General features: G+C 47.1%; 11 protein-coding genes and 1 long non-coding RNA gene across 15 annotated transcripts in view; 8 read left to right on the top strand and 4 right to left on the bottom strand.

Annotated features, from left to right (window-relative positions):
• Window positions 1-3,566, top strand: part of LOC135813008 (uncharacterized) — a 7,222-nt gene extending 3,656 nt beyond the window's left edge. Inside the window, exons 5-7 of the mRNA XM_065326226.1 lie at window positions 300-623; window positions 2,193-2,293; window positions 2,637-3,566. Of these exons, the coding sequence (XP_065182298.1) occupies window positions 300-623; window positions 2,193-2,293; window positions 2,637-2,966 (755 nt within the window). The 3' untranslated portion in view covers window positions 2,967-3,566. The remainder of the gene's footprint in view (window positions 1-299; window positions 624-2,192; window positions 2,294-2,636) is intronic.
• Window positions 3,567-47,268: 43,702 nt separating this feature from the next.
• Window positions 47,269-70,173, bottom strand: LOC135811980 (uncharacterized). The gene is made up of 4 exons (XM_065325262.1): window positions 70,007-70,173; window positions 69,839-69,906; window positions 49,978-50,044; window positions 47,269-48,932 (listed from the first exon to the last, which is right to left on the bottom strand). Exons 2-4 carry the CDS (start codon window positions 69,868-69,870, stop codon window positions 48,078-48,080), a joined length of 954 nt encoding a protein of 317 aa, XP_065181334.1. The 5' UTR covers window positions 69,871-69,906; window positions 70,007-70,173; the 3' UTR covers window positions 47,269-48,077.
• A 15,630-nt stretch (window positions 70,174-85,803) lies between these two features.
• On the bottom strand, window positions 85,804-96,043 carry LOC135811979 (uncharacterized). The gene is made up of 4 exons (XM_065325261.1): window positions 95,674-96,043; window positions 89,319-89,636; window positions 88,057-88,233; window positions 85,804-87,291 (listed from the first exon to the last, which is right to left on the bottom strand). The coding sequence occupies exons 1-4, from the start codon at window positions 95,939-95,941 to the stop codon at window positions 86,387-86,389; spliced, it is 1,668 nt and encodes a 555-aa protein (XP_065181333.1). The 5' UTR covers window positions 95,942-96,043; the 3' UTR covers window positions 85,804-86,386.
• Window positions 96,044-99,183: 3,140 nt separating this feature from the next.
• On the top strand, window positions 99,184-100,659 carry LOC135812681 (uncharacterized). Its single transcript, XR_010552919.1, has 2 exons — window positions 99,184-99,423; window positions 99,575-100,659. It is a non-coding gene; the product is annotated as an uncharacterized LOC135812681 (long non-coding RNA).
• A 10,252-nt stretch (window positions 100,660-110,911) lies between these two features.
• On the top strand, window positions 110,912-125,806 carry LOC135811978 (uncharacterized). The gene is made up of 6 exons (XM_065325259.1): window positions 110,912-111,478; window positions 114,964-116,017; window positions 116,366-117,536; window positions 118,725-119,121; window positions 119,509-119,626; window positions 123,303-125,806. The coding sequence occupies exons 2-6, from the start codon at window positions 114,983-114,985 to the stop codon at window positions 124,749-124,751; spliced, it is 4,170 nt and encodes a 1,389-aa protein (XP_065181331.1). The 5' UTR covers window positions 110,912-111,478; window positions 114,964-114,982; the 3' UTR covers window positions 124,752-125,806.
• A 1,162-nt stretch (window positions 125,807-126,968) lies between these two features.
• Window positions 126,969-142,901, top strand: LOC135811977 (uncharacterized). Its single transcript, XM_065325258.1, has 8 exons — window positions 126,969-127,195; window positions 133,030-133,080; window positions 135,012-135,362; window positions 136,347-136,718; window positions 137,592-137,768; window positions 138,490-138,624; window positions 139,844-139,958; window positions 142,217-142,901. Exons 2-7 carry the CDS (start codon window positions 133,032-133,034, stop codon window positions 139,924-139,926), a joined length of 1,167 nt encoding a protein of 388 aa, XP_065181330.1. The 5' UTR covers window positions 126,969-127,195; window positions 133,030-133,031; the 3' UTR covers window positions 139,927-139,958; window positions 142,217-142,901.
• Window positions 142,902-148,975: 6,074 nt separating this feature from the next.
• Window positions 148,976-160,634, top strand: LOC135812680 (uncharacterized). Of its 2 annotated transcripts, none has more exons than XM_065325953.1 (5): window positions 148,976-149,323; window positions 151,811-151,867; window positions 153,788-153,877; window positions 155,080-155,233; window positions 159,839-160,634. In XM_065325953.1, exons 2-5 carry the CDS (start codon window positions 151,813-151,815, stop codon window positions 159,873-159,875), a joined length of 336 nt encoding a protein of 111 aa, XP_065182025.1. In that variant the 5' UTR covers window positions 148,976-149,323; window positions 151,811-151,812; the 3' UTR covers window positions 159,876-160,634. The 2 variants fall into 2 exon arrangements, with proteins under 2 accessions (XP_065182025.1, XP_065182024.1); XM_065325952.1 differs by lacking the exon at window positions 148,976-149,323 and adding an exon at window positions 151,319-151,623.
• A 3,973-nt stretch (window positions 160,635-164,607) lies between these two features.
• LOC135811976 (mucin-2-like) lies at window positions 164,608-204,093 on the bottom strand. The gene is made up of 6 exons (XM_065325257.1): window positions 203,767-204,093; window positions 198,999-199,076; window positions 196,193-196,249; window positions 190,861-191,838; window positions 180,015-180,153; window positions 164,608-171,187 (listed from the first exon to the last, which is right to left on the bottom strand). The coding sequence occupies exons 2-6, from the start codon at window positions 199,042-199,044 to the stop codon at window positions 165,904-165,906; spliced, it is 6,504 nt and encodes a 2,167-aa protein (XP_065181329.1). The 5' UTR covers window positions 199,045-199,076; window positions 203,767-204,093; the 3' UTR covers window positions 164,608-165,903.
• A 6,967-nt stretch (window positions 204,094-211,060) lies between these two features.
• On the top strand, window positions 211,061-232,034 carry LOC135812679 (uncharacterized). The gene is made up of 8 exons (XM_065325951.1): window positions 211,061-211,286; window positions 212,144-212,231; window positions 213,311-213,512; window positions 217,174-217,319; window positions 219,437-219,829; window positions 221,988-222,167; window positions 224,376-224,492; window positions 230,998-232,034. The coding sequence occupies exons 2-8, from the start codon at window positions 212,150-212,152 to the stop codon at window positions 231,387-231,389; spliced, it is 1,512 nt and encodes a 503-aa protein (XP_065182023.1). The 5' UTR covers window positions 211,061-211,286; window positions 212,144-212,149; the 3' UTR covers window positions 231,390-232,034.
• On the top strand, window positions 226,613-228,462 carry LOC135812677 (zinc finger MYM-type protein 2-like). The gene has a single exon (XM_065325950.1). It carries the CDS (start codon window positions 226,842-226,844, stop codon window positions 228,354-228,356), a length of 1,515 nt encoding a protein of 504 aa, XP_065182022.1. The 5' UTR covers window positions 226,613-226,841; the 3' UTR covers window positions 228,357-228,462.
• A 7,437-nt stretch (window positions 232,035-239,471) lies between the features above and the next one.
• Window positions 239,472-262,786, top strand: LOC135811975 (zinc finger-containing ubiquitin peptidase 1-like). Of its 2 annotated transcripts, none has more exons than XM_065325255.1 (10): window positions 239,472-240,309; window positions 243,204-243,328; window positions 243,867-244,038; window positions 244,350-244,562; window positions 248,892-248,951; window positions 251,238-251,343; window positions 253,093-253,325; window positions 254,033-254,098; window positions 257,239-257,615; window positions 260,816-262,786. In XM_065325255.1, the coding sequence occupies exons 1-10, from the start codon at window positions 239,802-239,804 to the stop codon at window positions 260,846-260,848; spliced, it is 1,893 nt and encodes a 630-aa protein (XP_065181327.1). In that variant the 5' UTR covers window positions 239,472-239,801; the 3' UTR covers window positions 260,849-262,786. The 2 variants fall into 2 exon arrangements, with proteins under 2 accessions (XP_065181327.1, XP_065181328.1); XM_065325256.1 differs by lacking the exon at window positions 239,472-240,309 and adding an exon at window positions 242,886-242,997.
• A 755-nt stretch (window positions 262,787-263,541) lies between these two features.
• Window positions 263,542-279,619, bottom strand: LOC135811974 (uncharacterized). 2 transcript variants are annotated; one of them, XM_065325253.1, is made up of 7 exons: window positions 279,346-279,619; window positions 268,921-269,124; window positions 268,379-268,495; window positions 267,647-267,733; window positions 266,562-266,747; window positions 265,580-265,687; window positions 263,542-264,860 (listed from the first exon to the last, which is right to left on the bottom strand). In XM_065325253.1, exons 1-7 carry the CDS (start codon window positions 279,440-279,442, stop codon window positions 264,511-264,513), a joined length of 1,149 nt encoding a protein of 382 aa, XP_065181325.1. In that variant the 5' UTR covers window positions 279,443-279,619; the 3' UTR covers window positions 263,542-264,510. The 2 variants fall into 2 exon arrangements, with proteins under 2 accessions (XP_065181325.1, XP_065181326.1); XM_065325254.1 differs by having other exon boundaries at window positions 268,921-269,121; window positions 279,346-279,617.
• Window positions 279,620-288,358: the final 8,739 nt, after the last annotated feature.

Genomic DNA, 288,358 nt, shown 5'->3' with positions numbered 1-288,358 from the left:
TCACCGAATGTAACTGAATATTTTACATATAGAGGTGCGGGAAAAAGAACCAGTGCTGGTGGGATCATTCCCATTATACCATGCCTAGGCATCGAAGTCATGGTGCATTGTGACCAAAACAGGCACACATGTAATGTGAACAGTTGTTATTAGGATTGCCAGCTAAACAAGTTTATCATGAGTCCATCCGTATTGTCTTCTCTCTCTCTCTCTCTCTCTCTCTCTCTCTCTCTCTCTCTTTCTCTCTCTCTCTCTCTCTCTCTCTCTCTCTCTCTCTCTCTCTCCCTCTCTCTCTCCAGTTACATTCAAAGTACACGGAGCAGATACAGGATTCATACGTCAAGTGAATCCATCTTCCGCGAAACTTGAATGGAGCACTGGAGTACAGCGTACAGGCAACAGCAGTGATGTGACTTTGAACATTCGGGCATTTTCTGCAGCGCTCAGCACATCTCTACACACGAATATCTCCCTGAGCAGCCGCACGTCGCCCGTAAACATTGCACGACTACTTCCAGATGCGGGACTTCTGGCTTGTCTGCCTACACCGGTGCTGGATGTGTGGCTAACGGCCACCCTTGGGGACGAAGCATATGTGTCTAACCGCACTCGGCTTCTTTTCAGTAAGATCCGAAGACAACATCATCCTAATGCCATTGATTGATATACAAGTAGTTTTGAACTTTTAATCACTATGAAACCTGAAACCTTATAAAGTGTTGGAATGGAGAAATATTAAGAAGCCCTCCTTGATTCCTGATGGTGCTTGTAATTCACCATTTAAAAACTTTGGGAAAAACGATTCAGATTGATGTTGCTTTCAATATGATTTTGTTCATTTTTCCAGTTCCACTTTTGTCACGTTCTTGCACTAGATTCTACCCATAGTCAAATGGGAACATGTGACCAGACACAAGGGGTACAATCAGTCATGGATGCTGCTAATGGGGTCTCTCGGCACTTGTGGCAGTGGTTCTGAGAAATTGTTTTATCATTTTTCTCACTCCCACCGTTAGGCGCTGCATCTGCTGCTAGACGGTACCTGGTGTTAGTTCAGTTCAGTTTGTTAATTTACGGATTCTCCAGAGGTAAATGGGTACCAATCATCGAAGTGTCACCAAACCAATAAAACAATGGGAATAAAATAATGTATGAAGTTAGCGGCCGTCGTGAGTTTCCTTCGCGAACGGACACAATAATTTACTTCTTACTTAATCTTGTTCTGAAAGTGGTGGACATCACGCAACTGCATTGTAAAGAAAAGCGGGTTTGTCAACTGACAACCGCTCTATTTAGTTGCTATTCACTCTTTAGATGTCGAACAAATTATTGACGTTTCGGGCCAGTCACCCATCGTCAGAACAATGTACAAGGGGCGAACCTGGCCTTTTGTAATGAAAGCAAGCGAGAGCGTATGTACATGTATGTCCATGTACACACGAAACGAAATACACAACAGCCGTATGCAATTGAGTGCATGAATTTGCATGTACAACCGACAAGGAGAAGTGCGCTGAAAGAGTGGGTATGCAGTAGCTCAGCAGATGAAGCGCAAGAAATGTGTGTACGAAGGTGTTAACCACGATCATTGTATGTACAACCTTGTACAGACACAGTAAGATTTAGCAGTTTCGCTGTAAGGGTGCTAGCACCTAAATAGCCATCGGAAGGAGATATTGATCTCCGAACGACGCTCTCGAATCTCGATGGACTCCCTAATTTTTCTTCTGGCCATCCGTGTTTCCACAGCCAGTACTTGGGCCTCAATGAAAATCACATCTGTACTCTTGATGGTTCCGTGCTGCTGGTGATCAGTAGCCATGTGTTTACCCCACGGTTTGTCGAGTATCCTGTGACGTGCTTCGTAGTGATGTTCCTCGAAAAGGTCTCAACGACATACCGCTTCCGATACAGTGCACACTTCATCATAATTATAGATAATGCCGGGGGAATCACACATGCAGCTCGGCAAGCCAGAGGAGCATGAGATATAGGGGTTGAGCGGTCTTCATCGCCCCCACTGTTCTCGGCGCCTCACTCGTTCTTGTGTCACGCTGCACTTCGATGGATTCAGCGCTGATTTCACGAGGGTATTTTTGAGGTTGAGAATGATGTTCAGACACAAAATTGACCGGGAATCCCGTATTTTACACTATAATTTGCCTTTCCGATACTTTTCGTCTCTCCTGCAGATAAGCGACAAGACGGTTATGCGCAAACGCTATCCTTTGCAGTGACGTACTCCAGCGGAGGGTTGCTTGAAGCGGCGAACTCCTCCCGTAGTCCATGTCAGGTTCGTGCAGGGATGGTGTGCGTACGATAATCGCCTATAGGATATCAATTTACAACGAAATTGCCAACATGATAAAGATAAAGATAACGAATTCAAACATACATGTTCTGCCTTTTCATCAAAAAGCGATTTCATATAAACAATTATCGTGCACAGACCATCCCTGCCAAAACACATAGCCTGTAATTTGAAATCATTTTGTATGTAGTTTGCATGAAATTATATTTTGATTTCCTGGAATATTTATTGCTATTGTCATCCCCTATCACACAATGAATTGACAATGATGATATTCTCATGCCCTTTAGCGCTTCACTATCTGTATATATCTCCTTCTCTGCAGACGGACTTGAAGGCCAGGGCACTGTTGATAAATGCGCTGTCCCATGCCTGCACTTGCTGTCTCGTTCAAGGTCTAATCTCAGCATCGCCCGGGCAACCCTCGCCATCCACTGGTGACCATGAGGTGAGGTTTCGTGCTACCATCAGGCGACCACTGCCGATCATCGATATACACCGAAGACTCCGTGCATACTTCAAGTCGTCGACTGCAGGACGCTCACCGGACTCATCGACATCGGGATACATAGTAAAGTACTGCCGATTCAATCAGCGCACGGGGAAGCCCTCCAGATGTTTCACGTCCGGGATTCTGGGAACGGCTGGTGTATAGCGTGACTAGAAGCAGGATTCGCAACATGTGGCTGATTCATAGATAAAGAGAGATAGATAGATAGAGAGAGAGAGAGAGAGAGAGAGAGAGAGAGCGTTCGTGCGTGAAAGAGAAAGTGCGTGTGTGTGCGTGCGTGTGTGTGTACATGGTACATGTGTGTGTGTGTGTGTGTGTGTGAGTGTGTGTGTGTGTTTGTGTGTGTGTGTGAGTGTGTGAGAGAGAGAGGTGAATTATGCAGCCTTGCAAGTGTATCAACATCTCTTTGTACATACCCCACACCCTCTACCCATTTCCACATTCACTGCCTTACTGTTCAACAATCCTCCTATACATGTACATGTATGCCGGTCTTGTGAGGAACCATCACACAATCCGCGGACAATTGAGCTACCAAACCTGAAAAGGTGGCGCTTGCACATGTAGTTTCGCAAAACCCATGAAAGGTTGAGTGTAACATGTACCATGTACATGTATACGCCCGTCGCAAGAGAAGCACGCAAATCTGCAAATGCACTGGATGTGCACCCACAGACTTTCTCTAATAGCAACGATAGCGAACAAGATCCGAATGAGACGTAAATTTCATATTTTTCTACAAAATCCACATATCTCCAGACACTGAGGTGAATGATGGAGTGTGGTGGTGGGGCTCATTAAGCTCCGCCGACCAGAGGATATGGCATTCAATTGACTGTAACTTTGGTGCCGGAAAAACTCAAAATTCCAGCACAGTGCCACGGTGTGCGAGCCACCCAGGAGCAAAAACAATGAATTTATTATTTTTTCACATTTTCTTGCCCATTTTGTCCGTGCAAGGGATCCAAACCAAAAAAAGTCCAGAAGCAGCCATAGGTTGTGGGATAGGGCCCCTCAACGTGGCCCTGGAATCTGTCAAACCAGCACGAGTGGGCGTTGTCTCACAGACTCCCACAGACCCAAGTCAATTTTTGATTTTTTAGGTTTAGCACGTGCTACGAGGTCGTACCTTTGATATCATCCAGTGCTGGGACCTCTACAGCAACCCATTTCCACAGCGCTGCAAACCAAATCCAGGATACCCTCAAAAATCGGCAAAGACTACCACTCACGTTCCACTACTGCCTAGTACTGAATCCTACCTGACTTCTTGACACGATTCAAATTTGCCAAAGTCACTAAATAAACATCAACTACAATAATCAAGCCACATATCTGCAATGTCACGAGGGTGCTGGCAAAAGTCTTGCTGCACGAAGCCCGTCGCCCTGCAGCCTAATACATGGCTAAAAAACGTGATTTTTGGACACAACATTCTGCACACTTTCGCGTTTTTCCATGATACGACAAGTTGCACACGGTCTGCTCACATTCAAATACAGTGCTGCAAAAAATGACAGCGTGCAACAAAAAAAATCTTTCCTTGCAAGGGCACATTTTCGGCCATAACTCTTGAACGGCTGGTCAGATCGAGACAAAAGTTTCAGAGATTTAGCAGCTGTTCATGCTCTTTCAACTGATGTAGCACTCGATATGAATTGACCAATTCGATATTTCAGGGAGTTTACGACCTGGTTCAGTGTACACGTACTGTCTGTACTTGTATAATAGTGATGTCAATGCATGTACAGTCGTGTCCAAAGAAATGCGACCAAGGTGCCGAAAGCAGTGCCAAGACTCACGCGGCCTCTAAGGCCCTTGGAAGTAGGCACCGGTGGATTATGCTCGAAAAGCGGTGAAATTGGCAGAACCATAAAAAACCATATGGCGGGCAATTCCTGGAATTCTGCTCCATTTTTTTATCCACATACCAAACATGCATGAAACGTACCATACAAACTTACACACACAGAAAGTACCGAATTCTGCCGCTTTTTCCGCCGGCATAATCCGCCGGTGCCTAGTGTTAGAAGGCGCTTTTTTGGCCGGAGTATGGTGCGATTTGAATAGAAACGCAACGTAACTTCGGAGCCATTGCGTCGGAGGTCTTTGGCCACGACAGCACGAGCACATAGACGGTAAATCACCAGTCACCAATGGAGCTAGCCTGCTTGTAGCGGTTACATGGCTATCCGCCAATCTTCAGACACCAATGATGATACTGGTTGAAAGTGCCTAGGGTGACAGGAGAGAAGAGATAAGGGCCAGTGGCGTGCACCGAGTCTTGAAAGGGGGGTTTCTAGAGTTGGAAATTTTTTTTGTAGACCCACTGTATAGTTATGTATTTGTGCACATGCGCATCCCTCCAACATCCCGCCGGAGATAACGGCGAGGGCTAGGGAGGAGGAGGGGGGGGGGGATTCAAGATTAGGGGCGCAGGGCACCAATGAACACTGGTGCTGATGAGACGGCGAGGGCTAGGGAGCAGGAGGGGGGGGGGGGACTCAAGATTAGGGGTGCTGGGCACCAATGAACACTGGTGCTGATGAGACGCGGGGCTCCGACTGCTATCATCAGATCATTCCGGCACAAACGCGTCTGAGAGGGAACCAGGTCCCGGGGGTAGAAAGAACAGAAATAGGAGCAATGAGAAATGGAGGGAGGGGACGATGTTGCATGGAAATGTTGGTACATGTTAAACCGGTAGCAGGATAAAACGGGTACGGCCGGGCTACCTTTTACATACCAGCACTTGAAAAAGTATTTGCAAAGGGGGTGCAAAAGTCAATGTACTCATATACATGTTTGTCATATTGAACACGTAAAAGTTTGATAGGCCTAGCCGCCCAGGCTACACTACAGTCTATAACACTATGTCTATCAGACTATGGTACTTCACTAGTCCACTCCAGGCTTGTTCTTTTCATCAAAACACTGCTTACATTCGACGTATCTTTTCTTTCTGTTCTTATGACGAAGTTTTCAGCATGTATTGGCAATGTTCCACATGATTTCAATAAAGAGTTATGGACCTTGCTTCGATGGACGCTCGCGGAAGAAAAGCGAAGCCCCGCGTCCTTGATTCGCGGCCGGATCAGCGCAAGTGGATCATGGACGCACATTTTTACGTCCTCCAGTCGACAACGTTTTTGACGAACATCTCTGCTGCGCACATGAGCGAGAACGAAAGGCTGTGGAAATCTTGATTTGAGTCAACAGTTTGGAAGGAGATATCGTCAATCATACCCTTGAACTGACTTGCATCGCGCAGGCTTGACTCAAGTTTCGAGACAAAACGGATTTCTTGAATGTCATCGCCAATCCAGGAGCGAACCAGAGCTAGAGATCGATCTCTCTGTGGCTACTCTCCACTGAAGAAAGAGAGAATAATGTATTTTGAACTGCATGCAAAGCAACTCTCTCTCACTTCGAAATAAGGACATAGTCACTGCACTGTAAGCTGCCCGTCGCTCGACGCATATGCACGATAACCAATCCAGTAGGCACGCTTTTCCTTTGGCAAGATTGCCCGAAAAAAGGTGGTTTCCAGACACCAAAAAACTCATACGGTGCACGCGCCTGAGGGCTGCCGTGGCAATTTATGCACAGCAAAAAGAGACGATGATAGCTGCACCGCCATGCCTGGGTATGGGCGATAATATTGCAGTGCAATGTGAGGTCATAGCACGTGACATCTACATGTACATGTGCATGTGCATGTACATGTATGGCAATGGCACCATAAATTTCTCAGTACATCCGTATATTTCCAACACACGCGCGCGCGCACACATACACACACACGCACACACACACACCGGCGCGCGCACACGCACACACACACACACACGCACACACACACACACACGCACACACACAATTCCAACGAGAAGAAGCCCTACACGGCTTGTACTCAGTAAATCAAACAGTCACAACTATAATTATGATGGATGATGATTTGTTTACACTCATGTACATGTAGGCTTCTTGCACCGTGATATGCTGGATTACAACACTGAAGTGCTCTCTGACGAGGGTACGGAATTTGGGTATAGCCTAAAAATATTCAAAATCCGCAGTCACGAAAAAGGCCGTCCGTATACTTATATCGATATTTTTTCTAGACGATATTTGTTCATAATCATCCAGAAGGGGCCGTCCATAAATATCGATATATTTTTCAAGACTGGATTGTAACATACATGTAATGGTTAATTAGAACTTGAAGCAGGTGTGAGGTCATGCTTAGCGTGGCGGCGGCATGCACCTACATGTACATGTAACTTACATGTACTATGAACAGTATGTCAGGCATTTGGTCACGTGATGCTCAAAAGTCAGGTGCTCATCTAGTGTGACACCAAGATATTACTTAAGGCTTTGGTTGTACATGGACGTGTACATGTATATCAAGGCCTGCGCAAGTCAGCTTGAGGTCGTAGGGTACTGTAATACATGGTGTGTGCACTTGTATGCATGATATCGCTGGGTATAAAATGTACATGTAGGTTGCATGAATAATATTCTTCCAATTTTGGAGAATATTTCTCTTTTTTTATACGAAAGTCCACTATATTCCCGAATATGTGCGGGAAGTGGTGGCGGGGTCAGGCTGCTCTGCCGACCTTAATCACAGGTCTCGGCGTCTACGCAGACAAAGCGCGCCATGTTAATCTTTATGTTTGATCGGTCCTGGTTTTCAAAAGCATGTGGAACCGTAATGTAGAGCGGTACTTACATGTACATGTACATGTACATGCACGGTACATGTACCCGTACATGCACGGTACATGTACATGTACATGTACATGTACATGTAAGTACCGCTCTACATTACGGTTATACATGTACATGTATGTACAGATGTAAGTCTTTCAGCCAGATGGTTTTTCTATCCACTATCGATTTGTATGATGAAACAGGATATTGGCATCACACAGGTGGTGTCTCTCAAAACAATGAGTATTGCCTTTTAAAGTTTTTCAAAACTGCTCAGCCTGGCAGGGCGGGTTGTTCTTGTGAGCAAACTGAGCGTGCTGGTGATGATGTCTTTTCAGGCGCTTGGCTTTGTGTACGTTCTGATCCTCATGGAGAACAGGGAAGTGGCCTGGGCACTCTTCTCCTGGTTTTTTGCGCGGCAGGTATGGAGCAACTTAACTAATACTTGGGCGGTCCGGATCACTCGAGGGAGTGGCCTTCACACGGGATTGTAGAAATGGCTTCGGGATCGGTTTGCTCACTCGGACTTTGAGCATACGGCCCGGGTCATACGGCACGGGTCATATGTCGGCGATCCCAACCCGATCACCAACGAGCCAATCTCCGGAATCTCACGCATAGTGCTATTAGGGAAGTGAGACTGAGAGCCGTACCTAATACTAGCAACCCAAGGATAAGCTCAGTGCTGACACTGCTGTCGCTGGTCTTTAAGATGACAGGTGATTTGTGTCGATGTCATTGCTGGTGGTAACAGTACCAGTGGTGCTGGACAAAATGGACAAAAGTTTAACAATACTTCAAATGGATTTGTGTGAAATGCAGTGCTCTCTTGAGTGTAGGCAGGTTGCCTGCAAACTATTCAAGCACAATGAAGCTGCGTGAAGCGTCCCTCAAGATTTTGAAAGGGCTAAACAAATTCACGTATTCTAGTGGCGAATGAACCCGCCGACATACAGAGACAGAAACGCGGCACGCCCACGAACAGACACAATGGTAATATTATGGCCTTTACCTGTGCAATGAAGGCGAAGAAGCTACATGACAAAAAATATTTTGTCTTCTTCTTCGTCTCTCTTTGTTATGGTCTATCAGTAGGAGGTGCATTCTGTAAAAAATAAAAAAAATGATGTTCACTAAAGCAGTTTGCATTCGATATAGATAATATGCACGCACTCATGCCATCACACCACTGGGACAACAAAGACGGATTTTAATGTCGGTTTCATGTGACTGACTCTCATCAGAAATGTTCTTGGCACTGAGTGTTGTACTACAGTGCTTGCAACTGAAATCCGACCCCTGGGTGTTGTACTACAAGGCACCTAACAGTTAGGTTCAATAAAGTGAATAGTATTGGGTCCAAAACCAACACGAGAAACACAGCTATCCTAGAATGTCTTGCACTATAGAAGGCGTGATTACGAAGCTAGCAGTTTTACAGTATATGAAGAGTGGAGATCGGGTGGGAAGTGGACAGGCAGACAGACAGAAAATAACATTCTACCTTACGGTGGTGAGATCTAGCGAACTATAAAGGTGACAGGAGTATATTGGAAACGAGAAGATAAAGGTGGAAATAGTGGAAACTTGCTCTGCACAGCAGTCAGACTGAGAATGAGCAAGAAGAGGAGTATCATGTATGGGGATAATTATTTTATTGTTAGAGCTATACTCGTCTATTGACTGAGTTTTCCGCATGTGTTGGAACCCCACCACCCCGAAGGATGTAGGCACAGGCACAGCTTCTGAACAGGTGGGAGGGTAATAGATCAGATTCAAAACCTAGTGGTCGATGACCGAAAATCCCATTCACTGCATTCATGTGAATTTCATAAAGACAATGTTACTGTTCTGCTCAGCACGTGTGGTGTCACTTGGGTGGTCCACGTCACATGTGGAAAAGTCTTCTATAATTTCAGGTTCGGCGATACTTGGTCTGGATCATGCGAGGGAGAGGGAGACGTTTGGCGGATAGAGGGAGAGTGAGAGAGTTGGGGGATATAGGAAGAGGGAGAGGCTTGAAAGAGATTGTTAGCCAGAGAATTTTGAGAGACGGGGGGAGTATGAGAGGGTTGAGAGATAGAGTGAGAGGGTTGAGGGATAGAGGGAGAGTGACGGGATTGTAGAAACGATTTGGGAATCGGTTTACTCACACGGAAGGAACTACGTTCTGGTAGTCCACCTATCCAATTCGAAGTGTCTGGCGCAGAAAACCTTTGTATCCGTTTCCTGACATTAGCAAAGCTAAACTCGGGGTGTTCCACTGTACACGGAGCCGATCTCCGGCATCTTACGCATAGTGCTATTAGGAAAGTGACGAGTGTACTGAGGAGCAGCCCAAGGATAAGCTCAGTGCGGATACTGCTGCCGCTGGTCATAAGATCACTGGTCATTTGTGTCGATGTCATTGCTGGTGGTCACATAACAGTACCAGTGGTGCTGAGCAAGATGGACAACAGTTAAATAAATTCACTTATTGTAGTGGCCGCATGAATTCAACGAAATCCAAAGACCAAAACGTAAATGCACACGGATGGACACTATCATAATTTGTTTCTTCCTCCCTCTTTTAACAATTTTCCCATCCCGCGTACAAGTATCTCATCAATCAAGCAACAATAGGAAACCACCTCTACAGTTGAACAGGCTTTGGGGAATCCTTGAAATAAATTCTATACAAAGGAAAAAGAATAAGGGAACTACAAGTTACGCTAAAATGTCCACTAACACCACCAGTTACTAAACAATCAGCTCATGCGATAACATTGCACGACACAGACCGACGGTACTGCCATTCTGCAGCTGACTGGCTAATCGCTCTAGCACATCTCGGGGGGAAGTATTGTTGTTGTTGTTTCTTTATTTTACTTCACCATATGAACAGGCAAGACTGCCTTCTCACCGGGGCTATCGGCCCACGGCTGTCACAATATGATGAAAATGTTTATAATGTGTATGAAGAAGAAAGGAACGGAAAAGAAGATGAAATGAAAGGAAAGAAAACAGTGGGTATTAATTTTATGAAGGGGGTGTATGAAATGGGTATTATCATAGTTGATGAGAGAAGTATGATATCCAATATTCTTGTTCTATAGACTATTTAGTACGGGCATTTCATGAGAGTCATGCATGGGCAAGGCAGGATTTGGACTAGGATAGAGGAGAAGAACATAAGTGATGAGCATCTGTTCAGGCAGAATCTGTGAAGAAGACATAGTAGGCACAATATCGGAGAGCTAGTTGAGGAGGGAGATAAGGTCATAGCCAGACAGCAATGCTTGAAACATGTGGCGTACGTCGCAAGCGCGAATATCAGCGCGGAGAGAGTTCCATGTGGTTCTGCCAACAAAGGCGATAGAGCTACGGCCTGAGGAACCAGGGAGGAACGGCACTCTGAGCAGCTGGCTGACCTGACCACGCGTGACACAACTTCTGTCCGCATCCGTGGCAATGAGGGAGTAGTAGGATGTGAACAGTCAGCTGGCTCTGCCATGAAGGCAGCGGAAGACGAAGAGAAGCAGACGTTGCACGTACAGCTGGTGGAGCTGAGGCATTGATAGTCTGGCAAATAGGAGAGCAGTGGGAGTTGGAAGATGGCTCGTATGCCAGACTTAGCAATGCGTAGCAGTCGATGCAGCAGCAGTTTGGATAGAGCGGGAAAGAAACAGTTTGAGGCATAGCAGAGAACAGACTGGATCATACTCATGTACCAGGCCCAGCGGGCATTGAGTAAAATGCACCGTCCATGGCGCCAGAGCTGCCCGATTGTAGTAGCAGTCTTGCTGGCAATAAATCCACTTGGGGCTTCCAGGACAGTTGGCCATATTTATTTATTTATTTATTTATTTATTTATTACATCATCTCATAGCACAGTGAGAACACCGGCCAATACAAAGAGAGAGGGTGTTAGCCAACCACGGCAAGGCAGGGAGAAGGGGAGGAGAAGAAAAAGGAACCGGCATGGATAAGCAGTGATTGCAACCAAATCAGAAACACAAAATCATATAGTATTGTGTTGATAAATACAGTCAGCTTCGCTTATAACGACACTCGGCGGGGCATCAGAAAAGTGTCCTTATTCGCGAAGTGTCGTTATACCCGAAGTCTCATTATAATGTATTACAGTAGGATGGGACTTTGCTCTGGGCATGGGAATTCTGTCGTTATTCGCGAATTTTCGTTATATCCGAAGTCGTTATTAGCGAAGTTGACTGTATGACTTAGCACCTTCCACGTTGGAAGGCTATTGGAGTGCGCATCCAAGATGTGTTAGAGCTGTTAGCCAGCTGCGTCTAGTAGGCATTCAATTGCCTTGCCACGGAGATCAGGCGAAAGAGACCTTTAGTAATGACTAGATCACGAACAGTGTACAAAGACTTGGTCAGGGCAAAACTGTTGGAGCAGATGGTATTAGCGGAGAAATGCTGTAGTCGGATTCTTGCGTCACCGCACCTTGGTTTTGCAAAATTAATTTTTCAACTCCATACAAACAAACCACATTATTGGTTTTTGCATTTGTCGCAGTAATGTACAATCATGTACATGTAGTTATAGTGTGTTAGCATCTGCTGATCACACTGCCATGATTTGCATTTGCCGCGCACTACTGCATCAGTGCTCTGCGCACTGCACGCACACTGCCAGCGCATCGATTTGGGCGGTCTTAGCCTGACGTCGCACTACTGCTTCCTTTGAGCTTTTGCTCACTGAACTTATACTGCCAGCGCATGAATTTGGACGCGCTTAGTCTGAAGTCGCACAACTGCTTCCTTTGAACTTTCTCTTTCTTTCTTGCCGTTGGTTTCACTTCAAAGTCTAACAATAATATTATTAGTGGTGACTTTTAGCTTGTGCCAGCATCAAATTTTCAACAAAGCGAAATAGAGCGACAAAGCTCTCATTGAACAAAATATTCAAGAAGGAGCCACTGAATTTGGAAAATCTGGATTTTTTTAGGTTTGGATCCCGCGGACGGACAGAATGGGCAAGAAAATGTGGAAAAGTGTAAATGCAATTGTTTGGCTCCTGGGTGGCTCGCACACCGTGGCACTATGCCGGAATTTTGAGTTTTTCCGGCCTGGAAAGCCTGTCAGTTAGGTGCAAGAACTTTTAAATCATGTCCAGAGGGCCATCATAGTGGCAGGAGTGTGTGGTGCACATTTCACTCAAATCCATTGAAAGACACCAAAGTTACGGTCAATTGAATGCCGTATGACATTTACGACTGGGCTGCTACATGTACCTTATAATAAGCTCCCACGGCTGTTCACGTGCAGGCACTTATCAATATGGCGTCGTTCGGTGCGATTTATGTAACATTGTGCGAATAGTACAAATACGCGATGAGTTTGCGTTTTTGCAAGAAACTCATGTCGATCCTCGCGTGGTTCCACGATTTGGTACGCGAAACCAAGATAAAAGTTTTGAAAGCGCTCGAGCGAGATACTCGACTTTTCGGCAATTTGAGAGAGAAAGAGGGTGGAAAGGCGTCCTGGCCTGCCCAGTTAGCTGTCTTTCCGCTTCAAACTTGCTCGAAGTACTCCTGGCAGTCTGGAGATTGATCTCGCCAGTGATTGTCAACCTCTGCTTGGCGTGCTCGCGTGTACAACATTCAAGTTAGACATTTCGTAATCGTTCAACGCACAATAGGGTAGATATCACAATTTCAAGCTCATTTGGCCGGCTGCTGTCTTCTTCTACAATATCCCACATGCCGACTAAGCAATTTACAGCAGGAAGCAGCATTCTACACTCAACAGCAACTACAGGGTCACACCATTTTGTCTTCCAAATCAAGAGAAAACAGGCTCCTGACTTGTCGCGCGTATTTAGAAGTTCACGCGCGTATTCTAATGACACTTGGGGAAGACAACCGGAGGATAGTCCTCTACCTGGGAAAAAATCGATCTAAGCTGGGAAAAAATCGGGAAGGGCTTCTCGGAGCCGAGTTTGTCAGCAACGACACAAGGAGTATTCCAGAACGAAGCCAAAGTCGCACGACACAGAACAAATGTTTCTTGAAGGAAAGGCAGTCATGTGAGGTACGAGCGGAAAGCTTGAAACAAGACGCAGATGATAGGCGTGTTCCCCGGGCTGACTAGTCTCCAAAATCCAGGGGAAACCATGGCCTACTCGTGTTCTGACGATTTGAAAATTCAAATTTTCTTGCCATTGAAGCCCAATCGAGACTTTCGGCGGCCATATTGTTAAGTGGCGTGAAATCGCACAAAAAAACAGCCGTGCTCCGCCGACCACAGATCTCGGCTTCATAGCTCCATGGCATTCAATTGACCGTAACTTTGGTGTCTCTCAACGGATTTGAGTGAAATTTTCACCACACACGCCTGCCACTATGCTGGCCCTCTGGACATGATTTAAAAGTTCTTGCGCCTCACTGACAGGCTTTCCAGGCCGGAAAAACTCAACATTCCGGCATAGTGCCACGGTGTGCGAGTCACCCAGTAGCCAAAAAAATGCATTTACAATTTTTCACAGTTTCTTGCCCATTGTGTCCGTAAGCGGGATCCAAAGCTAAAAAAGGTCCAGAAGCAGCCATAGCTGGTGGGATAGGGCCCCTCAACGCGGCCCTGGAATCTGTCACAACGGCACGAGTGGGCGTTCTCTCACAGACTCCCACAGACCCAAGTCAATTTTTGATTTTATTTTCGTTTAGGGCGTGCCACGAGGTCGTACCTTTGATACAGCATCCAGAGCTGGGACCTCCACAGCAAGCCATTTCCACAGCGCTGCAAACAAAGTCCAGGATACCCTCAAAAATGGGCAAAGACTACCACTCACGTTCCGTAGTACTGAATTCTACCTGACTTCTTGACAAGACTCAAACTTGCCAAAGTCACTAAATCAACGTCAACTACAAGAATCAAGTCACATATCTGCAAAGTCACGAGGGGGCTGGCAAAAGTCCTGCCGCCGTGCAGACCAATCAATACATGGCTAAAAACGCGATTTTTGGACTCGGAGCAAAATTCTTCACATATTTGCGTCAGGAGATAGTGTATGAGGCCACTGCAGAATCTACTAGCAAGATTTACATCGGTCTATCAGAGACGCCTTTCAAATCCCGTCACGCCAACCACCTGACCTCCATGCGCCATGAAAAATACAAAAACAGCATGGAGCTCGCAAAACACGTATGGAAGCTCGAGAGCGAGGGAAACCCGTTGACGATTACATGGAAGGTGCGGGAGAGGAGTGGATCATACAGATGTGAGTCAAAAAATGCAATATATGCACCGCGGAAAAATTCCACATCCTGACTACACCCAAGAAGCTCCTGCTCAACAAGCGGTCTGAGATGATCTCGAAATGCAGGCATGAGAATAAGTTCCGCCTCGCAAATTTTACATCTATCAAATGAACTGACCAAGTACTGTATTGCACTTTGCCCCTGAACCACAAAAATAACACAACCCCTTCTTTTCGCGCAGTTCACTTCCCCAACTGATCCTTTGTATTTGAAGTTCTCCCAATCCTTTCAAAAATTATTGTTATTTTTATTAAAGTTTTGATAGGGCAATCCACAGGCCTAAGGCCTTCTTACAGGGTACCTTATATGTGCCGATACAAGGTAATGGAAGCAAGAAACAGATGTGCAAAGGCGAATGTCAGCAGGTAGAGAGTTCCAACAATCTGAGCCTAGAAAACTAAGAGAAAAAACCATACCGATTTGAAGCAGCGGGAAGAGTAAGGGCTTTAGAAACTTGAGAGCGTGTGCAGGAGTTTGTGTGTGACGATGCACTGCGCAACGAAAAACAGCTAGAGAGTAGGGAGCTTTCTAGATCATTTAGTGAAAGGAAAATAGGAACAAAAAATCTGAGCTGATACGGAGCGGCCAGTGGGAGTAAATGGTTGCGTTTTTTCTAGTGCACTGATGCTGTTGAAGCGAGTGAGGTTGAACACCGTGCGCAAGGCACTACTCAAGCGAACCAGGCGCTCATATTGACGCTCACGAAGGCAGTGAGAAAACGCATTCGACCCATACTCGAGGCGATGTGGGCAACAAAGTAAGGTGTTCATCCCAAACGATTCCAAGGTAGATCTACTCACTTCAGGCAAAGGGGCAATTGAGGTGTTGTTCAGTTGAAGGCTAACGTCAGGGGTCAAAGGTGTGAACTTTGACCTGAAGATTATGAACTGAGTCTTGTCCGGATTGAGGCAGAGACCTCGTGCAGCCAGGAAATCACGAACCATGGTAATATCCTCAGCGAGATCGAGTGTGAGTTGGCTTAGGTCCTTGCCAGCTTTGTAGAGGGAAACATCGTCTGCGTATGGCCGTGCCTTCCTGTGCTTCGTTGCAGAGGGAAAATTGCGAACTGATATATTGAATAAAGAGGGCCCTTGCGGCACACCTCTGTTTACTGCGTATGTGTCTCCCTGTGCTGTCTTCTTGACGACACACTGTTCCCGGTTCTGTAGGTACGTAAAAAACCCAGTGCAAAGCTGTACCTCCAACAGCTTTGCACTTGTTCCTTACGTACCTGATGTCTCAATCAAATGTTCGGCCAGAGCCATCATCAGGATCATCATGATGGCTCTGGCCGCAAATTGGATTGAGATAATTATTAGGAATTTGCAGCTATGCGAACTATTTATTTTTTATTTTTTTATTCCAAACAATACATGGGTGGTGTAGCCAATGACCACTTTGCGTGGCGATTGCAGGGTTTTTATAGGCAACCACGGCTATTGATTTGAGGCTGTTTTGTGCATATAAGATCAGTCTCTAAAAGTACATACCTTACTCTGCGAACAGTGTTGAGTTGATCTCTCACCTGCTAGATCTCCACCTAGTTCACTGTCTCTGTTCGAGCTGTGAGCGCATTGGACCAATTTGTCGACCTTCGGGTACTAACCAGTTTCAGACCAGCCACAGCTGTATGCGCTACGTATGAAAGTTTTGCCGATCACAAATATCGCTTCCCTTCATCAATGTAGACAATATTGAGCTTCCTGGAAAGCGCTGGAAAATCAATAGCATACGTACCAGTACAATTTTCACCAGCCACATAACAAGTACACTGGGGCTACTCGTAGTCTTCGGAGACACACCAAACACTGCAGACGCAATTTATTTGCAAACTACCTGGTGATCTGCAACATGTGATTTAGTCGGCGGAGATCTCTTTTGTAGCTGGAGCTGGAGCGCTAAAGAAAACCCTCCGCCTCGGGTAGTGTCATTCCATGGATTTGAGCGTCTGTTGCAAAACAACATAAGGGAGAGGATCCATGCCTGACTTCACAGTGTGGCCGCATGCAAGATGATGAATTCGCGGTATCGATATTTCCTGTTGAAGTCCAAGTTTCCTGTAGGACCGCCCTCGCGTCGACACAAAAAAAGGATGGACCGTGATCCGAATCACTGGAGCTGACAGCTGACCACTTTCTGATACGGATTGAACTTTTGATCCCTAAAATCGATCCACCAAAAGCCAAGTTACGAGAATTCCTGAAACAACAAATCAAAAACCTTATACACACACATAATCACAAAGCTAAATAAGCCCATATCCTCTTGATAATTACTATACATGTACAATCATGTACTGGTACATGGAGGTTTACAAAAACAACACACTAAGGCAAGGGTGCAGATAACCAGCAATCGCGCGATATGTTGCCACAACTATGCAACGAAGGGAGAAAATAATTTTTCATTGGAAAGTTGTTAAAGTACGTGCAAACTATTGCGAACGTTGCATCTTCAATTTAATTTTTGAATCCCCAGCGATTAATGCCATGAATGGTTCGACCTATTTGCGACCTGACGCATTTCACACAAATAGCGACGAACTGGATAGAATTGCTAAAACTGGTCGGCAGCCAGGTAATCAATTTCTTTCTGTCCGAAGAAACCAGAAAGGCTGGGCTGAGCCATATCACCAAGTACACTCAAATTCTGCGGAGAGATTTCCGTTGGCGTCTACAACAAACATGTAATTGTTTCACAATTTGGAACTGGAAGACACCTCAAAATGGGCCCAAATTATGACTGAATTTTGGGACCAAAAGCAAGCGCTCGTACAGCGTACACACCAGAACTGTATTGTGGAAAACTTTTACAAATTTCAAGGGCGATAATGGGGACGCCATACGGCGGTTATTGACAGACAGACGGACAGAAACTATTTTTTTACCTTACGATGTTGAGATCCAGTGAATAAAAAAGGAACAAGAGTACATTATTAGAAACTAGAAGATAAAAGTGGAAAGAGTGAGAACTTGCACAGAAGAGCCCTCAGATTGAGAATGTACAAGAAGAGGAGAATGGGGATAACTATTTTACTGCTAGCGTTATACTCAGTTACAGAATGAGGTTTCCGCATGTGTAGGAACGCCATCACCCTGAAGTATGAAGGCGCTGATGCAGCTACTGAAGTGGTTGGAGGTGAATAGATCGGACCCAACACTCAGTGGTCAAAGACCAAAAATCCCATCCGGTGCATCAATCAGAATTATGCAGAGACTATAATCACAGTTCGCGTGATACTAATCTGGAGACCAAATTGCCGCATTCGTAGGAATGCTATCACCCTGTATGGATCGAGGCACATATGCAGCTTCTAACGTTAAAGCATGAGAATAAGGTGAGTATTTGAATCGGCTTTAGAGAATTACAGGATCATTCTCCTAATTGAGGTGTGTGTGTGTGTATGAGCCCAGAACAACTGTGAGCTACAGGAATGCTGGTTTATGATACACTTGATTCGTTAAACAAGGTCTTTCAACTTCTGAAGATGCTGCAGAAGGTGGCCAGTCAGTGACTTCCATGGGGCATTCCCACAGTACGCGACCGGGTACATGGCAATGTTTAGTGATGAGGAAGGCAGAGATGATGAGATTCGAAAATGTTCAGATGTATCACTTTGTGAATGTGCATTGAGCGGGATCTGACGACCTAGGCACATTAGAGTGTCCTTCGTAGTGCTGAGCACGTGTGCTGTCACTTGGCTGTTCCACGTCACATGTGGAAAGTTCCTGTGTAACCTGAGGTTCGGTGATGCTTGGTTGGTCTTGATCATGTGAGGGAGAGGATGCAGGGATAGAGGGAGAAGGACAGGGTTGACAATCGGAGAGAGAGGGAAAGGGAGAGGGTGGAGGGTTACAGGAAGAAAGCTCCCGATCCTGTGCGGGAGAGGGTTCACTGTCATAGAAACGACGAGGTTCACAGGATTCACGGATACAGTGACAGGGTTCACAAAGGGAGCGCGAGGGAAAGGGAGATGGTCGAGAGATAAGGGGAGAGGGTGGAGGGATATGGGAAGAAGGCTCAGATAGAGGTCGAGAAGGACAGGATTCTAGAAACGACTTCGGAATCGGTTGACTTACACGGGGGGAACCAGATCTCGGTGATTTTCTTCTGCACAACACAAAGCATACGCATAGTGCTATTAGGAAAAGGACGAGTGTACCCAATAGCGTGACAAAGATCTTCTCAGTGCCGAAACTGCTGCTGATGTTCGGTACATGACTGGTGTTTAGTGATGACGTCATAGCTGGTGACTACGCGGTACCTGTGGGGTTGGACAAGATACACAAACGTTTAAAAAATCACTATAGCGACAATCAAGAGTACTAATTGTGCGTTATTATTATTAGGACCTTCTTCACGTTGGCATAAATGCAGTGAAGATATACACAGCATGGGTAGCTTTCGCATAAGCCGCAACCACAACAGCCAAACAGGATTGGATGGCGACATAAAACGTGTGACGATAACAGAATATAATTAAAACGGGCGAACAGACAGGTCAACTGAGTGCATTAACTGTGCGTTAACCATGCTTTATCGGCGACGCATAAGTTCAAAAGTAACAAACCTCAGGGAGAGATGTCAATTTGAAATATATATGTACATGTAAAAGAAGATCTGACTCCGGTACAGGATGAGCTGCTTTGCCGTGGCACGTACTATGGTATTCCACCCTCATTGAACAAGAAAGAAATAGTCATATTTGGATTTGCTTTCTTTTATCGAAATACATGAGTTTGCGCCAAGGTCTATAGCACAGACATCAATCTGTGATATCCACCATCAGCGCAAATGGCGAAGTACATGCTAACAAGCCGTTTGATATTTCTGACTATCCAGGGAACATTTATGCACCCCGTGAGCTTATAACCCACCGTAAAAAATCATTGTGTCCAGATAAGGGTCCCCCCCCCACTTACCCACTATACCCACCACCCGTTCAGGGGTCCACAATGAATGTCGAGGTATACTCCCAACCAGTATTAATGGATGGATTTAGATATTGTCGTGTTTATTTTACACCATGATTTCACCAGGGTTTACGGACTATTTTCTACCATAATCCCTACCCGAGAGCCAATGTCCTACTTGTAAAATTCATCTATGCCATTGGAATGTCTCACAAATGATCCCTAACGTCATTTCTCCTGTGCTTATCACTGTTTAAGTTTCTAACTCAGCACCTTCCCCCATCCCCCACCCCCGCTCCCACATTTCTTATCTCAAAACACCACCACCACTGTTGTCCGATGATTGGCTCTGCAGCCAGGAAAATTACTGCTGCAACATATTGTAAGTAGTGTTCCGTCAGTGTGAACTTGTGAGAATCGATTCCTAGACATTTTCAGTGACCTACTGGTCCCATCATGTAAATGTACTTGTACGTGATTTTGTGCGATGATTCCTACGACCTGCACTAAAATTAGTTATCATTGTCTTTCTGATTCTGGCACGTCACGGTGGGTGCGATATAGCACATCATAGCATCACATATTGCTTGTATATAACTGCTCCTTTGCAAACTTGCACACCATTGCATACCTGATGAGGGCAATTTTTGCCGAAACGTAAAAACATTTCTGAAAGGAATTTGTGTGGACACACCCATTCCTATAGCGCTGCACATTCGAACCAGTTCCGTTATTTTACAACATTTCAGCACTTGGCCATCGTCAGCTAATAACCAATAACCATGAATACTGTGGAAGCCATACAAGCCAAATAAACATGTATATACGCAGAGTGTAGCGTCAAAAATAGGTGCTAATTATGTCACCTAGTATGCAGAAGGGGGCGGGACAGAGAGAGAGAGAAGGTGCAACTAGCACATCACGGAGCAGAGGCAGCAGAAGGTAGCGCGCCATTGCATTGTACTCTGTGAAGTGAGGGCGCGTGCCATGGCGTTACGCAGAGTGTAGCGCCAAAAAATGAATACGAGTTATGTCACCTCTATGCAGAGGGGGGAGAGAAGGTGTAACTGTTCACATCACGGAGAAGAAGCAGCAGAACTGAATCGAAGACAGCGCGCCATTGTGCTCTGCGAAGTGAGGGTACTTGCCAAATAATTATGGTGCTAGCATGGGCCTCGGTGCTCCCGTCCTATAATGTGCTAGAATTAACACCATACTAATTTGGCATGTACCCGCACTTCGCAGAGCACAATGGCGCACTGTCTTCAGTTCTGCTGCTTCTTTTCCGTGATGTGAACAGTTACACCTTCTCTCTCCCCCCCCCCCCCCTCCTCTGCATAGAGGTGACATAACTCGCATCCTTTTTTTGGTGCTACACTTTGCGTAACGCCATGGCACGCACCCTCACCTCACAGAGCACAATGCAATGACGCGCTACCTTCTGATGCTTCTTCTCCGTGATGTGCTAGTTGCACCTTCTCTCTCTCTGCCCCCCCCCCCCTTCTGCATACTAGGTGACATAATTCGCATCTTTTTTTGGCACTACACTCTGCGTACATATACTGCTCTTGTGTGGCTTCCACGGTATTCACTGTTATTACCTCACGATGGCCAAGTGCCGAAATGTTGAAAAAAATTACGGAACTGGTTCGGATGTGCAGCGCTGGGGGAATGGGTGTGTCCACCCAAATTCCTTTCAGAGATGAAGCTGTAGGAAGCCTCAGGCCTTCGTAAAAACACATTTGATTGAAAAATGAGTGCGAGTTTTGCAGAGTGAATGGGAAGAGAGCGAGTCTGCCCTGAAACCTTTTTTTCATACACTAAAATTAATTAGGATAATGTTCTCGGTGAAAGAGTACTCACCTTATTGAGTTCCTTGAGTAGGTTGTACCCGTATTCCAAGCAGACATACGAAACAGTACTTCGAGTTTCTTTTTCCAAAAATCCCAGACTCTGTACGACTTGTCAGCGGGGATAAAATTATTGTAGCTGAGCTTGAGGACTAAAGGAAAGCACAATCTCGAAGCTTCATAAGACGACCAATGCCGATCATCAATGTTCATCGGACCATCCGTGGATAAATGAAGTCGTCGACTGAATAACATTCATGGCCATGGCGTTCATGAACACCTGATCGCTTTGTGGAACACTGCCCATTCATTCAGCTAACACTGGCCAAACCATCAGGCTCCAGGTACATGTACATGTACATGACTGCACTTCACGTAGCGGGAACTGCTGCAGCTTATTTACACCTGTGTGTATGCAAGCAGGACATGCGACATGCGAGCGAGGGAGCTGCTGATTGTCACAGTCCTGTCACTTCACCTAGGGAGAAGTACAGGTTCCTGCACGAGTATGAGGGCAGTACCGCGGAATCCAGCCCGCGCCGCGATAGCTGCAAGGGCTGGATGAACAGCGGTACTGACCGAGTATGAGTGACTGGAACGTGTTTCCCGTATGCACCCAAGCCAAGGTCGCAAGGAGATCACTCAGTGACACTCACAATCTTTGAGTTTACAAGAACCATTCTGTGACTCGAGTCCTGTATGTACAGGTTTCCCGTATGCACCCAAGCCAAGGAGATCACTCACAATCTTTGACGTTTGAGTTTACATGAACCATTCTGTGACTTGACTCGAGTCCTGTATGGCTGTATGAGGCTGTGTCAGTGTGAGCTGAGTGAGAGTGACTTCGACAACCGGACACGGACTACAGACTCAGTACACGACTTTTGCATGTACTTTCAGACCACAGAAGCTTGTCATTGAAATGGTAGACTCATGAGTGGATTCTGTCCACTGCCCGTCGTCAAGTGACGACGGGCATGGCAGTGGATTCTGTCCACTGCCCGTCGTCAAGTGACGACGGGCAGTGGATTCCGTCCACTGCCCGTCGTCACCATGGTCACTTGACGACGGGCAGTGGAACTAGTTCCATCACCATTCATCAGGCAGGATCGCGCTTTCCAGCCCGCGTAATTTGATCTGTCATTGGTCGACTCCAAGGCGACAGTCATGTGACATACGGGAACGAATAATCCAGCACTGAACAGTCATAAGGAAATATCCCCTTATTATTGTCTGGGTTCGAGCAAGGGGGCAACTCCGCAGTCGCGTGGGATCCTGCTGCACACACGCGACCAACCTCACCTCGGCTGTGCGCGACTTCTCGCATGCGAAGTGCAGAGCACGCGAAATCTACATGCAGTGCAAGCCTGTCTACAAAAAATGTCACAAGGACTTTTGAATTGAGCTGTTTTGTTTTTGTTTAGACGTCTTCCTTTTTACGACTTCAGGATGCCTTCTCAGGATCATTGCTGCGTTCCTCACTGTCAGAACAGGAGGACGACGCAAACAAGTCATTTCACTCCTTTCCTCGAGTGGAGCCACAGCGGCCTGGAGCAAGCGGATCCAGGCTATGCCCCGTGAGGAAGGACGTAGTTTTAGGGTCACTCGGAATAGTTGCAGCGATCATTTCGATCCCGAAATCGAAATCGTTTTGCCCAGCTCTACAATAGCAGGATGAGTCCAGGAACCCGAACAGCTGTCCTACGGTACCAGGTTTGCTTTTCGCAAGAGAGTGGAGTCTGGACGCCCTGCTCCCCATGCTCGCAAAACAGTATTTGCTGAGCCTAGTGCAGTTCGGTCATGGAAGTGCAGCGTCTGCATCACGAGCTCCCCATGCTCCCAAACCAGTATTTTGCTGAGAGGCAACGGTACTTTGAGTTGGAAAGGAACCTGGCTTAGTGCAGTTTGGTCCTGTAATGGAAGTGCAGCATCTGCATCAGGAGCTGGCAGCAAGTAGAGCTCGTGTACAAAGTCCCGTGGAGCAGTTGGACGATGTGAGGACTGGGGTGAAGAAAGCCGAAAAACAGCTTATGTACAGTTACATAAAGAAAGACTCTGAGCCCCTCCAGTTTCTGACTGGTTTGCCTTCAGGTCTTTGGACCGCTCCTTGGGACTTCTTTGAGCCTAGCCGAGAAAATGTACTGCGCCGCGCCGGATCTGCGAAGACGGAAGCTGAGGGATGGCGGATACAGTTGGAGGTGGCCGTAAATTGCCAATGAGCATGTAATGGAGGATCAGCTGCTATTGGCATTGATGTGTCTAAGCCTGGGCTGAATGGAACAGAAGCTGGCATGCGTGGCACAAGTTAATCATCCGTTTCACGGTATATAGCTAGCTGAGCTGGAAAGATGTCTTGTTCCTCCGTTTGGGCATGATCCCCATTTGGGCGAGATGTTCAATCATCAATGCCATGTACCGCAAGACATTCTGCATTGTGGATGAAACAGTTCTATTTTGCCATGCACTTAGGGTTCTCACACTGGCACGGCACAACACGACCCAACAGATCCTTGCGCTCGTATTTTCTCCCATGGTAACATTGCTGATCACAACACCCAGTAGTCAGTCGCAGATGCAACCAAATCAACCAGGTTCTCTTGCTCTTTTTTTCCAATACTGAAACCAAGGTATACCAATATTTGCATCGAATGCAGTGATGATTTCAATACTGTCCACCAGTACAACGCATTACCAGACTGGCATATAATCATGATAATATTATCCATTTCGCAATCACTGTCATTGCTTTCTTATATCTCCAATCATCAATATCGGACCATAAACCGTCTATCATCTTATATTATATCATCATTAATATCCTGCTGCTATCCTCCTCTAACGATGAGCTCAGTCGAAGAAACGAAACAGCTGTCTAGAGGCGTAAACAATATTTGTCAAAGGAAGTGTCCTTGCTGTGCTGGTGTGCTTATGCTTCGTGCATTAGTTTGGCCAAGAGCGCGGGTTGAGGATTTAGTACAGCGGAGTATGACCGGAAGCTCTGTCACAATGTATTTTATTAGGAAGGTATAGAAACACAAAAACAACTGTATCTTGATCTTGGGCGTAAACAGCCTGTCTCACATTAAATATACTAGAAAATAGTTCACTCTGAATATGCAGTCTTCCTAAGAGAGAGAGAGAGAGAGAGAGAGAGAGAGAGAGAGAGAGAGAGAGAGAGAGAGAGAGAGAGAGAGAGAGAGAGAGAGAGAGAGAGAGAGAGAGAGAGAGAGAGAGAGAGAGAGAGAGAGAGAGAGAGAGAGAGAGACAGACAGAGACAGAGACAGAGAGAGAGAGAGAGAGAGAGAGAGAGAGAGAGAGAGAGAGAGAGCGAGAGAGAGAGAGAGAGAGAGAGAGAGAGAGATAGAGAGAGAGAGAGAGAGAGAGAGAGAGAGAGAGAGAAAGAGAGAAAGAGAGAAAAAGAGAGAGAGAGAGAGAGAGAGAGAGAGAGAGAGAGGGGGTGTATTCATACTCATAGGTTCGAAAGAACCGCACACACACTTTGTTGCAGACAGCGGCAAGCTTTAGCCCTCGTACTTCGAAGAGGGAGCAATCCACTGCGCTACGCTTGCGATTAACAGCAAGCTTCGATCTTTCAAAGGTACGACTCATCACTGGCTCTGGGGTAATGTTCCTGGAACAAATGCCCCATTGCCGACTGAGGGCCAGGGAGCACGCAATCTGCCTTCATGGGCGAGAAGTGTTCCAGCACAAGAAGCAGCACGAATACATGCTGGCAAAGACCACCATCACCACCAGCCGGCACACAGCACTTCAAACACCATCCACTCCGTCCATGTGTTTGCACTGTCCTCCTCTAGCTCTTCACGCTCAACAAATACCACGCACTGCTCATCGTTTTTTTTTATGCTTCCTCTGGGTTGGCTAGCCCTTCGACTTGACAAAACAGCGATCACCACTGCTATCGCCACCTCATAGCAGTCGCTTCCACCAGTGGATTTTCCTGTCTTTGCAAGGTGTCCAAGGTTGGCTGCTGTTGTCACTACATAGTGGCTGATGTCCAACCAGATCGTTGGAAAATCGATTTTTCCACTTCAGGGCTGCTGATCGCGATCGCGACTTGGTGACTTCGCAGCACCACGGTTACCTTCATAGAAGATGGCTCTGGAGAGGAAAAGGCAGACCAGAAAAAGGTTTCTATTATCTTCAGCACCGGTCTCAAGGAGAAAGAAATACGGTCTGCTGTAACTTTGGCACAAAATAAATCTCACAACACGATTCGCGATTCGAATATTTCAACAACAAAAAAACTTACCTCTGGAGTAACTCCTGTTTGTGGCCGAGATCGTTCCCTCCCGCGCCTTAAAAAAATCCTGCAGCTGCATCACAGTCCATGTCTCTCTCGGAGACTCTGCTCCTACCAGCAGGAGGTTCAGCACCGCTCGAAGCCATCGCAAACCACTTGAACTAAGCAGAAGACATTCCAAAACAAACCTGAAACACACTGTCAAAGATGCTGTCACGTTCAAAAACTAGCTCGATCGCGAGTGAGGTTGCCCCCGTGCTCGAACCCAGTATAATAAGGGTATCGGTCTATTATTATTATTATCTTATGCCTGGCTCGCACTACTTGAAGGCCGATTTTTCGGCCCATGCTCCAACACGCAGTGTGATATGAATTCGACGGACTGTGTCGGAGGGGTCCGTCGGATACACGCAGCTGTTCCCACACTGGAGCTCGCGCTATTCCGCTGGCTTGACTTGACACTTGACTGACTAACGACTGCCATCCAGAGCGCACCAGAAGTCCGTCGAACCTTCGACTCGGCAAACCTGCAAGAAAGCACCACTCCCTGCTCAATACACAGTGTCTCGGGGAATTAATCCTCTCATCAGTTGAGCTTGAGTAGGCTGAGGAAAATTGTGCCTGAAAAGCACCATGTGACGGGAAAGGCCTTAAGTCTAGTTCACATTCGACGCAACGCCGACGGTACGGGACGTAAGGGCTTGTCGGAAGAGCTGGGGTGAGCTGTAAAATCCTGTACGATTCGTACAACACGACATGCAGCAGTCGTTGCGACGTTCAACGTCGAACGGCGCGAGTCATAAGGCACGGTCCGTGACGGGGTGACTTTCGGACCTAATTTCTCGTTTTTCGCGACTTCTTTTCAATTATTTCTCCTTGAAAGAAGCGGAATCAAGTTCAAAATAACAGGTTTCATGAAGACCAAAAAATTAGCCCTGAAAGTTGTGGCATTCAAATAATAGCCCCAGGAAATGATAGAATAGTTCGTCTGTCACGCTTCTAAACTATCCCTAAATACAATAAGTGACATGAGATCTTATGTTGCTAAAATTCAACTCAAGTCGTGCTAGCCATTCTGTGAGTTATCATGGGAAGCGCAGTGTTCGAAATGGTAAAAATATCCAAGTACGAATCGGGAGTAGTCGGCGCACGACGCCGTCTCCTGTTCACACTCGAATTGCAGCCGTTTTGTACGCTTGCGTCCCCGCCTACGCCCGTCTACGGTATGAAAAGTTGGATCGATCCAACTCTTCTCGTCGCTTCCCGATCTGTACGGTAGTACGGTTGCGTTCCCGTTCCTAGTGTTCACATTGGACGCCGTCAGACCGTCCCGTCGCTTCCCGTCGATCCTTACGTCGCGTCCCGTCGCGCCCCGCCGAATGTGAACTAGGCTTAAAGACTGCTTCTCCCATTCCCGTTGGCCTTCCAATCACATATTTACTTACACTACTCTTTCTGCATGCTCTGTATGGTGATCCCGAATTATTATTATTATTTATTCATATTTTACTAGGGCAGTCCCCATTACTATTATTATTCATGCTTAGAATCAACTCGTAAAAACTCCAAGTCAATCTCCCATTGACACAAACCTCGTTAAGGCTGTCATCACACCATGGTACAAAGCGCTGCGTCTACGTCCACGTTAGGAGTTTTTGGTCGGTTGTCATGATGATCCGTATACGGGGTGAAAACGGGAGCAGAGGAAACGGGAGACGTAGACGTGGTATGGAGAGTATACGACTTTTTGTATGAACGTGCGTATCTCCCCCAGCCTTTTTCCGAGCGACCCTGTACTTCGATGTACGCGGGTTCAAATTTCTCCAAAAACCTGACTGCGTGTACGCGTCAAGAACTGTGCCTGTCTGATGACACGACCACCCGTTTTGGTTTTTTCACCATAGACGTAGACGTAAACGGGAGTCGGAGAACGTGGTGTGATGACGGCCTTATTCAACATAATCATATCCTATCCAATAAAAACAGTTCATAAAAAAGTTCATAAAACAGCTTTTTAGGATCGCACCCAGTCCGCATAACCAAGAGAGCTAGCTCCCTTGGCTGCTGTTGGAATATGCAAGAATGGGCCTTCCAGATAAGGTCTAACAAGGAGAAGTGGCTATAGTTATGAAATGAACACCGGTGACCATGGAGACAGACCACACTCTCATTTATAAATACTGGTTATAAATAGACCGAATAAGGAAAATGATCTGATAGCCTGACAACAAATACTCGTCCAGCACACGAGTTGTCATAGCAACACAAATAACAGCTGTCCACTAATTTTGTTGTTGGAGATTGAGTAGAAGTTTTTACTGGTTGATTCTAAATACAATAAATGCTCCAGCCTTGGGTTTATGACCAATAAAAACTAATTATAAAAACCTCGGTGGACCTCGGTTTTTATACTAGTTTTGGTATTGGTATTGGTATTGATTTATTTGAATTCGGTATCTCAACAGTACATTGTACAACTTGTTTTTAGTTTTTATTGGTCATAAACCCTCGGCCTCCTCATTTATTGTATACATAATGGACAACTATTACTCTTCACACTATCCACCTTGAGGAACGCACTTCATTTCTTCACATCCTTATTCTACTACACCTTACTCTGAACACAGCAGGGAGTCGAATACGATATCGTGCATTTGATTCTGAAAAGATGAAGCTGGCCACGACGAGAGTTTCCCCTCAGTTCTTGATTATTCCAGAAAAGAATGAGATCGATTTGTAGAGTGAGTAGGTTCTCTTACATGGTGTCAGAACTGATCTAGAGCATTGTTCGTCAGGCTGTTGTATCCACGCCCACGCCGTTCGTCGGCTACGCCGATAGCCCACTTGAATATTTCCATTTGTCGGAAGGTTTTTTGTTGTTGCTGTCAGTCAGCATCGCCATGGACTTGGCGCAATAAGCTTTTGCTCGTCATGAGCAGCTCCGAGGATTGTGCCGGGACCGCCATCTGCCTGTGGCAGGGACGCGAGCCGATCTGGTCCAACGCCTATTGGCACACCACGTCGATGTTGTGACGGATTTCGAGGACGTGGCGGAATGCGAAACAGAGGCGGAAGACGCGGAGGCCGAGGGTCAGACAGATTATTTGAGCGGCAGCATAAATTTGAAAGTCCACCCAACGCTGCTCGCGGATCCGTACACGGAAGCACCGGTCCTGCGCGGCCCATTTCGGCACCCAGGCCACGCGTCCCTCGTCACCCCTTGAGTTACCCAGCGGCAGTCATATCGAGCACTCCAGCACTGGAAGCGTGCGGACGAGGCCAAATGCAGCAGTCTCCCCGATTCCAAGCACACCAGTCGCTCCTGCAAATGACACAACTGCGCGATGTATCAGTTGGTGCTCCTAGTTTGGCGACACCAGGTGGGTGGCCACCACTCCCGCCCAAGCGCGGGCCCCATTCAATACCGCCGCGGCGCTACCATTACCACGAAAGTGGGCACATTGGTTTGAAATGTCCAAAGCGCAACGAGTCGGTCGCATTGCTCGTTGACCCAACTGGTACGCCCCCCCCCCCCCCCCCCCCCCCCCCCAGGATCCTGCGAAGCATACTCCGACATCAGGTCATGTCGACCTGTACGAGGACGACTTGCTGGGAGAGGCCTACTATTGTGCAGAGATGGCCGACAACCAGGGTTCGTGCATCCCTACGTGCCTACTCACCGACCCTCCCTCGTCCAGCGATCCATGTCCTGAATTTATTGTCTCTGGCGTCGTCAAGGGCCAATTTGTACCATGCATCGTGGTGGACACAGCTTGCGGCTGTACTATGATTCACGACAGCCTATTCCACCCCGACCTACTCACTGCGGAGCGGATCACCATCCGCCGTGCTCATGGCGATGAGGTGTACTATCCGTTAGCTAGAGTAACCATTGCTATTGGAGACAGCACATATTCCGTGCAGGCTGCAGTGTCACCCCGTCTGCCTGGACAGGTGCTCCTTGGTCGGGATGTACTGGACATATCACTCCTTGTCATGGGGGCTTCTTCCCCACACACAGAGGCGCTCGCAGCTGTGACTAGGGCCCAGACCAGGCAATTGCAGCCCACCAGCACTCCTGGTGCCCTTGGTACCATTTCCCCAAATACGGATGACATATTGGACTCTGAAGCCGCAACTGCACTCACTAACCCCGCAGACTTACCTTATTCCTCTCCAGTTTCAGCCGAACATACCCTTACCCCGACCAATCCAGAGCTCGTGGGCGATGCTTCGACATTTGCAACGGCACAACAACAGGACCCCACCCTGCGGGTGTGCTGGGACAAGGTCACGCAACCATCCTCCACAGGCAAGGAGGTATTTTGTGTCCAAGACGGCCTTCTGTATCGTGAGTTCCGCCCGGGCGAAGATGCCACGGCGCTGTACACCTACCGCCGTGCTCAACTGGTACTTCCCGACGGGCGATGGAGTATCATCCTCCAGCTGGTTCATGCGATTGCTATGGCTGGACACATGGGACGCGACATGACGGCGCAACGCATCCTGCTGCACTTCTGGTGGCCAAATGTCATGGTGGATGTGGCTCGTTATTGCGAGTCCTGCACAATGTGCCAAAAATGTGCCCGATCCTTAACCAGCCACCGGGCTGAACTGATCCCGTTACCAGTCATCAGTGAGCCATTCCGCTGCATTGCGCACGACATTGTCGGTCCTCTTGAAAAGACTGCCTCCGGCAAGAAATACATCCTCACCGTGGTCGATCGGGCAACACGTTACCCCGAAGCCATCCCTCTTCGTGGCATCGATGCACCTACCATGGCCGACGCCATTATTTCCATAATTATTTAGTAGTGTGGGACTGCCGGACACGATTCTGAGCGACCAAGGTTCCAACTTCACCTCCGAGGTTATGCGCCAGGTGTCCACTCTGCTCCGGATCAAGCTAATCTCCAGCGCCCCATACCACCAACAAACCTACATGATATACATGTAGGTTGCATGAAATAATATTCTCCCGATTTTGGAGAATGTTTCCCTTTTTTTCTTACGAAAGTCCATTATATTCCCGAATATGAAAAGGCGACGAGGAGACAATAACTTTATTAATGCGATTAATAGTATAAGTGAAGCGGACATTACAAAATGATGAATGAGAATACATGTATCTAAAATGGTTGTTCCTAATCGATTTTCTTGAGACTATCATCAGGGAAAATCGTCTCACAATAGAGGCTATACGGAGAAACAAACTACTTATAGGTTAATGGATAGTGGGAAGTATACAAGGGGAGGTGTGAAAAAAAACTAAAGTGGGAGAGAAGACGAAAGAAATTAGAAGAAAAGATGTGAGAGTGTTCTGACGGTGTGAGCTACTACAAAAGGTGAGTGAAATGAAGGCGTGGAAGCAGGTGAATGTGATAGAGTGAGGAACTGTGAGGTGTAGGTGTATGCGAATGAATACGTGTGTGAATCTTCACCTAGCATTCACACACGTATTCATTCGCATACACCTACACCTCACAGTTCCTCACTCTATCAAATTCACCTGCTTCCACGCCTTCATTTCACTCACCTTTTGTAGTAGCTCACACCGTCAGAACACTCTCACATCTTTTCTTCTAATTTCTTTCGTCTTCTCTCCCACTTTAGTTTTTTTTCACACCTCACCTTGTATACTTCCCACTATCCATTAACCTATAAGTAGTTTGTTTCTCCGTATAGCCTCTATTGTGAGACGATTTTCCCTGATGATAGTCTCAAGAAAATCGATTAGGAACAACCATTTTAGATACATGTATTCTCATTCATCATTTTGTAATGTCCGCTTCACTTATACTATTAATCGCATTCCCGAATATGTGCGAGAAGTGGTGGCGGGGCCAGGCTGCTCTGCCGACCTTAAAGGTCTTGGCGTCTACGCAGACAAAGCGCGTCATAATTTATGTTTGTCCGGTCCTGGTTTTCAAAAGCCTGTGGAACCGTAATGTAGAGCGGTACTTACATGTACAAATGTACATGTACATGCACGGGTACATGCACTTTTTTTTTACGGGGTAACGGCCTCTTTTACGGGCAAAATAAAGTCATGTAGACGTGAAAAAATTGAGATACCATGAAAGTTAAAATAGAATTTTATTCAAGTACAATACATTGGGAAACTCCAAGAAATTCCACGTAAAACAGACGGAATTCATGTACGGGTACATGTACATGCACGGGTACATGTACGGGTACATGTACATGTACATCTGTACATACATGTACATGTACCCGTACATGTACCCGTACATTGTAAGTCTTTCAGCCAGATGGTTTTTCTTTCCACTATCGATTTGTATGATAAAACAGGATCTTGGCATCACACAGGTGGTGTCTCTCAAAACAACGAGTATTGCCTTTTAAAGTTTTTAAAAACTGCTCAGTCTGGCAGGGCTGGTTGTTCTTGTGAGCAAACTGAGCGTGCTGGTGATGACGTCTTTTCAGGCGCTTGGCTTTGTGTACGTTCTGATCCTCATGGAGAACAGGGAAGTGGCCTGGGCACTCTTCTCCTGGTTTTTTGCGCGGCAGGTATGGAGCAACTTAACTAATACTTGGGCGGTCCGGATCACTCGAGGGAGTGGCCTTCACACGGGATTGTAGAAATGGCTTCGGGATCGGTTTGCTCACTCGGACTTTGAGCATACGGCCCGGGTCATACGGCACGGGTCATATGTCGGCGATCCCAACCCGATCGCCAACGAGCCAATCTCCTGAATCTCACGCATAGTGCTATTAGGGAAGTGAGACTGAGAGCCGTACCTAATAGCAACCCAAGGATAAGCTCAGTGCTGACACTGCTGTCGCTGGTCTTTAAGATGACTGGTGATTTGTGTCGATGTCATTGCTGGTGGTCACAGTACCAGTGGTGCTGGACAAAATGGACAAAAGTTTAACAATACTTCAAATGGATTTGTGTGAAATGCAGTGCTCTCTTGAGTGTAGGCAGGTTGCCTGCAAACTATTCAAGCACAATGAAGCTGCGTGAAGCGTCCCTCAAGATTTTGAAAGGTCTAAACAAATTCACTTATTCTAGTGGCGAAGGAACCCGCCGACATACAGAGACAGAAACGCGGCATGCCCACGAACAGACACAATGGTAATATTATGGCCTTTACCTGTGCAATGAAGGCGAAGAAGCTACATGACAAAAAAATATTTTGTCTTCTTCTTCTTCTCTCTTTGTTATGGTCTATCAGAAGGAGGTGCATTCTGTAAAATAAAAAAATAAAAAAATGATGTTCACTATAGCAGTTTGCATTCGATATAGAAATAATATGTACGCACTCATGCCATCACACCACTGGGACAACAAAGACGGATTTTAATGTCGGTTTCATGTGACTGACTTTCATCAGGAATGTTCTTGGCACTGAGTGTTGTACTACAGTGCTTGCAACTGAAATCCGACCCCTGGGTGTTGTACTACAAGGCACCTAACAGTTAGGTTCAATAAAGTGAATAGTATTGGGTCCAAAACCAACACGAGAAACACAGCTATCCTAGAATGTCTTGCACTATAGAAGGCGTGATTACGAAGCTAGCAGTTTTACAGTATATGAAGAGTGGAGATCGGGTGGGAAGTGGACAGACAGACAGACAGAAAATAACATTCTACCTTACGGTGGTGAGATCTAGCGAACTATAAAGGGGACAGGAGTATATTGGAAACGAGAAGATAAAGGTGGAAATAGTGGAAACTTGCTCTGCACAGCAGTCAGACTGAGAATGAGCAAGAAGAGGAGTATCATGTATGGGGATAATTATTTTATTCTTAGAGCTATACTCATCTATTGACTGAGTTTTCGGCATGTGTTGGAACCCCACCACCCCGAAGGATGTAGGCACAGGCACAGCTTCTGAACAGGTGGGAGGGTAATAGATCAGATTCAAAACCTAGTGGTCGATGACCGAAAATCCCATTCACTGCATTCATGTGAATTTCATAAAGACAATGTTACTGTTCACGTGAGACTCGGCTGGAGGCCATGTGTCTGCATCAGTAGGAACGACACCAACCTCACACGGCTGTCCGCGGCTGACCAGATTACAATATGGCGTCGTTCCACCGGGTTTTAGAGAAGTTTTGGAAACTCGATGCGAATCGGTAAATTCTTGTGAATAGTGACAAAGCCAAGTTGGTTTTCAGTATGATTCGACACAAAAAACGCAAACAGTTGAAGATCGTTTGAAAATTTGAAAGAGGAGCATGATCTGGTGCTCCAAATGTTTTTCTTTGGAGCGTTGGAAATACAAAACACGAAGACAGACATTGCTGTCACCACGCTGTCTTCTTACCTGTTTACGAGGAGACTGGACCTTGGTCCTCGGCTTTCCTCTTCTGTGGACGAGGAGCCAGCGTACTGGCTTCTTTGGTGGTTGTTAGCAGATGCTGCTCGGCGACAACTTTCAGCCTGGCGAGGTCTCCTGGTATGTTTTTATAGATGGCGTTGAGGGTGTTGAGACTGGCGTGCAAGCTCTCTGCCCCTTGCTCCGCGAGCAGGCCCAGACCAACGCCAAGTTTCCTGATGAGCGGCACCGTATGATTCTCTAACAGGTGAAGTTTCGGCGTGATGTTTCCAAGTCGCCGTGCCACAACGTGTCGTCTGCACATACTCAAGAAGCGCCGAACTTCAGACTCCAGCTCATCCATCTCGTCTGCTGAAACTGCCTGGCTGTGACTGAAGATAGCTCGACAAGAAGCGTAGCTGTTCATCAGATTCTCGTGTAAAGATGCTATTGCTTGGGCCTCCTCCGCCAGGACTGGACACCTGGACGTGATGACTGGTACGTGAGCATGGCTGATGGCAGCGACCACGGTGGGCTTCAAGGCTTGGTGAACGTGATTGCCGATGAAAGCACCACCGTGGTACACTTGACGTTCAATCTTGTGGTGTTGGAGAACAGGCTCCACAGAGGCTACGCATGGGCCACTGAAGTCCTTACTGCGGCATAGCTTGGCAATTTCGTCCTTCAAGGCGTCGACAGTCGAAGTGTGTTGCTGGGTCTTCGTAACTGCTGCCTGACATGTTTGCTGTAGAGTAGTCACCAATTCCAGTAACGCCTGTTCCGCTTGGTTCTGGATGTGGAGAGCTACAAATTGCATCTGTTGTTGGACCATTTGCTGTTCGTTGACGGCTTGGTCAAGTTGCAACTGTGCGCAGCGGAGTTTCTCGTGGAGGGCACACAACTTGGTGAACGTACCAGCATCGTTGGTGTCAGCATTGCATTTCGAAGCAAGCTTCGAGTCCAGTTCCTGCAGGTCCTTCAGAAGGGCTTCAAACATCCATGTGTAGATGCCCAAGTCGAGATGCAGCACCGGGATGATTGCATTTTCAACGGGCACTGGCAATATGCACGGACGAATGACATTGTTATAGTGCTTTGCCTGTGATATCTGCGAGCCAGCTTCAGAAAATCTGCCGTAATCATCAGCCAATGTAGTCAGTGTGCGTGCCTGTCTATGCGCATCTGTTCTGTCATCACTTGGATTGGCCATCTCCTTCTTCGGACACAAACAGTGCAAGCATGGACGCAGTCCGCCAGAACCTGACAGCCCGTAGTTCATAGTCTGACATTCGTAGTCGCCGAACATGTACACTCTCAGCTGCCTGCCGTTCCATACCGTGCTTTGCAAATGCTCAATCTGTGGAGCATACTGTCCAAGAGCAGTCTTCAAATTGGCCGGAGTGTCTTTCTCCTCGAATATGCACAGCGGAATGGTGTTGTGCGTTGCGTTCGGTGCTAGTACGTTGGCGATCTGCAAACTTAACTTAAAGTTGCCTCCTCCGTGATCACCGCCAATCTTGAGCCATACTTCGGACTGTGGAATCGTGCCTGAATGCCATGTCAAGCTGTCACTCTCATTGAGGATGTCGAGGAAGTGCATGACAACAGCGACAAGGTCCGGAAAAAATACAGTGGCAGCCATGGAGACATCGCCATTCCGCTTCGACATCGGCAGCTCTGTAGCGGTGTAGCTGGGCAGCGTCTTCGTGATGAACTCTCGTATAGAACGCTCAGACTCCAACTTTACTCCGAAGACCTTGAGCCACTGCCGCAGCTTCCTCAATTGGCTCCATGGCAGTCGGAGGTCTGCCTTGATGGCCAGCGCGGTGCCAGGCGAAGGTGAACTACACTTCAAGCCAGCTTCCTGCAAGAGCTCCTCCTGTGCAGCTGATGAGAGCCGCTTCAGCCCAGCAATCATTTGCACTCGAGCTCCATCCGATCCACCACAAACGGACTCAGCAATTCGGGTCAGCTCAGCAGCGCGGCGTTTGAGTGTTGAGGCAGACGCATCGGTTGACGGTACACTGCACTCTGGTGTTAGCTGGTAAACTTGCGGTTTGCCCCTGCCTCCCTCGCCAGTTTTCACCTCCAGCCTGCCACCCTCTGCCCTAGCCGTGACCAGACGTGCAGTGAGGTTGGTTGCCACATTGCCCTTCAACTTCGACGGAGAAGCACTTAGAACCTCAGCCACTGTTGACGATGGGCGCACTGAGCGGATAGGTGTCGTGCTCGGCGGCGGGCTACGTGCTGTGCTACATGATGGCGTCTCTGCGGGATTGAACGGGCACATGTTGACATGACGTTGCAAGTCATGCAGCGGCACGACTTCAGGACATCCACGTAGCGATGGATCGTGGAAGTCGCAGTGTATGGACTGGCTGCTGACAACCCTGGCTAGACTAATGCTGGGCGTGCGCATCGATGATGCAGCCATGTCAGCGCTGCAAGACTTGCATGTGTTATTCGTGCTGAGCCATTCGCTTATGCACTCTGCACAACTCAGCTCATTGCAGCATGCTGTTTCCAGGATACCGTCTGCGGCATTCTGACAAATGATGCAAATTTGCACCGCATTTCTGTCCAAAAATCTGTCCCTGTCAAGCGGCAGTATTGCACGATGTTGTCGCGCTGCTCTTGATTGTATGCATTCTGCACTGATATCTAGACCACTTACACTGCTGCCGGCTGCGTGTGCAGGTGATCCATCATCACTCTGGTGGCTGGGTGCTGTCAGGAGTGCGGCACCTCGCAATGCTGTTTTTGGTTTTGCATGGTGCGCGCTTGCGCCCCTTTTTTTCTGGCTTGCACACACAGAGCAGTTTGTGCGATGGTGTGACTCCCATTTGGTGACAGGTCCACAGCCACCTCCACAATGTTCTGCCTTTCTACTGGCTCTCTTTAGGGCTCGCTCGCACAGAATACAGATGTATGGTGGGTGGATGTCTGGGCAATCTTTCGAGATATCAATGCCATGTACAGATTTCAGCAGATCACTATATTTTTTCACACTATATCTAGTAGACTGCTTGAAACAGGAAAACTTTCTGCCACCGACTCGGCAGACTTCTTGCAGCAGCGATTTATGCTCATCCATGATCACTCTACGTCCTCACAACAACTGGAGAGTAACACAATTGCAGTTACGATCCAGTAAGTGTGGGAAATACCAAAAGTGTGGGAATATTGCAAACGCAAGTCACACGGAATTGATGCACTTCACGGAACGAATTTTTCTACAGCACCAGAACGGACACTTACCTACCCGATTCCAAATTATCTAAACGATACTCAAATCTGGGGATACTATTTGGGGCACAAACGTTGGCTCAAATTCTGCACGACGAACGTCCCAGGAGAGGAAAACAAACGTCCTCCAGAGACAAGGAAACAAATCGAAGCAGTGGTTGCGCGGCATGTACGCGGAGCTGAGGGAAAGGCAAAGCCGAAAAATCGAAAACTCAGGGCAAACCAAGCTGATTGGAGACGAAAAGTGGCGAAGTCTGTGGAATACTTAGCTGTCTAAAGCAATTCCTGGACGAAAATCATGAATTTTTACGCGTTCTCGGCCGCCATATTAAATGGGCCAAAATCGCGCAAAAAAACTGCCGTGCTCAGTGGATAAGCTTCTGAAGCAAGAGACTAAGGTGAGTGCTTGAAGTGATTTTAAAGAATAAAGGATCTACTAGTATTGATTATGGTACAGTATAATATGAGTCCGAAGTAACTGTGAGCTACAAGGGACACACGGGGACACACTTGAATCGCAGAATAACTAATGCCCTTCAACTTCGAAACATGCTGCAGATCGTACCCAGTCAGTGAATTCAATGGTTTATTATAACTTTATTTCCACAGTACGGAACGGAGCGCAAGGCAATGTTGGGTGATGAAGAAGGCGGAGGTGATGTCATGCTCAGATGTTTCACTCTGTGACCGTGCACTGTTCGGGATCTGACGCCCCAGGCACAGGAGAGTGCACTTTGTTCTGCTCAGCACGTGTGGTGTCACTTGGGTGGTCCACGTCACATGTGAAAAAGTCTTCTATAATTTCAGGTTCGGCGATATTTGGTTGGTCTGGATCATGCGAGGGAGAGGCAGACGTTTGGCGGATAGAGGGAGAGTTAGAGAGTGGGGGGATATAGGAAGAGGGAGAGGCTTGAAATAGATTGTCAACGAGAGAATTTTGAGAGACGGGGGGAGAGTGAGAGGGTGGAGAGATAGAGTGAGAGGGTTGAGGGATAGAGGGAGAGGGACGGGATTGTAGAAACGACCTGGGAATCGGTTTACTCACACGGAAGGAACTACGTTCAGAGATAGATTGAGAGATAGAGTGAGAGGATTGAGGGATAGAGGGAGAGTGACGGGATTGTAGAAACGACCTGGGAATCGGTTTACTCACACGGAAGGAACTACGTTCTGGTAGTCCACAATCCCAATTCGAAGTGTCTGGTGCAGAAGACTTTTGTATCCGTTTCCTGACATCAGCAGAGATAAACTCGGGGTGTTCCACTGTACACGGAGCCGATCTCCGGCGTCTTACGCATACTGCTATTAGGAAAATGACGAGTGTACTGAGGAGCAGCCCAAGGATAAGCTCAGCGCGGATACTGCTGCCGCTGGTCATACGATCACTGGTGAATTGTGTCGATGTCATTGCTGGTGGTCACATAACAGTACCAGTGGTGCTGAGCAAGATCGACAAAAGTTAAATATATTCACTTAGTGTAGTGCCCGCATGAATTCAACGAAATACAAAGACCAAAACGTAAATGCACACGGATAGACACCATCATAATGTTTTCTTCCTCCCTCTTTTAACAGTTTTCCCATCCAACGGACAAGTATCTCATCAATCAAGCAACAATAGGAAACCACCTCTACAGTTGAACAGCCTTTGGGGAATCCTTTAAGTAAATTCTATACAAAGGAAAAAGAACAAAGGAACTACAAGTTACGCTAAAATGTCCACTAACACCAGTTACTAAACAATCAGCTCATGCGATAACATTGCACGACACTGATCGACGGTACTGCCATTCTGCAGCTGACTGGGAAATCGCTCTGGCACATCTTGGGGGAAGTATTGTTGTTGTTGTTTCTTTATTTTACTTCACCATATGAACAGGCAAGACTGCCTTCTCACCGGGGCTATTGGCCCACGGCTGTCACAATATGATGAAAATGTTTAAAATGTGTATGAAGAAGAAAGGAACGGAAAAGAAGATGAAAGGAAAGGAAAGAAAACAGTAGGTATTAATTTTATGAAGGGGGGGGGGTATGAAATGGATATTATCATAGTTGATGAGAGAAGTATGATATCCAATATTCTTGTTCTATAGACTATTTAGTACGGGCATTTCATGAGAGTCATGCATGGGCAAGGCAGGATTTGGACTAGGATAGAGGACAAGAACATAAGTGATGAGCATCTGTTCAGGCTTAATCTGTGAAGAAGACATAGTAGGCACAATATCGGAGAGCTAGTTGAGGAGGGAGATAAGGTCATAGCCAGACAGTACTGCTTGAAACGTGTGGCGTACGTCGCAAGCGTGAATATAAGCAGGAAGAGAGTTCCATGTGGCACTACCAACAAAGGCGATAGAGCTACAGCCTGAGGAACCAGGGAGGACCTGCACTCTGAGCAGCTGGCTGACCTGACCACGCGTGACACAACTTCTGTCCACATCCGGGGCAATGAGGGAGTAGTAGGATGTAAACAGTCAGCTGGCTCTGCCATGAAGGCAGCGGACGACAAAGAGAAGCAGACGTTGCACGTACAGCTGGTGGAGCTGAGGCAATGAGAGTCCGGCAAATAGGAGAGCAGTGGGAGTTGGAAGATGGCTCGCATGCCAGACTTAGCAATGCGTAGCAGTCGATGCAGCAGCAGTTTGGATAGGGCGGGAAAGAAACAGTTTGAGACATAGCAGAGAACAGACTGGATCATACTCATGTACCAGGCCCGGCGGGCATTGAGTGAAAGGCACCGTCCATGGCGCCAGAGCTGCCCGATTGTAGTAGCAGTCTTGCTGGCAATAAAGTCCACTTGGGGCTTCCAGGACAGTCGGTCATATAGTATCATAGTATTGTGTTGATAAATATGACTTAGCACCTTCCACGTTGGAAGGCTATTGGAGTGCGCATCCAAGATGTGTTAGAGCCGTTAGCCAGCTGCGTCTAGTAGGCATTTAATTGCCTTGCCACGGAGATCAGGCGAAAGAGACCTTTAGTAATGACTAGATCACGAAGAGTATACAAAGACTTGGTCAGGGCAAAACTGTTGGAGCAGATGGTATTAGCGGAGAGATGCTGTAGTCGGATTCTTGCGTCATCGCACCTTGGTTTTGCAAAATTAATTTTTCAACTCCATACAAACAAACCACATTATTGCTTTTGCATTTGTCGCAGTAATGTACGTATATAATATAACCTAACCAGTTGATTAGATGGGAAATATAAACCTGTATACAAACCGAGGCGAAGCCGAGGTTTGTATATTGGTTTATATTTCCCATATAATCAACTGAGTAGGTTATATTATGCTTATACTGAGCTGATATACAAACTCCCCTCTCCCCCACAAGGGTAGAGATTGGAATTCCAACCCACAACCATGGCTCGACGAGTCTTCCTTTCACCAACCTGAGCGGATCAAGTACAAGACTACCACTGACTCTGTGCAGTACATGCAGTGCAGTACCATCACACACTCTTTGTGACTTCAGTTTTAGTACTGAAGTACTAGTTACATCGGAAGTAACAGCTATGCGCCAAGTAAGTTAGTTTGAACCTCACAGTGCTAGTGACCGTTACCGCGCGCAGATCTCACCGCGGGCTCTGTAAAAGAACCGTTTGCTCATTAGAGACATAGAGTTCGTCTCCTTTCCAAAGTAAGAGTAAAATGAATCAGCACGAGGCTGTTGAATCGACTCCCAAACGTTTCTTTAGTTCTTCTGAGGACGACCACGAATCACGATGCCATTATTCAAGCAGCAGTTTCCAAGAACACTGGCAGTGCCACGGATTATGGCTGTGCATGTTCCGTCCGCTCTGCGAGGGACGCGGAAAGGAGAACATCGATTGGAAAACCATCAGTAGTGAAGTTCCGTCGCCCCTGCTATCTGCATTCTATGTCGATGCAAAAACGCAGGAGCGGCACGCGGGGCTCTTCAGCCGCACATGTCGAGTGCTGCGCTTGACAGACGGAGTGCTGAAACAGCGAAAGAAGGACAGCCTCGAACGTCAGGTGCAGCACAAGGCACCAGTTACAAAGGACGACGTTGTATTCTTCATCGTTGACGGGAAAGAGATCCTGAAGTTGGGACCGTCGTGCATGTCGAAAAACCATCAAGGCGGACTGCAGGTCACTAGTGTGATCCTAAAAAAAAAGGAGTTTATATACCAGTTTATACACCAGTTTATATACCAGTTTATATACCAGTTTATATACCAGTTTATATACCAGTTTATACACCAGTTTATATTCTCGTCATCGAAGTACCTGTTATATGCAAAATACAAGTCTGGAGTGTTGTGTGGGGAGAGATGGGAGTTTGTATACAAGCTCAGTATAAAATCATGTACATGTAGTTACTGTGTGTTAGCATCTGCTGATCACACTGCCATGATTTGCATTTGCCGCGCACTACTGCATCAGTGCTCTGCGCACTGCACGCACACTGCCAGCGCATCGATTTGGGCGGGCTTAGCCTGACGTCGCACTACTGCTTCCTTTGAGCTTTTGCTCACTGAACTCACACTGCCAGCGCATGAATTTGGATGCGCTTAGTCTGAAGTCGCACAACTGCTTCCTTTGAACTTTCTCTTTCTTTCTTGCCGTTGGTTTCACTTCAAAGTCTAACAGTTATTAGTGGTGACTTTTAGCTTGTGCCAGCATCAAATTTTCTACAAAGCGAAATAGAGCGACAAAGCACTCACAAAATATGAACAAAATATTCAAGAAGGAGCCACTGAATTTGGAAAATCTGGATTTTTTTAGGTTTGGATCCCGCGGACGGACAGAATGGGCAAGAAAATGTGGAAAAGTGTAAATGCAATTGTTTGGCTTCTGGGTGGCTCGCACACCGTGGCACTATGCCCTAATTTTGAGTTTTTCCGGCCTGGAAAGCCTGTCAGTTAGGTGCAAGAACTTTTAAATCATGTCCGGAGGGCCATCATAGTGGCAGGAGTGTGTGGTGCAAATTTCACCCAAAAACATTGAGAGACACCAAAGTTACGGTCAATTGAATGCCATATGAAATTTACGACTGGGCTGCTACATGTACCTTATAATAAGCTCCGCCGACCACATATCTCGGCTTCATAGCTCCGTGGCATTCAATTGACAGTAACTTACTTTGGTGTCTCTCAACGGATTTGAGTGAAAATTTCACCACACACTCCTGCCACTATGCTGGCCCTCTTGACATGATTTAAAAGTTCTTGCGCCTCACTGACAGGCTTTCCAGGCCGCAAAAACTCAACATACCGGCATAGTGCCACGCTGTGCGAGTCACCCAGTAGCAAAAAAATGCATTTACCATTTTTCACAGTTTCTTGCCCATTCTGTCCGTAAGCGGGACCCAAACCTAAAAAAGGTCCAGAAGCAGCCATGGGTGGTGGGATAGGGCCCCTCAACGCGGCCCTGGAATCTGTCACAACGGCACGAGTGGGCGTTCTCTCACCGACTCCCACAGACCCAAGTCAATTTTTGATTTTATTTACGTTTAGGGCGTGCTACGAGGTCGTACCTTTGATACAACATCCAGAGCTGGGACCTCCACAGCAAGCCATTTCCACAGCGATGCAAACCAATTCCAGGATACTCTCGAAAATCGGCAAAGACTACCACTCACGTTCCACTACTGCCTAGTACTGAAACTTACCTGACTTAGTGACACGACTCAAACTTGCCAAAGTCACTAATCAACGTCAACTACCAGAATCAAGTCACATATCTGCAAAGTCACGAGGGTGCTGGCAAAAGTCCTGCCGCCGTGCAGTCCAATACATGGCTAAAAACGCGATTTTTGGACTTGGAGCAAAATTCTTCACACTTTTGCGTCAGGAGATAGTGTATGAGGCCACTGCAGAATCTACCAGCAAGATTTACATCGGTCTTTCAGAGACGCCTTTCAAAGCCCGTCACGCCAACCACCTGACCTCCATGCGCCATGAAAAATACAAAAACAGCATGGAGCTCGCAAAACACGTATGGGAACTCGAGAGCCAGGGAAAACCGTTGACGATTACACGGAAGGTGCGGGCGAGGAGTGGATCATACAGATGTGAGTCAAAAAATCCAATCTATGCACCGCGGAAAAATTCCACATCCTGACTACACCCAAGAAGCTCCCGCTCAACAAGCGGTCTGAGATGATCTCGAAATGCAGGCATGAGAATAAGTTCCGCCTCGCAAATTTCACACCTATCAAATGAACTGACCAAGTACTGTACTGCACTTTGCCCCTGAACCACAATAATAACACAATCCCTTCTTTTCGCGCAGTTCACTTCCCCAACTGATCCTTTGTATTTGAAGTTCTCCCAATCCTTTCAAAAATTATAGTTATTCTTATTAAATTTTTGATAGGGCAATCCAACAGGCCTAAGGCCTTCTTACAGGGTACCTTATATGTGCCGATACAAGGTAGTTGGAAAGGAGAAACAGATGTGCAAAGGCGAATGTCAGCAGGTAGAGAGTTCCAACAATCTGAGCCTAGAAATCTAAGAGAAAAGACCATACCGATTTGAAGCAGCGGGAAGAGTAAGGGCTTTAGAAACTTGAGAGCGTGTGCAGGAGTTTGTGTGTGACGATGCACTGCGCAACGAAAAACAGCTAGAGAGTAGGGAGCTTTCTAGATCATTTAGTGAAAGGAAAATAGGAACAAAAAATCTGAGCTGGTACGGAGCGGCCAGTGGGAGTAAATGGTTGCGTTTTTTCTAGTGCACTGATGCTGTTGAAGCGAGTGAGGTTGAACACCGTGCGCAAGGCACTACTCAAGCGAACCAGGCGCTCATATTGACGCTCACGAAGGCAGTGAGAAAACGCATTCGACCCATACTCGAGGCGATGTGGGCACCATTGTAAGGTGTTCATCCCAAATGATTCCAGGGTAGATCTACTTCACTTCAGGCAAAGGGGCAATTGAGGTGTTGTTCAGTTGACGGCTAACGTCAGGGGTCAAAGGTGTGAACTTCGACCTGAAGATTATGAACTGAGTCTTGTCCGGATTGAGGCAGAGACCTCGTGCAGCCAGGAAATCACGAACAATGGTAATAATATCCTCAGCGAGATCGAGTGTGAGTTGGTTTAGGTCCTTGCTAGCTTTGTAGAGGGAAACATCGTCTTCGTATTGCCGTGCCTTCCAGTGCTTCGTTTCAGAGGGAAAATTGCGAACTTATATAAAGAGGGCCCTTGCGGCACACCTCTGTTTACTGCGTATGTGTCTCCCTGTGCTGTCTTCTTGACGACACACTGTTCCCGGTTCTGTAGGTACGTAAGGAACCAGTGCAAAGCTGTACCTCCAACAGCTTTGAGCTTGTTCCTTACGTACCTAATGTCTCAATCAAATGTTCGGCCAGAGCCATCATCAGGATCCTCATGATGGCTCTGGCCGCAAATTGGATTGAGATAATTATTAGGAATTTACAGCTATGCAAACTATTTATTTTTTTATTTTTTATTCCAAACAATACATTGGTGGTGTAGCCAATGACACTTGGCGTGGCGATTGCAGGGTTTTTATAGGCAACCACGGCTATTGATTTGAGGATGTTTTGTGTAGGTTTTCATGTAAGATCAGTCTCTAAAAGTACATACCTTACTCCGCGAACAGTGTTGAGTTGAGCTGTCACCTGCTATACCTCCACTTAGTTCACTGTCTCTGTTCGAGCTCTAAGCGCATTGGACCAATTGGTCACCCATGGGGTACTAACCAGTTTCAGACCAGCCACAGCTGTATGCGCTACGTATGAAAGTTTTGCCGATCACAAATATCGCTTCCCTTCATCAATGTAGACAATATTGAGCTTCCTGGAAAGCGCTGGAAAATCGATAGCATACCTTTACAATTTTCACCAGCCACATAACAAGTACACTGGGGCTACTCGTAGTCTAGGGAGACACACCAAACACTGCAGATGCAATTTATTTGCAAACTACCTGGTGATCTGCAACATGTGATTTAGTCGGCGGAGACATCTTTTGTAGCTGGAGCTGGAGCGCTAAAGAAAAGCCTCCGCCCCGGGTAGTGTCATTCCATGGATTTGAGCGTCTGTTGCAAAACAACATAAGGGAGAGGATCCATGCCTGACTTCACAGTGTGGCCGCATGCGAGATGATGAATTCGCGGGATTGACACTTCCTGTTGAAGTCCAAGTTTCCTGTAGGACCGCCCTCGCGTCGACACAAATAAGGGTGGATCGTGATCCGAATCACTGGAGCTGACAGCTGACCACTTTCTGATGCGGATTGAACTTTTCATCCCCAAATTCGGTCCAGCGAAAGCCAAGTTACCAGAATTCCTGAAACAACAAATCAAAACCTCATACACACAACTAACCAACAACAAATGGTCCACCCCCTCCAGGCCGCCACTGATGGCGTTCTGCAGTGGGTTAATTCAGTCGGAGGGTGCTTCAACCCTTCGAAGTCTTGCACCATGCAGTTCTCTCTTAGAAGTCGTGCAGAACGTGCCCACCCTACTCATCCGACTCCGCACCTCAGAATGCAGGGAGATGACGTGTCTGATGTAATGACTCACCGACACCTTGGGGTCATCTTGGACTCTAACCTCGACTTCACCAATCACGTCGCCACCATCACGACAAAGTTTCGCCAGCGAGCAGTCCTGCTGATCCACATGACCAAGCGTATCACCCCAGCCGTAGCCAGCCGCTTGTACACTGGATATGTTCGACCTGTGGTTGAATACGCCTCATCCCTCTGCCAATTTCAACTCTCCAGTGCTCGGGCTACTACCCTTGAACGGCTACAGGCAAGAGTGGCACGTGTGATCCTGAGGAAGTATGGCCTGTACCCTTCTCAAACGGAGCCGAAAGCCTCACTTTTCGCGCACCTCCAGTGGCCCAGCCTCGCATGGCGAAGACACATTCAGTGCCTTCTTGAGCTCCACCACCTTATCAATAGCCAGATGACGACCCTGGAGGACCTAGACTACTCAGTGTCAAACAGCACCAGGCGCCCCCAACATCTACTCCCACCTGCTAGAGCCAGCACACACACCCGTGCCACCTTTCTCTTTGTCACCACTGCCACATGGAACTCCCTCCCGGCTGCCATTCGTACTGTATCCAGCCCAAAATGTTTTACCGCTCTTGTCCGCACACACTTTTTCTGTCACCCGTTATGAGCCCTCTGGTTTCTTTCCACGTAGAGTAGCGATATCATAGAGCACTGTGTTGTATTACTACCACCCCGCATCATTCGATTTCCTATTTTTATTTTTCTCCTCAGCTTCTTCTTCATAAGCTGTTGACGGAGACTCCCTCGATTTAGGCTAAGGCCTGTGGAGAATCCATAAATACAAATTTTTAATACAAATACCAAAAATACAAATACAAATAATCACAAAGGTAAATAAGCCCATATCCTCTTGATAATTACTATACATGTACAATCATGTACTGGTACATGGAGGTTTACAAAAACAACACACTAAGGCAAGGGTGCAGATAACCACAATCGCGCGATATGTTGCCACAACAATGCAACGAAGGGAGGAAATAATTTTTCATTGGAAAGTTGCTGAAGAATCTGCAAACTATTGCGAACGTCGCAACCTCCATTTACTCCCCAGCGGTTAAAGCCATGAATGGTTCGACCTATTTGCGACCTGACGCATTTCACACAAATAGCGACGGACTGGATAGAATCGCTAAAATCTGTCGGCAGGCAGGTAATCAATCTCTTTCTGTCCGAAGAAACCAGAAAGGCTGGGCAGAGCCATATCTCCAAGTCCACTAAAATTCTGCAGAGAGATTTCCGCTGGCGTCTACAACAAACATGTAATGGTTGCACAACTTGCGGACTCCTTGGAACTGGAAGACACCTCAAAACGGGCCCAAATGAAGACTGAATTTTGGGACCAAAAGCAAGCGCTCGTACAGCGTGCACAACAGAACTGTATTGCGAAAACTTTTATAAATTTCAAGGGCGATAATGGAGACGACATACGGCGTTATTGACAGACAGACGGACAGAAACTATTTTTTTACCTTACGATGTTGAGATCCAGTGAATAAAAAAGGAACAAGAGTACATTATTAGAAACTAGAAGATAAAAGTGGAAAGAGTGAGAACTTGCACAGAAGAGCCCTCAGATTGAGAATGTGCAAGAAGAGGAGAATGGGGATAACTATTTTACTGTTAGAGTTATACTCAGTTACCGACTGAGGTTTCCGCATGTGTAGGAACGCCATCACCCTGAAGGATGAAGGCGCTGATGTAGCTTCTGAAGCGGTTGGAGGTGAATAGATCGGACCCAACACTCAGTGGTCAAAGACCAAAAGTCCCATCCGGTGCATCCATGAGAATTATGCAGAGACTATAATCACAGTTCGCGTGATACTAATCTGGAGACCAAATTGCCGCATTCGTAGGAATGCTATCACCCTGTATGGATCAAGGCACAGATGCAGCTTCTAACGTTAAAGCATGAGAATAAAGTGAGTATTTGAATCGGCTTTAGAGAATTACAGGATCACTCTACTAATGATGGTGTGTGTGAGCCCAGAACAACTGTGAGTTACAGGAATGCTGGTTTATGATACACTTGATTCGTTAAACAAGGTCTTTCAACTTCTGAAGATGCTGCAGAAGGTGGCCAGGCAGTGACTTCCATGGGGCATTTCCACAGCACGCGACCGGGTACATGGCAATGTTTAGTGATGAGGAAGGCAGAGGTGATGAGATTCGAAAATGTTCAGATGTATCACTTAGAGAATGTGCATTGAGCGGGATCTGACGGCCTAGGCACATTTGGGTGCCCTTCGTTGTGCTGAGCACGTGTGCTGTCACGTGTGCTGTCACGTGTGCTGTCACGTGGCTGTTCCACGTCACATGTGGAAAGTTCCTGTGTAACTTGAGGTTCGGTGATGCTTGGTTGGTCCCGATCATGTGAGGGAGAGGATGCAGGGATAGAGGGAGAAGGAGAGGGTTGGCGGAGAGAATGAGAGTAAGAGGGTTGGTAGATAGAAGGAGAATGAGAGGGTTGAGGAATTAAGGGAGAGGGTTGAGGGATGGAGGGAGAAGGTTCAGGGATAGAGCGAGAGTGACAGAATTGTCGAAAAGACTTCGGAATTGGTTGACTCACAGGGAAGGAATTACATTCCGGTAATCCTTGGTATAAGGGTTTCCAGAGGGAGGGAGAGTGATAATGTTCAGGGATAGAAGGAGAGTGAGAGGGTTGGTGGATAGAGGAAGAGTGAGAGGGTTGAGGAATTAAGGGAGAGGGTTGAGGGATAGAGGGAGAGTGACAGGATTGTAGAAACGACTTCGGAATCGGTTGACCCACAGGGAAGGAACCACATCCCCGTGATTTTGTGTACATCATAAGGTTTGGTGCTGAAGACCATTTATTCATATCATAAAAGTCATCTCGGGGATTATCCACTGGACAAGGAGCTGATCTGCGGCGTTTTACGCATAGTGCTATTAGGAAAGTTACGAGTGTACCCAATAGCGTGGCAAGGATTAGCTCGTGCCGATACTGCTGCTGCTGCTGTTCGGTACATGACTGGTGTTTAGTGCTGACGTCATAGCTGGGGACTACGCGGTACCTGTGGGGCTGGACAAGATACACAAACGTTTAAAAAATCACTATAGCGACAATCAAGAGTACTAATTGTGCGTTATTATTATCAGGACCTTCTTCACGCTGGCAACAATGCAATATACATGTTCACAGCATGCTCAACCGGACAGAACTGTTTCGTCCTTTGTGGACTCGTCAGCGCAGCACAGAGGAAATGAGGCCGAACCTGATAGCAATGGAAATAAAAATTTCCAATCAGGCCCGAACGTACCTTGCCAGAGTGCTCAAACTGACAAGTCAGTGAGCTCTGCATAACGCAAACAGCAAAGGCCCCGCGCAAGAGTGCTCAACTGCTACAAGAGCAGGAGCGAAATACTCAATCTGCGGACAGAACTGTTTCGTCCTTTGTGGACTCGTCAGCGCAGCACAGAGGAAATGAGGCCGAACCTGATAGCAATGGAAATAAACATTTCCAATCAGGCCCGAACGTACCTTGCCAGAGTGCTCAAACTGACAAGTCAGTGAGCTCCGCATAACGCAAACAGCAAAGGCACTACCCCACGCAAGAGTGCTCAACTGCTACAAGAGCAGGAGCGAAATACTCAATCTGCGGGTTATGACAAACTGTCCACCAACGTAACCAGATCTTATACAGTCAGCGAGTGCGACAGTATGGCACAAAACTGACAAGGAGTACTGAGACATTCGCCGACCTGACTACTAGCTCCAACACGTCTCCAAGGCGCAAACCAATAACGTTCCAACTTGGAAGGCTCAAGTTGGGAAAGGTCCAAGAGGGGAAGGAAAGCGCAACTGCTTGCCCTCTTGGACCTTTCCGAACCTGAGCTTTCCAAGTTGGAAGGCTGTTGATTTGCGCCTTGAAGAAGTGTTGGAGCTAGTAGTCAGGTCGCCGAATGTCTCAGTACTCCTTGTCAGTTTTGTGCCATTTTGTCGCACTCGCTGACCGTATAAGATATGGTTACGTTGGTGGACAGTTTGTCTTAACTCTAACATTTTGTTCTTTTCCTTTTTTCATTAAAATTAATTAGAATAATATTTTCGGTGAATGTGTACTCACGTCATTGAGTTCATTGAGTTGGTTGATTTCTATAGCGCCTTCTAGTACTACAGCCGGTTCAATGCCTCTGTGCAATTGGCACAGACCAGTACAAATTCACTATCCACGTTGCAAGTACACTGGTTCTATACAGAACCCGTACACCAAGTAGAAATACAAACAGTACTTTGAGTTCCTTTTTTCAAAATCCCTGACTCTGTACGACTTGTCGGCGGAGATCTAATTCTTGTAGCTGAGCTTGAGGACTAAAGAACAGCACGATCTTGCAGCTTCATAAGACGACCACTGCCGAGCATCAATGTTCATCGGACCATCCATAGCATGGATAAAATTAATGAAGTCGTCGACTGAATGACATTCAAGGCCATGGCGTTCATCGACACCTGAATGCTTTGTGGAGTTCTGCTGATTCATTCAGCGCACACTCCGCGAGTCGCCAAACCTCCAGGCTCCGGGCACATGTACATGACTGCACTTCACGTAGCGGGAACTACTGCAGCTGATTTACACCTGTGTGTATGCAAGCAAGACATGCCACATGCAAGCAGAGGAGCTGCTGATCGTCACAGTCCAGTCACTCTACATGGCGAGAACGAATAGTGCAGCACTGAACAGTCATAAGGAAACATCCTATTGTCTTATGCCCGGCTCACACTACACTTGTAGGCCGATTTTTCGGCCCAAGCTCCAACACCGACTCCGAGAATTGTTATGAAATCGAACGACTTTGCATTTGTCGGAGCGGTCCGTCGGAAACACGCAGCTGTTCACACGCACCGTGGAGAGCATTTTCTGTGGAAATGAGCGGAAATGAAAAATTTACACTAGCTACAAGGCTAAAGGCGTGAAACGTCTAGCCTGTAGTACCGATCCAGTGCAGCCAGCTCACCATCTGCACGAACACTCTCTGCAGTCATGATGAAAAGCCATCATATCAGTGATTGGTTGGAGGCTCAACCACTAAAAATAACTTAATTTATTGACCGACCTTTAGGCCGAATATAGACCAGTGGATACTTGGCCGAACACTCGTACGACAAGAAAATCGCTGAAGACTTGTTGAAAACTTGCACGACAACACCATCAACATAAGGCAATTTTCTCCACGATCTCGAGGAATTTTCGTACGAGTCCATGTCTGCCACAAGATCGGCCTAATGTGAACCAGGCATGGACTTGGTCCGGCTCATCGTCGCTTATCTCCCACGCACCTTTTGACAGGTAAAACCCAGTCCAATCACGATATCTAACTTACTTTTGCTTGGGAGGTTGTGATGGCAAGATCAAAGGAGGCACCAAAGAAAAATGATCGCGACTAGCGCTTTGAATCGCGATGTGTTCGACTTTTTTTGGGAAGAGGGATTCTGGCCATTCACTGTCTGTGTTGCAAAAAGCCAAGCGCAGCGACCCGAAGACCGGAACTGTGGTAGGGGCAACTGACATCCTGGAGAGGGTGACAGGCACGCGTGCACGGCAGAGGAGTATGAGCCGCATGAGCGTCATGCTGAAGAAGAAAGCCAAAAGGTGTTTTTGACGGGATGCGCCCGGCGGACGGTTAGCAGCAGCATTACAAGAGTCGTGGTCAGCGTATCCAGCGGAGCGTTTGACAGCTGTGTGGAGAGGCCTGTATCATGTGTATGCCTCGAAGGCTTTGTTGAACCACACTGAGGCGACACACAGGTCACAATGCCCACGGCCACGGTTCCTTCAAGCACCGAAGTGACAGCCACAACTGTTCCTTTCCCATTGCTGCCACACGACAGCCTGAGAAAGCAAGAGATACTCCAGTCTACGCCAGCAGCTAGACACCAGCAAATGTCAGCTCATGTAACGGCGCGGCAGCTCGAGTGATGCAGAGTTGAATGAACTCTGGACCTGTAAGAGTGTGAGTGCAAAAACGCGCTCCTTCGCGGATTTATTTCGTGCATTTTGCTTACCTTGCTTCCTTTCTTCGATTCGCTTCACCTGATTCCATTGTGGCGGAGAGAATTCTTGTATCATGCTTCCTCACTATGCCTAGTGGAAATTTCACAGAGCGGTAAAAAAACTCCTGTTCTTAGTGGCGATAGATAAGCGACAATTGCGATGAGCCGGACCAAGTACATGTATCTCTCCCTTGCATACTATACATATATTATGTATAAGCCTGGCTTGCCAAATCTCCAATTCTATGCTCACGTTGCCATAGCGACCAGAGCAGTGATGACACACGTTTTGCTTAGCTCCCAGAAAGAAAAGGTCGAAGACTGCAGAATTTCGTCATTTTTCAACTGGTCTATTGTATTCACGAAGTGAAAGAAGGGCTGTGTTCAATGCTGTTAGTGCCATTAACTGTTTTTCTCTCTCTCTCTCCCTCTCTCTCTCTCTCTCTCTCTCTCTCTCTCTCTCTTTCTCCTCATCCATTCCACCTCACCTTCTCTTGTCTTTATCGCACTAAATCACCCCCTTATTTTAGGCTATGGTGCGCAAGCTCACGTTAACGCCGAGACCATAGGTCGGTGTTGTGGGCTTGCCTCACCAGCACAGGCTTGCTTTGCAGCCCCTACTCTCCCTGCTGTTTTGTCATTGTATACTCTGTTGTCTTCTCCCCTTCTGACGAGTAGGTTGTGTAATTAATAATAAAAAAATAGTAGTCCTCTCGGTTGTGTACTGGGACGTGACACGGGCAGGAGAAAGCTGGAGTCCGGAAACATCAGCAGACAAGCGAAAATAGTGACCAACAAGTGCTGGAATCTTGGTTGGGACAAATGAGCCGTTCAGCATTTACCCCAATCTAGGGTAATGCCGATTGCTCTTTCCACTTCCTTTTAAAAGATTGATGTGATGCTTCCTGGCAGCTCTCCTACATTGTATTTCTCGTGACATTCACAACATTGTTGCTTCCAAACCATCTAATTCACAAGCCTGCGCTGAGGTAAACAATGTGAAGAAGAGGTTGGTGCGACTTCGGCGATTGTAGGGGAAGAGTGTGTTGCTCCCTACATGGGGGTGGATTGAGACAGCGGGGAAAAAACCTTGAATGAGGGAAACACTAGGTGTACATGTATGACCCCAAGTGACAGCATGGCAGCAGAAAAACAGGCACAACATATCTACAGCCAAGGAAGAAAGGAAATAAGATGCGTCGACATGACGGGTGGGAGATGGGGGACACTGGTGAGACTAAAAAAAACTGACCGAAACAGTCAGGCAAAAAGAACAGGAACAAAAGAAAAAAACATCAAACGCCATCTTCGCAAGAGAAAATTTCAATTCTTTTATTGTGCGAGAAATCATTTATCGCCTAACTCCCTCCTCTCGGCCGGTGAGAAATATAACGTCCTTTCTTTCGCACACGTAGTGGTACCCATTCAGTATAAGGATGCTGTTCTCTAAGAGGTCTTCTGGCCTGACACTGTCCGTGCAAAAGAGTGGCGTTTCAAGTCAGACAGCATTGCAAACTCCGCAGCAGCGCAATGAGTGAAGTCAGATCAAATCTGAATCCTCTTGCCCAACCCTTTGTGCCCCAAGCAAGTTCATCCCAACCTTCCCCTCATGGCATTACATCTTCTTCTTTATCTATTTGTTATAATAATATTTGTAGTTTGCGAAATAAGCTTTTCGTGTTGTCCAAGCTTGTCTGGGCTCAGCAGTATCAGAAATACCTCAATGTCTCCTCTTTCCAATATCGATCAGTTTGTTTTGTTCCTTGTACTCATTTTCCAATGTTACTGTATTAAGCCGGCTATTTTGCTTGCAGTTCCTCTTTCCCATCTCCTTCTCGGCAGAAACATCAATCAAGCTTTTCCATACTGCGTGCCTTTGCTTTCTGCTTTGCTTCTGCTCCTTGGAGGCCTTCCTGGTTCAGTGGTAGAGCTTCTCCTTGTCTTGCTGCTGAGGTCCAGGAGCAGAGAACTGGCTAGCACTGTACTACAGGACATCAGGTAATGTGCGCGCGACGCCATTGTTGAACACGGCAAGAGCAAGGCCTGCAGACGTCTCGACGGTAGCAGTATAGCAGTACTCCTTCGGACAGACGCTCCATAGAGTGCCACTGAAGCGCTGGTTGGTGTTTTGGGTGGCTCCACGTCCTGAACAGCCTTCGTCAGCATGTACACATGCTTGTACTGAATGTCCTCTCCAGCTTGCTACTGTCTCATCCAAACCACAAATCTTTGCCAGGTGGACAGAAGGTATGTCAAAACGTGCTATTACTCATAGGGTGGGGGGGGGCATGTTCAGAGTTGAGCACACTGTCTGCAGTGCCCTACGTCCACATCCAATCGGCTGCATAGCCAACACAGCGTATCTATTCACATCGTAAAACCTACTCTTATGCTAGTCCTTCTCTGCTAGGACTTTATCAGCATGCTAGCCAGATGTATCACAAGCAAGCTGATTATTCGGGGCTATAGCAACTCGTGAAACTTCACAAACAGTTAGCCTACCCGTTTTACACTTTGTACAAAACACAGGACACCAATATCCATCTTTTCAACGACGGCAACGTCACAAGTCTGCTTCCAGTTGTTCACGCGTCCACGTGACATCGCCAACATCGTCATCAGAGTCGCTACCAGAGCCAGAATGTAATGTGTAGCGCTTCAACTTCAGACAAGAGGAGTGTTCAGGAATTGCATGGTCCCCCAAATCAGTCATTGACAGCGTGTATAGTATAGTATTGCTTTTATTTTACATCGCAAGTGTCCTCCGCATAATAATATATTATTATTCCAACGAGGAAGTGTCAAGTTAGGCAAGCTGCGTGTGGTCCTCGTTGGAACAACCAACTTCATGACTAATACCGCCGAAGTCGCAACTTCTAAGTTAAAAAATTTTAAGTAAAGAAAATGGACCAAGGAACACACGGAAAGTTGGGTGTGGTCCTCGAAAGAATGCTCAATGGACCAAGGAACTACATGTTCAAGTTTCGTTATAATGTACATTAACACCACCAGTTACTTGACAATCCGCTCATGCAATAACATTGCACAAAACCGACCGAGAGTACTGACGTTCTACAACTAACTGGCTATTAATGAACTCCAGCACGTCTTTGGTGAGCACTCGAACAGCCTTCCCACTTGGAAGGTTCTAAGTTATAAATTATGAAAACATAGGAGGGACGGCGAGCGCAGCCAAGACAAGCACAGGCTGAAAGTTTCAGTTGTGAAGGACGTTGGCGGATGTTCATGCATGTCGATGAGGATACTCGCAAGACCATTAGACATTTAGGTCAAACCACGATTCAAGGGCCCATGGCAACATACCACACAACTTGCATGGCTTAAAAGATGCAAAGATCAAATGAAGGGGAAGCTAAGGGAACATGAACCATGCAAACCGAACGCCTCAGTTAAACACTGCTGTACCTTTGACTATGACAATTCCGTTGGACAATAAGCAGCGGTAAAAGCACCAATTTCACACGACGATCGTTTCGCCGTATAGACAGTCACAACGACGGGTCATCAGGTGTGCAAGGATAGACTCGGATGGAGAGCCAATGAGGAATTTATAATAAAGAAAAAGGACCAAGGAACTACAAGTTACACTATAATGTCCACGAACACCACCAGTTACTTAACAATCAACTCATGCGATAACATTGCACAGAACTGACCGACAATACTGACGTTCTACAACTGATCGCCAGTTAGTAGTCAAAGCTTATAGCCAGTTAGATGTAGAACGTCCGTACTGTGGGTCAGTTTTGTGCAATGCTATCGCATGAGCTGATTATCAAGTAACTGGTGGTGTTAGTAGACATTACAGCGTACCTTGTAGTTCCTCGGTCCTTTTCTTTACTAGAAATTAATCAGTGGCCCTCCATCTGAGTCTATCAACTTGTTGTCACTAGATGCGGACTCAGAAACGCACTGGAACTGATTTCCCTTGTATTTTCGTTTCTTAGGAAAGTAGCCAGTAGAGGATTTGCGTTTGCCCATCACAACAATCTAGCCGAAAGCCGAAGAGCTAGAGAGGTATCAAATAACAGGAAAGCATAGACGAACCAAAATAAGCCTGGAAAAGAAAGAAAACGAAAAAAGGAACACTGACGTCTTCCTCAGCGAGTTCTTTGTTTGTTGAGCGACACTGAGTCATGTAGACACTGGCTGTTCTGTCACGTGGTACAACATCACCAATGCGTCAGCTAGCAAGCGATACACGGTGATATCTATAACGCCAATGAAGTAAAACTACAGAAATCCCCACTGTCACCCAGGTGCCCATACGCAAATAAGTACATGTACGAAAATTTCAAATGCAGTTACACTTCATGCACTTCAAAGTAGAATGACTCTTCGTTGGATTGACCAAATACGCTCGAATGTTCAGAGGACGAAATGCTGGGCATTCTCTTTTCCAACGGACCTCATTCGATACCGAACTCAGAACTTCACAATTTTCAATTGTTTGGACCAGCCTTTTGAGGCTCAAAAAAAGCTCGTAGCTGTACGGATTCATTTTACTAGAAAACACAGCCCTACTAATAATCAGGGGAAGAGGACAACTGAAATGACACTGGACAACAAGACAAAGAGGGGTAGGGGCGATGTGCCAATGTGGTTGGCAAGGCTCATCCGACCGGAGGTCTCGGAATCATAGCCTTCGACCAAGCATCGATAGGAATGCAGCTAGGGAGGGAGGGAGATCAAGTGAGAAAGAGAGAGAGAGAGAGAGAGAGAGAGAGAGAGAGAGAGAGAGAGAGAGAGGGAGAGAGAGCCACGAGAGAGCCACGAGAGAGAGAGCCACGAGAGAGCCACAGGAGAGAGAGGGAGAGAGAGAGAGAGAGAGAGAGAGAGAGAGAGAGAGAGAGAGAGAGAGTGAGAGAGAGAGAGAGAAAGAGAGAGAGAGAGAGAGAGAGAGAAAGAGAGTGAGAGAGAGAGAGGATGAGGCCAGTATAACCGAAACAGCTTGCTGTCTACTGAAGCACATTATTGGATATAGTACCTGAAGAAAACCAATCTCTCTAGCCTTGACGCCTTTTTTAAGCCGAAAACAGACTTGAATAGAACCGTTTTACTCACAGATTCGTAGAGCTCAATTTTGAGTAATATGCGAGATGTCCTTCGTTTTACTATCACCGGTATTGGCAGACAGACTGACAGAAAAAAAACATTCTACCTAACGGTGTTGAGATCTAGTGAATAAAAAAGGTGACAAGTGTATATTTGAAACGAGAAGATAAAAGTGGAAATAGTGAAAACGTGCTCAGGTGAGCAGTCAGACTGAGAATGAGCAAGGAGAGAAGTATGGGGATAAGTATTATACTGCTAGAGTGATACTCAGTTACTGACTGAGTTTTCCGCATCCGCAGAAACGCCACCCTAAAAGATGAAGACGCTGATGCAGGTACTGAAGCGGTTGGAGGTGAATAGATCGGACCTAAAACTCAGTGGTCAAAGACCAAAAATCCCATCCGGTGCATCCATGAGAATTATGCAGAGACTATAATCACAGTTCGCGTGATACTAATCTAGAGACCAAATTGCCGCATTCGTAGGAATGCTATCACCCTGTATGGATCAAGGCACAGATGCAGCTTCTAACGTTAAAGCATGAGAATAAGGTGAGTATTTGAATTGGCTTTAGAGAATTACAGAATCATTTTACTTATTATGGTGTGTGTGAGCCCAGAACAACTGTGAGCTACAAGAATGCTGGTTTATGATACACTTGATTCGTTAAACAAGGTCTTTCAACTTCTGAAGATGCTGCAGAAGGTGGCCAGGTAGTGACTTCCATGGGGCATTCCCACAGTACGCGACCGGGTATATGGCAATGTTTAGTGATGAGGAAGGCAGAGGTGATGAGATTCGAAAATGTTCAGATGTATCACTTAGAGAATGTGCACGGAGCGGGATCTGACGCCCTAGGCACATTAGAGTGTCTTTCGTTGTGCTGAACACGTGTGCTGTCACGTGCCTGTTCCACGTCACGTGTGCTGTCACTTGCCTGTTCCACGTCATATGTGGACAGTTCCTGTGTAACTTGAGGTTCGGTGATGCTTGGTTGGTCCAGATCATGTGAGGGAGAGGATGCAGGGATAGAGGGAGAAGGAGAGGGTTGGCGGAGAGAGGGAGAGTGAGAGGGTTGAGGGATAGAAGGAGAGTGAGAGGGTTGAGGAATTGAGGGAGAGGGTTGAGGGATAGAGGGAGAAGGTTCAACTATGGAGCGAGAGTGACAGGATTGTAGAAACGACTTCGGAATCGGTTGACTCACAGGGAAGGAACCACATCCCAGTGATCTTTTGTACATCATACGGTTTGGTGCTGAAGACCATTTACTCATATCATAAAAGTCATCTCGGGGATTATCCACTGGACAAGGAGCTGATCTGCGGCGTTTTACGCATAGTGCTATTAGGAAAGTTACGATTGTACCCAATAGCGTGACAAGGATCAGCTCAGTGCCCATACTGCTGCTGCTGCTGCTCGGTACATGACCGGTGTTTAGTGCTGACGTCATTGCTGGTGACTACGCGGTACCTGTGGGGTTGGACAATATACACAAACGTTTAAAAAATCACTATAGCGACAATCAAGAGTACTAATGGTGCGTTATTATTATCAGGACCTTCTCCGCGTTTCCTCAAATGCAATGTAGATATACATGTTCACAACATGTATAGCTTTTGCATAAGCCGAAGCGACAAACGCCACACAGGATACCCCCCCCGTTGAGAGGTCCACAGTGAATGTGGGGGTATAATCTCATCCAGTATGTAGTAGTAGCAGTAGTATACCGGTGTTGTGAACCCTCTGGTTCTCTAAAGTGTCAGGAACGAACGACCCCACACGGCACGAGGACAACTATTTATTCTCAACAGTATATTTCACTTCCATCGACTAACAACAATGAAAGGAATGAATGAACAACTGAAACAATGAATAACTAACACCAAAACCACTAGGTAGTTATAGCGTGAAAATGACAGCGTATAATTATGAGAAAAGCATACACATACAACATACAATTACAGCGCCCACAGCAAACCGCACATAGCGCATGTAGCGTATACTACGTTGTAAACATCAGTGGTACGATGGCGTCGGGATACAACTGCATTGTCACGAACACAATGTCACAAGCGAGAAGGCCTTTCACTCTTGAGAACTTGTGGTTTCACAACAACCGGTAAGTATATTTTATTCCCGTAGCTATGCAGAAGACGTTACGCGCTAGCCAGGGTCCACACAGCTTTAATTTGGTGTTTGTTTGTTTGTGTGTTTGTGTCACGCCTGGCGCTATCCCGTATCTGTCCCGTACCGTACCGTGCCATCAAACACAGCTGGCCACATACAGCTGGCCGCATTATTCAAATAGGGCTTTCAAACGCAAGATCATAACGTGAAGCAACTTGGAAGAATGAGTATGAATGCGAAGTGTATGGGGGAATGCATGTAGGGCGATAGTCCCGGTTCGATTCCCAGTTAATGCCTGAGAAAAATAGGAAAATTGAAAAATTTATAACATCTCTATTCCTTTTTTTCCGTCATCAAGGTGGTAGATGGTGTCGTACTACCCTCGACCGTACCTGTCCCGTATCTGTCCCGTACCGTACCGTACAATCAAAGACGGCTGGCCACAATGCATACTAGTATTCAAATACCGTAAAAGTCCGTACGTATTTACTTTCGAATTTAGTGACCACACCCGTACTAAGGTAGGGCTTTCAAATACAAGATCATAACGTGAAGCAAATTGGAAGAATTAGTATGCATGCGAAGTGTATCGGGGGATGCATGCAGGGCGATAGTGCGGGTTCGAATCCCAGGTTATGTCTAAAAACAAAAAGTAGAAATTTATAAGAAGTGTGTGGGTTACAGTGAGGGCTGCGTCCCACCCGCCTGTGTATTATTATTATTAGACACAATCTCATAGCATGTGACAAGCATAGCTAATGCAGGGACAGAATCCCCTGAGACAAGGGCGTTGAGCCAGCCACGGCAATAGTAAGCTAGGAAAACAAAGCAAAATATGAATTAAAGCAGAAAATGAATGGAAAATTACAAAGAAAAACGATTAACGGAAGTGAGCACTATCAAAATTCGTGCATCACCCAGGTATTCGAGAATGTTCTTCGATGATAATTATTGCGTCTAGTTCAGTTGTGATAGTAGATCTTTAAACTGACCAATAGAAGAACAAGTTTTCAGACCGTATGGTAATGATAACCAATGAGAGTAGCCGGAAAACAAAGGGGACTTTAGATACTGGGCTGACTTAACAAGAGGCAGGGTGAGCGCGTTACGGGTTGAGCTTGTCGAAAACCAATTGTACTTCATCATGTGTGAAGGGGTTTTATGAAGAAATATTTTATGAACCAGTGTACAGAGATGGTGCTTATGACGAACGGAGAGAGGAGAAGTGTGTGCAAGTCGATAAAGGGCATCCGAAGGAAAACATCGATCCTTGTTGTAAAGAATTTTAAGTATAAATCTATGGTGGACTTCTAATTGGCTCAAAGTTGTGTCAGAAAGGCCACACCAAGCGGTATCGCAATAGTCGAATATAGGGAGAATATAGCACTGATAAAATAATAGTTTACACTGGATGGGCAAATGAGTGCAATGTGGTTGTAGTACCCCTAAGGCTGAACTGGTTCGCTTGCATACACAGTTGACATGTGCAGCCCAAGAGAGTTTGCAGTCAAACATCACACCTAGATGTTTGTGCTGAGTAACAACACGGATAGGCATAGTCGAGTCAGGGAAGAATAATGGTCAGGGGATTCACAGGAAGTGTGAGTTACGAAGTCTGAAGAAAATGTTGAACGGCCTCTGCTGGGATGACGACTACACCATAGCTCAGTGGTTAGAGCATCGCTGGCTACAAGCGAGGGTCCCTGGTTCGAGTCCTGGTGGTGACAGTCAATTTTTTCTTCAGACTTTTCCCGTTTGTCTCTTTCCCTCAAACCAGTTAATATGTTATGACTTGGGGCTCCCCGCGTGCTAGTTTGTACGTGAAGTGTGTGGGTTACAGTGAGGGCTGCGTCCCACCCGCCTGTGTGGATTCACAGGAAGTGTGAGTTACGAAGTCTGAAGAAAATGTTGAACGGCCTCTGCTGGGATGACGACTACACCATAGCTCAGTGGTTAGAGCATCGCTGGCTACAAGCGAGGGTCCCTGGTTCGAGTCCTGGTGGTGACAGTCAATTTTTTCTTCAGACTTTTCCCGTTTGTCTCTTTCCCTCAAACCAGTTAATATGTTATGACTTGGGGCTCCCCGCGTGCTAGTTTGTACGTGAAGTGTGTGGGTTACAGTGAGGGCTGCGTCCCACCCGCCTGTGTGGATTCACAGGAAGTGTGAGTTACGAAGTCTGAAGAAAATGTTGAACGGCCTCTGCTGGGATGACGACTACACCATAGCTCAGTGGTTAAAGCATCGCTGGCTACAAGCGAGGGTCCCTGGTTCGAGTCCTGGTGGTGACAGTCAATTTTTTCTTCAGACTTTTCCCGTTTGTCTCTTTCCCTCAAACCAGTTAATATGTTATAAGAATTTATTTATTTGTAAGAAATGGTTTGCTCCCCACACCGGAGCTCGCGCTATTCCGCCGACTTTACTTGACACTTGACTGACTCACGACTGCCATCCAGAGCACACGAGAAGTCCATCGAACCTTCGACTCGGCAAACCTGCAAGAAAGCACCACTCCCTGCTCAATACACAGTGTTTCGGGGAATTCACCCCTCATCAGTTGAGCTTGAGTAGGCTGAGGAAGATTGTGCCTGAAGAGCACCACTTATATAGTGCTCTCCAGGCACAAACATCACCAGGGATACAAACTTACAGAGACGCTCCGTTTCAAGCGCGACAAACACCTCGTGAACACCAGATAGCAGCGTGAGTCAGTGTCGCTCCTGGACGGTGAGACAGACGTCGAGGACCCTCGGTCATTCGCAACGCTGTCACCTCCAAACCAACTAGTCGCAAGCCCGCGCTGGGCACAACAGTACGAAGTAGTGGTTGCGACTTCGGCGATGATTTGTAAGAAATGGTTTGCTCCCCACACCGGAGCTCGCGCTATTCCGCCGACTTTACTTGACACTTGACTGACTCACGACTGCCATCCAGAGCACACGAGAAGTCCATCGAACCTTCGACTCGGCAAACCTGCAAGAAAGCACCACTCCCTGCTCAATACACAGTGTTTCGGGGAATTCACCCCTCATCAGTTGAGCTTGAGTAGGCTGAGGAAGATTGTGCCTGAAGAGCACCACTTATATAGTGCTCTCCAGGCACAAACATACAAACTTACAGAGACGCTCCGTTTCAAGCGCGACAAACACCTCGTGAACACCAGATAGCAGCGTGAGTCAGTGTCGCTCCTGGACGGTGAGACAGACGTCGAGGACCCTCGGTCATTCGCAACGCTGTCACCTCCAAACCAACTAGTCGCAAGCCCGCGCTGGGCACAACAGTACGAAGTAGTGGTTGCGACTTCGGCGATGATTTGTAAGAAATGGTTTGCTCCCCACACCGGAGCTCGCGCTATTCCGCCGACTTTACTTGACACTTGACTGACTCACGACTGCCATCCAGAGCACACGAGAAGTCCATCGAACCTTCGACTCGGCAAACCTGCAAGAAAGCACCACTCCCTGCTCAATACACAGTGTTTCGGGGAATTCACCCCTCATCAGTTGAGCTTGAGTAGGCTGAGGAAGATTGTGCCTGAAGAGCACCACTTATATAGTGCTCTCCAGGCACAAACATCACCAGGGATACAAACGGAGCGTCTCTGTAAGTTTGTATCCCTGGTGATGTTTGTGCCTGGAGAGCACTATATAAGTGGTGCTCTTCAGGCACAATCTTCCTCAGCCTACTCAAGCTCAACTGATGAGGGGTGAATTCCCCGAAACACTGTGTATTGAGCAGGGAGTGGTGCTTTCTTGCAGGTTTGCCGAGTCGAAGGTTCGATGGACTTCTCGTGTGCTCTGGATGGCAGTCGTGAGTCAGTCAAGTGTCAAGTAAAGTCGGCGGAATAGCGCGAGCTCCGGTGTGGGGAGCAAACCATTTCTTACAAATCATCGCCGAAGTCGCAACCACTACTTCGTAATTTATTTATTTATTTATTTAAATAATCGACGCGGAGACAACAATTTTATAATAGCTATAAAGAGAACAAATTCTGCTGTCATCGCCACACTACAACAAAGTCATGAAGGTTTACCAAAATCGATTTTCTTGTCACAATCATCAGTGGAAAGCCGTGACTGAAGAATAACCATGCCAAATCAATAATTCTATTCTATTTTTAGCACTTTGTTTTGTTCTCGTAACACATTATTGAATGTAGATAAATTATTGATTTGGCATGGTTATTCTTCAGTCACGGCTTTCCACTGATGATTGTGACAAGAAAATCGATTTTGGTAAACCTTCATGACTTTGTTGTAGTGTGGTGATGACAGCAGAATTTGTTCTCTTTATAGCTATTTATTTATTTATTTATTTATTTATTTATTCAACATCTCCTGGCCCGTCCGAAGACTGCCAATAAACATGAGAGGTCAGGTGACATCCCTATGCTTTTTTTGTCTAGGTCATCAAGGCAAAAAAGCATAGCGTAGAGCCCTGAGCTTCCAAGCTCTCTCGTTATTCCCGTAGCTATGCAGAAGACGTTACTTCAGTAACGTCCGGCGCTAGCCAGGGTCCACACAGCTTTAATTTGGTGTTTGTTTGTTTGTGTCACGCCTGGCGCTATCCCGTATATGTCCCGTACCGTACCGTACCATCAAACACACCTGGCCCCATACAGCTGGCCGCAATATTCAAATAGGGCTTTATTTATTTATTTATTTCACCTTCCCGTGGCCAGAGAATATATATAAAGTACATACTGAGTCCGAGGTGTTTACGAGAAATAAAAAACCGACACAAAACCCGAGGCGAAGCCGAGGGTTTTGTGGAGGTTTTTTATAATTCGAGTAAACACGAGGCCGAAGTATGTATTTTATTTAAATTATACTTATAAAAACCGATTTTCGTTTTGGATTTTCGTACCTATTTCGGTTTGTACTGTTTTCGTGAATACTCTTATCTCTTGTTCTCATCTACCCCTAAAAAGAGGTTTTTTATAAAGGTTTTTTATAGCCGGCAGGTTTTTTATACAGGTTTTTTATAGCCACCAGGTTTTTTATACAGGTTTTTTATAGCCACCAGGTTTTTTATACAGGTGTGTATGAAGTATAGAAACTTCTAACCCTACACGACAATCAATGGAGGTTTTTATAAGTATAATTTAAAGGCCAATATGGAGGGAGGGGGGGGGGCGACAAACGCATAACGTGAAGCAACTTGGAAGAATGAGTATGAATGCGAAGTGTATGGGGGAATGCATGTAGCGCGATAGTGCGGGTTCGAATCCCAGGTCACCATCCAGCACACAGTGCGAAAGTGGCGCTTTGCTGATGCCCAAGGTAACAAGTCGTCTTCTACTTCGCGGCGAGGCAGTGATGATCAATCCTGAACTGTCATGCTAACAAACCAACATACACAACGATGCAGCAACTACGACTAAATCCCAATGCCCCTGTATTCACCCCACTATCGAAACTAGCCCACCCGCTCTACCCCGCTCAGCCCTCCTCTGGCCGACCCGCACACATTGCATGTCCAGCGCTAAATCCATCAGCGTTCCCTTTTTTCCCTAAATCCCAGCGTGATTTAACCCTAGTATCTCTGAATTGTCGCTCTGTTGTCAACAAGTTGTCTGAGCTCTGCGTTATTGCCGAATGTGCTAAGCCTGACATAATCTGCCTAACAGAGACGTGGCTCTGTCCCTCGAACCCGCTCTCACTGTCAGGCTATATCTGCATCCGCAGAGATCGACCTCCGGAAGACAATCGGTCAGCACATTGTAGCCGTGGGTATTGGGGTGTTGCTGTACTTGTCCGTTCGGACTCCTTTCCGTACGTCTCCCCTCGTGTCGACCTTCAACGCCCTGGCTGCGAGTCTGTGTGGCTTGAACTTGGCTCCCCCTCTACTCAATCTCAGAATCCCATCTTACTATGCTGCATGTATCGACCACCCTCACAGAGCACAATGCAATTGTCTTTTGTGACATGTTTGCAGTGTCTGCTCTAGGATTGTAGGACAGCCGGGTACACGTGTACCTGGCGCAACCATTTCAACCAGGTTGGAGCCGGATGCATGTACCTGGCGCTGTCTCACCAGCCGAGTCAACTCCATAACTGGTTGGTTGGTTTATTTTAATTCGGACAATAAACGGGAACTATAATGTAGGCCAATGATATAAAGGCGAATGGATAAGCCGCATTTAGAAAAGAGAGGACAGGAATTAGAAAATTACGAAAGAAGAAGAAGTACTGGAGTCTGACACATACAAGCCATGTAGTCAGTCCTTTCAAAGTTCGAAAGTGTAAAGTACCAATCGGGTCACAGGTGACCCGGTACTATATTTTCAACCGGGTTCAAGCGCCGCCCAACCGGGTGGATTACCCGGCTCACCCGGCGCTGGAGCAGACACTGGTTTGTTGAGGCATTACAGTCAGTCTGTTTAGATTCTTATGATCTGTTAGTGACTGGCGATTTCAACGCCCACAACTCAAGCTGGTGTCCCACCGATTCTACCTCGAAGGCTGGTGATCTCCTTAGCACAGTATTTGCTGCTCTTGAGCTCCACCAGATGGTTGACTTCCCCACTCATTCCTCGCCTAATGGCTCTGTTTAGTGTCTGGACTTGGTGATCACCAACCGACCACGCCTCGTGCGCTCAATTGATCAAGCACCTCCCTTGGGTATGTCTGACCATATACAGATTGTTTGCACTTTATGTTACGCCCCTATTTCGAACTACTTCCCCAACTCTTCCACTGGTCCTCTCTCTTCACTGTATCGCTTCAAACAAGTACCTTCGCACCTTTGGCAATTAATCAACGCTGATTTAGCTGGCTACAACTGGTCCTCTCTGAACTCGTACACTGATGTTAATGACGCACTTCATCACTTTGATTGTGAGCTCCAGTCCGCCTTCCGTCGTCACCTCACCTCATTCGGAGCCACCCACACTGTGACATCTCCACGACCCCGCAGGCAATCTCCACCATGGGTTACTGCTGAGCTCAGGTCTGCTGTAAAACGCAAGCGTGATCTATATAGTGTGTACAAAAAATATCCGACAGCAGTAAATCATGCAGCTTATACCCGACAAAGGAATGCTGTAAAGCACCTGTCTCGGCAAGCACATCGTCAATATACGCTCCATCCAAGCATCACTAACGTAACCGAATCGACCTACACTCTTTCAGTTTGTGCGAGCACAGCGGCACACTTCCGGCCGTGTCATGCCCCAAACGATGATAGCATTCGACGGTACGGTCGCCACGTCCCCCAAGAGCATAGCTGATGTTCTGAACACTCAGTTCACCTCATTTGGGCTACCTGATGATCCTTCGCGGCGCATTCCCCCTTTGTCCCAGTCGCCTTTCATATCTGTTCCGTTCCGTAGAATCACTGTCACTACGTTTCAAGTTCGGAAATATCTGAAGCGCCTGAAATGTGGAAAGTCTCCCGGCTCAGATGGGATCTCGAATGAAGTGCTGCAGTCTCTTGCACCATCAATAGCCTATCCTCTCGCCATTATTTTTAATATTTCATTTCGAACTGGTACATTCCCACAGGATTGGAAATCCGCCATCGTGACACCGCTTTACAAGAATAAAGGCTCCCCTGCTTGCCCGGCAAACTACCGCCCCATCTCTCTGCTGCGCACAGTTTCCAAACTTTGTGAGCGTATTGTATTCGATTCCCTCTACCTGCACATCGCTCCGGCTCTCTCACCAGATCAGTCGGGATTCTGCCGTGGTGACTCAACTCAATACCAGGTGACTCGACTTGTACAAGACATAGCGACAAAGAGGAACTGTGGGGAGCACGTGGGAATGGTGTTTTTCGACTTGGCTAAGGCATTCGACACCGTTTGGCATCGTGGCTTACTTGCCAAGTTGGAGGTCACCTTCCGGGTAGAGGATGCTGCCTTGCGTTGGATATCCTCGTATCTGTCTGCTCGTTCTCAGGCTGCTCGCTTGTCCTATTTCTTGTCTGATCCCCTCCCTGTAACGTCTGGAGTGCCCCAAGGTTCCATTCTGGGTCCTTTGTTATTCTTGCTTTACGTTAATGACCTACCTTCAGTTGTCCCCGATGTTAGTTTGTATGCGGATGACACTGGCCTTATCTGTTCTGATTCCTCCCCTGCACAATTACTCCTTACCATGCAGCATCGCATCATCAGCACTGTCATGTGGATGCAAACGTGGAAACTCCATCCCAATTTAGACAAGACAGAAGCCATGTATATTTCTTCATCCCCTCCTGATCCACCATTATACTTCCCTGACTCGACTATGCCTATCCGTGTTGTTACTCAGCACAAACATCTAGGTGTGATGTTTGACTGCAAACGCTCTTGGGCTGCACATGTCAACTGTGTATGCAAGCGATCCAGTTCAGCATTAGGGGTACTACAACCACATTGCACTCATTTGCCCATCCAGTGTAAACAATTATTTTATCAGTGCTATATTCTCCCTATATTCGACTATTGCGATACTGCTTGGTGTGGCCTTTCTGACACAACTCTGAACCAATTAGGAGTCCACCATAGATTTTTACTTAAAATTCTTTACAACAAGGATCGATGTTTTCCTTCGGATGCCCTTTATCGACTTGCACACACTTCTCCTCTCTCCTTTCGTCATAAGCACCATCTCTGTAAACTGGTTCGTAAAATATTTCTTCATAAAACCCCTTCACACATGATGAAGTACAATAATTTTCGACAAGCTCAACCCGTAACGCGCTCATCCTGCCTCTGGTTAAGTCAGCCCAGTATCTAAAGTCCCCTTTGTTTTCCGGCTACTCTCATTGGTTATCATTACCATACGGTCTGAAAACTTGTTCTTCTATTGGTCAGTTTAAAGATCTACTATCACAACTGAACTAGACGCAATAATTATCATCGAAGAACATTCTCGTATACCTGGGTGATGCACGAATTTTGATAGTGCTCACTTCCGTTAATCGTTTTTCTTTGTAATTTTCCATTCATTTTCTGCTTTAATTCATATTTGCTTTGTTTTCCTAGCTTACTATTGCCGTGGCTAGCTCAACGCCCTTGTCTCAGGGGATTCTGTCCCTGCATTAGCTATGCTTGTCACATGCTATGAGATTGTGTCTAATAATAATAATATTAAGGTAATGCCTGGAAAAATTAGGAGAATTGAAAAATTTATAACATCCCTTTTCTTTTTTTGCCGTCATCAAGCCAAGGCGGTAGACGGTGTCGTCTTACCCTCGACCGTACCTGTCCCGTTCCTATCCCGTACCTGTCCCGTACCGTACCGTACAATCAAAGACGACTGGCCACAATGCATATTCAAATAGGGCTTTCAAATACAAGATTATAACGTGAAGCAACTTGGAAGAATAGGTATGTATGTGAAGTGTATCGGGGGAGGCATGCAGGGCGATAGTGCGGGTTCGAATCCCAGGTTATGTCTAAAAACCAAAAGTAGAAATATATAAGAGTTTATAACATCCCTATGCTTTTTTTGTCTAGTTCATCAAGGCAAAAAAGCATAGCGTAGGGCCCTGAGCTTCCAAGCTCTCTCGTTTTACTAGGGGAGTTCCAACAGGCGTTGCCTTTTTACTGGGAACCCTAGGTGAATATTTACCATGTGTACATACAGAGTAAGAGACTTGGCCTGACGGCAGTCCGTGGGAAGAGCATTCCATCTGTCTGCCGCCAGGAAAGAAATAGAACGCAAGTCATATTGCGTAGAAACAGGCATGAAATGAATGGAGTTCGATATTGTCGTTTGTATTTTACACCATCGCCCCAGGGATTGCCGGCTATTTTCTACCATAATCTCTATTTGAGAGCCAATGCCCTAAAAGTACCGTTGCCTTTTCCATTATTGTCGTACCCTAAAAGTCATCTATGCCATTGGAATGTCTCACAAATGATCCTTAACGTCATTTCTCCTGTGATTTTCTCGCTCCACATAATTCTGGCATACACAGAGCCATAGACAGCAATAGGGACAACACACAAAGTGAAGGGTAGTTGGCCGCAGCCAGATGTAGTTGGCCGCAGCCAGATGTGAACCGGATAACGATTGAGGTAAGGAAGCAAGGACTGAGAACAGAGTGTCTCAGATAGAATAGGCGTGCCAGTGGATAGCAAAAATAGGCCATGATGCAGAACCACTCGGGACCGTCAGATTAATTTTCCTGGACCAAGCCAGGAGGGAAAACCCTCGCGCCGACGGACGCATTGGTGAGGGAAAAAACCTGGTGTATATCCCCAATGGCGATTAGGCATCATGTAGGCATGGCAAGCACATCACGGCGAACAGTGATAAAAAGCAATAATAATTTGCACAGAAATGAAGGGTGGGAGGGCAGGGACACTGGTGAGACTCAAAACTGACTGAAGAAGTCAGGAAAAGAAGTGACAATAAAGAACACACCAGATCCCATATTTGCAGCTGAACATATTTCGCGAGAAATCATTTCTCGCCTATCTCGCTGCGCTCGGCCGGCGAGAAATACATCACTGTTGCAGTTTCTAACTCAGCACCTCCCCCTCCCCCACATTTCTTATCTCGGACACCACTACCAACATCACCTATCCTGTCCGATGGTTGGCTCTGCAGCCAGGAATATCACTGCTGCAACATATTGTAAGTAGTGTTTCGTCAGTGTGAACTTGTGAGAGGCGATTCCTAGACATTTTCAGTGACCTACTGGTCCCACCATGTACATGTACTTGTACGTGATTTTGTGCGATGATTTGTAAGACCTGCACTAAAATTAATTAGGATAATGTTTTCGATGAATGTGTACTGACCTCATTGAGTTCATTGAGTTGGTTGAGTTCATCTAGCGCCTGCTAGTACTCCAGCCGGCTCAAAGCCTCTGTGCAATTGGAACACACCAGTACAAATTCACTATCCACGTTGCAAGTACACTGCTTCTATACAGTACCCGTATACCAAGCAGACATACCAAACCGTACTTTGAGTTCCTTTTTTCAAAATCCCTGACTCTGTACGACTTGTCGGCGGAGATCGAATTCTTGTAGCTGAGCTCGAGGACTAAAGAAAAGTACGATCTTGCAGCTTCATAAGACGACCACTGCCGAGCATCAATGTTCATGGGACCACCATGGATAAATGAAGTCATCGACTGAACGACATTAAAGGCCATGGCGTTCATCGACACCTGAATGCTTTGTGGAGCACTGACGATTCAATCAGCGCACACTGGCCAAACCTCCAGGCTCCAGGTACATGACTGCACTTCACGTAGCAGGAACTGCTGCAGCTGATTTACAGCTGTGTGTACGCAAGCAGGACATGCCACATGCAAGCAGAGGAGCTGCTCATCGTGACAGCCCTGTCTACATGGTTAGAACGAATCGTGCAGCACTGAACAGTGCAGCACTGAACAGTCATAAGGAAACATCCTATTGTCTTATGCCCGGCTCACACTACACTTGTAGGCCGATTTTTCGGCCCATGCTCCAACACCGACTCCGAGAATTATTATGAAATCGAAGGACTGTGCATTTGTCGGAGCGGTCCGTCGGAAACACGCAGCTGTTCACACGCACCGTGGTGAGCATTTTCTGTGGAAATGAGCGGAAATGAAAAATTTACACTAGCTACAAGGCTAAAGGCGTGAAACGTCTAGCCTCTAGTACCGATCCAGTGCAGCCAGCTCACCATCTGCACCCACACTCTCTGCTGTCATGGCTCAACCAAGTGCAAGCACTAAAAATAATTTAATTGACCGACCTTTAGGCCAAGTATTGACCAGTGGATACATTTAGAAAAGCGATCCTGTCAGCTTTTCTATTATTGTGTTCACATGGCAGAAAAAACGACACCGCTATGCTACGTAAGTTTTTACGTAAGGTGCTCGGTATTTCACTTAGGGCCGTTTCACACGAGGTATACATGGCTTTTCACGAATGGACGTTCTAGGCACAGTACACAGCGCGTGATTTCACACGAGTGTCGCAACATGCTTTTCAAGCAGCAGTTGCCATGGCAGCTTTGACCTGCCTCGCACAGAAGTCGTAAAATACGGAATCCGCACGCGAACGCGGGAGTTTTGAACACAAAATAATAATAATAATTATTAGTTCGGCAAGGAGATGTTCTCTCCCTGATTCTCGTTTTCTTTGATCGCCACAAGGAGAGAAAGATGAACGGACGAGAGAGGTTGCAAAGGATGGCGAGGCGTAGAAGGACTGCATTGCCCTCGCTTGTTCAAAGTGTAATTTCAAGTTTTTCTCTGGATTCAACCATCCTGAGCGGAACGCAGCATTGAGTTTCTCGGCGATCTCCCTTTCCCTCACAATACGCTTCACCATCTGGCCACTTTTTGACTTTTGAAAGTCGGCCCACAACTCAATAAGTCTAGCCTCCAGGTCATCAGAGAATATTTGGCGAGGCATTGTCCGAAACGGAAGGCACAACCAGCAACCAGCAATGAAAGCAAACGGAAGCAAAAAAAGCAAACACGACGACAGATCACAATGCAAGGAAAACGAAGTTTGTCAGTAGAACGCTGGGTACATCCTGCTTTCTACACCCCTCCTGGTCTTGCTGAAAACGTACACGATGCGTTTCACATTTCGCGCCAAAAGTGCTCCATCTCCTAGGGAACATAACCGAAAACGTGACATGTACGCGATTTTGTACCTCGTGAGAAACGGCCCACAGGCTACATAAGTTTCTACGTAAGGCCGTCATCACACCACGTTCTCCGACTCCCGTTTACGTCTACGTCTATGGTGAAAAAACCAAAACGGGTGGTCGTGTCATCAGACAGGCACAGTACTTGACGCGTACACCATGTACACGCAGTCAGGTTTTGTGGAGAAATTTGAACCCACGTACATCGAAGTACAGGGTCGCTCGGAAAAAGGCTGGGGGAGATACGCACGTTCATACAAAAAGTCGTATACCCCCCCTCTCCATACCACGTCCACGTCTCCCGTTTCCTCTGCTCCCGTTTTCACCCCGTATACGGATCATCATGACAACCGACCAAAAACTCCTTACGTGGACGTAGACGCAGCGCTTTGTACCATGGTGTGATGACAGCCTAAGGTGCATGCTCGGCATCAGATCTACCAACGCGTGGTAGCCGCGTGCTGTGCACGTGCACGGCAGACATTGTGATGCAGTGCATGCAGTCCGTTTTCGGATGTGCATGCGCGAGGAACTACTAGTATACTTCCTTCTTTGGAACTGCTTCTTGCATGAGCTGTTTCGGATATTTCGTGTCCTGGCTTATTTCGCTTCGGCTCTGCTGAGACCTCCTTTCACGGAATATTACTCAATGACAGGTGAGTTGACCAGTTCCCTTTGATTTATTTGCTTGTGTTGACTCTTTCATTTACGAGAAGTGTGCTGATTTTAGGTGGAATACTATAAATAATGGAAAAACTGACAGGATCTCTTTTCTAAATTTAGCTTTTCTGCTGTCGAGGCCTCCTTTTACGGAATACTCAATGACAGGTGATCTCTGAGTTGACCAGTTTCCTTCGATTCATTTGCTTATGTTCGCCCTTTCACTCAGTTTCAGGGGGAAACGTGTGCTGACTTTATTCGGATTTAGATCCGTTCGTATCTCTTTGCCCTTGCCAACAGTGTGCGAAGAACGCGAGTTCACCTTCTTGACGGTAAGGCTTATGTTGCTGCTGAGGCTTAGATGTGTTGTCGAAATAGTCATGTTAATTGTGCATTGGTACGTTACAAGTAAGGCACTGGTCATGATTGCTTCCGGCATTCCGTGCTCCGATCATAGGGTAGAATCTGAATTTTGCAGTGACATAGCATCGTTGGCAGTTCCCCACCTGGAGGGAAAGGTTCAAGGACGCATTGGCCGAGTATGCAGAATAAATTCGCATATCAGGGAAAATCTCCATTATGGAGAGGTTCATTCATTCAGTGACTTGTTTGCTTCATACGAAACAAGCCAATGGGTGCAGTCTCGTCTCGTGAAAATCTCGTACGATTGGATTTGCTTACTCGAATGTGTGCTGGTTGATTTGTGGGTAGCGCCGAGATTACACTACCCCAAATAAAGTTGCGTGCCGGCAAAACAAGAATTAAGATCTGCAATCTGTTTGTAATACCTGCAAGAATGTGCTGTACACGTGTCGTATTTTCTCTGTTGTTGTTTCAGTTGCCGTTATGTTGCTAAAGAAAGGTTCAGTTACTCATTGTTTCATACAAGACGAGTCAATGGTTTGGTCTGGCTTAGAATCTTTCGCTGTAGAAGAAATCTATTCGTGTCTCTATTGGAGAAATAATTGTATTCACTCGTTATAAAAATAATAATTATAGTTAATTAAGACAAACTCACAGAACAAATACCATCGGTCCCTTGATGTTCGTCCTAAAGAGGTTTGACTGGATATCATTCATATCCCAAAGTCGTGTAACATTTTATTTAGAAAAGCGATCCTGTCAGCCTTTCTATTATTGTGTTCATATGGCAAGAAAAACGACATCGCTATGCTACGTAAGTTTCTACGTAAGGTGCTCGGTTTTTCACTTAGGCCACGTAAGTCTCTACGTAAGGTGCTGGGTATTAGATCTACCAACGGGCGGTAGCCGCGTGCTGTGCACGTGCGCGGCAGACATTGTGATGCAGTGCAGTCCGTGTTCGGATGTGCATGCGCGAGGAACTTCCTCCTTTGGAACTGCTTCTTGTATGAGCTGTTTCGGATATTTCGTCTCCTGGCCTGGCTTATTTCGTTTCGGCGCTTCTGAGACATCCTTTCGCGGAATATTACTCAATGACAGGTGAGTTGACCAGTTCCCTTTGATTCATTTGCTTGTGTTGACTCTTTCATTTACGAAAAGTGTGCTGATTTTGGGCGGAATGCAATAAATAATGGGAAAGCTGACAGGATCTCTTTTCTAAATTTAGCTTTTCCGCTGCCGAGGCCTCCTTTTACGGAATACTCGATGACAGGTGATCTCTGAGTTGACCGGTTTCCTTCGATTCATTTGCTTATGCTCACCCTTTCATTTACGGAAACGTGTGCTGATTTTATTCGGATTTAGATCCATTTTTATCTCTTTGCCCTTGTCTACAGTGTGCGAAGAACGCGAGTTCACCTTCTCGACGGTAAGGCTTATGTTAGATGTGTTGTCGAAATACTTATATTCATTGTACATTGGTACGTTACAAGTAAGGCACTGGTCAGTGGCATACTATCGTTGGCAGCTCCCAATCTGGAGGGAAAGGTTCAAGGACCCATTGACCGAGTTTGCAAAATAAATTCGCATATCTACATCTACTGTTCTTTCAATCAAATGAACCCCTCGATAGGCACATTGCCTTTGGGTCATTTCATAATAATAATTTAAAAAAACATATGATATCAGGGAAAATCTCCATTGTGGAGAGGTTCAGTAAACTTGTTTGCTTCATACGAAGCAAGCCAATGAGTGCAGTCTCGTGAAGATCTCGTACTTGTATAATTGGATTTGTTTACTCGAGTCTGGGCTGTTTTGATTTATTATTTGTGAGTACCGCCGAGATTGCACTGCCCCAAATAAAGTTTCGTGCCACCAAAGCAAGAATTACGATCTGCAATCTGTTTGTAGTGCCTGCAAGAATGTGCTGTACATGTATCGTACTTTCTCTGTTGCTGTTTCAGTTGCCGTCATGTTGCCGTCATGTTGCCGTCATGTTGCCGTCATGTTGCCGTCATGTTGCTAAAGAAACGTTCAGTAGAGAGGTTCTGCAAAACGAAAATTCGAACGAAGTTTCGCGACAGTCCTTGCGAAAGTGTGTACGAAATTTTGCACAAACTTTGCGTTCTGCACATATCCGTAGTTTGCGCGGGCCAAGTGCCCGTACGCCATGACCCGATCTAACGAAAGTGTGTACGACAGTTTATTTCGCGTTCTCTGCAAGTTTCGCGTCCAAAGTCGCGAAAGTTCGTGCGAAGTTTCGCACTTCATGACGTAGAACGATTGTTGGTACGCAATTTCGTTTTCCAGAACCTCTCTAGTGACTCATTTGTTTCATACGAGACGAGTCAATGAGTTGTTGTGGCTTAGAATCTTTCGCTGTAGAAGAAATCTATTCGTCTTTCTTTTGGGGAAATAATTGTATTCACTGATTATAAAATAGGTTAAGACAAACTCACAGAATAAATAGCATCGGTCCCTTAGTGTTCGTCCTAAAGAGGGTCGACTGAATATCATTCATACTCACCAAAAGATGTGTAAGATTTTATTATTATGGAGGCCTTGTTTATCCTCAGGATCAGTGTAGTTGTTGGAACGAGGTGTCAGACTCAGCAATGTATTTGTTTATATTTTAATACATGTTTATTGTTCCTCATTTGCTGTGTTGTTTGAGAAAATCGTGGACTAACAGTTTGAAGTCATTGAACTACTTCCAAAGGTTGTATCGACATCAACAGGATTACGATTTCAGTGCAATATGATGCAGGATGACCTTATCACGATAACCCATCATTATAAACCATTATAAACACAGAATCAACAAAAACATCTGCGACACGCACCTGGTTACATTTCTCAAATAAATCTGATCGAGGGTGGGGAAATCTGAAATATCTGAAAGGCAAGACAATTTGATGACAGAGTCATGAAATTCCGCTACAGCAACATGCACAGAATGACCTCCGTATAAAAAAAAGTATCACCACGGTCCACCACTACTCACATGTTTCTTCGCAGAAGAACATGCTAGTGCCATTTTCTACAAGAAAAGGCTTGCACATCAATGCGTATAATACGGTATTGATGTGAAGGCCATCATTTACATATTGATAGGGCATTCCATTGATTGGTGACAGCAAAAACAAAAGAAATTATAGCAAGAAATTATAGCAATGCTTTATGGCAGTTTTCTAAAAAAAGTTATTGTGTTCTAGTCCATGGACCCCGTCTAAAAAGTAAGAAATTAACGAAATGTGATAGCCGAAAATAAAAATTTCACACAAAACCTCACAATAATCACCCACAGAATGAAAAGCTACATGTAGAAGACCTTTTCCCCTCGTGATCCTCTTTCCTATGCATGCATGACTGCATGTTGCCAATAATTGTTGGTGCAGTACACGTTTAGTGTTGAAAGCAGCATTTCAAGTGTTGTGATTATTGTGAGGTATTGTGTGAAATTTTAATTTTCGGCTATCACATTTCGTTAATTTCTTACTTTTTAGACGGGGTCCATGGACTAGAACACAATAACCTTTTTTTAGAAAACTGCCATAAAGCAGTTTTTATTGCTATAATGTACTTGGCCGAACACTCGTACAACAAGAAACTCGCCGAAGATTTGTTGGAAACTTGCACGACAACACCGTCAACATTAGGCAATTTTCTCCCCAATCTCGAGGAATTTTCGTACGAGTCCATGTCTGCCGGAAAATCGGCCTAATGTGAACCAGGCATATATGTACATGTATCCCTCCCTTGCATACTATACATGTATTATGTATCAGCCAAGCTTGCCCAATCTCCAATTGTATGCTCACGTTTCCATAGCGACCAGAGCAGTGATGGCACACGGTTTGCTTAGCTCCCAGAAAGAAAAGGTCGAAGACTGCAGAATTTCGTCATTTTTCAACTGGTTTATTGTATTCACGAAGTGAAGAGTGTTCAATGCTGTTAGTGCCATTAACTGTTTATTAGTAGTCATCTCAGATGTGTACTGGGGCGTGACACGGGCAGGAGAAAGCTGGAGTCCGGAGACATCAGCAGACAAGCGGAAATCGTGACCAACAAGTGCTGGAATCTTGGCTGGGATTAATGAGCCGTTTAGCATTTACCCGCATCTAGGACAATGCCGTTTGCTCTTTCCACTTCCTGAAGATTGCTCTGATGCTTCCTGGCGACTCTCCTACATTGTATTTCTCGTAACATCTTCTGAAGACAGGTGAAACGGTTGGTGGAGATTAACGAACGAAATTATGTCTCACCTTTTTGGAAGTTTGCCGAAACTTTCTCCGGGGAGATGACGTACACGAAGCTTCTCGCTCCACATACACCGATATACCGACATGGGCACAGACAGGAGCACGCACAGTGAGGGAGAGTAGGCCACAGCTAGGTGTGAACCGGAATGCAGAAGAAAACTACTTCGGAGTAGGAGCACCAACTGGGGGACAGGCCCAAGGAGGAAAGAATGAGTACATTCGGCTAACAAACAAAAAAAGCCAGGACAAACATCACTTTGGACCGTCAGATTTATTTATCTGGATTGAGACAACAATATGAAGAAGAGGTTGGTGCGACTTCGGCGATAGTAGGGGAAGAGTGTGTTGCTCCCTACATGGGAGCTCGCGGTTTTCCCGCCGACTTGAATTCTCAATTGATTGACTCACGACTGCCATCCAGAGCACACGAGAAGTCCATCGAACCGTCTCCAATGATGTAGACAGCAAACTGTTCCGGCCATATTAACCTCATCAGTACAGCTAAAGGGCAACCGCCCAACACAAGTTGAGCCGAGGATATTTCCGGATTTACACATGAGTTTAAATGAAATTTTGGTCAGTTAATGCACATGCTGTTTGCTTCGTTTCTGAGGCTCACAGAATAACTGGGAAACGTAGATGTGCATAGACCTCAAGCTTAGGACTAGACGACTTATAATTCTGGAGATATGACTCAAACGGATTCGCCGGGAGTCCCAAAAAATGGCCAAAAAAGGCCATCTAAAATGAACAAGCGGCATACGTAACGCCCTCCTTCTCGGCAGAAGCATCAATTAGGCCTTTCCATACTGCACGCCTTCACCTTCTGTCTTGCTTCTGCTCCTTGGAGGCCCTCCTGGCTCAGTGGTAGAGCTTCTTCTTGTCTTGCTGCTGAGGTCCAGGAGCAGAGAACTGTCTAGCACTGCAATGCATCGCCTTCAAGACATCAGGTATTGTGCGCGCGACGCCATTGTTGAACACGGCAAGAGCAAGGCCTGCAGACGTCTCGACGGAAGAAGTATAGCAGTACTCATTTGGACAGACGCTCCATAGAGTGCCACTGAAGCGCTCGTTGGTGTTTTGGGTGGCACCACGTCCTGAACAGCCTTCGGCAGAACGAACACACGCTTGTACTGAATGTCCTCTCCGGCTTGCTACTGTCGTCAACCACACCACAAATCTTTGTCAGGTGGACAGAAGGTATGTCAAAAACGTGCTCTTACTCATAGGGTGGGTGGCATGTTCAGAGTTGAGCACACTGTCTGCATTGCCCTACGTCCACGTCCAATCGGCTGCATAGCCAGCACAGCTTTTCTATTCACACTGTAAAACCTACACTTATGCTAGTTCTTCTCTGCTAGGACTTTATCAGTATGCTAGCCACAATTGTCACAAGCAAGCTAATTATTCGGGGCTATAGCAACTCGTGAAACTTCACTAACAAGTTGGACTACCCGTTTTACGCTTTGTACAAAACACAGGACTTCGATATCAATCTGTGCAGCGAAGGCAACGTCATAAGTCTGCTTCCAGTTGTTGACACGTCCACGTGACATCGCCACCATCGTCATCAGATTCGCTACCAGAGGCAGAATGCAATGTGTTGCGCTTGAACTTTGGATAAGAGGAGTCTTCAGGAATTAGGTTCTCCAAATCAGTCGTTGACAGCTTGTCCTCCTCAATATATTATTTTATTAATTTTTCATAAAGTTGGTGGTTCCAACGAGGCAGTGTCAAGTTCGGCAAGAATTGTGTGTTCCTTTGGAACAACCAACTTCATGACTAATGCCACCGAAGTCGCAACTTTTAGGTTCAAATTTTAATAGTCAGGAAAAAGGACCAAGGAGCTGCAAGTTACGCTATAATGTCCATTACCACCAACAGTTACCTGACAATCAGCTCATGCGATAACATTGCACAAAATTGACCGACAGTACTGACTTTCTCCAACTAACTGGCTATCAGCTCTAGCAGGTCTTTGGTGCCCACTCGAACAGCCTTCCAACTTGGAAGGTTCTAAGTTGTATGAAAATATAGGAGGGTAAGGTGAAAGCAACCAAGACAAGCACAACCTGAAAGGCTCAGCATTGAAGGAGGTTGGCGGATGTTCATGCATGTCGATGACGATGCTGGCGAAACCGTTAGACAATAAATTCAAACCACGATTCAAGCACGCATAGCAATATACCACACAACTTGCGTGGCTCTAAATAACTGTCCTCTATCGTGCGATGTATCGTCACCACTAGGTTTCCTTTGGGGTCTACAACAAACGTCTAATTGTTGCACAGCTTGCGGACACCTGGGAGCTGGAAGCCACCTCAAAACGAGCCCAAAATACAGCGTATACAACAGAACTGCAATGCGAAATTTTCCAATTTTCAAGGGTAATAGACCAATAGTGGGCACGACATACGGCGGTTATTGACAGACATACGAACAGAAACTATTGTTCTACCTTGCGATGTTGAGATCCAGTGAATAAAAAGGAACAAGAGAACATTATTAGAACCTAGAAGATAAAAGTGGAAAAAGTGAAAACTTGCTCAGAAGAGCACTCAGACTGAGAATGTGCAAGAAGAGGAGAATGGGGATACCTATTTTACTGTTAGAGTTATACTCAGTTACCTACTGAGTAGTCGGCATCCGCAGAGACGCCACCACCCTGAAGGATGAAGGCGCTGATGCAGCTACTGAAGCGGTTGGGGACGAGTAGATCAACACCCAGTGGTCAAAGACCGAAAACACCCTGTCGCTGTATCTATGAAAATTATGCAAAGACTATAATGACAGGTTGCATGAAGCTCAGCTGGAGGCCGGGTTTTCCGCATCCGTAGGAACTTCACAACCCTGTATGGATCAAGGCAAAGATGTAGCCTCTAAAGCATGGAAATGAGGCGCAGTGACGCCTTCATGCTGACACTGTTGCTGATCATATATTAGCAGTTGTGTATGATTGCATCCACATGTATGTGGCAGCACTATCAGCTACAGTGTGCATTGATGTTACTTGCGTTATAACTCTGGCATGCTTCACACCATTATCACTTGCACACTCTCACACCATCAATTGTAGTTAAAAGTTTACTTTGGGTTCACTGCCTGTTCAGTTGATCACCTACTTCTGATTAAATGTACGTACTGCCGACGTATCACTGATGGCAGCGGATTCGGACCAGTCTTAAGTGGTTGGACTGGGAGATGGCCGAGAAGCTGAAGGTGGTGTTCGGTGATGGTGGAACGTCATTGGAAAGCTGGCTAGCTTTTCAGTGTGCATATACCAATGCAAGGGAGCTGAATGAATTGCTGAAGGACACAAATGCGAAAGCTAAGCTGTAGTCGGACAACAAGGTTTGTCGAAAAGTCCTGGCCCAGCTAAGGGGCGAACCATTGGTGTGGCTGTCTCAGGAGGAGAACAAGGAACTTCTGGAAGATGATAAGGAGATGATGGAGGCACTCCACGGCCGATACGGCAGGACTAAAGCTCGCGCTGCGTACATAAGTGAGTTCAAGGAGAGTCGGCAGCAAGAGGGAGAATCCCCGGATCAGTATCTTTCTCGCCTACAACAACTAGCGGCAGTCGCATTCCCAACCAATGGCCTGGAAGCTCGACGAGAACGTGTCTTGTCTAGGTTTATGCGAACCGTACAGTCGAGCCGCCTACGAGAGGAACTGCTGGTGTTCGGCCTTTTTGATGAGCAGGATCAGCTACGGTCATACCAAACAGTACTAAGAAAGGCCAATCATCTCCAGGGTCATTGGGAAGCAGCAGCAGCAAGCGGTGCAATGAGTGATTCGGTGATGGCAGCATCATCATCAACGTGGCCGGGGCAGAAGGATTTGGACGACTTGAAGACGCAAGTGGTGGCCTTGACAGCGCAGTGGAGTCGTACCGAGACCGGACGTAGGCCAACGCCGGGGAGTGGTCGAAACTGGCTGTGCCACTACTGCAGGCCGTCAAACCACCGAGGCGGCTGGCGCGCATGTAGCAAGCGGCAGAAGGAGAACCCAAGCTGGAGGCCAAAGCAGACGCAGTAGGGTTCGCTGAGCCCTGCTGTGGCCCGAGAGGGTTGCAGCAGGGCAATGTCCTCCACAGAGGAAGTATTCACAGCAACCGCTTTGCGAAGGAGTCCCTTCGTAGGGGTCAAACTTGAGAAGACTGAAGTTAGCATGCTGCTGGACACCGGTGCTGACATCAGTCTTATCAGCTCTACTGAAGTAGAACGGAGCGAGGTTCAGGGCGATGGTCGACCGGTGGCTGCACCTACACGCGGCGTCGATGGAACTGCAGGAAATTTTGACGGGCTGGTGTACCGGACAGTCACAATTGGAGGAGTCACCCTGACACACCACCCATTTCACGTCGTGCGAGGCCTGATCGTGCCCATCCTAGCAGGTGCTGATATCTTGAGCAGACTGGGCCGCCAGACGTGGGACTGGGAGACTGGTGAACTGTCCTTCGGTGAGCCACAATGCAAGGTTGCGCTAGAGAGGACCTACCGACCTAAAGCGTCTCCGGCTGGCTCGGCACTGGCAGTAGTGGCGGAGGACGTCGTCTTGCCACTTGGACGGGAGGTGTGGGTGGCATGCGAGATGAAGAATGCCGAGCCATGGGCAGAGTACCTTGTGGAGCCTGTCAGCAGCGAGACAGACCATCCAGTCCAGGCAATGTGTTGTCTCCTTCAACTGGGAACAGAGACGACAACACAGCTAAGGATGATGAACCTCAACAGGGAGCAGGAGGTACTGAGAAAGGGCACCAAGGTCGCTGCGCTGGAACCGAGGTTTGAAACTACCTTGCCAGGATCGAGGGATGCAACACAACATACCAAGACGGAAGTACGGAAATCGCAGCGGCACGTATCAGGGTATGAAGTGGATCCGAGGGCTAGCCAACCACACAAAGATTATAATTATTACCAGGATGGTCAGTGAATTCAGCGATCTATTCTGGGTAGAGGGCGACAAGTTACCGACTATTCGTGACCAAGTGTGTCATGAGATTCGGCTAAAGCCTGGAGCGACACCTGCGTGGTCACGACCAAGACGTTTGCATCCTGAAGTGCGTGAAGAGGTGCGTAAGGAAGTTGACTATCTGGAGAAGCAGGGCCTGATCCGCCCATCGGTGTCACCATGGGCCGCACCAATAGTGGCGGCACGCAGGAAGAACGGGAAGATACGGCTGGCGATGGACTACCGTCGCCTAAACGAAGCTACCTACACCTATTCCAGACACTAAGAAAATGTTGCGGAAGGCTCTGGGCAGTTTCGCATATGTGCAACGGTGGATCCCTGGGGTGGCTGAGATCGCCAAAACCTCTTCACACCAATCAAGTCCTACATTCACACCAAAACTCAGTCACTGTCACTTGACACCACATCAGGTATGTGATTTAAGTGGTTTCACAGAACTAAAGGATCTGTTAATTATGGTGTGCGTGTGTGTGTGTGTGTGTGTGTGTGTGTGTGTGTGTGTGTGTGTGTGTGTGTGTGTGTGAGCATGTGTGTGTGAGCATGTGTGTGTGTGTGTGTGTGTGTGTGTGTGTGTGTGTGTGTGTGTGTGTGTGTGTGTGTGTGTGTGTGTGTGTGCCCAGAACAGTTACAGGAATGCTGGTTTATGATACACTTGATTCGTTGAACAAGGTCTTTCAACTTCTGAAGATGCTGCAGAAGGTGGCCAGGCAGTGATTTCCACGGGACATTCCCACAGTACGCGACCCTGCACCTGGCAATGTTTAGTGCTGAGGAAGGCAGAGGTGATGAGATTTGAAAATGTTCAGATATTTCCCTTTGTGAATGTGCACTGAGCGGGATCTGACACCGCAGGCACGGGAGATTGCCCTTTGTTCTGCTCAGCACGTGTGGTGTCACTGGGGTGGTCCACGTCACATGTGGAAAGGTCCACTAAACGTTGAGGTTCGGTGATACTTGGTTGGTGTGGATCATAGGAGGGAGAGGGTGCAGGGATAGAGGGAGAAGGAGAGGGTCGTAGGAGGGAGGGTGAGGGAGAAGGTTGAGGGGTAGAAGGAGAGAGAGGGTTCAGGGACAGAGGGACAATTAGAGGGAGAGGGAGAAGGTTGAGGGGTAGAGGGAGAGAGAGAGAGGGTTCGGGGACAGATGGACAATTAGAGGGAGAGGGAGAAGGTTGAGGGGTAGAGGGAGAGAGAGGGTTCAGGGACAGAGGGACAATTAGAGGGAGAGGGAGAAGGTTGAGGGGTAGAGGGAGAGAAAGAGAGGGTTCAGGGACAGAGGGACAATTAGAGGGAGAGGGAGAAGGTTGAGGGGTAGAGGGAGAGAGAGAGGGTTCAGGGACAGAGGGACAATTAGAGGGAGAGGGAGAAGGTTGAGGAATAGAGGGAGAGAGAGAGGGTTCAGGGACAGAAGGACAATTAGAGGGAGAGGGAGAAGGTGGAGGGGTAGAGGGAGAGAGAGAGGGTTCAGGGACAGAGGGACAATTAGAGGGAGAGGGAGAAGGTTGAGGGGTAGAGGGAGAGAGAGGGTTCAGGGACAGAGGGAAAGTTAGAGGGAGAGGGAGAGGTTGAGGGGTAGAGGGAGATGGTGGAGGGAGAGTGACAGGATGGTGGGAACGACTTCGGAATAGGTTTACTCGCATTTTCAGAACTACAATGGTGATATCTTGGGACAATAAAAACTTATACTCTCCGGCCCCTCACGCCTAGTGCAACTAGGAAAATGGCAAGTGCAAATTAATAATGAGAGACCATCGATTAGCGCAGGCCTGCCACTGCTACTGCTGCTGGTCTCCATATGGCCGGTGGTTAGGGATGATGTCAATATTACTAGTGACTTGAGTCCCAGTGGTTCTGGACACAGACAAACATTAATTTTAATTAAATAGTTTAAATATAACTACTCAAGTAGGTAAGTTGAACTCGGATGGTGAACCTATTAGAAAGTATGGTAAATAAATGAAAAGGACAAAATGCTACGAGTTCTGATTAATTGTCTACCAACCACCAATGTAGCCGTAAAATTTAATGGTGTTGCTCTTGGTTATACCCCGTGCTCTTCTTCGTTGCGCTTTCCTTTACCTCTTGGACCTTTCCGAACCTGAGCCTTCCAAGTTGGAAGTAACTGCTGGTGTTAGTGGACATTATACTAGCGTAACTTGCAGTTCCTAAGTCCTTTTTCCTTTCCATGAATTTATCCTTGGCTCTCCATCTGAGTCCATACTTCATGCATGGTCAGGTCAATATTAGGGTCCGGCGGATTCTGCCGGCAGAAGCATTGGCAGAATTCGGTACTTTTTCTGGTAAGTTTCATGCATGTTTGGTATGTGGATAAAGAAATGGAGCAGAATTCGAGGAAATGCCCGCCATAAGGTTTGTATGGGTCTGCCAATTTCACTGCTTTTCGAGCAGAATCTGCCGCCTTTTCGAGCATTATCCGCACACCCCTACTGACAGCTTATACATGTACATGTATGGACTTGGTATTGAGTCCATGAGTAATTCTAGTTCTTTTTTTCGAGCCTACTCGCCTGGACTGGACTCAACAAAGGCAGTTCTTTGGAACGCACTCCACTTTCTGCTCATAGCCGCTCCTTCATCCTGTTCCAACTTTGTCAATGCATGAGTACACTCCTAGTGCAGTGTTTACTTCAGCATCGCTACATCTTGTGGAGACGCTATCGCCAGAGCCACAACGAGAAAACTCCTCTTCGTCTGTCTCCTCCATCATGTCCATGATCCATGGCTCTCCATGTGTTCTAAACAAACATCTACGCCATGTAAATCATCATTTCGGATTTGTGGAACAGCTTTGGTCGTAGTGCAGTATCCCTGCCTATCACTGTCACACAACCTCTTACTGTCTTAGTTACATTGTATTTGTAGTTCATGAGCCAGTAAACAGGTACAGAGTAATTAAAGTGCTTCTCTCACGCTACCACTTAGCTTGGCCCTCGTCAGACTACGAACATAGAAAATCCAGTACAAAATCACATAAAACCTAAAAGGCAACATTTTTCCATGCCTGCATTCAGACTACACATTTTACATTCAATATACAGGCAACCTTTGACCCTACGAAATAATTGCGCAAGGGACCTAGAATGTGTGAAAGCAGCGGACAGTCGTACCCGGGTACATGTACAAAGTTCGTACAACTGCCTGGTGAAAGTAGCCATGACTGGCTATAATCGCCCTCACCTCCTCCTTGATTGGCCTTGGCCATGAGTGTGTGCGTTATAATAATAGTAAGTACGATAAATGCAGGAAAGTTGCCTTGTACAAGGGTTGGCACCCTGCCTGAAAGGATTGGGCAGCTTTTTAGGCTTCCCGCCAGATTCTTGTTGTTGTCTTGGAAACTTCTATGTAAGTGTGACATAGGCTGTTTTGTACCTAGTCTGAAGAGGGCCTTAGGATTAGACAGTCCTGAGTGCATGCCCGACATAGCATAACCCATAATGACACCCATTCATGCTGTACTCTGCATTACCTTGATTCTTGTAGGCTGTAGTCCTGCGTCATGCACCGTTTCCGATCCCCGAGTCCCCGACCCTTTTGATCACCAGGTATAAGATTTCTCTCGCTCTATTGCTTAATTTATTTTATCACCCACACGCACATCAAGCAAGTGGAAGTTGGAAATTCGCACAACACTGCTGATATTGCAAGCCAAGGTGCTCAAACAAACTTGTTTGCATAGGAAGGTCTCGCTGCTGTTCGTTGCCAGCAAGGCTGCGAGTCACGCTTGCTGCGCATGTGACATTTTCCCATGCTTGGGGTCCCGGGGACGATGTACGATGACAGCCGGCATTGTGGACTGCCTGCGAGGCGCTGGCCGCGAGTGCTTCTGTGACATGATAACTTTGGTTTTCCCGTTGCAAACCTACATAATTATTATTGTCTGAACAGCTGTTACTGTTAATAATGATCTGCTGTGCTACACATACATGTAAAGTGAAGCGTGTCGTAAGGGAGTTCACCACAACAGGTCCACAGTGCACTGGAGAGCTGTCCATCTCAGCCAGTGGTAGTCTGATCAAGTTGGATTGTATGATGAAGCAGGATTTGAGCCCGATATGTTTTTACATGTTAATATTTTCAGGAACAGTGGTCGTTAATACACAGGTCAGAATGTTTGCTAAGACATGGTATGGGATTTGAGATGACCCTAAAAGATGACCCTAAAAGGCCTTTCAATACGGGTTAGCAGGCTTGTGGAGGCATGTTCTGGTATACTGTTATGGGATGGGTGGTCGCTAAGACAGGTGGCATCTTACCGGAGTGGGCGCTATAGCCAGGTACTACTCATTGCCGACTTGTACTACTAGTCTAGAAGGCTCCCTGATTGGGCCAAAAATCGCTTACATAATGTTATTACCGTGCATCACATTCAGACTGGCATAATGTGATTATTTTGACAAAGATAACACAGTGATTTGAGTCATTGAGATAACTCTGGTACAATACTCCTATTCACCGTAGCATCTGCAGTACACCCATGGTCTGGATACTGTGGATAGTGCAAGGACAGCCTGCCGCTAACTTCATTGGCCTGTTGGAAAACTTCCGACCTGGAATATGGTGAAACAGTTGACGAAGCATTGCATGGCGAGGGCGGCGTAGTGCATCTGTCTTGCCCAGCCTGAAGGGAGGCTTGACGTGAATACAAGATCGGTAGCCGTATTGGGGGAGAGCTGGGGTGTCGAACAGCAGAGTCTTCCTTTTCACTTCCTGAGACATATGCGTGACAGTATTGCAGTGTGTTTACGTCATAGCGAGATCCATTATCACCTTCTGCCAGTCCTGGCGTGCTAGACCTAACGGCTGTGTGTTCTGGAATACCAGTGGCGCAATCCGTTGACCGAGGTCGACTGGATATCGTCGGGGTCGGTTTGCTGCTTGGGACAAAGTCGATGTAGTTTGCTGCAATATCGACCACTGGCGTGCTTGGCAGAACGGGAGTGTGTACTGATAGAGCATTGGAGCCATCCTTTGTTAACTTCGGAATCGGTTTGCTGCTTCGGACAAAGGCAGTGTATGGCGTAATTGGCAGCACAGGAGTGTGTGATGGTACGAGATTAGTGCCGTCTTGTGGCCGAAGTGTGGGCCGAAACGACTTGGAAATCAGCTTGCTCCTTGTGAGGCGATATCGTACGCAAAGGATGACGAACACAATAAGAATGAAGAGTAGACTGAATAGCAGTCCCAGGGTTAGTTCAAGCCCGATGCTGCTGCTGTTGCTGCTGTTGCTGTCGCTGCTGCTGCTGCTGCTGCCCTGGACGCTACTACTGGTGTTAGTTGTGGTCCGCACTGTTGCCATTTCTGATCCCAGCTTGAGTGTTGGTGCTGAGTAGGATGTTCAATAGTAACACATATCCACATTCACCCACAAACAGCCATGCATACGTACATGTACATGTACATGTGTATGCATGCATGCACGCACACACACACACACACACACACACACACACACGCACGCACACACACAGATACAATCATGTGTTTTAGATCGCTCAATCCACCTTTGGTCATCACAGTCAATTCTGCCTTTCCAGAATGAGTTGGAAAAAGTGGAAGGCCTTATTAGGGAGTGACTTGGACAAAAGGACAACATACTCAATGGGGAAGCTGAGTGGACAATGCAGAGATACGGCCATAATATTTTCCACCGTACCCTAAACATCATGTTAGGCATATGCAGATAATGCTGGCAGAAAAATTGGCAGAATTCGGTACTTTTTCTGGTAAATTTCATGCATGTTTGGTATGTGGATAAAGAAATGGAGCAGAATTCGAGGAATTGCCCGCCATAAGGTTTGTATGGTTCTGCCAATTTCACTGCTTTTCGAGCAGAATCTGCCACCTTTTCGAGGATTATCTGCACACCCCTACTCCTGATACATGTGTGTGTAGTATTTTTCTTATTGAGCAATCAAATGAGTCATTACTAATTATGAAAATAACGGTCGAGGTCTTTGACGAGATCTAAGTTTATAATAATTGACCGAATGCGAATGATTATTGGCTCGACACAAAAGTGAGTGGAAGATTTTAAAAATAATTTTAAAAATAACGGTTTTATTTGTTCATTCTTGTATTGCAACTTACCAGCGGTGTGGATGCTAGAGCCTTTCAATTCCTGTGTCTCTGCCGGCGCCTTACTCATGGCTAGAGTTGAAACGATGAGAGGCCCTCCGCACATCGAACAGCAATGGGGATAGCTTAACGAGATGTTGATGTTGGCCGAGAAGCGATCACAAACAAGACGGGAAATGATACACGAATCTAGAAGAACGCAGCCGAGAAAGCGACGAGAAAGAAGAAGAAGAAGAAAGAATATTAGCCAGGTAATGATTGTGTGGTATTTTATTTACGTTGTCATTCTCAACAAACCATTTGGCTTTCTTACAGCGCACCCAAGGTACATACACATGTACATGTACATGTATGCGCCGAGTACATGGCGACATACACTAGGGTGTGCAGCGTATTGCATAATGCATTGTATTTGATCATTTTACTTGGGCATTCCCAACAGTCAGACCCTATATTCTCCTTACAGGGTGCCCAAAATGAATGTACATGTACATGACCATTGAACATGTATATGTAAATGGTCATGTACATTGTACATGTACATGTAGACATGTACATATACATGTACATGTACATGTACATGTACATGTACATGTACATGTACATGTACATGTACGTGTTTTTAATAAAACAACATTCCTGGCGAAAGAAATATGGGCAGATTAGTGTGAATGGATTTGACGGTGTATCTGTGTGCACATTGGTTACAGTGGTGGAACTATTGTAGAATGTGTCAAGACTCGTAGTGCGGTGAGAGGTGTTTGCTTGTCAAATAATAATAATAATTCCCAGTCCTCCATAAAGAGTACAGGGCAAACCTGACGGTCACATTTTTCAGCGTTTCAATTAGAAAAAGACACAAAAGGCACTGCTGTGTGTGCGTGTGTGTGCGTGTGTGTGTGTGTGTGTGTGTGTGTGTGTGTGTGTGTGTGTGTGTGTGTGTGTGTGCATGTGTATGTGTATGCGGATGTGTAAGTGCATGTATACTGTAAGTGTGTGTGCGCGTGTGTGGCGTCCAATGGTCCAATGGTCCAATGGTCCAATGGTCCAATGGTCCAATGGTGTATGTGTTTGTGTGTGTGTGTGTGCGTGTGTGTGTGTGTGTGAGCTTGAGTGCTAATAGTTTAATGAATGTACGTGTCTGTATGTGTAGAGGGAATGAATAATAATTATAAAGACAGGGAGACAGACAGCCAGACAAAGAAGATTGAGCATGAATTTTAGTATCCGAGAGAGATTCGAAATATACCAAGCCTCACACGTGCGTTGCATACCTTCAAACAATGGATCAGATTCGATTGAAAATAGCTCGCTACTCGGGTGCGCAATCCCATCCGTCGACCGAGCAGGAGAGCTCAAGTCTGGTTCATGCACACACTCCAGTATGACGTCACTGGGAGTAACCTCGCCAGGGAGCACCGCTAGGGAATAGGCATCACCACTCTCCTCCAGGGCTACTTCTCGACGGGAGCCAGACCCACAGGCGCGCTTGTAGAGAACTCGATGATAACCTTCTACCCGTGCACATGTTACCTCCAAGAAGCGACTGCCGCTGCAGTGAATTGCTGAAGAACGTGAACATGACGACGATCCTTGAGCAATAAACAACAAAATAATTAATGTTATGGTGAAAAAAGAAGGACAAAATGTTACGAGTTTACGACTAACTGTCCACCAACATCACCAGATCTTATACTGTCAGCGAGTGCGACAAAATGACACAAAACTGACAAGGGGTCCTGAGACATTCGGCGACCTGACACCTACAATTAGCTCCGACACTTTTCCAAGGCGCAAACCAACAACCTTCCAACTTGGAAGGCTCTCGGAAAGGTTCAAGAGGGGAAGGAAAGCGCAACGAAGAAGAGCACGAGCTACGCATTACGGCAACAAAGAATGCCGAAAGTTACTGGATGATGACGAAACTAGTAAGACTATTGGACATACATGTACCGGCCTTACTACAACTCGACGACGCAAAGCAACAGACCACCCAACTTGGGAGGCTCTAGTTTTCGTAATTAACGTAGAAAGGGGAAGACGAATTGTGACAAACCGAAGCGCCTAGTAACTGCCAAGCGTCTTGGCGCGACGGGCGAGCAATGCAGTGTTATGCCCCAGGGGCTGCTGTGGCTGTCGACGTCGGCGGGTCGTGGGGTGAGTTTGCAGGCCTTCATGGTGCTCGGACAAGTGCAATACACCGACTACCACTGCAGTACACAGATTCTGGCTCATTCTTTCTTCATTGATAGTCATAGGGATTGATTTTGCGCGCCGAATTTCTGACGCCGCATGCATGTCCCATGCGCGTCAACAGTACATGTACTGTACTTCACACTTTCCTTTTCCCGCGTTATCAGCAGCTTTGCCAGTTTTGTATTCGGAAAACCATGCATATACATGTACATGTATATGCATTATAATACCGGTACTAGTAGGAGTTTGGTCTACATGTGTATTTCTAATCATTTAACATCTACCTTCACTGATGAGCTATGTCATAGCGAAACAGCTGTCTGAAGGAATTATCAATATCGTCTACGGAAGTGCCCTCGCAGTGGTGATGGTTGTGTGCAGAAGGGTCTAGTCGGCTAAAGAGCGCAGTGTAATGGTGGAGGTGACTCAACAATTTCTTCAATGGCCGAAAACCTGTGGACAGCAACTGGTTCGCTCTGTTAGAGCTCCTCAGCACAGCTCAGAGGACCGAAGCGCAGCTCTTCGCAATTAAATACGTTTCCGTGAAGCAAAGCATTTTTATAAAGAGCTGCAAACCCCGCCAAATAGAGCTACATGTACAGGTACATTGTGAGTCTGGCACTCATTATCCTACTTCAAAGTATACACGTACATGTACATGCATGTACATGCATCAATCAAGGCAAAGAAGGTGGGTATGAAGTGAATGCTTTCTCGGGATCATCACGTGATTTAGTAGGTACATGTATGTGGGAAAACCATAATTATGAAGCTACAAATTTCCCAGATGACTGAAATTACAATGTAGTTCCACATCCACCACATACAATAAATTTTGTTTACATGTACATGTACATGTACATGTACATGTACGCTCACTGGCCGACTTCATCCACACCACTACTGACAGTACTGTGTAGGCCTTTGCGGATAATGCCGGCAGAAAAATTGGCACAATTCGGTACTTTTATGCATGTTTGGTATGTGGATAAAGAAATGGAGCAGAATTCAAGGAATGGCCCGCCATAAGGTTTGTATGGTTCTGCCAATTATTATTTCACTGCTTTTCGAGCAGAATCTGCCACCTTTTCCAGCATTGTCCCCCAATGCGTAGTACTGTGGCAGTAGTAGCACAACTCGAACTCGAAGCACTTCGATCCTGGGATTCCCCATTACTAGCATTAGCAACTACATGTACACCCGATACAGTCATGTACAATTATTTAAAAAAGAATTGTAATGTAGTTCGAAGTACATGTACATCACTAGTCTACTACTAGTAGTACTAGTACTAGCTACAGGCTACTGCCTAGTACTCAGTCTAGTAGTAGATCTAGTACTAGGCAGCCACGCACTGCACGCGCAGTCCTGCTTGTGTAGCGTTGACACGCTCGCAACATGTAAAGGGGAAGCTAAGGCAAAAATTAAAATTTCACCAGTTGTAGTCTTCGGGGTGCTGAGTCGAATGGTCGTGGTCCGAGGAAGCTGAGACGCTCCCTTCCTACTTGAATCCCAATCGAACTCGCGCACTTCCACCGAAACTGGGTGACTGCGCCCTACTAGATGGGGATTTGTATGCAAAATGTCACTAAAAGCGCCATTTCGTTCTTATAAAAGCACGGATGACCGCGATTCGCCCATATGTTGTAGTCTTTTGGACGCTGAGTCGACTGGTTTTGGTCCGAAAAGGCTGTGATGCAGCGTTCCTCCTTTATTCCCAATCGAACATGGTTGAACAAGCGGTCACGTGCTGCTGCGTACGCCCGTCACCTGGTCACCGTGCCTGCAGGGTACAACTTACTAGCCTGTTTGACCTTTTTTGGGTGCAGTCCTGTCACTCGAGTTGAACCTTGGTGTGAAAGTTGTCGCCTGCTGGCGTGGTGACCAGGTGATTTGGGCACCCAGGAGCACGTGACCGCTTCTTCAACCATGTTCGATTGGGAATAAAGGAGGAACGCTGCATCGCAGCCTTTTCGGACCAAAACCAGTCGACTCAGCGTCCAAAAGACTACAACATACGGGCCAATCGCGGTCATCCGTGCTTTTATAAGAACGAAATGGCGCTTTTAGTGACATTTTGCATACAAATCCCCATCTAGTAGGGCGCAGTCACCCAGTTTCGGTGGAAGTGCGCGAGTTCGATTGGGATTCAAGTAGGAAGGGAGCGTCTCAGCTTTCTCGGACCAAGACCATTCGACTCAGCACCCCGAAGACTACAACTGGTGAAATTTTAATTTTTGCCTTAACTTCCCCTTTAACACAGCTAGCTGCAGCGTGAATCACTTTCAATGTATTGGTCACGCGTGTTGGGTGTGGTGGAACTGACCTAAAACCAGTATATCACCCGCGCGCACCACACAGTCACACACACGCGCGCACGCACGCACGCACACGCACACACACACACACACACACACACACACACACACATGCGTATACGAATACTAATGCGCATTCTTGCGTGCTGAAGGCAGGAATGTAAGTGGTATGCATTGTTTTTTTTAATGTTGTTATACCAAAGGACTCCCATGATCATATCAAAACATTCCTGGCAAAGTATGAATGAACAGTGTAAGTACCGGTCCTTCAAATAACGTAAACATTACTCATCCCAAAGTTTCCCAAGAGTGCAATTCCCAAATAGTACCATGTGCCCTAAATTCAAGTACATGTACAGTAAGATCGGGCGCCGAAGAACGCAGGGGCTCGAGCGCAGCCTAGGAAAGTTCTTAAATTTTTGATTCTAGCCAGACCGTTCTTATTCACACGCGCGCGGCGAGTCGTCATGACGTTTGTCATGTACATGTACATGTACATGTAGTGCAATGTAGTACTTCTAAACTAGTGGGTGTCATAAATGGGAATGACTGTACATGTAGCAGTTACTGTTTACACGTGTACATGACATGTACTCACCTCCCATACATGTACAATGTTCCAAATTTTAAAAGTGTTCTTAAATCTGATAATTCTAGCCTGGACTGTTCTTAAATTTTGCCGGTTTTCCAGCCTGGGTGTTCTTCGGCGCCCGATCTTACTGTACATGTACATGTGCATGTACGATCATAAAATCTTGTAGGACGCATCACGCAGCTTCATAAGTAAAAAAATTGGTCGTGAGCAACACTGGCTCACACTCAATCACTGCTTTTCACCAGAAAAATATTTTTCTGTTGAAAAGCAGTGATTGAAAAGCAGTGATTGAATGTGAGCCAGTGTTGCTAGCAACCAGATTTTTATGTGCGATCATGTACATTATATTGACTTGAAGTTGAACTAACTTGCTGCTGTTTACCTAAGTAGGTATGTACATGTACATGTACATGTACATGTCTTTTTTATGCTGTTGTGGTTTTGTTTTTGCGTTCTTTGCGTGTTTTTGCCTTTTTTCTTTCTAGAACTTTGAGTTCACGTTTTTGGAACACTTGGGAAAAATACTCATTGTGTTTATTTTTCAATGTGCGCAAGCTCCACTGCAGCCACTTCATTAAATGGAAACCCTTAGTAAGTTACACACACACACACACACACACACACACACACACACACACACACACACACACACACAACACACACACACAACACGCACACACACCATCTTCAATCCAAATGGTCTCTTCGCTGTGTATATTTTGCCCGTAAAATAGGCTGTAAAGTACATCATATTGTACATGTACATGTACATGTACATGTACATTATTATTGCACTTGTACATTGTACATGATATACATCTTCATGTACAATGTACATGTACATGAAGATTTTATGTACATTGTACATGGGTGTACGTATTTGTGAGGTCTTCCACTTCCAGCACAGTCAGAGTCGTGCAGGTTTCTGGCTTGACATGCGCTCCTTTGCCAGTTCAACACTCATCAAGTTTACCCTCGAGAACTGCGGCTCAGCACTTTGACTTGAGTGCCCCATTCTCAGTATCGCCAGACGGGTTTGGATCTAAAATACACATCCATCCTGCAATTTTCACACTAATAATTGCATTTGTGAATTGCATTGCTGAACTACACATACCTGTACATGTACTCGTCCACAGTACAATGGTCACAGGTACACAGGTACGTTCTGGAGCACTCAATAACAGGAAAGACCGAGTCGCTTTCTAGTAAGTCTCTACCAAGTACCAGGAGTCGCTCCGCCAATACAATCATGATGTAGAAGCGCAGGGTAGGGTCGCTCTTGAGCAACGCAGAGTCGCGCCACAAGCATGCACAGCTTGCCCGGATACTTCCCACCCGGAATCATGCCGCCCTTCAAGTCTAAGTGCTGGTCCGAGCACATTTTCCGGGCAAATCACCGCAAGTTCCGGCTCAACATAATAATAATCATTATGTATTTATAGAAAAGAAAAAGGACCAAGGAACTACAAAGTACGCTATAATGTCCACTAACACCACCAGTTACTAAACAATCAGCTCATGCGATAACATTGCACGACATTATAGGCATCGGCGGATAATGCTCGCTAAGGTGGCAGATGCTGCTCGAAGAGCAGTGAAATTGGCAGAACCATACAAACCTTGTAGCGGGCAATTCCTCGAATTCTGCTCCATTTCTTTATCCATATACATGTACTAAACATGCATGAAACTTACCAGAGAAAAAGTACCGAATTCTGCCAATTTTTCTGCCGGCATTATCCGCATATGCCTACTGACCCACGATACTGACGTTCTGCAACTAACTGGCTAACAGCTCAAGCACATCTTGGATGCGCACTCCAGCAAACTTCCAACTTGGAAGGTTCAAAGTAATTAGTTATACACAAAGGCAGTATGCTTAGGTTCTGCGAAAGTGCTCAATACCTGATTCAGGCAGAGCGGCGTACATAAAGGCACACAATGAAAACGTTGGGCAAATTCCGTTGTGAGTCAGAGTTCTAAGTTCTAAGTTGTAGAAATAACTTTTCTATAAATATAACCTTGGCTCTCCGTCCGAGTCCATTATGTATTCGTGAGCTCGACTGCTCTTCTCCCAATCCCATCCCGAAAATCCCATGACTTCACCCGCAAACTGTCCACGCAGTACCTTGTGGGTTTGATTTTGTCATTGTTGTCCCGCCTGTTGGCTGTTCAAGTGATAGTTTCACGCGATTCTTCGCCTTTTCTATTTTTTGTTTGTCACCTGGAGTGAGGTACGCTTGCCAATATTGTGCTTCTCGCTTCGCTTTCTTGCTCTATTTGGTGCTATTTAGTTTTTGCATGGCTATAAATAATGGCTACCGCACAGTCCGTCACCTTGGTTGCGATACGAAGAAAGTTGCAATCTCCGAAACGCTTGTTTAATGATAACGATATTCGTAGTAACAAGTATTTCAGTTAGAGAAGTGAAGAGTTACACTGTAATACACATGAGCTTTAAAAATCATTTCGTTCTCTTTAACGACTGAGTACTAGTAATCCGCGTACACCACTCACCTGCGTCCGCCCCGTGCACTACACCACTCCCTGTTAGAACCAACAGTAGACAGAGCCAGTTGTGCAAGGGTCCGGTGATCAGGGGCTTCAACGTCAGCCTGGATAGCCTGCAGAGTATGGAATCGCCCTCTACTGCGACATAATCATGATCGGTGTTGGGCTCATGGGCAAACGTTGGGTTTAAGGCATCTGTAACAAGTTTGTTACATTCCTCAGTTTCACTATACATATCGTCCGAATTACCAGACAACATCACAGCCTCCTGCATTTCAAAAAGGACATCGTGAACGTCCAACGACTACCCCAGGCCTGAATCAGAACGAGGGCGAAACGGGGTGGCTACCTCGAGCGAGCATCTTCACTCTGATGAGATTGTACCTTGCAGAATTCAGTTTTGTACACATTTGGTGCGTGGTATGGCACCATGCTTCGCTCTATCTACAAAGTCACACTCTTCTCGCGTGATAGACATGTGAACAAAACTTTTCAAAGGCACTGTGCTAATATTAATAACAATGTCGTAACGTCTTGGTAGAAGCAACAATCAACAGTCAGTATGCGGAAAATGCCCTAAGTACATCAAAGACTTCACGCTGAACAGTGCTGTAGAAATGAGTCTTGCCTGGTTCCAGTTCAAGTGACCCAAGCAGTGAGACAGGCAACGGCCTATGGCTATTTCGGCTACTAGTACTGTACATGTACTATTATAACCTAACACTGATTAAAAACGCGGAAGGTTGTAGTAAGGTCACTGTTTCCGAACACAGTGTCCTCCACCTTGTTTCATGCTGTCAATCTAACGAAAATAGTAGCTACATGTACCGTATTTTCCGGGGTATAAGCCGCACCGGGGTATAAGCCGCACCGGGGTATAAGCCGCACCGGGGTATAAGCCGCACCGGGGTATAAGCCGCACCCCCCCCCCCCTTTGAGGCAAAATATTGACAAAAAGTTGGTATTCGCAGTCTAAGCCGCACCCACAAACCAAGATTTTTCACGCTCATTGACAAATGGCCTTTCTACAAATGTATTATGGTTATGGAGCTAAATACCATGTTAGATCAGATTATGAAGTGTTAGTGCACCACAGGTTGCTGCAGAGTGCCAGAGATGTTGGTCTGTGTTGACTACAGTCTAGTAGTAGTAGTAGTACAGATCAGTCCATGTCATCTGCGCGAAGCTGAGTCGATCGAATGACATGTCACATGACGTCAGCATGCATACTGATGTATGCTAAGCATTCATTCGCGCAAGTATATTCGGTGTATAAGCCGCAGGGCCTAGGGGCGATTTTGGTCCGATTTTTAGCGAAAAAAAGTGCGCCTTATACCCCGGAAAATACGGTACATGCGATTCATACACGCCTGTCCACACAAAAACGGCGTGCCGTTTCAGAATACGTGACGTACACACGGTGCGCTGTCCACACTTCGCTCTGTCACCTGTACCACTACGTGTACCTGTTCATTTTTGTCCGTGGATGCACTACTGCACTGGCAGACACACAAGTGATTTGTAGTTGTAGACCAGGCAAGCACTCCCTGGCTTGGTCTAGACCTACCCAGTGTCATGCCCCAGGGGCTGGCTGCTGTGGCTGTCGACGTCGGCGGGTCGTGGGGTGAGTTTGCAGGCCTTCATGGCGCTCGAACAAGTGCAATACACAGACTCTCACTGCAGTACACTGGTTCTGGCTCATTGTTTACAGTACTTCACACTTTCCTTTTCCCGCGTTATCACAACAGGTATGCCAGTTTTGTATGTGGAAAACCCTACATGTATTATGTACATGTAGGGTTTTCCACATACAGATGTTGAATGATTAGAAATATACTTGAAGTAAACCAAACTGCTATTATAATATTATTATAATAGCAGTTTGGTCTACTTCAAGTATATTTCTAATCATTCAACATCTATCTTCAATGATGGGCTATACATTAGCGAAACAGGTGTCTGAAAGAATTATCAATATCGTCTACGGAAGTGTCCTCGCAATGGTGATGGTTGTGTGCAGAAGGGTCTAGTCGGCTAAAGAGCGCAGTGTAATGGTGGAGGTGACTCAACATTTTCTTCAATTGCGGAGAGCTCTGTCGCACCCTGGAATAATGTGGTAACATTCTGGCAAGAGTAAGGTCATTAATTTTACAATGTCAGGGCTCACCACGACCATACAAAGCGTCAATAACGGTCATTTGGATTTGACCAATCAGCGCACAGCAAAACGGGCTGTTTCTTGCAATTGTGGGGTGTTTTCTGAGTGGAGCTTGGCTGTATTCGTTGGTTTTAGACATTAGGCCATTGTGGATTCGTGTTCAGAAGGTGTGTCTTTGGGGGGTTACCGTCTCGAATTTTTCGATTTGGCCTTCGTTTGGCTGAGATCGGATGGTGAAATCACTCAAACGCGAAGGCGTGCAAACAAGTGAATGAAGAGAAAATTAGAAATCGGGGACGGTAAACCGATAGAGAATTCCAAGACCTTGAAAATGAGCTATCGATGATGAGAATCGGCCAAGGAGAACCGCTGTTCTACTTTTTTGAAGACATCAAGGTCGGCCGTGCGTCGCCGCGCGCACCAACAAAAACTGGCAGCCGTGCGCATATCTGCAAGTGCAACAAGAAAGGGCGGAGGAGACAGCAAGCGTTCCAAGTGAAGAGTTTACCTTCGTGTTGGCTCAAGCTAAGGACTCATGCCAGTCAGGGATCATACTAGTCACCTCTCATCATGGTCATGACTAAGGGATTCATTTGTGACAAGGAAACTCCCCACTCGCAGCGTGAAAGCTGCGAGGCCAAACAGAAAAGAGTGTGCCGAGTCGCGATCAGGAAACGCTGAGTTCTACTGACAACATTGGTTAGCTAGGCGCGGCAAATTCTTGTAGATGCCAGGACTCAAGTTCACCAGTACCCCACGGACATATCTTGGTCGACACCCACCAGCGGATTGAGAAAAATGACCAAGATTGCTTGGAGAAAGGACGTCTTCTCCGCGTGTCTTTCTCGACATCAAACAACAAGATTCGCTTCGGCACTGGCCCTTCGCTGTACAGAGTAGCCCAGGAAGTCGTAAAATACCGGTATTTTACGACTAGTAAAATACCGGTATTTTACGACTAGATTGTACATCGCTGTACATCGATGAGCATGAACTCGGGTGCGTAGCCGCTATGACTGCACAAACTCTGGCTTTGGCGGCATTCAAATTGGTGGTTGACGCTTTTTGAATTTTGTATGGTCGTGGTGAGCCCTGTCATGTAGTTGTGTGCAACAGCAGGAGTGCAGCTGGTATGTAAAAGGCGGTTGAAGCTGAAGTGTCTGAAAAGGTCTTTTGTGTACATGTAGTATTTCTACTTGAAGTAGAGTGCACGCGGAAACATGAATACGGCCCGGCGGGAAGATGCGGTTGGTGCTACAAGTCATGGACATGTCATACAATGACATTATGTACATGTATCAAGAGTATAGTCATAATAGACCGATCCCCTTATCATACTGGGTTCGAGCACGGGGGCAACCTCACTCGCGATCGAGCTAGTTTTTGAACGTGACAGCATCTTTGACAGTGTGTTTCAGGTTTGTTTTGGAATGTCTTCTGCTTAGTTCAAGTAGTTTGCGATGGCTTCGAGCGGTGCTGAACCTCCTGCTGGTAGGAGCAGAGTCTCCGAGAAAGACATGGACTGTGATGCAGCTGTAGGATTTTTTCAAGGCGCGGGAGGGAACGATCTCGGGCCACAAACAGGAGTTACTCCAGAGGTGAGTTTTGTTGTTGTTGAAATATTCGAATCGTGAATCGTGTTTTGAGATTTATTTTGTGCCTAGGCTTTAGCAGACCGTATTTCTTTCTCCTTGAGATCGGTGCTGAAGACAATAGTAACCTTTTTCTGGTCTGCCTTTTCCTCTCCAGAGCCATCTTCTATGAAGGTAACCGTGGTGCTGCCAAGTCACCAAGTCGCGATCGCGATCAGCAGCCCTGAAGTGGAAAAATCGATTTTCCACTGAACGATCTGGTTGGACATCAGCCACTAAAGTACTTCTGATTTGCCTGTAGTGACAACAGCAGCCATCCTTGGACACCTTGCAAAGACAGGAAAAGCCACTGGTGGAAGCGACTGCTATGAGGTGACGATAGCAGTGCAGTGGTGATCGCTGTTTTGTCAAGTCGAAGGGCTAGCCAACCCAGAGGAAGCAAAAAAAACGATGAGCAGTGCGCGGTATTTGTTGAGCGTGAAGAGCTAGAGGAGGACAATGCAAACACATGGACGGAGTGGATGGTGTTTGAAGAACAGTGTGCTGTGTGCCGGCTGGTGGTGATGGTGGTCTTTGTCAGCATGCATACGTGCTGCTTCTTATGCTGGAACACTTCTCGCCCAGGAAGGCAGATTGCGTGCTCCCTGGCCCTCAGTCGGCAATGGGGCATTTGTTCCAGGAACATTACCCCAGAGCCAGTGATGAGTCGTACCTTTGAAAAGTTGAAGCTTGCTGTTAATCGCAAGCGTAGCGCAGTGGACTGCTCCCTCTTCGAAGCACGAGGGCCAAAGCTTGCCGCTGTCTGCAGCAAAGTGTGTGTGCGGTTCTTTCGAACCTATGAATATACCCCCCCCCCCCTCTCTCTCTTAGGAAGACTGCATGTTCAGAGTGAACTATTTTCTAGTATATTTAATGTGAGACGGGCTGTTTACGCCCAAGATGAAGATACAGGTTTTTTTTCCGTTTCTATACCTTCCTAATAAAATACATCGTGACAGAGCTTTCGGTCATACTCCGCTGTACTACATCCTCAACCCGCCACCACCATGCGCTCTTGGCCGAACTAATGCACGCAGCTGTTTCGTTTTTTCAAGCTCATCGTTAGAGGAGGATAGTAGCAGGATACTAATGATGAAATAATATAAGATGATACTAGTAGACGGTTTATGGTCCGATATTGATGATTGGAGATCTAAGAAAGCAATGACAGTGATTGCGAAATGGATAATATTATCATGATTATATGCCAGTCTGGTAATGCATAGTACTAGTGAACAGTATTGAAATCATCACTGCATTCGATGCAAATATTGGTATACCTTTGGTTTCAGTATTGCAAAAAAAGAACCTGGTTGATTTGGTTGCATCTGTGACTGGCTACCGGGTGTTGTGACCGGCAATGTTACCATGGGAGAAAATAAGAGCGCAAGGATCTGTTGGGTCTTGTTGTGCCGTGCCGGTGCGAGAACCCTAAGTGCATGGCAAAATAGAACTGTTTCATCCCCATTGCAGAATGTCTTGCGGTACATGGCATTGATGACTGAACATCTCGCCAGCTCACCTAGATGGGGATCATGCCCAAACGGAGGAACAAGACATCTTTCCAGCTCAGCTAGCTATATACCGTGAAACGGATGGTTAACTTGTGCCACGCATGCCAGCTTCTGTTCCATTCGGCCCAGGCTTAGACACATCAATGCCAATAGCAGCTGATCCTCCATTACATGCTCATTGGCGATTTACGGCCACCTCCAACTGTATCCGCCGTCCCTCAGCTTCCGTCTTCGCAGATCTGGCGCGGCGCAGTACATTTTCTCGGCTAGGCTCAAAGAAGTCCCACAGAGCGGTCCAAACACCTGACGGCAAACCAGTCAGAAACTGGAGCGGCTCAGAGTCTTTCTTTATGTTATTGTACGTAAGCTGTTTTTCGGCTTTCTTCACCCGAGTCCTCACATCGTCCAACTGCTCCACGAAACTCTGTACACGAGCTCTACTTGCTGCCAACTCCTGATGCAGATGATGCACTTCCATTACAGGACCAAACTGCACTAAGCCAGGTTCCTTTCCAACTCAAAGTGCCGTTGCCTCTCAGCAAAATACTGGTTTGCGAGCATGGGGAGCTCGTGATGCAGACGCTGCACTTCCATGACCGAACTGCACTAGGCTCAGCAAATACTGTTTTGCGATCATGGGGAGCAGGGCGTTCATACTCCACTCTCTTGCGAAAAGCAAACCTGGTACCGTAGGACAGCTGTTTGGTTTCCTGGACTCATCCTGTCCTTGTAGAGCTGGGCAAAACGATTTCGATTTCGGGATCGAAATGATCGCTGCAACTCAAATATTCAGAGTGACCCTAAAACTACGTCCTTCCTCACGGGGAATAGCCTGGATCCGCTTGCTCCAGGCCGCTGTGGCTCCACACGAGGAAAGGAGTGAAATGACTTGTTTGCTTCGTCCTCCTGTTCTGACAGTGAGGAACGCAGCAATGTTCTGAGAAGGCATCCTGAAGTCGTAAAAAGGAAGACGTCTAAACAAAAACAAAACAGCTCAAATCAAAAGTCCTTGTGGCATTTTTTGTAGACAGGCTTGCACTGCATGTAGATCTCGTGTGCTCTGCACTTCGCATGCGAGAAGTCACGCACAGCCGCGGTGAGGTTGGTCGCGTGTGTGCAGCAGGATCCCACGCGACTGCGGAGTTGCCCCCTTGCTCGAACCCAGACAATAATAAGGGGATCGGTCTATTGTAATGTACTCTTGAATGTACATAGTATATAATGCTACCCAGCTAGCTACAAAAACGAGTGGCGGCCCAGCGATGGCGGTACTGACGCCGAGCGCAAGGAACATCACCCTGAACTCTGTTCCAGGTACGGAAATTTGGCCACACTCTCGCGGCAGCGCAGCGTCACGGTCGAGGCCCGCTATAGCATCGCTTGATGAACCAATGGTTGTGGCCGCCGTGTATTTCCAGTAAAAGTCCCTGGCTTTGGCCTTCAGGTCGTCAATTTCGTTCATCACAACTGAGCAGGGTTCTACTTCCTATCCAAACAGTTTCAAATGCTCGCGCGAGTCGTCAGTGAATTATCTCTCTCTCTCTACAACACCTTCCTCTTCACCAGACCCCGGGATTTCTCTGCATGTCCAGCCACGACTGTATCAATATCGCCTCAGAGTCGTAGCTGAAACGGACGTGTGGCATTATGAAAACGGCAAAGCAAAAACAAGCTGCAGCAGCTGGAAACAGCTAGAAAAAATGCGATCCGAAAACTCCACCGATCGACTCTCACACAACAAACACTGCGAAAACGGCACGTAGATGAGAAACGTGCTTTGTACAGGGGTCCTCGACTCACGTTCCGCGTGAATCCCACGTTCCCCGTTATCGGCCACTTTTCGTCACTCACCTTGGCAACAAGCATGTTTACGGCGTGTTTACGTGGTTTTCTACCTAGTCTGGACAGGCCCAAAGCATCATCAACACTTTCAATCGTCTTCATGAACGCGTTTCGCATACTAAATATACATGTAATAATGCGGCATAGCACTGAGTAGCAGTTTCAGCATTTGCGGGGTGGAACGGTTCCATGTTTTTCATGTTCAGGTGCCCTAATGCCAGCATACAAATGTAGTTTCCCCACGCTTCCGGTATCGGCTCCATGCACAGGAAATACCAAAAGGCAAACACCGAATGTTCAAACTCTCTGCTACAAATGTAGTGGGCCATAGGCACCGACGTACAATGCCGGCAGAAAAATTAGCAGAATTCAGTACGTTTTCTGGTACATGTAAGTGTCATGCATGTTTGGTATGTGGATAAAAAAATGGAGCAGAATTCGATGAATTGCCCACCATAACTTAAGGTTTGTATGGTTCTGCCAATTTCACTGCTTTTCGAGCAGAATCTGCCACCTTTTCGAGCATAATCCGCCAATGCCTAGTGGGCCACAGTACTGCTTGACTTTACATGTATTCCCGTAGCTACATGTACATGTACATGTACATGTAAAAAGTAAATCATCGTGTCCGTTCCCGAAGGGAACTCACGACGGCGCTAACACCCGGTAAACCCTACACGTACTAGTATGCAAAAAACATTCTACACAAGTTGTGTGGCTCAAAAGATGCGAAGATGACTAAAAGGGGACGCGAGGCGAACAAGAATCATGCAAAACAGAACGCCTCGGTACAACAGCACTGTACCTCGACCATGACACTTTACATGGACACTAAGCAGCGGTAACACAAACAGCAGCTTCACACGACGATCGTTTCGCCGTATACATGTACATGTAGATATGGACGGCTCATCAGGTGTGCAAGAATGGACTCGGATGGAGAGCCAAGGATTAATTTGATTTATAGAAAAGAAACAGGACCAAGGAACTACAAGGTACACTCGAATGTTCACTAGCACCACCAGTTACTAAACAATCAGCTCGTGCGATAACATTGCACGACACTGACCGACGGTACTGACGTTCTGCAACTTATAACTGGCTAACAGCTCTAGCACATCTTGGACACACACTCCAACAGCCTTCCAACTTGGACGCAAAGCAACATTCCACACAACTTGTGTGGCTCAAAAGATGCGAAGATCAATAAAATGGGGAAGCTATGCGAACAAGAATCATGCAAAACCGAACGCCTCAGTAAAACAGCGCTGTACTTCTTGTAGAACGTCAGTAGGCGTCGGTCAGTGTCGTGCAATGTTATCGCATGACGTGATTGTTTAGTAACTGGTGGCGTTAGTGGACACTGGACACTATAGCGAATCTTTAAATTAAATGAATCCTTGGCTCCCCATCCAACTCCAAGTCCAATATGCAAAGTGAAATTCAAAAAATGGTTGTTCTCCGATGGAAATCAGTGATTTATTATCCCCTCCCCCCCCCCCCCCCCCCCGCACCTACTCAGCAAGACAGGCAATGCAGACAATCTCACTGAATCTACACCCTTAATCCAGAGACCTCAGAGGGCAACAGCAAACTACTCCACAGAGATTTATGCCAGAAACGGCCAAGGACAGCGCATTGCGAACAGTACCAACAGGTGGAGGGTCGAGCAGTATCATGAGTCAGTGAGTGAAGCGAATCTGGAGGAACAACTCCGGTCACGGGACGAGCAGTTAGCAAAATGGGAGACAAGTGGTCTGTACTGAAACGGAGGACGAGACGGATGATCAGAGGATGGAAGAGGAATTGGATGACGAAACGGTGGTGAAGAGACAGAGGACGAGGCAGATGATGGTAGCGATGATGATCGTGAGGATGACGAGCGGAACGAGGAAGAGAACGATGAGATGGACGAGGAGGAGTCGGATGGGAACGAGAGAGATGTGGCGGATGAATGTGTTGATCGTAAGAAGTCGGCTGTGTATCTACACTTGACTTGTTATCTCGTCCTGTCTGTCTTGGTGTGTACATGTACATGTATATGTATGTCTGATGACTCTCATTTTCTGTACTGTGTCGTGCGCGTTATGTCCAACAGTTGAAAGTCCTTGAGGCAGTTTGTATCCGTATTCATAAGCCTGTTTTGTGTAAGCAGAAAGACTCAAAAAGAGCACGTTGTTGCACTGAAGTTCTATTCGTAGGTTGACACTTCTTTCTGTGCCTTCTCACTTTGGTTACGTAATCTTGTTACCTTTTTGCGTTTCCTCTAGTGGTTTTTATATTGCACTTGTATCATGAGATTATAATGATACTCATTTTTTGCTTTGTCAAACCAAGGGCAATGTCAATGATTATTAAATTTTGTAATTATTTGTAGCTTCAGCATGAACTCGCACTCAGCCGTCAGCGGGTAATCCCAGTGTTTCAAGCCTCTTGTACGGGCAAAAACCATCTTTATCAATGATAGAAATGAAACTAAAATCCAAAACAATTTTAAAATGTAAAGAACTCAAAACAAATGAAAAAAAAATCAAAGCAAGTGAAAAAACTCAAAGCAAATGAAGAGAACCCAAAGTCAAAGAAAAGAACCCACGGAGCACACAAGCGGGTAGTAGTCTAGTAGATCTACACCCCACACTCTGCTACATGTGGACCTACATGTACATGTACATGTACATGACATTGTACAATGAAATCCAGTCGCAACACCATGATCACCTGCAAGTATTAGAGAGGTTCCGGGGTACGATTTTCCGTGCCAAAATCCGTATAGGCGCTACGGATTTTTTCCAGGCGTGCTCCATACGATTTTTCGGCACGAGAATCCGTGTGGACTGGCTTTCATACGAACCATGCTTCGTATGGAGATTTTGCGCCATCGGGTGCAGAAAGATTTTTCGCGTACAAATTTGGTACGAGAAACATCGATTTTTCGCGGGAAGTTTTGATTTCGGTACAAATTTTCAAAATAAAAAGGCATAGCGCGGGAATGTGACGTGTTTGCGATCGTAGCCTAGGCAATGACGGCAAACACATAAGTTCCGTACTATACCCCGGAACTTTTCACTGCTCGAAAACGACGTATAAAAAATCCGTAGAGCCTCCACGGATTTTGGCACGAAAAATCGTACTCCGGAACCTCCCTACTGTAACCATTTCGCGGCCCAGTGTTCTATGGTCTGCGAGACGCCCGGTGCGTACTTGAGTGACCTGGTGACTGGACTGGATTTCATTGAGCAGCACTGTATTTGCCATCTACTAGTACATGTACATGTACATGACTCAAAACGGGTTTATTCAAACAATACGACATGGAAAGAAGGAAGAAAACCAAAGATACAAGGGATGAAACTCGACGATGAAATCAAAATGAAAAATTTAAAAAAAAGTCCAATCCAAAGAAACTCAAGGCAAATGTACAAGGTTGTGTAAAAGATTCAAATCAATCCCTAGACGAATGCTTTGAAAAGATGTGAAGTGTGCATGGATGCGAAGTAATAGTGTAACGTGCGTCGGCGAGGCTAGGAGGCTACTACCCACAGTCAGTCAACTAACGTATCAGAACTTACTCCGGCACGGCCTGGAGGTTATCTTATATCAAAGTGAAAGCGAACTTGCTCTCTCTCTGATCTCTGCTCTCAGCTCAGCTCTAATCTGAGCTAATCTCCTGGTGGCAGAAAAGACAGCAGCTTTTATAGGCAAGCAAAGTATGTATAGCAAAGCAGGCGGCGGTAGGAAAGTAAGGTTAGTAAGCCATTGCAGTGATTACGAAATCATCCTTCTAGTACAAGTTCTAGAATAGTGGAGAAGTAAACCTAGATCATCATTGCTATACACGTAGATGAAGTGAGCATTGCGTAACATTAACATAATGACTAAGCGAGGTATTCTAGAAGATGAGATATCTATATTATGCAATTTAGTCAGCAACATTACTCATCGGGCATATGACGTGGGAAGTCTGGAATAGTCCGGAACAACATGACATACATGTACATGAGTCATGACTGTACATGACTAGTAACTACAAGGAAGTGATACTAGAAGTGATGACAGCAGCATGCATGGAATCTATGATCTTCTAGAAGTGCGGTACTCCTGATGTAATCAAATCATATGTGAGGTACATGATGTAGGACTTGTCCGAAAGTAGTAACAAGAGTAATTATAAGAGTCATGCAAAGTACTAGTCATGCGTTAACTGTAAAGCAGGGATACTACACCCTCCCTTCCTACACTAAATCACGCCCTCGTGATTTGACAGAGAGTTCGATGATGTATGATGAACAGTACTCACTAGAAGGCACCGTCAGTAGGTGGACTGGACAACTGACTTGCATTCACGTACATGTATTCTTGAATCTTTGAACAGGTCAGAGTGCTTGATATTCGGACGAAAGGGTGACAACTGACACTAGTAGTAGTAGTAGTAGCTCGAGCTCAGCAGCAGATCATAGGAGGCGGTGTGAACGTCATAGTAGTAGATAGCGTATTGCTTGTGGAGCGTCAACCGGGATATGGCAAATAATATCGGAAATGATAACATTTTTAGAGTAGACAGAAGAACTGAACTGATAATAAATCAAAAAATAGAAGCACACCAGGTTCTCACCATCTCACGGGGTCAAAAAGGGAATATTGTCCTCCAAACAGGACCGAAAAAAACTACAGTTGACTTGCTGCACAACCCTGGCACAACCTGCCAGCCAAATCGCAGTTCCAAGCCGAACTGAGTACACAAGGGCATTCTCACACACATTGTCCCAGGTTAGCTAGGTAGACCGTGGCTCACCATGATCGGACGCCTACCGGACTAAACTGGATTCACTCACTCGCATAAAGGAAGACTGAAGAGAATAGAAAGACTGAAGGAAGACAGGAAAGAGAATGCCATACCTGGAATCAGCTTACATTGGACATGGAGCTTGATCGGTAGAGACGCTGTCCGTCATCATTTCAGGCTAGGGGGAGACATGGCGGGCGAAGGAGTAGCGGCGACTGACGCATCAGATTGGCCCATGCTGGTACCGGTTACACCAATAAAACAATTTACCGCTGCCATCAATTCTGTAGCGCGGCTGCCATCATTGCAGTACAGATACTAGATGGGTTCGAATCTAGCAATTATCAAATTGAACCACCGCTGCCATCAATGTAACGTATCCCACCGCTGGCACCAATGTAACGTGCGTCGGCGAGGCTAGGAGGCTACTACCCACAGTCAGTCAACTACAGTAACGGAACTTACTCCGGCACGGCCTGGAGGTTATCTTATATCAAAGTGAAAGCGAACTTGCTCTCTCTCTGATCTCTGCTCTCAGCTCAGCTCTAATCTGAGCTAATCTCCTGGTGGCAGAAAAGACAGCAGCTTTTATAGGCAAGCAAAGTATGTATAGCAAAGCAGGCGGCGGTAGGAAAGTAAGGTTAGTAAGCCATTGCAGTGATTACGAAATCATCCTTCTAGTACAAGTTCTAGAATAGTGGAGAAGTAAACCTAGATCATCATTGCTATACACGTAGATGAAGTGAGCATTGCGTAACATTAACATAATGACTAAGCGAGGTATTCTAGAAGATGAGATATCTATATTATGCAATTTAGTCAGCAACATTACTCATCGGGCATATGACGTGGGAAGTCTGGAATAGTCCGGAACAACATGACATACATGTACATGAGTCATGACTGTACATGACTAGTAACTACAAGGAAGTGATACTAGAAGTGATGACAGCAGCATGCATGGAATCTATGATCTTCTAGAAGTGCGGTACTCCTGATGTAATCAAATCATATGTGAGGTACATGATGTAGGACTTGTCCGAAAGTAGTAACAAGAGTAATTATAAGAGTCATGCAAAGTACTAGTCATGCGTTAACTGTAAAGCAGGGATACTACAATAGAAGTAAGAAAAAGGAAAACAATAGAAAACGCAACAGTAATCCAGAAAAACAAAAACAACTTCACAAGTCTTTTTCTCTCGTATCGACTTTTTTTTTTTTTTTTTTTTTTTTTTCTCCACAATATCCTTTAACATGTTATTCACAGTGGGTCCAATGTTATTAGGCATTTTGCCTGTTTTGATTTCCACTATAAATAAAGTATACAACAACAACAACAAGTCACGACCAACAGCAACCAAAAAATCGGAGAATGGAAAACAAAACCTACCACAAATCGCACACAAGCACACCAAAATCTAAACAATCATACGAGAAGCTACTCAAAAGCTCCAAAAGGACTCAAAGAGACACAGCAAGAAAATAATAGAGTCAAAATGACAAGACATAATTCATGAATGCGGCCGGTGAGCTAAAATATTAAAGGGGAAGTATACCCTAAAATCAAATTTTCACCAGTTGTAGTCTTCTGGGTGCTGAGTCGAATGGTCTTGGTCCGAGGAAGCTGCGACGCTCCCTTCCTACTTGAATCCCAATCGAACTCGCGCACTTCCACCGAAACTGGGTGACTGCGCCCTACTAGATGGGGATTTGTATGCAAAATGTCACTAAAAGCGCCATTTCGTTCTTATAAAAGCACGGATGACCGCGATTGGCCCATATGTTGTAGTCTTTTGGACGCTGAGTCGACTGGTTTTGGTCCGAAAAGGCTGCGATGCAGCGTTCCTCCTTTATTCCCAATCGAACATGGTTGAACAAGCGGTCACGTGCTCCTGGGTGCCCAAATCACCTGGTCACCGCGCCAGCAGGTGACAACTTTCACACCAAGGTTCAACTCGAGTTCAACTCGAGTGACAGGACTGCACCCAAAAAAGGTCAAACAGGCTAGTAAGTTGTACCCTGCAGGCACGGTGACCAGCTGACTGGTGTACGCAGGAGCACGTGACCGCTTGTTCAACCATGTTCGATTGGGAATAAAGGAGGAACGCTGCATCGCAGCCTTTTCGGACCAAAACCAGTCGACTCAGCGTCCAAAAGACTACAACATATGGGCCAATCGCGGTCATCCGTGCTTTTATAAGAACGAAATGGCGCTTTTAGTGACATTTTGCATACAAATCCCCATCTAGTAGGGCGCAGTCACCCAGTTTCGGTGGAAGTGCGCGAGTTCGATTGGGATTCAAGTAGGAAGGGAGCGTCGCAGCTTCCTCGGACCAAGACCATTCGACTCAGCACCCAGAAGACTACAACTGGTGAAAATTTGATTTTAGGGTATACTTCCCCTTTAAAAGCACGACACTCCGTGACGAAATTGGTGACGTCGGCTGGCACCCGATCCACCGCGTCGGTAAGACGCCCGCGAACCCCGGAAGCAAGTAAGTAAGTACAATCATGTAGTTCTACTTATCTGCCACTGCACGAGAGATAGACTGATCCTGTATCGCAAATGACGGATTATGTCGGCATAGGGAACATCACGGTTTTTGTCGTGCAGCAGAGTCGAGAGGGTTTTCAGAAAAATGGTACTCTCTGGGGCACACTGCCCGTTGGTGGCGAAAATTACTTACGGAGTGAAGGAACCCCTGCGCTGCATGCACCAGTCATTTTGCCGCTTCTTCTGACATGACGCTCGTGTTCGCCTTGGCTGATCCGGCTGAGCTGACGTGCTGCTACGGCGCCCTCACTCAGCCAGTACAGATCTTTGCACGCGCGCACTCGCAGTGCGCATGTTGATCCGATGTGACTAGTCTAGATAAGAGGCCAGCATCACCATGATCACCAGCGCCCTGGGACCGCTATCTAGACGTGCGACCGGATTTCCATGTCCACGACATGACAGACTCAGTACGAGGCTACGGCGAGTACGAGGCCGGCTACGTGACGATCGTGCACAGCATGCAAGTGACGTGGCACTACAAAAAAACCTGCATCTTTTATGAACGACGTTACGTCGTCGCATCTAGCCGGCCTAGCTAGCGCGGCCTAGGCTCGAGTTACATCTCGTCTTTCACAAACACCGCTGATCTCACCCCCTGACACCGATTCAGAGGAGCTCAGCTCTAGCTCTGACTTGTACTTTGGGCATGAAGTCTTGTAGATCTACACCCTACATTCAGTGTTTACATTCTGTAGATTTCTATGTGTCACTGATTTCTATGTGTCACTGACTGTAGATCGACGTGTAGCTGCATGCAGCCGGCCGCCCACGTCGAACGCTAGCATTTTTTGTGTTATTTGGTCAGCTGCTTGGCCGTGTTTCTTGGCGTCTTCAAGAGCGTGTACTCGTGTAGTTTGGTGTGTTCTTTGACTTTTCACGAGTGTAAACATCCTTCTCGTGTCAACCCCCACCGCTTCTGCTGTGCTTGTAAACTGCCTTTGGCCGCAAAACTCGCTCGTCCAGAACTGATATAGCAGCAGGTGCAAAGCTGATGGTGATAGAGGGTCCCGTAAACGAACCAGTGTGAATGCGAAACGAGGCGTTGCAGTGTACTTGGACTGAGTTATTTCCACTAAAATAATCAGGCTCGCTGGCCGCGTGTTTGAGAGGTTTGCGTCAAGAGAGCAGCACTGCATGCACTGCCGGTCCGTGTACAAGTAGCGCGGGCGCGGAGCGTGTTGTAAAGTGAAAACAGCTATAGTAATCGATGTCGGAAACGCCCCGGTCTCAAGTACTTCCGCCGCTACAGTCGTTTCTGAGTTTGACTCCCAGCGCAGCCTCTACTCTCTAGTCTGGAATTTTCGGGAGCCTGTCCTCCGGGGCAAGGTATGTAGCTTTCCTTTGACTGCTTGATGGCTTGTGATTTTGCGTGGATCAAAAACTGAGAGCTTGCAGTCGTTACTCGTGGGCGGGTGCGTCGACCTGCGTGCACTAGTGCAGTAGTGGGAGAGATGCATGTGGCCAGATCCTTCATGGCTTGCTAGCCAACATAGTCATCGTGTTCATATCTAGGTCTAGTAAAGCCATATTGCCGTCCGCGTGGGGGAATGCATGATGCATCCTGACTGTCAAGATGCAAAATCCTGACTGGAAAGAATGCGTATTTGTGCCAATGCAGCTACTCAGCACGGACACATGTATAGGATCTTGATAATTATGATGTACATAATGTACAACCACTACTACTAGTACTACTGGCAGTACTGCTGCTAGTGGTTTTGTGGAGAAGATGGAAAAGCAAAGACAAACAGCACACACTTGCACTCAGAATCAGTGTGCTGTCTGTACTGTGTGATATGATGGGCACTGATGGCACCAACTAAACAGTGTGGCCCAGCCAACCTGTTACATGATTGTACTGATGTAGCTGGGTGGATTGTCTGTACTGCACTGTCTGTAGTATAGAACAGTTGGAGACATGCAGTGCACACAGTGGTGTCTTGTTACAAATACAGAACACGCTACATGACAGATTTCCTGTATAATCACCCTACCCAGTACCCACTGGCACTACACTACAGTACTAGTAGTACAGTCACCACCACCAGTGTATGACATGATTGTAATTTTAGGTGTGTTCGAATTTCGGTGTCAGTGACCTGCCAGGTTTCAGGTGAAAGCTGGTCAGTATTCCCTCCCCCCCTGCAGTGCACACTCTACTCTCTAGTGCCTTTTACTTTTAGTTGTAATCTTAGCTTCTAGTACTCCTTGTACAGTGTCTACTCCTCATAAGTAGTGACTTTACTCCCTCGCACCCAGACGCTGATTTTTTGGAAACAAGTTTCTATACTTCCGATGGGAGAATCCGACATGGCAGTGCATTTCGGCGTGGCCAGGTCAAATTGTAGAATATCGCATCGAGTGAATTGCTTTATCTGAGAGAGCAGATGTTCGTGCCCTTGAGACCCGAAGTCCCGTTTCCATACGACAAAGTTTAGGAGCTCTGCGCTCGACCCGAAGTCCCGTTTCCATACGACAAAATTTAGGAGCTCTGCGCTCAGCGCTTTTCAGGGTATGAATTTCGGGTTGTTCTGGTCGGGTCACAGCGTCGCGGACTATACCATCGTCTTCAGCGTCGAAAAACTACTGGCCATGTGAAATTACAAGGCGGTGAGACGCTTTCGTCTTCCTCTACGAGCGAATTTGTTCTGCGCCAGCATACCAAAGTATGCAATTTCGTACGCGCAGTTCGAGTGACGAGGCGTGTGCACTGTACACTGTACTGCATGCACTGACTGTGCGGTCGTTCTCGATTCTCCCATCACTCCCATTCATTTCTGTTTCCAGCAAAGGTCCAACTTGGCGCACTTCAAATCACTATAACTCAAGAATGGCTGGGCCGATTTGAATAATACTTACAGATTTCCTATGAACTACGCCTGGGAGAATCGAATGAGACCAAAATCGAAGCAATCGGAGCAAGTTTTGGAAATTGGGTGTAGTCACTACCATAAGTCGCACACATTTGCAATAGGGGGGGGGGGGGGGGGGGGAGGGAGGAGAGACAATACAGAGAAAGACACTGCTGGGTGAGACACTGCTGGGAGTGACAATGCTGGGAGAGACAATGCTGGGAGAGACAATGCTGGGAGTGACACTGCTGGGAGTGACACTGCTGGGAGAGACAATGGTGTGACAAACACTCACACTGCAAGTACGTCTTATCAGAATACTGTATGTACAAGGTGAGGTGGTCTGTATGTATGCACCATACAGTGGTCCCATTAGAATCCGGCGCCGTTTGTGCTACAGTAATTCTGCTGGATTAGGGGGGGGGGGGGGGGGGGGTGCTGGATTAGGGCGCGTTCAGACTACCGTGAACCCCGTCAAACCGTGTTCGCCGATAAACCGTGAAGGACATTCACACTACCGATAACAAACTAACGTTACCGTGAAGTTTTCAGCTCTCACCGCGGCACTGACAAGGGATTTTCCCTTTTTTTTCGCAGCGCGCATGCAGCCTGAGCACTTTTTTACTGCCGGTAAAAGTTTACTGCCGCAGCAGCCGCGGCAGTAAAACTTTCCCACCGGTAACGTGCCAGTAACGTCACATGATCTAATCACCTTGGCGACTTTCCCAATCGGTCACTTTTTATCGGTAGTCTGAACGCTCCCTATGGGAGGGTGCTGGATTAGGGGGGGGGGGGGGGGGGGGTGCTGGATTAGGGGGGTGCTGGATTAGGGAGGGTGCTGGATTAGGGGGGTGCTGGATTAGGGGGGTGCTGGATTAGGGGGTGCTGGATTAGTGGGGGGGGGGGGGTGCTGGATTAGGGGGGGGGGGGGTGCTGGATTAGAAAATCTGACTTACTGCTGCAACGTGCATGAAGAGGACATTTCGGCTACTGAAATTTGTGCTGGTTTATAAAGCGTGCTGTTTTGTAAAGTGCTGAATTGGAGAGGGACGACTGTATATCCTTGGCTTCCTATTTGATTTGTAAAAATAATAAATTTTGCATGTCCGTGTTGCCACCGGCTATACAATTGTATTGAAGAACACAACCAGCTTTGGAAGTTTCGCATGTGCCAGGCCACCACCATGCCGGTGATACCAGGGTGGCGGATGCAGCTCCTAACGGCAAGCGTGAGGTGATAAGTTTCACAACCAACCAAGGGAGCAAATCTCATTAGCTGCATCCATGTTACCCTCACTCCGAGTAGTGAGTACCCAGTTGACCGTGGGTGTCGGCACAGTTCACTGCATGTAAAGTGGTTCACGCATGTGTTGGGTGTGAAAAGGATGTTGCTACTTCCCAAACACAACGGACAACGGGAACAGGTAGGTGGAACAACATTTATTACGGGTGACAAAGAGACCGAGACAAAGACGAACGGAACGACTACATTGTGGAAGAGAGAACGAGATCGAGTGAGGGCGGCAAGATAAAGGGCCTGGGTAGCTATGGCAAATATGGGCACGCAGAACAAAAGGAGGCAAAAGGTGAGTACGACGTAGTATGGGGTGCACGCAGGCCGGCTTGGAAAAGGTTGTAGAACGTACGGGAGTAGGTACCTAACACATGCGTCACCGCATTTGTTAGTACAGTACACGCTCCCTGCTCCCAGCGCGGGTCTCGAACTCGGGACCTTGTGATTCGCAGGCAAGCCCACTACCACTTGGCCAAAGCGCTGGTGACGTTGTAGTAATTCAAATGAACAGGAGAAGAGATGAAGACATCACAGTTCGCGTGACACTCGGCTAGACCGACTTTTCCACAATCGTAGGAATGCGCCCACCCTCTGTGGACCAAAGTTGCAGAGGAATGAGGGCATCCAACAAATCATTATTATCCTGTGTTTTCTTTCCATTGCAGATCTTTGCATTGTTCCACCATGGACACCTCTGCCGTCACGACTGAAAACCAAATTGGTATCAGCGGAGCAGTCAACACGATGACATCATCATCGCAAAGTCAGCCCCTGGCCGGCCAGCACTTGATCCAGAATGCGGACGCCCAGGGGGAATTCCCGTCGTCATCTGGCGCCCCGGCACCTGCCGCAGTTGCACTTTCGGCCAGTTCAAGTGCAGTAGCCCTGGGCTCCCAGCCTGTCGGACCAGAGCATCAACAGTCTCATCCCAGCAATGTTGGCACTCTACCCTCTGTAGCGACTGTGCCCACGTTGCCGGAAAACAGCAGCGCCGCAGCTGCGCAAATGCAGGCCGGCCCGTACATGGACTACCACACGTTTCGCTCCACGATGAACTACACTCAGCTTCTGCCAGCTGCACCTCAGTACGGCTGGATGCAGTACTGGCCGCACTCCACCACCGCCCCTGCCGCGCCCGTAGTGCAGTTTCCCGGTCAGCAGTTCCCGGGCCAGCCGCCCCCTCCGGGAAGCAGCCTAGTGTACATCAATGCAACACCACCAGCAGCATCACCAGCAGCACCACCAGCAACATCCGAAGAATCAGCAGCAGCAGCACCACCACCACCAGCAGCAGCACCAGCAGGAGGAGCAGCAGCAGCAGCAGCAGTAGGAGCAGCTGGCCAGACACAGCAGCCGGTGCAGCCAGCAGCAGCAGCACAACTGAGCGCCAGCACTAACGCAGGAGCCACAACCACTACAAGCAGTACTGCTGTCCGGCACCTAAACCCCCAGCCTCCGGGTGATGCGGCCGCTCTCCACGCCCAGGCCATGCTGGCAGAAGCAGCAGCAGCGGCCCTGCCCGTTGTCTCCATGGTGCCACCGACCGTACCTCCACTGGTGGCGGGTGTACCGCAGATAGGACCAAGCACTCAAGGTGCGAGGCACGTACCCCAATTCAATCCGGGTCAGGTTCGTAATCTGACCCCTACGTGTTACGTTTCTGCTAACTCTTCAACGGAGTCGTCGCTGCTGAATTTGCCTTTTGGAAACGATCAACAGGTGAGATATTGCGCAAGTGTACTTCAGAAATGGCCTTGGGTACGCCATACTGTCAGTGCAGCGGTGTACTTCAGGAATGGTTGTAGGTAGGCCATGCTATGTTTCCCGAAACACAGAGTACCCTAACTGCAAGAAACAAAGCGATCATTGCACGTTATGCATATACCCCCTTCGCCCTCCCCACCCCTCCCCCCCCCCCCCCCCCCCCCATGTGTGACCCCATCGCCACCGAAGATATGAATTGCACAGCCTTGGTTATATACTTTTGATGGCATTTAGCTGTGCTCTTCTGCATTGAGTGAATCCATAGACTGTCCATTTCCCTGTTGGTCCAATGCCTGTGCTCAGATGCAGGGCAGTAGGGGCGCGCCGTTGCACTGGGACACCAGCCGTGCTGCTGCGGTGCCGGGTTTCACACGGCCGCCGTCGCCGTCGCAGCAAGCCGCTGCACAGTTACTGGTGAGAATGCAAGACAAGCCAGCGGCCCAGCAGCTGCAACCGAGCATCCGCGTAAACCCCGACCAGGCGGCGGCCATGGCGGCTGCAAAGAAAGTCATTCGAGCTCAGAGCGTGATTGCCGCAAACACAGCCAGCCAGGCGAGTAACGATGCACGGCCGCCGCAGCTGTCCCTGCTCCCGACACCCTCCGACGATCAACCCCCCTCCTATCATCAGCTCGTGCCGACGTCGTCGGCCGGTTGTCATGTCAACCCGTTGCAGCATGCCGCCATGATGACTCCAAGAACGCCATCCGCACACCAGGGCTTCGGCGAGATAATTACGTCGCCTGCGGGTGGCAGCTCTGTGCTGCTGCAGCAGCCCACACTATTGCAAGGTGGTTTCGATGCTGCACTGGCGCATCAGCAGCAGATCCAGCAGCACCAACAGCAACAGCAGCAGCTGCAGCAACAGCAGCTGCTGCAGCAGCAACAGTTCCAGTATCACCAGGCGCCACACAGCGGCGCAGCAGGCATGCAGATGGAGATTCTGCCTTCACACATGTACCAGCAGGCAGCGGCATCCCAGCAGTTGTATCCGCAGTATGTTCATCCACAGCTTCCGCCGCGCCCACCCATAGTCCTACGCAGCCCCGACAGAGCTCCCGTTCGATTTGCAGCTGCCCCCGCGCCAGCACCGGCAGCAAGTTCCAAGCCCGGCGGCGTGCAAGTGCCTTGGCCGGCGCAGAGTGCAGCCTTGGATGCGAACGCTGCCAGCCATGCCGGAGGATTTAGTGAGCAACACATGTTGTCTAGTTCGTCTGCTTCCATAGGACCCCCGTGTGTTGGTGGACATATTCGCAGACCAGGAGCTTTGAAGATGCCGGCTGCCAGAATGACCAATGAGATGCTGGAGGCAAAGCGTGTATTGGCGAGAAAACACAGCACGATGGCCAAATCTTCGGAAAAACTACTCCAGCGAGAATTTCGCCCAGCTGCTTCCAATGCTACACCAGCGGCCGTGGTTGCCAATGCGGCGTACCAAGAATCACTGACTGCCATGCAGTCCCAGACCCCAGAAGGTAAGATCAGTGTGTCTGTCCGCGGGGGTAGGGGGGGGGGGGGGGGGGGGAGAAAATGACGATTTCGCGTTTATAACGATTTTTAGAAATCCACAATTTCCGCAAAATTGCTATTGTTATTTTTGCCGCTTTTGTAGGACAAAAACATCCTAAGTGTGCGTGCATCTCATGGGCTGGTGACTTCCTGAGTCTCTGTACATACATTGCAAGTGCACCATACACCATAATTCAGAACCGAAGCGCAAGACATAGGCAGCTTTCTGGCAGGCACACGTGCTAATAGGCCAATGTACTTGGAAAGTGTGCAAGAAAAATCGTTGCAATGGATTTCCGCAAAATTTCGCCGCAGAGTGTGCCAATGTCTACTCCCATGTGTGCCACGAATTTGGAGATTTTCTTCCACGGTAGTTCCCGGGGACAGGAGTGTGCATGAGTGTAGTGTTGTGTATGTATGTCTGCATGAGTGGGGGCTGGTGTGTTATATTTACATCGCTAGTCATACGGACAATTATGTCCAATGTTCTGACAATGGAGAGGGAAAAACGACAAAAGACAAGATAACCTGACAACAGCGAATGTGCTGAAGAAAACAGCAGAGAATTGCAGGAGTGATGTCCTCCTCACTCTCAGCAATGCTAATTTGATGGCAATATGGAGGCGTCAGTCATCCCCTTGAAATTACAAAAGTATTGCCAGTCCAGTTGATATTCATGTTCTTCATCTACATTCCCTTCATCCAAACTACAGTCCCACTGGATTTTGAAAGCAAGATTTTGGCCGAACTGAGGCTCAAAACCCAAATTTTAAACTTTTCAGGGTTTGCCTCTCCAATCATTTAGCCATGGCATGCCTTTCCTATTATTTGTAAAATCTGGCTGAATTCTAATTCCCGGTCCTTGGACTTTTCAGGTCTCAGGTCTGGCAAGGAATACTCTCAAGCGTCTCACAATGCAGGATGTGCTGTTGCTTTCGCCATAGCTACAACTATAGTACGAGTGACACAGTACCCAAATGTGAGGCACCACTGCCTCTCTCTCTCTCTCTCTCTCTCTCTCTCTCTCTCTCTCTCTCTCTCTCTATCCATCCAACTATCTATCCAACTATCTATCTATCTATCTATCTATCGATCTATCGATCTATCGATCTCTCTCTCTCTCCCTGTGCGGTGCCCTCTCTTTCTTTATGTAGGTGATGTCATGACGATGTCATCCCAGGCCAAAGGGGGTGATGATGAACAGAGAGCATGTACTGCACTAACCGCCAAAATGCAGCAAACTATTGCGGCAATCACTCGTCAAGAAACGGCCATAGGTGATGCGTCCCAGGACGTATGGAAAGAGCCGGGTGAAGGAGCAAAGCAGCGTAGGCAGCGGCGCAAACAGGAGCCCACCTCGTCCAGTGGTCCTCGGGATGAGACTAGCTTTGTAAGCTCGCCATCTGCAGCAGTACTAGCTGCCGTTTCCAGCATTTCCAAGTCCAGCAAACACGGCGACAAGGTGCAAAGCAAGCGACATCGCAAGTCCAGCAGACCAGTGACACCACCGCCGATATCGTGTGCTCTGCACAAAAGAGAGCCACCCTTCAGGTGAGCATTGGTCCACTAGAATTTGAGCAGTTTATGTAGGCTTTGTGCGTGTGTGCGTATGTGTGCGTATGTGTGCTTGTATGTGTGTTTATACCCAATGCTGTAGACAGTGTTTATATGTTTGTGTGTGTGTGTGTGTGTGTGTGTGTGTGTGCGTGCGTGCGTGGGTGTGTGTGTGTGTGTGGGTGTGTGTGTGTGTGTGTGTGTGTGTGTGTGTGTGTGTGTGTGTGTGTGTGCGTGCGTGTGTATGTGTGTGTGCGTGTGTATGTGTGTGTTTGTGTGTGTGTATGTGTGTTTGTGCTCATGTATGGCATTGTCAGTTTGTTTTAGTATACGCGCTGTCACATTATGTATGTGTACAACCGTGTGCTTTTCTTTGTGCTTCAGCCATCCGTTTGGCCGTTCTACGACGAACAATAAGTATCGCTGTGTGGAGTGTACGCAGGTACTGGAGACATACGTCCGTATGCATGGATCTACTCCTGACTCGTCCCAGAAACGCCAGGTAAATCAGGACAATCCCTGGATTACAGCAATGGGGACTGTCTTTCTTTTACCCTCGGACGGTTTTTCTTCTCTCGCTCACTCTCTCTCTCTCTCTCTTTTAACACACACACACACGCACACACGCACGCATGCACTCACACACGCACACGCACTCACACACACACACACACACACACACACACACTCATACATGCACACACACACACACACACACACACACACACACACACATCCACACACACGTGTTGCTCACTGCCGAAACTGGTCACATGGGTCTCCCCAGGAGAGAGGAAAGAGACTCAAAAGGAATCTTGGAAAGATGACTCAATTGGCTATTGAACCGCCCAACGGGCGACACCCCTGAGCCCCCCCCCCCCCCCCCCAAAGTGGGTGAGGAGAATGTGCAGAGAAAGGATAGACGGCATCAGGGTGGCCGTCCCGGGATACAACTGCAGTTACCCCTGCCCCCAGTGAAGGTAATACTTGCAACTACTTAGTCCGCGTCATCAACATAGTCGCTTATCTTTGAGCTTTGTTTTTATGTTGCCAATGCTCACTTGGCAGCCCATTTCATCTCAATTTTGGTTAGTAAGTTAGTTTACTAGTAACTGAAAGGTCTAGATAGATTTCGAGTTGATTTCGAGAGTGACGGGTGGGTGATTCTGATTGATATCACGCCGCATCAAAATAGATTATCTTGTCGCACTGCGCAGGCAAGAGCAGCGCGACTCACAAGAAAATAATCGGCTACTGGGAATCAGTTCCATTTGCAAAAAGGCTGACATAGCCAGCAATCGCATGTCATCACGTACATTCAAAATCAACATAATTTTGCGAATCGACCTTTTTTTCAGGATCACTTTTCAACGAGGACGAAGCAAAGTCGGCCGAACGAAGCCTAGAGGAAGAAAATCACCCTCTCCACTTCACCATCACGATACTGACATAGATACGAGATGAAACAACTAAAAAATCCACAAGAAAACTGTACGGCCATCATCGCGCTGACTTTGGTCTGACTTTGGTCTGAGAATTTCTATCACGATCAAAAATGTACGAGGAGCACTCAAAAATAAGCCACAGACGTACCTTTATCGCTCTCTACTCCTTTTTCAAGGCACAAAAGTCGACTCTCCACTTTCAAACCAGGAACCAGACATACCAGTGGTCCTTTTCAGCTGCTCCACGAGCGCAGGAAATGTTCACCAAGGGGCACAGAGCAGCATCCATTCCAGAAAAAGAGCTAAAATACGAGTGAGACTGCATGACTGAGTACATGAGTACATGTATGAGTACATGCAGAAAATAGTCAATTTCAGCGTTTCTGCTCCAAACAGCAACTAGCTTCGACTAGAAACAAAGATTACACCAAAGGATCAAAAAACAACCATTTTCTGCAGTTTTTTTGCAGATGGCTTCCTTGTGCTTAGCCCAGCACGCCAAAAATCACACCTCGGAGGAGTACAAAAATTACAACTCTCAGATGTCCTCGATTGCTGGCCATGGATCGCTCACTTCGGACATCACTCGCCTAGCTGAGATCGCAGTTCCCTCACCTCCAGCTCAACGCTCGGAGTATCCAGTGTCCATCGCATCGTTGAGATTTACAAGTACTGTACGAGTCGTTGTCATTTAATATAAAACCTTGCAAAGAAAGGCGACTGATTTGAATCACACAGGTAGTCCTGCTGTCCACGCAAAGTCCTGTAGAGAAGGCAGCTGTCATGATTGACTTCCCTTTTAAGTTAGAAAATAGCCAGGCAGCTGAGAGGAAGAAAGATAAGCTTGCGAAAGCGAGAGAGTCGACCCCGAGCAAAAATATATGTCACCAGCGCCGAGAGCAGCGACGAGGAGGACCTAAAAAAGGATGAACCCTTCCTTGGACAATAAATTCCCTGTGGCTAGTTGTCATTCTATACCTTACCTTCCATCTTACCAAGTGTCATCACCTCAAGTGCACGCGTTGTTGTCCAAAGTGTAAATTCAAATTTTCGAAAGATAAGCGACAATATTGCAGACTTGGACCAAGCAGTGTGGGTAGTTAAATCAGAATGGATCAGATATAAACTTCACTAGCACCATTGATTACACAAGCGTTAATCTAGCCAGAACCATCCATGATTAACAGGTATCTATACTTCAAATAGAAATTATATGAACCCTGGAAGCAACAAAGGTGGCAGGTACAACATTACACCTTCAAGTAGCCGAGCCTGTTGGCAACAGACCCAGCACAATCAGGCATAAGTGTACCCACCAACCGAACTAGCTGGCACACACACACACACACACACACACACACACACACACACACACACACACACACACATATATATACGCACACACGTGCACGCACACACACACACACACACACGCACGCACGCACATGCCCCCCCCCCACACACACACACGCACACGGGTGTCACGCTGCTCTCGGTAGGCAGCGTTGGTGCTGGTTTGTTCTGCAATGTTTGTTACTTTCCATGGCTGGTGCACTCTGGCACTAGGTCCACAGGCTCTCTTTGAAATGTCTGTTGTGCCACCTTTGGGCCATGGCTGGTAGTTCAGTTTACCTGAAGCTTGAAGCTGTACTGATGAGGCCTAGATGGCCAAAACAGCTAGCTGTTTATAGCATTGAGCATACATACACACACACACACACACACACACACACACACACAAACACACACACACACACACACACACACACACACACCATTGGACCATTGGACCATTGGACGCCCATCGCCGAAGGAGATGATAGCGATGCTACAGCAGAAGCCATAGCAGCTTGTGCTGGGATTGAACCATTCAACAACTTGCAAGGCTGAAGAATTGACTGCCACTATTCAGCCTGGTCTACATCACACAGCTATGAAGTGGCACACACACACACACACGCACACTCTCTCTCTCTCTCTCTGTCTCTCTCTGTGTGTCTGTCTTACACACATGCACAAACACACAAACACAGTCATGTTCTCCCATTCTTGCATTCTTGCGCCGTCCTGTTAATCTCATAGTCGAATCAAAACGTTAACACTTTTCTTTATGGAAGTGTCCATGCGAGCCCTGTACAATGCAAGTTCCGTATTGCTCGTTGTGACCGGATTTCAGTAAGCGGGACAGCACCACAGTGAGACAATGCCCCCCCCCCCCCTCACACTCATTATTTTGTCATAATTATTAATTTTGTGTTTTTTTTAGGCAATTCAGGAGTCGATAGTCCTTACAGATGGGTCAGACAAAAAGGCATACTTGTCTGGGATGAAGGGGGGGGGGGGGGGAGGAAGGATGCGAACTCGTACGTTGCATTTTGCATGGCCAGACAATTTAGGAAAATGGAACAGTGGGTAAGTCTTTCCCCTGCCCCTCCCCCCCCCCCCCCCCCCCCTCTACTTTTTGGCTAAAACCCTGCCTGGCGTGTGTCTTCGTCACGAGTGACTATCAACAATTTTGACCTCGGATGTTGAGCCAAAGTAATCATGGATAAAAAAGAAATGGCAAAATATTCCTTGTCGGTTTTTGCCATTTTGTCGAACTCGCTGACTGTATGTAATCTGGTTACGTTGGTGGACAGTTGGTTGGTGGACAGTTTGTCATAACTCGTAACATTTGTCCTTTCTTTGTGTCAACCTTTTATTTCGCTCCGTTCTCTATTTCTCCGTCTGCAGCTTCTACCACTGGTTGGCATGACGATATCTCAAATCACCTACTGGTTTTCGAACAAGCGACGGCGCACCAAGCCAAAAGAGACGACCGCTGACCCGTCTCACTGTGCCGACAAGAGTGGCGCGCGGACGGAAGTGAAATCAGCCACCGACGTGCCGGCATTGAACGCGGCAGCCAGTATTCCACCGGGAAGCAGAGCAGCGAAGTCACGCTTGGACTCTCCTGGAGCGCGGCGACGGCCGTCAGATGCAACGCCAGCGCCTGCAGAGACTGGAGCTGTGGACGAGCGAGTCGACAGCGACGACTACGATGATGCCGAAGTCGATGTTTGCGAGCGCTCATCCTCCACTCCAGCCACCGATAGCCAGCGTTCGAGCGAAGACGACCGCGCCGCGACGATGTCATTGTCATCGGTGAGAACGGCAGGTCAGCTTAGCAGCGCTCAAAGCAAGTCTGACTGCGCCGACTGCCCGCAGCCTCGCAGCGCCGCCACTGCCGCCGTGTCCCGCAGCGGCAAGCAACGGGCACGGCGCACCCCGCGACGCCTGCGACTGCGACTCGGCTCCTCCGCATCGTCGGCGTCCAGCCCAGTGTCACAATGCTCCAGTGATGATCTGTCTGACAACACTCCCTACACGCAGCATTCCAGTGAGGAGGATAGCTGCAGTGCCAGCCAAGAAGGTACTTACAAGGCCGGCCGCGGGAAGAAGAGGAAGAAGAAGACCGAGGACACGAGCACTGCAGCTGTCGGCATTGCCAGCACTCCCATACTGGTCAGTGAACTTTTCACAACTGGCTGCCATACAGAGCACAGCCTTGACTCCATACAGCCACCACCTGCCCAGCATCCATCTACGGAACACGGACCAGTCCCCATGGCAACACAGGCGGTGGAAAATGAGAATTCAGATGCAGATTCTCCCACCGGTGCTCCCACCATTGATGATGCTGTTGAGCCAACACAAGCTGCAGATCCAGATGCCCATGATGACGAGGCTGAGGTTGACTTGCCTGACAATGATAACTCGCCGTCTCCACCATCGAAGTCTTCTGGCGCTGTCTGTGACGAATCCTTGCATGGCTGTCCCAGCTCCATGGGCCGTGAAAAGAAGGAGAATGTTGCACCGAACAACAGTGATGGTGACATGCAGTGCGAAGACTCCCAACCGGAGCAGCAGGCCATCGGCAAGGGGCAGGAACCCAGTGAAGACGTTCCAGCGTCGGGGTCCTCTGGGGTTGGCTGTGACGACTCCTTGCAAGGCTCTGACAGCTCCATGGGCCGTGATAAGAAGAATAATGATGCACTGAACAGTGGCAGCGACATGCAGTGCGAAGACTGCCAACCGCTGCAGCAGGCCAGTGACTCTGGGCAGGAACCAAGTGAAGGCCCATCGGCTTCACCATCACAGTCAACACCGTCCGAGAGTACTACACTAGCCCGGATGACATAATTATGATCATGTTACCTTGACAACATCAGCTGACCTACTCATGTGGCTAGTCCGTTAAGTGATTGTCCTGTACGACCCCCATCCTAAGGAGAGCGGATGTAGTTTCACGCCGTCGAACATGCCGTGAAATGTCGTGTTCCACAAAAGGACCAGCAGCAGCAGCAACAACAACAACAACAACAACAACAACAACAACAACAACAACGACAATGATGACAAAGACAGGGACAATAACAACGACGATGACGACGATGATGATGACGACGACGACGACAACAGCAACAGCAGCAACAGGATCAGCACTGAAGGTGACAGTGTTTGTCTGGACTAGATTCGGCATTGTCCAAGTACGATTGCGTAACATGCAATGTCACTTAGCAGTAGCATATGCCAGCAGTGTGTCTTGATTGGTGCGTGACCGACAAACAAAACATTAGTGATATTGTTGGACTGCTTCGCTAGATAGAAAACAAACTTACTTGTAGTGCTCTGCGTACTCTTGCATGTACCTGTTTCCCTTCAGTCCAGTATAAACATAGTTTTTTGGGGGGGGGGGGTCTCCCCTCTTCTTGTACATCTGCTCTTTTGTGCATTTAGTGAATTATTGTAAACTACTTCAGAAGTATCATAGTAAAACATGCAGAGATGTCTTGGAGTTGCGATCCAGCCGTTGCAATGATGCATAATCAAAAACAGACAACAAGACGATGGTTGTAAGTGAAACGCTTTTGCATGCTTGCAATTGTTATTATCCCTATCAGGCTGTCTTTGTCTTGCCTCCTGATTTTTCCTCTTTTCCTTTTTAGCTTTGGCTTAGACTGCCCTTCTTCTCATACGTTTTGTTTATGTGGTTGGTTTAGCTTGATGTAAACTTTGACTTTGAGCTGAAACCTGATAACGTTATGTCACCTTCCTACCTTCTTTTTTTGTTAGTACAAGTAGTGAAAATGTAAGTAGTAGTAGTAGTAGTAGTAGTAGTAGTAGTAGCATAGACTTGGAGTTTCTGGTCATGTTCGGTAATGTTAACTCGCAAGAACTTCAGAATATGAAAAACAGCCGTGTTGTCAGAAGATGTCATGCGTATTTCGTTGTGATAGAGTTATTGTACTTGAGGCAATGCAGTGGAGTACGGGGGTAAAGTGGGGTAGGCAAAATAACCTGCTACGTGTATGTGTGCGTTATAGCCGTCATTACCGCCCATCAAGGAGCCATTCCTAAACATGATGGTACTTGCGTGGGGTGTGCACGTGAACGCGCATGCGCGCGTGTGTGTTGGGGTCGGGAGGGGGGGGGGGGGGGGGGTGCACAGCTGAGCCTGGTACATGATTGTATGTGTGACTGCGTTGTTCCTTGGACGGCGTATGTCTGTGCATGCTTGTGTGTCACGCTCGTACGCAAAACCAAGTGGGGGGGGGGGGGGGGCATATCAGTCTCAGAGATAAGGGTGGCATATGTATAATGACAATGTCATGCTCATCATATTCATAGCAGCAAGATAGGTAGGAAAGTTTTCCTGGATCGAAAATACTCACAAATAAATTCTTGTTGGTTAAGTAGTGTCCGCGTACATGTACGTGTACGTGCGTGCTAAATCTGCGAGACAGTGCTCTTGGTCCTCAACCCCACAATAAACGATGCTTACTCCTGGAAATCGCTTTCAGTCTCCTTGCCCATTTCGTGTTGTGCAAAAGACATCATGTGCAGCTGCTGGTATCACTGCACCTGTACTAGCTGTGTCTCGATCAGCCCTGTTTATTGCAGCAAAAATTGCGAAAACTCCCGGCCCTCCCCCAATTTTGTTATCTAAAGTCATTCATGCACACGCATGCATGCAGACCTACCGATACCAGGATACGGCCCATACGGGGCCGGACGGGGGTGCACCGGCCGTGTATGGCGATTTCGGACTATGGGTAGGTCTACGTGTGTGTGTGTAGCACGCGGTAGATCAACGGACGTGAATCATACCAGTCCCGGACCGAGGGCTCTAGCCTCTACTGCTCTAGCTAGCCTAGGACTCCAGTAGGAGTAGGAACAGGAAGGGCTCACTTGACTTGCTAACAAGTGCACTGCACTGATTCAGTGCAGCGACCAAGGCAACGGCAAGGACACTGTTCAACAGACTAGTTTTGACCACGGTCGTGTGTGTGTTTTAGCGAGCTTTGACCAGGCACGGCGCAATTCATAAATCCTTTCTCTAGTCGTGTGACTGTCGGCGCTACTCCTCTTGTGAAGTAACATTGTTGTGTAGAACTCATAGTCCGTGTCCGTTGCGTGACTAGTGCTAATGCAGGGTTTGTGAGCTTGTGGCAGTTCACGTTCTAGTCTTGCTTTGACTTCCAAAACGTTGCTGCTGAATTTTCGCTGTCGTGTCAATCAAGCAAGACGTCTTCTAGGTCCAGACTAGGATTATCTTCTCCGTGTTGTTCCACAGCGAAAATAAGGTGAGTGTCCTTTTCCGGTTTTTCCTTGAGTTGAGCTGGGCGGTGTGTCGCTAGCACTACTACGGATGTGGGTGCTCTTCGCTGAAGGGTGTTGTAGAAGATCCGTAGCAAGGTTGGGTAACAGCGCTAGCTAGCGAGCGGTACAGCTGCTTTGCACTGGTACCATGGTATGGAAGAGGTGTTAGGAAAGGCTTGTCCACCACTAGTGCACTGTTGTCCGGATCTAGTGCTAGTAGTGAAAGAGCGGTACGCGGTGTGGTGTTGCTTGCCGGTGCGCCGGTGGTGAGCTATCGTCGCGGCAGGGTCACCTACTGTGGTAGTCTTGTCGCCTTTCCCAGCATCGTGCCATCTACTAGACTAGTAATGGTGGTGAGATGTACGAGTTGGCGGAAAACGACTTCCGAGCCCGCCGCGCATCCGCTGCTGATCAGACTTCGGCGTGCTCCCTCTTGTTCTAGATTTAGTAAAGTAACACGTCGTTAGTGGCTTCCAAATCGTTGTTCCTCTCTAGTTCTGGCTCGTTCTGGCCATGGATAGGGATAATGTTTCCCGCTGGGCTGTGAGGCGGCACGATGGGGGATGTCGCAGCTGGCGGTGTCACAGTGGTTGGTTGTTTTGCGCCGCTCTGTCAAGGCGGAGTGCGAGCATTCCCAATTTCCCACACAGTCGTGCTGCACGCATTCCTCGTGTTTTGCGTTGGTCTGAACTGACTTTGCTCAAAAGACGGCTACATGTATTCCGTATTGTTGTTGCCCCGGAGAGTCGAACTGCTTTCAGTGCAGGAGAAAACTACAAAATCGATCAGCCGTCTAGCATTATGATGATGACACAAGAGATATTTTTTGTAGAAAGAAGTTACCGTAGTTTCATGTTGCAAAGATCGACAACAGCGAAATTCCAAGCGATCCTGCATGCTTCCAGATCATACTACTGTACTGAGCAGGGCAGCTGACCTAGCCAGGAACTAACTTGAGGAAGTGGGGATTGGAAGTGGCCCCACTTGTGACACCGGTGTTGCCAAGAGGTTGTGGCGTGCGAGCGAATGTGTTTGTGGTGCATTCAGTGTTTTGAGTGCAAGGGTTCGGCCGAGAATCCGAACCCGAAATGCAACGGGAGAATTCTTCGTAGCACCAAATTTAGTATGGAAATCCCATCCATGCCCCATCTGGTTCCTTGTTTCGTCAATGGAAAATTCAAACAATACTCACTTGGAGTAAACGTTTGGGTGTGTATTGATATAGAGCCTGAAGCAGCCACCGTCGTTACTGTGCATATTCCTGCTGGGGTCTACATTAGGCCCAGACAGATACTGCCGGCAATTCGTCCGGCAGAATATCGAAAAATTGAAAGAGCGGGAATTGCCGGCAAAATCGGAGCAAAATATCGAGATGTTGGGTAAAATCGATGCCTGATACTTAGAATAATGATGTCCTTGTTTCTTACCCGTCCAGCACTATACGCTGCCCAGGACAAGACCATGTCACCGAAATGTCACTGGAATTCACTGTGGATCGACATGGCTTTTGAAGAACTCAGGGGCACGTGCATGGAAACCCGTGTTGAGAAACCAACGCTGCGATTTCTAAGAAACGTTGTACGGGAAGTGGATAAAATACACGTTTTTCCGGAGCAAAATGGAGCAAAATATCGAGTTTCTAGTGCCAGGCTCGGCAGAATATCGAAGATTTGGCAGCAACATTTTGCGGCAAAATATCGAGGCGAGCGGAACAAAATCTGTCTGGGCCTAGTCTACATGACACAGAATACACTGGGGTGGTGAGTGTGGTGACTGGCGATCAACTCACGAGTCACCGTCGGTCTATCGCGAGTCACCGTCAGCGTTTCGTGTTCTGGTACCGTACTGGCACGTTGAAGGCGATGAAGGCAGCTCTCACGAATGGGGAGCAGCATGTACAAATGTCCACTGAAACCCAGGGGTATTGTTGCTGTTGATAACAGTTGGGGGCTTTGCAGAGATAATGTAAATTCAGCGATGCGACACTTTGCTTTGTGTCCCTGACTGTGATTGTGTATTTCAGAGATGCGTAGGGGAACATGTTACTAATGAACAATCTTCTATGTTACCTTCATAAGATATTCATGTGACAGTGGGCGCGTTTGATTACGCGCATTTCGGTCAATTCCAGTACTTCGGAGTTTAGTTATGGTGGATGCACCATTCGATTACACAAATTCCGAAGAAAGGGCGGAATTTCTAAATCTCGAACCAGGATTGACGCACTCGTCGTACCGTACACACCATGCTAGGTCCACGTGTGCGCGAGAGTGTACGGGATCCCACGTGATCCCCCATTTATTATTTCTACGCGTAGTCCTTCGTTTACATGGCCGCAATCCGTTCATTCTGTCCATGCGAAACCTGGGACCAGAATGTGTGACTGTGTAGTGGAAAGTGCCCAGTATAACGTCAGTGCAGTACACCCCTGGTTAATACTGGATTATACGTATATAATACAACCTAACAGTACGCTTGTACGTGAAATATAAACCGACATACAAACCGAGGCGAAGCCGAGGTTTGTATGTCGGTTTATATTTCACGTACAAGCGTACTAGTGGGATGTATTATACTTATGCTGACCAACTGACAGTCAACTTCTTCCTGTTTCTATGTTGGTGGTCTATGGGGTTTGTATGAGGTATGAAGTTTATATGCCCAGTATAAACCGCCAGCATGATGGGCAAGTTGACTGGAAGTTTGTATGAAAGGTCAGCATAAAGTACTATAATTATTAACTGTTATAAGAATATACTCAGATGGAGAGCCAATGATTAATTTGTAGTAAAGAAGAGGACCAAGACGCTACAAGTTACGCTATAATGCCCACTAACACCAGCACTTACTTGACAATCAGCTTGCAATGTTATCACATGAGCTGATTGTCAAGTAACTCGTGGTGTTAGTGGACATTATGGCGTAACTTATAGTTCCTTGGTCCTTTTCTTTACCAACAATTATAAGACCTTGCATTGCACTGTATCAGTCTATTGACATGGGGTATACATTAGGGGTGAAACGAGTGCCAAAATTGGGGACTCGAGTACTCTTTGAAAAAACGAGCGAGTATTCGAGTGAGTACGAGTATTTTACAGACTACATAAAACAATGCAATGCGCCCACTCTCGCAAAACCGAAAGTAGTACACCCGATACCCATGTAGTCTTGCATGCAGCCTAGTGCAGGAAATAGTCTGAACTACTGTCTTTAGCTGGTAAGGGGCCGTCCGTAAATATCGAACTTTTTTCACCAAACGAATTACTTTAGTTTAGACCCAACCCCTCCCTCCCTCCCCCTCAGAACGTAAAAAATGTTGACATACATGCATATACAACGGACATGTACATGAATCAATGTTTTCTGGAACGAAATTGGTCAACCCCCTCCCACCCCATAACGAAATTATTTCGTTTTGTGAAAAAAGTTCGATATTTACGGACGACCCCTAAGTAGGGACAAGCAATAATTTCGCGCTTGCATGGGCCATCAGCACCGGTCAAAGTAACAGCAAGGCTTGATGTATATGCATACAATACACTGTACGTAGAATACTTCGAGTATTTTGCGAAACGAGTACTGGCTCCAGAGAACACCTTCGACTCGGCAAACCTGCAAGAAAGCACCACTCCCTGCTCAATACACAGTGTTTCGGGGAATTCACCCCTCATCAGTTGAGCTTGAGTAGGCTGAGGAAGATTGTGCCTGAAGAGCACCACTTATATAGTGCTGTCCAGGCACAAACATCACCAGGGATACAAACTTACAGAGACACTCCGTTTCCAGCGCGACAAACACCTCGTGAACACCAGACAGCAGCGTGAGTCAGTTATCGCTCCTGGACGGTGAGAACAGACGAAGAGGACCCTCGGTCATTCACAACGCTGTCACCTCCAAACCACCTAGTCGCACGCCCGCGCTGGGCACAACAGTACGAAATAGAGGTTGCGACTTCGGCGATGATTTTTGTTTAGGAATGGGTTTGCTCCCACACTGGAGCTCGCGCTATTCCGCCGACGACTTGACACTTGACTGACTCACGACTGCCATCCAGAGAACACGAGAAGTCCATCGAACCTTCGACTCGGCAAACCTGCAAGAAAGCACCCCGATGGACTTCTCGTGTTCTCTGGATGGCAGTCGTGAGTCAGTCAAGTGTCAAGTCGTCGGCGGAATAGCGCGAGCTCCAGTGTGGGAGCAAACCCATTCCTAAACAAAAATCATCGCCGAAGTCGCAACCTCTATTTCGTATTTTTGAGTACTGGCTCGTTTCAAAAATTCGAGCGAGCGCTCGAGTATTCGATATACTCGTTTCACCCCTAGTATTGTATACATGTACAGAGTAGTTCTCCTAGTAGCCCTGATTGCCTGGATTATGAAGTACTTATAGTTTGGTGTGTCGTGCTGTTGTTTCAAAGTGCTTCTTTGTGTTCTCCATTGGCAAAGCAAGACTCTTCCTGCGAATGCTGTGCGAATCAGCAAACAAGTATGTGACATCTAGCATACTACTCGCTAAGTGTTATGAACCAATCATCTGACTCCATAGGTGGCTCAGTGGGAGGGAAGAGCATTGTGTACAGCTGGTTTGTTCACAGTTGGCAGCTGCTCTACCTGCTGAGTGCTGTAGCACAACTGCCAATGGCTTCACTGGATATCCATAAATTGATGTGCAGTAACGTCTGTGCGCCTGGCTCTTGCAGTCATGGTGAAGTGTACATGACTGTATAGTTGTGCTAACTAAAATCCAACCTAAGGTGCAAAGCTGGCCCCATGGACCAGTTCCAATTCCATCACTGCACTTGTACTTGTACGCGTGAACGCAGAGCCACACTGGTGCCATTTCCAGGGTGCCATCCGCCCCCCCCCCCCCCCCTTCCTGCAAGTCAAGGGGGCTAAATGTTCACTCCGGGTCGGATTTCACTGAGTGAAACTGTAGCTAAATGCACTGGAATCATGGCATCATGGCATGGCACATATGTACACTCACACACCCCTTATCCGGGGCAGGACCGGCACGGCCATTACTTTGAAACTACTGTTACAATGAATCATATACTTTTCCCGTGGGGAAGAGATCTGGTGTGTGACGTCGCTATTTCAACAAAAAAAATGGCATAAAAGTAGAGAAAAATTGTAATATTTCCTCTAAAAGCCACACACAAGGTGCCCAGTGGACTGATGTGCTCAGAGCATCGAGATCCGAAGAAGAAAGACTCGAATGTACTTCTATGCAACTTGTCTGCCAACAGATAGTGGCAGCTTATCAAGATGATGATGACATTCCTAGATAAAAAATGGTGTATTCAGCACTATCGATAATTTTCATGCACAGACTCAGAGCATGTTTTTGTTATGACCCTCACCCACCCATCCAACCCTTTCTACGACAAATATATTGATTTGACAGCGATAATGGATTTTTGTTCTACCTATCGAGTGTACTTAGCGTTTCTTGTCATAGCTATCATCCGGAGGATTGTAAAATGCCCATATTGAGAGTAGCAGTCATCCAGAGGATTGTAAAATGCCCATATTGAGAGTAGCAGTCATTCAGAGGATTGTAAAATGCCCATATTGAGTGTACTCGCTCTCAGTTTACCTTTGTAGTGCTGGTGTGGTCCTGCGCACCTAGACATACCAAATTTACACCATCGGCAACATAAACACCACAAACAAATTAATGTGCACCTGTATGTGCGTGTGTGTGCGTGTGCGTGCGTGCGTTTGTGTGTGTGTGCGTGCGTGCGGCCGTGCGTGCGTGCGTGCGCGCGTGTGTGTGCGTGTGTGTGTGTGTGTGTGTGTACTTGCTTGGTTTTAGAAATGCCTCTGATCATTCTTCTTGTAGCCCTTTGTGCCTTCTCTGCTGACGGTAAGTTGATTTGGCTTCTATGCCTTCCATGTTTATGAAAATAAGAACAGTGCTGTTCGTTCCTGAGTTGGACCTGGGTTACCGATTGGTTTGCGGCGATGCTACAGTGTTCTGCAATGATAGTGTTCTGCGATGCTATAGTGTTCTGCGATGCTATAGTGTTCTGCGATGCTATAGTGTTCTGCGATGCTATAGTGTTCTGCGATGCTATAGTGTTCTGCGATGCTATAGTGTTCTGCGATGCTATAGTGTTCTGCGATGCTATAGTGTTCTGCGATGCTATAGTGTTCTGCAATGCTATAGTGTTCTGCGATGCTATAGTGTTCTGCAATGCTATAGTGTTCTGCAATGCTGTAGTGTTCTGCGATGCTATAGTGTTCTGCGATGCTATAGTGTTCTGCGATGCTATAGTGTTCTGCAATGCTACAGTGTTCTGCGATGCTATAGTGTTCTGCAATGCTATAGTGTTCTGCAATGCTGTAGTGTTCTGCGATGCTATAGTGTTCTGCGATGCTATAGTGTTCTGCGATGCTATAGTGTTCTGCGATGCTATAGTGTTCTGCAATGCTATAGTGTTCTGCAATGCTGTAGTGTTCTGCGATGCTATAGTGTTCTGCGATGCTATAGTGTTCTGCAATGCTATAGTGTTCTGCGATGCTATAGTGTTCTGCAATGCTATAGTGTTCTGCAATGCTGTAGTGTTCTGCGATGCTATAGTGTTCTGCGATGCTATAGTGTTCTGCGATGCTGTAGTGTTCTGCGATGCTATAGTGTTCTGCGATGCTATAGTGTTCTGCAATGCTGTAGTGTTCTGCGATGCTATAGTGTTCTGCGATGCTATAGTGTTCTGCAATGCTATAGTGTTCTGCGATGCTATAGTGTTCTGCGATGCTATAGTGTTCTGCGATGCTATAGTGTTCTGCAATGCTATAGCAGGGTTCTAGTCAAAGGGGGTAGGGGGGCGCAGCGCCCCCTACTCTGTTTGCGCGCCCCCTGTGAAAGATTGCCGCCCCCATACTCATTTTCCGATTTTCGTGTTTTTCATGCATAGATGATTCGTAAAGGCACATTTGTCTGGGGTGAAGTCAGGGATTCGCCCCATACGTTGCATTTGGTGTGGCAAGACAATATTGGAAAGTTGAAAAATGGGGTAATTGTTTCCCATGCCCCCCCCCCCCCCTACTATTTTGACCTGGCTAGAACCCTGCTATAGTGTTCTGCAATGCTATAGTGTTCTGCAATGCCATAGTGTTCTGCGATGATATAGTGTTCTGCAATGCCATAGTGTTCTGCAATGCCATAGTGTTCTGCAATGCTATAGTGTTCTGCAATGCTATAGTGTTCTGCGATGATATAGTGTGCATTCTCCTGTGTTTACTGTTTGTGGTCAGTGGCACTACACTCTGTTGAGTCAATGTGGAACTGTTTGCGTCGTGGAGTGACCCCCCCCCCCCCCCCCCGACATATTCTAATCGTGTTCTCCTTGATGATAATACCTTTTTGAACAGGACCCTTGGTCGGCTAAGCTTCACAGGTCCCACCCACTCCGTCCTGCTGGATATGTACCATTGTGTCGAGTTCTCCTCCTCATTTTAGTTCATCATGCAGTGAGTGTTCAATAGTAAAAAAATAAAAAATAAAAACACAGGCCATCATTTCCCGCAACTTTCTATTATTTTGGTTGAAGAGTCTGTGTTCACCATTGTTGCAAGCAGTATGAGCAGACTTCTGAGCTAGCTTGTGATAAGTCCTACTTTCACCCTCCAGGGATCGATCTGTTTCTGTCACTGGCTGGACAATTTGTTTTGAACGTCTCAGGGGGAGTGAGACAGTGTGTTTTTATTGGTTTCTTGAGATTGTCGGAGAAGTACTTTCTCCCGTTCTGCTAGCCTTAGCTATGGTGTGCCCATGGTGATTCTATTCTTGTCCAGGTCAATCTGTGTCGCTGTCGGCCTCAAGCCTGCCAGGCAGCGCTCCCTACACTATCTACGTCGCCGAGAATGTCTACGTCAACTCCCTCAGAGCAAGCGGCGCCACCACCTTCTTACCCGCGTGCTCGGTGCTGAGCCAGGCTGGGCCGTTTATCCGTCTCGTCAACGAGGACACCAACCGGACGGTGGCGGAAACCGGAATGTTTGACAACATCGGCGGCAATCCGCCCGCCTCCGCTGTGGTCTGGAACGTCACCGCTTTCCCCGTGCTGACCCCCGAGCTGTCCGGCACGTACCGCTGCTTCACCGCCAACGACCAGTCAGTGGATACATATACAATCCGAGTTGTCAGTGAGTACAGCTGTTTTGTCCTGCAGTAAAACCTGGCTTAATTAACCGTTATCCTCCCTCGGAATTAGGAAATGGATTTTATTATTATTTATTCACGTCCGCGTTTATGTCAATGGTAAGTCTACGTATTTGCACGTGCCAGAAGACAGACGGAGCGGGCAGAGCAGAAAAAATGTAAGATAGCAGGCAATAGGCACATAACTCATGATGATAAGTGCTCAATGCTCGGGATCTATTCGAAAAATGAAAAATAAGAATAGGAATAACAGACAACGGCGATAGGTTTGTAACTCTTGTCCGATGGTAAGTCCTAAAAATGGATTTTAGTGGCCAAAAAAGTTGTCAGAAACGATCCATTTTCAGTTTTTATTATTCACTGTTCCTATATGAACCTAGAACAATAATAGAGTTTGACGGTATAATCCAGTCTCCTTTGTGGAATGGACCCTCAATACTGAGCCGATTTAGCGTATATCGGAAGCAATTTATGTTGGAAGTAGAATACCTAGTTGTATGATCCTACGTATCATCATTTTTCCAATGCGATATGTTTTGCCTATGCAACCACCCCCGCTGCATGCATGCTAGCTGTAGCAGGGCTGCCACTTACTCCGATTTTTCGGAAATCGTCCGATTTTTGATCACCTGTCGGACAAACCGACCGATTTTGTTCCCAAAGAGGGACAACTGATTATTTTATTTTGAGCGCTTTATAGTCCAGTTGGCCATTCGACGCTTCAAGTCCAGGTCGTGTTTGGCCAGTCATTGTACATGTACATGTACATGTAGCTGTAATAGGCACGCCTGCTTGCATGTGTGTGGACAGTTAAAAATGTGTTCTGGGGCCCCAACAGCAAGCCATTTTCCTAAAATAAATCACCGGTGGACACCCCCGACCCCCGTCAGATTTTTCTCCCTCCAGGTGTGGCAGCCCTGCTGTAGTGTAGTCAACAAACTCTCTCTCTCTCTCTCTTTCCCTTCCAGCTCCGGCGACGATTTACCCCCTCAGCGCGGTTACCGTCGTCGACTACAACTCCGAGTACTTTAACGTCACGTGCACCGGTACCAGCTTTCGGCCGCAGAACCTGTCGATCGTGACGGACAGCCTGGACGCGGGTGTGGTGACGCACAGCGTCATGCAAAGCTCGCCGGGTCAGTACACGATCAGCGCCACGGTCACGTTCCGCACGAACGAGACCGTGCCCATGGCGGACCAGTCGTTCAACTTTGAATGCGTCAACATGTACCCAGCCACCGCCTGCACGCCCTTCGATAACACCACTGTGGAGCAGGCGTGCCGTGACATCATCAACAGCAACGCCACAACGGCCACTACCGTTCGCGTTTATGACCTGAGTAAGTGCAGCCGTGTATTTGTTGCCCACCGAATCCAACCCTGGACCCATACGTCTTTGTCCGTCGTTCTCCTTTTCGTCTCACTCTCTCATTCCTTCACTGTCTTATATACTCTCTCTCTCTCTTTCTCTCTCTCTCTCTCTCTCTCTCTCTCACACACACACACACACCTTTGACCTTTGACGCCCATCGCCGGAGGCGATGATAGCAATGCTACGGCAGAAGCCATAGCAACTTGTGCTGGGATTACACCATTCAACAGCTTGCAAGGCTGAAGAATTGACCGTCACTATTCAGCCTGGTCTACACCATACAGCTATTTGGAGTGACATTTTCTGGCCAGTGAATCCCTATTTTTGGTCTTTTCCTTTTTTTTTTTTTTTTTTTTTTTTTTTTTTTTCCGCACACACATCACACCACATACTCCGGCATGCACTGGCTGTTGGTAACCACCCAGGAGAATGAAAGAAAAGTCAGGAAGAGTCTGAGAAAGAGAAGAAAGACGTGTGTGACCATAATCGTCGGGAATCGAACCCGCAATCTATCGATTGGAAATCGCTGCACATACCACTGCACCATATGGCACACACACACACACACACACACACACACACACACACGCACAGAAACACACACACACACACACACACTCACACACACACACTCACACACACACACACACAAACACACACACACACACACACACACACAAACACACACACACACACATAGAAACACACACACGGAATCTCTCTCGACACTATCTATATGTAGCCATAGCGGGTTTCAGTCCTCTCTGTGTACATTATTTTGCGTGTGTTTCTTTGTTCACTTGTTTGCACGTTTGCCACCTCGTCACCTTGTGATCCGAAGCTCCCTGTGCTGATATATCTGGATATGGTGGTCTGGAGTTCCCGAACGGGTTCACGTCCAGGGCAAGAGGAACGGTGGTCAGTGTGGCCTGCGCTACTGGATACGTGCAGAACGGCACGGACATCACTAACACCACCTGCATGGCCGGCCAGTGGTCCACGTTGCCCAACTGTGTCGGTACGTATAGTCGCACTGCAGGGGCGTAGCACTGGCAGTTGTAGTGTGGTGACCATGTATCAGACTGTACATCTGTGCTGTGGTGAAGGAATTGCAAGGTTCCCTGTATCGCCGCCTTCTTCACCCTCCTTGATTTCACACGCTTGGTGTTAGTTAACTAAAAGTGGGCTGTCAGCAACACTACTAACACTAGCTCATACTTGATCACAGCATTTCAAGAATTAAATTTCAGGAAAACGTATTTCAACAATTCGTTCCTGAAATAACCATCTTGGGGAATGACGTGGGTGCCGCTGGGATGGTTTAAAAATGCAGTATTGTATTCCACTTCGATGGCGTCTTTCGTATCGTACATGTATGTATGATGTTCCACCTGATACTGTTCATAGGCGACGATGCCATTCTGTATATTAAAGAGTTTTTAGTACCTGTATACCAATGTAGCGACTGTGAAGGGGGACTTGCAGACACCCTGTGTTGCATTTTTTCCGTTTCTATCATACTAGAGCACTAGTAGTAGTATGCGTTGTGTGTTTGGTTTACTGTTCTCGCTTCTCAGTTTTCTGATGACGTTTGTGTGTCTGTCCGTCGGTCTGTTCTGTGTGCCTTTATCTTCTTTATTCGTGCCCGTATGTGCATACGCATACCCGCACATGCACACACACACACGCGCGCGCGCGCACACACACACATACGCACACGTGCACATTTTCTCCCACAGACACTGACGAGTGCCTGACAACGTGCACGGATGTGAATGCCACGTGCACAAACATTGCCGGTAGTTTCACCTGTACCTGTGGCATGGGACTCACCGGCACTGGCCTCACTCCCGGATCATGTGTAGTCGACGACGGTATGTGAATTTTAACACACGTGTCACTTGTATACGAGCAGAACCGTGGTTTAATTTTGAGAAGGGCTCAAACCCTTACACTGGCTGATCACGTAATTGTTTCCGATGAGAACACGGTTTTGAAGTCACCAGAATGATGGCAATCAATTTGGCCCAGTTCTATGTTTACTGCTTGCAGTCAAAATCTGTTGCGAAAGAAGGATCCTTGAGCGGCGCTCGAATCCAGCACCCGTGTCTTACCCGGGACATTGTTGTACCGATTAGGCTACCGGGATCACACACAGACAGATACATTCCACCAAGTTCATGTTGTTATACTTATAATACGTACATGTGTAATTATCACACTATGGTCCTAGTATATTTCCTTTTTCCCATCTAACATGGTATTCGAAGCCCCACTATCGCCCCGCCTGCATTCCCTGCATGCACTTCGCATACGTATCCGTACACATTCTACGTAGTTGCTCCGCGGTATGATCCTGTCGTTTGAAAGCCCTATTTGAATATGTGGCCAGCTGTCCTTATCTACGGGATAGCGAGCCAGGTCTGGCGGCGCGTCACGTGATGACAGCCTACCACACAAACACACTCCGAAATAAAGCACTGCGGACCCAGACGCTACTAAAATAGCGTCTCTTGCATAGCTTCGGGAATAAATTTGTCGAGCTTGTGGGGCGGAATTTCTTTTTTCGAAAACCAATCAGTACCCTTGGCATACCGGTATGATTATTATTTCATTCGGATTCACCGGACTGAGAGCGCATGGAGGGGAAGAGAAGGAGAGATTGTTGAATTCTTGAACAGCCGACTGGTGCCCTTCACAACTATAGTATATTGAGGTTCACCGGCAAGGTGACTAATGAAGTGCATGTATACTCAGGGTTCTAGTCAAAGGGTGGTAGCGGTGCGTAGCGTCCCCCCCTGTGAAAAAGTGCCGTCCCAACCCATTTTCCGATTTTTGTGGGGTTTTTTCATGCCATTCAACGAAAACACGGTCGATACTCAGTACTGAAGGGTTCATAAAGGCACGCTTTTCTGCGGTTAAGTCAGGTGTTCGCCCCGTACGTTGCATTTCGCATTGCAAGACAGCTATTTTGAAAATGGAAAATGGATTACGGTGTAACCCTCCCTGCCCCCCCCCTCTACAATGTTGACCTTGCTAGAACTCTAACACTGTTACCGATCTTCCCTCTCAATTCATGTGATGCATTCTCAGGTGGTTCCAGTGGATCATCGGCACAGCTCGCATCGCTCTTGTCCATAATGCTAACGTTGATGGGCTCCATGCTCTTCTTCTAGCTTCACAGCCGGATGTGCATGACGTGTTTTTGGTGAGTGTGTGTCTGTCTTGCGTGTGTGTGTGTGTGTGTGTGTGTGTGTGTGTGTGTGTGTGTGTGTGTGTGTGTGCGTGTGTGTGTTGCTGTCGCGTCTCAGGTTGCTGTGCTGTTTGGTGTGTGTGTGTGTGGGGGGGGGGGGGGGGCGTGCGTGTGTGTGGGGGGGGGGGGGGCGTGCGTGTGTGTGGGTGTTTTTTGTGCGTGTGTGTATGTGTGTGTGTGGGGGTGTTTTTGTGTGTGTGTGTGGGGGGGGGGGGGGGGGGGGTGAATGTGCCCATGTGTGTTTGTATGTGTGTACGCTTACTAATCTTTCGGAGTACTGTCTTCTTGCCAAACCATATGGAGCCTTGACTGGTTTCGTCCCCGGCAGTCCAGTATGCCAGTATTAGACTATCTGTTATGGCTGAGTTTGTTGGTCAGTGGCGGATCCAGGAGTGGTTCCAAGGGTTCCTCGGAACCCGCTAAATCTTGTAAATGTACAACTGGAGACTATACGCATGTTGATGTACATGTATCAGCTATTCAGTTTTTGACTTAACTGGACCCCCCCCCCCCTCCCTCCCCCCCCCCCCCCCATGTTGACATCGTTAGATCTGCCCCTGTTGCTATGTCGGTTGGCTCTGAGTTGCTAGTTCTTAGTTACCAAAGCTCGCTGGTAAAGCTTCACTTCGAGGTACGGTGACCGCACCAGTGTATCTAGATTCTGCGTCCAATAAGCAGTGTGCTGTCTATACTGGTTACCCCAGCTGGTGTAGGGTGTGTTGCTATGGTTACTGTCTCACCGTTCTGTTCCCATGTCCTCCGTGTGTTGTAGGCCATGGGGGGGGGGGGGGGGAGGGGAGGGGTGCATTCACATGGCTTCGCCAGTTGTGTGGATTACACAGTTATCTGGCGCTAGTCTTGATCTGTTTCATTCAGGAATCAGATCCGCTATCGTTGCTATGAGAGAAAATCTGTGGGTGCACATCCAGCGCATTTGCAGATTTGCGCGCTTCTCTTGTGGCGGACGTATATAGGGTACACAGTGTGTGTCTGTGTGTGCGTGCTTGCGTGTATGCTTGTGTGTACTTGGTCCGTTTCATCGCAATTGTCGCTTATCTATCGCAACTAAGAACAGGAGTTTTTTTTACCGCTCTGTACAATTTCCAATACGCATAGTGAAGAAGCATGATACAGGATTCCTGTCCGCCACAAGAAAAAAATTCAGCGATGGAATCTGATGAAGCAAGTCGAAGAAAGGAAGCAAAGTTACAAAAATGTACAAAAGAAAACAGTGACGGAGCGCGTTCTTGCACTCACGCTTTAGTTTATCCAACTCTGGCTCTGTATCACTCGAGCTGAGCTGATGCCACTTGAGCTGACATTCGTTGGTGCGTATAGCTGCTGGCGTAGAGTATCTCTTGCTTTCTCTGCTTGGTGTATGGCAGCGATGGAGAAGGAACAGTCGTGGCTGTCACTTTGGCACTTGGAGGAACGTGGGCAGCGTGACCCGTGTGTCACCACTGTGTGTTTCAACACTGTTTTTGTATCAGGCACACATCCCTCTCCAGACAGCTGTCATACGCTCTGCTGGATACGCTGACCCTGACTCTTGTACTGCCGCTGCCAGGTCGGACAAAGTCTTCTTTGCCACCATCTCGCCATGAGTTTGCAGGCTTGCAAAGAATGCCAGGTCGTTGCAGTTCAAACGTGGCGACTGAGCTGGCTGGCCAGGCCGTGACTGTCATGCTCTCCAGGGCAGGATGTCGATTTCCCCTGCTACAGTTCCGGTCTTTGAGCTGCGCTTGGCTTTTCGCTGCAGTGAATGTGTGCATTCACTGCAGTGCATTCACTGCAGCGAAAAGTTTCCCACTTTCCCATCAAAATCGTACGAATCACGATGCCACTGGCGCTAGTCGCGATGGTTATCTTCTTTCTGGTCTCCTTTGATCTTTCCATCACAACCTCCCAAACGAATGTGAATTAGATATCGAGATCGGACTGGGTTTTACCTGTCAAAAGGTGCGTGGGAGATAAGCGACAATTGCGATGAAACGGACCAAGTATGTATGCACGGGTTCGGGGGCTTACGTAGCGTGTATGTCTGCAAGCGGGTGTGCTGATGTGCTTGTGTGTTGGAGACCCGGAGGGTGTATGCTCCTGTGTGAATGTGTGCGTGTGCGTGCGTGCAAGCCTCCATGCCCACACACGTAACGGCCATTCTTCTCTCTCTTCCTTGGCTGACACTTTGAATCCTTGTTGCCTCTGTTTTTCAGGTATGCTTCCGTCAGCGAGGACTGCATCCTGGAGTTTGCAGAATGACGGCAATGCTGAGAGGCTATAATGTTAGAAGCTGAAGAGTGCTACTCGGTGTGCTACTCGGTGGAGAGACGACATGTTCTGCTATTTACATCTGCCTCTTTTTTTTGCCCGCATTCCACTAGGTTACAGGTAATACTCTGCGCTGAAAGAAGAGCATGTTTGAATTATCTCCAGAGTTCATTGTATTTCCAAATGTTGATGGATAACCTCCGTCTCCTCGCCTGCTGCTAGGTGCATACGCTTTTCTTTTCATGCTCCGACTACCTGGGAATGCGCACATGGTCACGCGGGTGTGCCGCGCTGTGTGCGTGTACATATTCGTGTGTGTGCGCGTGTGTGTGCGTGTCCATGTGCGTGTGTGTGTGTGATATAGAAACTGCCTCATATCCCCTCGCTTTCACATTACAGTACTCGCTATAGCTGCAAATCCGTTGCCACTAAGTACCGATTTTGGGTTCACCCCGTCCCCCCCCCCCCTTTTTTCGGTCATTGGTTGTGACTTACCACCTCACCCTCGCCGTTTGACGTTGCATCTGCCACCCTGTGATCTCCTGTTTCTCTCAACATGGCAAGAGAAAACATGAGCTCGCAGTTCCATTTCCTAAATGGACAGAGCGTGGAATTTGTAGTCCTCGTTCATTTGCCCCTCCCCCCTGCTGTATGCTTGGGTTCCACTTCGCCAGCAATGCACAGCACTCCTCTATCGGAGGGGCAATACGCTCAGTCACTTTTGTGAATGCAGCCTCATGCAGGTACACGATGTTGGATGGTCCTGCTTTATCCACCACACTAGGTAGACCTCGGTGGATGATGCTTGAAAAACTGACAGACTTCTCCAAAAGCAGAAAATAAGTGGCACCACCATACAGAACTTATGCCAATGGTCGGCAATTCGTTGAACTATTTCTCTTCCTTATTTATTTATTATTTATTACAGCATCTCATAGCACAGTGGGAACACCGGCCAATACAAAGAGAGAGGGTGTCAGCCAACCACGGCAAGGAAGGGAGAAGGGGAGGAGAAGAAAAAAGGAACCGGCATGGACAAGCAGTGATTGCAACAAAATGAGAAACATAAAATCAAAGTGAAGGTTCCTTACCCATACACGTGATACCAAACGAGCATGGAACATACAGGTAAAAAAAACAAAAACAACTACACTTGCTAGTACTATACTACTGTTTTTTTTGTTTTTGTTTTTTTTAGTAAAGCACCCGCTAAATCTGTACAATCATACAGCTGTACCTGATACCATGCCTCTAGACCTGTACACACGTGTACCTGTATGTTCCATATTTATTTTTTATTTTTTATTTAACAGCAGGCATGCATGCAAGCAGGCATGCATGCAACCTTGGTAACAGCAGGCATGCACAATTCTTGATGTTGCCGTCCTACACTAGTCACTAGCTGAGTACTACTAGTACCAAGAGTACATAATAAATAAAAAAATATGGAACATACAGGTACACGTGTGTACAGGTCTAGAGGCATGGTATCAGGTACAGCTGTATGATTGTACAGATTTAGCGAGTGCTTACTATGTACTAGTCTGTCCCCGGGGAAAATTGCGGAAAAAAAATCGCAAAAAACGAGGGGGAAAACGCGGCATAATATGGCATAATTTGCGGTGAATTGCGGTAAATATGCGGTGAATAATATTGATGTGCGGCAATTTTCAGTGAGTATGTAGTGAAATCAATCAGTTACAAGTCTCTGGTACGGTGTAAAAGCACTCGTCATAAGGGAGGTTCTGCTATACGTGAAACGTAGAGAAATCACGTATAGAGCAGGTGTCTGGGTTAGAGTCTACGGCTTCGCGTGTTAACTGTTTTGGCTCCAGATTTCTACGCGGAGATGGGGTTCTCTACGTTGTGGCACACGCAGAGAAAATGCGTAGAGATTTGCTGGGTATCGATCAACTGCATGCAGAAAACTGCCAAATATGGAAGGGGAAATTCCCAGTACACATTCCACGTGACTTCTCTAGGTGAAACGTAGAGCAGAACAGCATTTCTTTACGTTACGGGAACGCGAAGAAAGTTCGCGTGATTTTTTGCGTCGCGTTCCCAAAACGTAGAGCAGAACCTCCCTATATTTGAGTAAAAATCCGCCACGATGAGACGTTGCTGACCGAACAGTGCACTGACATCTGTCTGTGTGTACATGTAGTATCACACCTAGAAATACCTCTCTCCACCCGGTACACCCACACTAATTTTGGCGCGTATGGCCTACTGTATATGGCGCCGGTGTAAACGCGAAAACGGTTCCTCCGCGAAAATGGTTCCAGGCATACACCGGTTTCCCCCTGGAATCCACAGCCCACTAATTTCTGATGTATGACTAGCCGGGCTAGCCGCGAAAACGGTTTCAGGGATTAATTTTCTGGTGTAGGACCCTCCGCGAAAACGGTTCCAGGCAACTGCCACCACTGTCTACTGTGGAACCGTTTTCGCGGACTGCAGCAACTGGGATCATCCGCGAAAACGGTTCCAGGTGTGTACCCTGTTATCGCACTTTCTGCCTATTATCTTGTTACAGTCGTGGATAATTGCTTCATAACTCGTTCTCTAGTGTTTTTCTTCTATTTTACATAGAATAATTGCAACAATGTGTCCAGTACAGAGAATGTGTCGAAAATGAAGGAGTCATAAAGGATCAAATCTGCTCTTTCAGAGTTAAAATAAAGTTACAGTCAGAAGACACAGAAGCACATCATACACATACCTAATAAAAAAAATCGACGGGTTCACGTACTGGGCAGGTCAAGAACAAGGAGTCGTACAACTCCCTGGTCAAGAACCACCTTTCCGCTTCCGTGGGACGCCACCACCCCATGATCAGGCGTCAGATGCGGCTCCTAAACGGTGGGGAGGATAGATCAGATCCACCAACCAGATGCCAAAAGGCCTCAATCCCATACACATACCTAAGAATCATATAACTACAATATGAACAAAGCAAATGCTAGGTCCTAAATACACATCACTGTCTGAAAGTGAAAGCCTTAGAAAGTGGTGGGATTTAGCCTAATGTAACACACGATAGATGCATTCAAGACTTCTGTGGCGTGCTACAATGGTTACCAGGTACAACCACGAGGAGGTACCCACCAATTGTACCCATTTTTTGGCGCCAGTTACCATGCAATCCACATCGGAGGAAGGAAAAGTAGGCTAAAGGAAAACACAAACAAACTACTTTTGGGGCATGCTTCAAAGATTAGGTTGAAAGCTCACGACGCACTCATGAAAAGTGCATAAAATACGCACTGGGCAAGGTCAACTTACATCAGCTTCTTCCGCTCCTTGCTGAACGGAGTCTGCCGAAACTACCACACCATCCACATCGGAGGAAGGACAAGTCGGCTAAAGGGAAAAACAAACAACAAACTACTTTTGGGCATGCTACAAAGACTACTGTAAAAGCCATTATTCTAACGAGGCGCATATATAACGATTTCCCAAAAAATTACTGGTTTACGTGTACCAAAGGTAACGATTCTCACTTATTGTCAACGCTCAATAGGACAGTATATTATGTATCGATTTCTGTATAACGATTTCTATTTTAACGACAGATTTCTCCTCGTTAACTCGTTAGAGTTATTATTATTACGAAGTAGTGGTTGCGACTTCGGCGATGATTTGTAAGAAAGGGTTTGCTCTCCACACTGGAGCTCGCGCTATTCCGCCGACTTTACTAATCTTGACACTTGACTGACTCACGACTGCCACACGAGAAGTCCATCAAACCTTCGACTCGGCAAACCTGCAAGAAAGCACCATTCTCTGCTCAATACACAGTGTTTCGGGGAATTCACTCCTCATCAGTTGAGCTTGAGTAGGCTGAGGAAGATTGTGCCTGAAGAGCACCACTTTTTGCTCTCCAGGCACAAACATCACCAGGGATACAAACTTACAGAGACGCTCCGTTTCCAGCGCCACAAATACCTCGTGAACACCAGATAGCAGCGTGAGTCAGTCTCGCTCCTGGACGGTGAGAACGGATGGACTTCTCGTGTGCTCTGGATGGCAGTCGTGAGTCAGTCAAGTGTCAAGTAAAGTCGGCGGAATAGCGCGAGCTCCAGTGTGGGGAGCAAACCCTTTCTTACAAATTATTATTATTATTGCAAATAACGCTGAGTGAGTATACTGTACTGTAATAATGACACATGTATACAGTCATGACATTGTACAGATAGTCGACGTAGACTTACTGAGTGTTAAAAGCCGCGGACATACATGATTGTACATGACTGTAATACGAGCAAATACATATGCACCACTATTCTACTAATAAACTACAACCGAAAACTACGAAGTCGAAAGCTACACAACAAGTGGAACACATTGGGCACATACAGATCATTTGCAAAAAATGGTCAGATAGAGAACAGTACTTGCGTGACATAACGGCAGAACGAACAAGGCAGACTTAAAACACTCCAACACTCTGCAGCAAGATAACACTGGCAAACCGTGATCCAGTTCACACAGCGCTGGACAAACTTTGCTACCGTCAATGTGTCCATAGTGACCTCCTGAAAATGCCAGGAAATGTTAAATTTTGAAGTTTCCTTTGTTCAAGCACTGCGCTTGCAGGCAAATGAAACGTCATCAAAAAGTGTGGAGCACGACCGCGGTACCGCGAATGGCGAGTGTCAGTGGAACCGTGCTGCTCCGCTGCATGTACTGCGGAGCAGCGGAGCCGCAGTGGAACCCGGGCCTTAGGCTGTGTTAACATGAGAATTTTCAACCCGGGTTGAAAGTCTGTACAGTCATGTATGGTGGAAAATTAGGTGCGTGCTTACATGTATATGAAGTGAGTTAATCCGGGTCAATTACTGTACTGATATGCCAACAGAAGCCTTGTCAGTTGTGGTCAGTTTTGTGTGTGGGCCTTCATGAAGACGGTTGAAAGTAATAATAATTAAATGTGGTGCACTAACTCCCTTACTTACACCACACACTACCATCCTCTCGACTTTCACTGATTTGAGACTGAAAATAAATAAATCCAAGTAATATTAGTTACTCACCTCTCACAGACCTTCCTCCTCTCTTATCACGGCCAAGGTGACCAGACATATCATGCGAGTGGCATGGATGCAAGATCTCCTTTTGTTGGCCGTCGTCTGTGATCCATTGTGGTAGGCCTTCATCTGTTTGGCGAAAAAGGACCCCACGATCCAAGACGAAGTTGACTGCAAAGCGTTTTATTGCTCTTCGCCTCTTCGCGTCCGCAGGAAACGAGGCAGGCGTTTGCAGGCAACGCTTGCAAGACTTCGTCGTAACACGCCCGATTACCACCAAGAGAAGACATCTTCAGGACGTTTTGAAGAAAAAACCCGAAAGCACAACTCATGATTGGGAACTGATTTCGCGGATGCATGTCGATCCGCGAAAACGGTCCATAGATGCAAGAAAATTAATGTGTGGAACCATTTTCGCGGAGGAACCGTTTTCGCGGCTGGCTAGAACCGTTTTCGCGGTGAGACCCCATCCGCGAAAACGGTTCCAAGAGGGCCATAGATGCAGGAAATGTGTGGAAGAACCGTTTTCGCGGAGGAACTGTTTTCGCGGCTAGGGTGGAACCGTTTTCGCTAGCGAAAACGGTTCCAGGGGGTAACCGGTGTATGCCTGGAACCATTTTCGCGGAGGAACCGTTTTCGGGTTTACACCGGCGGCATGCTGCGGATGTCTGGGCCATGGGGTATACCGGTACGACTCGAGTCATGACGTCAGTGGACTGTGTGGACTCCTACGAACGACCCGGTACGAGTACAGCATGCTTGCGCGCTCCCGGGGTGATCTGGTGATCCCATCATGATTGTGTTTTCTGATAATCATGACATGAGGCATATTTGGACGCAGCTCGGTGCATCAGTACACCTGGTAGATTTACATCAGGGATTTACAGGGATTTACATCAGGGAGTAGTACAATACCACGGGTATTGTACGGGTATTGTACTCCCTGATTTACATAGCTACAGATTTAGCTACATAGCTATATAGCTACAGATTTAGCTACATAGCTACAGGTATGTACCATGGACCACTGCACCAATACCAATACCAGTCTGAACTGAACCATGAAGCCGGCAAGGGTAGACATGATTGTGCATGCCTCGTAGGTTGTTATTGATTTTTTTATGAAGAAGACGAAACCATTGGCACTGAACAAGGGTGGTTATGGATAAAGAGTAGAGTATCATAATTATGGCAAAGACGGACACGGAACTTTCGGTGTCGAAACAGAAATCTTGCTGAATCATGATCGGGCTCTTTTAACGGTAGCTCCCGACTCCCGAGCTGGGCAGAAGGCGTGCAACTATTTCTTGCACGCGGTGGTTCAGGTCCAACGCTACGCACAGAACTTGTTCCACGTGCAAGGACACGTACACATGCATCGCATTTTTGCATCTTGTGTGTACATGTATACGCGCTTGGCTCATGCGACTAGTACTAGTATACCTATGTACGACGAACGCATCTACAACTACGTTACGTTGCACACATGTACATGACAAACCAGTGAAAACCTTTGCTCAAAAATGCTGCCAAAGAATACCACGTACGAGGCCGACTTTTCGCTGATGGTCACGAGTACGAAATCATTCTCAACGCTGAACAAGATCACCAGATCACAGTGCAGCGTGAAGCTCAGAATTCCTCAGTCAAAATTTCTCCAGTTTCAAAGTTTCAAAGTGCTACTCAATCTGGTCAATACCCTGCGCAGCGGCTTGTCTACGTCTAGGCCCCAATGTCGAAAAGACGTCTGTTTTAGAGGAGCACAACGTTGTGAGACTGGCCACGTTCTCACTCTCAGGTGGATGACCAGTGACCTGCAGCTGCAGAAGTGAACACAGGTCTGGTGGCAATTCTAACGTGGTCTGTAGTGTAGCCATCAGGCATCACCTGGTTAACAACAAGTGTGCGTTGAAACCTGCGCAGCAGCGAGGCCGCTCGTAGGGTTACGGAAAAGTGGAGACACACCGAACGCTGAGCAGGCTACAGAACACTGAACAGAAGTAGGCTTGCGAGTGTCAGAAGGTAAGAAGTCAATCGGAGGCAGAGTGCCTTCTGCTCACACTGTGGTCTGGAACACTGCATTTTGTAGACTGCTACATGCTATCAAGGTTTGTGTTGTCTTGCATGATGTGATTGTTACGCGTAGTGAGTTCAGCCCCGGGCCGGGGCTTATTCACATTGTGGCGAGCGTGTGATTTTGATTTCTGAATACGAATGCATTCTATAAAAAGAAATAATATGTCATGGACCGGAGCCGTATATGGTGCCAAGCGCCAGCTTTGTCAGAATTTGACTTTGTTACCCCCATAAACACACACACATTACTAGACATGTATTGCGATCTTCTTCATCTCTCCTGGCATGCAGGATCGATTGCATATTCACTTTCTCCCTCTCAGCCAGCATTCAAACTGTGGAATCCGGAATCCTGGAAGTCGATGTCCAGTGCATGCTGTCATCATGGTGCATGTATGACTCATGACAGTCATGTGCACGTGCCACCACTTGCTACGCATGTACGCATGGCATGAAACACGTGCTTCTTGTAGTGCACAGCTAGTTGTGTGCACATAATTATACATGTTGCAGGTGAATCACCAGTGCAGTGATCACTGAATGTGGTGAAATCCGACCGAAAGTGAAATCTCAGGATACTTTAATAGCAAGAGTTTATAGTCTTGTACTGTTATAACCAGTGTACTAGCAGTGACACTGGCTAGTTTCGACCTTCTTTAGGTCTCGACGGCGGAGCTCAGAGTCTCCCGAGTCCCGACCGATCGCGGGTCTACAAGAAAGTTGTTGTTGCTGTTGTTGTTGTTTGATATCTTTAATCCACCGTAACCAAACGAGCAGAGGTACTCAATAACTGAAGGTACCAAGAACAAGAAGTACGAGGAGATCAAAAGCAGACAATATGAGATAATGGGGAGGGGGAAGGTGGAGTCAGGTCCGAGATATATTTTTTTGTCAGGTCCGAGATATATTTTTTGTCAGGTCCGAGATGGACAATGAGAGCTCTGATACCGAGGGGCAAGCATTGAAACGTAGGAGAGAAATTATTTCAGAGGCCCAATGGCCGTACAGGAGGGCCCAGAGTGTTTACGTACATACTAGTACAATTTTTTGTGTACATGTATAAGACGCAGACCACTCTGGCACTCATTGCCTTTCAGGGTTTCATGGCCTGGCCGATCTTCAGGTAACCCAGAATGATGCCACAGAAGCCTTTTTGCGTTTTTGTACTTCATGATTGTATAATTTCCTTCATTTTCTGTGAGAACCGGACCTACGGGACGGTGAGAAGGCAATCATGCCTGTGCAATTGGTGATGTAAAATGAAAGTCAACAGCATGTCGAGGACAGGATTTAGGAAACGCTTCGGGGGCAACGGGACAAGTTGTCAGGCCAAATGTTTTGCCCTGACAGGCTTCGTGAAGAATCAGCGAATTCTCCGCGCTAAAAGTATACTACTACAGTGGAGATTAGATATAACGACACTCCTTCGGGATAGAACAAAATGTCACTATATTCGATCTGTCACTAAACCCGATCTTCACAAAGGACTTACTAAACGACTTGGGCAGCAGAATTGTATCGCTAAACTCAATCTGCTACTATCAACTCTTGCACCGGCGTCCTAGCGCCTAGCGCCTGACCAGTGGCAGTGCCAAGCTAAAAATCGATGCTCGTGGACTACTGAGGTGCACCAGTGCAAGGCGCGAACTGATGCCAGATCTAGATGGTGAGAGTCGAGAGGAGATGGGTTCAGCTTGCAAGATGTGGCAGAACTGTATGCAGCTACAGCCACAGGGCCTAGCTAGGCTAGGGCGTGTGATGCTGGCAGAGTGTGCTGACCGCCATGTGACGCAACAACTGTAGTGAATATGCAATGCACTGCAGTACACCGTGGAGGTGTAGACTAGTCGCTGCGTTCCACCCCGACCCTTGCTTGTCACGACTAATTTAAAATACAGTGTATTTCTGTTGGATCAAATCCCAAACACTGGCACACGGAGAACAAGACCTTACGAAGTGCTTCATGGTGGGCTGTGGCAGTTTGTCGCTAGTGAAAATGATCAACGTTTCGCCTTCCTGTTCCTAATTATTTTCGTGACTTCCACAGTCGACCAAAACATTTCCTTTGGTTTTGATCAGGGAGTCGTGTACGACTCCCTGGTTTTGATATCACTTTTAGTAAGGAGTTTTCTCTTGCCACCGAGTTCATTCGCAGAATTGCTCTGCCTTTCCGTGTGGCCCGTGGTTTCGCCGCGAAATGAAGGGATTTGTGCTCTGGATCAGGTTCAGGTCACTGAGCTCATGAGGTGAGAGGTGATAATGCTTTTGAATTTTTATAATCTTTGAAGATCGACTCTTCTATCTTCGTCAAGGACAGACGCTACGCAGGATTTAGAGACGACACACCGTTACACATCATACTTCAAAGGTGAAATGAAGGCTAGACTGGAGATTTATGTTTTAGTCTTGGTTCCTTTTCTTGATTTCCTGCAGGGATGGCAGTTAGCGTGCTAATGTTGATCCTGGGCCTCACATATACTGCATCTGCACGTGAGTTCTGTGCTGGATAGGTAGATCGCTAGCAATGTTTTTCTTTGGTTTTTCGGCAGGTTGGAAGATCGGGAGTATTGTGAGTAGCTACGTAGCTAGCTAAGTCTGCTTAGTCGCGGTGCATGTGTTAGAGGCTGTGCTGCATGTTTGAAGTTACGGTACTAGCAAGAATACAATAGACATCCTTAGCAAAAGTACGATAACGCTAACTTTTACGGTACTCACTCCCAGCCGTGACAAAAGACGTTATCGGATAACGGAAAAACGTTACAGAGCTCAAAATAACGGCCCGACGTTCGTTATGGAAATTCTGCAAAAAATGCAAAAACTCACATTGTTTTGTAACTGGCGGGAGATAAAAAGCACGTCGTGCAGATCGAGATGAGATCGAGAGTCGAGATTGCTTCCTCTTGTGACATTTAGCTTTTTTGGCGAGTTTTGCCTTTCAGTTGACAATTTCTGCGTCCTCTGCGTCCTCTGCTTCGTGCCTTTCTCCCTCTATCCCATCTGGGAAACAAAGGACGAGTTCCACGGCACTCCTGAGGAAGAAATTCATCGGCCTCTCCCAGACGTGCTGGAGCTGGAGAACCCTTTACAGTCTTCGGTGCTGCGTTTAGGAAAGGGTTTCCAAGGACCTGGGAACAGCGAAAACTCATTTTCGCCGTGCTTTTGCTATTCCAGAGTAAAAGACCTCGCCAAGGTATTCTTTCGGAACGACAGCAAACTAATCCCTGGTTCAAAATTTTGAATTTCCCGCATCTGTTTCCACGAAAATTCAGATCGCCATGGTTGTCACGACTACTTCGTCTCAACTATAACGTACTTTGTGCTAAGGGAAAAGTCAGCTTGAACGATCCGAAGTACGGAAAGGTTTGCGTTTACGTTAGCGTTTTTTTAGCTAAGTATATCTAATAACCCCAAGACTGCAAGAGAATGCAACTCTGCATATGGGGTCTGGCGCGGCGCGCTGCTTGGAGTTTGTGGGCCATTGCGTCATTATTGATCTGCTACGGTTTCCTGCTTCCAAACCTACTTTCCTCAGAGACTTTGGATGGTTTTGTGCGTGATGCGTCACACACAGGCATTATACATGGTTAGCATTTTCCCTTTCACGCTAACCTCGACCGTGGGCCTGTACCGTTTTTTTGTGCTTTTTCAAGACATGGTTAGCATTTCGGTTTCTGACACAATGAGCGACTTGTGACATAACACTAGTTGTTGGAATCTTACCGTTTCGTTCTCCCGCTAAAGAGCTTTCTATCGTCGAAACGATACCAAACCGACGGTAATTTGGGTGTTGGGCACGAGTACCGTTGGATTTAGCGTGAACGGTAAAATGCTAACCATACTGTATTGCAAGAGTTGTGCCATGTACATGTCGTGAAGGCTAAATCGAACGCAAAAACACAAATCCAGATCGCTGGACCATCATTTCACTACGGTATGCAGGCAGTGTGCCGCGCCAGGCACCCATAGCTCGGAGATAAGAGTTGCACACGCTAGGAGTTGTGGACTCTTGGTACTAGAGAAGTTCTGCACTATGCGTGAAACCAAGAGTACATAAACCGCGTTATGTACTCTTGGTGAAACAAAGGGAGAAATCACGTAGAGAACAGGTGTCTGGGTTAGAGCCAAATATTTTTTCATAATAGAGAGGTTCCGCTATACGTGAAACGTAGAGAGATCACGTAGAGAGCAGATGTCTGGGTATCTACTTTTGTATCTCAACCTGCGGACAGAACTTGCCTCGTCCTTTGTGGACTCATCGGCGCAGCACAGAGAAAATGAGGCCGGACCTAAAAATAAGTTTTCCAAAGCCAGATTTAAACGGGCCCGAACGTACCATTTGTGTCTCTGTGGGTCACTCAACCTATTGTTATGTTTAGTGTTATCTTTGCCTTGTTCTGTGTGTGCTTGTAGAGTCACTGGCTACAAAGCTCACACCACAACAGTTAGAGATCATCAAGAGGACTGGCCACCATCCCGATGTAGTTCTCTACCCACCAATAGGTCAGTAGTATTTAAACCAGCTGCATCCTGAATCACACTGAAGGCAGCTGCTCTCTGTCTTGCATGCTTCGTTGGCGTCGGAAACGGTTCTTTTCGAGCTGTGCGGAATAACCAGCGTGCTGAGAGTGTAGGGTGCATGCAGGGAAAAGGATCTGCCTGGGAAACCATAGTGAGGTTCTGCTAGACGTGAAACCAAGAGTCCATACTCCTCCAGATTGCGCAACTTCACTGATCAGATCTGGGACGGCGAAATCCGTGTTGCACGTCATAGTGTGACACCATGAGTAGGGGAATGGACCGCGTCGACGGAATTGCGCAAGTCCCACCATAAAAATGACGTCCGTCACAGATCACGCCGTCCCACAACCCCACCCCAGTTGCGCACTCTGGGGGATCATGGACTCTTGGTGAAACATCGAGAATTCACACAGGGCACAGGTGTCTGGCTTACTATGGCTTCACATGTTTGGGTTCAGATTACCGCGCGAAGATGGGCTTCTCTACGTTGCGGCACACAAAAAGAAAATGTGTTTGGATCTGCTGGGTTACATTGCTAAACTGCTATAGTGGGAAGGGGAAATTCCCAGCGCACATTCCACGTGATCGTAAAGCAGACCAGGTTTCCTTCACGTTACGAGAAGGCAAAGAGTGTTCCCGTGATTCTTCGCGCCGCTCCCCGTAACGTACGGGAAGCGGGGGTCCAACGTAAGCTAATGTCCAATTGTACTGAAGGTTCACGTGTGGTGATTTCGTTGTTCATTATTTCGATGTTTCTTGAAGTTGATCGACACAGAGTTAACTGGGATACTGAGCCAGTAATAAATGTAAAAAAGGGAGAAGAAACACATGAGAAGGAGTTATGCAGCAACTATCCACGACTGTAACAAGACTGTTTCTGACTTTCTGACTGTTTACTGTAATTATACAAAATTTCGGCGCTGCAAAATTTCAGCACTTCACAATTTTTGACATTTCGGCGGCGATTTATTTTCGGCGTGGGGTAGAGGGCATGGTATAGTGAGACAGATGCTGTGAAAAATTTCATCGGCATTTTAATTTAGGCGTTTTGGGTCGGTGCCGAATATAGCCGAAATTAAATAGCTGCCGAAAATTTGTATATTTACAGTATTATCTTGTTATAGTCGTGGGCAGTTGCTGCATAACTCGTTCTCATGTGTTTTCTTCTCTCTCTTTTTTTACAGAGAAGATTGTTCTCCCAATGCCTACTATTCACCCTGTCAACACTGTTGACGAGAACACGTTCTCATCAGGCACTATCGCCGGAATAGCGTGTGGCAGCGTCATCCTGCTAGTGGACCTTGCCATTGTCTACTATGTCTGGAAGAACCGAGAGAGGCAAGTGCGGTTGTGCACTGTGTGTTGTATGTTCTTGTTCAGTACACATGGATAAAAAGAAAGGACAACATGTTACGAGTAATGACTAACTGCCCACCAATGTAACCAGATCTTATACACTCAGCGTGTGAGACAAAATGGCACAAAACTGACAAGGAGTACTGAGACATTCAACGACCTGATGATTACGTAGGCTCCACATCCGAGTTAAAATTTGTTCAGTATTGCCAGTATATGCGTGTTAAAAAAATAAAATACTGTAAAAGCCATATATATATACAACAAAGTGCTAACTCTAACGAGTTAACGAGGAGAAATCTGTCGTTTTAAAAAATAGAAATCGTTATACAGAAATCTATACATATACTGTCCTCTTGAGCGTTGAGAACGAGTGAGAATCGTTACCTTTGGTACACGTTAACTGGTCAATTTTGGGAAATCGTTATATGCGCCTCGTTAGAATAATGGCTTTTACAGTATCTTGTACTTTCCCGAAGGGAACTCACGACGGCCGCTGACAGGGAACTCTCGACGGCCGCTGACAGGGAACTCACGACGGCCGCTGACAGGGAACTCTCGACGGCCGCTGACAGGGAACTCGCGACGGCCGCTGACAGGGAACTCACGACGGCCGCTGACAGGGAACTCGCGACGGCCGCTGACAGGGAACTCGCGACGGCCGCTGACAGGGAACTCGCGACGGCCGCTGACAGGGAACTCACGACGGCCGCTGACAGGGAACTCACGACGGCCGCTGACAGGGAACTCTCGACGGCCGCTGACAGGGAACTCTCGACGGCCGCTGACAGGGAACTCGCGACGGCCGCTGACAGGGAACTCACGACGGCCGCTGACAGGGAACTCGCGACGGCCGCTGACAGGGAACTCGCGACGGCCGCTGACAGGGAACTCGCGACGGCCGCTGACAGGGAACTCACGACGGCCGCTGACAGGGAACTCACGACGGCCGCTGACAGGGAACTCTCGACGGCCGCTGACAGGGAACTCTCGACGGCCGCTGACAGGGAACTCACGACGGCCGCTGACAGGGAACTCACGACGGCCGCTGACAGGGAACTCTCGACGGCCGCTGACAGGGAACTCTCGACGGCCGCTGACAGGGAACTCACGACGGCCGCTGACAGGGAACTCACGACGGCCGCTGACAGGGAACTCACGACGGCCGCTGACAGGGAACTCACGACGGCCGCTGACAGGGAACTCGCGACGGCCGCTGACAGGGAACTCACGACGGCCGCTGACAGGGAACTCACGACGGCCGCTGACAGGGAACTCACGACGGCCGCTGACACGTATGCATGTACTCTAATGTCAGAAAATTTCAGAAATTTTCAGAAATTTTCGGTTCTCAATATTTTTTCAGTATGAGGGCAAAAGGCCAGGTTAGGTGAACAGATTTTTTTAGGTACAGAGAAGCAGTTCCCTATTGGATTATGTGTGTTTGTGTTTGTTCAGTGAAATTTTAGGTATGAAACAGACGCACCGAAAGTACCGAAAATAGAAGTACTAGTATGCCGAAAATTTGTGAAAGTACAGTGTCCCGGTTTATCACTCTCTTAGTATTGACTCCCATAGATTTTTACCATACCTAAGCAGTCAAATATTCCTGCATATTTCACTCCTTAGGGCTATATTGACCGCTTATATTTGACTCCTTTTTAGCGATTGAACACATGATTTGGTTAGTCGTGATAAATCTAATATTGACTTCGTACTTGGTCAGTATAGGAAATAAAAGACCTCGTAAAAGACCTCGGCTTCGCCTCGGTCTTTTACTAGGCTTTTATTTCCTATATTGACCTCGTACTCAGTCAATATTAGATACATATGCATGTGCTTGCTCAGTATTGCCGGTGTACATATAATTCTGTGCAGTAAAACCTGTAACTAACGACCACCCCTTTGGACCAGAAACAATGGTCCTTAGTGGCTGGTGGTCTTTCGTTAGAGGTTTGCACGACGCGACCATAATATACGGATCCCATTATATGACATGTACTGTAAGACATGTTCTTTTAACGAGCCGCAAATTTAACGATTTCTCAAAAATTCCCACTAGGTAATGTCCAGCAGTACATGTACTACACTCTAGACATGTCCCTGGGACAGCATTATTTCAGCCTGCTAGCGATGCCAGTCTCCTCAAAGCCACGCTAGCTTGACAGTATCGTGGTGGTCCGCTAGCCAGGAGATGCTTGCTACGAGCCAACGGAAGTGAAGGGGCTTGATAGTGGAGGTCTTTAGATCGACTTTCACACGCTGGACGTCCTCCCCGTCTCATAGACTTGCAGCAAACTTCTTGGGATACCAGGCGCTGAACTGATCCTTCAGCTTTCGTTTGAAGGGATCATTCACCGAAACATCAAGAGGCTACAGCAGGCCTGTGCAACGAGCAGGTGTGTAGACAAGCTTCACGTTATTCTTCGACAATTTCTCTGCGACAGAGGCACATCGGTGTGCTGCAAGCACGTCCAACAGTAGGAGGCCAGGGCTGTTCGCCGGAAGGCCAAGGCGCTCTCGCTCTGACTTCAGGTAAGGCAGCAACAATGTACCGCAGAGTAGTTGTCTCATTCAACCAGTGGTTGTCTGAGTGAGTAACATCCCACCTCCCACCCTGCAGGGACATTGACATTAGGGTGCCGTGGTACCGATCAGTCTTGCCAGCATAGATCAGCTGGGCAGGGAGGACTGTGCCACTAGCAGAGATGCTCAGCAGCACTGTCATCTCTCTCTTGTCATCCAACGCAACCACATCCACTTGACGGCTGGCCTCTTCTGCTGAGGTCCAGTGGTTCACTGAAAACCATCTTGGCTCCTGTTTGGTCGCAGTTGACGACCATGGACTCAGGAATCTTGCTTTCCTCCACTGTTGTCTTGACGCTGTCAAGGAATGCTGCTTTCATTTCGGGAACGTCTGCAGGGAGCTTTCGTGCAGTCCTGGTTCCTTTACGCTTCACATATCCCAGTCGATCTAGAAAAGATTTGACCCAGGACTTCGAGAGCTCCACCTGCTTACCATGCTCCTTTAGCAGCGAAGGGTTCTTATGATTGACAATGCCTCTAGCCGCTGTGATGACAATAGAGATGCTGAATCGTGAACGGCTCAATCTAAGGCCATGAGCAAGCTCCTTCGTCAAAGTGTCCAGCTCCACAGGTAAGACTAGCGGATGCCCTCGCTTTCCGCTGGACAGAACTCGCAGTGAATTCAATCGGCTTCGACTCCCTGACGTAGCTGACTCTGCAGATTGCGTTTGAAATTGCGAACGGTTGACTCGTTCACTGGATGTCCAAGCTGAGAGGAGAATTTTTTCACCGCAATTTTGTTGCCAAACTCCAGTGCGTGCTTGCCAATTTTAGTCCGAGTATCTTCATCGTCGGAGAACGTAGTCGACCTCCTTCGCTTTCTACCAATACCGATAGAGACTGCGGCAGAGTCAGCAGCTGCAGCGGCGTCCTTTCCGGCAGCCATGGCTCTCTCATTGTCCGAACACGTCGCCTGGTCCGCTTTGCGAGGGAAAAAATACTTCGTGATCGACATTGCTACGGCCAAAGCTCAACACTCTGAAAAACAAACTACTACTACTACTAGTGCTCGATGAAACTAAACACGGGATGATGGTCTTCATTCCGACAGACTACTGGACTCTCGTCTCGGTTGGCGCGATCCGTTCAACCAGCCCATGAACATAATTATACTGCTGGACTCCTTAAAATTAATTCCGTTAGAGTTGATGGCGCGCAAGTCATTTTAAAAAATGACTTGCGCGCCATCAACTCTAACGGAATTAATTTTAGCGAGGAAATATAAAATCGTTGTAGCATTAGATTTACAGCCGCGTTACAATTTCATGTCTTACAGTATATGCAGTGTCTGCTCTAGAATTTCAAACCAAATGGTTACACGTGTACCTGGCACAACCCTTGCAACCGGGTCGGTCCCGGGTACAGTCAAGTGAGGCTATTGTACATCAGGGAGTCTTAGGACGACTCCCTGATTGAGTCTCAACCGGGTCACAAGTCACCCGGTGTTCTTTTTCCAAGCGGGTCCAAGTGCCCCCCCCCCCAACGGGGGGGGGGGGGGGGAGGGGTACTTATAATGCCGTACTTAGTTCACATCACACAACACTGAGAGAGAGAAAAACATGTTTTGTTGCTGATATCAAATTCAGTTGCTGCTTCTGAAGCCAGGAGTCGAGCCTCCCCTGTGGAAGTTTCGCTCTGCTCTGGGCTACATATTTGTTGATGAAGTCACCAAGTTTCTCAGCATACATTACCATAGTAGCCAAGCCGTGCTACAACGTTTAGTGAGGTTTAGAACTCAGGCGCGGATGAGAAATTCCCCACAACAGCATTGTCCGCCTGACTTCTTTTTATTTTATTTAGAAGAAATGGATTTGAGCTCACAAGCTTGTTCCCACAACTCTGCAAAACACTGAACATGGTTTCACATCAATTTTTTAATTTTTGTTTTAATTTTTCTTTAAACACACGGCGAGGAGACAATAATTTGATAACCGCAATCAATAAAACTAGCTGATTTTTCTTTTTTTCTTTTCGTTTTGGCGTTTCACCTGCTACTTGTAGTGACCACGTCGTCTCCAGTGCTAGCAGTGAGAAGTGAACGAGGAACATCGGCAGCTCTGCCGTCACCCCGATGTCATCGGGCCAAGCGCTGGCCAAGTCGCCTCCAGCCGCAGTGTGGACTGCCTGACGGCGGTCTGGGAGAATGTTTCGCACTCGTCCAGTGAATGCACTCAGCTGCCTCTCCAAACGGATAGCCTCACGGAGAGCCCGAATGATGTAGCTGATGCTTGGATTGCGAAGTAACTTGAACTAGACTAGCAATACGAGAGCTTAGCCGGGATAGAAGAGAAAAAGCTGAACAAGTTTGCCGTTCAAGCAGGAAGAGCGCAAGTGAGCACTTTGAACATTCATTTTATGATCAAGCCTGCATGCATCCGAGTTGTATCTCTTCTGTATTTTCTCTCTCTCTCTCTCTCTCTCTCTCTCTCTCTCTCTCTCTCTCTCTCTCTCTCTCTCTCTCTCTCTCTCTCTCTCTCTCTCTCTCTCTCTATCTATCTATCTGTCTCTCTCTCCCTTCCTCCCTCTCTCTATACCAGCATTCTTTTTTTCTTCATAATGTGCTCCTGGTCGTGGCTTCTGGCTGTACATCCCAGAGGAACACATTCGCTTTTTATCATTTTGTTCTAAAACATTAACCTGAACCTTTTTTAACCTGAACATTTTTCTATGCCCACTTTTCCTAAGATGGGCATGCGTTGACGCTATGTCTCTCAGCACCTGCATCCATATTATAGTGCGGCATTGGACCCGGTGCAAGTTGCCGCGCAGTTATGTGCTGTTCTGCGCTGTTCCTCAAGACCTGTGATTCATGTGTTCAGAGTGTGATGCAGAACTTACTTAGAGCCCCCCCCCCCCCCACCAAATGTGTACTCCCAGGGACTCCATAGTTATAGATGGCCAGAACACTGGTGTATGAAGTCCCTCTCACTGTTTTCTCTTGCAGGACACGATCTGCGCATGCACCGCCTACAACAGTCACACAGAGTTTATTTATCCCCGACACATGCACAGCACCGCATTTCCCCGAATATAAGTCGCACCCCCATTTTCAGGTTTTAGCCATATTGATTAGATATGATTGACTTCAGTAATCAGTCATGCTCGATTGTAAGTCGCACCCCTTCTTACCCTTGGAATTTAGTTTACAGAGGTGCGATTTACACCCGGGGAAATACGGTACGTATATTTCTTCAAAGGTCGTTCTACCTGTACTGCAACAGGAGACTGCACTTGTATTGGAGATGTGTACTTTCATTGATTCTCTGCAAAGATTGATTGCCTTGGATGGCTGGCAGGCAAACGCCTCGTGATAATGATACCGTAACTTGGCTGTAAGTGCATCCAACCATGGTAAGAAACAGTGTAGAAAGACACCATGGTAAGAAACAGTGTAGAAAGACACAACGATGATAAACTGCCCTAACACCGGTTAGAAAAACCGAAGTAAGATGGCACCTGGTACCTGTACCCTGTCCCCGGGGAAAATCGCGATTCCGCGGCCGCGTTTTTCGCGATTTTTTAAGACCGCATTTTTCGTGATTTTCCCCGCGTTTTTGAACTTTTTTGTTGCACTACACGTACAGACAGTGCACTGTTCGGTCAGTAACGTCTCATCGTGGCAGCTTTGTACTCAAATACCGGTATGACGAGTGCTTACACCAGAGACTTGTAACTGATTGATTTCACTACATACTCACTGAAAATTGCCTCATATCAACTGCATACTTGCCGCATATCAATAGTATTCACCGCTTATTTACCGCATATTCACCGCAAATTCACCGCAAATTATGCCACATTTACCCGCAAATTACACCGCAAATTCTGGGATTTTTTCCGCGACTTTCCCCGGAGACAGTGTACCCCAGTATTAGCCATCACATTATTCCTGCATATACTATTATTAATTTTATAGCAACATGTCCCTTTATGTTTTTGAACCACCCTCAACATGTACTGCAATTGGAGGCGTACACTCGGACGTCTCTTATCCGGGCAGAAGTCTATTTTGGCACGTATTGCACATGTTCAGGTTAGAGAATGAATCCATTGATATGTGTGGATTTCACAGGTTAACAGTGACAAATAACACTTGCGCATACGGAAAAAAAAGTTCAAATCCCCAAATTCAAAGCATTTTTGCCGTAGAAACTCAAGCTGAAGGCGTCCGGATAAGAGACGTTTGAGAGTACTAGTACTGGAGACGTGTACGTTTATTAAAGGGGAAGTTAAGGCAAAAATTAAAATTTCACCAGTTGTAGTCTTCGGGGAGCTGAGTCGAATGGTCTTGGTCCGAGAAAGCTGAGACGCTCCCTTCCTACTTGAATCCCAATCGAACTCGCGCACTTCCACCGAAACTGGGTGACTGCACCCTACGAGATGGGGATTTGTATGCAAAATGTCACTAAAAGCGCCATTTCGTTCTTATAAAAGCACGGATGACCGCGATTGGCCCATATGTTGTAGTCCTTTGGACGCTGAGTCGACTGGTTTTGTTCCGAAAAGGCTGCGATGCAGCGTTCCTCCTTTATTCCCAATCGAACATGGTTGAAGAAGCGGTCACGTGCTCCTGGGTGCCAAAATCACCTGGTCACCACGCCAGCAGGCGACAACTTTCACACCAAGGTTCAACTCGAGTTCAACTCGAGTGACAGGACTGCACCCAAAAAAGGTCAAAACAGGCTGTAAGTTGTACCCTGCAGGCACGGTGACCAGGTGACTGGTGTACGCAGGAGCACGTGACCACTTGTTCAACCATGTTCGATTGGGAATTAGGGGCGAACGCTGCATCGCAGCATTTTCGGACCAAAACCAGTCGACTCAGCGTCCAAAAGACTACAACATATGGGCCAATCGCGGTCATCCGTGCTTTTATAAGAACGAAATGGCGCTTTTAGTGACATTTTGCATACAAATCCCCATCTCGTAGGGCGCAGTCACCCAGTTTCGGTGGAAGTGCGCGAGTTCGATTGGGATTCAAGTAGGAAGGGAGCGTCTCAGCTTCCTCGGACCACGACCATTCGACTCAGCACCCCGAAGACTACAACTGGTGAAATTTTAATTTTTGCCTTAACTTCCCCTTTAATGGGGAAAATACAGTACGCAGTTTATCCAACCCCCGTTCACTGACTGCACTCGGATCGCTGACTACTAGTATGGGTTATTTGTTCACCTACTAGTATATCTATGCGTCTAGATCATGACAACGCAAACTTCTCTCTGACAGTAAAGTAGTCGTGCGCCCAAGAACGTCGTGTCAAAAGAGGTCGGCCTGCATGTCCCTATCTTTTCAAAGCAACTTTGCTCTGTTCTTATCACGTTCTTAGAAACAATTTGTACTGGATCGTATGCACTACACACATACATTGGAGAGAAGCTATAAGAACACCAACACCGCTGTCAGGCTGGGCGTTCATGGGCTCAAAGCTCTTCGACGGGCGACTGAACTGTTGTACATCAGTGAACTATTTCTAACAACCAAGGTACTGTACAATGAAGAAAGAACGGGGTCACACACAACATGAACGCTTTACCATGGCTCCCATACACACCCGGGCAAACGCGCACACACATGCACACACACACACGCGCACACACACGCATAAATATGCACGTGCGCATGCATACACACATACACACTCACATATACATACACACACACATGTGCAAACACACATACAGACACATACACACACGTGTGCAAACACACATACACACACACACGTGTGCAAACACACATACACACACACATGTGCAAACACACACACACACACACACACACACACACACACACACACACACACACACACACACACACACACACATGTGCAAACACACATACACACACACACACGCACACGCAAGTACCGCCGGAAGCAGTTTCTGATTGGCCCTGTAATTGCGTGGCCTTTCATACAGTTTGTGTATGATATAGCGGGTACACATGCCCTCCACAGCATGAAACACACGTGTTGGTGGCCAACAAGTTGGTCCGGTGATAACCTGACCAACCGGACCGGTTCTGGCAGGCCTGCACACGCACACATGCACACACATACACACACGTACACACACACACACACACACACACACACACACACATCATGTACCATACTGAAGTATATACATCCGTCACAAGAGAAGCACGCAAATCCGCAAATGCACTGGATGTGCACCCACAGATTTTCTCGTATAGCAACGATAGCGGACAAGATCTGAATGAGACAGATCAAGACTAGCGCCAGATAACTGTCCAATCCACACAACCTGCGAAGCCATGCGAATCGACCATCAATGTACACCTGGCCGCACGGAGTACATTGGCATAAAACGGCCAAGACAGTTACCTATGCACACCCTACACTTGCTGGGGTATTAAGTCTAGACAGCACGCTGCTTTGATAGCAGCAGACACTAGATGCACTGGTACTTTGAAGTGAAATTGGAGTTACTTCACCAACCGGCCTTGCCTACTGAGTACTAGGAACCCGGAGCCAAGAGACATACCAACAACCACACACGCACACATGCACGCAAGCACACACACACACACACACACACACACACACACACACACGCACGCGCACACACACACACACACATGCACACGCACACACACATGCACACGCACACACACACACACACACACACACACACACACACAACTGCGCAGACAGACATGCATGCACATCTAGATGCGCATGCGCACAAAGAATCATGCAAGAATGCACAAACACACGCCGAAGTACACAACAATGCGTAATGCATGGTCTGACGTCTGTAGCGGGAGAGTCGTGCCAAGTCCTAGCACTACGCAGTGGGAAAGGTGAAATATGCTAAAGCACAGCCTGGAGGAGTGCTTGTCAATGCCTAGTGAGGGGCTATCAAGAACCTTGCCTCAGAAATGCAGAGTGAGAGTAGATGCTGTGTATGTGAATGAATGAAAGGATAATAAGAAACATGAACTGTTCATTCCTGACGATGATTCTGTAGACCGAAACGTTGAAATGTATAGTAATAAATTATAGGAATAGCCTTTCTGAGCATACATGATTGACACAAAGAGATGAAATGGTAAAATTTACCATCTAACGAGGATGCTGGAACGGTGCAGTTTTGATTGCGAGAATAATGGTGTACGTGTGATAAAGCTAACAGAGACTAGAGGCCTACTAAACTACTATCACCGCCAATTCATTGTTACCGAAAAAGCGATAAAGGTCTTGTGAGGTCATGCATGCGGAAGAAAATGGAAACTTAGGATATGAGTCGGCGCACAGTCACCGATTATGCATCAAAAGCTTCCCAAGAAGACCACTGTAATGGAAAAGAAAATCTGTTCGAGTTTGAGGGAAGAAATAGTGTCAGGCTTCTAGAGGTGAGTAGACGGAGAAAGAACAAAGGTCTAGAGAGACCGCGAAAGAAGCACAGGGGAATTGTTCACTGAGCAGGAATGTCTCCCGTGGAATATACATAACGAGAAATATGCTAAACGTGCATTTGGCATCGTTTCCATGTGTCCATGCTGAGGTACCACGATCATAGTTATTTTCTTTGGGCGCCGCGTGAATACCAGTAGAAACGGCGTTTTGGTTGCACTACAAACGCAATGTAGAGGCTACCAAAGACCGCGATTGCCACACCGCTTGCACGTTGCGTGTGCCGTGTAGACGGGACCAGCCACTGAACACACTTGGCACTAGACAGCTCAGTGTTCTCTAACGCCATCATCGTGTACTGGTTAGAGTGTGTTTGACGAGAATACATCGTTGCTTTCTTTGCAGGCGGCTAGATTATAACTGGCGCTCAACGAGGGGGTTATTTAGAAAATTCGCTGAGAGCTGATGTCAGCACAGCGATAAAGCCACCATCTGGGTCTGCGGGGAAAGCTGCCATGTTCAATCTCTGGAACTGTGACAAATACTCCAGTGCAGGAACTGTGAGAAAGCTTGTAATATTCCGACTCTGGATTGGTGAGAGAGATTGCAAAATGCATGTTCTGGCTTGCTGGCAGAGGTACGGACCGTGACAGCTCTGGTTGCTGTTGTACATTTCAATGGCAGGGCCTATGCATTGCCGTACACATCATTCTTTGGATTAGGTGATGGAGGGATCGACGGTGGTGTGGGCCTTCTGCTTACTGGCGTGCATGGTGTACAGGTGTCAGTATTGCCATAAATAACCGAGGCGGACAGGGTGCCAACCTGTTCAACCTGTCCAACCTTATCCCTGTTGGCGCTGGCTAGGGTCGACGGTGGCGAATGCTTCCTACTCGCCGGCGTTCCCGGAGTGCAGGCGTCCGCATTGCCGTAGATTGCCGTAGGTAGTGTCTCTATATTGCCATACATATCGTGGTTGATGCCGGCTGGAATTCCCGGCGGCGACTGCCTCCTGCTCACGGGCGTGCATGGTGTGCATGTATCGGCATTGCCGTAGATGGATGAGCTGGTCAATGCGTCTAAAGTTCCGTACAAGTCGCTATCGGCGGTGGTTGATATTGATGCTGGTGGCGAGCGTCGTCTGCTAACCGGAGTGCATGCACTAGGGTTGCCATAAACAGGCGAGCCGGGCGCTTCTTGCGCCGTTGGGCTGGACGGCAAGTTCTCTGCATCGCGCTTTGAGATGAGCGTGCGCAGCTTGCTGACAGCACTGTGGACGGCGAGGCGAGACAGTTGCGGCGTGTGCGATTGTAGTGCCGACTTGCTCTTCATGAGCTGATCAACTACGCCGTGAAGTAGCACACCTTGGCCAGTGTGCTCCGGCTGCTGCTTTGGCGTTTCAGCGCGTCTCGTGGCCAAAGGACTTACACTAGGAGAACCTTTAGCTTGGAGTGGATTGCTGCGCCTGGAGTACAAGATGTTCTCTGTCAATGACGAGGACCCCTGCACTCCTGCCGGCTCATTTGTATAGATGTCACCGTCGTCGTCCACATCCTTCTCAGTTGCACTGCCGAGTAGCTTCTCGGCGAGTACTGGCCGGACCGGCTTGGCTGGTGGTCTTCTGGAGTGTTGGTCTTCTCCAGCGGAAATCTTGCCGGCGTTGCTTGTGCGGGAATTGCTCCCGAATGTTTCTTGACCGGCTATCAGGGGCGAGATTGCTGGCCTTGTTTTCAGGTTGCCTGCTGGCTGTTGTACAGAAGCCTGCGGTGACATGGATACAGCATCAGGGCATTCGTCAGCTTCGTCAACAGCAGCAGTGAGCCTGTCTAACGATTCTTGACTTGTTTCTGGCACCAGTTGCCTTGCTAGTTTTGCCGGGATCGGATTTGGCAGACTGGAAGTGTTCTTGGCAACTACATCTTCCGTGTCCTCTTCAAGTGAGTGACTATTGGGGGCTAGAACATCCTGATAAATGTCAAGGTCAGTATTTTCATCTGTAGTGGGTCCATGAGTTGCTTCGGCCTCAATGTTGATGATCTTCTTGTCTGAGCCAGGCAGCTTTTTCCGAAGTGCTTTTAGACCCATGTTGCGAAACCTTGAAGTCTTCTCCTGCCTTGCTTCCAGTTTGCTACTCCCGTCAGTCAACACTTCCTTCTTCTCGGCATTTGCAGAAGCGGAGTTTGACTGGGATGTGTTTGGGCCTTGAGCAAACAAACTCGTATCCTCATACACATCATCATCTATCACCGTGTCTCCATTGTCAATCAGGTCACCCATTGCCCCCTCTGGTGTCTGAGCAGTGGCTGGTGTAATGGGGGGCGCTTTGTTGCCTTCCTTCTGTTTCAGAGCCACACTGTGTTGAGTTGGAGTCTCCTCCTGCTTTGCTCCCAGTTTGCTACTCCCATCCGTCAACACTTCCTTCTTCTGAACCTTTGCCGAAGCAGAGTTGGACTGGGATGGGTTTATACCTCCAGCAACCAGACCTGTATCGTCGTACACATCATCAGTAGCCGATGTCCTTACTTCGTTTGGCATTGGGGGCAACGCAGACACTTTTACGCAACCCAATGCTGATGGAGGCATTGGACTAGATTTGTTACGATCTTTTGAGTCGGTCTTGCTGAGTGCTTCAGTATCGGCTACGAAAAGCGCGTCATCATATATCAGGTCACCTGGTGCCCCCTGTGCTGTCTGAGCAGTAGCTGGTGTAAAGGTGGGTGCTTTGCTGCCTTCCTTCTGTTGCAGAGCCACGCTGCGTTGAGTTGGAGTCTCATCCTGCTTTGCTCCCAGTTTGCTACTCCCATCCTTTGCAGAAACAGATTTGGACTGGGATGTGTTTGTCCCTCCAAGAACAGAAAGTGCATCGTCATACACATCATCTTCTATCAACACGGCGCTTTTCTCAGCTTTTGGAGCGGTAGCTTCCAGACTGGAACTTGCCTCTGCGCTAGAAACATTCTTGCTTGATGATCCCGGAGCCATTTTCCCTGAATTTTCTTTAATTGTGTCTTCGTAAATATCGTCCTGCTCCTGGGATGAGTTTGGAAATTGAGATTTCAGAGGTATTGAAATAGTCTTCAGCTTGGCTGATTGAAAGCACGGCTGGGTTGGCCTAGATGTTTCCTTGTGATGGTTGTTACGCGCTGGGGTTGCTGGGCTGGATTGGGTTGCTGGGCTGGCTGGTAGGGCTTTCCCCACTGCTTCTCCACTTGAGTCTGGTTTTGTTGAGCCATCCATTCGCGAACAATCACCACCACCAGAGCCTGTCTCATTCTTGCTAACGAAAAGCGCGTCATCATATATCAGGTCACCTGGTGCCCCCTGTGCTGTCTGAGCAGTAGCTGGTGTAAAGGTGGGCGCTTTGCTGCCTTCCTTCTGTTGCAGAGCCACACTGCGTTGATTTGGAGTCTCCTCCTGCTTTGCTCCCAGTTTGCTACTCCCATCTTTTGCAGAAACAGATTTGGACTGGGATGTGTTTGTCCCTCCAAGAACAGAAAGTGCATCGTCATACACATCATCTTCTATCAACACGGCGCTTTTCTCAGCTTTTGGAGCGGCAGCTTCCAGACTGGAACTTGCCTCTGCGCTAGAAACATTCTTGCTTGATGATCCCGGAGCCATTTTCCCTGAATTTTCTTTAATTGTGTCTTCGTAAATATCGTCCTGCTCCTGGGATGAGTTTGGAAACTGAGATTTCAGAGGTATTGAAATAGTCTTCAGCTTGGCTGATTGAAAGCACGGTTGGGTTGGCCTAGATGTTTCCTTGTGATGGTTGTTACGCGCTGGGGTTGCTGGGCTGGATTGGGTTGCTGGGCTGGCTGGTAGTGCTTTCCTCGCTGCTTCTCCACTTGAGTCTGGTTTTGTTGAGCTATCCATTCGCGAACAATCACCACCACCAGAGCCTGTCTCATTCTTGCTGACGAAAAGCGCGTCATCATATATCAGGTCACCTGGTGCCCCCTGTGCTGTCTGAGCAGTAGTTGGTGTAAAGGTGGGCGCTTTGTTGCCTTCCTTCTGTTGCAGAGCCACACTGCGTTGATTTGGAGTCTCCTCCTGCTTTGCTCCCAGTTTGCTACTCCCATCCTTTGCAGAAACAGATTTGGACTGGGATGTGTTTGTCCCTCCAAGAACAGAAAATGCATCGTCATACACATCATCTTCTATCAACACGGCACTTTTCTCAGCTTTTGGAGCGGCAGCTTCCAGACTGGAACTTGCCTCTGCGCTAGAATCATTCTTGCTTGATGATCCCGGAGCCATTTCCCCTGAATTTTCTTTAATTGTGTCTTCATATATATCATCCTCCTCCTGCTTTGCTCCCAGTTTGCTACTCTCATCCGTCAACACTTCCTTCTTCTGAACCTTTGCCGAAGCAGAGTTGGACTGGGATGGGTTTCTACCTCCAGCAACATAACCTGTATCGTCATACACATCATCAGTAGCCGATGTCCTTGCTTCGTTTGGCATTGGGGGCAACGCAGACACTTTTACGCAACCCAACGCTGATGGAGGCATTGAGCTGGATTTGTTACGATCTTTTGAGTCGGTCTTGCTGAGTGCTTCAGTGTCGGCTACGAAAAGCGCATCATCATATATCAGGTCACCTGGAGCCCCCTGTGCTGTCTGAGCAGTGGCTGGTGTAAAGGTGGGTGCTTCGCTGCCTTCCTTCTGTTGCAGAGCCACGCTGAGTAGATTTGGAACCTCCTCCTGCTTTGCTCCCAGTTTGCTTCTCCGATCCGTCACAATTTCCTTCTTCTGAACCTTTGCCGAAGCAAATTTGGACTGGGAGGTGTTAGTCCCTCCAAGAACAGGAAATGTTTCGGCATACACGTTATTATTGTTATTATTATACACATCATCTTCTATCAACACGGCGCTTTTCTCAGCTTTTGTAGTGGCAGCTTCCAGACTGGAACTTGCCTCTGCGCTCGAATCATTCTTGCTTGATGATCCTGGAGCCAATTTCCCTGAATTTTCAGTAATTGGCAAGGCAGACACTATTACGCAACCCGATGTTGATGGAGGCGTTGAGCTTGATTTGTTACGATCTTTTGAGTCGGCCTTGCTGAGTGCTTCAGTATCGGCAACGGCACCATCATAAATGATATCCTCAGTTACAGTCATCCTTAGCGAGTTGGCATCTTCATACACATCACCTGTTGCAGCTGTATTTTTGGTGTCTGGCCCCAGAGAGGTCATGTCAAACTCGTGGGTGGCTTGTGACCTTACTTTTTGATGCGCCCGTACCTCCTTACTATCATTTCTGCCATATGAACCGATCCCGTGTGTCTTCAAAGCGTCCTTGAACTTGAGCTGGTAAGGCGCTATGTAGTTTTTGTGGATGTCAATAACAGGCGACCACATGCTGGCTATACTGAGTTTGTTGCCTTTTCTGGTCTGCTGTGTTGCTGGACTCTCTTCATTGGCAACATCGATGTGGCAGTGCGGTTCAGTGGAGCCTCCCAGCAGTCCATTGACCTGGGATCTGGCACTCTGCGGCACACTGTTGATGTCGATCTCGTCAAGCTGAGACATGTCAGTAACATTTGAAGTGATGTCGGCTCTCCCTTGTTGAGACTCCTTTCCGTTAACAGAGTGTAAGTAGATGTCAATTTTTTCCAACCTAGACTCGGCGCTAACGTTTGAAGTGGTATCGGCTTCCTGTTGTTGAGACTCTTTTCCATTCTCACAGTGTAAGTAGATGTCAAGTTTTTCCAACCTAGGCTGTGTGTTAGCAGCTGAGTCAGCATTGACAGAGGAGATGGGCCATTGTTTTTTAGAGGAGTACCCAGTATTATCATGATCCTCATTCAAGGCTGCGTGGTGATCAATAAACTTAGTCACGCACATCTGAACTTTGGAGTATATCTCGCCCATTCCATTCTCTTCTCCTTTTTCCGTGGACAAGAAGTTTCCATTCATCTTTTGATCTCCGATGTCGTTAAGCTTCTCAGCGAGTTTTCGTCCACATCTGTAGTGGAAGATTAGAAAGAAAGCGACCAAGAATGACTCAAACCAGGTCTGGCAAATGTTGATGTTTCAGCAAGGTTTATTACTGCTAATTGTACAATAATATTGCTCCAACATATCACATTATTGCTTTTCATAGCTGCTGTGGTAATAATAATTTAAATCTTTAATACCAACAAAATTCCTCTCTTAGGCCGAGTAAAAAAAATTACTAGATGATCGTCCTTTTTTTTGGAAAAATCGGGGAGGGCGGGAGGATTTTATTTTTATTTTTTTACTTTTTACCCTCTCATGCACACAGTGTACACAACAACATCAAGGTTTTTTTTCTCTTTTTTTCTTTTTTTTTCTTTTTTTCTTTTTCTTTCTTCAGCAGATCGATACTGACGTTGTGATATACTAGTAGTATGTGGTCCATATAGTAAAACTCACGATTTAAAAAATAAAATATTTCTTGGGGCGCTGACAAAAACTGGGGCGGACGGGGACGATCATCTAGCTTTTTTTTTACTTGGCCTTAACGTAGTGCATGGATTTGCATCCACCTGCCACCAATTTACTGGATTATTCTCAAAACGGAGTCGACAATCCCCTTTATCCAGTATCTGCGTCCTCTGTTCAATCTGAGCAATGCTGTCATCTGCTCCTTAGCGGGTATATCTAGTTATTGTATTTCCATTTCTGTTGTCTTCACTCTTTTATTTCCATGCCGCACCGAATGCTCGGTGCTCATTTCCCACGTCCATTCATCACGTGCGAATTTGTGGGCGGTTTACCACCGCTGACATTGACACGTAAGTGCATAATAATAGTAATAAAAATTGTACAAAAATGCTTGTCCCGAACCCTTTTTCCGCAGAATTAAAAGTGGCATTTTAGCCTGGTTCAGTTTAAATCGGATTTGAAAATGCGCAGGCTGGTTTGTCGGGGCCAGTGCGGCAGGTCCGTCGAAAGCCACAGGAAACATTCCAGAAATGGAAATTCTGAAGCCCATTGCTGTGTTTTTTGCACGCCTGAAAATTATGGCTATCCCATGCCTGCATAAAATGCCGTACTGCCATGTATAAACCCTTTAAGAGCCACAGGAAAATTTCAAAATTCGGCATTTTTCGTGTTCCTTGGATCATAGCTTCAGTTCTACTCACTCAATCCTCACAATCTAGGGCTTCCTTGGAACGGTCTCCGAGAGAGGAAGAGAATTAGGTCGATCTTGATAGCCGGCACACCGTCTATCCAGCGCTAGATCGCAGCGACAGTACGAAAAATGCCCCAAATGCGTCCAATTGCGTCCCGCTCCAGATATTTCATTTTACTCAATCGTGGAGTTCCAATTTTTTCGCTGTGTTCTCTTGACAATATCAACAGTGAAACCCGTGCAAATTCGAGTAAACCAGCGTGACGAAAAGTCTCAAAATTCTCAATACTAAAGTTGCACTGCGCGCTTTTGAAATTGCCGCGATCGCGGCTCAACTTACGAGTGATTTATCTCAGGAACCGTTGCTCGCAGCGCTTCGCGGATTGTTTCTCCCGACAGGTGAGAGTTTTCTCTTCGCCCTGGATCACTGGATTTGAGCGAGATTGGACTGAGTTACGATCTTTTGAAGTTTTGAATTTGAATGCGTCGTTTACGACGCATTCAAGTATGGGGCGGCTCTCAAAGGGCTAAAGCGTGGCTTATTCCTGTAGAAGCTTACGTTAGTGCTAGGCTTCTATTCAAACCAGGAATTTCTATGCCTGCAAAAGGGTTAGTACTAGGCACTACTGCAAAATACGGGTAACCCACACACAACAATCTACTACTGACTGTGCACAGGGAGTACTATACAAGTACTCCCTGTGCACAGGGAGTACTATAAAAGTACTCTACGAGAACCATAATAAACTAATACTCTATGAGTACTAAACGGGGCAATGAATAAAACAAATTGTGTAGTCAAAATAGTGCAAGACTATAATTATACTACTTGAAGTAGTTTCCAAAATGTTTTCATTAGACTCTCATCAGTGGGAGTTCGTCACGCAATTGGGAATAAACCAAAACAGCCCTTATAATTTGAAAAGGCGACGTTGAGACGATAATCTAAATTTAATATTGCAGTGAATAAAACTATTATGTGCACTCAGATCACAATCATAGCGACGAATAAAGTGTTCCAGAACGTTTTCTTGTCACAAGTCTCTTTCATTGAGAATTGTGATAAGAAAACGATCTGGAACACTATATTCATTGCTATAATTGTGATATGAGTGCGCATTATAGTTTTATTCATTGCAGCCGATATATTAAAACTCCAAAATATTTAGGAAGTTCTCATGTCTGGAGTATCAAATTATAGCAAATTCAAGAGATACAAAAAAAAACAGCGCAATTCACAATCAATCAATAGGGAGGTTAAGATGCACGTTATTTCCGGCGTGACGCGCAATTTCACGTAAACTCCAAATTTCGACGTGAGCTGCAGGTCACATGCGTTGGGTTTTTTTACTCGTGAGCCAAATAACGCGAGCTGAACTTTCGCGTCATGTCAGATATAGTGTGCATTTTAACCTCTCTATTCGTACTGTAGCTTGGGAAAGGTAGTGATAACTGGATATGTAAATGTATAAAACTGAGTGAGGGTGTGAATGGACATGATGGGTGCGTACTATTTGAAGACTTTCAGAGCTGTTACATTTTATCTCTGCTTACACAGAACAGGATCACAGATACGTATGTAGATAGCTTCTACCACCTGTAACTTCCTGAACCTATTCACACATCTAACAGCACGGTTCGTACTCTTATATATCCTTATTAATGCGATTAATAGTATAAGTGAAGCGGACATTACAAAATGATGAATGAGAATACATGTATCTAAAATGGTTGTTCCTAATCGATTTTCTTGAGACTATCATCAGGGAAAAATCGTCTCACAATAGAGGCCATACGGAAAAACAAACTACTTATAGGTTATAGGATAGTGGGGAGTATACAAGGTGAGGTGTGAAGAAAAAAACTAAAGTGGGAGAGAAGACGAAAGAAATTAGAAGAAAAGATGTGAGAGTGTTCCGACGGTGTGAGCTACCACAAAAGGTGAGTGAAATGAAGGCGTGGAAGCAGGTGAATGTGATAGAGTGAGGAAGTGTGAGTTCGATTCTCCCTGGATGTCCGAAACTGCGTTCCGCAGACTAATGCAGATGATGACAACTGATGTTGAATTTTCTTTTGATGACACCATGTACCGCCAAATTGACGGGGTGGCCATGGGTTCACCATTGGGTCCAGTTCTGGCCAATGTGTTTGTCGGGTTTTATGAATCGAAGATTCCAAGTGCGATGTGGCCTAGTTTATATGTTAGATTCGTGGATGATTCGTTCACGCATTTCCGTAATCTGGAACAATCGAATGAGTTTCTTGGTATGCTCAACAACCTACATCCCGCTCTGAAATTTACATGTGAACATGAGCAGTCAAACCGTTTGTCTTTTCTCGATGTGTTAGTCGAGAAAACGGAGATGGCTGTTTCAACTTCAGTATATCGAAAACCAACGTTCACCGGGCAATACATTGTCTACGACTCCTATTGCTCGACTTTATACAAAACTAATCTCGTACGAAATTTGATCATGCGCGCTAGGCGGATTTGCTCGTCTGACAAGCTTCAGCAAGAGCTTTGTTTCCTGAAGAAGGTATTCGTTCAGAATGGATATCCTGTTCAGCTCCTCAGTAAGCTGTTTAGCGAACCTGATATTCAGGTTGCCGAGTCTGAGTTTGGACCTGACCCATGTCGTGTGTTTTTACGACTTCCATGGAAAGGTCAAATTTCGCTGGATGTGGCCCGCGCCGTGAGGACTGTGGTCAGACAAACCTATTTTGCCACAGCATTGACAACTGTCTTCACTACGGCCCGTGCGTTCACGGTGAAGAAGGATGTTCTTCCTACCCAACTAATTAGCCATGTAATCTATCATTTTGAATGTCGGCATTGTGATAGCCGATATGTAGGAAGAACCCTTCAGCACCTGAACGCACGCGTCAAACAACATGTACCATTGTACCTATTGTCAGATGCAGCCAAAGCCGGGCGACCTGGACGAGGCCGTCCCCGCAAACAGGTGCCAGTTGCACAACAGAACCACACTATTACAGTACCGGTTGAACCCACTGCAAGTGCACAGTTACGTGAGACTGTAGGAAATGGACAAGCACAGGTACGGAGACCAGTAACAAGGAGCATGACTCGTGCGCTGGTAATGGCTTCTACCACCGGACATGGACTGGCAGCGAGCAGTAGCGTGGGATTGTCGTGGGGTGCAGAGGAGAGGATGGAAGAGGAAGAGGATGAAGAAGGTGTGAGCAGTGATGAAGAGAGTGAGTTGGACAACCAAGATCAAGATGACCGGACTGAAGGTGAGAGCACAACGAAAGGGTCAGCAATTAAAAAACACCTCTTGTCTAGTAGCCAATGCCGCTCAGTGTACGACGATTCATGCTTCACTGTTTTGTGCCGTGCTCGTAGGTTTTGTGAACTTAAGGTATAAGAAGCTGTTTTCATCCGTAAACACAATCCTAATCTATGCATTCAGAAAGAAAATGTCACAAAATTGAGACTCTTCACCTGGCATTCACACACGTATTCATTCGCAGACACCTACACCTCACACTTCCTCACTCTATCACATTCACCTGCTTCCACGCCTTCATTTCACTCACCTTTTGTAGTAGCTCACACCGTCGGAACACTCTCACATCTTTTCTTCTAATTTCTTTCGTCTTCTCTCCCACTTTAGTTTTTTTTTCTTCACACCTCACCTTGTATACTCCCCACTATCCTATAACCTATAAGTAGTTTGTTTTTCCGTATGGCCTCTATTGTGAGACGATTTTTCCCTGATGATAGTCTCAAGAAAATCGATTAGGAACAACCATTTTAGATACATGTATTCTCATTCATCATTTTGTAATGTCCGCTTCACTTATACTATTAATCGCATTAATAAAGTTATTGTCTCCTCGTCGCCTTTTCTTATATATCCATTTATCACTACCTTCCCAGGCTACAGTATGCTATCGGTCGACTGTGAATTGCGCTGTTTTTGTATGTCTCGAATTCGCCATATTTGGTAATCTAGGTGTAGGAACTTCCTAAATATTTTGCATTATGTATTGGCTTAAAAAAGAGAGGACCATAAGTTTACAAGTCATCTGTTTTGTCCAAGACTAACGATTATATGCAATATATCAGCTGTTTTGGTTTTCGCACGGCATGGCATGGTTTGTTAGTTGTGGTTGTTGTGGGTTGCATTGCTGGAACAGACGGCACATAGGCTTCCGCGGAATATGCCGGCATAATTTCGGGAATTATCGGTCTGATTTTTAAAACGGCAATTATTGGCACTTTTTGTGGAATAATCGGTAAAATTTGAGCCATACCCCGTTTTTTTTTTCATTTTTTCATTTATAACACCCTGATTTGTACCAAAAAGTTTGTGGTCCTGCAGTTGTTCGCCCTGTCTTTCAAAAAAGTAAGAAAAAAAGGTTCCAGCCGAGTGTCACGCGAACCGTGTTTTTTTGCCCGTACAAACGGCAACAATACCCGTACGCAGTACGGTATCTGCAAAAAAGGGAAGAAAAAAAGCATTATTGCCAGAATTATTGGTGAAATTACGGGAATAATAGGTCGAAATTTTGAGCAATGCTCAAAAGAATTATCGGTAAAAATACGAGCATATTCCGCGGAGGCCTAACGGCACACCAGCTAGGTGAGTGTGGGTTGTTGATTGTAGTGTTAATGGTGTTGTTGTTATGGTATTTTCCCAATCACCTGACAAACTTCGACTGATTAAGGGCCACACGAAAACATTTTGGAAGCCAGTATTAGGCTCCTCGACAATCGTCTTGGTGAGCACTCTCGGTAGGCTGCTCTAGTGCTGCTGCATTACGCATTGCCCCGCTGCTTTTCGTAGTTAGAGCACTCTTGCGCTAGAGCGACGAGCTATCTTAATGTCGGTGGTGCCTCCTTTGCTCCATGGCTGGTAGCTCGGCTTGCTTAAAGTTCGTAGCTGTACTGATAAGGCCTGTATGGCTGAAACAGTCTACAGCATTGGGAAACCAGTATTATATATTTACACTGTTATGACTAAATAGAGACTTAGTCGGAGGGAAACATACAAGGAGACGAAGCTAGTTGAAAAACTGATGGGGCCTTTCATACCACTACTTCTGAAATCAGTACATGGCGATAATGTGACGAAGCACAACGATATCAATTTATACAGCATATTGGAGGAATTTTTTTGATGAACCAAACGTACACAGGCCGCATGATGGCGTGAGTTGGCCCAAAAGCGTGTTTGCATGTTGGAATGGCCTATGAAGGTACTCTATAATTTCATACCTGAAATCCTTGACTCATCCCATACTACGCATAATTGCCCTGTTTACATTCAGGGCTAGTACTTGTACAGAAACACGTGGGCGCCATCTTGGTTCACGTGACATGTGTCACACCATGCTGTGTACAGGGAATCTTGCGGTACTTCGCGTCGACTCTGGCCTGTTCAAATCCACGCAAGTGAGCCACAGTTCTCTCTAGCAGGCTGAGATTTTGCAGGCACCGAGTTCAGATGTGGGCAAAGGGATTCACCGAAGGATTTTTTGATTTTCGCAATTTAGACCTCAAATAACACCCTCAAACTCGGTAAACGTGTCCCACCTCTAGGATCGTTTTGGCGAAATTCGCTTCGGTGAAAGTCTGGAGCATCTCCTACTGAAAATTTTGAGCAATCGATTGTCAAAATCGGCTCATGTGGAGCTCACTTGTGTCGTTTTGAAGGACGCCGCGCCACGCGACTTGCGCTGGTTCTTTCACAAACGGAAGACACCTTCCAGTCAGAACTGCAGACTGTGACAGTGCAGTGCGCACGGCAAGGAAAAGAAGGAGACGTGCATTTTCCATTTGTTGCACTGTGTCCTTTGCTTTTATTGTTCACTGATAACATGTTCACAAAATCTTGAGCTAGACGGAGAAGACTGACTTACAGATTCATTTAGGCTTCAGCGTGATGCACGTATCCAGACCATAGGAAATATTGGGAAAGGAACCGGGAACCACGAGAATAATTTTTCTGGAGCGAATCCAATTATTACCATGGTTCCTTGTTCTTGAACACCGCGCTCCACATCGTCAATGTTCTGCTAGGTAAGGATTTCAGGACTACTGTCGGTTTTTTCGACCTCGGGGCGATCTGATCTACGTCCAGCTGGGCATGATACTGAGCCGAACTGGCCACTAGTTCGCTTCTTTCTCGACTCGGGAAAGCCGGTCAGAGTGCGATTTCCTACCCTGGATGCGATCCATGGTGCGGACTGAAAATAACTACTGAACACCTCCTTGTACAAGCACTGACATACAAGACCGGTGGTGGATACAAACTGACAACAGGAAGCCCTAACAGCACCCGCTCTGTCAAAGAAAGTCAAAGGGAAGCAGTTCGAACTAGTTCAAGCACCACCAAAAAATAAAATAAAAACTAGCACTTGCTCTTGCAGCTAGGTCAAAGACTGTACTGGCAAGTACACTTTTGCGCAGTCGCGATCTCGCGGCCCCGCATCACGTGCGGGTATCTGATGACGTAGCGTGATTCAAGATGGCCTCTGACGTGTTTCCCGTTTTGTGATTCCAAATACCAGCCCTGACATTGACCACTTTAGGCATTGCAATCTTTCACCTTTGGAGGGACTAAGCATTTTTTCTCCACTTCAAAATTGTTTTGGAAAGGAATGAGACAAAGAAAGAGAACAGGATTCGAACCCGCAACAGTATGAATCTCAAGCAACCACTTATACCACCCAGCCACTGTGCTGCAGATGCTAAGCCCTGTTGTTCTTACAGCCTCAGGACCAAAACAGGCAGTATCCTATGCGCACTACTACGAAGGCTATACTAATAACAATAATCAGACAGCTCGCATATCACTCAGAATTGAGCTCTACGCACCTGTGAGTGAAACTGTTCCACTCGTGTCTGTTTCCAGGGAAGACGAAGGCTTCAGGGACGATGGCATACTAAAAAGGCTAATATAATACTAGCTCCTAAAGGATGAAATAATGGGGATCTCGGTCTTCTACTTGGCACATACTTCCGAATATAGACCTCGTCTCGGCCAATATCCTATACTGCAGTGTCTTGTCTAAAAGCCTGTCTCATACAGAAGCCCGTTTTGAATACAAGCCTGATTTTGGAGATGCTCTGTCGGCACATAAACCTGGTTTTAGTGTTGGCGTACCTGGTTTGAACAGAAGCCTGACTTGAGTAGAAGCCTAGCCGTGACATTGGCTTCTCCAGGAATAAGCCCGGCTTTTATACGAGACATTACAGTCACATTTTTTTCTTCTACAAAATCCACATATCTCCAGACACTGGGGTGAATGATGGAGTGTGGTGGTGGGGCCCATTAAGCTCCGCCGACCAGAGGTCTCGGCTTCATAGCTCCATGGACGCACTACATGACGGTACTTATAACACCAGCGACCACTCGTGATTTCTATATACACAGCCTCATTTTCTCTATGCTGCGCTATTGAGTTCACAAAGAACGAAACGGCATGCTGTCCGCAGATTGAGTATATTTACAGTAAACCTGGTGTGAGCGACCTCTGTGTTTAGCGACCACCTGCTCTTGACGACCGTTTTTCCATGCATCGACAGTTCTATACACACACTGTGGGACCTGGTTCTAAAGACAACCTGGCTTTAACGACCGCGTTTTCTTGCACCGTGAGGTGGCCGCTTAAACCAGGTTTTTACTGTATAGTCACTCACAACACACAGTCATGTCCTCACCTGCCATAGCAAATTTGGTAAGAAAATCCAGCCAAGAAGACTATACAGAATGCGGCTGCGAACAGCGCGCCGATGACCAGGTCGGCGGCATTGTCTGCTGCAGGCCTCCTGTATGGTGATGTGGTTGTCTCAGTGAACACTGGAGAAAGCAGAGAAATCGGAGCATGGCGATCAGAACCGGAAAATTTAAAATACCGTACTGGCAATATATGTTGTCGCGTAACGCGTAACGCAGGGGGGGGGTGCGGCGTAACGCGCGACCAGGCTAGTGCGACAAATTTTCGTTGACTTCGTAACGCGCGTCCGGCGGGGTGCGGCGATCTTTTCATTGCAGTTTGCACTGCAAAAAAAGGCTGAAAACTGTGAAAGCACGTGTACCGCGTGGTGAAAAGTTCAAAACTGGACGCAGCAGGAAGTCCTGACACTCGAAGGCGCATCATTCAGTGGTTGGCGATCTCAATGGTTTCTTCTTTCCCGAGGTCGTTTTGCGAAGAAGAGCGATGTGTTCACCAGTTTCCTTGTGACAATGCAGAAGTCTCTATTCGCCTTCGGCATGAAGAAAATCACGCCCAAGGAAAGTGAAAAAGGAAAGGATGAGGAGAGAAAGGAGACGAAAAACAGGATTGCTGCTGATCGTGCAAAGAAAGTTTTAGTGAAGCAGAAGAAAGTTCGTGAGCAAACGAGAAAGCGTGTTCGTCGGCACCGCCAAAATGATGCGGCAATAGCAAAAAAGTGATGCGGCAATAGCAAAAGAAGGACTGCGGCAATATAGAAACCTGTGTAACGGCTCCTGTGCGACTTTGCATGTAACGCCCTGCGTGCGGCAAACATGTGCCAATGTAACGCTTCATGGCCTCACTGCGGCAACATATATTGCCAGTACGGTACACAAAGGCACACAGTGAAAACCTTGACAAATTCCCGATTTGCCCAAGGTTTTAATTGTGTGCCTTTGTGTACGCCGCTCTGCCTGAATCAGGTATTGAGCACTTTCGCAGAACCTAAGCATACTGCCTCTGTGAAAATTAAAATAATTCTATCCTGTGGAACACCAAGGATAAACAAGTACAACGAGTGTGAAAGGAGAGTTCGCTTCATACCACTAGCCCTTACTAACTTTTCTTAGTGTGCGCAAGCTCCACTGATTTGTTAATTTAAAAGCGAGAATTTTTTATGGCTCGCTAAAGACTGCGTCGGACTGACTTTGCCGTATCCGCGGGAGCGCCACTACCCTCAAAGATCTGCTGTGGGGGCCTATTGCCAGGGTAAATGCCCACACAGTTCACCATATCATACACATTGCCTTACGCAAACGCATGCGACGTAGATGCAGCACCTAATGTCCACTTGCACGGACCTTGGTTCTACCGGATCCACCAGCAGAGAACCACCAGGCACAGATGCGCCGTAAGGCCTGTCTTCTAATATTTACCATAAACTTGACCCTGAACTGCTGCCAAGGGACTCGCCAAAGAGAACACAAATCTTAGGTTGCTTTACTCTCAACAAGTAGTAAACTGATTCCCAGCAGAGTCGAGATAGCCGAGAATCACTGTTCCAATGGGCACCCAGCTACCACCCCCGTAAGGTAGAATGGAGTTGAAGCGGTCCAGGCATGTCTGTTCAGATTAAGTATGTCTGAACGTCTGAACGCTGTCCTGATCTTTCCACCCAGCCAGAGATTGGGGGAGATCTGTCCAGGCGAAGTAAACTACATGTAGGGATAAATTCATTCGAAGCCGTGTGATCAAATTCCGGCCTGATGGTGCTTTCGTATTAACCCTTTATGGACGGATTACTAGCACAGTATGCACCAGGATTAGAAAATGTCAGTACAATTTTCAACTTTTCCATGTCATAACTTTGGTGTCCTTCACTTGATTTTCACAATCAAGGGCTCATTGGAAAGCTCTTGGCGAGAGCTACGTCAGGGTACCAATCTCCATTATCCATCCGCCACAAATCAGGCCCGGTAACACAGCAAAGTCGTCTCCAAGCCTGATATGCAAGCAAATTCGTCCCATCAACGCCATTCCACTCTCCTTCATCGCAGAACGCTCAAATCTGTTTGAGACGATTCAAACTTCAGCCGGCTACGTCATTATCATGTGCTCAGTCGCTCAAAGAGCACACGAAAAGGGATTTTCCCCCAAAATGGCGAAATGATCGATCAAAAATTTGAATTTGCCGAGGTAAGAATACGGCGTGCGATATTTCTGGCGTCCGACATTGTAACTCTTCGGCAATTGTTGCATTGGACAGCTTGGAGTTCCCGCTACCACGTAGACCCTTCGATTGTGGAATTTGCTCAAGAAACGATGGAGTTACGAAGATTTTACCGCCTGCAGACTTTCGATCTTATTAGATCGAAACTCATACAGTCCGTCCACAAAGGGTTAAAGAATTAGCGAAAACAGGCCCTCACGAACGCTGCAATGTTTTTGGAATTCTTTAAAACAAAAGATCTAGAAGGGCAAAGTTCTGAAATACACATCCTGTGAAGCACGGCGAGCCCTCCCCTTGTCACGAAAGTGCCTCCTGGCTTTACAGCTGCTGAAGGAAAGGAAAATCGTTTGCTGGGGGCAATTAAAAAAAAGGTCGTATTAAATTGTGATGCAATCACCTGAGTGATTGATTGATTGATTGATTTTATTTTACTTCGCAAGTTCAAACGGGAAGTGTACTCGTACTAGAGCCCTCTCGCATGGCCCTTGCTACCTCACCATATGTGTGGACCTCATTGTCACGTGAAGGGCGTACTGTACAGTGCGTATCGGTTATAGCGTGGTCGTGTAAAAGAATATACCGCCTACAAGAATGAACTCTCATGTTTTCATAATCATAACATGGGTTTCAAGTGCACTTTTACTCTAATTTTATCGCATAGTAGAATATATCGGTCCTAAGAATGGACTTTGTGTAGCGAAACATGCCAGATTAGTACAAAGTGTATCGCCTGTAGTAATAACATCTGTCCAATGCAGTTCTGATCTGACTCGCGTTGCGTCGTAGTGCTGCAGGTTCAACTGTTGGGGTCATGTAACTCATGTTGGATAGCAACAGTCATGGTAAGCCTATGTGACTATGACCAGCCGCATGCACAGTAGCACTACGTTGCACGTAGATCTACGATGATCTTCCTGCCCCTGCACATGTAACCTTGGCCTGAGGGCTGGTTGTTGCGCTGGGCCCGGTGGTGGTGGTGGAGGGGGCGGGGAGCGCCACCTTGCTGAGCCATCTCTACACGATCAGTCTTCCACAAATAATTTGGTATGCGTGCCCTCACAAGACGTGGAATTCGAATTCGCTGCCACCACGTGTAACCTTGGCCTGAGGTAACAATTACATTCACAGGAGCATAAACTCCCCAGCCCCCAGCCAGGCACCAGTTCCAACCATGACAAGACTTCGAGATCAAAACTGCAACTCTCAAGTCAAAAACATTCTCAAGAACCAAAAGGAAAACCCGCATCATAACAGAGCGAGCCAACGAAAGGATACGCATGCGTGTGTGCTTGTGAGTGTGTACGAATGATGTATGCATACATGTCATGAAGTAGAGTCACATTCATAGCTATAATTAAGAGTGGAAATATTACTACTTCCTCCGGAAACAAAAACTTCGTGACTTTTTGACATGACTTTTCAAGGAGTTACTGTGCTCAACAAAGATGTTCTTTTGGAAGAGAAACACTTCAACACATTCAATCGACAACATACAGGATCGATTAGTGGGAGTAGAGTCTCAGTCTGGGTCGCCATCGCTCGACTCATCACCGCTGAAACCATTCCAAGTGGCAGGTCGATCGACGCCATGTCGTATGTCACGGAGAAGCTTCTCCGCATCCCTGATCGTCTTCGCTGTTACCCAAATGCCTTCTCCAACACCTTGGCGGAGACCACCGCAGCGCTGCAGCGTTGGTACTCATTGCCGCCTCCGCTCTCGCTCGAGGATGCCCCGGAACAACAAACACAGGTAACGCCAAACATTTCAAATTTCCTCCGAGGGATATCATAGTCGTACCAGCACTTCCCTACTGCCACGATCATATCTCACCTTCTCCTTTGCGACCAAGGACACATTGTCTAGGCTGCTGGAAAAGACGAGATCATCCACGTTGAGGTCTGGTCTCTGCAGTGACTGAACGACTTCTATTATGAACTTGTTCATCTTGCTCTGCTGCGTGAAGTGACGATTGTCACGTCTCCGCGTTTTGGAGTTTTGACATCTTGCCGACCTGTTCACATGCAGACAGGCGTTTCGGGGATGGCGAAGATTTCAAAACGCTAGCTGCTATTGCTTTTCATTTTCCACTCTTCTTGCTCCTTGGTGCCATTGTACTGCTCTGTCAAGTTCGGAACTAAAAAATAGCTACGACGAGCAGTGGGCGCAGTGCTTTTCTTCCCATTGCGCCTGATGGACGAAAAATGAAAAACATGTTCGCTTTGCTTTGTTTGCAGCGTCGACACCCTTGCTCTGCGACGACTGTTGGCTGTCTAAAATATGAATCATGCTTTTCTACAATTCCGAAATGTCATGTCAGTGTTTCGGGCGGACAGAACCACAGAGAGAGCGAAATAACAGCAGCGAAAAATAGTGAAAAACAGTCACGAAGTTTTTGTTTCCGGAGGAAGTACGCCAAACGGAACATGTGCAACATGTTACATACACATGCATATGATATGTCACACTTGATTTATCGTGTGTAAGAAATATCGGAAAAAGAATAGAAAGTCGTTTTTCAAACACCCACGCTATAACCGATACCTACTGTATTAAAGTCGACAATTTTTCGGCCCATTCAAATTTTGGCCTCCCAGGGCTAAACCTCATTTTACTCCTGTTAAATTTTCGGCCTGTCCTGCTGCTGCCTGTATACACTGTCACACTGAACCTTGCAGAACAAAATTTCGGCCGCAACAAGTTTTCGGCCTAACACGACCAGGCCGAAAATTGCCGAAAATAAATATGGGCCGAATATTTGGTTGAATTCCAGTAGTGAGTACAGGCTCACTGTGCATAGGCCTCTCCAAACGAGAAAAAATGTCTTACAGAGTCAGAGGTCGATTTTGAGTTATCTGGGTCACGACAATTTCGGAGAAAAGGAGCAAAATGGATTGATTCGGTGACTGTAGGGCTTGGAACAGTCACTTTTTCGGAATATACATTTTTGTAGAGTGATCTTCGAAGCGGTTTTTCTCAGCTTGACGAGTAAGTTTGATCCGTCAGGCCCCTTTTTCCTTGGAGAAGCTCATGCAAACAGGAGCATGCGAACCATGTACTTCCTCCGCGTCATCGTCAGGCGAAATAGCACGTCATAGTACATTCGAGATCAGCGGGAAAGAAGATGACGACGTCCACTAATTTAGTATCTGTGCACACGAATCTGCTGTGTGTGTTACTCTGTGTGTCAGCTATGGCATCATCGCCTGTGGTTCCATGCCTAGCATGTACGTCTGAACCATCCTGCAAAGTTTGAATGACGTAGGTTCAGCGATCGCTCCGCGAAACATACGTTTTGAAATTCTCTTCATAGTATATCTTCCACCATTGAAATTTCGAATTTCTTCGAATTTTTTGCTGAGAGGGGTGGCTTGCAACCTCGATATGGCTTGTTCCAGGCATGCTTTGGAGCCATCGCCTGTTGAAGTAGTGGCGGGGATCTGCCCTGCAACAGCTACAACAAAAAATGATTCGATCTGAGAAAGGGTGAGACCGCGAATCTCGGTTGAATATTGAGTATTTCAAGCCTTTTCACGACGAAGATGGAGTTCTTTTTGGAGATGGACGTCGCGGCAAAGGACATGGTGTCTGACTTCTGGCGTCTGGTGAAGCCAGGGATCATTTGTCCAGTCAGGTCGGCAGCCTAACCGTCGGTAAGCTTGTGTTTGGATCCCGTTCTGCTCGATGTGGTAGATCACAAACAATTTGATATCACACAAATTGATCTCAGCATCGTGCGTACGGTATTTTATATTCAGAAAATCCCAAAGTGTCTCTGTGTGGCCGTCCTATGCCACGAGAAACTCCAATCAGGCTCCTATGTCCTCTGCCTTCATGATTGAATGTCCACTTCGTTTGAACAACGAACACAACAATCGAGGACAGCTTTGCAATGAAAAATACAGCTATACTGGAGCTGGAAAAAAGAAGAAAAAAACGTGCTCGGGATAAGACTCGAGTACACGCATACTCTCCCAGCAGGTGAAACGCAAATTTTTGTGAAAAATGCGTGTCGCCGACTGACCAGTAATTTCGCCTGACGTGCAATTGTCGCTTCCCACATCGCAATGTTTGTTACTTGCTTGTCTTAATCGAACTGTCTGAATCGATACTTTCTGTGTTCGGACATTGGTACGACCCTTCATATGCAAGGTCTACTTGTTACTGAAGCCGTGGTGGTCTCGCAGCTCTCTTCCGCACCAAACAATTTCATTGTGCTCAACACTATTTCACCCCCAAGGGCGTATCTTTTTCTGGAGTTCGTGCCGGCCAACATCGTTCGCATGGGCATTTGTCAAGACTGCAAGCTCAGGCATAAGAATCCTCGTATCTCTCCTGATTTAGAAATGCAGGAGTTGACGTTGGCAAGAACAAAGGGTTCTTAACCCTTTGCGTGCTGAGTATGAGTTAACTCGCACTTTATGCATGACCTGATCCACTAAGTACGAGTTAACTCGCAAAAAAACGCGCGATATATCGCAGTGCATAGACCAGTGTACAAACTTCCGTAATGTCGTCAAACATAAACGCATCGCGACAATCAATACACCGTTGGAAAGGTCTTCACCTCATCTTTCCGGGGATATAAAGGTCTTAACCATAGGATAAGAATTCATTGAGCGGCGACAAGATGAACATGGAAATCACGGCCCAGAGTGAACACGAACATTTTTGTTTATGACTTCTTTTTGTTGAGGAGCGTGCCAGGGAATTTCCCTTTGGCACGGCGCATGCATGATGGACATCAAATGAAGCTCTTGGATCTGAGTTTTGCAGCGCAGTTTGAATTGTGAAAATCTGTTGAATTTGGGCAAGAAGCCGAACAAGAATGTGAAATTGAGTTGTTGTGCCGTTCCGAGGCACGGTGGAGTAGTTTGGAGAGGACGTAGAAGTGGCCCTGATGTGTCTTTGGAGCTGAGAGCTGCCAGGATGGATTCGCTTGGTCCTGATCTTTCCAACGGGCCCAGGACGATGAAAATCCATCAAGGTGGAGTGAAATGAGAATAAATTTCGTTCGGAGCTGTGAGTGCATACTCCACCAAAAGAGACAGTGCGCTGGAAAGCCAGTGGATTGGAGAAAAGGGGCTCAGCATGCAAAGGGTTAAATTCCTAAAAAAACGCTAAGTGTGGCGCATGTTGCTGCGAAGGTAGCAGGTCCGAAAACACCAACAAAATCAGCGAAGAGCTTGTCAAGGAAAGAAGGTATGAAACTGCTTACCCTACACCGCTGGAAAGTCTTCAAGGTGAACTTCAAAAATGCTAGTTTGCCGTCCTCGCCTGCCACCTGGAGGCATGAATCACTTGGAAACGAAGTTTCCTGAATTTGAACGCGCGTCTTGTTCAGTGTCTTGTTGTGTGCTGAAGGGTCTACCTCAAACTCTGATGACGGCGTTGACCTCAGCCGCAAGTGCAGCGAAGTGGGAGGCCACAAACTCAAGCTTAGTTCATCGAGAATGCTCTGCCTCAATTTCTTGATTTTTTATAATATTTGAAAAACCCAACCCTTCCCTGCCAGCTATTTGGACTTACGGGGGTCGGCATGGCAAATAATAAGAACAAAAAGACTACAAAATTAATGACGGGAAGTGCCAGCTTCAGCAGCAACTAGAGAGGCAGAAGAAGAGACAGGTGCATGCACAGCGAAAACAGAGCGGCTACCACGCAGGCACATAACACTTGCTCTGAGCAAAGCAAAGCCAAGGCGGCAGCGGATGAATGCCATGACAGCCGAATACGGGGGTTTCTTCGCTTCGAGTGGACAAAAAAAAGAAGAAGAAAACTCTGCGAAGCGACAACTGTGATGACGTGGAGGAAGTATACGTGGTATGACCTGCAGCCATTATTCAGTCAGCAACCTCGCCTCACAGCGATGACTACGGGGGGGGGGGGGGGGGGGGCAGCAGTTGGGGCGCCCTCCCGGTACTTTACACTTGAAGCAAAACCTAGTACTGTAAAACGGGTGATTAGAGCAGTGATACTTCAGTGATTATTGCGAAAGGAGTATCCTCGCTTAAGTTTTGCAGCGCCAATCGAAATTTTGCATGTAGAGTACAATACTAAATAAATAAATAAATTTCACGGTTCGCGTGAGACTCGGCTGGAAGCCGAGTTTTCCGCATCCGCCGTGGGAACGCCACCACCCTCTAGGATCAAAGGCGCAGATGCACCGCCTAAACGGTGGGAGGTGAGTAGATCAGACCCACCACCAAGTGGTCAAAGACCGAAATCCCATTAGCTGCATCCATGTTACCCTCAGCAGGCAGGCATAGTGGGATGGTCTAAGACCATGATTGAGAAACAGAGGGTACCAGGTTCAAGTCCTGCTTGGAAGCGGAAGGAATTTTTCCAGCCGTGCTGCGACCCACAGTTAATTGGGAACTCGTGGCCTGGCAGGAGGGAGTACAATACTGGTGTGTGTAAGGTTTTCCATTTAATGAAGTCGCTGCAGTGGAGCTTGCGCACATTAACCCTTTATTACCGGATTACTTGCACAGCATGCACCAGAATTACGAATTTCAGCACAATTTCCAACTTCACCAGGTCATAACTTTGGTCTCCTTCACTTGATTTTCACAATCTAGGGCTCGTTGGAAAGCTCTTGGTGAGAGCAACGCCATGGTACCAAGCTCCATTATCCAGTCACCACAAATCAGGTGCGGTAACACAGCAAAGTCGTCTCCAAGCCTGATATGCAAGCAAATTCGTCCCATCAACCTCATTCCACTCTCCTTCATCGTAGAACGCTCAAATTTGTTTGAGACGATTCAAACCTCAGCTGACTACGTCATTATCATGTGCTTAGTCACTCAAAGAGCACACGAAAAGGGATTTTCCCCCGAAGTGATCAATCAAAAATTTGAATTATTTGCCGAGGTGAGAACACGGCGCGCAATATCTCTGGCGTCCGACATCATAACTCTTCAGCAATTGTTGCATTGGATAGCTTGGAGTTTCCGCTACCAAATAAACCTTTTGATTATTGAATTCGCACAAGAAATGATGGAGTTACGAAGATATTACTGGCCTGCAGACTTTCGATCATATATTATTACTGTTATGATCGAAAGTCTGCAGGCCGGTATTAAAGGGTTAAGAACTACCGTAATAATTATATGTAGAAGAGAAAAGGACATATGGATACGAGTTAAGAGTAACTCTCCATCACTGTAACATGATACTAACAGTTATATACAGTCAGAAAGTGCAATAACTAGGCACAAAACTGACAGAGTACTGAAACATTCGACGTCCTGACACCTAGCTTCAACACATCTCCGTAGCGCTAACCGACAGCCTTCCAACTTGGAAGGTTCAAGGTTATGGAAAGACCAAAGAGGGGAAGGCAAGCGCAATGAAAACGAGCAAAAGCTACAGTCCCAACGGAACAAAGAATGTCGATTGTTACTGGACGATGACGAGACCAGTACGATATTTGACAAAGCGGTCTAACTACAATTCGAAGCAGCAAAGCAGCACACCACCCAACTTGGGAGGGTCATAAAATATCAAAGATAAGTAAAGAAAGGGAAGCTTTGCGAAAACGAATTGTACAAGCCGAAAGCCAAACTCCTACAGTACTCCTCATGCATGACATTGTGATGGACTAGTTGACTACAAAACAAGTGGTTTCACACGACGTACGTTTCGCCGTATGGTTCGTGACGGCTCATCAGGTGTGCAATTTGAAACTCGGATGTTGAGCCATAAATAAATGTAGAAGAGAAAAGGACATATGGATACGAGTTAAGAGTAACTCTCCATCACTGTAACATGATACTATATACAGTCAGAATGTGCAATAACTAGGCACAAAACTGACAGAGTACTGAAACATTCGACGTCCTGACACCTAGCTTCAACACATCTCTGTAGCGCTAACCGACAGCCTTCCAACTTGGAAGGTTCAAGGTTATGGAAAGACCAAAGAGGGGAAGGCAAGCGCAACGAAAACGAGCAAAAGCTACAGTCCCAACGGAACAAAGAATGTCGATTGTTACTGGACGATGGTGAGACCAGTACGATATTTGACAAAGCGGTCTAACTACAATTCGAAGCAGCAAAGCAGCACACCACCCAACTTGGGAGGGTCATAAAATATCAAAGATAAGTAAAGAAAGGGAAGCTTTGCGAAAACGAATTGTACAAGCCGAAAGCCAAACTCCTACAGTACTCCTCATGCATGACATTGTGATGGACTAGTTGACTACAAAACAAGTGGTTTCACACGACGTACGTTTCGCCGTATGGTTCGTGACGGCTCATCAGGTGTGCAATTTGAAACTCGGATGTTTTCAGTACTCTGTCAGTTTTGTGCCTAGTTATTGCACTTTCTGACTGTATATAGTATCATGTTACAGTGATGGAGAGTTACTCTTAACTCGTATCCATATGTCCTTTTCTCTTCTACATTTATTTATGGCTCAACATCCGAGTAATAATTATAGGTTTTCTTTATTCCTGAAAATCGGATCCCGAAATTATTTCATCGCAAGCTGGTCCAGATTCAGAAAATGCTAACTTTCTCCCCACTAAAAATAGCGGTTCTACAGTAGTTTGATACGCGGCCGTACGAGCTAACAGTCACAACTGAGTTTGGCAAAGCTACAACAGTGGATTACCTACCAGATACGGGTGGTACAACTGAAGGCTCTTTCGTTGCTGGGAAGCTAGTTCTCACTCCATCCCTATTACCGAAATTGCCACTTGGGTTGTAACTACTTTCATCACTTTGGCTGGTTGAAACAGTACCAGTGTTGGCAAGGCTGGAATTCCCATTAAGAATACTGGAGTTCGCGCCAGGTGCGGAGATATTACTGGGCAAAGGGCTTATCACTACTTCCGAAATGTTCACCATTGTAGTTGGTGGAGGCATCGTAGTTGCTATTGTAGTTGCAGGAGGCGTCGTAGTTGCTATTGTAGTTGCAGGAGGCGTCGTAGTTGCTATTGTAGTTGCAGGAGGCGTCGTAGTTGCTATTGTAGTTGCAGGAGGCGTCGTAGTTGCTATTGTAGTTGCAGGAGGCGTCGTAGTTGCTATTGTAGTTGCAGGAGGCGTCGTAGTTGCTATTGTAGTTGCAGGAGGCGTCGTAGTTGCTATTGTAGTTGCAGGAGGCGTCGTAGTTGCTATTGTAGTTGCAGGAGGCGTCGTAGTTGCTATTGTAGTTGCAGGAGGCGTCGTAGTTGCTATTGTAGTTGCAGGAGGCGTCGTAGTTGCTATTGTAGTTGCAGGAGGCGTCGTAGTTGCTATTGTAGTTGCAGGAGGCGTCGTAGTTGCTATTGTAGTTGCATGAGGCGTCGTAGTTGCCATTGTAGTTGGTCTCGTAGTTGGTGGAGGTACCGTGGGTGCTGCAGTTGGTGGAGGTGCCGTAGGTGCTGCTGTAGTTGCCATTGTAGTTGGTAGAAGCGTCGTAGTTGCCATTGTAGTTGGTCTCGTAGTTGGTGGAGGTACCGTGGGTGCTGCAGTTGGTGGAGGTGCCGTAGGTGCTGCTGTAGTTGCCATTGTGGTTGGTAGAAGCGTCGTAGTTGCCATTGTAGTTGGTCTCGTAGTTGGTGGAGGTACCGTGGGTGCTGCAGTTGGTGGCAGTGGAATGAAGCCAACCACCTCTGTAGGACAAAAGAGAGGAAGATACCATGATAGTAAGAACAAGATTAGCTGCATTCTTGGTACTGGAAGCTGAAGAAGCAGCAGCTGTGGCAGAACCACCACCACCACCACCACCGCCACCGCCACCGCCACCGCCACCAGCATCACCTCCACCACTACCACCACCACCTCCACCACCTACTACTGTGCATGTGGCTGGTCATAGTCCTATAGGCTTACCATGTGGCCATGCAACATGAGTTACATGACCACACCAGTTGAGCCTGCAGCACTACGAGCCAACGCGAGTCAGATTAGAACTGCATTGGACAGATGTTATCACTGCAGGTGGTACACTTATTACCGTAATAACGCACATACAGTAAACCCTGTAGTGGCGACCAGTCGGATATGGGGACCACTCGACCATGGCGACCACTTTTCCTTGTCACGGACGCATTCACGTCAGGCGAAATAGCACGTCATAGTACATTGGAGACCAGCGGGAAGAAGATGATGGCGCCCACCAATTTAGTATCTGTACACGAATGTGCTGTGTGTGTGTGTGTGTGTGTGTGTGTGTGTGTGTGTGTGTGTGTGTGTGTGTGTGTGTGTGTGTGTGTGTGTGTGTGTGTGACTCTGTGTGTCAGCTATGGCATCAAACCCTGTGGTTCCATGTCTAGCATGTAGGTCAGAACCATCCTGCAAAGTTTGAATGTTGTAGGTTGAACGATCGCGCCGCGAACCATACTTTTTGAAATTCTCTTCAAAGTATATCTTTCACCATTGAATTCTTGAAGTCGCAACCACTACTTCGTATTGAATTCTTTTTAGACGAAGATGGAGGTCTTCTTGGAGATGGAAAAGGACATGGTTTCCAACTTCTGGCGTTTGGTGAAGCCAGGGTCATCATTTGTCCAGTCATGTCGGCAGCCTAACCGTCGGTAAGCTTGTGTTTGGATCCCGTTCTGCTCGATGTGGTAGATCACGAACAATTTTGATATCGCAAAAATTGAAGTCTGCATCGTGCGTACGGTATTTATATATTCAGAAAATCGCAAAGTGTCTCTGTATGGACGTCCTATGCCACAAGAAACTCCAATCAGGCTCTTACGTCCTCTGCCTTCTTGATTGAATGTCCACTTCGCTTGAACAACGAACACAACAATTGAGGACGGCTTTGCAATGAAAAATACAGCTACACTGGAGCTGGAAAAAAGAAGAAGAAAAAACGTGCTCAGGATGAGACTCGAGTACACGCGTCCTCTCCCAACAGGTTCTGTGGATGTCGCTCCTAGATGCGTAATTCCGTATGACGACATTCAAAACAGCTCGGATAAGGCGACCACTCGCTCAACGCGACCAACGACCACCCACTCGTGACCGCGTTGCACGCTACTACTAGTACACATAGTAAATGATTGTACGGGCATGCATTGCACTGTGCACCACACATGGTAGATCTACACATCGGCGCAGGAAGTGTAGATGTACCGTTACACGATGCACGCAGAACACTTGACAGATCTGAGGCACCCAGGCACATGAGTTGTGAAAGTGCTAGTAGCATAGCCATAGCATAGGTGTGTGCAGTGTGATCCACTGATCAAAATGATTATCCCATGTACATGAATGTGTTCACGTGACCCACTGAGTGCGTTCGATTATGCACGCGAATCGATTCACGAATCGATTTTCGCTATTCACATCACCCCATGTGAATAGAGTGAATGGATTCCGAATCGATTCCAGGGCTCATGACGTGAAAACCGAACGGCTTGAATGCATGCGAATGGATTCACTAATCGATTCAAGTGCGTAATCGAACGCACTCACTGAACCTGGATAAGACCACCTGGCCAAGGTGACCACTTTTTCTCCTCCCTTGAGTGGTCGCCTTAGACAGGTTTCCCTGTATAGGCACACACGCTTATAAGGGAATTTTTGCTATGAAACCAATTTTCAAAAACGAAACATTCTCACCTGAACGCGCTTGCTCGGTCAGAGTTCGTTTGCCAGAGTCTTTGTGTTTGGCTAGGTCTTGTAGTGTCAGTTTCATGGTTCCTGTATGCCGTTTGCAGACTTGTATCCGTGATTGTGTCAACGTGATACTTTAATTTGGTAGTGCTTCGCCTATAAGAGCATGCGCTTATACGTGAGAGTGTGCTTATATCCGAATACAGGCACATGCACCTATATGTGCGTTACTACGGTACTAATCTGGCATGTTTCGCTACACGAAATCCATTCTTAGGACCGATATATTCTACTATACGATGAAGTTGCTTGTGAGAATACATGTGCATTTGACACCCATAATATTATAATTATAAAAACATGAGAACAAAAGAGAAGAAACACTCATTACTGGTTCAGTATCCGAGCTTAAAAACATCAGAGTTCATACTTAGTCCACGTCAGCAATATTGTCGCTTATCTTTCAGCTTTGTTTTTATGTCGCCAATGCTCACTTGGCAGCCCATTTCATCTCAATCTTGGTTAGTAAGTTAGTTTACTAGTACCTGAAAGGTCTAGCTAGAGTTCGAGTGAATTTCGAGAGCGACGGGTGGGTGATTCTGATTGATACAGCACCGCATCAAAATGGATATCTTGTCACACTGCTCAGGCAAGAGCAGCGCAACGCACAAGAAAGTAATCTGCTACTCGGAATCAGTTCCATTTTGCAAAAGGGCCGAGATCGCTCACCTCAGGGATCGCTCGCCAAGCTGAGATCGCAGTTCCCTCACCTCCAGCTCAACGCTCGTAGTATCCAGCGCATCCTGGAAATTTGCAAGTACTGTAGCCATTGTCGCCGTTCAAAATAAATCTTGCAAAGAACGGCGACTGATTTGAACCACACAGGTAGTTGTGCTGCCCACGGGAAGTCCTATAGAGAAGGCGACCGTCACGGTCGACTTCCCTTTAGAAAATAGCCAGGCAGCGGAGAGGAAGAGAGATGAGCTTGTGAAAGTGAGAGTGTCGATCCCGAGCAAACATTATTTGTCACCAGCGCCGAGAGCAGCGACGAGGAGGACCAAAAAAAGTGTGAACCCTTCTTTGGACAATAAATTCCTGATGGCCAGTTGTCATTCTGTACGTTATCTTCCATCATACCCAGTTTTATCGTCTCGAGTGCACGCGTTGATGTCCAAAGTCTAAGTTCAAATTGTCGAGAGATAAGGGACAATATTGCTGATGCGGACCAAGTACTTGTAGGCAGTATATTCATTTTCACGACCACGCTATAACCTATACGCGCTATATGCCTTGTTCCCGAAAGTGGACAGACGACTTTCGTGCCTTGAAAAAGGAGTAGAGAGCGACAAAGGTACGTCTGTAGCTGATTCTTGAGTGCTCCTCGTACATTTTGATGGCATATAATAGAACATTCTCAGACCAAAGTGAGCGCGGCGGTGGGCGCACAGTTTCGTTGTGGATTTTTTAGTTTTTTCATCTCATACCTATGTCAGTGTCAGTATCGTGATGGTGAAGTGAACAGGATTAGTCTTTTCCTCTAGGCTTTGCTCGGCCGACTTTACTTCATCCTTGTTGAAAAGTGATGCTGAAAAAATGTCGATTCGCAAAATTATGTTGATTTTCAATGTACGTGATGACATGCGATTGCTGGCTATGGGTCTGTGCGATCCCTGGTCAAGAGAGTGGGAACTGTTGCGTACATTTCCAACCGGGTCGAGCATGCGTCTGCAGTACAGCACGGCATCGCACTTCACAGAGTCATGCGAGGATACAATCATTATCACTTCCATGACAAGAAGTCAGGAGGGGGCGCATGGGAGAGACGGGGCATGCTCTGGGGAGCAGTGTGGTGTAGAGTAGGGGAGAGACGGGGCATGCTCTGGGGAGCAGTGTGGTGTAGAGTAGGTGATCCAGTGAGTGCGTTCGATTACACGCGCGAATCGATTCACGAATCGATTCATGAATCGATTCGCGCTATTCACATCACCCCATGTGAATAGAGTGAATGGATTCCGAATCGATTCCAGGGCTCATGACATGAAATCGAACGACTTGAATGCATGCGAATGGATTCATGAATCGATTCAAGTGTGTAATCGAACGCACTCACTGAGTGCTAAGTTAGGTTTGAAGGTGGTACCGTATGAAATGCCTGCAGGGCACGTTTCAGGGTGGAAATAGCAGTAACACAATCGGGTCCTGTACGTTAAACACGCAGTCGGTCTAAGGGACGTTATGAGACTCCACTAGATTCTGCAGGTTGTTGCGGGATAGTGTACTAGTACAACGGGTATTTTGCTCGTTTCGGCACTACACTGTAGCACTTCTTTCACCATTAGAAGATTTAGGGGTGCCATCGGAAATTCTCATTCCAGCCTCTGACAACAATGCTGTTACCTGAATGTGTTGATGGAATGGTCATCGCCAGAAGCAAGGAAATCACAAACGCCACCACTGCAAGCAGGCACAGCAGTAAAAAGAACACCACCACATCCGCACGCAAAACACTAACATGAATGGACAAAGAGTATCCAGTCACCCCAATTTGAAAAACATCAATGTGTGATGTTGAAGACGACACGAGCACCGTCATACTGCTACAGAACTGTCCAAAGAAATCCAACCTCGTGACTAAAATAGCGCCAGGGGTAGGGGGGGGGGGGGGGGGGGGGCGCTGCTACGCAGCCCTAGCACTACGCACACTGTTGCATGCGCTGGAACACGGAGCTGCATTATTCATGCGGTTGGATTTCTCTGGCCAGGACTGTAATACTCATCCTGGCGGAGAGCTCTGCGTTCCTCATGTGCAGCCGGGCTGTGCTGCGGAGAATGGATTTGAAGATTCCACTGCAGCTTTTAGTGATGGTTGAATTAAAAATATTGCATTGTGTTTATTTAACATGAGCTATTGGACTATTAGACTAGCGTGGAGAGCCAATGACTAATTTAGAAGAAGAAGAAAAGAGAGCTAAAAGAGCTACAAGTTACGCTATCATATCCACTAACACCACCGGTTACTTTACAATCAGCTCGTGCGATAACATTGCACAACACTGACCGACGGTAATGACGTTCTACAACAAACTGGCAATCAGCTGTCGCATGTCTTGGATGCGCACACCAACAGCTTTCCTTCTGCCTTCCCCTCCTTATGTTCTTTCTATAACTTAGAACCTTCCATCCTGGAAGGTTGTTGGAGTGCACATCCAAGACGTGCGAGAGCTGATTGCCAGTTTTAGGTGTAGAACGTCATTACCGTCGGTCAGTGTCGTGCAATGTTATCGCACGAGCTGATTGTAAAGTAACTGGTGGTGTCAGTGGATGTGGTAGCGTAACTTGTGGCTCTTTTGGTTCTCTTTTCTTCTTATAAGTTATTGGATTGATTTTGCTTTGCCAGTAAATCCTCGTGAGTGGCCTCGAAAACGTAAAGGAATTATTTACACATAGCAAAACAGTTTGCTTATGGTGTTTGTACTGAGTGCGCAGCTCGCTCTATTCATTCCGTTAAAAATGCCACGGTTCGCTCGCTTGAGACTCAGTTGACTGGCTGCCTAATATGGTGTTACTAACACACCTGGCGATACAGCAGCAAAGACACGCCAGTCCAGCAGAACGCCATGTTGGCGTACCTATTCACCCTGACATCATTATACAGGGCAATCCATGATGACATCACGGGTCCAAAAACCTGACCTGCTCGTGTACAGAGCGGAATGTGATATGTGTGAGTACTACCTGGTCATGTGATCAATATTCATTGATGCCCACCGTGGTCATCACACATGATGTCAGAACAACAGCAACATAGCTTGGGCTGATGTCACATACCGGTATGATGTCACATGTGAGTACCCTCTGCTAGCCACATATTCTTTACCACATGGAGATTTCTGAAAAAGATTCACAACTTGTGCTGAGAGGCAAACACGCCTTCTAAAATATCTCAAAATTTGACCTATTTATGGCCAAAAGCTAGAAGGCCATCGTGTTACTCAGTAGGGCTGAAACGAATGCTCAATGAAGCGATTGAATATTCCTTTTCCGAATTCATGTGAAACGAAGAATACTCCGAATATTCTAAACCATGCAATATTCATGGATACCTAGTTGTACCCACGGTAACCATAGACCATTAACTGGTGTGTACCCCAATTACAAGATAGATGTGTGAAAAGGATAATGTTAACATTTGTCTTGCTGATGATAACACATTGAAGGGGACCAGCGTACTCATATTCTGCACAACATAAGCCTATTCTCTACCAAAAAGGCGAGTTTCTGTACATTTACGAATATTCTTATTCGACATAAACAGGGCTGCAACGGGTAGGGGTTTAGTCGGGTAACGAGTTCGGGTATTTCTGTCCGGGTAGCACGGGTACCCTATCGGGTATTTTTACACATAGTTTGTACAGTGAGTGTACGCTTGCACTACATAGAAAGTGCACAGTAAGCAAGTAGCCGTGCTTTTTAGTACAAGCATCGTTGCAAAAATGCTGTACTCCAACTACCCGATCGGGTTCTCAGGAGCAAACTGCCACCCGATTACGGGTGGCAATACGGGTGGGACGGGTACTCTACTGCTCGATGACACCCCTACACATAGACGAAGAATATTCCTTTCCTGTCTGCATATTTCGAATATTTCTTTCAGCAATGGACTTGGTCCATTTTTCTTTTGTATAAATAATATTCCTTTCAGCCCTACTTTTTAGGAATGGATTGTAGACATGTAGCCAGCTGAGCATCTTTCAATTGAAATTTATTTGTACAGGGGCGTCAGAATGTATTCGACATTTGGTGTGGCCATGAACAGGTGGAGGGTCTGGGGGTCATCCCACGGGGAAATGTTTAGGGAAATTGGGCCCCAAAAGCCCATATTTCATTGTTTCAAAGGTCGCAAGGTGAAATCATTGGTGCAGCTTTGGCCGCACCTGCCGCACCGGTTCCGACACCCCTGTTATGCGCCATAAGCCAGCAACACTACACTGACATTTCAGGTTAAAGTACCCTGGTTGGAAAACTTAGCTTTCATACATTTTTTTGAAGACCTTGCATATACTTTCCAGATATCTGACAGTGAACAGCAGTTATAACATATCTCGCCTATAAATCATGGGTTTTTATACGTCCCTCAGAGGTGCATCTGCGATTCACCCAAGTTTCACTCAACGTGAAATGTGCTCTTGCAGTTAACACTTACGTGTTGTCGGCATGGCGACCCTCCCACCATGGCGGTCCCGGTCCATCGCAATGGGGCAAGCAGCAGAGCTATGCCTAGCTGCATCACAACAGGAATCAGGTTGTTGCAAACATGAACACATAGCAGTTGAATGAAATACCTGAGGCACACAGCGCATGCCATGCGGACAAGACGGGAATACGGTTGCATTTTTTATATTAGGGGAGTCCCAACAGGCTATTGCATCGCATTCATGCTGCCGTTTTCGTACACAAGCTGGGAACGCAATGGGCAGCCAGACGGCTGGGCTATCATGGTCAGCGCCATGTTTTCCCCAGCAAGACTGGTCTGAAGTAGTCTTCGACTGAATTTAGTCTCTGCGAACAGCACAAGGAGTTTCGTTCGAAGATCCCTCCCGTCTCCCAACTCCCTCCCCATCCCGTCCCCTACCCCATCAATGTTGCTATAATAGGATGTGGATAGGCTAAAGAGCCTCATGATATGTGCTGCTTCAAGATGTTCTGCTTCAAGTATCAGACCTTCATTCTTGGCCCATTTTCGGAGTTGGATCTGACGCGGAAGGTGCTTCTCTTGCGCTTGAGGACGCGCACGGTACAGGAGCGTGACGATAAACGCTGAACTTCCCTGGATGGGTAACACAGCATGCATGCGCAGCTTTTCTCGCACAGCAGAGTATGCTGGCTTCGACGGATTCACAGAGCATTAGTTCCTTGAGCAGGGTTGTAGCAAAGGTGACATGTTGCACCCTCCCCCCAACGCACCCTGTTCCTTCAAGTTTATGCTGGCCCGCGCAAATAGATATGACCACTGTACAGCAGGTCCGGGGGGGGGGGGGGGGAACCGGTTCAGTTCATTGCGCGAAATCACGCGACACCTGTACATTTTCGATCTGCGGGATGAAGATGACGACGTCCATGCATCAGGTATCAAGGGGTAGTAAGATACTGGTATAATTATTACTACTCCACGCCTCAAATCGTGCTGTCAAGCGTATGCGGGGGAGTGTAGCATGCCATCCCTTACACTTTCCAGCTCAGGGTTACCCTCGCTACCAATGGACGAAATTTCAGGGTCACAGCTTGCGCAACGGCTTTGTCCTGTGCGAATGGCCACTCGACATACTCAGCACAAATTTTCTATTGCATGCATGCACAAAATGTTCAACTTTCGTATTTTTGGCGACTTTACCACCGTCATGGAGGCTGGTTGGTGAGGAGCAGGTAGCCATCCCTTGTGGAATCAAACACATGGTTCCACAGTGTGGCTGATTCCGCAAGAGCCAGGTCCATACGAGGAACATTCGCTTTGTCTTTTGCCATCGAAGTAAGTCACTTTTCTTGTTCTCAGTGTTTTTTACGTTCAACGTTTCTGAGATTTTTGAATTATTCACTTTTCATTCTTTCATACTTTATTTCTTCATGTTCACTGCCTCACTTGCCTTCTGATCTGGAGAATGTGACGGAGGTGACTGTTGGTTACTGCCTGGTATAACGGTTGTCGTGCTGTTGCTGTATTTCCGTCCTGCTCGCGACGTTGTAGATCACAAACAATTTGAAATCACATGAATTGTACTTACCGTCGTGCGTGCGGTATTAGGAAACACTGTGCAGATTAGATCGTCGCAATGTATCTATATGTGTGTCTGGTCATCCTGTGCCACGCAAGAACTCCAACCAGACGCATTCGTCCTCGGCCCTGTTGATCGATTGTCCACTCGTCTTTCCTTGAAGAACGATCGATCAAAAAAAATCGAGCTCGAGGACTTTTTGCAAAAAACGGCTGAAAAAAGGAAGAAAAAAGGGTGCTCAGAATGAGATTCGAGTACACAACCATGGTCCCAGCAGTTTATGTGGATGTCGCTCATAGATGCGTGATTTCGCGCAATGTGTTCAGGCCATGGTCGGACCAACATTTGGCCACCAACACACGTTTACTGCTGAGGAGGTCATGCCTACCCTTCATATCCTACACAAAGGATGAAAGGCCAGGAAATGCCCGGACAAATCCAATACTGCCTCAGCCGGTCCTGTATAGTGCATGATTGAGCATACCAGCATCCGTGAACAGGATCCATGCATTCATGTATGGATTACAGAGTGAAGTTCTGTGCTGGCTTCTAGCTACAGCTATGCAAAAATGGCAATGTACTGTGGCGGACATTGAAGTCCGTTGAGAATTTGTTTAAAGCGGCCACGGGGCTCTGGCCTTGCAGCCGTGAGTACTACTGCATGCATGCTGGTCCATTTTTAGCAATGTAACAGTGTGTGTACAAGCTTAGTGCTGATTATTCCACCGTGTTCTTAATGATAGCTTGCATAGACCTCGGTCCTACCGGTAGGACCTACCGGTAGGACCATCATACACAGACATGCTGCATAGCCTCTGTTCTAACATTGACCTAAAACTTGGCCCTAAACTGTTGCTAAGGGGCTAATGAAGGAGTCCACAAATTTTAGACGTGATCGCACAAGGCATACTACGAAATTCCATGGTAACAACCCATGGTAACCATGGAAACGAAGTATGATATTATGCATTCCACGGCCTTGGCAAGCTAATAAAAACATTAGGACCTCACCACAATTGATGTGCCATGGTCAAAATACACTTTGGACAGAGTTGCTAGTGCACCGACAGGATTATGTGCGGCCATTTTGACAATCGATAAAATTGCGCATACGCAATGCACTGGACATAGCCTTGCATTTTGCGCCATTACTTTGCCTGACAAAGACCTCATCTCAACAATTGTTTCAAAAAAATTCTCAACCAAAAGCACTTTTGCAGCTTGATTTCTTGGGTCCTACCGGTAGGACCCGTGGTCCTACCCGTAGGACGGTATGCAAGCTATCATTAACCCTTAGGTGCCGGTAGGTCGATTTCGACCTATGCTGACAGTGCATACTAAAATCGAGCACAGAGCCGGTCACGTACATAGCAGGGGCCTGATGTTTTGTACAGAGACCCATCAGTAGCTGGCCTGTAGATAGCAATAGAGAAAGTAGGGGGATTGCAAAAGTCGAGTCGTGATCAACGCGATCTCGCAGATCAGCGGAAATCAATCGAGCGTGGCAGCCTACGCACGTGTCGCGCAACACGAACAAAACGTTGCTGTTTCGCTTCGTTTTCGACTAGTGCAGTTCATGGCTACTACAGTTGACCTCCGTCATGAATGGGAGCGCTTGAGTTGTTTGAAGAGCTGGAGGCCGATGATGCCCCTGTAGAAGAAGAATCAGAAGACGACGACGGTGAATAATCTGACGCTCGTTTCTCTGACGGAAACCTGCTGGCACCAGATGAGGAAGACCGACTCAACGATGATTTGGTTTTCTGTGAATTTCTTGAGAACGGCAGCTCTACAGATGAGGACAAATGTTCCGACGATGAGCTTCAAGAGGCTGTAGGGCGAGGGCGAGCGCAGCCAGTTCATGGACGTGCTCCGCTCACGCTGCGCGGAGGAATTGCTCGCGGCGCTGGTCGAGCTCAGCCAGCTGATGGAACAGCTGATCGTGGCGTGCATGACGCGCGTGGATGAGGCCGTGGCGGAGGCCGTGGACGAGGTAGTGGATTCGGCGTGCTGAGTGGTATTGGCGACCAAGATGTTCCTGGACCAGCGCAGTACCCTGACCCTAATTGTAGATTTTTCTGACTTGAAAATTCAAAAATCGAATTTCCTGTGTCTTGCCATTCATAATACATACTTTTGTCTCTACATCATCTAAACGGTTGCGGAGATATAGGCTTTCCAAAAAATTGAGCCAAAACTACGAAAAATCTAAAATTCACTCAGGCACCAAAGGGTTAATGTCCACCACAAAACCTACATATAGCAGTGCTGGTACATGTATGTGCAAGCCTTGCTTGATAGCTAAAAGCAAGAGTAGTTAAACAAGAGTGTGCAACTCCGGATCTCTCCTGCACAATCTGCAGATGCCCCGGCCCACAGCGGATTTTTTGTTGACGTCACCTTTTTCACACCTTTTTTTCACAAAACGCGCATTTTGCATTTTTGATAATGACAGCATGTCACGGTGTTTTCAAGACAGTTTATCCTCAGCCTTGTGGTAGTATTATACTGTCACCATGGTACATGTACAGCCATGCACATTACCATGCTGCACTCTCCATGTGTGAAGTGATGCACATGTGAACACCTATGTACAAGCCGCTACATGTACCAAACCCAGTCCGGCCTGGCTCAATTTCAAGCTCATGCAGCCCTATTGAGTCAGTGGCAAAATGCCAGATAGAACTGATGTTGTCCCGCTTTCCCTGGCTAACACTACAGTTGATAATGCCAGATAAATGCCATGGCTTTTGGATCGAACAAGCACGCCTTGTGGCACGGATTAGAGGGAAAATAGCAAGTAGCACGGACCACAGCCATTAGAGTGCCACATAATGCACCTCACCAATAGACTTCGGCTTCGCTAAGACAGTTGAGGAGTCGGCCTCACTGCTCCTTTGGCCGACACCATTTCGTGCGCGGATACCGTACCACGCTAACGCCTCTGATCACAAACAAGCTGCCAACAGGCATGAAAACGTACAGAGTGCCTACTCTTCTTGGACACAAGACGCGAGTGTCCGCCACGAGCACATCGTGCGGCCATACGCGCATGCAAGCAAAGCTATAGGGTTCCGTCAATCACGACAGTCAACAAACGGAAACGAGCGTTTTGAAGCCATTCTCCGATGGCCTCGGCGCTTCCGCCTTGCTCAGTATCGCCAAATCCTAAATTCAGTAAAACGCCGCACGTGTGCTTACCAACTGGTGCAGAGAACTCCTTGCGTGTGTTGGGCTCGATGGATAGAAGCAACACTGCCGCCGGCGGCAACTCCCTGACGATCGAAGGGGTCCAGAGACGCGCTGGATATCTGACTCGAGCAAGAAAATTCCATTCACAGAGTCAGTACTCTCCTGTGCCGGTAGCCTGTGCCGGTATTTGGATGCAAACGGGAACTCCTAAATTCCAACAATCCTTCAACATGCTCTAGACCATTACCACCGAACTACTATCAACTAATTACTTGGACGGAGAATTTCTGTTTGTGTCGAAAAACGTTGTGCACAACCATTCACTTCTTTCCTCTGGTTTCTTCTTCGTTCATGTTTCTGGCGCGGCTCTAGCTCTGGAGTCATTTCACATTTCGACGAGTTGCAAGGAAATTTCCCCTTAGAAATTCGGAGCTGGAGTGAACTCGCCTTGGCCCACCACATTGATTGTGAACTCATGTACCATAAATCGCAACATCATGACCATAATCTTCCAAAAAGGTTGATATGTAGACTGTACTTTGACCTTTGACTTGGCATGCTTTTGCATGCTACTTCGAAGCATGACGTCACCGCAAAAGTATGTAATCAAGCACGCTCATGAGCTCAGGCCGGAGGTCATGATGGGTGAATCTTGCCCGGGCCTGGAGGCTGGAGTGGAGCCTAATAAGGGCCGTACCCGTAGGCTGCAGGCAAGGCCAAGCTGCAAGGGCAAGATTCAGCCATCATGACACACAGCACGAAGCAACATATTAGGGAAGGTCAAAGGTCGAAAGGTCGAATTATTCCCGAAGTGACGTCAAACGGTCCTGAAATTCCCGAAGTGACGCCAAACGTTCACCTGATAATGCCCGCGGCGGGAAGACCGCCGATTGGCCATGACCTAGGCCTTGACGGATTATGCTAGCATAATTTTTCGCATAATTCCTACCTAAATCGAATAATCGCATAATTCGTGGCAAATTGCATACGAATCGCATAAAATTGTAATAATCCGCCTGTTCGCATCAAATTCCATACAGTTGTACATGTTGTACAAGTACAAGTACAAGTAGATGCACCAGGAAGTCGTAGGTTTACGACTCCCTTGATAACATGTCCAGTCCACTACAATCAGTGATGGTCGTAGCTAGGTCGGACGGTGCGTTGACCCCGTTGAACTTTTGCTGCTACAGTACAACGCCCTCTACAAAAAAATTCCCCTGGTATTTTGCACAGAACCATCATACATTAGCAGCATATGTGAGCATAATGCGGCATAATATGATAACTTTTAGCATAAAAATAGCATAATTCTGCAATTTTTTCAGCAATGCGAAAAGCATAATTTCACGAAAATATTAGCATAATCTGTCAAGGCCTACCATGACCTGTAAACCCGTAATCTGCACACAGCACTTCATGCAACTGTCAATCACCAAGAATTTGCTGACGATATAATCCTTGATTTCTCCCATCCTGACTTAGATTTTGTTGGCAGAACTCTGACGAGAGCAGTAACAGATATCTCCCGACGGCTTGAAGACATCGGCCTCGTAATGAATGCCAGCAAGACTCAGGTCATGTTCGTTCAGCCTCGTGGCGCAGCCATTGCCACGCCCGATGTTTTCTGCAACAACGAGCAACTGGAGGTGACGGCCACCGCAAAATACCTTGGTGTGATCGTCGACGACCAATTGTCATGGAGGCCACATGTCGACTATGTGTCACGTAGAACTGCACAAACCATAGGGCAATTGTGGAGACACGGGCGTTCACTAACGCTTAGAGCTCGACGTTCGTGGTACACCAGTATGGTAAACAGCCAGCTGTGTTATGCTTCAGCAGCATTCTACCCAAGCCTCACAGCTCAGCTTCTCGACCGTTTGGGGAAGATCAGCAAGGCTGGAGTCAGAGCTGTGTTTCAGCTCCCTCGTCAAACACCGACCGCACCTCTTATTTCTAGATTAAATATTTCCCCACTGATCCACCATTTTAAGCTCAAGATTGTTGTTTTTGTCGATAGATGTCTTGCCTCCAATGCAAGCATGCTATTTTCGCCTTTCTTTCTGTTGATCGCTGAACCTGGTCTTGAGCGAAGCACACGCCGTGTTACACGTGGCCAGGTCTCACGTCTTCTCCAAATTCCATTCGTTCGTGGACCAGCATCTCGAGCGTCCATGCAATTCGTGGGCGGCGTGTATTGGAACAGGCTTCCGGCAAATATTCGTTGCCATGAAGATATTCTGGGTTTCACAGCCCTGCTGTGCCCAGATGTTCTTGACACGCTTTCTCTGTCTTGACTCATTCGTCAGACATGTGCATTTTGATCTTTTGGTTTGGTCTCTAATCGACAAACTGACTTTTCTCCTCAAATACCTCAACTTCTCTATTTCTATTTCATACATCTGCTTCGTTTATTCCTTACTCTTTTCTTTCTATCTTTTTCTTTTCTTTCCCTTGTCATTTAATCACTGTCACTCACATACAAATACCGTCATAAAATATAAAACACAAGATTTTCTCATCTTTTTCTATTTCTTGTTTTTCATTAGCTTTAGCATGTTCATTCACATTCTTCATCATTTGTGAGAACTAGACCTGGTCTAGTGAGAAGGCATTCTACTGCCTGTAATTCTGGTGAAGTAAAATAAAGTAACAACAACAACAACCCTGGCAACGATCACGTGTCATGTAAGAAAGGAAGTAAGTTACAGCGGATTGTTCGAGCCAGAGTATCTAGCCAGAGCAGTGCTAGCAAGAGTAGATAAAAAAAGGTGGCAGATTCTGCTCGAAAAGCAGTGAAATTGGCAGAACCATACAAACCTTATGAAGTTATGGCGGGCAATTCCTCGGATTCTGCTCCATTTCTTTATCCACATACCAAACATGCATGAAACTTACCAGAAAAAGTACCGAATTGTGCCAATTTTGTCTGCCGCTATTATCCGCCAAGGCCTAACCATGGGTACGACTCCCTGATTACAAGTCATTGTAGTGGATGAAGATTGAAGAACGCCTTCGGAGGCTGTGAACGATGTGTGTTGTGGTACATGGTCATGGTCATCTCATTTTTCACATCCCCAATGATCGGTCCCCGCTTTCTTGTCTTGCACGTACGCGTGCCTATAGATGGGAGTGAGGGGAAAATGTTTCTTCAGAATTCCCAAACTCCATTGCAGCGTATTTCTTGCACTTGAAAATACCACCATTCCGGCAACAGGTAGGCCTTGACAGATTATGCTAATATTTTCGTGAAATTATGCTTTTCGCATTGCTGAAAAAATTGCAGAATTATGCTATTTTTATGCTAAAAGTTATCATATTATGCCGCATTATGCTCACATATGCTGCTAATGTATGATGGTTCTGTGCAAAATACCAGGGGAATTTTTTTGTAGAGGGCGTTGTACTGTAGCAGCAAAAGTTCAACGGGGTCAACGCACCGTCCGACCAAGCTACGACCATCACTGATTGTAGTGGACTGGACATGTTATCAAGGGAGTCGTAAACCTACGACTTCCTGGTGCATCTACTTGTACTTGTACTTGTACAACATGTACAACTGTATGGAATTTGATGCGAACAGGCGGATTATTACAATTTTATGCGATTCGTATGCAATTTGCCACGAATTATGCGATTATTCGATTTAGGTAGGAATTATGCGAAAAATTATGCTAGCATAATCCGTCAAGGCCTAGCAACAGGCTCTCAGCTGCACCAAATAGATAAATAAATAACTTTGCCAATATTTCGCCCATTGGGCATCATCAGGGCATTGAGGAAGGGGAGGCAAAACACGAAATATAAAGACGAATAATGCAGGCAGATGAATGTTCTAGAACTAACACATCGTTGTGACACAATTGGCAAGGCCAGCAAACTAAAAAATCATCACTTGTAAGGTGACCTAAACAGAACGAAACAAGAGAAAACTCACGCAGAGTCACAGACACAAAACCCTTTGCTGCTTCGAATTGTAGTTAGACCGCTTTGTCAAATATCGTACTGGTCTCGTCATCGTCCAGTAACAATCGACATTCTTTGTTCCGTTGGGACTGTAGCTTTTGCTCATTTTCGTTGCACTTGCCTTCCCCTCTTTGGTCTTGTCATAACCTTGAACCTTCCAAGTTGGAAGGCTGTCGGTTAGCGCTACGGAGATGTGTTGAAGCTAGGTGTCAGGACGTCGAATGTCTCAGTACTCTGTCAGTTTTGTGCCTAGTTATTGCACTTTCTGACTGTATATAGTATCCAGTTACAGTGATGGATAGTTACTCTTAACTCGTATCCATAATTATGTCCTTTTCTTTTCTACATTTATTTAGGGTTCAACATCCGAGTTCCAAATTGCACACCTGATGAGCCGTCACGAACCATGAAACAACTTTTTTTGTAGTCAACTAGTCCATCACAATGTCATGCATGAGGAGTACTGTAGGAGTTTGGCTTTCGGCTTGTACAATTCGTTTTCGCAAAGCTTCCCCTTTCTTTACTTATCTTTGATATTTATGACCCACCCAAGTTGGGTGGTGTGCTGCTTTGCTGCTTCGAATTGTAGTTAGACCGCTTTGTCAAATATCGTACTGGTCTCGTCATCGTCCAGTAACAATCGACATTCTTTGTTCCGTTGGCACTGTAGCTTTTGCTCGTTTTCGTTGCGCTTGCCTTCCCCTCTTTGGTCTTGTCATAACCTTGAACCTTCCAAGTTGGAAAGCTGTCGGTTAGCGCTACGGAGATGTGTTGAAGCTACATTGTAGGTGTCAGGACGTCGAATGTCTCAGTACTCTGTCAGTTTTGTGCCTAGTTATTGCACTTTCTGACTGTATGTAGTATCCAGTTACAGTGATGGAGAGTTACTCTTAACTCGTATCCATAATTATGTCCTTTTCTTTTCTACAATAATAATAATAATAATTTGAAACTCGGATGTTGAGCCATAAATAAATGTAGAAAGGAAAAGGACATAAGAATACGAGTTAAGAGTAACTCTCCATCACTGTAACTGGATACTATATACAGTCTGTATATAGTATCCAGTTACAGTGATGGAGAGTTACTCTTAACTCGTATTCTTATGTCCTTTTCCTTTCTTCAATAATAATAATAAAAGTAACGTCGGTGGAGTAGCGCGAGCTCCGGTGTGGGGAGCAAGCCCTTTCTTACAAATAATAATAATAATAATACTCGAATGGTGAGCCGGTATAATATTAATGTTTTTATGATGAAGAAAGGAAAAGGACAAAATGTTACGAGTTATGACAAACTGTCCACCAACGTAACCAGATCTCATACAGTCAGCGAGTGCGACAAAATGGCACAAAACTGACAAGGAGTACTGAGATCTTTCCACCTTTCTGAACCTGAGCCTTCCAAGTTGGAAGGTTGTTGGTTTGCGCCTTGGAGAAGTGTTGGAGCTAGGTGTCACTCGCCGAATGTCTCAGTACTCCTTGTCAGTATTGTGCCATTTTGTCGCACTCGCTGGCTGTATAAGATCTGGCTACGTTGGTGGACAGTTTGTCATAACTCGTAACATTTTGTCCTTTTCCTTTCTTCATAATAATAATACTAGTAACACATTTCGCGTAGTACAAGAACACTAAACAATAAAGAAATTCAGTGTATTTTCTGCGTCTGTCTTGTGAGCATCATCAGCAAGGTGTAGTAGCTGCTGATACTGGTTTCTCCTCGGGCGTCGAGCTGCACAGTTTCTTCCAGCCTGTCTGGTCCGCTGCTTGTTGTCGGCACCTGGAAAGGTCTTCCATGGTCTTCATGGGCACAACCAGCTTATTCAGCTGAGCGACCAGACTTACGGCCAGCGTCAACTTTGGCCGACCACGTGGTGCTTTGGTGCCCTTGTCAAAATAGCCGCTCATGGCTACTTGCGGTGGCGTGTCCGTGTCCATCCGTAGCACATGACCTGTCATTCGTAGTCGCCTACATGCAGCTGTGTCTGATACAGGGTTGTTCTTGGTTCTGCGGTATAGGTCGTCGTTCGAGATGGGAGGGGAGAAGGGAGGAGTAAATTACAAAGCAGCTGGCTTCAGGTCGATCCCGACACGACGAGGCTAAAGCTATTGCAGATCAGTGAGTGTACGGTCATATCATGTACAGTGCTGGCAACTGAAATCCGACCCCCTTGGCGGCGCGTCGCGCCGGCAAGGGGTTCGGATTTCAGTTGCCAGCACTGTAGTTCGAATACTTGAGTACAAGAAACCAATGCAATCAAACATTATTCAAAGTTAACTCGGACACTGAGCCCGTACATTTAATTAAAATAGAGGAAATCACATGCAAACGAGTTATGAAGCAAATATGCACAACTGTAACAAGATAATAAGCAGTCAGAAAGTGCGATAACAGGGCACAAAGCTGACAGGTTACTGAGACATTCAACGACCTGAGACCAACATGTAGCTCTAACACATCTCCAGTGCGCAAATCAACAGCCTTCCAGCTTGGAAGGTTCAGGGTTATGGTAAGACCTATGGGGAAGGCGAGCGCAGCGAACACGTGCACAAGCTAAGTCCCACGGCAACAAAAAATTGCCAACCGTTACAGGATGATGACGAGACCAGTCAAGAGCATGGCAATGCGGTCTAACTACAATTCGAAGCAGCACAACAACACACCACCGGTGACCCAACTTCGATGGGTCAGCAATACCAGCAGGAGTCCATAACCTCAAGGTTATCTCTTGATATCAGAGATAAATACAATTGAAAATAATATTATGTTCCTGCGTGGGAACTTTGGCGGGAAAGGAGTTAAGCAGTCTGTGTAAAAATATTATCGTAAAATGTCAGGGCAGAAGGGAACCTGATAACTTTGTTCCGCGAAATCGTGCAGCAGATGAGAGGGAAAGGACAGGGAGGATAGAGTATACAAAGCTGTAAACAGAGTCGTGGCTTAATTTGCTTGCTAACGGCGGCTTGCAGCAGCATGCATTCATTCGTCAAGAAAAGACGACAAGATGCAATGGGCTTCTGATGCAAGTTCCGAAAACAGGTGTCCTCCAGACACCAATGGTAGCTTATGGAAGGACGAGACTTCACTTTGCATACACGTAACAGGTGTGAACTCTCGCGCTCCCCCTGAATACAACGTCACATGATTCCGATAGCGCCAGTGCGGTTGTGGCACATTGAATACATGTACATGTATATGCTAGGGATGCGTATGAGGCGGTTGCTGGCACCTCAGTGTCAGTGACCTGTGCTGAGCAAGAGCACCACAGTCATGTACAAGTCAGGAACCAGGCTATCTTTGCGCGGCTACAAGTACAATGCACAACGTCGCTTGAGAAGATAATTATTATAACAAAGCTCTTCTGTTGTGTCCTGGTGAGCAAGAAGCTGATTTGTGCTGAGCGTTTGTTATCTTTACAGCGCTACCACTCCGCCTACTCGCCATACCACGCATGGATATACTACCGTCAATTCGACTCACCATTGCAGTGTAAACATTGCAGTGTTGCCGGCAAGTGTCACAACGGGAGGGATCACAGGCGCTGGACGTCTGGGCCCAGAAAGGTGAGTAACTTGTAGATCCAGACTTCTCTCAGGATAGAGTTTTTGCAAGGTTAATACAATACCAATGTTGTATTTACTGGTTTGAGTGGAAAGACGCAGATGGGAAAAGTCTGAAGAAAAAAATTTACTGTCACCACCAGGACTCGAACCAGGGACCCTCGCGTGAGGCCACCGATGCTCTAACCACTGAGCTATGGTGTAGCCGTAAACCCAGCAGAGACCGTTCAACGTTTTCTTCAGACTTCGTAACTCACACTTCCTGTGAATCCACCCAGGCGGGTAGGACGCAGCTCTCACTGTAACCCCCCCCCACACACTGTATTTGTATGTATTTACTGGATTCTCCGAAAGATATTCTCCTTTCGGAGGAGTTTCCTGATGCGGAACTCTGAATGAAGGCTGCCTGCCCGCCGCTACATACATATGTATCTTGGAAAACCCAGAACACTCAAGCTCATGCAGCTTTACATTTTTTTACTTATATTAGCACAGATCAGTAATCTACCTGACCAAGCTAAAAGCCTATCTCTTCCTATTTCTGACCAGTTCCGGAGCTTTACTTGATCCTGAGCTATTTAGCTCTGTGGGTTTCTTATCTGTTCATGCCATTCCTTTCCTTCTTTTCTTCCATATTCGCATTCATGTTATTGGCCACAGTCCCCACGTGCGAAGTAAAATAAACCCAGCCTACCAACCAACCAAAGAAACAAACAACACCAATGGCTGATAATCGCCAAGTGCGTGAAAACTGAAAGGTGAATGCACAGCGAAAACAGCCAACCGTCCCTTGCTTATGCGCGTCTCAATTCTAAAGGAGGCACCCTTTTAAATAGCATGTGTGTTTTGCTTAGTGACAGGCTCGGATGGAGGCGAATGTGATGATGTCGATCAAGATTGTCGTCCAGGTTTTGCTCGCCCTCCTGCCGGCAGTGCGTCACGCTATTGGTCAGTGTATTATTATTATTTATTAAATTTTTAATAGGGCATTCCCACAGGCCTGAGGGGAGTAAGGCCTTCTTACGGGGTACCCTATATTGTTTTTGTATGGATGAGCGTGTACTAGTAGGGATGTGCAACTTTAAGTGTGGACGTTGGGCAGTTACAAGTTCGTTACGTGTACAATGTATACGAGACTGGTCGCAAGTACCGGACTTGGGTCCAGCTTCCTTGGCATATGAGCAGAGGAGTGAGTGGAAGGTTTTGCTGTGCTGCCTGCACTATCCAGAGTAGATCTACATGTACCTGTATGTACCTGTAACATGGTGTTTTCGTTGTCAAGACGGACGGTAGTGTTTTCTCTGCTCTAACCTGTTATCTAGCATGCGTAGCCCCAGATATGACATTCATTATGTTGGGACACACGTACCTTTGCATTCTGGGCAGAACAACAGAGACCAAAAATCGTTCTCGTGACTCCGAGTTTCGTGTTTCAAAGAACACTCATCAGATGACCCCCTACCTTTGCATTCTGTTTTCCTTTCGCGCCTCGAAGTTCGGAAAATTGAATATATTTCGCGCATGCGCTTTCAAGGTACATGTACATGTATTATGTACAAGCTGTGCAGTTGAGCTTGCGCGCCTGCAGAAATGTGCGTTTAAGTGGCCATTAGAACAACACAACATTATCCGGCGTTAGAATATCAGTCCTGGGGTCTGTGCAAGCTGGAGGACAACGTATTTCATGTTTAGAAAAACAGCATTAGTCGGCCATTTGTCAAGTCAAGTCTGCGGGAAAAGCGCGAGTTCGAGTGTCAATTTGGTTTGAGCTACCTACAGTTAACGGCACGCTGAGAGTTTTCTCTTCGACATAGATATTTGGATCGTTGAATTCGAGCTACATTGTAGTTTTGACCGAGTTGCGGCCTGTTGAAGTCTCACAGTCGAGTGTGTAGAGTTCTACACATTCAAGTATGGACCGGCTCTCTAACGCGATCAGATTTCATTGCATGATGAGCAGTGCTGGAGTACATGTAGTCAAGTCAGGGAACGCTCTTGTACACTGTGTGGCGTTGGTTGTGTTACAGGCGCGTTGCCCGTGATGACATCTCGCGGGCATTCTCTCACCGGAGCATCTTACTTGGCCTACTACGCAACCGGACAAGCTACCATCCAGATTGGTGTCCAGAGTTTGCCTTCCTGCTCTGCCTCTCTTGGGCCTGGTGGATACCTGGCCATCGTCAATCGCCGAACCGGACGGGCTGTTGCAAATACCAGCTACACATCCAGGTAGGACGGATCCAATGCAGCTACACTATTGCACGATTGCCAAACCTGTTCCTTTGTCACGTGATCAGGTTTATGCACATGTATGTGTGAGTGGGGAAGGGGGGGGGGGGGGCTGCTGTTCATCTCCACACTGGCATACTAAAGTTGAGCACGGTGAATGAAATCCAACCCTGAATACATAACTGGGGCCCTCAACAAGCACACCCTTGACGCCCTGGAAGTGGCACGAATGCGAGAGAGAGAGAGAGAGAGAGAGAGAGAGAGAGAGAGAGAGAGTGAGAGAGAGAGAGAGAGAGAGGGAGATAGAGAGAGAGAGAGAGAGAGAGAGAGATAGATAGATAGATAGATAGATAGATAGATAGACAGAGAGAGAGAGAGAGAGAGAGAGAGAGAGAGAGAGAGAGAGAGAGAGAGAGAGAGAGAGAGAGAGAGAGAGAGAGAGAGAGAGAGAGAGAGAGAGAGAGAGAGAGAGAGAGAGAGAGAGAGAGAGAGAGAGAGAGAGAGAGAGAGAGAGAGAGAGAGAGAGAGAGAGAGAGAGAGAGAGAGAGAGAGACTAACAAATGAGGGCTGAGACCTCTACAACAGGGTTTTACGTCTGAAAACACGCGCACGAATTAACAAGCAGGTTGTCAGAGAAACAGGGAGAGAGACGGGCAGGTAGGCCAGCTTAATTATAATGAAAATATGGCGATAGTGATCCGTCTGACCTCAAAGGTTCATACTGTGTGGAACAGCAGCAGTGCGAATTTGGGCCGGGTGCGGTATGACCCGTACCTCGCTGGGCAACGCATTCCAGACGACCAGAGCCTAGCTCCTTGGAACGCGAGACGACCCTTACCCAGCTCAGTGCGGGTTGGTGGTGGTCTTAGACCCATAGGGCCATAGTCTAGATGATTGGAGCCGAGTAGGAGCGCCACTGGTTGGTAGCAACAGCACTCGCAGTGTAGGGCTAGCACGGGAAAAGCGGCAGCGCGGCAATGATGTACATGCATTCAGAACTAGTCCAGGGCACGAGCTTTGCACTTTCGATCGGATTTCACTGAGCGCACCTGCACTAGATACATAATACCAGTTTTGCACTTTCTGTCGGATTTCACTGAGCGCAACTGCAGTAGATACATAATACCAGTTTTGCCCACATACATGTAGGTAACTGACCCCACTGATACAGGTTGGCTAGGCTTGCACTTGCGTACCAACATGATTGTCATGTCCGCTGCCCGCGGGTATATTAAACGTCAGCATAGAGCTGATGATGGATGTGAGCACTGTTTCGGTGCATCTGCACTTGACTGATGCACATCACCCAATTGTTCACACCGAAGTACATGTACTGCACCCACACCGAAGTTAGTGCATGATCGGTGATGTCCTATGGGCGAAATATTGCCAACTTCTGCATCTGTTTGGTGCAGATTGGAGCTTGTTCGCGAAATGGAGATGCTTTCGACGAAAACACACGACTGTGTGGTAGCACTTCTTATGTCTCCTACTCAGTGCTGGATCGTCCTTCTTCATTCCTACAGCTATCCTCTGTATAAAAATCAATAGTTCTATTCAAACATTATAGCCATTCAGTATTCTTACGATCTTCATTGATGAGATATTATATGATCGAAACAGCTGTACGGAGGAATACGTTTTTCGATATAATTATTATTATTATTATTATACGCATTCCAGCGTTGAAGTGTAGCAGCAGTATGCTGCGTCCACAGCTTCGCTTATATATATACAGGATATAATTATTATAATTATACTCAATCTGCGGACAGAACTGTTTCGTCCTTTGTGGACTCGTCAGCGCAGCACAGAGGAAATGAGGCCGAACCTGGTAGCATTGAAAAATAAATTTTCCAAAGCCAGATTTAAACCAGGCCCGAACGTACCTTGCCGGAGTGCACAGACCGACAGGTCAATGAGCTCTGCATAACGCAAACAGCAAAGGCACTACCCCACGCAAGAGTGCTCAACTGCTACAAGAGCAGGAGCGAAATACTCAATCTGCGGACAGCATGCTGTTTCGTTCTTTTTGAACTCATCAGCGCAGCACAGAGGAAATGAGGCCGAACCTGATAGCAATGGAAATAAAAATTTCCAATCAGGCCCGAACGTACCTTGCCAGAGTGCTCAAACTGACAAGTCAGTGAGCTCTGCATAACGCAAACAGCAAAGGCACTACCCCACGCAAGAGTGCTCAACTGCTACAAGAGCAGGAGCGAAATATATCTACATGTACAGCACTTCTTTGTTTTTAAATCTTCGGCTACAGTAGTATGACTACCACTGTATTCGCTTCACTTGGGGATGAGACATGGGGAAGTTGCCATGGGGAAGTCGCCGTGCTGAGGTGTGAACCCTCCTCTCCGTACCGGAAGTAGAGCTCGCTTGAGTCATCTCTACTGGGTGAAGAGGACCAATCCTTATTCTTATATTCTTTTATTCCACAATGGCGTGACGCCAATAAGGAAGATTGATAAGTGTGGTAGAACTGATACTAGCCAGAAACAGCTAGATGGAAATTACCCAGGGAGGAAAGAAGCAATGGATCAGGAAAAAGCAAGCGGGGTCAATAGCATCTGGAACAAGTTGGAGTCATTCGGCTAGTTTTTATGACTATGAGGTCGGCCAGAGAGCGCATGCGATGGGATTTGAGCTTCACGTAAATCAATGAAAATACGATATTACAGGTGGCGCTCTGTGCTCAGGCTGCGCACAGGGTGCTCAATGTCCGGTCGACAGGGCCAGCAACACAAGCAGTCTTCCTTCCGAAGAGAACTTTGCGAATTGGTTGCAGCTGCATTGCTGTGCGTCTTTTCTAGACGTACACTGCAAGTAGATGTACGGTGCTGGCAACTGAAATCCGACACCCCCTACCCTCTCGTACGAATCGCTAACGCGGCTAGCGCACCGCTAGGGGGGTCGGATTTCAGTTGCCAGCACTGTAGTTGCGGAGATGTTGCAATTCCCGAGGTAGATGTAGAAGATGGTGGCTCCTCTAAACGCTGAAGCCGACTGACCGACATTCATAGGACTCACGACAGCTGTGTGGGCTGTCTGGAACACACGAGGAGAATGTCAAAATTAGACCGTCCGTTCTGCAAACCTGCAAAAAGGCACCACTGCCTGCCAGCATTTTTGCAGTATTGGTCTCTAAAGATGGGGCTACTCTGTGAGCAACAGTCTCCCAGACCCATGCTGCAGAGAGCAGTCACCCTGCCCATCTAATCTGTCTACAGAGTACTCATGGTACGTGTAGATCTACGGCTGAGTGTCCAAAGCGGAAACCCGATCCTCACATGAATCCAGTTTGAGCCCTGCGCCACTGGGGTGACCCAGTTCATATCCATCTCATTGACATTGTTCGATGGTCTAGGGCTGCACAGCGCCCGGCTCGGCGTGGACTCAATGGTACAATCATCATGTAAAACTACTTGTAATAATACCCGGCCCTGAGTTCAGCGCGTTCTACTTCATTTTTCAGTGAGCAGTATTGTACAATCGACGTCACAAAAAAAGAACATTTTAAAAGTTTTCTGAATTTTCACGTCACAACATTAACAGTCCTGTTCACTCTCAGAACTAGTCTTCTACTTGAACTGTTCTTCTTCGGATTTTTGCATTGCTTTTGTCCTTTTGTTTTGTGTGTGCACTTCTTTAGCGGGATGATGAACGGATCACAGGTGCAGACCAATGTCAGTTGGGACTTGCTTGTGCATCCAATATTGGATGGGTCATACGCAGGAACGTACGTCTGCGTTGCCGGAAAGAACGAATCTCACGAACTCTATCAGCTGAACATTGTCGGTAAGCGTCAAACTTAGGTGGATTAGTAGATTAGGGTACATACTGATTTATTTGGGAATGCCTTTACAGTGGCATACCTGGTCCACCCGCAGAGGGGGGGAGGATAGGCTCCATCTGTACCACATGTAGGGTGCACCTCTGGCTTCAGAGCAGGCATTGGACAGCGATCCCAAACCCCGGAATTGGCCTAAATAAAAATGTACATGCTAGATAAAGGTCAACAGTTGTTATGGGGCGCACCTACCCTTGCGCCCCTCATAGCCTACGCACCTACCCTTGCGCCCTTCATAGCCTACGCACCTACCCTTGCGCCCCTCATAGCCTACGCACCTACAATCATGTGCATTGTATGGCACACAGAAGCGAATGTAACGAAGCCACTTGTTTTTGTTTTCGATTATAGTGCGTTGCTTCAACAGCACAATGTACAACTTCTAAGAGGGTCGAACATCTGGTGACTCTAATGAGGCCTATTTTAACCTAGCTTCTCGAATCAGTACGCGTTGAGAATGTAGTCTAGCTCTTGGCGGGTAGTGCTAAAAAAATCGACAGATTCTGCTTGAAAAGCGGTCAAGTTGGCACAACCATGCAAACCGTATGGCAGGCACTTCCTTGAAATCTGCTCCATTTCTTTATCCGCGTACCAAACACGTGCAAAACATACCAGAAAAATACCTAACTCTGCAACTTCTCTCTGCCAGCAGTATCCGCAAAGAGCTAGTACAAGCTCAACTTCCTAAGCTGCTTGACCTCATAATATCTTCTACTAAATTTAACTTAAAGCTGTAGAAAAGAAAAAAAGGACCAAGGAACTACAAGTTACGCTATAATGTCCACTAACACCACCAGTTACTAACCAATCAGCTCGTAAAGTTTCTATAAATTTATCCTTGGCTCTCCATCCGAGTCCATTCTTGCACACCTCATGAGCCATCCTTAACTCTGAAAGCTTTCGATTTTTGGCATGTTCTGCTTTTCTGGATATCAAAACAAGCAAACGACTTTACAGACTAAACACATCCACATTAATTTTTATTGTAGAAAGGAAAAGGACATATGGATACGAGTTAAGAGTAACTCTCCATCACTGTAACTGGATACTATTATACAGTCAGAAAGTGCAATAACTAGGCACAAAACTGACAAAAGTACTGAGACATTCGACGTCCTGACACCTAGCTTCAACACATCTCCGTAGCGTATAATAGTATCCAGTTACAGTGATGGAGAGTTACTCTTAACTCGTATCTATATGTCCTTTTCCTTTCTACATTTATTTATGGCTCAACATCCGAGTTTCACATTTTTATTGAATAATTATAACAAGTTCAAAGGGTAACATATACACAATGGATGGAAATGCAATACAACTGAAAACCCAGAAAACAAGAAAGGGAAATATATAACTTGGCCCAAAAGCAAAAATAATTTGTGATTAGCACTGTCACGTGACTGTTTCGTTAGACCGGGCCAATCACAGATCTGTATGAGCGAGCAAGAAATCAGTCCAACGACCGCGTCCAAAGCCCGTCGTCCGTGCCAACCCTGACGGACACTGCAAGCTGTACTGCTGTACTCCAGCACTGGACCCGTGAAATCTACGGGATTTGAACACGGTGACTGTGTACCTGGTATCAAGAGTATAATATATATATAACCCCCCAGGAGTTATAATACTCTTGCTGGTATGTGTAGGGCTCCCTGGTGTACAGTGCATGCAGTGTACATGTGAACACGTGTTCGAAAGTGGCGATCTCAGCTTTCCTTTTTCTTTCCTTTCAAGTGTTGCTGCACACGAGGTCGACTTTCTCCTTTAGTTTTGATTCTTTCAGGTTAGTGTCTTCAGTAATGTTAGGCTGAAAGTGATAAATTCATTAAGGCTTGGTTGGTCGGGCATTAATGGATTTCCAGTGCCCTCCAAGTGAGCTCTCAGGTCTACGGCCCTCGGGCTCACTTGTCGGGCACTGAAAATCCATTATTGCCCTCCCAACCATGCCATAGTATGTGATGTAATACCACTCCAAAAATACAGCAGCACCAAATACAGATTAAAATACAAAAAAAATACTTAGATTGTTTCTCTTGTGATGTTGAACATTCTTTTCGTGCTTGTCTAGCCACGCTTCAGAGCCTGGCACCTACCAGCGCAGACCTGATAGTCTCCTACTCCAGGCGACTGCAGGACGTGGAGTGCGCAGCTCGCGGGTCCACTGCGTTGGCGGCGTCGTGGAGTATGAACTACTCGGGCCACACCACACACACCAGCATGGATCCGGTGACGGGAACCTACACGGCTAGGGCCATGCTGTTGTTCGTCTCGGCCGAGGTGGCCGACTGGGCAGATGCCGATGGCAACGCAACATCAGCCGAATCGGACGTGTTTATCTCTGCCGTGTGCACAACGTTCTACGAGACGTTCACCTGCTCCCCGGGCCTGGTCCCTGCAGTTGTGGCGAACTGTGATGCTGTGCCACGGAGCAGCAAAACCTTGCTGACAATCCAAATCACCGGTGAGAAAGTAAAAATGAATAGATGGAATATTCAGATGTTGAAGGAATGGAAAAGGGAAAAAGTTTGAAGAAACAATTGACTGTCACCACCAGGATTCGAACCCGGGACCTTCGCTTGAGGCCAGCGATGCTCTACAATAACCACTGAGCTATGGTATAGCTGTGATCCCAGCAGGATCAGTTCAACATTTTCTTCACACTTCGAAAGAATGAAAAGAGGCATTAAAAAAACCCAAACTTGCTCCATTGCTTGATGCTTGCAGTTCTGAAACTCTTTGCTGAAGACCCTGGCCTCTAGAGCTATAAATCATCAAAGCCCGCTGATAGTAGTGTGAGGGATAAGGCTGATGTCCCTATGACTAAAGATAGTTTGCCGCTATTGAAATCATTTTTTTTAATTGTTTTATAATTATACTCGAATGGAGAGCCAAGGATTAATATTATTTATAAAAAGTAAATTGGACCAAGGAACTAGAAGTTACACTATAATGTACACTAACACCACCAGCTACTAAACAATCAGCTCATGCGATAACATTGCACGACACTGAGTCCCAGGGGCGTAGCCAGGATCATGGTCAAGGGGGGGGGGGGGGGTGCCCATAGTTTTCTTCCAAAAACGTTCTTTTGAGGAATCTTGTACATGTATGCATATTGTATGCATGCTAGTGCGGTGTACACCTTGAATTATTTATGTATTATGAATGTCTCCAGCTTGCCATTCCAACAATCTGCTTCCTCCGCGTCACTAAAATTGTTGCTTCCCGGAGAGATTTTTCGAATTTATTTTGTCCACTCGAGGGGCAAAGAAATCAGCTAGAAATTGAGGCAGAGCGTTGTCGACGGACCAAGCTTTAGTTTGTGGCCTCCCGCTTCGCTGCACTTGCAGCTAAGGTCGACGTCTTCATCAGATTTTGAGGCAGACCCTTCAGCAGACGCGCGTTCAAATTCATGTCAAGAAACTTCGTTTTCAAGCAATCCATGCCTCCAGGTGGCAGGGGATGAAGGCAAGCTAGCATTTTTCAAGTACACTGTAACGACCTTCCAGCGGGGTAGGGTAAGCAGTTCCGCACCTTCTTTCCTTGGCAAGCGTTTCGCTGATTTTTTCGGTGTTTTCAGACCTGCTACCTTCGCAGCAACATGCGCCAAACGTAGCGCATTTTGGGAATTTGAGACACTTTGTTCATGGAGTAACTAATACTTGCACACTGACTGCAACGGAAAAGTGCAAGCACGTGTAGTACAATGCAGTACTCGCAGATCTACGTAGCATGCACCCAGTCTGGGCTGAGGGCAGTCGCGGTTGTTTGATCATACAATGCATGCCAAGCCAGACCCATGGTCGAAATTTTTGAGGGGGGTGCTTTGGCACCCAAAGCACCCCCCCCCCCCCTGCCTACGCGCCTGCTGACCGACGCCCCAGTTAGAACGTCAGTACCATCGGCCAGCGTCGTGCAATGTTATCACATGAGCTGATTGTTTAGTAACTGGTGGTGTTAGTGGACATTATAGTGTAACTTGTAGTTTTCCTTGGTCCTTTTTTGCTTTTTATAATTATACCGTAATAAATTTGAACATCACTCTGAACTCGTGTACTGATCCAATAGTACAATGAAAAATAAGAAAGAACACATGAACAAACGGCGAGGAGACAATAATTACATAACCGCAATCAATAAGACAAGCTGAATCGACATTTGTATAATACTTTATTCATGCAATGTAAAACGGTGAAGACAATGTGTAATAAAACAATCCTATTTTCTTCGTTTTATTGCACAGTGTCTCCACCGTTTTACAAAGCATGAATAAAGTATACACAAATGTCGATTCAGCTTGTCTTATTGATTGCGGTTATCAAAGAACACATAATTGCTAGTTATGAGTAAGCGTAGTGAACAGTTACTCACACCTCGAATATCACGTTCCTCCTCCTTTTTTGTGCCACCTACCTACCACTTTTTGTTGGACAGCATTGTTTTTGCTAGGCTTGCCTTCAATTAAATTCAGTCACGATTCTCCAACTAACGGAAGTGACATGAAAATCGATTCTGGAAAACCTTTTGACTTCGTCGATGCATGGCGATGACGGCAGAGTAAGTTCTATTCATTCCGTTATTAAAATCACTTTCTTCGTTTTCCCCTTCTTCTTGAAAAGGTATTGGGTGCTCCGGTCCACCTCTACACAGCAACATTGCTAACGCATCGACATGGACTCCGGCGCGTATCGGTGAGGTGCGTAACACCTCTTGCCCTCCAGGGTATCGACAGGTCGGGAACATCAGCACCACCGCATGCGTGCACGTCGACACCTGGCTCCCTCTTCCGCAGTGTGTTGGTTAGTTCTATTCTGCAGAATATGACTTGTTACTACTCTTAGACTCAAAATAATCACGTTAATCGAAACGGCCTCTGGGAATCCTTGAAATAAATTATACGACTTTGTCATTTGAAAGTGTAAAGACACACAAACGGTCCTTGGCTACAGCACGTACAGTATTGTCCAAATTGTTCACCCAGGAGGGCACCATCAGGGATCACGGTCCCTGTTGATGCCCTCCTGGGTGACAAATTTGGACAATGTACTGTACGCGGTGTAGCCAAGGACTGTTTATGTGTTGCGAGTTGGGTATACTGAAAATATGACAAGGTTTACAGTGGAGTTTCAAAGTTCTTAAAAAAAGTGTAAAGAGCTATGAAGAGTTTGAATATGATCATAGTTCTCTTTACCAATACTCGACAGGAAGAGCATTTATTCGGTGAATAAATTCGTCCCGCTCCAAAGAAAAGGAGTTTGTCCTGTTGAAAATTTAGCCCCCCCTCCCCCCCCCCCCCCCTCCCGCCCCTACCTACTGGAACCAGGAGCACAAAATGTCAGGCGCGAACTGATGGTGGTGGCGGTGGCGAGAAGGAGAGCTCTGTGCCAGAACTTTGCAGCTTGGAGAGCGTGTGTGGGCAGGCGTGTGTTCACCGCCATATTGCCAGGTGTGTCTTTACCCCCATATTTATCAACCAAGTGTATTCTTACTATTCGGCCAATAAAATGTAAAGAACTCTTCCTCTCCTGTGTATTCTTGATATAAAAATACGGTGAAACGCTGACAAGACCTACCCTCAAGGGCGTGCCACAGGACACTGTGCTGGACTTGGTATCCGAGGTACTTCTGATCCAAACATGGGCTTCTGTAACCAGTATGGATCTACTTCGTATCCAAATATGGGCTTCTGTAATCAGTATGGATCTACTTCTTATCCAAACATGGGCTTCTGTAATCAGTATGGATCTACTTCTTATCCAAACATGGGCTTCTGTAACCAGTATGGATCTACTTCTTATCTAAACATCGGCTTCTGTAACCAGTATGGATCAATACATCCCGGCCTGCTCCGGATATTATAATATCAATAATTGATATGAGCAGGGGTGTGTTGATTAGCAAAAGAAGTGCGTACTACGTGAGGTCGACTGCAGCACACTTTGAGGAACTTTGACGAACTATGAGGATGTGGTGATTGCTCCCAGCCACGTCTTCTGCACATCCACAACTCAGTTCACTGTATTGTTATCGACGTTTCGGCAAGTTGCCATCATCAGGATGCAATATGCAGTGAAAGCCTGCTGAGGAGCAGTTATTCCCGTAGCTATGCAGAAGCTAGCCAGGGTCCACACAGCTTTAATTTGGTGTTTGTTTGTTTGTTTGTGTGTTTGTGTCACGCCTGGTGCTATCCCGTATCTGTCCCGTACCGTACCAGCAAAGACAGCTGGCCACAATACTTTTATTTGTTTGTGCCATCGACATGCCTGGCGCTATCCCGTACCTGTCCCGTACCATCAAGAGTACGGTACCATCAAGAGAATGAGTATATATGCGAAGTGTATCGGGGGAATGCATTCAGTGCAGTAACATTTTATGTGGATTTGTGTGCGAGGCCGAGATCCCACTAGCAGGCTGGCTGGGCCGCCTGTCGACCAGCCCGGGAATGGCATGTAGGCCGATAGCATAACAATTATAACGTATATACAGTCGTGTAGATGTATAGCAGGGAGTCATATTATGTAAACGACTCCCTGCTGTATGGGGAGATTTTCTGGAAAGAAATACGAAGTAGGGAGACGAGTAAATGCAATCAAAATGGATGTTAGTTGCCGTCAGTATGATAATAAGAAGAAGAAGAACGCCCGTGATCGGCAGAGTCAGCGCCGGGGCCAGGAAACGCCAGGACCGACATCCCGTCGACTCCAGAACGCCCGTGATCGGCAGAGTCAGCGCCGGTCCCATACCTTTGCAGCAGACGTTACTTCAGTAACTCATTGAAACGTTTTTGCAATACAATGATGTAGCTAATAAAAGGAAAAAGCATTTCCATCAGTTCTAACAACATGCACGACGAGCTAGGCAACAAAGCATAGCGCAGGGCCCTGAGCTTCCAAGCTCTCTCGTATGCAATGATTTGGTGTTTTTTTTCCACCCCTTCTCTTCGAGTTATGAAGCTGCAGGTTGCCTCACGAATATAATGTATCTTCTCTTTGCCTGTTTCAATGCAGACATAAACGAGTGCTTGTCAAGCCCATGCCCATCGACAACGAGCGTGTGTCGTAACACGGCCGGATCTTATCTATGCCTGTGTGCACAGGCCCTTCACTCTGGACAATCTGCAACCGGTAACTGCATGATTATGCAATACATGTACATGACTGTATAACATTAGAAATGCCACACACACACACACACACACGCATGCACGTACACACGCACCCACCCACCCACCCACCCACCCACACCCACACCCACACCCACACACACACACACACACACACACACACACACACACACACACGTACACACACACGCACACACACACACACACACACACACACACACACACACACACGCGCACGCACACATACACATATACACACACACAGATATGCGGATGCAGCTCCGTGCATATTGTCTCTCTCTCCCTGTTGGTATCGGTTTCTCTCTCTCTCTCTCTCTCTCTCTCTCTCTCTCTCTTTCTCTTTCTCTTTCTCTTTCTCTCTCTCTCTCTCTCTCTCTCTCTCTCTCTCTCTCTCTCTCTTCCTCTCTCTCTCTCTCTCTCTCTCTTTCTCTTTCTCTTTCTCTTTCTCTCTCTCTCTCTCTCTCTCTCTCTCTCTCTCTCTTCCTCTCTCTCTCTCTCTCTCTCTCTCTCTCTCTCTTTCTCTCTCTCTCTCTCTCTCTCTCACTCATTTACTGTTCTTCTTATGTGCTGTATAACACTACCAAAGCAGCCATACACACATTTTTTTCTCCATTAAACTATGGTGGTGGCAAGCGATATCCGATGCCTGATTTCCGTGCTCGCGTGCAGCACCGATTCTAGCGGTCTCTACTGCGTAGTGCTACATATGCAAGCGAGTGCTGGGTCTCAAGTTGCAATGCTAGGGCATCGATTTGTGGTCGCATTTCAGTTGCCCCCACTGTAAAAATCCACTTATACGGGCAGGTTGGGACCGTGCACCACCAGTAACTAGGAATTGCCCCTCACGGACTCAGAACATATACCGTGAAGTCGCGGATAAAAGCCGGGTTTGCATACGAGCACATCGCGGATAGAAGCCTGAAAATCAAACAAGTCAAATGCATATAAGCCTGTCGCACGTAGAAGTCTGGCTTCTATGCAAGCGCGGATCGGGTAGGTCAAGAGTGCATGCGCTATGCATGGTGCATAGTAAAACTGCCGCCATACCGGTAGTCAGTGGTAGATCTACGCGTGTCGCGCGTAGAAGATGTGCATACAAGCCTGGCAAATTTTTTTAATATCAGTGGTGCATATAAGCATGGTTTGCATACAAGCCTGGTTTGCATTAAAGCCTGATGCAGAAAGCGGCTTATATGCTTATAAGCCCGGCTTTTATCTGCGACTTTATGGTAACTATATACTTGCTGTATACAAGTATGGACTCGGATGGAGAGCCGGGGATATATTTGTGGAAAAGAAAGGTCCTTGGTGCTTTTTTTGTTGTATGCAAGTAGACCTGTTTTATACCAATCGATAGTTTTAGCGGCTGTTCACTGAAAACTAGTGAAAGTCCGATTTTTGCGACTCGAGAGAGGTCAGAAGGGTGCCCGGTAAACACACGTGCAATTGCACCCTAGTGAACGAGAGAGCTTGGAAGCTCAGGGCCCTACGCTATGCTTTTTTGCCTTGATGACCTAGGAAGTAAATTTTTCATTTCTCCTATTTTTTTCAGACATAACCTGGGATTCGAACCTGCACTATCGCCCTGCATGCATCCCCCGATACACTTCGCATACATGCTAATTCTTCCAAGTTGCTTCATGTTACTAACTTATGATCTTGCATTTGAAAGCCCTATTTGAATATTGTGGCCAGCTGTTTGTGGCCAGCCGTCTTTATTGTTATCACTCTTCTATATCGACCACCACTAATTCTCGTGATCCTTGACTGGTCCTATGTATAGGATAGTGCACGGATCCGAGGAGAATATTTTTCATAATCCCCAAGGCGCGCAGCGCCGCGGGGATTATGAAAAATATTCTTCCGAGGACCAATCCGTGCACTATCTGTATATAGCTCGACTTGTCAGGGGTCAGCGCAGCCATCACGCGTGCACGGTACACAGTTGTTGGCTTTCACACTTTTTCAGTTGTAAGCAGGGAGTACAGTACTCAGTAGTACTTTTTCAAGCTCAAAAAAAAGGAAAGGCAAGCTTGCAAGCAAGGAAACATGACACAGGAACAAAACACAGGAACAAAACACAATCTGACAAATGAAAAACAATGCTTGTACTAACTTTAGTAAGGGAGTAGTACATTGGTATTGTCAAGAGTACTCTTGGTATTGTACTACTCCCTGGTTGTAAAACTAAACACCTCCATATGGGCTCTCTGCTGCAAGAAAAGAAGAATGAAGTACTGTCAATTTTCACTTGTTGCCAGCCTTGCATTGCTTGCCCTTGTTGTTGCAGTTGTCGAAGATACTTTGAAGTAATTTTTTTATCAACATCATGGAAGACGTTCTATCCCTCTACGCTGACAGCGATTCCTCATTTGAGAATATATGTTGCTCCATGGTGGAGGAAGCTGCCAGTGGTGCAGCCGCAAAGTTGGTGGAGACCGACTCATCATTCGATGACCTTTGTTGCTCCCTGGTGGAGGAACAAAGCATGCTGGCTGACGCGGAAGAGGTGCTTGACGCCGATATGGACGAGCCGGCCACAACGCCAAGTTCTGAGTCTGCCCATGTGACCTCAGCCCAGCCTTCATCGTCCCGATTTGTCAGGGTCACGGACAACGAGGTGTCAGATAAGGCCGAAGCGTCCGTTCCCGTCAACACCAGGAGGAAGATGAAGTGGGCTGTAACCATATGGGATGAGTGGCGGAAAAGTCGAACGGACACATATCCCAATGAGATGCTGGTGGCTGCCGTGAAAGCGCCAATATGGGAGGTTGGCGACATCGAGCTGGTTTGGCTACTCCAGCGATTTGTTTTGGAGATCAGGGACCAAAAAGGCCAGAAATACCCGGGTAAAACTGTCCACGAAATAATTGTAGTCGAACTGCAGCGCGCAGTGCGCGAAAAGCGGCCAAGCTGTGCCTTCTTCAACTCCTTTGAGTACAAGGGATTTCAGGATGTGATGGACACATGCATGAAGGAGTCCGCCAGAACGTCTGCAGGTCAACGCCGCCAAGCGCAGCCGATCTGGCCAAAGGACGAGGACAAGCTCTGGGAAGCTGGCGTTCTCGGTAGTGACCAGCCCCAGCAGCTGCTGGATACCGTGTTTTTCTTGGTTGGGAAGAATTTCGCTCTGCGAAGTGGCGAAGAGCACCGATCCCTCAGATATCTGCCGAACTCGCAGATAACCCTCCATGAGCCTGAGGATGGCAGATCTTATCTGCTCTATACGGAGGAAGTGTCGAAAACCAATCAGGGCGGGCTTAAAAGCCGCAAAGTCCAGCAGAAGTCTGTCCGTGCTTATGACAACCCCAGCTGCCAACCTCGATGCCCGGTTGCCATATTCAAGAAGTACGTAGCAAAGCGACCGAGTGAAGCTCCAGCATTTTACCTGAAGCCTTTGCAGAAGCCAACGGAGCAAACGTGGTTCGGCAATGTGCCTCTTGGGAAGAACACATTGCGATGTATGGTTGCAGATATCTGCAGCAGAGGTGGCCTCAGTGGGTTCTTCACGAACCATTCCTTGCGGCGGACGTGCGCTACACAACTGTACGACAACGGAGTTGATGAACAGACGATTAAGGAGGTGACTGGACACCGCAGCGACGCTGTGCGGCAGTATAAGGTCACCTCTGAGAAAAAACAGATGGCAACATCTGACATCCTCAACCGTTGTCAGGACCAGCCAGCACAAGAACCCTGCAAGCCAAAGACAACAGTTGCGCGGGAAGACACCGACAGTGAAAATGACTCGGCACTCCCCAACCGTAAGCGTTGCCGGGCCCTGACCAGCATTGGCAATGTGTATGCCGCGGAGGGTGCCACAGTTGTCATCAAGCTGTCGTGACTCACTCTTGTTTTAGTTGCCTGGCATTCCTCTGTTTTCTTTCTTTTCCAGTCCTGATCTTTTTATATTGCTATTGTTTTGTAGTGGGAGTTCAGGCCCCACATGTTTTTGCGTTTATTCTTGTAAGTCCTGATCTGTGTTTTTTTTCTCTTTACATTGCCTCAGCCTGTTATGGTTTTCTTCTGGTGGGAGTTCAGGCCCCACATGTTGTTTTTGCGTGTACTCTTGTAAAGTCCTGATCTGTGTTTTTTTCTTCTCTGTATTTTGCCTCAGCCTATTATGGTTTTCTTCTTGTTCTGGTGGGAGTTCAGGCCCCACATGTTGTTTTGCGTGTACTCTTGTACATGTAAGTCCTGATCTGTGTTTTTTCTTCTCTGTATTTTGCTTCAGCCTATTATGGTTTTCTTCTTTTTCTGGTGGGAGTTCAGGCCCCACATGTTGTTTATGCGTGTACTCTTGTAAGTCCTGATCTTTTTCTCTTTACATTGCCTCAGCCTGTTATGGTTTTCTTCTTGTCCTGGTGGGAGTTCAGGCCCCACATGTTGTGTACTCTTGTAAGTCCTGATCTGTGCGTTTTTCTCTTCGAATTTTCTCAGCCTATTGATTTATGGGTTTTCACTCGTCTGGTTTACTAAAAAAACATTAACCAACCCTCTACAACTACAAGTCTTGTAAATGGATTGTCTTTTGGGAAGGGGGCGAGGGGATGGGCAGTATGACCAGTGTTCAGTTTCCATGGCAACATTGTTGTTGACATCGAGATGCGGGCGTGTTGGATTTCTTGCGAATTCAAAATACAAAGAACAACATTTCTCTTGTTTAGGTTCCATAGTAAACCTATTTACGATACAATACAATGTATTTTCTTTCATTTGTTGTTCAGTTCCCATGGCAACGTTGTCATTGACGTTGCAGACATACATGTATCTTGTTGCCAATTATTCACGAGTAGCTGTAATTGCACGTTCACATCCATGTTCATCTAATACAAAAAACATAATCACGGTGCTCATGTAAGAGTTTTGTAAATATGTCCACTTGTTCAATTACCTTCCTATAATAAGACCATTTGATTGAGAATTCACACAGCGCTTCCAGGCTGGCTCTTTGGGGTTTGTTTGGCTAGCTTGCTTTGGCCTACTCTCGCTAGGTATAGTGAGAGCAGTCCAAAGTCTTGGGCTCTTTCCCCTCACCTAGGGGATTATGAAGAATAATCCCCTGGGTCAGGGGATTATCAGCCCTAGAACCCCTGACAAGTCGAGCTATATTACCCATATCGCCGCAATATCGACCGCTTATATCGACCGCTTGTATCGACCACTGAGGCATTGTAATCTTTCGACTTTAGAGGGACTTAGAATTTTTCTCTCCACTTCAAAAAGAAAAATTGAAAGAAGACAAAGGAAGAGAACAAGCAGGATTCGAACTCACAACAGTATGAACCTCAAGCAACCCCTTATACCACCCAGCCACTGTGCTGCAGATGCTGAACCCTGTTGTTCTTACCGTCTTGTACCCAAAATAGGCAACATCTTATGTACACTATAGTACAAATGCTATACTAAAACGGTTACAATAGCTCCTAAAGGTTCAAATTTTAGAGTTATGGCAAAGGAATCGTGATAAATAGGATATTGACCTCGACTTCGGTCTATATGGGAAATATAGGCCGAGTAAAAGACCTCGGCGGACCTCGGTCTTTTACTCGGCCTATATTTCCCATATAGACCTAGTCATATCCTATACGTACGGTACGGTATGGGCCAGGTACGGTCGAGGGTAATACGGCACCGTCTACCACCTTGATAACCTAGGCAAAAAAGCATAGGGATGTTATACATTTTTCAATTCTCCTTTTTTTCAAGGCATAACCTGGGATTCGAACCCGCACAATCGCCCTACATGCATTACCCGATACACTTCGCATTCATACTCATTCTTCCAAGTTGCTTCACGTTATGATCTTGCGTGTTATAGCCCTATTTGAATATTGTGGCCAGCTGTTTGTGGCCAGGTCTCTTTGAAGGTACGGTACGGTACGGGACAGATACGGGATAGCGCCAGACGGAGGCCCGTCCGCCACGAACAAACACCAAAATTAAAGCTGTGTGAACCCTGGCTAGCGCCAGACGTTACTGAAGTAACGTCTTCTGCATAGCTACCGGAATTAAACTTCCCTGCTGGCCAGAGGGGAGAATGTGACTGCCAGTACAATGTGATTTGCAACTCATAAAGCTACATTAATGTGTAGAATGAAACGAAACACTATGGCAGGCACATAAAAATGGTTGACCATTTAAAAAAATTTAACCGGGCAACGACTTGTGATTGAGTGGTCTTGCATGCATCAGTATCACATAACCATACGGGAAAGCCATGTTAGTTCCAACTCTACGCTACTCCCTTTGCCTATGGGGCACATTAATTTAAAAGTCGGCCATGTTGGTTCCAACTTTCACATGACATGATCACTTTCTTCAAAAATTAGTCACATGACAAGGATGTGAAACCCACTATAAGATTGTGTGACAAAGCAGCTTTGGCAAAGTGTCGACCATTGTTGCCACCAGCCGCCATGCATTTTTGTAATATTCAAGCAATTTTTGCAATATTCCTTTCCTCCCGCATTTCTGCTTTGTAGACGCAACTGCACCCTCTGACACTGCTGTCACTGTCCCCAGTGCTTGCAGCGTGACTCTGTACTTCGCCTCGGCGGCTGGAGGCTTTGCACTGGGAATCATCACCATCCTGATTATCATGCTACCGGTCATGAACAGCTTGCATGCGGCGTCCATCAAAACACTACAGGACGCTCAGCCATTGCAGGAGGAACAGAAGGTAGAGAGGGCACAGGTGGCCGCGGACACGGAGACCTCCAATCCCGCCTACGCCCTCATGCGATGGATCCGAGTGTCCAAACGGAAGAATGCGTACAGGATGAGCACGATCGAGTGCACAGAGGTGCCCGGCGTGAATACGATGCCAGCAAGACCGCCGGCCAACGTTCCTGAGGACTATCTCTCACTCTTCTGATCTGCCCATTGCAGTGGAACAACCCCTCCTTTAAAAAAAACCCTCAGGTGGTCAGAGTTTTGCCCGCGTTCGGCGGGGTTGGCTTCGTAACTTCTCAGGTCGCTTTTTCGTACACTTTCCATGTAGGCAAGACACAAAGAGCCTTTGTTCTCTCACTTGTTCTATGCAGTGTGGCATTCGTTCTATAGATTGTACTATTTTACATGTATGACCTCGTACCATGAAAATAGAAAGCATTTGTCTATGCTTCCTGACAATCACTTTATGCAGTTGGGCCGCCTGTGTATTGCGGCTGATGATGTGATGCTGGTGGATTTGGGCATTGCATTTACCGGTAGCCTTAGGTACCGGTAACTGTTTTCACGCTCACTGTCTTCATCTATGCAGTCATGCACATATAGTTGTATAAGAATTGGTATTCGTTTGCAATAGTTTGGATAATGATGTTTCTGTCGTCGCTGGCAACTTGTACCATTTGGGCTCAGGACCGGCGCAAGCTGTTTTTGATTGGTCCGGCCCTGCCCTAGCCTTTCATACAGTTTGTGGAGGGTATACACATGACCTCATCTGCAGTAAACACATTCATATTGAAGTTAGTTTGTCCGGCCATGGCCTGACCAACCGGACCGGTTTGTCCGGGCCTGATTCAAGATGTGTGGTATGATACATCAGTTTGCAACTCCGACACTGTCGCTGAGTCGCTGACCTCGTCAAACTCCAAAGAGTGTCATGGCAGCCTTTTATTTGGCCAGCCATACGACTACAAGTAGATCTATCAGGGGGGGGGGGGGGGGTAGACTCAGGCGCGTGCCCCGTATGAGTTCCTGGGTGCCCGGAACCCCCTTTTTCGCTCAAAATGCAGGATTTTGCTTCATTTTTTGAAAATTTTCCGGGGAGGCCCCTTGAAGGGCACGGCGCACGGCGCACGCGCCTGAGACTGTACAGTGTAGGCTTGCAGCATGCAACAGATCTGCAGACTAGGGTTATAATATAATTATAGTAAAATATTAGGATCTAGGAGCCGCTCGCTGCCGGCGCTCAATCACCATGATCACATGTGCATGCATCGGTGGCTGAGTGGCTGTCTACCCTACTAGGGAGGTTCTGCTCTACGTTTTGGGAACGCGACGCAAAGAATCACGCGAACTTTCTTCGCGTTCCCGTTACGTAAAGAAATGCTGTTCTGCTCTACGTTTCACCTAGAGAAGTCACGTGGAATGTGTACTGGGAATTTCCCCTTCCATATTTGGCAGTTTTCTGCATCCAGTTGGTCGATACTAGCCTAGTAACTAGGGCTCAAACGGTTAGTCCGATTAACCGGTTGCAGACCGGTTACGAAGAATTAATGGTTAACCGATAAAGAAAACGGTCACGCAGTAACTTTTCAGTCAATTTTTCAAGTATCAGGTCGACTGAGGTCGTTGCAAAGTATGCACTTTCGCAGGCTGTTATTATGCTCAGCACCAGCACCGGGAACAGCTCTTAAACACCACCCCCGGTACCAGTCCGGATTACCTTCGACGTTCGTTCCCGTACTGTTTCCTTGAATTGTGGAACAGCCTCCCCGAGGACGTCTTTCCCCGTCTGGCCAATCACTCTCCACTCACAGCTTTTAAAAAAGGTGTCAAGAAACACATTTCAGACCAGCCATGGTCTTGGGACGTGCTTTGAAGCCCATCATGTTGATCGTCTCACTGTTCTTTCCAGATCGCACCTCTTGGTTTGGGGATGTGCATTGAAGCACCCCATACTAACGGTCTATACTGTCCTCTCTTGGTCACCACTCTCCCTATTACCTATATTGTAATTACCATTCATGTATTGCGGTTCAGATTTTCCGTTTTTGTCTCTTGGTGCGTTACCAGCATGGCGATACTGAGACCTAATGGTCAGTGGAGTGCCTGTAGCCTCACCAGCACTGCTACTATCTGTGACTATGGCGACCACCATTCAATGTCTCGTCCTCCCCTAACCGTACCCCAACTCTCTCTCTCTCTCTCTTTTTATCTCTCTTTTCTTACTCTTTTTCTTTGTCAGCTTTCCTGGTGGTTATGTGCTTTTTCAAGTAAATAAAAAAAAGAAAAAAAGGCTGTCGCACGCGTACGCAATTTCTGGGCTGCCAACTCGGTCTTATCTGGTCTCTTGGTGTGAGAGTATGTATGAATGAGCATGCAAAAGAATGTACATGTGTTCGTTGTGCTGAATAGGGTATATTTTTGAATGAGTATAGTCAAATATACGGTTAAAAAAGAGTCCGCAGGATTGCCATAGCTTGTACTTATAGGTTATACAAATAATCTACGTGGAGATAAAAGTTTAATAATAGCAATGAAAAGTATGAATGCCGCAGACATCACCACGCAACATGACAATTTGTTCAAGGTTTGGTTTTGTGTGTTTCCAAAATCGATTTTCACGTTCCGATCATCAGTGGAAATACGGAACTAAAGAGATCAAGGGAAAAACAAAGGTTAAAAATCCAAAGAAGTGTGACACATGACGGGTAACTTGTGGTAAGTTTTACAAAAAGTGAGAACTAAAATAAAGAGTAAGTGTGACAAACGGGCATGAACAGTGCAGAAACAACTCATGAACACGGGGTGCAAACTCACGAAAATAACCTAAGTGCTAAAACACCTGAGCGCACGTATCAACACCTGAGCGCACGTATCAAGCAGCATGTACCACTTCACATGCTGCCGGACGCAGCAAAAGCGAAGCGCCCGAAGCGGGGAAGACCACGCAAGAACCCGCTCCCTCTACCACCGACACAACCAGAGCAAGTCGAACACACGGTGCAGAGGAAGAGTGGTGGATCACTAAGCCAACCGAATGTGCCTTCTCCACCGTTGCCCTTGCCGCCACCGGAGCCACCACCAGTGCCGTTGGTGGCTGGGGTTTGGGAGGAGTCGGCAACAACAACAGTACCGCCAATCACAGACATTGAGCCCATTTCTTTGACACAGTATCCGGCTGTGCGGACACCGCAGCACCCTCCGGCGCTTGATCCGTGGGTCCAGAGACCACGGAGGTCGACCGCCAATTATTCAACCGAAATATATGCTAGGAATGGCCAAGGCCCACGCGGAGCATCGAAGGAGACCGGAAGCCGGGGGCAAAACGGAACACAATCTCGGGACGTAGATGAGGTAAAGACAGTGACACGGGACAGACGTAGGAAGGAGAACATGGATGGTATCAGACGACTGACTGGTGGTGAATATGAGTTGGGTGATGATGCGGCGGATGACGAGAATACAGATGACGACGAGGCGGATGACGGCGAGGATACAGATGACGACGAGGCGGGTGATGACGAGGCGGCGGATGAAGACGAGGCGGATGACGGTGAGACGGCTGGTGGTGATGGTGATAAAACGGACGAGGAGGAGTCAGGTGGCAGGGAAGGTGATGGAGCTGATGAGGGTGAAATTCGTAAGAAGTCAGCTGTGTATTTGCATTTGTTATCTCGTCCCGATTGTTTGAGTGTGTATGATGATTCCCACTTCTCTGTACTGTGTCGTGCCCGTTATGTCCAGCAGTTGAAGGTCCTTGAAGCTGTTTGTATTCGTACGCATAAGCCCGATTTGTGTAAGCAAAAAGAACATGTTTTAGCACTTAGGTTATTTTCGTGAGTTTGCACCCCGTGTTCATGAGTTGTTTCTGCACTGTTCATGCCCGTTTGTCACACTTACTCTTTATTTTAGTTCTCACTTTTTGTAAAACTTACCACAAGTTACCCGTCATGTGTCACACTTCTTTGGATTTTTAACCTTTGTTTTTCCCTTGATCTCTTTAGTTCCGTATTTCCACTGATGATCGGAACGTGAAAATCGATTTTGGAAACACACAAAACCAAACCTTGAACAAATTGTCATGTTGCGTGGTGATGTCTGCGGCATTCATACTTTTCATTGCTATTATAGGTTATAACTAAATATAACCGTTAAACCGACCGTTAGCTTAGAAGTTAACCGTTAGGGGTAAAACCGTGACCGTTTGAGCCCTAGTCGATACCCAGCAAATCCGTACACATTTTCTCTGCGTGTGCCACAACGTAGAGTCGGAACCCCATCTCCGCGTAGAAATCTGGAGCCAAAACACGCGAAGCCGTAGACTCTAACCCAGCTGCTCTCTACGTGATTTCTCTACGTTTCACATAGGCTATACCGTAGCAGAACCTCTCTAGCTCTATAATAGGGCTTGAAAGTGCTACGTCACAGCATAGCAACAATTTCAAAAATTCAAAAACTGGATCCACTTGGATCCAGTTTTTGTATGGATCCAAGCACATTTCAAGCCGTCTTACTCACAGCAAGGTGATGTAGCCAGTGAAACTGACTGATTTGGCTACTGGGGGCGGGGTTACAACTGGTAGCGAAGTAAAAGTCACCCCTGCATACGACATGAGTGGGTTGCTATGCACCCACATACTGAGGCAATAGCAAAGTCACACCTTAGGCCATGGTAAAAATTATCTTTGATTCTCAAGTACGCGCGCACCGATTTTTGGCGGCGCACCGACGATTTTTTTTATTTCTATGCATGCATATGCGCACATGAAAACGGTCAATGCGAAAGGCATGAATCAGGGAGTAGTAAAATACCGGTATTTTTCTACTCCCTGGCCTGAATAAAAAATTATATGAACCTGTGACGTACATATGTGTGACCCTATCTTTGGAAATAAAAAAATTGTGGGAAATAAAATAAAAAATCGCTCGCTCGCACCGATTTTCACAGGCTCATGACCTGAGAATCAACTTTATTTTTTACCATGGCCTTACAGTCCATTCATAAAAAGATGGGTCCTGGCTCTGGCGAGCTCCCGTATTTGGCGATTTTTCGTGATTTCATCGTACACAGTGCAGTGCTGCGAACTTTGAAATTTGAAAAAGGGTCCAAAAAGGGTGCCTGAACTGGGGTTCGAACCGCAGAATGCACTGTTGCAGGCGGGGTCAAACGGCCTGGATTTTGATGGTTTTTCCTAATTCAGTGTTTTTGGGGCAAAACCTGGCCGAAATCCTATTCTTGCTATGGCTTGCTTTTTGGACAAAAAAACTTCAGAAACATAATTGGAAGAGGATTCCATATGGGATTGCAGAAAAAAATTCTAAAAAAACTCAACGTTTGACCCATCTATGGCCAAAAGCTAGAAGTTCATTTTTTTCTGAATGGACTGTAGTGGATCCAAAATAGAAATCTGATGTCAACTTACTACTCCCTGGCCGTTTTTGACGTCATCACTTTCAAGTATCTAATATTGACTGAGTACGAGGTCAATATAGGAAATAAAAGCCGAGTAAAAGACCGAGGCGAAGCCGAGGTCTTTTACGGGGTTTTTATTCCCGTAGCTATGCAGAAGACGTTACTTCAGTAACGTCTGGCGCTAGCCAGGGTCCACACAGCTTTAATTTGGTGTTTGTTTGTGTGTTTGTTTGTTTGTGTCACGCCTGGCGCTATTTTGTATCTATCCCGTACTGTACCGTACCAGCAAAGACAGCTGGCCACAATATTTTTGTTTGTTTGTGCCATCGACATGCCTGGCGCTATCCCGTACCTGTCCCGTATCATCAAGAGTACGGTACCATCAAGAGAATGAGTATATATGCGAAGTGTATGGGGGGAATGCATTCAGTGCAGTAACATTAAATTTTGTGTGGATTTGTGTGCGAGGCCGAGATCCCACTAGCAGGCTGGCTGGGCCGCCTGTCGACCAGCCCGGAAATCGCATGTAGGCCGATAGCATAATAATTATAACGTATATACAGTCATGTAGATGTATAGCAGGGAGTCATATTATGTAAACGACTCCCTGCTGTATAGGGAGATTTTCTGGAAAGAAATACGAAGTAGGGAGACGAGTAAATGCAATCAGAATGGATGTTAGTTGCCGTCAGTATAATAATGATAATAATAATAATAATAATAAGAAGAAGAAGAACGCCCGTGATCGGCAGAGTCAGCGCCGGTCCCAGGAAACGTCAGGACAGACATCCCGTCGACTCCAGAACGCCCGTCATCGGCAGAGTCAGCGCCGGTCCCATAGCTATGCAGAAGACGTTACTTGTACTTCAGTATCTCATTGAAACGTTTTTGCAAAACAATGATTTAGCTAATCAAAGGAAAAAGCATTTCCATCAGTTCTAACAACATGCACGATGAGCTAGGCAACAAAGCATAGCGCAGGGCCCTGAGCTTCCAAGCTCTCTCGTTTCCTATACTGACCAAGTACGAAGTCAATATTAGATTTATCACGACAAACAGTCCGTATTTCAAATTCCAGAACGATAACCTCATGAATCCCGGTTTTATGATTGCACAACCGTTGCACCACGGCCTACTCATGCAGTGAAACTGTTGCTTTGTAGGCACCGTTCAACTGCGCAACCCCTAAGGAGTCAAATATAAGCGGTCAATAGCCCTAAGGAGTGAAATATGCAGGAATATTTGACTGCTTAGGTATGGCAAAAATCTATGTGAGTCAATACTAAGGGAGTGATAAGTATAGAATCAGACATGGATGTCAGGGCAGTATCGTTGATTCAGGCCCGAGAGCGGCCCAAGGCCGAAGGCCGCGGGCCGCTCGAGGGCCGGAATCAACGATACCTGCCCTGACATCCATGTCTGATTGTGTTTCACACTGCCACCCACGCACGACAGCACAAGTGAAAGCCAGAACGCTCTCCTCAGCAGAACGTGCAAGTCAAGTGCACCTACAACGCACCCGGAGCATGCTAGCAGCGCAAACAAAGCCACTGTACTGCACTAATCTGCATAAATCGAACTTGAAATACATCAAATAGAAACACCGAGTGCCTGCCTGCCCAAGTTCTCAAGTCCTTTATCATGTTTATGGCACTCGTTGCACAACAATGGCAGAAACTCACAAGCTGAAGTTCCACCTCCGTGCGCTCCGGCTGAAGTTTCGTTCTGAAGTTGCATGTCAAGCAAGGTGAAGTTTCAACTCAAGCAAGGTGAAGTTTCAGGTTGGTACGCTCTCGGGCTTTGTTCTCAAGTCCTTTATCATGTTTATGGCACTCGTTGCACAACAATGGCAGAAACTCACAAGCTGAAGTTCCACCTCCGTGCGCTCCGGCTGAAGTTTCGTTCTGAAGTTGCATGTCAAGCAAGGTGAAGTTTCAACTCAAGCAAGGTAAAGTTTCATCTCAAGCAAGGTGAAGTTTCAGGTTGGTACGCTCTCGGGCTTTGTTGATTCAGGCCCTCGAGCGGCCCGCGGCCTTCGGCCTTGGGCCGCTCTCGGGCCTGAATCAACAAAGCCCTCGAGCGTACCAACCTGAAACTCAGAAGATGAGTCCTCCACGTCCCCGACCACCACCCCTAGAGGTTTCTTCCACGTCCCCGACCACCACCCCTAGAGGTTTCTTCCACGTCCCCGACCACCACCCCTAGAGGTTTCTTCCTTTTATACCTTCATGCCGGCTTGTTCAGTTTCACCTCCACACGGCCTCGGGACGTGCTGATTGGTCAAGGGCCTGAATGCCACCGCATGTATCAGACATGGACCGGATATCAGGCTTTTTCTTTCTCTCTTTCTCTCTTGAGTTGTTCCACCTCGATCAGGTAAGTCTCTCCACGTGCGAGTATACCCATCACGTGATCATTCATGTTCTCCAACGGTGCCATTCAAGCCCAAGGCAAGGGCCTGAATGGCAGGGCATGATCAGAGGTTCATGCCCTGCCTGTGAGCGCTCTGATTGGCTCAAACCGTGGCAACGATCACGTGGCAAGTGGTCGTTATTGAATACTAGTAGTCGTCTGAGACCTTGTGTAGTAGACGGGTCTACTCAGCAGAGTCAGCACCCAGCAGTCGCTGAGCTCATGTCATGACTGCGTCGCGCTAGCTCTGCTCATGACCGACATGACTCATGAGTATGCACGAGTTTTTGCGACGTTGCCATGTGTACAGCGTACCGACGCGGCATGCACGTGGACACGATCTTGCAGTATAGATCGAGAGCATGCATTGCATGCATGCGCATGCCGCGTTCATTCAAAATCCAAGAGCAAAAAAAATTAATGATGAATGAGAAAGACAGTCGACATGAGTCGTTGTACTTGTTAGTCATGTTTCAATGTGTTGGGTTTGCATTTTGTTTGGATGATTATTGTTTTTTAAACGCAGTGGAATTTCTACTTTTGGGAAGAACGACAGAGTGAAGTTCAGTGTCGTGGTAGGTGGGTGCAGGCAATATTTGGCTGTCGGTCGCTTGGAGGGGCTGGGCCCGATGTATTTCCTTTCTCGAGGAATTGGTATTAGAAACTAATGGACTGGCCTGGACTTGAAGAAGTTACAAGTGCAGAGCTGTGATATAAATAGTCGTATCAGAGGTGAACGCCAGTGTAAATTAGTCAGTGAAGCGCTATGCTCATCTGCACACACCACTCACAATGGCAGAGCCAATGGCGGGGGACTCGAGTGAGGAGGCTGCATGTTTCGAGTGCATGATTTGCCCTTATCACGGAGACTCAGTAGAACAGTTGAACATCCACATCAACGAAGTGCACTGCCAGAGCCCCAGAGCACAGCGTACTGCACCGTCCCTACCCGAAGCTGTGACGTTATCGTCAGAAGCAGTGACATCATCAGCAGCGGCAGCAGCAGTATCAGATCCATGCAGCGCCTACGAATGTCCAGTTTGCGGGCTGGTGTGCAGTGATGACGTTACATTGCGTCATCACGTTGACGAGCACTTCAGCGGCGATGTCACTGCAGAGACAGCGGCACAGGATGGGTCCGCTAATTGGCGCAGCAGTGCCTGCGCACCCGGCGGTATGGATGCACCAATAGTTGTAGACGAGGACGACGACTGCGATGAAACAATGCGTGGCGAGAGTGCTTCCGGCTCGGCGAACCCACCAGAGGCACAGGCCATATGTCCGTTTTGCGGAGCAGATGGTAAGGTCTTCCTCGATTTTTTTAGTGCTGGCACGCTATAATTTCTTTTCGACGAACGTGAGTTTTCCTTTCTGGCAGTTATAGACCGTCGGCATGTTGTAAATAGGGTGATTTCTCTCTATTGTGAGCAAACTGGGTATTGGATACAATGCTTTTTGGCTGTGAACCCTGAGGGAGGTCGGGCACAATGTCGCGTGGGGGGGGGGGGGCACAGTGTAGATGGAGCCGTCCTCCTTATAGGATGCATTGCGAGTAGAGTTAGGCCTGTGAAGGCGACCACTCTGATAAGGTGACCACCTGCCCAGAGGACCACTACAGCTAGGACCGAGGGATGCTATTTTCATTCGAATGACCCTGGATACCGAGACCACATGTACAGGCTCCTGCACGAGTATGAGGGCAGTACCGCGGAATCCAGCCCGCGCCGCGACAGCGGTAAGGGCTGGATGAGCAGCGGTACTGACCGAGTATGAGTGACTGGAACGTGTTTCCCGTATGCACCCAAGCCAAGGAGATCACTCACAATCGTTGAGTTTACATGAACCCGTCTGTGACTCGAGTCCTGTATGAGGCTGTGAGCTGAGTGAGAGTGACTTCGACAACCATACACCATGAACACGCACTACAGACTTACGGTACACGACTTTTGCATGTACAGTTGTGGCAAGTTAAATCCAACACTTGGCAGAAGGGACTGCACCACGCAGTCTGCAGCCCTTGCAGCCCTGCGTACATACAGTACATGTGTTACATCAAGAGTACATAACCCCCCAGAGTGTGCAACGCCGATCCAGCTCTGTGTAGGGTCTTGGTCGAGCGGAATCGGATCTTCTGATGTCATGCGTACACTTCACACCAGCGCAAGGCCGGTCTCGAGGCAGGGCACCATTGTTTTTGATCCAAGAGTACCCGCGACTCCCCGGGTTCCCCTCAGATGTGTACGGTATTATGACGCAAAGATCCGATTCCGCTCGACCAAGACCCTATGCAGAGCTGGATCAGGCGTTGCACACTCTGGGGGGTTATGTACTCTTGGTTACATACAACTTTTTCTGTCTGATGACAAAACTTGTACTCATCACAGTCAAGGTTCAAAAGGTGCTGGCAAAAATGAATAGGGATTGGATACCAATACTCCTTATGTGTACTATGTTTGTGAACTGTGTGTATCTACGCTGTGACCTTTCGATCTGTTTGGGATGCATACGGCTCTATAGTACAAATTTGGTGCAGTGCATTACATCATTGATGTCCATTTGTGGCACTGTCCCCTATGGCAAGTGTCGGATTTCACTTGCCACAACTGTACTACTAGTAGTTTCAGACCACAAAAGGTTGTCATTAAAATGGTAGACTCATGAGTGGATTCTGTCTACTGCCCGTCGTCAAGTGACGACGGGCAGCGGATTCCGTCCTCTGCCCGTCGTCACTTGACGACGGGCAGTGGAACTAGTACCATCACCATTCAGCAGGCAGGATCGCGCTTTCCAGCCCGCGTAATTTGATCTGTTATTGGTCGACTCCGAGGTGACAGTCATGTGACATACGGGAATTGTAGGGTCCCTTGGACGGGAGGTCGGCAAACTATCACTGGTTTGCCTCTCCTTACAATGCACATGAAAATTAATGATATCACACTCATCTACAGTCCATTCATAAAAAGATGGGCCCTGGCTCTGGCAAGCTCCCGTATTTGGCGATTTTTCGTGATTTCATCGTGCACAGTGCAGTGCTGCGAAATTTGAAATTTGAAAAAGGGTCCAAAAAGGGTACCTGAACTGGGGTTCGAACCGCACAATGCACTGTTGCAGACGGGGTCAAACGGCCTGGCTTTTTACGGTTTTTCCCTATTCAATGCTTTGGGGGCAAAACCTGGCCAAAATCCTATTCTTGTTATGGCCTGCTTTTTGGAGAAAAAAACTTCAGATACATAATTGGAAGAGGATTCCATAGGGGATTGCAGAAAAAAATTCTAAAAAAACTCAAAGTTTGACCCATTTATGGCCAAAAGCTAGAAGTCCATCTTTTTCTGAATGAACTGTAGCTTGTAGATGATCGGGTAAAGTGCTTAGACAACACATGATGTCCAGTGATGCGTATTATTGTGGATACTGTGAAGATTTCTGCAGGATTTCTGGGAAACATGTCACATTCATGTTCAGTGCAATCTAGTCACTATTGGCAAGCTGCTGCTGCTGCTGCTTTTGGTGGTGATATTCCTATGTGCGTGTGCTAAATTCTAGCACAATGCACAGTTCACACGTACACACACACACACACACACACACACACACACACACACACACACACACACACACACACACACACACACACACGCACACACGTAAACACACACACACACACACACACACACACACACACGTAAACCCACACACACACACGCACACGTAAACCCACACACATACACACACGCCACCAGCACCACCACCACCTTCACCACGGCACCACAATCGCCACAACCATCATCACTCCTATCACTACTCATTGAACCATCAATTAGTTGTTAATTTAGAGTGTCATCGAGGTGACTGGTCACACCTGACTTTAGCTCTGTGAGTGTGGTTAAATGTATGGATAGTCAGCTTGTTCTTTTTTTCGCAGCTTACCACCCTCAGCATGCAGTTGCTCTAGGTATACTTCCATGCTGGTGCTCTAATAGATCATCCGGTAGGTCTTCATTCGCCTTTTCTGTTTCTTGAAGAGCTTGTTTAATTGTATTGTTGAACTGGCTGTGTTTATTGCTGTGTGGTATGTGTGTGTGTGTGTGTGTGTGTGTGTGTGTGTGTGTGTGTGTGTGTGTGTGTGCATGCGTGTGTGTGCGTGTCTGTGTATGCACATCTGTTTGTTTGTACGTGCATGCGTATACACTACAGTTCCTCTCTCTAGCCTGGGCGACCACCTGACTGCACACGAGATAGCCAAGTCTGACACAACAGAGCTGCAACGTCAGCAACAGGACATGGCTGCAAAGGAAAGCGAAGAGTTCAAGAAATTGCAGGTTGGTTTTGGCTGGATCCAAGCATCAGGCTTTCACATTACTACACCGCCAGTATGTTGAGCATGTATCTTTTTGGGTTAGCCAGTGTTTTTGATAGATGTATTTGTGTGTGTGTGTGTGTGCACGCGCGCGTGTGTGTGTGTGTATGTGTGTGTATGTGAGTGTTTGTGTGTATATTTGTGTGTGTGTGTGTGTGTGTGTGTATGTGCGCGCGCTCGCGTGTGTGTCTGTGTGTGTGTGAATATATGTGTGTATGTGTGTGTGTGTGTGTATATATGTGTGTGTGTGTGTGTGTGTCAGTGTAGAACTCTACACATCTCTTTCTTTCAAGCCGATACATACACACATGCACATCCACACACACGTGTGCACGCACACACACACACAAACACTCCTTCTCTCTCTCTCTCTCTCTCTCTCTCTCTCTCTCTCTCTCTCTCTCTCTCTCTCTCTCTCTCTCTCTCTCTCTCTCTCTCTCTCTCTCTTTTGTTCTATTAGTCTCTCCTCGCACATTCTCTCTTGTCTGGATATCTTGCAGAAACGTTATGGTATGGAGTCCACGCAGAAGGGTTACTCTAAGACGTACGAACAGCGGTTGGGTCATGATGCCGATAGACAACGCATTTCTGGACTTGACTATCATCGTGAGAAGTCCATGCTGGCTGAGAGAATGGCTAGGGGTGTGGATGATGGCTCCACGGCCACCAGAGGTACAGTGTGTGTGTGTGTGTGTGTGTGTGTGTGTGTGTGTGCGTGCACACGCGCGTGTGTGTGTGTGTGTGTGTGTGTGTGTGTGTGTGTACGTGTGCGTGCGTGCTTGTGTGTGTGTGTGTGTGCGCGCGTGTGTGTGTGCGCGCGCGCGTGTGTGTGTGTGTGTGTGTGTGTGTGTGCCCATCTCCTTCGTGCAGATCTTACCATAGCAGTATGTGTGTAGACATGTACATGTCTGTGTTTATGTGTTCGTGCGTGTGTCTATCTGTTTAGCTCTATCTCCATTTTGATCCCATCTTTTTCTACCCAGATCTTATCAGCGCAGTGGCAGGCATCTACCGACACCACAAGATCCGTTCGCTGCAGTCCGTCTCTCTGTGTTGTAATGTCACGCACTACTCGGCCGATCGTGGGGACAGCGGCTGGGGCTGCGGTTATCGTAATCTTCAGATGATGATGTCGTCGCTGATGTCTGTGCCGGAGTACCGATGTCGTATTCAGCGCCTGGTTCCCAACCTTGCAGGTACGAAGATACAGTTTAAGTTGCCAAACTATGATGCTCAGGGCATGTACCGTGTTTTCCGGAATGTAAGCCGCACTGAAGCATAAGTAGTACCCGTATTTCTTTGCCGCGAAATGCAGATATCTTCTCTATAATATCACCGTTAATTTGATCATCGGAGTATGAGCCGCACTGCCTTTTTTTGGGTGGATTTTGAGTGGTCAAAGTGCGGCGTATACTCCGGAACAATACGGTACATGTGTGCTCGGTAGACATAGCCCAATTTTGCTAGCAAAATATCGAAGAATTTTGACATGGAAATTTGCTGGCAAAACGGAGCATGTTATCGGTATACTCGCTGGAAATGGGAAGATTATACACGTATACGGTGCACGTGACTCATTTTCACACATTTTTGCCAACACGTGACTCATTTTTTTCTCAGTTTTGCCAAACACGTGACCCACTTTCGATCGGTTTTGCCACACGTGACACAAATTTGGCCTCGGGTCGGAGCAAAAAATGTCACGGTTCGCGTGAGACTTGGCCAAAGGCCGAGTTTACCGCATCCGCAGGAACGCCACCACCCTCTTGGATCAAGGCAAAAAAGCGAAATATGGACGATGAGCCAGCAACATTTTGTGTCAAAATATCGAAGCTTGACTGGCAAAATCGGGCTTTGCCTAGTGCTCGGTGAAATGCGACCCAAAGTGCAACACTTTGACGCCCTGTACCAGTTCTGATTACAATCATCACTGTATCTGTACATATGTACGTCCAGCCGCATTCGTGCCACTTCCAGGGCGTCAAGGGGCGGGCAAATTGAGGGGCGTCAAACGTGCACTCTGGGTCGGATTTCAATGAGCGCGTATGTAGTTATCATCTTTTCCGGAGTATAAGCCATACTTTTGAACACTCAAAATTCACCCCAAAAGGGGGGTGCGGCTTGTACTCCGATCATCAAATTAACCCTTTGCAAGCTGGGCCGTTTTCCCTGGTTCTCCGGGTGATTTCAGGCCAAAAATGGAAAATTTCAAAATTGGAGTTTCTTTGAATTTTTTCTTGTCGATGCTTCAGTGTAATAATAGACACTAACTGGTGAGGTTTGAGCAGAATACCAGTAGTCAAAGTTGTGCTAATAGCCTAATTACTAGGGGTCAAACGGGTGTACCGGGTACTCGGGTACCCGCCCGTTAATCTCAGGTACCGTTAGTAAAAGGGTACCCGTTTGTAAAAAAATAAAAAATAAATAAAAAATAAAAAAGGTGATCCTATCGTCTTCCAAGACTCAAAATAGGAGTGCGGATACTCTTTTCCTTTTTCCTGTGCATTCCCGCTTTCGACTTTATCAGGCAGGAGCAGGCTGAAAGACAGACTTGACAGTTGTTCTCTCCACTCTAGTGCAAGTAAAAATCCTCGTACTGGAGGTTTTTGATTGTGATGTGAGAAAATGCAAGACTTGAAACTCGTTCGAGGTGGCAGCTGAGTAACTAGAAAGTTACGATGGTTCTCCGACATCGAACCTGCCACAGTACTTGATGAACTAGTGTCACCAGGCTGAGTGACCAGTCGGAGTGTCACAAACGGTGATGTCCGTAGGTGGTAGCTACTTCGAGAAGTACATGTATGATACTCATGGTTGTAGTTTGTTCCTTCAATCGACGAGCTGAAAAGTAGTTCGAAATATTGCATACAAGATTACGGATTTGTGAAGATTCATTTCACGAGTTCAACAAGCTAGCACTAGCAGCTAGCTGGCCAGCAGCACATCAGCTGCGTCAGGCACCCCAGCTAGCTATGGGCGCGAACATCTACTGAATGCAACGAGTACCAGTTCTCTGCGAACATAGCAAATAGGATTGCGCGAGATCACGGAAGTTTTGCTAAACCACTCTGTCCTTGCATGGCTTGAATCACATCGATCTGCAGTTGATTTGCGTACATGTATCAAAATACATGTAGCTTGTAGGACCATCTACATGTACGATTGTAAGTTACTGCCTGTGAAGTTATGTACATGGGCAAATGCACGGATGACATTCATTTGGAATCTTCATTGCCATAATAATAATTATGATACACGAATCAATTGCGAATCATAATGTAGTATCAAAATACAATCTGAGAATATACAAATTAAAATCATTATTTTATGTGAGAAATGCGCAAAAAAATAATATGGCTGCTAAAGGGTACCCGTTAACCCGCCCGTTAAGAAAATTACCAGTTCGTTAGTTAAAGGTACACCCGTTTGACCCCTACTAATTACAATTGCCGTTCTAGTGGTTTTTTTAACGCAAATTCTAATGTCCTAGAAGTACGATTATGTCGTATTGAAGTGTGTTACTGCTGCTGTGATGGTAGAATTGTCCAAAGCTGATGATTTCATGAAGCTCTGCCAACGATAAAATTAAAAAAGAGAGGACCATATGTTTACAAGTGGTCCTATTTTTTTTTAATTTTAATCCTTGGCTATCCATCCGAAAGAGACTCTACCAATGTACTAAGGGTTCCAATCAGTTTTATGCAGAAAAGCTAAATTCATGCCGATGTGATATGTGCTCAAGTTACTCAACCCAATGCAATTATACGTTAGAACGGATCTGCACATATTTTCAAGTTTACAGCCCGCTATTGATTCTAATGACCTTTTTTCCGATAACAGCAGCCTGCAGTTAGTTCCTGCTGCGTGTGTGCTAGATCTCGAAGCAGGGCTCGATGCATAGTGACACGTGATTATGGCATGTTTTGCAGCGGTACCGCGCCTGCTTGCGAATGCCGTGAGATGCGCACACAACACAGCGACGCTGGACAACGGCCTTGCCCTCTGTGGCCGGGTGCTTCTCGGGAAAGCGTTTCCCCGTCAATCGGTCCTGGGCATTAGCAGTAGGAGTAGCTGCAGCAGCAAGCTCAGCATCAGCAGCTTCAACCAGGACTTGCACGGCTTTCTGGACGAATGCATGGTGCTTTTTTTCTTGCCACCATGCATTCGGTAGGTAATGTACGCATTCTGCACAGCTTCTTCGACAAAGCAAACCTCGACTTTGACGTACCATTTTGAGTGTGCGGCGTACTGCGGAGAAAAGCTGTCACCATGGCATCGTTCTTGTCCACGCCTCCCAGCCGCCTGTTATAGTGGTGGCTCACCTGCAGCCTCTTTACGTGCTGGCCTTGTCGAGTCGTTTTGCCGGTGCGAAGAAGATCAGCATTGTGAACCGTTGACAGTAGGTAGATGACTTTGTTGTCATGTTACTTCACCAGCAGAAGAGCACCTTTTCTGCGGAATGCACACTGTGCTTTCGGGAAATCCAGTGTCTTCGACGCGTTGGGAATGCCGCGACGGATGGCGCGCATCGTACCGCACATGCCGGTCGTATTGGCCTTGAGGCGAGTTGCAAGATAAAGCGATGTATACCAATTGTCTTGATAGACATGATATCCCTTGCCTAGTAGCTCACCCATCAGATGCACGACAATGGTGCCAGCTGATCCTAGCCGAGCAGTGTGCGGGAGAGGGTTGGCGGGCCGACCAGTGGCAATAGAAGCAGACCAGTAATCGCCAGAGGTGTCGCAAAGAGCGGATACCTTTACGCCAAAGCGGGTTCTCGCTTGCAGGGGATGTATTCCTTGAAAAGCAGTCTGCCCTTGGAAAGAACAAGCTCCTCATCGATGCTGATGAACTGCTGAGGCACATACGTTCGCTTGAAGATACCAATGAGCGTGTCGGTCAACGGTGGCAACTTGGCCAATCGATCGCCCGGCACAGCGTCATTGTTGTCAGCGAAAAGGAGGAACTGGAGAATGCCCAGAAACTTGTCGCGCTTCATGATGCGCGCCAATGCAGGTGTCTCACTGAACGAATCAGTACACCAATATTGGTGCCAGTGAGATTTGCGTACTATGCCAGAGTGGAGGTAGATGGCAATGAACTTTTTCATGTCAGGTACCGTGACAGGTTTGCAATCATGCTGGCATGAAGCCGGTGTTCAGGTCACCAGCACCCAGACATCCGCTGGGAGGATTCCCGTGCCCTGCTGTTTGCGGGAAATTGGCCTCTGGATCACATGCTGCAGTTTTCGGAGTCCCGTGACCCTTCAATCATGATACCCCCCCCCCCTACCCTTATACACTTTAGTTTGTGTATGTGTTACACGTTTGCACGTGTATGCTTGTGTCTGTGCACGTGTATGCTTGTGTCTGTGCACGTGTATGGTCTGTGCATGTGTCTGTGCATGTGTCTGTGCACGTGTCTTTGCACGTGTCTGTGCATGTGGTCTGTTCATGCATGGATGCATGTGGATGTGTGCAATCTGTGCGTGTCAATGTACTTGTCTGTATGTTGTTTGCCAGCTGGTCAAGTCCCATCGGTTCCCAAGCTGCAAGAGCTGATCGAAGCAGCCTGGACATCTGGTAAGTAAAAGCTCCTCTCCACTCCTTTTGACGTTAGAAGACGTTAGTAACGACTTGAGCAGTGTTTTGAAGTGAGATTAGCGGAACGAGCTGAACCGACATTTCACGAAGGTTTATTGCATTCAAAACAAGTGGACACGATCAAGGAAGGAGAAACGAATGTGATATGGAAGAAATGATGAACACGAATACTATAATTTCTCCCTCCTTGTTCATCACCGCCTTCGTATCCACTTGTTTTGAATGCAATAGGCATGGGTGCACAAATGAAAGGTAAATGTGTATCAAAGCGGTAAGTTTCTCAATTGACTTACTGCATGACATGTTGGCCACTCTCAGGAGATTTTTGTTTCCGTTTTTTTTTCCGTTGCTTGGATCTAGTAGTGGTGACACTCTGGTCCCGGTCAAGTGTGACACTAGGGCGTGAACACTTGGACCGGTGGACTTCCCACCCGCCAGAAACAGGATCAGCGTCGCTATGGCCTCCCAGCTGTGGGCCTAGGGCTGTACATGCATCGCCGTCTGCCTTCTTGGCCTCCCTGTCGGAGTCGCAGGGCACGTTTGATGGCTGCTGGTTCTCCGGCTCGGATAGGCTTTCATTGTAGACTAATGATTCAGCATCAGCAGGAAAAGGCAACTCTTCAGACTCAGAGGAGCTGGAGTCGCTCTGGTCAGCTGCTGGGAGACAAGCCTGCTTAGACTTGGATCTTGGGCATTGTGATTGGGCTTTATTTTGCTGCGCTGTCTGGGCTGGGTTTGCGACCACATCAGATAGGAGTCGACGTGTGCGTTCAGTGTCTGTGTGCATGTAGGTGACGTTGAATGCCGTGACTGCTGTGTACTACCGGTACTGGCAGTGGTACAGCGGCCCTCAGGGCAGTCTTTGGCAAGGTGCTCTGGCTTGCTGCAAATCCGACACGTGGGCTTTTGGCCACTATAGTGTAAGCGGAAAGTGCCTTTCCCGTCTCTGGATTTCACGTACGAAGGTACGGCTTTATTCGACCCAGTACGAAGGTTGCAAAACAGACTCCGGTTGCAGTAACAACGTTGTCCCGTACCTTTTAAAGTTTACCGTGGCAGATGGCGCCCTGCACGGTACCGTATGGAGCAAGCGCGGCTGTTATGGCGCCATCTGGCACCCACACAGGAACATCGTGAATGTGCAACTGATCAACATGAGTGTTTTCTGTCAAGGATTTTGGAAGGATATGTTGTCCATTTATATGAAAGCCATTCTTCACGACGAAGGCCACACGTTTTTATTTCTATGTTTCTCGTCACCTGAAAATCTAAAAACGTATGTGAGAGGTGGAAAAAATAAAAAATGACCGAAAAATAAAAAAAAAGTTTATTAGACCTTTGTTCACACTAAAATCCACCAATACACCATGCAAAATAGCATCCATAGTTAGCAACTAGTATGTGGTAGGAGCTTCTGTCACAATCTGTGCATGTGCCGCTAGATTGCGCACAAAAAATGCCATCCTTGCATCATATGTCGCGCAGGCCAGGCCAAATTATGTACATGTGCACGAGTGTGCTGGTCCCCACATGCACAGTCACTGCAGCACAGTTTTTTTCTTTTTTTCTTCCAGACTCCTAAATCGTATGCGCGCGGGTGACGAGAAACATAGAAATAAAAACGTGTGGCCTAACTGGGCAAGCGGGATAACTGCGAACGTTAATCTGCATTGGCCTACTGAACTGACCTGGATAGATAGGATGAGCTCGGCTCCTATTGCGTGTTGCACGAGGCAGCTCACGTACTCGGCGAGTTTCAAATCCTTTGGAGCTGGAAATATCACAGTTCGGGCCATCAGGTCCCTGGCGCTTACTTTCCGCCATGGGTCGACTTCAGCTGGTTCCCGAGATACATCAGTGGCCTCCATGACCCCAGAACGGGCACATGCGGGGCTAAAATGCCCAACGACGAGATTTTTTCAGAGCTAAAACAGCTTTACCACACGTCGCTGAACAAACAGACAAATGTGTGTGTGTGTGTGTGTGTGTGTGTGTGTGTGTGTGTGTGTGTGTGTGTGTGTGTGTGTGTGTGTGTGTGTGTGCGTGCGTGCGTGCGTGCGTGCGTGCGTGCGTGCGTGCGTGCGTGCGTGCGTGCGGGCGGGCGGGCGGGCGGGCGGGCGGGCGGGCGGGCGGGCGGGCGGGCGGGCGGGCGGGCGGGCGGGCGGGCGCATGCGTGCGCTCGCGCATGCTTACATGGGTGTGTGTACGGATGTGTACCTGGGTATATGCATGTGTTTGTCTGTACCCACTGTATTGTGTGTGAAGGTTTTGACCGCGCTGGCGCTGATCAACTAGGACATAAGCTATGCAAGACTCGCAAGTGGATAGGCACAACCGAGATTGCGGCTGTGCTGAGATATTGTGGAATACGGTAAGGATGAAGTGTGGGATTCTGTGTGCTTTTCCCCATGGCTACAGTACATACTGCCGGGTGCCAAAGAACGAAGCCCCGAAGAACGCAGCTCCGAAGAACGGAGCCCCGAAGAACGGAGCCCCGAAGAACGGAGCCCCGAAGAACGGAGCCCCGAAGAACGGAGCCCCGAAGAACGGAGCCCCGAGGAAAGGAGCCCCGAGGAACGGAGCCCCGAAGAACGGAGCCCCGAAGAACGGAGCCCCGGAGAAAGGAGCCCCGAAGAACGGAACCCCGAAGAACGGAGCCCCGAAGAACGGAGCCCCGAAGAACGGAGCCCCGAAGAACGGACGCCCCGAAGAACGGACGCCCCGAAGAACGGACGCCCTGAAGAACGGAGCCCCGAAGAACGGAGCCCCGAAGAACGGAGCCCCGAAGAACGGAGCCCCGAAGAACGGAGCCCTGAAGAACGGAGCCCCGAAGAGAACGGCTGGGCTAGAAGGTCATCAAGTACAGCATAGCAATGTATGCCCGGTGACTCAACTGTGCATAGACTATAACATGAAGATAAGAGCGGTCTAGGCTAGGCTAGGAGGCTGTGCCCCCAGTTCTCCGGCGACCGAAAGTACTGTAGTGGTGGTGCTGCTGCTGCTGCTGGTGGCGGCGGCGGTTGTTGATGTTGTCAAGAGAGGAAAACGGTTTGCGAAGAAAAAGGGAGAAGCCTTGGCAATGAGAGCACATGATGAAGTGTTAGCGAAGAAAGTTCTTGGACCTATGCTAGCTAGGTAAAATAGATGTATATACTGGGTTGCAGTGCTATCTGTAGTGGTGTTGAGTTTGTTTGTTTAATTTATTTTACTTCACCAAGTGAACAGGCCTTTCTGCCTTCTCACCAGGTCCGGAGACCTAGTTCTGACGAAATGATGAAGAGGAGTCACACACTCCACTGCTCCGCTATGCCAGCTCCCCGCTTCCGGTGCCAGCATCGCATGCGTGTGCCGTGCTGCGTAGAGTGTGCGAGCGGGACCGCACGTTGACATCCAGTTGTGAACCTGACCTGGATGCACCACACTGGCTTTCGTCACTTTTTCCTGTATCTACAGTCCATTCCAAAACTATAGACGCGTAGGGTTTTTGAAATATTTCAAATTTGGCTGGAACTTTTTGAGAATAGTTTTCGGAATATTGCTCAGGTCCGCTCCGCAATTACTCTCATGTAGTTTCTAAACGATTGGATAACAGACGCCCAATTTCGAAAAAATTATGCGCAAAGTGATCACAGATTTTATGTGGTATAGATGCTGGCATAACGGTTTTTGCCTAGGTACGCGTCTATAGTTTTGAAATGGACTGTAGTTCCTACAGTACTAGGCAGAAGAAATGCAACCTCATGAATAAAATAGGAGCTGTAGCACTACACACACTGGTCTGTGTACTCGAACGCGGCGCTACTTTATTCATGTGGTTGGATTTCTCTGGCCAGCACTGTACAGGATTGAGTGACACACCTGGCGCGCACACCGTGCGTCACGGAGTACGTTGAAAAATCCGCTTGCATTGATGTCTTCTTTGAAAAGGTTCTGAGGTGGCTTTGCACCATAGAAGAGGTGTGTCACGAACTGTGATGCTAGATTATTCCCTGGTTTGTTTGTTTGTTTGTGTGTGTGTGTGTGCGTGCGCGGGTGTGTGTGCGTGTGTATGTGTATATGTGCATATGTGTGTGCGCGCGTCTTTTTGCTGGTATGCGTATGTGAATGCGTATCATTGTAGCATGCAGATTATTGATTTTCATCGACCCAGCGGACCTAACAACACCCATCCAGCCATGCTGGACTGGGTTAAATCTTACTACAGCGGCAGTGCGTCCACTTCTAGCCACGTTCCTAGAGGCGGTGTGAGCAGTCGTACCTCGTCATCAGCTCCCGGGGAGTCTGGAAAGGCGGCAACATCGTCTGTCGTCACTGCGGCAGCGCAGCGTAACAGACCCGCTTCGGGCGCTGCAGGTACGCTTAAATCACCAGCACGTGTCGTGTTAACATCCGAACTAGTGAGCCGGAACAAAGCAGTGTGTTCCTGATTCTATGCACTGTTATTGCATACCATCAGTGCAGTGCAATCCAGTACAGGTGTCCAGCACTTTATAGACCAGCAACCTCTATAAGCCGGCATTCGTTTCAGTGCCCAAAGTGTCCTCTTCCTGCACATTGCAGCAGTATGTCAGATTTGTCAATGCAGCACTCTCCCTAATCCATGGGCGTGATGTCCACAACTTTATTAGCTCCCTAATCCGGCAGGATTTCCATAGCACAATTGGTGGCAGATTAATCATGGTCTAAGACCATCCCACTACGCCCGATACCAAGAGTAGTTAAACAAGAGTGTGCAACTCCGGATCTCTCCTGCACAATCTGCAGATACCCAGGGCGGAATTTTTTGTTTACGTCACCTTTTTTCAGAGAAACGCGGACTTTGCCGCAGAGCAGTGTTAGAGCACGTGCTGGGCACCGACAATGTAGTGTAAAGCCCAGCCAAGTGCACGAGGGAAACTCTCCAAAAGGCTCGCAGCGCGTGCGTCGTTGAAAAGATTACGTCAACAAAAAATTCCGCCGTGGGCCAACCCAATCGCGAGTTGCACACTCTTGTTTATCTACTCTTCCCGATACTGTCCAGCGGATACCAAGTTTCAATGTCTGATCCCTTCTGACTGCAGGTCCTCCATCACAAGCATCTGTGCAAGTTCACGGCGAGAAGTTTCCACTGTACTTCCAGCACCAAGGTCAGTGCACTTCGAGGGTGTAATGGTGTGTGTGTGTGCGTGCGTGCGTGCGTGCGTGTGTGTGCCATATGGTGCAGTTGTATGTGCAGCGATTTCCAATCGATAGGTTGCGGGTTCGATTCCGGATGATTATGGTCACACACGTCTTTCTTCTCTTTTGTCAGACTCCTCCTGACTTTTCTTTCATTCTCCTGGGTAGTAACCAGCAGCCAGTGCATGCCGGAGTATGTGGTGTGATGTGTGTGCGGGACAAAAAAATTAATGGAAAAGACCAAAAAGTAGGGATTCACTGGCCAGAAAAATCCACTTCATAGCTGTGTGGTGTAGACCAGGCTGAATAGTGGCAGTCAATTCTTCAGCCTTGCAAGCTGTTGAATGGTGCAATGCTGCTATAGCATTGCTATCATCGCCTCTGGCGATGTGTGTCCAATGGTGTGTGTGTGTGTGTGTGTGTGTGTGTGTGTGTGCGCGTGTGCGTGCGTGCCTGCGTGCGTGCGCGTGTGTGTGTGTGTGTGTGTGTGTGTGTGTGTGTGTGTGTGTGTGTGTGTGTGTGTGTGTGTGTGTGTGTGTGCATGGCAAGGCAAAGGCAAAACCAAAGGCATGGCAGTGAACACTCCGGCGAATGCATAAATGACACTGGATGGCGTTTACGTATCTTGGCATTGCCATACACCGCGATGGTTCGCCTTCCCACGACGTGCAGGCCCGCATTGGCAAAGCATCCAAAGCTGTTGGTAGCTTGAAGCAAGCTGTGTTCGAGAACCGGTCATCGAGTCTACAGTATCGTCGTCGTGCGTATGTTGCCTTGGTGCTCTCTACCCTCCTGTATGGCGCGGAGACCTGGACAATGAAGGCTCCGGACCTACGGCATCTCAACCTCTTCCACCATCAATGTATCAGAACTATCATCTGAGTGTCGCGACAGCAGCAATGGGAGATGCACGTAACGTCCTCGGCCCTTGTAAAGACCCTAGGAGTGCCGGAAGACACTGGTCTCATCGTACGGTAACGACGTTTGCACTGGCTTGGACACGTGGCACAGATGGAGGATCATCGATTGCCGAAGTGTGTTCTCTTCGGTGAACTGCCTGCCTCGCAAGACATGGAGATACATCGCTGTGGATGACTTCGCGTCGGTGGAGCCACCGGTTCCAACATGTGGTTGGTACGATACAGCCCAGAACCATCCGGAGTGGCGTACCATTGTCGACCACCCAAGGCACCCTCTGCTGCTAGGTACACTTGCACCTGCGGGCCGCATGTTCCGTCGAATCGGCGACCTGAAACGCCGTCAGTCATTCTGTCATGGACGGGAGAAATAACAATGCGCTATAACAATGTGTGTGTGTGTGTGTGTGTGTGTGTGTGTGCGTGCGCACGTGTGTGTGTGTGTGCGTGTGTGTGCGCTGGTGTGTGTGTGTGCGTGTGTGTGTGTGTGTACGTGCACTGTAGGATGTTGCCCTCATGTCTACATATGCGAGCACGTTTCTCCAATCTATTTTTGTTGTCAAGAAATGTCGAGCGTCGAACTGTCGTGTTTGTGAATGCATTGATTGATTTGCGTACTTAGGCTGTGTTTACATGAGAAATTTCAACCCGGGTCGAGTTCAGCCCGGGTTGAATGTCTGTACGATAGACGAAATAGGTGAGGGTTTACATGAAGACAGTTGACCCGGGTCAAATACTGATATGCCACCAAAAGTCCACTTCTAGAGTCCTGTACGGTCACGTGAATTCTTTCGCGCGAAATTTGCACGTACAGTGCTGTTCAAACCTGGCGTGAGATACGCACAGAAGTACGTTTGTATGATTTCTTTGACCCGGGTTGAAATCAACCCGGAGCGAAATTTCAACCCGGGTCAAGCGCAATGCGTCATGTAAACGCGCCATTCATTTTGTGTACATGGCAGGTTGAAATCTGACCCGGGTTGAAACGCCTCATGTAAAAACAGCCTTAGCATACTTTTTAAAAGTACTGTATCTCACCGCCTGTCGGTTTTCTTGCTGTGAGTCTGTTTCGAGCCATACTTGTATATTGTAGTAACATGAAATAAATCTGTCTATCCCTCTGTATGCCCGTCTGTATACGATTATCATTAATCACACCGTCATTGAACTCGGATGGAGGGCCAGGGATTAACCCTTTATGTACGGTGTGTACGTGAATCGATCACATATGATCACATATGATCGATTCATAATCGATTCGTAAACCTTCGTAACTCCATCATTTCTTGTCCGAATTCAACAATCGAAGGGTCTATTTGGTAGCGGAAACTCCACGCTTTCCAATGCAACAATCGCTGAAGAGCTACGATGTACAAACCCAGAGATATCGCGCGCCGTATTCTTGTCTCGGCAAATTCAATTTTTTTATCGATCTCTTCGCCATTTTAGGGGAAAATCCCTTTTCGTGTGCTCTTTGACCAACTCAGCACATGATAGTGACGTAATTGGCTGAAGTTTGAATCGCCTCGAAAAGATTTGAGCGTTCTGCGATAGAGGAGAGTGGAATAGCGTTGATGGGGAAATTTGCTCGCATATTGGGCTTGGAGACGACTTGGCTGTGTTCCTGCGCCTGATTTGTGGCAGCCAGTTGATGGAGCCTGGTATCCTGGCGTTGCTCTCGCCATGAGCTTTCCAAAGAGCCCAAGATTGTGGAAATGCAGCGAAGGAGGCCAAAGTTATAGCCTGTTGACGGTGAACATTGTGCTGAAAATTCAAATTCTGCTTCATTCTGTGCTGGAAATCAGTACATAAAGGGTTAAAATGAATTAGAAAGCACCAAAGGTTTACAAGTTGCCCGTAGCATATGATTGCCAGTGTTGGACAACTATGCGTAACTTGTAAGTCCTCGGATGGTGAGCCAAGGAAAATATAAAAAGGAAACGAGGAAAATGGTGGGGCACACGCTTTGCGTTAGAGGCCACCAACTAAACCAGATTTTGAACAGTCGGACGTCAGTCTGGTTCTACCTTGTGCACGTCTGATTGTTTAAAATCTGGTTTATTTGGTTGACTCTAACGAACTAGTGCCCCACCGCTTTCCTTGTTTCTTTTTAACTTTTGATCCTTTCTTCCTTCCTTTCTTCATACTGTCATTGTTTTTTTTTCCGTATTGTATGCTGTACGTTACCGTAGGTCACAGCCGGACCATCGTTGGCTACGAGGAGCGTAAGGACAACAACCGGTCGCTACTCATCTTCGATCCGTCGCAGCCGCCACGCAAGATGGCTTCGCTGCTGCCGTCCAAGAAGACAGTGACGACGACGGCCATGGCTGCCTCGTCTAGCCGATCGGGTGCAGCAGGCACATCGTTGTCACGAGGAGCTTCTTCGGCGGCAGCCGGATATCCGAATCACACAACAGCGTCATCGGCGGCGTCGTGCCACGGTGCTGAAGTTGCGGCGGACGCCGGTCGCATCCAGGTGATCCGACGACCGCTCGGACAGCATCAGGCGGACAAGTACCAAGTGGCGTACGTGGACGGCCTCGTCCTGCCAGCCGAGGTTAATAGGGTACGTCATGACCATTACTGCTTGGGGGAGAAACTGATAGGTCGCATATGTCCTGGGGAGATAGGGAATGCGGCGGATAATTGTTGCAATGCACCCATGCTTAGGGGCCGTCCGTGAATATCAAACCTTTTTCACCAGACAAATTATTTTACTTTGGACCCAACCCCTCCCTCCCTCCCCCTCAGAACGTAAAAAAATGTTGACATAATAGAGAGGTTCTGCTATACGTGAAACGTAGAGAAATCACGTACAGAGCAGCTGTCTGGGTTAGAGTCTACGGCTTCGCGTGTTTTGGGTCCAGATTTCTACGCGTAGATGAGGTTCTCTACGTTGTGGCACACGCAAAGAAAATGCGTGCGGATCTGCTGGGTATCATTCGAGTGCAGGCAGAAAACTGCCAAATATGGAAGGGGAAATTCCCAGTACACATTCCACGTGACTTCTCTACGTGAAACGTAGAGCAGAACAGGATTTCTTTACGTTACGGGAACGCGAAGAGAGTTCCCGTGATTCTTTGCCCGAAACGTAGAGGTAGAACAGGATTTCGTTACGTTACGGGAACGCGAAGAGAGTTCGCGTGATTCTTTGCGTCGCGTTCCCGAAACATAGAGCAGAACCTCACGCATACATGCAAAATTCGCGAATGTGTCACTGCTCCTATGGCCATGTACATGTATCAATGTTTTCTGAAACGAAATTGGTCAACCCCCTCCCACACCGTAACGAAATTTAATTATTTCGTTTTTTGAAAAAAAACTTCGATATCTATGGACGACCCCTTAGCGGCGGGTCAAACGATTTACCTCTGACGGCATTGCTATGCAGTCTGGTCGCCGGTTCATTTCTTTTGCACATACCGTATTTTCCGGAGTATAAGACGCACTAGATTCTAAGCTGCACCCAGAGTATTTTTTTGTCACGAAATACAGACGTTTACCAAGTGTATCACACCGTTGATTTCACCAGCGTAGTATCAGCCGCATTGACTTTTGGGGGGGGGGGGGGGGGGGGGACTACGAGTTTACAGTTGCTGCGTATACTCCGGAGAACACAGTACTTCTCTGTCCACCCTGCACTCACTCGTTGCGCACACATCCGCACAATCACTCATACGTGCACACCACTATTGAACACGTGAACATTGCCAGTGGGGGCGACCACAGCACAGCTCAATACCAACTCGCCACTCGAGGCTACAGTCAGACCTCGCTTAGCCGCACGCAGCCGTTTTCCGCAAAAATATATCCGGATAGGGGATGGAACCGGATAATCGAACACACATGCTGTATGTATGCATGGCATGCAGAGAATACTGAATATAACGTGCCCCTTTGATTTTCGATAATTTATCACTATATCCGGTGCATCACTATAGCCGATTTGCATGTATGACTGACACATGGCACATGACTGTGCATGAAATGCTGCGTACACGCTGGAAAAAGCATGAAAAGCAGCCACGTGTACATGTGGCTGCTTACAGCACACAGGGAAGAGTTTTCTCTCACTCATGTCTGCTGCCAGATGCATCCAGGCAACACTGGATCAGTTTTGGAAGAAGTGAACTTCATTGGAAGAACACTTGTTTTTGTGATCATCACTCTTGATCATTATATGCGATATTTTCCTGTACATTTGATATGGTTTGCTTCCTGAAACCCATCACAATAAGCGATATATCGGTATAGCCGATAATAGTGTGTATAGTGTTACCCGTCATGTGTCACACTTCTTTGGATTTTTAACCTTTGTTTTTCCCTTGATCTCTTTAGTTCCGTATTTCCACTGATGATCGAGCGTGAAAATCGATTTTGGAAACACACAAAACAAAACCTTGAACAAATTGTCATGTTGCGTGGTGATGTCTGCGGCATTCATACTTTTCATAGCTATTAGTGATATTTTAGCTGTATTTTTCTGATTTGATTTTGACGAGTTTTATGATTATAGCCGGTATATCGTTACACCCGGTCACTTTATAAGCGATACTCACTGTCTGCTGTAAATCGGTAGCCAGCGATTTTCTTCCGAATGGCGAGGGGTCCGGATAAGCGAGGTCTAACTGTACTAGAACTTTTTTCTTTTATCAGTGATTGCTCTAGCTCAGAGATTGCTCTAGCTCAGAGACTGCTCTTGGAGCGTGTTGTGAGAATGTGTGCTTATAATGCATGGCTACAGTGGAGTCTGCGCGTATTGAGAAACGTATTGAGAAACGTTTTATTCTGCCCCGCATCGGGCACGGGGTGTATGCTTGCCCCCTATAAATTTCGACCTAGGCTCAGCATGCACATAAGGACCATGAATGACATGCAACAGCCATCCTACACACATGCGGCTGTGCACCCCCCGCCCCCCTGAAACGGGGACCAGCATGCTCCTGGGATGTGTGGTTAGAATGGATGGCTAGATGGCTATGGCGCGTGTATGCGTATCTGCATCTCCCCCAGGCGCGTACGCAGGGTCACATCTGGGGGGGGGGGGGGGGGGGGGGGGGGTCAACCGAATCACAGACAACGAGTTTTCAGTTCTACTCAATCAATCTTCATAATCTTGGGCTTCCTGGAAGTGGAAAGGTATCCGGGAGAGGAAGAGAATGAGGTCAACCATGATAGCTAGGACACTGTACACGTATATCCAGCACTAGAGTGGAGTGACAGTGCGAAAAATGCCCCAAAGGCACAAACGTGTCCTGCTCCAGCGATTTCGTTTTTCGCGATCACAGAGTTTCGATTTTTGTTGTTGTGTACTCTTGAGATTATCACAAGTGAAGCCCCTGCAAATTTGAGCAAGTCAACGTGGCGAAAAGTCTCAAATTCTCGATACTCAAGTCGCACTGCGCGTTTTGGAAATAATTGCCGAGATCGCGGCTCAACTTACGAATGATATTATCTCACGAACCATTGCTCGCAGCGCTTCGCGAATTGTTTCTACCAACTGAGAGTTTTCTATTCGACCTGGATATTTGGATCGTTGGATTTGAGCGAGATTTGACTGAGTTAGATATACGATCTATTGAAGTTTTGCATTCTTGTCAGATCGATCGCGCGCCCTACTAAAAAATGCCCAAAAATATGCCTCTTTTGGAACATTTGGGGGTTTCCGGGCAAGGGGAAACCCCCCCTGCGTACGCGCCTGTCCCCTCACTCACTCTATCCACCTATCTCTCTATCTTCGACTTGATTTCTCTTGCCTCTATCCAGATGAAGACTATTCGATCACGGCGTATTCCGTAGCCGAGCACTTCTGCCTGCCAAACTCTACTGAAGGCGGCCCGAACACAACAAGAAAGAGAAGAACCCGCTGTCGGTAACGTACCTCTGCATTCACGCAGGCTTGCTCCAGCTACTGGGGTAGTATTGCTCCTGCTACTGGGGTAATACTGTTGAGTTGTTTTTGGGCACTGCCAGAGTATCGATATCAAACGTACAACTGTTAGCATATTGATACCAAACGTACAGCTGCTAAAGCATCGATACCAAGCGCACAGCTGTTAGAGCATCTATATCAAACGTACAGCTGCTAAAGCATCGATACAAGCGTACAGCTGTTAGAGCATCTATACGAAACAAACAACTGTAATTGCATCGATACCAAGCGTACAGCTGCTAGAGCATCTATACCAAACGAACAACTGTAATTGCATCGGCACCAAGCGTACAGCTGTTAGAGCATCTATACCAAACGAACAACTGTAATTGCATCGGCACCAAACATACAGCTGTAATTGGCGTTGATACCAAACATTCATGTGAATATCTCTACTGCCTGCGCCACCGTCGCTGCTCCTGCTGTTGCCATCCCGTCGCTGCTCCTGCTGTTGCCATGCCGTCGCTGCTCCTGCTGTTGCCATGCCGTCGCTGCTCCTGCTGTTGCCATGCCGTCGCTGCTCCTGCTGTTGCCATGCCGTCGCTGCTCCTGCTGTTGCCATGCCGACCCTGCTCCTGCTGTTGCAATGCCGACGCTGCTCCTGCTGTTGCCATGCCGACGCTGCTTGGTCGTCGTGACGCGTTACGCCGAGTGTTCATATTATGGCAGTGCTAACAGTGCAGTGTCCGTGTGCATGAGACACCACCGTGCTCTCTCTCGGTATACACACAAACAGGAGTTGCATGAGACACCACCGTGCTCTCTGTATACACACAAACGGGAGTTGCTCCGCGTGGTTCTGAGCTCATGCAGCACATTGACTCGCGAGAGTCAGGCAGCCTTTGGCCAATGAAGATCGTGTTTCCGGGGACTAAAAGCCAGTCGCTGTGGCCCGAACTTTCCGACCTCCACCCGTCTGATTCGATGCTGACCTACACATGTACACATACCGGACTGCACAGTGTCCTGATTCAGTTGATATTGAGTTGATTGATAGGATTATGTCTCCTGTGCTAAGTAAGGCCCTGAAGCTGAATCGCCGTCGACTTCCTTGCAGCGAGTGAGTCTGTGGACACGCAACGCGTACGCGTGCACGCACACCAGTACAGGGGCCGTGCAGAGCGCAGACAGTTGTTGTCCGAGTCTCAACTTCATCGCCGTTAGGCGGCGAACGGGCAGGTGCAGGCATACTTGCACACACATGCACACACACACGCACACGCACGTGCACGCACGCACACACACACACACGCACACACACACACACGCGCGCACACACACACACACACACGCACACACACACACACACATACAGCAGGCTGTGTGCCCCGTCGCCATGCGGGCTTGTGTTTGACTGCCGATTTGACGGGTTTTGCACCGTGCCGTACTCTGTCTCCTTGCAATGCATGCACGCTTCGCGAGGGCACCCGGTGGCTCCCGTTTGTTTGCTTGCAACGCTGCCACTGGTCATATGCTGCTAAAGATATGTTATGATACTGTTCAGTTGTACCTTCTCTCACGGTGTATTGTTTTCGGACTGTATCACATACCGGCAGTTTTACTTCATACGCGGTACTTGAGTAGAGCAAGCAATATCACACAACTCACAGAGCATCACATGTCATCCGATAGCTAGGAGTTTCATGCCCATAGGCAATCATCAGACAACTGATCAATAGCTCTATTCGAATGGATGTCGAGCACTGTACCGAGCCGGAGGACTCTCATTTGCAAACAATGTGATAATTAATTATTTTCATATTTATTTTCATTGAAGCGTATCATCAGGATTCCGGGGTCCACGACTTTGCTAATGCTGGATGGCTTGGATGGGAGGAGAGACAAGCGAGAAGAATTGGCAGTGAGGCAACCGAGAATAAAAAAAAAATCACTGTAAGATGCAGTCAAACAAGTTCAAACAACATGCGTGTGCATGGCGTGTGCATGGTCGCACTGAAGTGAGGGAGACGGATATACAGGACCGTATGCTCGGCAAGCGGTACCATTTTGAAGAATATTTTCAAAAGCAGTATGGACACTTCGTCTGTGGGACCTGCTGCACATACTGAATGCTCCTTGCGTTTGACAATAGCCTCAGCAGCAGCAACAGCAGCAATAGACTGCCCCTATTGCCTGAGCCATCATAGTACATGTAAGTGCATTACATGCTGGATCACATCAATCTTACTCTGATTCTTATGTGGGTATGTCACTATAAACTCATTAGCTTTTGTTCTGTATGTCTCCTCCCCCACCCCCACCCGTGTTTTATTGTGGGTCTCTCTTGTCCAAGCTGCAGCTCATTTCAAATTGTGTTAAAAAAACTTTAAAATATATAATTACCTGAGTGCTCGCAAGGCTGGCAGGGAAGCTACTGGTCTGCCCCCCTCCCCCAACATACACACCATGCACGCACATTCACAACACCCCCCCCCCCCCCCCCCTAACTCCGCACCAACCATGCGCCACCCATCTGTGGACGAATATACTTTAGTGCTACATTCCCGCAAAGGCCGAATCCGGCGACACCACTACCTGGCAACCTTGCCACGTCGCAGCATTCGAAAACGCATGCCTCTTTGAACACACGAGAACGCATTAATTATTTAAAAATTCTCCGGCCAGTGGTTGCTTGGCTAGTAAAATAGGAATAGGCATGGTCTATGCAGAACAAAAACGCAGGCAATACAGGTGCAAGCAAATCTAAAAAAGTGTGAACAGTTGTGCTGTGATACGCATAAAGACAGGGCCATAAACTACCTGCACGATTCTGTGCACCACTGACCGGGGAATTGCCAGCCATCGGCGCCATAGCTAATGGCGTTGACTAGCTGGAAATGTTCAAGCGTACACGAGAGAAGCTGTCTGGTGGACAGAGCACAACCGATAGGCGTACCTGCGGATCGAGCTCTCTGAATCGTTTCCGGATCACGGGTATCCAGGTATCTATACAATAGTGCGAAGGGATTTTCCCCTTCCTAATAAAAAAAACTGTGAGAACGCAGACGTATCAAACGACAAACGATGAGCAGTGAAATGAACAATGGACCCGTCTGAGACGGGTCTTGTGCGTGCACTACGTTATGCATGTTTACTGGTAGCGAGTGCATATGGAATGTGTGGTCCCCGGCCGTCAGGCGTAATTACCCTAGTGAATCTAAGAATTATCCCGACCGGGAGCCAGCAGAACAGAGTCGATGCCAAGCAGAGCTAAACTAGTCCGAACAAAAAAATGTTGTCATCTATGCTGGAACAAAGCAAGCGAACGAAATCATGTTCACTCGAGGTCTGAAATGCAACCCCATGCAGCGCAACTGCAGTGCAGGCGGCTATGGTGGCAGCGTTGAGCCGAGTGCTACTATGGCAACGCAAGCGGCGGAGCCTACGGCATTCAGAGACTCGATGAGGCTTCTCCGCTGTGTTCCAGTTCGACCAACACAGTGTCCACATGCCTCTCTATATGCAAGGTGTATATGCCGCCGGTATGCTAAAGCACTAGCTGCAGATGTCGGTGTCCCGGGCAACATCACTAGCGTCCCTGGTGCGGAGAGCAGTTGAGGAAAACGCCTCTGAATTTCCACTCCTTTGTGTCGCTCGGAACGGCTGCGTCCTTTCCGAATGTGACCAGCGTGGAAGCAGTTCCAAAACGGTTCTTCATACGCACCCTAACGTGGCAGGTCGGGTAAGTGGAGTTAGCGTTGACGTTATAGGCGTGCCTTTCGCGAAGCGAATGGCGACCCCTGGCGCACACCGAGCAGCATAGAGTTGGAAAACAGGCGCGTTCCAGCTGCAGAGTCTCGCTGATATGGTTGGAGCTCATCACGAAGATAGGCTTACTAGCACGGCAAATTTCACCCGACACGACTTTGTCACGCGGTCCTGTTGGAGAAAAATACGCGCGCGTTCACGCACGCACACACATACGCACATACATACGTGCGCACGCACGCACACACACACACACACACACACACACACACACACACACACACACACACACACACACTGATGTGTATAGGCGTGCATGTGCACAAGCAAAAGTAGTTGCATTGTACAGCAAGATAGCCCATGGCCCATTGATTGACTCGTTCGCAGCCATACCATTGTGCGGTATACAGCGTGGTACTGAAGAACATACCTGTGACTGTCAATTTGCAAGCAGTAGGGGACTGGCGATCTCGCTCTTTCATTGCTCACACTCGTTGTCGCCATTGGATTGTGAATGGACGTAGAGCGGGGAATATGCGCTCGTGGGCCTTTGCTTCGCTGGGCGACAGCTGGTCAATATCTACTGTACAGCAGTGTGCTGCTGTGCCCCACCGCCTTTTATTTGCTGAATCCGGGGTGTTTAAACTGCGGCTTAAACTCCGGAAACACGGCACTATTTTTTTCAATAAGAGAACATGCCTGAGAAAACCAGATAAAGGAAAATGAAATTCGTCTTTTTTCCGGGGCTTTGCACAGTCGATCCCCACCCCAAAGGAAACTTGCTTGCAACATTCGATCGAAATCGGAGAGATCACTTGCACACTTCGTCTGGTTTTCTCCAGCATGCTCTCGTAAAATGCAAATATCAGACAACCAGCAACTTGGCTTACCTAGGCGTATAAAACGACCATAGCCACCAACCACCGTCAGTGTTCGGGACTTTCTTCTTGTTCCCTTGTGCTCCCGCACCTCAGGGTCCACTTTGAACTCGGGCTGCCCTGTGCGTGTGATGAGAGAACGAAATCCAATGTGTAATACTGTGATTTGCACGTGCTGGAGGTTATCGGTATTATTACTGAAGTATTAGGTACAGTCATGTGGCATTAGCCAATGTAAATATGATGTAAAAAAGCAATGAGTAAAACTAATAGTGCACTCATAACCATGTGCCTGTATAAAACAATTATTAAAATGAAATTTTTAAAATTCAAGAACGTTTGATGATGGTCACAAGAAAACGTTCTGGATTTTTTCACGTCAATAATCGTTTTATTCAGTCTTGTACATGGTTATGAGTGCAAAATTAGTTTTATTCATTGGTATTTTACGACTATTGTCTCCTCTTAGGTTATTAAATATGATGTGGGTGATTATTACTGACCACTTAGCATCTGTTAAGATCAGGGAGTAGTAAACCCTGGTTGACATGCTTCAGCAAAGACACAGCACAGCGATGCGTGACTAGTGATTAGTGACTCGCTAGAATCTCTCGCCGTATACATGTCGCCTGCTAGTGGTTCCACTGACTCATGCTGCGTACACAGCGCCCATGAGCGATTGTCACTTTTTCATTAAGTGATCCTTTGAAAGACACACTGCAGAATATTGAGAATCGGCATGTGAGTGCTCCAATACAATGCCTGCCAGCTGCGGGCTTTACCACATCTCTCTGCTCTCGGGCTGTTGCCATGGATACCATGGTGGTGTAGATGCCCTACGTATTCGTATTGGCCACTAATCATGAGTGATTTACAACAGGTAACAGTGGTGGCGGGGGTGGGGGTATGGCCTGCATAATCTGCATGTGGTCCACGATAGGAGGACCTGGAGCAAGTGTGTGCGAAGTTCGCTTCTCTCGCCCACAGGACTTGCCTGGAATTTTGATCTCCAGTCGGCGGCTTTGGCACAGCAGCTTGCAGCTAGGCAACGCCGTTGTCTCGCCTGGTGTGCTGTTGCCGTGGTGAGACTGCTGCTGCTGTTGCCGCTGTAGGGCTCCAGCTTGTTCGCACTCCTCCAGCATATGGTTTCTGGCTGCAGCGCATGGTCTTCGCACGGTGCCTGTGCAGACGATACAGAAACACAGCCAGAGTGCTGTTTGTGTTACAGTACTACTGTCGGTCCGGGGGGGGGGGGGGGGGGGGGGGGGCAGCCTCGTAGCCCGTCCATTCTTATCTTCATACATGTATACGCATACATGTACTGGTCTATGCACGGTTGAGTCGCCGTGTAGACATCAGTATGCTGTGCTTTGTGAAATTCCAGCCTGTCCGTTGTTCGGTGCCCGGCAGTGCTGTACCAGTAGGTCCAGCGTTCTTTCAAACAAACAAACCGTTAAACAGAGTGTTGACCCTATCGAATAACACCATTTATTGGTGTACATTGAGCAATAATGAGGCAATGTCAATTCACAGTGTGCATCGACACAGCAGAACCTGCAGCCTGACATATTATTCACGTCTACCCGCTGGCATGCCGCTATCCCCCCCCCCCCCCCCCCCCCCAATCTATACTCTCTTGTATCATCATCCTTCAATGCGACGGACACCCGATAGACGGTCAGCCTTTGGGTCATCCTAATAAAGTTATTATTTAATTTTAATTATGTTGGATGGCACATGGTCGTCAATCTCCTGTACAGCACTATACTAGCGATGACTCATGGTGATTAATCTCCTGTACAGTACTATACTAGCGATGACTCATGGTGATTAATCTCCTGTACAGTACTATACTAGCGATGACTCATGGTGAATAATCTCCTGTGCAGTACTATACTAGCGATGACTCATGGTGAATAATCTCCTGTACAGTACTATACCAGCGATGACTCATGGTGATTAATTTCCTGTACAGTACTATACTAGCGATGACTCATGGTGATTAATCTCCTGTACAGTACTAAACTAGCGATGACTCATGGTGATTAATCTCCTGTACAGTACTATACTAGCACTTACCAGCTTGTATCCATATGACTGCCGAGGTTGTTCCCTTAGGAATGACCACCTCCCGCTTGATATGCCGTGAGGAGTGGATCATCATGCCTGCAGAGGACAATGTGTGTGTGTGTGCGTGCATGCGTGCGTGTGTGTGCGTGTGTGTGTACGTGCATGTGTGAGCATGTATATGCATGGTTGCAAAACACACGTATCTCTGCATTAGATTGAATGATGTCATAAACTTTCTTCGCTCGGAGCCATTGCATAATTAGGCCTGGGAGGTGGCTTGCTGGTGGAGCCTACTTGAACGTCATGTGTGGCTTTCACGTAAACCACCAACAACACTGCCACGATATGCCCAGTGCTGCTCAATGAAATCCAGTCACAGCGTCACTCAAGTACGAGCCCTAGACCGGTGAACACTGGGCTGAGAAACCGTGCAAGGCGCAAACTTAAGTGATGCAACTAGATTTCCTTGAGCAGGACTGTAGATGAAGCATACCCCCCCCCCCCCCCAACACACACACACATGCGCAGTCCTGCTCAATGAAGTTCGGTCGCGTCAGTCAAGTCTGCGCCTTGCGTCTCTTTGCAGCCCAGTGTTTGCAGGTCTGGAGCTGCGCAACGCCCGGCGCGTACTTGACTGACGGGATCTCCCTATGCTGGATTTCATTGAGGCGCACTGAAGGCTAGGTTCATGACTTTATTACTGTAACGTTCACTCACAGCAAATACTATTCAATTACTTACCCATGCTTGCCTGCTTGCTCAGCTCATAGCAATCTGTTCTACGAACATACCGGTTTTGGAGGAATGCGACTTTCGCAAACACATTGATGTTTGCTCGCACTGCAGGCGGCGAGTCGTCTGAAAGAGAGAATTCAAAAAGCATATTGAAATTGCAGTCGGTCGTGCAATGTGCATCGCGCGCGTACATGCTCCAATGCGCACACATGCGCGCGCGCGCACACACACACACACACACAGATGCCACACACGCAATCGTGCCAAAAGACCTGGTGGATGCTGAGTGCTCCACAAGATTGTACATGACATGATCATTACCTTTGAGGCGGGGGGGGGGGGGGGGATCAACCCCCGCCCCGGGGGAGGGGTGACCAAGAAGAGAACCGTTGTGGGGGTTGTGTGGGTGGGGGTGGGGGGAGGCTTGACAAAATAAGAGAATCGTTGTGGCACAAAGAACTGTCTCCGTATCTTTGTAAACTGATTTGGGGAAGAGGGAAGTGGAACAACTCCACTCACTCGCACAACACTTTCAGACATACTCTCACCTGTCAAGATAATGGAGGCGGCAATTGTCAATCGATTGCTCCCGGTTATGCCCAGCTTAGGGGTTATCGTCAAGTGGCGCGTGTCATTTGCCACTAGTGGTCCCCATGTGCTGGGGCGTTCACACAGCCCAACAGCTTTCAGTCTGCCGTCTGGCCAGGACTTGATCGGGTCATCGCCAGCCACCTCCGTAGGACAACCTTCTGCTAATAACATCATCCAGCGTGTGTGTTCAGTCACCCACATGAACACACAAATGTGACACGCACACACACACACACCACATTCATGCACACACATACAAGAAACGTGACAAAGAGATTCCAGGGTGTCCAATAGAGTGACCAGCAGAGCTAGTTGCAACAACAGTAAGAGGGTTTAAACAGTGTTTTACTCTTGAGTTCCACGCACGAAGCGATCACCAAGAAAGCATACAATATTTTAATTGCATGTGCGCACAGTCTTGCTCTTCAGCACTTCACTCGCATCCCTACTCCGTCGCGTGATGGGTTCTTTCTTACGATCATAGAGAGCCAGTAATTCTTCAAGAATATTTTTTGGTTCAGTGCCAATTTCCGGTAGTTTTTCGATCAATAATCCCTGCTATGTCGGTAGTGACCCTAGTTTTCTGGTAAAATACCGGAAAAACCGGTATGGTTGGCAAGTATGTACAATGTAGATCTTGCACCATGCGGATATGTGGTCAACTCGATGGAGCCCACTGAATCGAAGTGACGGTTCTTCTTGGATCAGACGAGACCATTGCACGCATGTAGATAGCTGCACCGGAAGAGATCACCAGCAACACTCCACGGACGAAAGCAGTTACTCCTGACACGCTTTTAAATTGTTTGTTACATGAAAGATCGCGGGAACTCATCAGGTGAGAACCAGTTGTTGCATGGATAATGAAGGTTGAGCGTAGTAATACGTTCTATATTGCACGTCAGATATTTGGAGCAGTGTGCGTACACTAACGCATAATGATGGTGGCCAACTAACAGACGCGGAGTGGTCTTGACCGGAAGTAGCCCTATTACACCCTACTAGAGACAACTACTAGTTCTAGCATCACAAGTGCCAAGCCAATCACGAGGAAAAAAGAGGTACACAAATAGGGTAAAATCCGTTAAAAAAAGAAAGAAAGAGGAAAAACACAGTGAAACGAGTTCTGAAGCAACTATCCACGACTGTGACAGTGTAATAAGCAGTCAGAAAGTGCGTTAACAGGGCACAACACTGACAGGCTACTGAGACCTGTACATTTTGCCAAATTATTAGAGACCCACAACCCCCTCCCCGGAATCCGCGCCCATGCACCGTGTGGAACGGAACGAAACAAGCTTACCAGGAGTACAATATTATTTAGTAAGTTCTTGCTGTCGTGGTGTGTTGCTGGTGAATTGTTCGAAAAGAAGAACCATTACTATGGATGGACGAACGCTAGTAGTACGCTCTTCAACGTTTCCCTTCTGGAGCAGGATAAATGATCCAGCGTCAGCAGAACGCACAGCAGCCCATGGCGTGTAATGCCGGCAGAAAACCTGGCAGAATTTAGTGCTTTTCGGGTATGTTTCATGCATGTTTGCTTTGTGGATAAAGAAATGGAGCAGGATTCAAGTGGTGGTGGTGGTGATGGTGGTGGTGGTGGTGGTGGTGGTAGTGGTGGTGGTGGTGGTAGCGGTGATGATGATGATAGTGCTGGTGGTGATAGTGCTGGTGGTGCGGGAATCATACAAGCGCCAGCACCACAGCTTTTTAACACGCTGCCATACCCTTAGAGTACGTTGATGTGTACGGTGTCTTAAGTTGCTGTTTGTTTGTTATTTTATTCCATAATTAGTATTGTTCCTGTTTGTTTGGGTTTTGGTCATTTTCTCTATGAGGTCTTCTCCGATTGGTGGCCCCAAACTCATTGTGTTCCACTGCAGTTTGCGTTCCTTTTCATTGAGTTCCAGTGCACTTTGTGTTCATTTTCCTTTGTTTTCATTCTAATTGAATTTTGATGTATTGCGTTTTTGCTTGCCCGTACAAGAGGCTGTTCCATGTTAGTGGTGGTGGTGGTGGTGGTGGTGGTGGTGGTGGTGGTGGTAATGATGGAAGTGGTGGTGGTAGTGGTGGTGGTGGTGGTGGTGGAATGAAAGCTTTTAAAAGAAATTTCAGTGGTGCTGGCGATGGCTGTGGAGATGCTGCTGATACGGTAATGGCGGCGGTGCTGTTGCTGGTGGTGTGGTGCCGGTGGTGAAGGCACAGTTTTCCCTGCTCTTCCGGGTGTTGTGTGCGCATTCACAGGTAGCGGCTCAGTGTTACCTGCCGTTTTGTTGTTGGATTTGGTTTGCCCGGGTTGCGGGCCAGCGGGGACACTGTCTTGCCTTGCAACGGACAGGCCGCAAGCCCGGCGGAACCGGTCCGGTCGATCAGGCACTGGCCGGACCAGCATTTTGACCACCGATATGTGTTTAAGGCTGAGGAGGTCATGCCTGCCTGCCAGTCATATCCCTACTCAAAGTATGACGGACCATGGCATGGCCGGACCATACAGTCCAAAACTGCTTTCGCTGGACATGCAGTGAATGGATCATGCAATGTAAAGCGGACTTGGAACCACGGTTGACAACAAAAAGACGTGACTCCTAGAGATTAGTGACGAGTAGGTTTGTGTGAACCTGAACCGGGATGTTCACGATGACTCCAATTCCTTAGAACAGAAAAAGGGCCACGTAAAGCATGAGCTGATTGTTTAGTAGCTGCTGGTGGTGTTAGCGTAACTTGTGGTTCCTTGGTCCTTTTTCTTTTCTATAGATCCTTGCTGTACGTGCCCCGAGGCATGGCACCAATGCAAGCTGATGCTTCCCGGGCGAGATAGCCACCCTAAGAGACATGCCCGCCCGAATGGTGATGGCTGACAGACTCGCGTGGCTCGATAGTCCAGACGCGCACGCTGCAAGGAATCCAATTCCTTGTCAGGAGACAAGATTCGCTCATTCTACCAACAGAGAATGATGTTGCAATCGCCCGGCATGTGATGATACATGTGACAGTGGACGTACATGTATAAGTAGTTATCTGATGGCATGTGATTATACATGTGCCAGTGGACGTATAAGTAGTTATCTGATTGCTCCGCCATATCTGGTGACAGTTGCATCATTACTAAGCCAGGGATCCTGTCACTACTTTGCACGTTTTTGTTGATGATGCCATTGCTGCCGTGAAGGTCACGCAAAGTACGTGTGCCTGTGAGTGTGAGCAGCTCCCGCAGGCTGCACCCTGTACACGCCACGGACCCGTACACCAATCAGCCTGGTACATGTATATGCCTAACACTAATGCGCGTCAAAGCCGGGGCTCTGCCAATCGGTGATGCTTGTAGTCAGCACTTTTTTTTACCACAGTGCGTCCTCGTCCTTGTAACATGCTGTCAACTGACCACCAAACAATCTGTGGCCGGCTGGTGGATGCAGACATGCAGAGTACCAACTCAGTTTAGCATTGTGGAAACCTCGAGAAGTAACACTAACAGAGCAGCTACACAGTGATCCGTCGAGACTTTTCCTTGCGCCAGTCACAAACCCAACGCATTGGATACGTGTAGAGGGTGTGTGGAATGAGACCGGAGAGCAGAGGCGAGGGAGCACAGTTCTAACTCAGTTTAAGATGATAATGATGCATGGTGCTGCAGAGTGCAGATGTCACAGTCTGTGCCGGTGAGGCAGTGTGAAAACTGTGCTGGTGCCTTGAAGTGGTGGTAGCGTGGTCCAGCCTGATTGTGACCATTTTTAATGTGTGGCCAGTACATGAGTGTGGTCTGCTTTTCTTTGCAGAGAGGTATGGGCTACGGAAGGGTCTACTGTACACCTCATGATGAGCACAATCACGCCACTAGTAGGACTACCCAACTCCTACAGTGTCTAATCATGTCACCAGCTGCACGACCAAGTCATTCATATACATGTACATGACTTTGTATACATGTACATGCACAGCTGATATGGGAGGCAATTGTCTTCAGCATGCTTGATGGTGTGTCACACTCACCATGTACCGTGTACACACAAGGAACACGGATAGAGTGATCAACACACTGCCGGATATCATGATGTGGAATTATGATTCAGTGTACATGTAGTTCGTATTACGATGCTGTGAAACGTATCCAGCCACTGTGCTCCGCATGCATTGTGTATCCTTCTATACACTGTCTTTGAAGCCATGGTTTCGGATGAGCAAAGCCGCGGAGCCAGCATGCAAGACTGACCTCGACAGAAACGTACTACATGTATTAGTATAACCGGTACATGTACATGTAGTGATTCATGCACGGGCACAGTGCCATAGCACAGTCCTGCTTGATGAAATCCGATCAAGCAGGTGGATGCCAAGCCTTTCGTCCTAGACCTATGGACGCTGGGAGCGTAAACTGTTGCAGTGTGCAAACGTGACTGAAATGTCGGATTTCATTGAGCAGCATGACTGCACTTTGTCCTGGTACCGTGCTTCTCCTAGTTTTTGACAGCGTGACGCTTGGCCGGGCTGGCCAGCTCTCATGATGTCTCAACTTCTTCAAATCGTGTGACACCCGCTACGGCCAATAATGCAGAGTAAGTGCGTTTGTCACACGCTCCCCGGATTTAGTCATTGGCTCCTTGTATCATGCTTTCAAAGTCACGTGTATAGTAGACAATACGAATAGTACGATGCACAATGCTTTTGTTACCTCGCTGATCACGGGAAGTCTCCGAGGCGCCGAGCGGAAGCCAAGCTGGACGATGTGACCTTGATCATCGGGCATCTCGTTAGCGACATCACGGCTAAAGCACTGGTACTACTAGTAGTAGTGTTGAAGAAGTAATACTAATGTTCAAAGGTCATCACTATGGTCAAAGTCTATGGTAAGATAAATGTACTTGTAACCGGTACCGTCAGCACACTGTCGAGTCTGCCTACATATCAGCATTGCTCTGACCGCTGTAGTCAAAGCGTTTGGCGTAGTGACGGTACGCATCTCCTCTCCCTCTTTGTCTACTCGTATAATATTATTGCGACAGAGGGAATTATCTCCGGGAGTCTTTTCCGCTTAGTTTTTTTCGTCTCTCAACTGCTTATGAATGAATCCCTTATCCCGTATGCCACGTAGTGTCCAGTAGAGAGCGTTGAGCGTGACAGAAACAGGACAGGATGAGAAGATTAGCAGCCATAACATCTACATGTACATGACAGATATTGTCCAGTAGTGGTCAATGAAATCCGATCAGGTCTTTCCAGTGCGGTCTGGCCGTTGTGCAGAACTAGACCTACGCACACTGGGCTGCGAGATGGAGCAGGGTGCGAACTTGACCCCACAGACCGGATTTCGGTGATCAGCCCTGTAAACAGTTTACATGCACATGTATTGTTGCTAGGATTGGCCCAGAGGCCAGCACGGTCATAATACAAGGTAGACTGACTGAAGCGGTGTTGCCTGGTGTGCATGGCATGAAGCATGGCAGCCCGTTAGTTAGTGAACTCTAGACAGGACTGGTCCCAGACCCTGGCCATGTGTTCGCACGGTATATTAATGACTGCAGCCTCCAACCGGTACTCATCAGGAGACAGTCACCCACAGGCACTGGGGTCAAGCCGTCCATCACGCCATAATCAACAGCAGGTCCTGGACGTGTGGTTCTCGTCAAGCTGGTCTTCAGAAGACAGTTGGCAGCTTTTTGATTGCCGTAGGTTCCAGAGTCGCGTCAACCCGTCGCCTTTTAAGTTTGCTTTTGTCAGCCAGTGCAGTGTGTAGTGGTAAGTGAGCCGGAACCTAGCAGACTGGGTGAGTTGTGCAAGACAATCCTGCTACTGACTGCGCTAGCTCGCACTCTACAGTGCCAATGTGCCATGCTTGCCAGCTCCGAAGTATACCTACGTTCCTACCACACCTTGGTCCCAAGACCATTGGCATTGGGCGGGTGAGCGCACTTCACCTCACCGGCACAGCTCAATAGCACCTACACACCCTTTGTAGTCCCCTATGTTCTCTTGATGTTATTGTTGAAAATGTTGTGGTTCTCTACCATTCTATGTAGGCACGTGCACTTTCATAAAATTAGAAGAAAAAAACACAAACAAAACACTCGTGGTATTCCATTTTCATATACGTGTACGTGTACGTCATTTTGCGGACGTTAGTACAATGCATACGTGTACGTGCTGACATGAGCACAAGTCACCAGTAAAACCTGTTTGAGCGACCACACTCGTGTGATTCAACCTGCCTTGTGCGACCGGCTACTTCAGGAGTCAGGTCCCGGATGGCTGCAGTATTATGCAGTATTCGTTTTGTAGCCTTTCCGCACAGGGACTCCTGACACCTCACCTCTCTAAATGTACGAATGCACCATGTGCAACCACGGAAGGATGGGGGTCCAAGTATTATGTGCCCATTGCTTGGCTGTCCTCGAAAGTGAGCACGAGACTGGACCTCGGCGAAGGCCCTAGAGGTGTTGCCGGCAGCCCCCCCCCCCCCCCGTGCTAGCGAAGATGTTTGACAAATTCAAGTTGAAAACTTCGGTGTGATACGAAAATTACAATACGGTCATAAACATTAATATGTAAAATTGGTACATCCCCTTCGTCAGTGTATACCTGTTAAACAACGGATACTGTTGCGATCCTCGCACGGGATTGCAAGGTCTCAGTCATGGGTTTCTGGAACATGCAGTTTCCAGTGCCATTGGTCTTCGCTCTTCTGTCGTCCAAGGGGGTAGTAGAGTTGACGCAAATGCCACCATGCATAATAATGTTACCCGCCAATCAATCGGACAGAAAAAGATTGTGATGAGGGATCCCCTTTGCACAAGTCACTTGTCTTTAGTGCAGAGAGTGGCTTGAGGTTTACCCGTTGCAGGCCAACAACAGGCTGACTGTGAATGCTCGGTTGTCATGAATTAGTAAACAAATTCTGGCCTTGACAGCTGCCTACCCGCAAGTGACCTTGCACGAGATTCGAGTTACGTCTTCTCTGAGACTGGATGTGCTCATAATGTCAACATATCCTGGGAAATGGCATCGCATCTTTGCACGATCTGACACCTACAGCTCGCGTCTCAGAGCCAGCTGTCATGCTTTGGCCAGGAAAATGAGTGCATCAAAACGCTGGAGGCTCTGAAACAGGCATTCAGGCCCAATCAGTACCAGAAATCTGCACGATACGGATGCATTGAAGGTCAAACACCCACGGCTAAAACTCGGCTAGGAAGCCTAGATCCAAGGCATGTACATGTGTATAGCCTATCCATTGCATCCATATCCCGTGACTGATAATATGTGGCTAGAAATTGACCGCTCATCAAGCCCTTTCATCCAATACAGTCCCCACTGGATTTTGAAAACCCACTTTTGTCCGAATTAGTGTTCAAAACCTCTCCTGAAAATCGCAACTCTTAGCTTGGATATGCTTGTCAAGATGTTTTGCCGCGGTCTACCGGTCCCTAAAAAAAGATTTCACGGTTCTCTTGAGACTCAGTTATACTGAACTTTCAGCATCCGTAGCAACGTCCCCACCCTGCACAAAGCTCAAAGACGCAGATCCACATGTACAATGTAGCTCCTACAGCAATGGGAGGTGAGTAGACCAGCCCACCAGCAAAGTGGTCAAAGAACGAAAATCCCATTCGCGAAATCCACACCTTTACACAGTTTTATCACTCCCTGAAGGTCAGGATGCCGGATTCATCACAATCTACATGTACATATACAAATGTAGTCATGTGCCTACAACACGCGCGGCATCAGTACAGTCGCTGCTTCCAAGCTCCTTGCCTGTTGCCTGATGATTGTGGGTCAGTTAATTAAACCATGCAACTCGCCGAGTCACCGTAACACACATCCCTTGCTTTCCTTTGTCAGTTTGTGTGGTACTAGTACTTCTTGTGTACAGTATTCGGCTCTGCCCATCACATGTATTCAGCGCTCTCTAGTCTAGTCTAGTCTCTGTTAGTCTAGTCTCTGTTAGTCTAGCACCAGCACTAGTACTAGTACTGAGTAGTCAGTAGCAGGCTAAACTGCATGGTACTACTGACTACACTACACCATTGTATACATGTACCTCCTCTAGCTCTGTACAATCACGCTGTACATGCACAGTACTGGCCGAAGAAATCCAACCTCATGAATAAAATAGCGCCCGCGGCTTCGCAGCCCTAGCAATACACACACGTACACTGGTCTGGGCACTCCGACAAGCAATACACACACTTACACACACGTACACTGGTCTGAGCACTCCGACTAGCAATACACACACGTACACACACGTACACTGGTCTGGGCACTGGTCTGAGCACTGGTCTGAGCACTGGTCTGAGCACTCCGACTGGGAACTACGTTATTCATGAGGTTGGATTTTTCTGGCCAGTCTTGTACATGACTGGCGATCCTGACGGGCTCTGCGCGCAGGCCACAGGGCACATTCGGATTCACAATGTGACATGACAGGCGATGTGCTACAACATGATGGAGAGGACAAGGACACGTTGACATGTAACTTGTAAGCAGCCAGGGCCTGACAGGGATTCTATCTTTTTCGTGCTGTCAAAAACAATGACTGGACAGCGTGCATGTGCTGCATGCACCAGTCACGTTTCACTGTCAGTTGCTTGAACACAAGAATACGTGCTTCCTCCACAGTGCTATACACACATGTGTGTGTGTGTGTGTGTGTGTGTGTGTGTGTGTGTGTGTGTGTGTGTGTGTGTGTGTGTGTGTGTGTGTGTGTGTGTGTGTGTATGTGTGTGTGTGCGGTGCGTGTCATTACCACGTTGCCTCAAGCACAGAATAATGTACATGTACCACACAACACTACCCCCCCCCCCCCCCCAACACACACACACAAGCAAAGCATAAGCAATGTAGATCTACATGACAATCATGCACATCAATACGTTTTGTTAGGTACCTCCTCAACACATTGTATTATTGTATCCTCGCTGAACCACATTGTACCACTACGTACCAGCGATATCCTTGCGGCTAGCAATTTAGCGTAAGCGTTGCACTCCCCCCCCCCCCCTCCCTTCGTCCACCTCTTCCATAGCGTGTGAGTGAGCGGTGAATAGGTGCGTGAGCTAAGAGAAAAATTAATCACACCACCACTGCTCGTAAAGCTTTGCGGTCTCGCAAGTCGACTTGCCTGCCCGATCGTGGTGTATGGTTAGGTGACTCACACAGGTTGCCTGTCAGCAACCATCTGTCTCCTGTCTGCCGTGAACAGTGAGCTGCGTGGGGTGCATGACACCAGGTCTACGGGATAGCAGCGAATGTGTTTCCTTGCAGCCACGGCCACCAATCCTTGGAAGTATTGTAGCGGCTACCGGTATACCAGTACTAGTAGTACTAGTAACGGCCGAGATGCTTAGGTCAGCCAAAATAGTGTAGTGGTGCGCCTACAAATGATCGGGCAGCCATAACTATCGTTGGGGCCGCGTTCGCGACGCGGGCACGTACTTGCGTAGCTGCGCCGCAAGCGTTTCCTTGCGCAACAACTCGACAAAGCTTGCCGGGCACGTAACCGTTGAGCGTGCTAATGCGCTTGTTCGATTGCCTGGTGATTATGCAGTCATCCTGTACATGTACCAAGCTGTCGCCGAAATAGGAGAGAAAGGTTTTAGGATGGAGCTACACGCCCTAATCTTTCCGCCAGAGAAAAGCGCGCGTACAGTCATCACCAAGCCCCATACGGCGTTGAAAACCTCACACATGTAGGAGTCATGGTCCTTGGAATGCTTAGACGAGAGAGCCCAAGTACGGTATGAAGAGCTCCTGTTGGCGGACACCATCTTTTTTCTTTTGCGCATCTGCCATATCGCAGGCAGCCAACCACATCACAGATCTAATCATCGTCCGCCAGGTGCCTTACGCTGCTTGAAAAAAAAACGCAAGGCGACACCTACCATATAGAGAGCGCAGGCCCTGGCGCCAAGCAATTTCACACCTCCTGGAACCAGACACCATGGGCCATGGCGAAAAGACAATGGCGCAGATCTCAGCGCGAGTAAACATGGGCTCTTGTACATTCTTCACACCTCGCAATTGTAACAATTTTCACACAGTTCGACTGGGTCTTGCAGTGGCCAAACCCGGTAGAGTGGCAGATGGCAACTATTTAGAATGGCGAGTAACAGCACGCAGATGGGCAGGCGCCATGGGTCTTTGTTTGAAAGTTGTCCTCGTCTCACCCAACACATGTTGTATGTGAACGCTAGTTGGCCTGCCCCGGGACGCTAGCTATTGATCAGAGAAATGACAAAGGTATCAGGGACACGTACACTAACAATATGGCCCTGGCTACGACAGACCATTAAGAGAATGGGCGTCTCGGATCAAACCAATCAGCCGTGAGACAACTCTACAACAATTGTTCTAGTCAGCGACGGGTTGACAACGTCGTTTACCTTTTTGATCCCGAGCTTCCGAGGTAAGCGCTGTCATCATCATCACCAGCAACACGCCGCAAAGAAGGGTCGGTAGATTCTTCTTCCATAGCTCCATTCTGCGATGCCACTAGCAACTGCGGAATGAGTGCCCTAGAGAGAGAGAGAAAGGGAGGGAGGGTGAAAGAGAACTCCTCTGAACCGGCGACAAGAAGTACAACAGGAACTCGAAGCAAGTGGTGAGATATGAAGTCCTTTCGCCGAACTATAGCCGGAGTAATGAGAGTTGCGTTCGGAAGCTCGGGCATCGTGGATTCACCCATGCACCGGAGTGTGGTGTTGCGCGTTGGCTGGGCGCACAGGTACGAACAGTAGGGGATGAGCCGGTGATGTCCGTGAATGCGTGTCAAGGCGTTTTGTTACCAGCATAACTCGTTTACGAGTTTCCTACGCTCCGCGAGCCTGTGTGTGACTTTGACGTGCTGCGGGGGCTTCACGACTCGAGTCGCTGCATTGCTGATTACTGCCACAACCTGTTACAACTGTCGACCGGCCACCGAGAGCGATAAACCATACCTAAAGATAGAATAGAACTGAACGATCAGAATAATGTCACGCGAGGAGGTTTTGACAATGATGTGCACGAGCTGACTGGATGATTGTAGCAGGGTATCCGTCGGTTGGCATTGCGCGACTTCTTCCCTGTATTGCCTCGTGACAGTCACGCATTTCGAAATCGGCTGGAGCTAAGTAGTTGGCCCGGATGAAATTGTTTGGCAATGAGGAAGGTCAACTATGGTCAAGCAAATCATCTATGCATGTCACAGTGTGACATTCGTGTGAGTGCGGGCTTTGGGTGATATTCCGCCCGTAAGGCAACTTTTCGCTCGCTGTCATGTTGGTGTACCAAGAAACGTCTCCTCGGATGTGGTGTGCGAACGGACGAATTCATAAGCCAGTTGGACATACCCTTCAATCGATTTCCAATGTCAGATTTCGAAGTGCAAGTGGAAAAATCATACCGCGAAACCTCTCAACTCAAGCGAGTCTAACAGAATACGCGAAAGTACGACTGTGTTCATCCGCATACTGTAGCTAGTACTTCAGCAGCCGCAGTTCAATTCGACATGAGCTCATTGCAAACATGTACTTGTACGTTGATTACTCCCGTTGGAATGCCCTACACGTCTTGCAGGGTAGGTAGGGTCTGTTCGGAAAGCCCAACACGTCTTGCAGAGTAGGGACAGTTCGGAAAGCCCAACACGTCTTGCAGAGTAGGGACAGTTCGGTAAGCCCAACACGTCTTGCAGGGTACGAGGTGATTTGTAACAAATGTACATGGCATATTATTTTACAAATCGAGTAAAATATCATTGTTGAGGGCGATTGCATTCTTCCCATGAAGTGTTTTGTTAGTTCGAAAGACAAGTGAGTTGCCATTGTATTGTAGTTTGTAAGCATCATGAGCGTTTAGCGGAATTGATTCTCCCACGGCCTTGTGAGATATCAATCATGGATCGAAATTCGTGAATTTGTGGTAAATGAGGTAAATATCCCTCAATGGATGCTTGAAGGACGGCCAAGAGCCAGCGAGCATATTCTACGGCAGGTGGAAACCCTAGGCTGTTCACCGATGCCAGCATTGAGTCTGTCACACCGTCAAAGTAGCATGGCTGAAGAAGAGATTAGCCAAAAAGGTGAAGGTCAGAAACTGCAATTTTGACAAAAAGTGTCTTTCACTCACCTATCGTGAAAGGTGATTCAAATCCGAAGCTGCTGATGCTTATGGCATACAGGTAAATAATTAGCTGTTCAGTAGATCTACGTATGAAACTCAGCTTGCTAGCTCAGAAGTGCTGGTAGAGATTCACGATGGCAAAGTGCAAATGCAGGAAATGCGGCATGAATGTATGTTGGGTGTTGACGGCGGAGCACCCATTGAGGGTGGTCTGCAGTCTTCTTCCAACACAGAAGTAAACGCATTAGGTGAAGGAGTCACTGCACTTGTCTTGGAGAGTATTGAAGCCCCAACATTGTCAGTATGTGCCGGTTAAATGCACTGTGGCCCAGATGCACGAAGGCACCCTGTCGTGGGACGGCTGGCGCGCATCATGGATGGTATCTTTGCTTAGTGTGGTTATTTCACGCATGAGGATGCACTGCAAGTTGAAAGAAATGGAGCAGCAAGATAAGGTCTGCGTGCTCATTCTACAATGCCGGCAGGCGGTCAAAGATACCCTACCGTTTTGAACCGCAGTTGACGACATACAGAAACCAATACGTTGGGCAACCTCCAAAACCAGTCTGCTTTCTCTGCATGTGACTTGATTCAGATGTATCTTGATTTCCCATTGCAAGCTTATTGACACGTTTAGGTCATATTTGTTGATGTTAGACCCTATTTTACTGCCTTGTAAAATTTTGTACACACTTTTTCTGGGTGAAAAATGCATGCAAAGCAACCCCACACTGTGTCTCTCATGTTTGTGGTGTTCGATCAAGAAGTACATACGTGGATAGAGGATATACATAGTGACAGAATGAGACCATGCACACTTCAAAACTCGACAGGGCACCGGAATGATAACTTTTTTACTTTCATGTAAAATTATTACAAATCACCTCGTAGGGACTGTTCGGAATGCTCTTCAAGTCTTGCAGGGTGGGGTCTGTTCGGAATTTCCCAGGACATTGGACGCTGGACCGGCAGGCAATTCTACTGTTGACACGGCCTTGGAAATGCTTTGTAGGACCAACCATACGCCTACGTGTATTCTCTCATTGCTTTTCCAGCCATGTATTAAGGTATTTGACACTTTTTGTATTTTCTGTATTTTTGATAGCAATGAATAATTATTAGTTCCGCGGTCATGCCACACAACAAAGAATCTCAAAAGAGAGGAGCTAGATGAAGATGGTGATAGTCAGACGCCTGCTGTGTATCTTCCTTTTTTGTCACACCTTAAGCGTTTAGAAGTATAATTTTATTATGATTATGATTCATGTTTCCCTGTACTTTGTCGCGCACGATATACTCGACAATTCCAGGTGCTTGAAGCTGTGTGTATTCGTCTGTATAAGCCAGTTCTGTGTAGGAAAAAAGAAGCATGTAGTGTTCGTAAGTTCACACATTGTCTATTTTTGTGTATATGGCTCACCAGAGGGTGTACCCAGTGTACTGACAGTGCTCAACACCATGGCGGAGGCAGAGCGCAATACAGAACAGAACAACAAGGACAATCAAGGCTTGTTTGCTGCGACTTGAAGTTTCATGCTCTCGCAATCATCAGGCAACAGCCTCGTTGTTCTGTTCTGTATATGGCTCATAATAATTATTATTATCTCACCTCGTTGTTCCCGGCCATTTTTTAGCACTTTTTTGTATAATTGTATCATTCCAATAATCATTTATTGCTCTGCTGTACACTATTATTCTTCAGTCACGAAAATCCACAGATGAGAGTGACAAGAAAATCGATTTTGGTAAACCTCTTTTTAGACTTCTTTGTTGTGTGGCATGACCGCGGAACTACCGGTAGTATTATTCATTGCTATCATTAAATTATTGTCTCCACGTGGCTGATTTGTATATTTCTGTATTTTTTTCCCGCAGCTATGCAGAAGACGTTACTTCAGTAACGTCTGGCGCTAGCCAGGGTCCACACAGCTTTAAGTTGGTGTTTGTTTGTTTGTTTGTTTGTTTGTGTCACGCTGGCTCTATCCCGTATCTCTCCCGTACCATACCATCAAACACAGCTGGTGACAATATATAGTTGCTGGCTCTCGTATCTGCCTCATACTGTACCGTACCGTACCATCAAGCACAGCTGGCCACAAACAGCTGGCCACAATATTCGTCATACCGGTATGTATACGACTCCCTGATGTAAAGGGAGATTTTCTGGAAAGAAATAAGGAGACGAGGAGGAAATGCAATTAGAATGGACGTTAGTTGCCGAATAGGTGATAGGATGCGTCAGCAAAAACATACTTTGGAAGAGAGATCCCGTCGTCTCCAAAATAAGCGTGAACGGGCGAGTCAGCGCCGGTCACAGGAAACGTCGGAAGAGAGATCCCGTCTACTCCAGAACGCCCGTGATCGGCAGAGTCAGCGCCGGTCCCGTAGCTATGCAGAAGACGTTACTTCAGTAACTCATTGAAACGTTCTTGCAATACAATGATGTAGCTAATCAAACAGTTCTAACAACATGCACGATGAGCTAGGCAACAAAGCATAGCGTAGGGCCCTGAGCTTCCGAGCTCTCTCGTTAATTTATTTTTTCAGGGAGAAGGTGGACAGCCCAAATGTGCCGGGGCTGAATGAAAAAATAAAAGGAAGATGTTAAAACATTCTGTAGGGAGTAGCTCGACTTACTGCAGGTTGTTCTGTTCTCCCTACCTGACTCCCTGTACCGTAGTACAGTTCGTCAATTATCATGTAGCGGTATTTTGTGCAACCCTTCGCCACCATCTTATTGCATGTAGGTCGTTATCCCGTTTGAATGTTTAGGCCAAGCCAAAGAATATACTTCATGACCACCGTTTGTTCCGAAAAAATGGTGAGGGCGGACGGATTTTTATTTTTATCATTGTAAAGGACAGCTGGCCACAATAACATGTAAGAAGTACAATAACACCCAGCCAACCAGCAACAACATCAGAGTGTATTACGCAACTTGCCCCAGGCGAATTCCAACGGAATTGGTTTCAAAAAAGGTTTTTTCTTTTTGATTTCCAATCCGCCTGAAATTACATTACCGTTTTCCACAATCCGCTGTCGCCATCGTTGTCGAAGCAAAATTCTGATGGATGATTCTGAGGAAAGACAAGCCGCCCTTGCTTTGTATCCTGATGGTTCAATGATCAAAAATACGGGCGTCATGCGTGTTGGCTGGGTTGCTGATTTCAACGGTTTCCGCACCAGTTTTGAGGAATTCTGCCCGTTGACTTTCACGAAATGTCCTTGACAGACGGAGCTGTCAGAATGCGGGAATGAGATCTGCAGACCCTTGGTCGGGCCAAGCGATGCTCGCGTCAAACGGCCAGTCAAAACAGTCCAGTAATGGTGCTGCTTGCATTGAGCAAGGACAAAAAGACTGTCCTGTAGACACATGTGCATGCTGTCACCACCCGCATTTGTCCTGCTCACCAGCTCACAGTGGTTCTGGCCTCGTATAGACCCTCCGCAGTTGACCGGCCTTTCGCTCTGCAAGATCAACCAGTCCGCATATTCTTTAATACACGCCTCTCCTTTGCTCATTCTGTTACTGCCCAGACTTTTGCACACAGCACTGGTGTGCTGTAGCCTCTTGTACGGGCAAACACAATTCCCCGAAAGAAAAAAAGGGCCAAGGAACTACAAGTTACGCTATAATGTCCACTAACACCACCAGTTACTAAACAATCAGCTCATGCGATAACATTCCTCGACACTGACCGATGGTCCTTATGCTATTTCTATAACTTAGAACCTTCCTAGTTGGAAGGCTGTTGGAGTGCACATCCAAGATGTGCGAGAGCTGGTAGCCAGTTAGTTGTAGAACGTCAGTACCGTCGGTCAGTGTCGTGCAATGTTATCGCATGAGCTGATTGTTTAGTAACTGGTGGTGTTAGTGGACATTATAGCGTGACTTGTAGTTCCTTGGTCCTTTTTTCTTTTCTATAAATTAATCCTTGGCTCTCCATCCGAGTCAATTCCCTAAAAGAAACACAATGGATGAAAAACCAATACAAATGCAAACTCAGAAAACCAGAAAAGGAAAATATGTAACCCAAAAGAAAGTGACGAAACACTATGTATGTAATGTAGTTCCGCTCCAAAACTACAACAGCACCCAATACAGATTAAAATACAACAGAGAGCGGAGTCCTCCGGTTCGATAGAGTGCTCAATGCAGAAGCAGAGCAGTAACACACGAGTCACAGAGTACCGCGCGTCTGGTTTGTTTTGTATAATTTAGGATTCCCCAGAGGCCGTTTAGGCCTATCGAGCGGGTCTCCATTCTGTAGAGTTATTAAGATGAGAATATGAGAATACAAAGTGAGCAGAGAAGGAGAAATAACACGACGAATAGGACAACTGAGAGTGAGCAAATCAATGAGGAAAACAAGGAATATCAGTGAAGTGGACCGTATGCGTGTTAAAACAAAATGGCGTCACGATTTATTGAAAGTGGTATACAGTACGGATCGGCTATAGCGTTGGTGTTTGATTTTCGTGAAAATATCACTATAGGCGATATATTACTACAGGCGATCTACATACTTAGGTATGCCTGACACATGCGTGTATGGTGTCATTCGAATCAGTGCAGCGTGCCGAAGCGTGCTGTGCATGTGACTGTGCAGTAGGTGCAGTGCAGAGCTACATCATAGAGTGAAGGCACATGCGAGCTAGAGCTACATGTAGCTTTCTCGCGCGTGCCAAGTAACCGTACGGTATACGCTACCGATACGCTCACCGTATGATATGCAGACATCTACGAGATTATCGTATGGAATTCGCGCGAATGGTTCTTTTTACTACACATCTCGTACACATACCCACTTAGCACTTACACCTACCTTTCGTTGTCGTTTTGTCCTCCATGGAGTGGTATAAACCTCCAGGAGAGTCAGAATCATGCTCACGGCAAGTTAGTTTGTGACATTCGTAAACGCTTGTGAGTGAACCCTTCGAAGTTTTATTGGCAGTCTGTGGTCGAAATGGCTTCTCATCGAAAGTCCTTCACAGTGAACGACAAACTGGACATCATAAAATATGCGGAGGAGAACCCGGGGACGAGCCAAGCAGCTATCGCTCGGAAGTTCGGCATTGCGCAGCCAACAGCATGTTCACCAGCATGTGAACGCTGTTGAGACATTCCTCGTAACGAAGCCACGAAGAACACACCAGTCAACAATGGACCACTATTTCTCCAAGAAGCAATAATATGTGTACAAACGCAAGAAAGAAACATTCTTCTCGGTATAATTTTTGATGATCATCACTATAGCCGATGAAAAATGTATGCAATAAAATCATTTTGACAAAGAAATTGTAGCATTATAGCCGATATATTACTATAGCCGATTGTTACTATAGCCGATCCGATATGTATAGAAAGGGGTGGTTTACGAAAATGAATTTGAGAATACGATCACTATAAGAGGTATATTACTATAGCCGACAACCCTATAGCCGATCCGCACTGTAGTTGGTGGTACGAGTGTTCAAAACCATTTGAACTTCATACTGTTCGTCTTCTTTTTGACATGCTCTCTTTCCATCGTCCTTAGCTTTTGTTTGTTGAGAGCTGTTTTGGCTTTCTCCTATACCTCTGGGGGATGCCAGGTGATGGTTTTGAGAGGCTGGTGATGGCTGTGAGCGAGAGTTTGCCGATCGGCGTCGTCCTCGCTATAGCGATGAAAATACTAGTTACTGCGCACCTGGCAGATATCACAACACGTCGGAGCGTCCAGGAGCAAAGGAATCTTGGGTTTTCACTGGAATCTAGTTCCTCCAGCATCGTGTAGCCCACCGTCGGTGAATGGCGGTCAAGAAAGGTCGAACCTGGTCTTCTGCAGCATCTCGCAGTCCTGCGAGGCACACTGAATACGCCTGTCATGTATTCTACAAATAAAAATCACGAAGTAGTGGACTTTACAGTGATGAGTCTATCCTGTATGCTGCAAAAGACGCAGGAAATGTGACTGGTGTCCGTACACTGGACGCCAATATCATCCCAGTCTTCTCCTGCAGGATCTGTTTGACATTGACATACCGGTATGCAGTGGGTCGACATTGGCCTGGTTTGGCAGCTATCTGCCTGGGTGGATGTAGCAGGTTTGCATTGGCGCGTCGTCCAGTCCGACATTTTCTTGTAACTGTGGAGTACCGGCAGGGTTTGAGAGGTTGCTCGTGCTGTGAACACATCTCTACTGCCTGTCTCGTCCTGGAAGTGCCGTCTCGCCGCTTCCTTGCTCTACAGTCACGCCGTTATTTCGCTTTGTTTCGTGGTGCAGCTCAAAACCTGCCCAAACAACTGTCAGCTCGCAACATGGTATGGACAAATTGCACCACTCATGCTGGTTAACTAAAACCGGGATAGTCGAGTAAGCAAGTTCACTCCCTGGGCCATGGCAAGATCTGTTCAGCGCGGGCTATTCCAACCTCCAAGTGCATAGTCACCGATCGATCCATGCGATGGTGGTTGACCTACAAAGAGCCAAGGTCTACGAGTACTACTATTGGATGCTGTCTTCATGCAGTCAACAAAATCAAAGTACCTTAGCATGCCCCAGAATAGGGCATGTGCATCTATAGCATGACACAACAGGGATTCTGGCGGCACCTGTCAAACAAGCAGTAGCGACTAGTGCCAGCTACCTATTGGAGGCTAGCCACTACAGTCTGTCACTGGAGATAATTATTATGTTCACTGTTTAGACTGAGCACAATCAATGATGCCCAATCAATCTGCCCAATGTGTGTTCTGTTCCACCTAATTATAACGTCCCATCGCATCAACCCTACTACACGCACATGTCGTCACTCTAGCACGACTTGTGTTATTATTGTTTATTTTGATTCGCACGATAAATAGAGCACAATAAACGTTAACTTGACCGAAGGTTAAAGGTGACTGCAGATAGAGGAACACATCGAGGTACAGGTACCAGCATCAATACAGTATCAGAGAGAAACAAACAAAAATGAGAGGTACGCAGAAAAAACTCTCGTAAGCCCAAGGGGAAGTGGTTGATGAGGGATGAATGCACTCTCCACGCTCATCTACACTGTTCGTGGAAATGCACACATACATACAATAATATACAACATAGCAATAGCATGCACAGAACCGAACAATTTCATGTTCACACATGCAAGCACAGACCTGAACATTAGTACCAAAAGCCGATACAGACAATATCCCCATACACACAGACGCACACACACACACAATGTCCCATGTATGCGCCCGTGGCAAGAAAAGCACGCAAATCTACAAATGCATTGGATGTGAACCCACAGATTTTCTCTTATAGCAACGAT

This window comes from Sycon ciliatum, chromosome 3 (genome assembly GCF_964019385.1).
Source record: "Sycon ciliatum chromosome 3, ocSycCili1.1, whole genome shotgun sequence".
NCBI lineage: Eukaryota > Metazoa > Porifera > Calcarea > Leucosolenida > Sycettidae > Sycon > Sycon ciliatum.
This window is presented reverse-complemented; position numbering and strand designations above follow the sequence as displayed.

What these genes read in the sequence shown, in the direction of transcription:
- LOC135811980 (XM_065325262.1), bottom strand. Translation starts at nt 69,870, where the DNA reads ATGAACTCAACCAACTCAATGAACTCAATGAG. An exon ending in AACTCAATGAACTCAATGAG is followed by an intron (nt 50,045 to 69,838) that starts GTCAGTACACAT and finishes CCAATTGCACAG; the next exon opens with AGGCATTGAACCGGCTGTAG. An exon ending in AACTCAATGAACTCAATGAC is followed by an intron (nt 48,933 to 49,977) that starts GTGAGTACACAT and finishes TATCTTGTCCAG; the next exon opens with CCCCACAGGTACCGCGTAGT.
- LOC135811979 (XM_065325261.1), bottom strand. Translation starts at nt 95,941, where the DNA reads ATGCAGGAGGCTGTGATGTTGTCTGGTAATTCGGACGATATGTATAGT. An exon ending in ATCTGATCCATTGTTTGAAG is followed by an intron (nt 88,234 to 89,318) that starts GTATGCAACGCA and finishes GCGTTCTTCTAG; the next exon opens with ATTCGTGTATCATTTCCCGT. An exon ending in CTCTAGCATCCACACCGCTG is followed by an intron (nt 87,292 to 88,056) that starts GTAAGTTGCAAT and finishes CATCCTACTCAG; the next exon opens with CACCAACACTCAAGCTGGGA.
- LOC135811978 (XM_065325259.1), top strand. Translation starts at nt 114,983, where the DNA reads ATGGACACCTCTGCCGTCACGACTGAAAACCAAATTGGTATCAGCGGA. An exon ending in GCAGTCCCAGACCCCAGAAG is followed by an intron (nt 117,537 to 118,724) that starts GTAAGATCAGTG and finishes TTCTTTATGTAG; the next exon opens with GTGATGTCATGACGATGTCA. An exon ending in ACTCGTCCCAGAAACGCCAG is followed by an intron (nt 119,627 to 123,302) that starts GTAAATCAGGAC and finishes CTCCGTCTGCAG; the next exon opens with CTTCTACCACTGGTTGGCAT.
- LOC135811977 (XM_065325258.1), top strand. Translation starts at nt 133,032, where the DNA reads ATGCCTCTGATCATTCTTCTTGTAGCCCTTTGTGCCTTCTCTGCTGAC. An exon ending in ATATACAATCCGAGTTGTCA is followed by an intron (nt 135,363 to 136,346) that starts GTGAGTACAGCT and finishes TTTCCCTTCCAG; the next exon opens with CTCCGGCGACGATTTACCCC. An exon ending in ATCATGTGTAGTCGACGACG is followed by an intron (nt 138,625 to 139,843) that starts GTATGTGAATTT and finishes ATGCATTCTCAG; the next exon opens with GTGGTTCCAGTGGATCATCG.
- LOC135812680 (XM_065325953.1), top strand. Translation starts at nt 151,813, where the DNA reads ATGGCAGTTAGCGTGCTAATGTTGATCCTGGGCCTCACATATACTGCA. An exon ending in AGTTCTCTACCCACCAATAG is followed by an intron (nt 153,878 to 155,079) that starts GTCAGTAGTATT and finishes CTTTTTTTACAG; the next exon opens with AGAAGATTGTTCTCCCAATG. An exon ending in GTCTGGAAGAACCGAGAGAG is followed by an intron (nt 155,234 to 159,838) that starts GCAAGTGCGGTT and finishes TGCTACTTGTAG; the next exon opens with TGACCACGTCGTCTCCAGTG.
- LOC135811976 (XM_065325257.1), bottom strand. Translation starts at nt 199,044, where the DNA reads ATGGACCGGGACCGCCATGGTGGGAGGGTCGCCATGCCGACAACAC. An exon ending in GGTCGCCATGCCGACAACAC is followed by an intron (nt 196,250 to 198,998) that starts GTAAGTGTTAAC and finishes GCCTGCTTGCAG; the next exon opens with TGGTGGCGTTTGTGATTTCC. An exon ending in AGTTGTACCACCCGTATCTG is followed by an intron (nt 180,154 to 190,860) that starts GTAGGTAATCCA and finishes TGCTTTCTCCAG; the next exon opens with TGTTCACTGAGACAACCACA.
- LOC135812679 (XM_065325951.1), top strand. Translation starts at nt 212,150, where the DNA reads ATGGAGGCGAATGTGATGATGTCGATCAAGATTGTCGTCCAGGTTTTG. An exon ending in CCCTCTTCCGCAGTGTGTTG is followed by an intron (nt 222,168 to 224,375) that starts GTTAGTTCTATT and finishes GTTTCAATGCAG; the next exon opens with ACATAAACGAGTGCTTGTCA. An exon ending in CTCTGGACAATCTGCAACCG is followed by an intron (nt 224,493 to 230,997) that starts GTAACTGCATGA and finishes TCTGCTTTGTAG; the next exon opens with ACGCAACTGCACCCTCTGAC.
- LOC135812677 (XM_065325950.1), top strand. Translation starts at nt 226,842, where the DNA reads ATGGAAGACGTTCTATCCCTCTACGCTGACAGCGATTCCTCATTTGAG.
- LOC135811975 (XM_065325255.1), top strand. Translation starts at nt 239,802, where the DNA reads ATGGCAGAGCCAATGGCGGGGGACTCGAGTGAGGAGGCTGCATGTTTC. An exon ending in AAGAGTTCAAGAAATTGCAG is followed by an intron (nt 243,329 to 243,866) that starts GTTGGTTTTGGC and finishes GATATCTTGCAG; the next exon opens with AAACGTTATGGTATGGAGTC. An exon ending in TGCCAGCCGAGGTTAATAGG is followed by an intron (nt 257,616 to 260,815) that starts GTACGTCATGAC and finishes GCCTCTATCCAG; the next exon opens with ATGAAGACTATTCGATCACG.
- LOC135811974 (XM_065325253.1), bottom strand. Translation starts at nt 279,442, where the DNA reads ATGGAGCTATGGAAGAAGAATCTACCGACCCTTCTTTGCGGCGTGTTG. An exon ending in GAGCAAGCAGGCAAGCATGG is followed by an intron (nt 267,734 to 268,378) that starts GTAAGTAATTGA and finishes TGTCCTCTGCAG; the next exon opens with GCATGATGATCCACTCCTCA. An exon ending in ACTGGAGATCAAAATTCCAG is followed by an intron (nt 265,688 to 266,561) that starts GCAAGTCCTGTG and finishes TCACACGCACAG; the next exon opens with GGCAGCCCGAGTTCAAAGTG.